At 35.3% G+C, this 288,358-nt stretch overlaps 11 protein-coding genes and 1 long non-coding RNA gene across 16 annotated transcripts; 5 read left to right on the top strand and 7 right to left on the bottom strand.

Annotated features, from left to right (window-relative positions):
* Window positions 1-373: 373 nt before the first annotated feature.
* Window positions 374-3,862, top strand: LOC129000420 (glutamic acid-rich protein-like). Its single transcript, XM_054427384.1, has 3 exons — window positions 374-949; window positions 1,586-2,470; window positions 3,839-3,862. Exons 1-3 carry the CDS (start codon window positions 374-376, stop codon window positions 3,860-3,862), a joined length of 1,485 nt encoding a protein of 494 aa, XP_054283359.1.
* Window positions 3,863-25,866: 22,004 nt separating this feature from the next.
* Window positions 25,867-46,358, top strand: LOC129000419 (DNA polymerase nu-like). Its single transcript, XM_054427383.1, has 9 exons — window positions 25,867-26,145; window positions 27,940-28,055; window positions 29,394-29,646; window positions 31,146-31,613; window positions 39,164-39,556; window positions 43,527-43,716; window positions 44,153-44,323; window positions 44,877-45,020; window positions 46,252-46,358. Exons 1-9 carry the CDS (start codon window positions 25,867-25,869, stop codon window positions 46,356-46,358), a joined length of 2,121 nt encoding a protein of 706 aa, XP_054283358.1.
* A 3,435-nt stretch (window positions 46,359-49,793) lies between these two features.
* LOC129000771 (NADPH:adrenodoxin oxidoreductase, mitochondrial-like) lies at window positions 49,794-71,840 on the bottom strand. Its single transcript, XM_054427765.1, has 9 exons — window positions 71,752-71,840; window positions 61,100-61,295; window positions 57,602-57,820; window positions 55,987-56,202; window positions 54,330-54,522; window positions 53,217-53,398; window positions 51,712-51,850; window positions 51,148-51,321; window positions 49,794-50,602 (listed from the first exon to the last, which is right to left on the bottom strand). Exons 2-9 carry the CDS (start codon window positions 61,223-61,225, stop codon window positions 50,466-50,468), a joined length of 1,386 nt encoding a protein of 461 aa, XP_054283740.1. The 5' UTR covers window positions 61,226-61,295; window positions 71,752-71,840; the 3' UTR covers window positions 49,794-50,465.
* Window positions 71,841-73,829: 1,989 nt separating this feature from the next.
* LOC129000770 (uncharacterized) lies at window positions 73,830-104,238 on the bottom strand. Its single transcript, XM_054427764.1, has 13 exons — window positions 103,936-104,238; window positions 97,992-98,144; window positions 97,339-97,494; window positions 94,677-94,781; window positions 89,630-89,733; window positions 89,253-89,367; window positions 87,529-87,640; window positions 87,212-87,354; window positions 86,346-86,414; window positions 84,659-84,801; window positions 80,142-80,248; window positions 79,885-80,036; window positions 73,830-76,804 (listed from the first exon to the last, which is right to left on the bottom strand). Exons 1-13 carry the CDS (start codon window positions 104,071-104,073, stop codon window positions 76,724-76,726), a joined length of 1,578 nt encoding a protein of 525 aa, XP_054283739.1. The 5' UTR covers window positions 104,074-104,238; the 3' UTR covers window positions 73,830-76,723.
* A 25,103-nt stretch (window positions 104,239-129,341) lies between these two features.
* Window positions 129,342-132,988, bottom strand: LOC129000775 (acyl-CoA-binding domain-containing protein 6-like). The gene is made up of 3 exons (XM_054427769.1): window positions 132,714-132,988; window positions 131,536-131,814; window positions 129,342-129,687 (listed from the first exon to the last, which is right to left on the bottom strand). The coding sequence occupies exons 1-3, from the start codon at window positions 132,837-132,839 to the stop codon at window positions 129,382-129,384; spliced, it is 711 nt and encodes a 236-aa protein (XP_054283744.1). The 5' UTR covers window positions 132,840-132,988; the 3' UTR covers window positions 129,342-129,381.
* On the bottom strand, window positions 132,975-148,766 carry LOC129000776 (histone-arginine methyltransferase METTL23-like). Its single transcript, XM_054427770.1, has 5 exons — window positions 148,647-148,766; window positions 137,816-138,061; window positions 136,130-136,334; window positions 135,621-135,836; window positions 132,975-133,111 (listed from the first exon to the last, which is right to left on the bottom strand). The coding sequence occupies exons 1-4, from the start codon at window positions 148,749-148,751 to the stop codon at window positions 135,703-135,705; spliced, it is 690 nt and encodes a 229-aa protein (XP_054283745.1). The 5' UTR covers window positions 148,752-148,766; the 3' UTR covers window positions 132,975-133,111; window positions 135,621-135,702.
* Window positions 148,767-165,622: 16,856 nt separating this feature from the next.
* On the bottom strand, window positions 165,623-214,027 carry LOC129000769 (cell division control protein 45 homolog). Of its 2 annotated transcripts, none has more exons than XM_054427762.1 (15): window positions 213,933-214,027; window positions 212,386-212,538; window positions 211,215-211,352; window positions 209,280-209,354; window positions 202,795-202,977; window positions 196,111-196,172; window positions 195,563-195,769; window positions 191,892-192,023; window positions 191,272-191,473; window positions 189,051-189,106; window positions 186,511-186,649; window positions 178,720-178,822; window positions 177,332-177,425; window positions 176,012-176,088; window positions 165,623-165,925 (listed from the first exon to the last, which is right to left on the bottom strand). In XM_054427762.1, exons 1-15 carry the CDS (start codon window positions 213,981-213,983, stop codon window positions 165,861-165,863), a joined length of 1,737 nt encoding a protein of 578 aa, XP_054283737.1. In that variant the 5' UTR covers window positions 213,984-214,027; the 3' UTR covers window positions 165,623-165,860. The 2 variants fall into 2 exon arrangements, with proteins under 2 accessions (XP_054283737.1, XP_054283738.1); XM_054427763.1 differs by lacking the exon at window positions 213,933-214,027 and adding an exon at window positions 213,673-213,780.
* A 1,916-nt stretch (window positions 214,028-215,943) lies between these two features.
* Window positions 215,944-230,042, top strand: LOC129000777 (uncharacterized). Its single transcript, XM_054427771.1, has 6 exons — window positions 215,944-216,090; window positions 217,816-217,915; window positions 219,022-219,235; window positions 219,971-220,056; window positions 221,775-221,894; window positions 222,696-230,042. The coding sequence occupies exons 2-6, from the start codon at window positions 217,838-217,840 to the stop codon at window positions 222,846-222,848; spliced, it is 651 nt and encodes a 216-aa protein (XP_054283746.1). The 5' UTR covers window positions 215,944-216,090; window positions 217,816-217,837; the 3' UTR covers window positions 222,849-230,042.
* LOC129000772 (WD repeat domain phosphoinositide-interacting protein 3-like) lies at window positions 217,786-251,086 on the bottom strand. Of its 2 annotated transcripts, none has more exons than XM_054427767.1 (8): window positions 250,906-251,086; window positions 245,538-245,714; window positions 242,154-242,336; window positions 241,839-242,029; window positions 240,745-240,830; window positions 237,412-237,519; window positions 236,155-236,276; window positions 217,786-217,912 (listed from the first exon to the last, which is right to left on the bottom strand). In XM_054427767.1, the coding sequence occupies exons 1-8, from the start codon at window positions 250,970-250,972 to the stop codon at window positions 217,872-217,874; spliced, it is 975 nt and encodes a 324-aa protein (XP_054283742.1). In that variant the 5' UTR covers window positions 250,973-251,086; the 3' UTR covers window positions 217,786-217,871. The 2 variants fall into 2 exon arrangements, with proteins under 2 accessions (XP_054283742.1, XP_054283741.1); XM_054427766.1 differs by lacking the exon at window positions 217,786-217,912 and adding an exon at window positions 230,617-234,974.
* A 2,412-nt stretch (window positions 251,087-253,498) lies between these two features.
* LOC129000773 (origin recognition complex subunit 6-like) lies at window positions 253,499-272,140 on the top strand. The gene is made up of 6 exons (XM_054427768.1): window positions 253,499-253,720; window positions 257,695-257,824; window positions 260,118-260,284; window positions 263,844-263,939; window positions 264,219-264,391; window positions 271,647-272,140. Exons 1-6 carry the CDS (start codon window positions 253,632-253,634, stop codon window positions 271,760-271,762), a joined length of 771 nt encoding a protein of 256 aa, XP_054283743.1. The 5' UTR covers window positions 253,499-253,631; the 3' UTR covers window positions 271,763-272,140.
* Window positions 272,141-278,726: 6,586 nt separating this feature from the next.
* On the bottom strand, window positions 278,727-281,993 carry LOC129000778 (uncharacterized). The gene is made up of 2 exons (XM_054427773.1): window positions 281,290-281,993; window positions 278,727-279,812 (listed from the first exon to the last, which is right to left on the bottom strand). Exons 1-2 carry the CDS (start codon window positions 281,676-281,678, stop codon window positions 279,809-279,811), a joined length of 393 nt encoding a protein of 130 aa, XP_054283748.1. The 5' UTR covers window positions 281,679-281,993; the 3' UTR covers window positions 278,727-279,808.
* A 917-nt stretch (window positions 281,994-282,910) lies between these two features.
* LOC129000779 (uncharacterized) lies at window positions 282,911-286,891 on the top strand. 3 transcript variants are annotated; one of them, XR_008491356.1, is made up of 3 exons: window positions 282,911-283,060; window positions 285,571-285,706; window positions 286,673-286,891. It is a non-coding gene; the product is annotated as an uncharacterized LOC129000779 (long non-coding RNA). The 3 variants fall into 3 exon arrangements; XR_008491358.1 differs by having other exon boundaries at window positions 282,911-283,110; XR_008491357.1 differs by lacking the exon at window positions 282,911-283,060 and adding an exon at window positions 283,117-283,292.
* Window positions 286,892-288,358: the final 1,467 nt, after the last annotated feature.

Genomic DNA, 288,358 nt, shown 5'->3' with positions numbered 1-288,358 from the left:
TGCTGTAAACTGCTTTGATAGCCAACCACCTGGTATTAACTTAATTATAATCATAAAACAAAAACACGATAAATTGCAAAAATACTTGAGTCACTTCTGCATTTAAAACTTGTTAAATAGCTCAATTATTTGGCAAATCTTTTCATATTATAGGCTAAGTAAATAAAATTTTTAAAAACCCTGTCTACAACGTTATTTAAATTATTTTATTAATTAAAATATTTGTTTACAATTTTCTGGTCTTTTCCAGACTTTCCAAAAAGTTCTCTCAGACTTGACCAAAAAGCTTAATAATCTGAGCAAATTGATTGGGGGACAAGATGGTAATTTGCCATCGGTTTTGACAGAAAAAAGAGAAAAACGTTCTCCAAAAATGAGTAAACTGAAACAGAAACAGAAAATTGAAAAGAAAAAACGCAAAAAGAAGAAACAAAAAGAACTGTCTCCAAGGCAGATAAAGCACATCCGGCGGCAGAAAGAGAAAAAGGAGCGAAGGAAGAGACTGCATGACAAGAAACTAAAGGAGAAACGTAGATTAAGACATAAGAAACTAGGAACAGGACCATACAACAAGACTATAACAGATTACTACGGCATTTACTATGAACCACAGAGCAGCCAGTTGAATGAATCTTTGTACGACTCAATCTATGACACAAGTGAAATAGACAGTGATGCCATATATGAGGAAAGGATGAAAGAGAGATACGATGATTATCCTGAATCTGAATCAGAAGACTCCGATGCCTACTATGACGAACAAATTTATGGGGACACTAAAGAATCTGGTGAAGTGAAGGATAATGATGAAGGTGATGGAGAGGGAAGTAAAGAGACGAAGAAAGGAAACAGTGAGGGTTTAAACAAGAAAGGGTCTGGAAAACCACAGGAGTTTACTGCAAATGAGTCCCATTCAGAGAAAAGGAAGAAAGATACAAAGAAAGGAAATGTAAAAGTGGAAAAGAAGGAATAAATATACTAGTTTTATTAGGGAAGTTAATGGGAGTTAGGCCTGACAAATAATACCATCACATAACTAAAAATGTTCAATCAATTTTAATAAACTCATTTTGTAAATCATAAACAACAACATTGACAGTTTATTTCATAAAAGAAAGTTGTATGTGTTTATTTAGTATTAGTTGTATGCTAGTATATGAGTAGTATGTTTAGCTGATCTATTAAACACTACTGTAAAGTTTTAAATAAGAAATCAACCCCTAGTCTAAGTCTTTCAATTAAAATTCAATTAATCCATTAATGATAATAGCATAATTAAAATATGAAGATTGCTTCTTTAAAAGGACACTACACAATTCTGACACTGTAAATAAAATAATGACTTACAAGGACATATTACTCCATGGATAATGTTTTCTGACCTAAACCACTTTCGTTATTAGATGATTAAAACTTGTACTTGTACAATTAATAATGAACTGAAATAAATAAGTTTTTTATATCAGCTTGTTGTTTTAATACCTGTTGTTTTGGTTATGTATATTTATACTTCTATGTATTATCACACAATTAACAAAACCAAATACACCCAATTTTAAAGAGGGTCATTACTGGTTTTTTTCAGAACGAAGAATCGCCTGAATTTTTCAAAATCATATCCCAATTCTATTTAACTGCAAGTGAAGAGTACTGGCCAGATATTCAGCAATTCCTTTCACAGCTAACAGTAAAAAAGGAGGAATTGATCAATGCCCTTGAGAGAGTTAAAGAAAATCAAAGAGACAAATTACAACAGGATCCAATAGAAAGGTATAAAACAACATTAAAAGAAAGTGATGGGGCGACTCGAGTCAAACGAAGAGTGAACAAAACGTTGCAAAGGAAACGAGCGAAAAAGAAAAAACAGCGGTTGAGAAGGTTCGAGCGTAAGAGACTCAGAATGCTGACTCACGCAAGACGAGTGCGGCGGCAGCAAAAGGCTAAACAGGCGAGATTGCAGCGTCATTACGCAAGAATGAACATGTCAACGACCGAAACACCAGACCACCTTAGAAATCACACGGCGGCTGGGGATGAAGATATTGAAAACGATACAAGCAGAACTGAAGATAGCGAGAATGATGGTGATGAGGAATACGAGAGTAGCGAATACGAAGATGAAAGTGAAGATTCTAAAACCAGCAAGTCCAGCGATGATAGTCATCACAGTGGGACATCTGAAGTTTCTGATGAAGATGAAGCAGAAGATAGTGAAACCATAAGTAATCCTGACTATGGAAATGATGACTATGAAGATTATGATGAAAGTGACGAAGATTATGAAGATGAGAGCAGTGAGGAGTCAAAGAAGAAGAAAAAGAAGATCAAGTCATCGGGCAAAGGTGTTGGTAAACGAATGCAAACAGTCACTAACAATAAATATAGTGAGAGGAAGAAGCATCAGAGGGCGGATATAAATGCAAACCCTTTAAAAGGAGCAAACCTGGGATTTCCACATAAAGATGATAAAGTAAACTACAAGCACAATCATAAACTCCATGAAAAGGATAGGTTATCAAACGTTAATAGGCATACTTTACGCAGTGATTTAACACAAATTAATAAGCAAAATTTTAGGGGAAACAACCTGATACACAATTAAAAACAAGAGAGACTTCATGAAATATTAAAAATTAAAAAATGTTATCATGGCTACAAAAGAACAAACAATTAAGAAAAATTGTGTTTAAAACCTTAAAAAATTGGACCCAATTTTATATTGAAATTCTATATAATAAAAATGGACTGTATTGAACTTACATATCCTACAACTCATTTATGATTGTTTCTAAACTTATTGTTGTTCCTAAAATTAAGCTTATTGATGTTAAAGTGACGGATGTGGTACTATTTTTAATTCCGGGTGATTTGGTTTTGTTACTTTTTTTATAAAAAAAAATCTTTAACTCCTCCATATCATCAAAAAATAATGCTCAAGTTACATATTTTGAAACCCTTTCCAAGCAGCTAAAAATCAACAGTTGGTGTTTAAGTAAAAAGATTTAAAAGAGTTTATTTAAGTTTCAGCATAGACTAACCAACACAAGTAGACTTCTCATCCCATTGTAAATTTTGAAGCACGTTTTTCGTGTCTAGTTCATGTACGTGACACAAAGGCGCTAGTGTTGATGAAACTTTGTTTCCATTATTTTAGGGTTAATTTCTTGATTTGTGCTTTACCGTTTGGTTATATAACTAGGGGACAATTTATTATGGTTAGATCGTATTATTTGGTTAAACGAGGTTTTAAATAGCTGTAATAACGGGGAAAAAATTGTAAACAAAACACGACCTCTACATAAACCGTACAGAACTAACAATAAAATTGTCTTCAGCTGTTCCATAAGGATGAGAAATCTACTAAGGGAGTATGTTTTATCTATGGTTTCAGTTTTAAACCCATCATTCAAGTAGGCCTATATTCTACAATAACAAACTGCACACTAAGCAAATTTATAGTTCACATATTGAATTTTGGGACATTATCATAGCAACTTTTTAAAGTATATTTTATAGTATTTGAAAAAATTTCTGTAATATCACTATATTACAGAAATTATTTCACATACAATACCAAAACCATTAAGCTATATAAGCTATTTTTTGTATCTATTTCAAATCATGAAACTAGCAGACCCATGCGAAGCATTCACACTGAATCCTTCTCAAATCCCACTTATTGAAGTAGGTACACAACATACAGTTAATACTGCGTAGTAAGTGCATCGTAGATTTAAGAATGGGCCCTTATTTCAGGAATAGATGTGGGTTTACATTTTAGATAATTAACCTTTTCAAAATATAATGTTAAGATATTTACGTTTTTACATGTTTACAGGACATCTTTGAACACTGTGTTTGAAGTAATAATATGACCATATTCAATTGTTGTGTTGGTGGCTTTGTTTTTACACAGACATAGCTTTCACTGAAAAAGCAAACCCTTGACAAAGCCAAAAAAAACTGAATGTGTAAAAAACTGTGTCTGGTACGTACAATCCTTCCTTGGTAATCGTCTGTCCTTGTACATTATTTAAAGTCATGGCAAAGGTAACATTTACAGGGAATTCCTTCTTAGTCAGTTTGAAAGGAGTACGTACTATTGCCTAATAACACTGTTTGACCAGAGTCAGCCATCTTTGCATTGATAGTGTAGGTACCCAAGTGAGCTACAACCAATCTTGGAACCTGCTTAGGTTTCTCATCAACATGATAATAGAGTTCTTTTTAGTATGGATTTATGAAAGGACGTACCCAAGGGGCTTAATGAGTTAAAATACTCTAATGGATACAACACAGTGTTTTACGTCCCTTGGTAAAGAACCAAATCAAAACCAATATAAACCGTTACCTATCAGTAACAAATTCGACTCAACAAACCATTCATTGAAACGTGTGATAAAGAATAGATAAGAGGTGATGAATTAAGGCTATGTTGTAAATAAAGAACTAAAATACCCCCGCCGCAGCGAACCTGACTAAGCGAATTTGTCTGAATTTATTTTCAATTAAATATATTAAAATAACATTAAGTCTAACGAGGCTGCTTCAAGGAAACTAATAAAGTGTGTTTTTTAATAAAATGTTTATAGATTAGTATAAAATAAATAAATTTGGCAAGTTTGGTCAAAATATATCCATAGACAAGCAAACTTCACCATTTTACAATATTCTCCATAAGAATAACATAGGAATTTAAAATTTACAATTTTTTAAATTTTCTCCCTTACTAACAACTGTAAAAAACACGTTGATACACCAAATGATTTTTCTTTTTGCTCTTTAAAAAAGTTTAGAGAGAAATTGGGAAATGTTATGTTTATTATTATTATATATGTGTATATATATATATATATATATATAAATATATATGAGTGACAAATTCTGGGCGCGTAATGCAGCGAAAGTACAAGTACGGGGTCACGCGAAGGGCCGAGGTTTTGTTTGGGTTCGGTGAAGGGATGTCACTTACTTTAGTGTCTACCTCACTAAACCCCAACGAGGCCATCCGTGAATTTCGTGAGAAGATAGACCGCCTGGAAGAGAGCGTGCGCAATACCACAGGAGACGTCGTCGTGGGTGGGGATTTTAAGCTAGGGCTGTCGAGTGGGGAATGACCCTCACCAATTCCCGGGGTAAGTACATTCTGGACTTTGCTGCCAGAGCCGGACTCGTTGTCGTCAACGAGGGAAACACGCCAACTTTCCGGCGCCCTGGGATGCGGGGAACGAAACCCAGACATAACCCTTGCATCTGAATCCCTTTTGCCAAGGATCAGGGCCTGGAGAGTCCTGGAGGATTACACAGGCAGTGACCACCAGTGCATTATTTTTGATGTCCTGGATGGTCATCAGAGACAAGTAGCCGCGTTTCGTCAAGTGCCCGTTCGATGGAATATTAAAAAATTGGACGCAGCACAATTCAATGAAGCCATCTTACGAGGGACACCAGTGGTTCCCCCCGCAACTAGCGTGGCTCACGCAGAGGCGTTAGTTACATCCATGATGGGACTGATCGTCTCGGCTTGCTATGAGTCTATGCCTCGCAGGAGATCCCGGTACAATAAGCGACCTGTGTACTGGTGGACTGCCGAGATTGCGGAATTGCGTCGGTCAGCATTGAGAGCCAGAAGACTTGCTACCAGGGCCAGAGAACCTGTAGACAGACGTCATAAGTCGGATGCTTACAGAGTGGCTAGGAGGTCTCTTCGTCGAGCCATCAACCGGAGTAAACGCAGTTGCTGGGAGACATTAAGGGATGATATCGATTCCAATCCGTGGGGCCTGGGTTACAAACTTGTAACCAAGAAACTTGGCACCCGCTCTCCACCTTCCGTCATGGATGGGGCCACTATGGAGAGGATAGTCGAATCCCTTTTCCCGGCTCACACGTTGCGCCCACTGCAGGATTTTGGAAGGGTGGATGACGTACCACTTTTCAGTCTTGGAGAGGTGGAGGCGGCCGTCCTATCCCTGAAGAACAATAAGGCTCCTGGACCCGATGGGGTACCCGGCGAAGTCCTCAAAAAGGTTTTGACTACTAACCCCTTGATCCTTTTGCGCATGTACAACACCTGCCTAGTCGAAGGAGTTTTCCCCTCGTGCTGGAAAACAGCTAGGCTTGTGCTTGTTGGGAAGGGGAAGGGACACCCAGACCTGCCATCCTCTTACAGACCTCTGTGTATGTTGGATACGGCTGGCAAAGTCCTCGAGAAGTTGATCCGTTCCCGACTGAATTCAGCCGTGGTCGCTGCGGGGGACCTGTCCCCTTGCAGTATGGATTCAGGATGGGGCGATCTACGGTAGACGCTGTTGGTGAGGTGAAGCAAGCTGTGATGAGAGCTGAGGATTTTAACCACTACTCTCGTAGGGTTGTGCTGCTCGTAACTCTCGATGTGCGAAACGCATTTAATTCCGCGAGGTGGTGCGATATGCTGGATGCTCTGGAAAACACCTTCCACATCCCAGCATACCTCATGCGTATCATAGAGGATTATCTCCGGTTCCGCCTCCCCATGTATGACACTACAGAGGGCCCACGGACGGTGAGTGTCACTTCCAGTGCTGCCCAAGGTTCCATACTCGGCCCAGACCTCTAGAATGTCGCGTATGACAGCCTTCTGAGGTCTGAAATGCCTGAGGAAACTGTTTTGGTTGGGTACGCATACAACGTTGCAGTTTTGATAGCTGCACGTAGCGTTGAGCTGGCTCAGCTAAAGCTGAACCGATTTATGCGTACTATAAACGCATGGATGACAGACCACGGTCTCTCGCTTGCTTTGAGCAAAACTGAGATCGTGATATTAACAAAAAAACGGATTGACACCATCGTGCCGTTGAGGGTAGGGGCCGTCGAAGTCCAGACCGTTCGTTCTGCCAAGTACCTTGGGATTATGGTGGACAGCAAGCTTAGCTGGAGGGATCAGATTTTCCGTACGGCGTACAAGGCCGCTAGGGTGGTTTCCTCTCTTAGCCGGTTGATGGCCAATGTCTGAGGGCATCGGTCCAGCCGTCGAAGGCTGTTAATGTCTTCTGTCCAGTCCGTACTCTTGTACGGTGCTGAGGTGTGGGCAGACGCTCTCAATAAGGAGGTATATAGGATGCGGCTCGCCCGAGTGCAGCGTCAGGCAGCACTAAGAGTTGCATCCGCCTACCGAACAGTGTCCGAACCCGCCGTCCTGGTGGTTGCTGGAGTCATCCCCGTCAAACTTTTTGCAGCGGAGAGAAAGGCAATTTATCAGGACCAGGCACGAACAGAGGAACGCACCCGCACCTACCAACTGTGGCAGGAGAGCTGGGAACAGGAGACTCGGGGACACTGGACCAGGCGACTGATACAGCAAGTACAACCTTGGGTTAATCGGTGGTGCGGAGAGGTGGACTACTACCTCACCCAATTTCAGACGGGTCACGGCTTTTTCCGGTCGTACCTGTTCAAGATGGGCAAAGCCGTGTCACCCGATTACATATACTGCCCAGGCATTCCCGATGACATGGAACATACCTTTTTCCACTGCCAGCATTGGGAAAGGCCCCGCCTGGAGGCTCAATAGTAAGTAGGACTGCTGTCAGTGGACACGGTCATACCGATGATGACGGAGGGTGAGGACGATTGGACCTGTGTGTCACATTACATCCAGGGTATTCTCCGCGCCAAGAAGCTCGACCTTGACCGGGATGCGGTGTAGGTCATGAAGTATCTAAATGCCAAAAACGGTGAGAGCCCTGAGGGCTTAGGTCACATGTTGGCCTGACTTGAAGTAATGTGACAAACAATTCCAAGTCTGTGTATACTGTGTTTGGTTGTGACAATAACTTAAATATTATTTTAAATTGAACATTTTAGTTCAATTTAAACACATATTTTTATTATAACTAACAGTATAATTGAAGGATTGTTTAGAAAGATTTAGATTATTCCAGACAATTCACGACCGTACCGCTTGTCCCTGACCATCACGTTTATGATTTCTATCATAAAAATTTAAAAAATTAAAATATCATCATATTTCAATGTTTTATACACAAAAGAAGCACACCTCAATAAAAACATAACGATTTTTCGGGTCTAAGATAAGTTTTTTCGGAGTTATACAAACTTAAAAGATTTTATTGGCTTTTTTTCAATTTTATTTTAGTTTTTTTTATTTTTTCTAGAAAAACCAAATATACCAAAAGCTCAGTGAGCTGTTTATTGTATAGGCCTAATGGCCATAAAAATAAATTAATTTATAGCAAAACATAGTAATAAAAATAATATTAACTATTTTTTACATTCATGTCCGTGATGGTCGTGACAAAATTTCGTGTTTTCCCATCAAAGATCCTCTATTAATACAAAATCAACAAAGATATTGCCTTACCATGGACATTTTATGAAACTTCAAATGTCAATGAAATAAAAAAATTTAAAAAGTTTCAAAAAACGGAACAAACAATTTTAAAAGTGCTTTTCCTGAAAACGTGCGTTTTTAAATTTTCACTCATATACATAAATACAAATTTGAATGGTGTTTTTGGCCTCTGGGGACATAAAAATGAAAAAGTAAATCGTTCCCGAGCCTATGTCTTACCTACGGTACGGTAATAGCTACTTCCCTATAGGGAAATTCGCTAAAAGCTAAGGAATCCAAGCGGTACTTACTTTTGAGTTGTTCTTGTTTAGACTTCTTTAAAGTAAAATCTTACTTCTAATTCTTATAATCTTATTTCATCTTCAGGGTTATTTATTAAGTAACTTCTTGATCAGCATCGTACGTGTTATTAAATTACCTGAAAGCAAAAAAATAAGTCAAATAACACTTATAATAATATATTTACACTTATACTGTTTATTCACAGGACGGTAAATACATATAAAAGATGGTAACTGGTGCTCTATTTCGATTGGACACTCCAATCATCATCAGAACCAATAGGCAAATATAGATAATAGATAATAGATAAGATAATTGATTCACCTATTGGGTCTGATGATGATCGGAGTGTCCAATCAAAATTGATCACCAATTACCATCTTCTATATATGTATTTAACGTCTCGTGAGTAGATATATTACCTACTATACAGTAAGTGTTATTTGACTATTTTTTGTGCTTTCAGGTTATTTATCGTAGAAAGCACAGACTAAGTTTGTTACTCGTCATGGATGAAGTAAAAACAAAACACTTGGATTTGAGAATAAATATTTGTTTGTTTTGATTAATTTAATTCACATGTTTCAGCTGATCGAATAACGTAAATAAACATTTCAAGTTTAAATTACTTATAAAATGATATAATAGATCGTTTTTATGAGACTACTAAAAATAACTACTGAAAAATTAGTGATTTGTATACTTCCCTAGCGTAGTGGGTTAAAAAAAGCTTTAAAATCATACCTCATTATGAAAATTTGTGAAGAATTAAAGAAGTTATGGCATGCCGACAAAAAAAGCATTTTAGAATACAGTATGTGTAGATGGGAGATTAGGACATAATAGATTGAATTTTTAATGTTAAGAGAGAGATTCATTTAGAGTAAAAATAACTTAAAACAATTTAACTGTTTTGAGTTGATATAGCATAAAATCAGGTTGAAATGGTAAAACCCATAGGCCTATGAATTTTTAATCGGTAAAATATGTTTTGGCAAATGACAACAAGGTAAACCTATGAATCAATTTAAGTTGATTCATTCAACTTAGATGAAGGTGTGATAACAATAGTTTGGGGTTATCACAACAATAGATAATAGATTTAAACTTGGTGGTATGATATAGTTCTCTGCTGTTCACTAGAGATAACTGTTCAAATTTGTTAAGTGAAAGAACCTTTTTGTGATTTAACCACCACAAAATGGAGGAAGAAAAAGGTAAATGAATAATGCTTGGGCAGTTTATTAATCCATATAAAATGCTAATTAACATAATATATTTATTCCTGTTGTTTGTTTTGTGCCAGAAGTAAAGATAATTTATATATACTAATAGGAATACGTAAGCTAGAAAACATTAATTTCTTGGTTGTCTATGACCTTTGTTCAATGATAGATATAATTTTGAATTTCTATTGTTCTTGTATATACCAACTTCTTAAGCCAAACAAGTACAATTAATACACAGAACACTATAGAGCATATTTATGTCACATCAACAATCACTGTAAGAAAGACAAGTTAGAACTGTGCGGTAATTGCACATTTTAAAAGGGTTCTAAACTTGTACCCTGCATAACGAATAATGTGATAAGTTACTCTTTTTTTTTTCATTTTAAAGATTACTTCCTAGATGGAAAAATTTAACACAAAAAATATTATAATATGAAAATTATAGACTAATACGCTAATTTTTGTTTTAGACAGTTATTAAATAAAATAAACTACTAACATACTATAGGTATTCAAATTATGTTGTTTAAGTAGATTTATGGCCAAAAGAGGGATTTACCTACCTCATTTAGGTTACAATTATGAGTAAATATGGCCTTTATAAAATCAATTTTCATCAACTGTTTTGTCTATTGTTTACAATCTGACTGAGGTAAAAAAATCACCTAACTTAAAGGTAACAAACTGTTAATTTACAATAATTTTATTCACATTAAAACCGTTATTAAGATAGTTTTTCTGCAATATTGGATCTTTGAAAGTGCCTTCTGTAAACTTCAATGGCTAGGGGGGAGAAGCCCTAAGGCTGGACGCACACTGATCCAGCATTTCACCTGAAGCAAAATGTTGCACAACGATTTGCTTGAAGCATTTTGTTTATTTGCTTCTCCAGTGTGCGGGAGGTTCAAGCATGATTCAGCATTTGGTTTCAAGCAAAATTAAGAAAAATAAATATTAGAATGACATATTATGTTTACTGGTCTTATACTACAATATTGGGTACTTTCCTGTTAAAGGGAACATTCATTATTATCGATGATTTTGTTTCGATATATCGATATTAACAAATTGAAAAATATCAGCTGACAACTACCATAAATATTGTTCAGTATATGAAACTGTTCTAAAAAAATAACCTAACATAACTAACCAAACTTGCTGTAACATTTAAAAATTCCGTGTTTAACTTGCCTTTTCTATTATGAAACCCAAACGGAATTTTTAAATGGTACAGCAAGTTTGGTTGGTTATGTTAGGTTAGCTTAGAACAGTTTCATTTTTTAATCCATATATTAGACTATTTTAGCCCATACGAGATCAGTTAGTTATTGTTGTCAATTTGTAATGGATCGGATCGGAAAACAAAAATATCGATATATCGAAACAAAATCATCGATAATAATGAATGTTCCCTTTAACAGGAAAGTACCCAATATTGTTTTAACATATGTGACGAGGAAGTCAACTATTGCTGTATGTCAATTTTTGCAAAATGCTGGATTAAATAGAAAGACAACATTGGGTTCACACAATCAATCTGTTGATAGACAGCTTTCCTCTCAGAAATTAAATCAGATCCAGGGAAATTTTACAATCATTGTCGAATAATTGCTATATACTATTTTATAGGAAGGGGTTTAAATACCGTAAGAAATTATTGTTAGATAGTGTCGTGATTGTTATATAAATAATGATTAATAAACTGAGTAACCTTGGTAATTTCTTAATTATTTTACAACTTTGCATGGGCTGTATGACTAACAAAATGGTAGCAAGAAAAATTAAACAACAATATATTGTTCAATAGAAATTCAAAATATAATTGTTAAGTTTTACCGCAACTTAAAAATTCATTTTTCAAAGAAGAGTGTTTTTTTAACAACAAACGGTCAATTGAATTTTGAAAGCCACTAAGCTTTACTAGCTAGAAGGGATTTGGCGCATGCGCAGAACGTTTTGCTCCTTGAAACATCAAACATCGTGCTGTATGGGATCCATTCGTCGAGCAACTGCTCAAATGTTTCAAGGCGTTGCGAGGCGCCTCGCAACGTTTGCTTGATCAGTGTGCGGCATCCCATTGAAATACATGGAGCGCTCGTACCCAGCGAAACATTTTGCCTCGCAACACTTGCTTCAGGTGAAATGCTTGATCTGTGTGCGTCCGGCCTAAAGGAACATACCTTTTTAATTACAATTCCTCCCTATGCTAGGTCATAAGCTTTATATAATGACATCATAATCGGAAAAGTTGGTTAAGTAGGAGGGGTGATATAGTGATGTTACAAACAGGGCTGATTTACCAAATATGAACGGTAGGCACTTGCCTAGGCCGTGAGGCAATTAGCTTTTTGGGGGGGGCACCAAAAAAATGGAAAATTTTAAAAAAATGGTGGCTGTATTTTCATACGATTGCGGTAAACTAATAATCCCTCCCCGCTGTGTAGACATCGAAACCGTCTCCCGCAATTGCAGCAAGATGTTAATTATTTCCTGCGGTTATACATCAACATCGTCCGTCTCCCGCGATCGCGGAAAAATTCTGACTATTTCCGGCAGACATGTGGACATAATTATCGTCTACCTTGATCGCGGCAATATATGAACACATCCCGCGGTCATCACCGTCTACCGCGATTGAGGCAAAATTCTAATCTTTTCCCGGGGTCGTGTGGACATTATCATCGTCTTGTGTGATCACTGTAAAATTCTGATAATCCCTCACAGCCGTGAAACATCATCGCCTCCTGCGGTCGAGTGGCATAGTAATCCTCTCCCGCCATTGCGGCAAATGGTAATCATCTCCCACGGTCATTTGGTCTTATCGTCTTATCGCGGTCATTATCGTCTTCCGCGAATTAGGCAAAACTTTGATCTTTTCCGTAGTCGAGTGGAAATTGTCATAGTCTTACACGATTGTGGTAAAGTTCTGATCATCCCTCGCAGCCGTGTAGACATAATTAATTATTGTAACTCCTGCAATCTTGTAGATATCGTAATAGTCTCCCATGGTCGTGAAGACATCGTAATAGTCTCCCGCGATTATGGCAAAATCTTAATAAAATCCCGCAGTATGTGGAGATCATTATCGTCTCCGGCAAAATTCTGACTGTTTCCCGCGGTTGTGTGGACATCATCGTCGTCTTCTGTGATCGCGGCAATATTCTGATCATCCTTTGCTGTTCGGTAGATCTCATTATCATACTGCGCAATCGCGGTAAAATCATGATTATATCCCGCGGTCGTTTAGTCATTATCATCGTCTCATGCGACTCGGCAAAGATCTGATCATCCCTCGCGTGGAGATATATTATTGTTTCCCGCAGTACGGAAACGTCACTGCTGTCATGCGCCATCGCGGTAAATTGACATCTCCAGGTAGAAATACAAAATTCGCGCATAATTCCGGGTTCAAAAAATCTACGCATAATTCCTGGATTTCTGGTCGGTGGTCACCCTGTTATATATTAGGCTATGCAATAGGGGCGCTACTATATGTCGTGCCTAGGGTGCTGATATAGTTAAACACGGGCTTGGTTACAAAGAAAACCCTTATTGTATTAAGATGAATTTTGACAGTAGAGCACACCCTGTGAGCAACTCATTAAACTATTTTTCTATTGGAATGAAAATTGGCTCTAACTGGTCCTTAAAAAGGGATAACTAAACTTACTTCAGATTCCAATAGCTAAAGCGAGACTTAGATTATAAAATACGCACTGTAGTGGTGTCCCCATCTTAAATAATTGAATTGAATTGATTAGGTATATATATCAATTATTGTGTTTAACAGTGTACAACCAAATGCCTAAACTTGTGTTTAAGACTTATGGTGTGAACACGGCTTTGGACATGAAACATTTAAAGAGTCACAATCTTTTAATAAATAGATGATATAAAACTTTACTTTTAAAGAAAGTTTAGGTGACAAGCTTAAATTATGAATATTTGAGACAAATTACTGTATTCTACTTTAAGGAATATTTTTATTCAGATTAGAAAGATTTCTTTACCCTAAATATTAACGTCAGGCTTTCCCAAACAGTTTGTCGAACATTAAATCCTATTCTCAATTATTGAGTTTTGTAAAAATTGAGATAGGTCTAAAGTAGGCTAATTAAAAGTGTAAGTAAACCAAGCATCTGCAGCTATGGTTCCTCATTTGTATATTCCCATATCCTCTCATCACCTTCTACGAATATTTTTGGTTGGACTTAGGAAGTTAAAATACTTCATTTGGTTAGGCTTCAGGCTTCAAGTTATATTTCATTTGTTCAACCTTTTACTTGTTCTGCCCTTTGCTTGGGTCAATCTAAAATTAAGGTCTAATTTCCTTAGACTCTATTTTGTTTCATCACAGCCTGGCCGGGCATCTGCTTTGTCATCAAGTTTATTTAAACAAGCTTTCGTTCAAATGTAATCAACGTTGTCCACAGGTACCGGCACCTAAGTAGGTAAATTTACGTAGGTAATATTTGAAGAATTTGACATAGGCCAGGCCTATACGCCAATGGGGAAATTTAACTGTGGCCATGAGGAAGGGAAGAAAATTTGATTATAAAACCTGTGTTGAGACGTACATACACAGTTTATTGATCAATAGATATTAATTTCAAATACTTTACTGAGACATACTTAATTTTACAAAAACCTTTTGCACATATCTGTGCTCCTACAGCTGGACCCTTACTGTGGGGAGGGAAAGATGCTGCATTATGACCTTGAGTTCCCATTTAAACACCCTTCTCGCTCTTCTAACCCAACAGACAGTGACTGTACCCTAGGAGGATTAAACATTAAGGAGAGGGCACGCGAATAGGAATACACGTGTTGCGGTGAAGCCAGCTTTAGCAGAACACTAGAGGGGCACGCGGAGCCGTAGAGTGGCAAAAAGCCTCGGCTATAACATGGGAGAGATAGGGAAAAACGTGACGCGCGCTGTTTCGAATTAAAATTGCCGCTAAACTAAAACACCTGTGTTATTCACCGATGGCATTCTTAAAGTAAATTAAATTTCCTCTCGAAAAGTGTCAATCATTCCTATAAAAAATATTATTTATTATTTATTATTGAAGATCAAAGTTGAAAGAATTGACCTGAACTTTGAACATATGATTACTTTAATTACGTTTTTGAAAAAAAATATGATGTATCTACACAAATTAACAATTTATTCGTGTTCCTTAAGAGTTTCTGAAAATAAAAATATATATTTACCTATATTTAAAAGTGGTATTTAGAAAAATAATTACAATAAAGTTTTTTTTTATCTTTCCAGTTTATATAACAATCTTACTAATAATAGGTTAAAATGAAAATTTTAATTCGGGTGATGAAATACATTTTAAATTTGCATTTTTCATAGTTTTCTCGATTTGTTAATGTAATTTTTTACTAGTTTTAAGTCATTTATGTGCTAGGCAGGTGATTTTAAATAGCCAAAGTTAAGAAAAAATGCAAAGCCGCTCTAACTTTTTTTACACCAACAGCCGTTACAATTAAATTACAATCATAAAAAGTAAAACAATTTCTTGGCAATCAAATTCTTGATTTTTTAAATATCATATTGAACTATATTTGATCTGTTTACCTAAAGAAACTTCGAGTAAAAAGTGTAAATGTTCAACAATCATCGCGTCTTCTGACCGCCAAAGTGCGTTTATCATTCTTTTAAAGGATAAAAACTTATTTTATTTCTCTTTAAGAAAATGTTCAAATACACATACAGTACTACTCATGATTTGAGTTTTAATTTATGAACAGTAAAATCCATTGGTGATATGGCGGGATTTGAACCCGGGACCCCAGGAACCGGAGTCCCGCGCTCTGGTTAGAGTATTATAAATAAAAAACAATACAAGTATGACAAAAAATAAAAACAAGGACAACGAATTCTAAAAAATAAGTCATCCTTGTGTAAATTACTCACTTTTGAACGTACTATTGGTTCATAAACATGACTTTCCTCTTAATAGGTTCCTAATATTACGGTTAGAATTTAACTTTTTAATTTTCGTAGCATGATGAAGTCTAATTTTTAAATAGTTAATTGATATTTCTGTTACCAAATCTTCTAGTAACGCATACAACGCAGTATGAGAGGGGGGCGGGAGAGTAGCGCTGCCTCCCCCCCTCCCCAGTACGCTGGCTTCAACGAAACTACAGCGTGTCCTCTCCTTAATGTTTAATCCTCCTAGACTGTACCACACTTCTTGGATTGGCTGTTATACATGTCACAAATAATGCCAACACCTCTTGTCAGCAGAACAACCAGGACACACACCATGTCACGACCAAACCTTTGAATGTGATGTGGCAAAATGAACGTATCAAATACCGGTACCCAATTAAGTTACAAGATGAGACTTTTTAGGCAGGCGTCAGTAACTTAGTCCAAATTGTGGCAAATTTAAATTTTTTAAAGCTTACATGTTTCGTTGCAATGCAACATCTTCAGAGCGTGCAACACCAATTAAAACATAACAATAAACCATTTATTAAAGGCTTAGGTAGCCAACTGAGAACATTATGATAAACAAAATTATGTTTGTTTAAGTACTAGGTACTAAGTTACCAGACTATACACAGAGGTACTACAGTACTACACTGCATAATAAATACTTACAAGTTCGAAAGTGACAGCCAGCTAGTCCCTGCCCTGAAGAAATAATAACCATAATAATAATGTATGACTATCAATCTATGATATCGGTCTTCAAACTTAACAAACTAGCAAAATTTTTAGTTTAAGTTTAATCTAAAATCAAAACAAACCTAACCACATAGGACTGGAAAATACGTAATCAGCTGATGCTACTATAAAGGTATTGGTATTAATCCTATCGTCTGTTTAATTCACCAATCAGCAATCACAAAATTAAAGTTTAGTTTGAAGAACCTTGAACAGTGGTTTGGACTTTTAACTTATTTTGAATTCGTCAACGGGTGCCCAACAGTAAAAAATAAGATAGTTAGTTATGGCATTGGTTATGGTCTTACGCTTTTTAAAGTGAATATAAAATCCTTATATAAACCTCAAAGTTATGATTTGTACTAAAAGAAGCATGGACTCTCTTAAATTTAATCACTATATTTGAGTTTTGTTTATTAAATTAGTGTCTATACAGTATTGCTCATACAGTAACATATTTCATTTGTGCTAGCCCGACAGACGTCGTCCTGTCCTAATGTGGTTTTGATGTCAAATGCTCGTTCATTTTCAAGATGAGCTCGTTCGTAAGGCTCAATCATGTCCTGGTTGAAGTTCGTTTCTCTACGCTCGCTCACCTTTAGGTTGGAGCTCGTTCACTACCTACTCTAACTCGCATCCAGGTTGAAGTTCGTTCGCTACGCTCACTCACCTTTTGGTTGCAAATTAGCTATTTTGTCATAAATTAAAAAAGAATAATAGTGCTGCACCCTGTTGGTAAATCTATTAACTTTTTAATGCTATTGAACATCACAGAATCAAATTGTTTTGTTGAACGTTGAACAGTTAACCATAGACAAATAGATTTTTTTTCTATTTGTCTTTGGTTGAACCAGCTGTTAAGATTCTTTAATTCCATTTAAATATGAGTACTCATAAGGTTAACATGGGAAACTCCAGAGCCACTGGGCATAGGCGGATCTAGACCCCAAAATGTGGGGGGCTAAGTCTGGATGCCGGGGGGTCTGGGGGGTATGGAATACCCTTCAGTGCGTGGTCCCCCGAAAATTTTTGAAAAATATAAGCTCCAAAGACGTTTGCTATTTGGGAATCAACATAAAATGAATTACGGATTCAGTGAACATGGTGAACATACTTGAAGGGCCTTGTCTCACTAGCCAATTTGGATTTTTTGGATGATGAAAACCTTCTACGACCAAGTAGACATCATCATTAACTGCCTCGGATGTCATCGTCGCCGTTCGCGATCGTGGCAAAATTATGATCATTTCCCGCGGCCGCGTAGACATTATCATTGACTCTCGCGGCCACGGAAACGTCACCGGTGTCGTCTGCGATGATCGCGGCAAATTTATGATCATTTCCCGCGGCCGTGTAGACATCATCATTGACTCCCGTGGCCACGAAAACGTAATCGGCGTCGTCTGCGATGATCGCGGCAAAATTATGATCATTTCCCGCGGCCGTGTATACATCCTCATTGAATCCCGCAGCCACGGAAACGTCATCTGGATTCGTTTGCGATGATTGCGGAAAAATCATGAAAATAACTGACTTTCATATCAAAATAAAGACTAAATCCCGACTTTTCAAGACCGATTTGAAATTCAATAATTCCCTCCTTGCCAGTTTTTTCCAGACTACTAGACACCATAAAAATAATAAATTTTATTTACAAATATCAAACTTTGAGGTTTATATTATTTTTTTTTTTATTAATTTTCCTAACTTTACCAATGAGAATGTGAATCCTCATATCTGGGGGGGCTTAGCTCCCCAAGCCCCCCCCTTCTGCCGCCACTGCCACTGGGGTGGAGCCCTTTTGACGGATCTGCACCAAACCACAGAAAACATACTACTATATAAGTAGTATGTTTTCCTTGACCAAACTTCACACAAACCATCCTTGAATAATGCTTAATAATGCCTGAAAGTTTCATTACAATCTGTCGAGCGGTTTCGGAGTCCATAAAGGACAAACAAACATACATACATTGAATTTTATATATAGATTCAGGGAGGAAATGAAGAGTGTTTGACAGAAATTCAAATGAAAATTACGAAAATATGTTTGAAAAATTACGTTAAAAGGCCTAACAAAAATAAAAACTAATTTCAGATAAATGTTAGACCAAAACATCTACTGTGTTTTCAAAGATAGAACAACTTTCACAAACTAAACCTTTGAATACTGAAAGATTCATACTGTATCCATAAGTCAACGGCCAAACTTTCTACCAAATTAATGCCGTACAACTTTTTGTCTATGGTGCAAAACATGAATGTTCAAAAATGTATCAAAAATGTTGGTAAAAAGTAACGGAAAACAACATGATTTTCCTCTATGTACTATGTGAAACTTGGGCTATAAGGGTTAATCGTCCGTAATCAATGGTATGTTTAGAGGCCTTGTGAGAATGTATGCCTTCTAAGGTTGGCTATATGAGCTGCTTTCGTTTCAGACCCCATATTTCTCTTCCTCAATCCTCATCCGTTCTTGAACTTCAAGTTTTACTTCTTAAAAGTTTTAAATTAGGTTAGGTCAGGAACCAACAAAACCAAGTTTAGATAGGCCTACTCCAAAAACAATAATTGTGTGTTGACTTAACTTGAAAATATATTGTAATCTATAGTTCTATTTACTAGATATAACAACGAAAGTAATATCAATATCATTTCATTGACTATAATACCCACATTATACCATGACATTAAGTCTTAGGCCTACTATTTTCTAACCTCTATCTAATCTAAAAATTTTCATCTGCATGAGTTTACTCTGGTAAGTAAATATTGATGAGTCAAGTAAAACAACCTGATTACTAAGCTACTAAGCTTAATTTTAGTATGTTTAGTAGAATTACACAGTACAGTATTAAGTTAATACTTAACTTACTTGGTAATGGATTTGGGATGTAAAACTATATTCTAAAAACTTGGATATAGCCTAACTTGAAATATAGCCTAGCCTTCTTGGCTCCATAGAAACCAAAATGGATTGTTGATCTATTGTAGGGATGAGCATTGATAGGTCAACCATCGATGGTACCATCGACGTCAACCATCAATGTACCAATAACATCGTTCCTAAAACATCAATGTTATTTTTTTCAGTTTTTTGTCTGCTCTCTGTGGGTACTCTCCAGTAATGAAAAATATCGATATCTCAATAGGTACTTGGCAAAAAACATCGAAGTTTAAAAAACATCCTACCATCAATGTAACTTAAAATGATCAAACCTATAACGATGATACAACCTATAATGATGTTTTCTCATCCCTATTGTTCTTAACCTAATCCATCTTAGCAATATTTAAAATTGAAGTTTAAAAATTATAGGCCTTAACTTAATACACATTTTAGTGAATTTCCCATAATATAGGGAATAAGCTTTTAACCTAAGGTCTCATGTTAAGACCTAGACCTGGGACCGATTTACATTTTTGTTTTGAGGTCCCCAGAGGCCAAAAAAAACCTCCGTTCAAATTCGTATCTTATATAGGCCTATTTAAAAAAATTGGTTTTTCTTTTCCGAGTTTGTTTGGCTCTTCTACCCGACCGAACTTCATGATTGAGGTCTCAAATTGAAGGTATGCACGCACAGATTTGCCATCAAGCATCTGCAAAATCGGCATATAATTATCTATAATCTCACACGGCTTATATGTATACGAAATTTGCTTCCCATGTATTTCTTATGGGAGTCAAATTTGGTTTCTCTTTGCCGAGTTCGTTTGGCTCTTCTACCCAACCGATTTTCATGATTGAGGTCTTAAATTGAAGGTATATACGCACAGATTTGCCATCAAGCATCGCCATATATTTATCTATAATCCCACTCGGCTTATACGTAATTGAAATTTGATCCTCATGTATTTCTAATGGGAGTTAAATTTGGTTGTTATTTTCCGAGTTCGTTTGGCTCTTCTACCTGATACATTTTCATTATTGAGGTCTCAAATTTAAGTCTTGCACGCAAAGATTTCACATCAAGCATATAGGCCTACTTACTTACTTACTGTATTACTCGAGTAAAAAAATAGTTTGTTTATTTTCGAACTCTAAAATCAATTTAAGATGTATTTCACCAGTTATAATTTATATAATCCTATATAATTTGGTCTAAGATCTTTCAGTGAAATATCGGCTTTTATTTAAGCGATTAAGATACTGTATTACTCAATCAAAAATCATAAATTTGATTTTTCTCTCGGATATTATATTTATTTTAACGCTGCGGAGCAGCATGGGTTCTCTAGTTCATATTAAGATTTATATATATATGTGTCCGTTAGCGCGATAACTCGAGCAAAAATTACTGTATCCGATTTTGATGAAATTTGGTTCAAATGTGTAACCCTACGGTACGTTTATTGGAACGAGTTCGCATACCGTACCAGCATGATCGGTCTATGGGAAAGGGGGTTTATGGGGTAAAAATTGGTTTTTCCTATTTACGACCCTAAAAACACAAAATTTCACGATGTCTTTCCATACAATTTGTCAAGCGGTTTTGGAGTCCATATACATACATACACATACCGGTACATACATACATCCTATTTTATAGATAGGCTATAGATATTAATAGGCAAGCATGTTTCTTTAAAACCTTTTTTCTCAGGTCAAGTGCATCGCAGGGAAAGACGCGTACTGTTAGAAAGGTCCTGTAGATGTGCAGATTCCCTTTAAAAATTAAAATAGGCTAAAAAAAAATGAATTCAAAATTTTAAAAAAATAACATACTTTATGGATTGTTATGCTGGTGGCGAAATAACAACAAAATATAAACGGAAAATAAAAGAAATAGAATAAATTCAAATTGCATGTTTTATTTACAGCGTGGGTTGCAAAGAAGTCTGTAAATTATATATTTTTGTTTGATTTTTCGACCACTGGACGACAGTATTGATTAATAGGCAAACATGATTCTTTAAAACCTTTTTTCTCAGCTCGTGTGCATTGCAGGGAAAATCTACGCATACTGTTAGAAATATAAGTTTCTGTAGATGTATAGAATAAATTAAAATAGGCTCGAAAATAAGCAAAATTTAAAGTTAAAAAAAAAATTACCATGGGCCTTATGGGTTGCCATCATGGTGATGAAGTAACAACGAAATATAAACAGAAAATCAAAACAAATGTAAGAAATTCTAATCACATGTTTTATTTACAGCGTGCGGTAAAAATAGAGAAGTTTGCACAATACATATTTTTGGTTGAGTTTTCGACCACGAAGCGACCACTTGTTGAGATAGATAGATGGATAAGAAATAAGTTAAACAGTGTATTACAATCATTAAAATACAATAATAATTACAATCCGTAGTGGCTTCGTCTATTAGTGAACAAGGATGAGAAAGATCTAAAAGTCTAGTTTTTGAACTGGATTTAAAACCTCTTATCATAACCTATAAGCTCAGTAGCACTCCTATCTAGATTTTATTACACTAATGGATTTGTGTTTCTAACCATATTCTATGATATAAATAGGCAGCTATATTTAACTTAATTAAATTATATTTATTTATTAAAAATACATGCTAAAAAAAAACTACATTAGGTATGACTTGATAGGAATATAAAACTTGTAAATTTTATTTTAAAACATATCTTTTAACTATAAAATCTAGAAGACTTTAGGCCTCTTGGTTCAAAGACGTGGCCAGAAAACGATTGCCTTTACAGAAATCTACAATGTTTTGGACCCCAATAATCCTTCCTCCCGACCCAACCACCATTCCTACCCTCAGCCCATTAGCGGAGAGTGTCCTTGCAATGATCAGGCAGGAGAGCTCAACTGTAGGAGGAAGCAGATGGCATCAGAGCAGCACACTAGGAGGAAACAGACAGCAAGGGTCTCACAGCCAAGCTACAGGCTCGGATTCATTGCATGATACTCATTGGAACCCAATGTAAGTTTTATAAACAGTAAGGATCCATCTGGTTGTTTCCATTACTTATGTACATTGTCTCAACTTCAGTACATTATTTAATTGATTGCCTTGAAGTATCATGATTTATCTCTATAACATTTATTGGGATGAATTTTTATAAATATATACAACAAGGGTCAATCAAAAGTCATGCAAGACTTGAAGCTATCACTTTAGGTTGTTCGCTTTGAGAGGTTAATAACTTTTCGCTTCCTATAAGTTATCCTCTGTGGTCAAGAGCTTTTTAAGTCTTTGTACAACTGGAAAACATTGACTGAACCAGAAAATTGTGTCAACCTCATTATGATTTGTGTAATATAACTCATTCTAATACTTACTGTACTAAACTTTAAACTGTACATACCGTACATTTTTAATGCTTTAGAATTTAATTTTTAGCCAAGTTTGATGCATATGTATGTAGGACTGGAAGATGTCAACTGATCCAACCCCAATTAAAAAACTTTTAAGGCTCCTTTTGAATACATTAGCCTACAAACTATTTACATTACACAAACATCTTTTTTTGAAAATACAAAAATGTAATTGTATATTTCATAACAAGAGTAGAAAGTGCTGAGTAATTACATATTTGAGACCATGTTTGAAACAGTGTGAGATTTATCTAGCACTTTAAATGGTCGAGAATATGTATAGACCCACTTTCACTCGTGTTTTGAACGTTACGTTTTGCTACACTACAAAGACTAATTATTTTCTTGAAAATTAAAAGAAACTCATAGTATTTTTCAGGTTAGGCCTATAGCTTCAATTTAAAGTTAATATTTACTTTGGTTGTATAGTTTTGGTAGTTAAAAATTAAAACAAATGACAAATCAATAACAAATCTTTGTTTACGTTGGCAAAATCCAAAAAAGACTTTTGCATAGTAAACATTCTTTTGCCGTAGTAAACAATGTAATGATGAATTTTCGCAGGTGATAAACATTTAATGGAAACAGGTCATTTCACACTGTAGCAAAAAAGATTTTTTAAAATATTTTGTCAAGCTTAAGGTCCATGTACACTATTATAAACTTTTTGCACTATTACAACACCCATATATAAAAATGAGTTTTTCGGCTCTCCCTATATTGTTCACACTAAATGTGTAAAATGTCTCTTACATTGATTTTCCTTTAAATATTTTATATTCTGAATTACTTTTAATCTTTTTTAGTCAACCCATTTTTTGTCACTTCATTATGAAATGGTATATTTTTTATTGCAGAAATGTCCCAAGAACCAGAAGGGATGATGTTTATGAAGTCTCTGACGATTGGGATCATCAAAGTTCAGTTGGGATGAATTCTATACCAAATATCACTCGACAACATTCAAAAAACTATGATAACTCAATTTCCATCAGTGATATCCCAACATTCTCAATGGCTTCCTTGCCTAATACAAGACTCAATTCAGGTGGTCACCATGCGACCTACACTAAGTTTCAAGAAGATAATATTTCTTCACAATCCTACCCTCACATTCAATCACGCCAAAGTAAACAGATAATACCCCACAATAATCCATATGAACCTTTTGATGCAATCAGGAATAGAGATCTAACTTTTAATTTAAGTCCTGACATGGAGTTTGATGATTTGAAAATTTACTCTTGTCCGTTTGACAAACAAGATGAATGCCCTCCAATCAAGGTATTTGACCAAAAATCAGATCTCAATATGTCTTTGACAGTGAAAAACAAGATAAATTTCAAAGAAATCAAACCAAGACCTTTGCAAAAGCGCGGAGTACAAATTGATTCCTCTCTAACATCGGGAAAGCAAGCAAAAAGGGTTGCACCAAACCAATTAGGACTGCTTGACCAGACTTTTGATTTTACCAGTGTAAATAATGTTCCAAAATTTAAAACAAAACTGGCAACCTTTAAAAATATTCCTTTAGCAAAACCAAACTCAGATATGGCTGTTGATAAAAATAAAAACTATAATCAAGGTATTTGTCAAGGTGATTTATTAAATACAAATAATTGTAGGAAAGTAAACTTATATCAAAACAATATTGAAGATCATGGTTCCAATAATCAAAATAGATTCAGTGGTGAACAAAAAATGTTTGATGTTAATGATGTTTTCAATGAGAGCTTAGACAACAACTATACTATGGAAGAAGATAATATGCGAGCAAAATTGCCAAATGTTGAAAATGATTTGAGGACAGAAATACCAGCATCATATGTGGAAAAGAATCATGCAACTCAAATGTCCAAAACCTTTAAAGAAAATTTCTTGATGGATCACCAAAATCAAGAGGCTGAAGTTTGGACAAAACGTGATGCATTAAAATTGTCCAGGTTTGCAATTAGCAGTTCAGATTATGATCAGCAAAAACAGTCAATAAATAGTTTAGAGAGAACACATCAAGAAAACTATATTCAACGTAGGTGCAACTCATTCCAAAAAAGAGTAACTGACGCAACCAAGCTGAAGCAAACGGCAGAGTCAAATTCATTTCATCCTCTACAAAGCTTTGAAAACAACGTATGTACAAAGCCATCCTATAAAAAACAATTAGATTTTTCACAGGATATTTTTGCAAAAACACAAGAAAGCTTGGATTATTCCCAAAACAATATAAATGACATTGAAGCAAATCAGTCAGAAGAATTAAGTCTTCCGCCTTATCAAAAGCCGGTTGAAAATACAAATGAAATTGAAACAAATCAGCCAGAAGAATTAAGTCTTCCACCTTATCAAAAACCGGTTGGTAATAATGTTTCACCTACTTTTGATGTTGATGATTTATTTTCATTGGATGATAAAACTCTTGACCATTCTTCAATTATGTTTGAGAAGAATTTTGAAAACACAAACAAATCAGCAATTAGCAATCAAGTTAAGTGTTTGCCTTTTAATGAACAAACTGGAATTACAAACATACTTGCATCGACAAATAAACCTGCAGAAGAATTTAAGCTAAATAGTAATTTAGACCCTCATCCTATATCGAAGATACAAAATATTGATCCAATCTCATTAAATAATGAAGACACTAATTTATGTTCTCCAGTACTTAAGTCTCAATACTTTCAAAACTATAATGGAAATTCCAGTACAAACAATCAACAAGTCTTTTATGAGACCAAAAACATGAAACGAAACAATAAACTACCTGATAAAGAAAGAGTTAATAAAGAGAATGATAAAAAAATTACCATGCAAACTAACGTAAAAAATGGAAGTAAACTAGCAGTGGACATGGGCAAAAGAAATGTTACAGCAAAACCTCTAAAGCAAAGAACCCTTTTTGAGTGCCGAAAAATCCCACCTGAAACAAACAGTTTAGATTCTGTCGCAAGGAATGGCAACGAAACACATGTGAATACCTCTTTAAAGGGAGATCAATTCAAGAAACCTTTAGCACCAGTAAGAATGGGTAAAACTAGCTCAAAACTAAATAGTGTAAAGAATAAGGTATCGCTAAATAAAAATTTAGATAATATTTCCAAAAATGACAGCACCGGAAATGGGTTTTTGCAAGGTAACACATCTCTAGAAGAGATCAAACAGAAGTGTGATCCGTCCAAATTGGTACAAACAAGTTTAATCAAGAATGAACCTGTCAAAAGAAATGCTAAAGATACCTCAGCAAAGAAAAGTAAAAAGCCTTGTTTTGTACCACCAATATCCGCATCTCATTTGACTTCTAAGGTACAGTACAGATTTGAACTTTCATTACATGCGTATGTCATTTTTAGACAAGGAAATTTTTCTTTTAGCGAATTTCCCTATAGGGAAGTAGCTATACCGTAGGTGGCACGGTAAGACCTACACCCGGGACCGATTTACTTTTTTATTTTGATGTCCCCAGAAGCCAAAAAAACTTCACTTGTTCACTTATTTTGATATGTTTTTTACCATATTCCATCTGTGATAATGTTAGAAATTTTGTCCCTCTATGTTCATTGTTACACCTGTGATAACCATTAGCCTTTTTAAGAAAGACCCACTGTCATTCATAATTTAAGTATGTTAAGTTTGCCTATTTTTAAAATTATTTTAAACCTGTTAAATGTTAAACTAAGGGCAGCCTATATTTTGGAATTTTCATGTCAAATTTTATTAATTATATAAGTATTGCATCTTATATCTTTTACAATAATAATGACGATGTCAATTTCAATAATGTATTGTTTAAAGACTGAATAAATGACTATTCAATGACTATTGAATTGGCCTTGATCTACTTTGGTGTGTTCATAATCAATGTTAAATGTTCCCGCTAAAGACTGTTTTTAATGTCATTTTGGTTTTTTTCATAAACTTTTTTATAAAATGGAATGGAAATAGCTCAAATAAGTTGAGCTCAAAAATCCAGGAAGCGAGAATTATCAAATAAAAACTATTAAGGGTGTTTGGTCAAAAATTTGATGTCTTATTTTTTGTTATTGTTCAATTGTACTAAAAATTAGAGATACAAAGAGATAAGAAAAAATTTTTTATTTTGAATATTAAGCGAGATATGGAGCTTGAAAGTAGTAAATTTTTAATCTTTGGTACCAGTTCACAGGGAAAATGGGTAATGCGATCCTCACCAAAATTTGCATTCAGGTGTGGAAAAATAAGATAATAATCACTAGCTATTTAAAATTAAAAATTAAAAAACAGTTTTTTTTTATTTTTTATAAATTTTTTAAAAAAATTTAAAAATAGCTGTTTGTTTTTGGGAAAAATGTATCTGTATGTTGGAATAAAAAAAAAGTGATATGTTAACTCGTTTGGGCTGTGAATTCGTACCTTTCATGCCTTGCGCTGTCGGAGCACTACTCGTTGAGAGTGTGTACACTAACACCGGGGCTCTAGAATACAACGATAAACGTATTCTTTCAATGTTAAAGGATGTTAATAATTACGTGATGTTAAAGTATTCTAAAGCCCCGGTGTTAGTGTACAAACTCTCAACAAGTAGTGCTCCGACAGCGCAAGGCATCAAAGGTACGAATTCACAGCCCAAACGAGTTAACATATCACTTTTTTTTTATTCCAACATACAGATACATTTTTCCCAAAAACAAACAGCTATTTATAAATTAAAATTTTTTTTTAATTTTAAAAAAAAATTATAAAAAAGAAAAAATAAATTTTTTTTTAAATTTTAATTTTAAATAGCTAGTGATTATTATCTTATTTTTCCACACCTGAATGCAAATTTTGGTGAGAATCGCATTACCCATTCTCCCTGTGAAATGGTGAAATGGTACCAAAGATTAAAAATTTACTACTTTCAAGCTCCATATCTCGCTTAATATAAAAAAAAAAAATTTTTCTTATCTATTTGTATCTCTAATTTTTAGTACAATTAAACAATAACAAAAAATCAGACATGAAAATTTGCGACCAAACACCCTTAAGAACGTCTTTTTCAATTAGAAATGGTCTAAATATAACTTGGATAAGGACTATTTGTTAAGAAAAACTATGTGAATGTAACTGTGGCTTTTGCAGGATGTGCCATTGAATCACCACACTATAAATGTTCTTGACGACGTCAATGCTAATCAAGTTCTCCAGAAACTTAACACTGAAAAGATTAACAACATAGTCACCACTGTGACATTCAGGTAAAAGAGTATTTGAAATTTTGTGCAATGAATTTTCTTTGATTTTTTATAAATGTGGATTGCCGTTTCATTTATAATTTACTAGCTGTACCCGCGGGCTTTGCCCCGTTTTACTTCATAAGTGAGCTCGTTCGCATGGCTCAATCACGTCCTGGTTGAAGTTTGTTCGCTAAGCTCACTCACTTTTAGGTTGGAGCTCGTTCGCTGCGCTCACTTGCCTTCAGGTTAGCTCGTTCGCTACGCTAACTCGCCTCCAGGTTGAAGTTCGTTCCCTACGCTCACTCACCTTTTGGTTGCAAATTAGCTGTTGTCATAAATTTAAAAAAAATAATAGTGCTGCAGCTGCACCCTGTTGGTAATCCTTGTAACTTTAATATTGAAGATCATAGAACAGAAACAACTTGTTTAATTGAAACAGCTGTTAAGATTCATTAGTTCCATTTAAATGTGATTACTCATAAGGTTAACATGGGAAACTCCAGAGCCACTGGGACAGAGCCCAAGAGTCCGATCAGAATAAAAACAACTTAGTTTTCCTATTTAATGCCTAAAGAATCAGTGTATTAAATTTCAGCGTCCTAGGTAAATGGGAAGTGGGAGAGTGGGTGAAGAGGAACAATGGGCTTATTTCGTGCCAATGTTTTAACTTTCTGTATTCGCTATATCAGTGCTAATTTTCCCCTCCCTCCACAATTTTACAACATGTATGTGCTTGTGTCACTGCCTAATGGCGTGCTTGTCACACCTCATTTTGCATTCTACAGCAAAATTAAGAACTACCTTAAATAGTAACCACAGCTGAAGTGCACTACTGACATCAAATTATTTTCTTAGTAACCTGTAAGACAATTACTTCTCTGTGATTGTGGCTATTTAAAAATGTTGGTTAAAGACAGATGCATGCATAATTAAAGATTAATTGTGCAATACAGAAATTATTTTGTTTAAGCTGGGATTTCCTAGGCGCGGAGTCGGCGAGCGGAGAGAGGAACGCGGAGAGCGGAATTGAAATTAACATGGTATTCCGCTCCGCTTCTAGGAAAACAGTAACATTAAATTGCCTAATACAAGTGGAGTCCGCTCTCCGCGTTCCTCTCTCCGCTCGCCGACTCCGCGCCTAGGAAAACCCAGCTTTAGGGGTGAGTCTATGCAAACTATAATTATTCATTTATATAAAAAATGTTTACTCTGAAGTCTTACAACAACCATAGCTGCCTGGGTAGGCCTAATAGTAAAAAATCATGTCAATTCAATTGTTTTTATTTTTGCATCATGATTTTTCATTTATTACTCTTTTTCTTTCAAATTGGTAATGCAATTTTGTAACTTTATACTCAGGGAAGGGTACACATTGCTCAATAAACCTGAAGAACAGAAGAAGAACTCTAGATGTTTTCCGTCAGGCGTGATGCACATGCTTGCCTGGGAGTCAGGACGGCAGTGTTATTATTGGCTTCCACTGTCAGATCCTGCGGCGATCACTCCTGCTGTGGTCAAGCTAGTGGATACTTTAATGAGCAAGAGTGAGCGAAACATTTGTTTTGAGGCCCAAGCTGTCTACATGCTCCTGATGGATATGCTCAAGTTGAAGGTAAAGCAATTGTTTTATAAATCTAATTTAAAATATATACGAGGGTTGTCCCAGGTCCCGTGTCACAGCCAAATGAACTAGTTCAAACCTGAGACCAAGGTTGTGTTCCTTAGTTCGTTCACTACTATTCTAGCCTGTCCCCACCCATATAATTAGTCTGTTCATAGTATTGACAAATGTTGTGAACAAAAAAATTACACTCCTGCAAAGTATAAATAGTGTTCTGTGATTAGATTTCTGTGGTCTCAGTTGTCTACCGCTATTGAAGTCCATCACTTGATGGACGTGAAAAGAGTAGAGTGTTTGGATGTAGAATACGTGCGCAAAAGGTGGAGGAAGTTCGAAGGTGGTTTTAAACATTTGCATGATGTTTTCCATGGTGTAGTCTGATAGCTGGTGTTCATCAGTCTCATTTGCCCAAAGTTGCGGGAATTTTGCATACGTGGATTTTGGTGTGACTAAACAACTAAACAAGAGGAGAGAATATCGGACTGGTAAGGAACGTTTCTATAAGACTGTCAATGACTATTTTCAGCCCTTGAAGTCTGAAATAGACCGATCTGCAAGAAAAGTTTCCTTAAATTCAATCACTGTCACTATGGAAACTAATGAAGACTCGCTGCCAGCCCCGTTGTGCTAATATGCACGGGCTTCGACGCATTCGCCAAGGTACTAATGGATATTTTCCATGTCAAACCACTTTCCTGCATACAGTAATCACCAGGGATTGACCCCTTCCAACAGAAACCTATCCACAGGACGCTATTCATAGTTGGCAGGAGTACACTATGACCAGACTTGATAGAACAGTAGTTATTGAAGTAAGTAACAAGACATTGGTCTCAGGTTTGAACTAGCTTTCTTGGTTGCAACGGGAGCCAGATGGATTTTACGGACGACCCTTGTATTTTGAGTGCTATTTAAAAATTGTTTGCATTGATGATACAAAAAAACACATGCTTATTTTCAATTTAAGTGTGTTGAAACACATTTTTAAATCAGCTTATTCATCAATCTTTTTTGTAATAAACTGTCTTTAAAAAGTAATTTAGCTCTTTGGTTGGAGAAAAAATGCATATTGTCAAAAGCTTGAGTCCATGCACTGACTACTTGACTTAGATCCATGTAAGTAAGGTCATTTCTATACTGTTTTAGGAAGCAAAAATAGGTCTTTTTGTGTATTTACTTTGGTGACATACGTTTGTTTTTCAAAACATGAACTAACTTTATCACTTTAATTCCTTTGTTATTTGTACAATTTGTATGGAAAATATGTTTGAACTCAAACTAAATTGCTTTAATTATTACTTAATGGGTGTCATTGATGTTTGCATTTGGTACATATTTAAAATGTTAAGTTTTAAAATCAGAATACATGAGTTTTGTACCTTTTTGCATTGAGTAAAAAATCAATATTGTCAGTTAAAAAATAAACATCATAAAATTACACCATGAAAAGAGTATGCATCAATGTATTATAGGATTGTGTTTTTTATCAGGAAATACACAATTGGGACGCATATGATCCATTAATCGCAAGCTGGCTATTGGATCCTGACAATCCTCCAAAAGACTTTAAAGAGATATCAGACAAGTTGAACATGGACAAGAACCTGCTTGTTGTCAACCCACAAGCAAACACAAAGGATCAAGCTTGTGATCTCCTCCCTGTTTTGGACGTTGCGATGAACATTTTGCAAAATCGGCTTGTGAACACTTCTTTATGGACGGTTTTCACTGACATGGAAACGAAATTGATTCCAATATTAGCAATGATGGAAAGTTCATCAATTCTAGTTGATATGAAAAAGCTTCACCGAACAGCAGAGGCGATGGATAAAAAGCTGCGTAAATTGCAGAGTGAAGCGCATAAACTGGCCGACAGATGGTTCCAACTAAACTCCCCTCAGCAACTGAGAGAGATTCTCTTTGACAAATTAAAGTTGGACGAAAAATTCAATTTGAAGGTAGTATTGTAAGCAGCTAAGTAGTATTTAGTATTCCTAGCAGTTCATCTAGACTAGATGTACTTACTGTTCTGTTAGAATGTATTTCAAAACTTTTAAAACCTTTTATTATTAAGGAGATATGTTTCCTTATATTTGCCTTTGTTTTTGTTGTCTGAGTTCTTGTAGGTAAGATGTTTGTGAACTCAGGCAACAACAACAAAGTTAAATCTAATATAATTCAAGTTCTTGAAACTAATTGTTATACTACTAGTTAAACTAATTGTTATGCTAGTTTCAAAATATATTTTTCCTGTTCACTTATTCCTTCATACCAGCCTTTTTTTTATTGACTATCCAAAAACAACAACAAAAAACTCACTATGGATGTGCTGTGGACTACTGCACAGCAGACTTTTAGGGCAACTTGTGGTGTTAAATATATCTTACATTTAAACATTTCATAAAAAACAAACTAGGATATTTAAAAATAGCATGCTTGAATTTTTTTGTGTGGAAAAAGTATTATTGTGATAAGTACCTACATGTGTCATCGTTGTAAGATAACTCACAAATGAATACCCCCGCCGCAGCAAACCTGCAGACTAAGCGAATTTCCATTTGACTGATTGGATTTACACTGAAATGTCTACTTAAAAATATAACATTTATTCCCGATTTAAATAGAATTAGTTTAACAAGTACTTAGGTTTGCTGCATCAGGGAGGGTAAAACAGTTTTTTTTATGTTAATAGTTAGTAAGAAATAAAAACTTTTTCAAAATTTGTCAAAATCAAAATACGTTCATAAACAAGCAAACTACAACAGTTTACTTATTCTCCATAAGAATAGGCCTAACATGGGAATTTTAAATTTACTATTTTTTGGAATTTTCTCCGGAACCATTAGGCGCATAATAACGCTTCAATATACTAAATTATTTGTTTTATTAAGCTCTAGAAAATGGTTTGGAAAGAAATTGCTAAATTTTATGTTTTTTGGGTCAAAATGGGAAAAACCTATTTGTACCCCATAAAACCCCCCGTAAACCCCCGTTCCCATGGTCCGATCATGCTGGATCGCAAACTCATTTGAATAAATGTAGGTTTACACGTTTGTACCAAATTTCATCAAAATCGGATCATTTTTGCTCGAGTTGTGCTAACCAACACATATATATATATGAATTTGAACGGATGGTGTTTTTGGCCTCTAGGGACCTCAAAATGAAAAAAAATCGGTCCCGCGTCCAGGTCTTACCATGAGTACTACGGTAATAGCTTATTCCCTATATGGGGAATTCGCTAAAAAATGTTATTGTTTGTTCAACTTGAAGGTGATAAAAACATTGTATACAGTTATAGAAAGTTTTGGCACACATCAAACAAGTTTAACATAACATACGGTAAGAGTCTCGACTATTCCATCTTCAGCTATCCAACGTTTCCGTTAATACACCCTGTTCTGAACTGTTTAACATAGGATAATTATGACTTGTACTTAAAGTGGATTTATTCAAAGCAATATGCGACGCTACTTTCTGCACTGGAAAAAATAAATATTAAAAGTGCAGTCGCAACCGTTTGCCGGGGATAGCTCAGCCTACAATGGCTGGGTAAAGTTCCAGGGTCTGCGACAAGGTCAGGGAAACCACTAGGCCAAAAGCCGGGTCTAACCGGTATAGGACTGGCTTATACACGGGCACTGTGAACAAGTCAAAAACAAGTCACCAAAACAAACGTGCAATAATCACTACCAGGCCTACGCCGATTCTCCACACTCCTAGGGGGTCGTTGCTGACTACGCAACTCGGGCTTCGTCCTAACTATCCAATAGTTAAGCCCAGAGTGCCTAAAACACGGTGAGTTACACGACGACTTGCCAATAAAAACCACAACGCGTGTTATCACCAGGCGGGGTCTACTAGGCCACTATAATCCAATACACAACTCTAATGCCCAAGCTAAGAATCAAACAGTTCACTCAATAATCGTACCACATAATAATATACAAGTACACTATAGGTAGAGTGACTACACCACTAGTAGCTGGTCTCAATAAATACCAAGCCAAACAAGCAAAACTAAATGGCAATTGCACTATTAAAATATTGAGCTACTTAGTAGCAGATAAATAAATATTGACTACGTTCCAAACACTAGATAAATATATTATCTGATAGCCGGTACTCCGCTATCCAAGCTACCAAGCTACCAAGCTAACGTGTTGGATTACTAAGCAAGCTGTTCAGGTTAAATTAAAATAATCAAATGAGTAAACAATAACAACCCTACTACTGCTACTGCTACTACCAACTTTATATTGCTCAGCCGGGCTTCTGTTAATAGGCTAATAAAACTAGCTACTAGCCTACTGGCCTCGTGCTTCCAACTACGCACGCTAAATCGTGCAGCCTAGGTTTGTCGGGCCTCAGAGTTATTAGTAATATAACTAACTCTAGGTACAACGCAAAATAATATCTACTACAGTCAATTAAATTATATTATTTGCGCTCTAGCACCTGCCCAGAACCGTCAGGAATACACTTTAATATTATTCCTGACTAATATAAATCCTAACTACCATCAGGCTTTGACCAGCACGGTTACAACTCTAACTCTCGCAATCAAATCAGAGATGAGTGTTTTAGTAACAACTTTCAACTCTTAAACCAAAAAGTAAGGAACGTCGTCCACTCACCGATAGTGGGTCTGTACCCAACTTACACCAACACTCGGCGCGATCACACCACCAACGTTCTCCGACACCACTGTCACGTTCACTCCTCTCTACGTACACCACCGACGTATCAGCCAGACACCAACACTCTTCACTGCACGGGATCCACCACTCGAATGTCCTTCTCGGCTATCCAGTAGTCCCGGGATACCCAAGCTTATCCGAACTGATAAGCCGGGTCAAAGGGCGCTAGCCAGGTTCGCCGCCGCCGCTTGCTTACCTCTATAGACGCGCGGCCCAAATAGCAAATATTTACCCCTCTAGGAAAAAGGCTCGTTACACCCCCCACTTACATCGGGATGAAAAAAAAAGAAAACGGCAAAAAGAAAAAAAAATCTTCGAACTCCGGCCAAAACAAAATACTCCAACCCCTAACCCAATGGTGAATCCTACACCACAGGTCTCAAACTCAAAATAAAGAAAAACTCTCGCTCTAGCTACTATCAGCCAACATGTTGCTGAATGATTTGGCATCAGGAACCAGACGGGGATTTCCATTGCAAGGGCCTTCGGGGTCTTCGTCACCAATTTTGACACTGTCCATGCGGCCACCTTGGCCAGAGCAGTCATCACCCACGCCCATTTTTACTACCTCTGTCCCACATGTCACCAATCCGAGGTCTCGGATGACATCCATACCCAGAATCATGTCTATGGTGAGAGTGGGGACGTACAAGGCATCTCCCATCCACCGTCTTCCCGCAGCTTCTCCTGCTATCCGAAACGAATACTCGGCCCTCGACCGTGACCCATCTGCCATCCTTAGAGGAGTGGTTTTCTTACAAGGCTCTATCCCCTGGCGTTGAAGGTGTTCGGCGACTCCTCGCCCAACCAAGTTGACGACGGACCCAGTGTCCAGTAACGCCACAAAAACGCTGCCCATCAGCACAACTTCAACGAAGGGCCTAGAGTCCAAAGTAAGCCGGTCCTCGTCTACTCCACCAACCAGGCTGTTTAGTTTTCCGAGCCACTCGGACCACTCTTCTGAGGCCGTTCGTTTTCGGTGGCCTTGCCCAGTTGACCTTCTGATGTCTGAGCTGGCCTGCCGTTTCCCGCCCGACATCCACACTGATTCACCGTCAAACCGGGTTTGCCACATCTAAAACAGGAGACGGTCCTCAGTTTGCCACAGCCTCTGGCAAAGTGACCAATCTCCTGGCACCTAAAACACCGTGCATCCTTTGCACCATCTGCCACTTTCCTAGTCATTACGGGCCTTTGTTCACGGACCCGGTTAGAGTCAAAATCTACTCGCTGCCCAATCGACTTAGCCTCCAGAGATGGTCTCTGAAAATTATGTTTTTCAACCGCGGCCGTTTCAAAACACTTCTCAGCCTTCTTCTTGGGAACATAGGCGGTTTCCAAAACCAGCGCTACGTTTGGTGAAGGAGGAGGTCGGAAGGCGGCCTTCTCTCGCAAATAGGCCTCGTAGTCTTCAGCCAACTCCACCATCTCGGCCAGGTTGCTGAAGTCACGCCGGCGTACCATCAGCTTGTACTCTGGACGCATATTATTGTAGATTAGGTCCAATCTACCATGCTCCGACAACGTCCCGCTACGCCTAAGCAAGGTACTTATGGCCACGACATAATCTCGGAAGTGTTCGGTCTCACCCTGCGTCCTTTTCCGGATCTCCTCATCCAAATTCCTCTGATAACCAGGTGGAAGGAACTGGATCTCAAATTGATGCCGGAAAGCTTCAAAGGAATACAGGAGCTCCTTGCAGTTCCTGTACCAAAGAAGTGCTGAACCTTGCAGCAGCTCCGGTAGCGCTCTGAGCAGGTCCTCTGATGATACGGAGTAGGACACCATCAGCTCTTCTAGGCGCTCAAGGAATGACACAGGGTCTCGTCGGCCATCAAACCTCAAACCCCACTTTCGGACCATGTCACATATCTTGGAGCAATCCTTCGGCTCCACCCTGCTGGCCTCATTCAAAAGCATATCCGAGCCTCGTGGCACCTCCAAGCTAGAAGGACGGACTGGTCTCTCTGAATGATCGTTAGGTCGCTGCCATCCCTCGGGTCTACTTGGTAACCCAAAGGTAGGCGTGGGAACAGCCACAACAGGGGACGTAGGGTTGGCGGGTCTTCCGAACCCATAGCCGACCCCAATACTCGGCGAGCCCCTCGCCTGGCGCACCACCGATGCCAGATGTTCTCTAAGAGTCCGGGTATCGGTCTCCGAAGACAACCCAAGGATCTCTTTAACCACCTCTAACTCCCCGCTAAGTCCGAATATCTCTCTTTGGTCCGACTCAGTGCTACCCAGTACCTGAGGTACGGTTCTCGGGGGGTCAGGAAGCTCCATAGTTGTAGTAGCCGGCACTATCGGTGCAGCCGCCCCAGCCGTACACAGCCTATCATCGCTGTACCGACGGGCATTCCGCTGCTTCCAAAACGACGAGAATCTCTGCCGTAATTCCGCAGAAGTCCCAGTGGTCACCAAACCATACTGGTCCATCGTTCTCATGAGCTCCCCTTTCGAGAGGTCATAGATCCAACCCACGCGACCGTCCCGGGGCTGCGACCCCAAGGACATAGTCGCTGGCGCGGAATAGGTCAAAGAAGTTGTCACCGTCGTAGCCACGACCGATGAAATAGTCGGCCAAACGGGCGAAGACGCCGGCCTCAATGACGAAGTCGTCATCACCGACAGTTCGGAGCTAACCCCAGAACTAGTCGTAGTAATAGCAGACGTAATAGGCGTACCGCCCACCACAGACGTCGTACTCGTAGTCACAACCATATTTAAAACTCAAATACCACGACTAATCCGCAAAAATAAGAGCGAAACCAATTAAAATGTATTTAACACCGTTATAATAAGTCAAACCAATTATAGGTGTGAAAGTCAAACCACAAATACACAATAAGGGTTCTCACTCAAATAATATTCAACACTAAAGCTCAATTAATTAGCAAAATAATAAATCAAACCAATTATGGGTGTGAAAGTCAAACCACAAATACACAATAAGGGTTCTCACTCAAATAATATTCAATGATAAGGCTCAATTAATTAGCAAAATTAAAATTACTAACTAATATCTATGTATACAACCACTAAATAAATTAGGGTTCACAACACACCACGCTGTAACAGAAAACAGGTTAGGCCTACCCAACCGACTATAAAATCACAGCAGGTCTGCCTAAAACTCTGCTCAACAGCTCAGGTCCGCAGCCAATCTGCACAAGTCCGCAGCAAATCTGCACAAATAAAATTATTTTGTTCGGGCGCCGTTAATACGTCAGCAACTCAGCACCACTGCCAACCTCAGTCCCTGTTCGCAGGCGCCATCTTGCAACGCTACTTTCTGCACTGGAAAAAATAAATATTAAAAGTGCAGTCGCAACCGTTTGCCGGGGATAGCTCAGCCTACAATGGCTGGGTAAAGTTCCAGGGTCTGCGACAAGGTCAGGGAAACCACTAGGCCAAAAGCCGGGTCTAACCGGTATAGGACTGGCTCATACACGGGCACTGTGAACAAGTCAAAAACAAGTCACCAAAACAAACGTGCAATAATCACTACCAGGCCTACGCCGATTCTCCACACTCCTAGGGGGTCGTTGCTGACTACGCAACTCGGGCTTCGTCCTAACTATCCAATAGTTAAGCCCAGAGTGCCTAAAACACGGTGAGTTACACGACGACTTGCCAATAAAAACCACAACGCGTGTTATCACCAGGCGGGGTCTACTAGGCCACTATAATCCAATACACAACTCTAATGCCCAAGCTAAGAATCAAACAGTTCACTCAATAATCGTACCACATAATAATATACAAGTACACTATAGGTAGAGTGACTACACCACTAGTAGCTGGTCTCAATAAATACCAAGCCAAACAAGCAAAACTAAATGGCAATTGCACTATTAAAATATTGAGCTACTTAGTAGCAGATGAATAAATATTAACTACGTTCCAAACACTAGATAAATATATTATCTGATAGCCGGTACTCCGCTATCCAAGCTACCAAGCTAACGTGTTGGATTACTAAGCAAGCTGTTCAGGTTAAATTAAAATAATCAAATGAGTAAACAATAACAACCCTACTACTGCTACTGCTACTACCAACTTTATATTGCTCAGCCGGGCTTCTGTTAATAGGCTAATAAAACTAGCTACTAGCCTACTGGCCTCGTGCTTCCAACTACGCACGCTAAATCGTGCAGCCTAGGTTTGTCGGGCCTCAGAGTTATTAGTAATATAACTAACTCTAGGTACAACGCAAAATAATATCTACTACAGTCAATTAAATTATATTATTTGCGCTCTAGCACCTGCCCAGAACCGTCAGGAATACACTTTAATATTATTCCTGACTAATATAAATCCTAACTACCATCAGGCTTTGACCAGCACGGTTACAACTCTAACTCTCGCAATCAAATCAGAGATGAGTGTTTTAGTAACAACTTTCAACTCTTAAACCAAAAAGTAAGGAACGTCGTCCACTCACCGATAGTGGGTCTGTACCCAACTTACACCAACACTCGGCGCAATCACACCACCAACGTTCTCCGACACCACTGTCACGTTCACTCCTCTCTACGTACACCACCGACGTATCAGCCAGACACCAACACTCTTCACTGCACGGGATCCACCACTCGAATGTCCTTCTCGGCTATCCAGTAGTCCCGGGATACCCAAGCTTATCCGAACTGATAAGCCGGGTCAAAGGGCGCTAGCCAGGTTCGCCGCCGCCGCTTGCTTACCTCTATAGACGCGCGGCCCAAATAGCAAATATTTACCCCCCTAGGAAAAAGGCTCGTTACAAATACCTACATCATAACACATTTATTCAAATGTTCTTACAGGTGAAAAAAACAGAGCACGGAGAAAAATCAACTTCAGAAACTGTATTGGAACAAATGAAAGAGTTGCATCCGCTACCAAAGATTATATTAGAGTATAGAAGGCTGCAGAAATTGAAATCAACTTATGTGGAAGGCTTGCTGCAGCATGTCAAGAGTGACGGAACTATTGGGACAAGTTGGGAGCAAGTGTCGGCTTCCACAGGGAGGATTACAAGCAAGAACCCAAACCTTCAGGCGTTTCCCAAGTGTCCCATTGATGTTCAAGACGGTGAGACAGTCAACCTGAGAGAGATGTTCATAGCAAGAGAGGGATGTTCGTTTCTCGCTGCAGACTTTCAACAGATAGAGTTCCGAGTGTTCGCACATTTCACACAAGATCGCTCACTACTGCAGGTCAGTATTTTGTTGTAAGTTTTTGATCCTGAACTATTCTTTACATTACAGTTGAACCTCTATAAGACGAATTTCAAGGGGTACGGGAAAAATTCGTACTATAGAGGTATTCTTAATAAAGAGGGTCGTTTTATCGAGGTTAAATGCTGCTGTTATTCTTCTTATAGAGGTTTCTCCTCGCTCCAAGGTTTCTCCAAACAATGAGTGAGAAAGGATGAGGGATGGGTGGGGGTTTCATGTTGACACAAGCTTCTGTTTGTTTTGAAAACTACGTACTATGGAGGTTGAGATTATGATAAATTCGTCTTATAGAGGTCACGTTCGTCTTGTAGAGGTTTTGTGCTAAGGATATTCGTTGTATAGAGGTTAATCAGTCCTAGCCCATGTCACAAACAAATTCGTCTTATGGAGGTTTTAACTTAATTACTACGTTTAATAGAGGTGTTTTTAGCATTGACCTATATGAAAGTGTCAAGGGGATTAAAAAAAATTCGTCTTATCGAGGAATTCGTTTTATCGAGGTTCGTACAAACGAGGTTCAACTGTATTTATGTTGAATTAGAATCACACGATGAATTGCATTTACGTACATATAGTAGTTTTACCATAGGTTACATTAATTGCAACAATAATCTCAACAAAAAAATCAAAATAAAGTTTATTTCCAACAAAAAGTCCTTTTATCAAAAATGTTTTTTTACATCATGTCTAAAGTTTAACCTTGTCCAGAAACTAGCCAAGTTAATTCTGCTGCTTTTCATCTGTGGCCAAGTTAATTGCTTGTTAGTATAATTCTTTCTAGCTTTAGTAATTGCAAGCCTTTATTTAAGGGACCTATCAGGGACTTAGGTTTTTTCGGCTTGCCAGTTTTGGCAACTTTGTGCTAAGTAAACTTGTAACCCAATCTTACTAATAGATGAGTGAACGAAGTGAACGAATCTATGTATCTTGTATAGCGGAGTCAGAGAAAAGTTGTACGCTTGTCTGTGAGTCCGTGAGCATCAGGCAGTGTGCGTTCGCATCAAAACTCAAGAACTGTTGCACTTATAGTGTTCAAATTTTGCACAAATAATTATGATACCAGTGAGAAGACACCATTAAAATTCTAGACGATTCCGCTCTTCAAGTAGTAATTATAAAACCCTAAAAATACATTTTTAAATTTGTCCCATAAGAATAACATTAGAAGCTACCTGCAAGCTAGAAGCTAGAACAACTTTTAAGTTTTTTTAATCTACGCTCTTTCATTCATGGAGTAAACAGTTTGGCGTCTATGAATATATATTGTTATAATTTCACAACTTTCAGAATAATAAATTGAACTTTACAATATTAGTCGGCAGTTATATACCATTTATGTTCAGTATTAAAATTCACCATTACATTAAAAATATATACGGTATGTATATATTTAGAAGTAAGCAGTTTTTTACATTATTCAATTTAATGTTTTCATTGAATATTAAATAGTCAAAGATGTTAGGCTATTTTTATACTAAAATGCTATGCGAAGGGAGGGAAACAGATCCACGACTTAGGAAATGGTAAAAAAAGTGGAAAGGTGAGCAGTGTGGAGTGTGGAAACCCTTTGTGACAGTTAAATTAATGTATCTGTAATACTTAAATGCTATGGGAAGGGAGGGAAACAGGTCCACGACGTAGGAAGTGGTGAAGGAAGTAGTCAAGGTGAGCAGTCCGGAGTGTGGGAACCCTTTGTGACAGTTAAATTAATGTACCTGCAATACTAAAATGCTATAGGAAGGGAGGGAAACAGGTCCACGACGTAGGAAGTGATAAAGGAAGTAGTCAAGGCGAGAATTAAGGAGTGTGGGAACCCTTTGTGACAGTTAGATTTATGTATCTGCAATGAAACAGTTGCAATACTAAAATGCTATGTCAAGGGTGGGAAACAGGTCCACGATGTAGTAAGTGGTGAAGGAAGTAGTCAAGGCGAGCAGTGCAGAGTGTGGGAACAGTTTGTGGCAGTTAGATTAATGTATCTGAAATACTAAAATGTTATGGGAAGGGAGGGAAACAGGTCCACGACGTAGGAAGTGGTGAAGGAAGTAGTCAAGGCGAGCAATGCGGAGTGTGGGAACAGTTTGTGGCAGTTAGATTAATGTACATGCAATACTAAAATGCTGAGGGAAGGTAGGGAAACAGGTCCACGACTTAGGTAGTGGCGATGGAAGTGGTAAAGGCAAGCAGTGCGGAGTGTGGGAACCGTTTATGGCATTTAGATTCATTAGTTAGATAAACATATATTGGATTTTTTATCATTTTTAGGTGATATAATAGCTCACAAATGCGTTTACGTCCACTCATCCCGTTACGCGCAGAATAAGCATACTACTAGTATTATAAATGTGATCGATTAGTCAATGGTGAAACTTAGTGTGTTTGTTTGAAGTTCAATCACGCATTAACTACTGGACGGATTGGGCTGAAATTTGGTATTATGATAGCTCATATTCCCGATTAACATATAGGCATATTCTTATCTCAAAAATCTTTTTGGGCTCCGCCCCAGTGGCTCTGCAGTTACCAATGTTAACCTTATGAGTATTCATATTTAAAGGGAATTAAAGAATTTAGTCAGCTGTTTCAACTAATAAAGTTGGTTCCATGATATATATGCAAAAGCATTAAAAAGTTATAAGATTTAACAACAAGGCAAGCAGCAACAAAAAACTGTGATAAACAATGTGATCTGTCAAAGTAGGATTGTTTACAGTTATGTTTATGTTTTTAACTTCATGAATAATTTGTGATATTTTGTGAATTTGTAATAATATATTTTTCTCTATTGTTTAGGTGAAGTGTAGAACATTATGGCTATGGTAGATGTGTAATACTATAGTATACCGTAAATTTAAAGAAGCAAATTTTATCAAACTGTGTCCTCCCCCATTGCAAACGCAAAGCTCGAGTACAACTGCAATAAGCATTTTATACTATTATACTAGCTGGCCCGACAGACGTCGTCCTGTCCTAATGTGGTTTTATGTCAAATGCTTGTTAATTTTCAAGATCCTGGTTGAAGTTCGTTCGCTACGCTAACTCGCCTCCAGGTTGAAGTTCGTTCGCTACGCTCACTCACCTTTTGGTTGCAAATTAGCTGTTGTCATAAATAAAAAAAAATAATCGTGCTGCACCCTGTTGGTAAACTTATTAACTTTTTAATGCTATTGAACATCACAGAATCAAATTGCTTAGTTGAACCAGCTGTTAAGATTCTTTAATTCCATTTAAATATGAGTACTCATAAGGTTAACATGGGAAACTCCAGAGCCACTGGGGCGGAGCCCTTTTGACGGATCTGCACCAAACTTCACACAAACCATCCTTAAATAATGCTTAATAATGCCTGAAAGTTTCATTACAATCTGTCGAGCGGTTTCGGAGTCCATAAAGGACAAACAAACATACATACATACAAACAAACATACATACAAACATACATTGGATTTTATATATATAGATATGCCAACCCCGTACGAAAGACTGGTACTCTGCTAGTCCATATATAAATCCCAAAGTACCCATGAACTTTTGAGAAAACTACAAGTCACATCCCCATAAACCATATACTTAATATGTTCGTCATGACGAGAAACCTTGCGCATAACTATCCATTATTTTATAAATTGCCCTTTAAGGTTGCAATTCCTTTCTGAATGGAACTTTCCATATATAGCTAATGTTAAAAATACCTCAGCTGTACTTATTTGTATGTTATTCTTTCAATTTATTACCTTATTGAAATCAGGTGTTATTATTTGTTTGTATTACTGTATTCTGTTTTGTTTATTTCAGCTTAACTTAACCAATCAATAGTTTTATATAATCAATGGTTTTATTAATACTCATGAAGTCAAACGGGGTGAAGCCCGTGTGTAACAGCTAGTATTGACTTAAAGACTGTTTGAAACATATTTTAAGTGTTATAAAACTGTACAAACTGTTTCAGGCATTCAGTGAAGGAGGAGACATATTCCAGAGATTGGCGGAACGGTGGCTGGGTGGCAAGGGAGAAGAAGAACGGGAAAAAACCAAGAGAATTGTTTACTCTGTAATGTACGGAGCTGGCGCCAATAAACTCTCGGAATATCTGCATGTTGAACCGACAGAAGCATATAAAATCATTGACAACTTTGTTGGTGAGTAGTTGTAAATTAAATTGGGACAAACGGTTAAAAGTTCATAAATTTGACAGGCAAGTAGAAGACGTTCATAGATTAATGTATGTGACGTCTATGTGTAATGTAGATTAATGTATGTAGATTAATGTATGTAGATTAGTGTACGTCATAGATTAATGTACACAGCATTTAAAAATAATTAATTTTTCCTTCATGCATTAAACTATGTATTGAAACAAGGCACTTAACACATACACACTTAACATTGTCACCAGTAAATATATCGAAGAGAGAATATTAAAATGCTTCTTCCTACAACTACCAACACAGCAATGTTAGTAAAATCACTGAGTCTGTAAGTAAATATTCAAAAGTAAGGTAGACTAACTGAGCTTTTCAGTTATGAATTAGTTTTTAACATTTATGATTTGGTAATTATGTTTTCTGTCGGCAGCCATCTTCCCAAGTCTGCGCAGTCTGCCGCGGACAGTAATTGCCAAGTGTCGTACGCAAGGGTTTGTGTCAGCACTCTCCGGCCGTAGAAGGCTATTCCCCAACATCCGTTCGACCAATGGAAAGCTTCGATCATACTCTGAGCGACAAGCGATGAACTTCCTCATACAAGGTGATGCTTCAGCTTACTCTAATAATTATCAATTAATTGTTTTATTGCTTAAAAAGTTCGTAGCATAAGAGAAATCACTACATAAAACAATATTTCTCAGATGAACCTTCTGTGTAAGTTCTGAACTAATTGGTTATGGTGTTATCATTGAGAAGTTTTAATTATTGTGGGGATTAAGAGAATTAATTGTTAGTCTCACATAGTAGATAAGCACATACAATTTTTGCTTGTTGAATATGTACAATACAACCTCAAGCTAAATGTTCTATACTTAAATAATTTATAAATATTTTATATACAATTATATACAATTAGAACAGTCGTTTCAGTACTACTCACTTCCTGCCGATCTAGTCCGGTTAAACCAATGTGCTGATAACAATTTTCCGGTTAAAGAGATGTCATTTCCGCCGAGTGTAGTCCGATTAAAAGGTGTCCGGATAAGAGGGAGTTTACTGTATACATAAATAAACTAAATGGCAAAGATTGCATGTTTAGCGCTATACCTAATAACATTGTAAGACTGTGTAAATCCAAAATATACTCTTTGCAGGGTCAGCAGCGGACATTTGCAAAGCAGCCATGTTGGATTGTGAGGCTGAGATTCGATCACGAGGACTCCGAGCAAAGCTGCTTTTGATGATTCATGATGAGCTCATCTGGGAAGTGGACGATAGAGACTTACAAGAAACTTCTAGTGAGTTGGGGTTGACTCATAAAGGTTCTTAATTTGATAGTACAAATTGCAGGAGAGGAACCTGTATGTTAAATTGAAACAGTTTCTCCACAATTCAAATATTTATACTGTATTTCTCAAATCTTACTTTATTCCTGAACTCGCTGGAACAAAATTCATGTTTGTCACTCACTCAAAACAAAATCTCATATTTTTACCATTTGGTGTATCTCTAGTTGATGTTGCTGGCCATATCAGTTTACAAGACAGCAGAAGGAACTGATTTGTTGTCTTTTTGCTTCTAAAAAAATACACAGCCTAAAAAGGTGACAAAAACTGTGTGGGTAGCAATATTTATCTGCTTGAGAATTAATAGCAAAAACTAAAACTAAATATAACAAACTGCTAAACATTCTACATTTTTTTTTTTACTTTTACACTAAGATCTGGTAGATGCATATTACTGGTTTTATATACTTTTGTCTTTGTCTAAAGAATTAACATGTTGAGTGCGGGCTACATCTATTGATGTAGTGTGTCACGAGCGCTCCTATCAGCCTTCATCTATAGATGTAGTTGCGCCACTCTCACTACATTAGTTCAGTATGAGCTCAGCCATTGCCGAGGAACGTTATAATCCTTGCCAGGCTGTAGTTTAGAATGCAAGCTTTATTTTGGAATTCCCGAAAAATCCCGTCTGGCAATGCTTTTGTCCCGGTTTTGGGGATTTCCTCTATTCGAGCCATGTTAAAAAGACACTGGCTATTGATCCAGGCAGTGCTGCTACCTTTGGGTGTTTTAGTAAACTACGTCACTTTCGGGGTAACACAGCACAATCACCGCTGCGCTTTTGAGATTCGTCAGACTGAAATATTTGAATGCCAATTCCGTTCGCTGATTCAGTAGCGCACCAGGGCTTCGCCCGGGCCTCGCTGCCATTGGCGAGCGCCTGTTTAAAGGTTTTCAGCATTCAACGTGTTAATGTGCTGATGAGGTTGAATAAATATTCAACTAAGCATGTCTAAAACCATGTGTCCAAATTGAAGTTTTACAAAAAATATCTTCACTGTTTGTTATACACATCCTTGATCAATAAACATTTTTACTTTAATTAACTATTAATTCAGATGCATTGTAAAAAATTGACTATTTGGGATTCTATTTATTGATTTTGCATTTTCCGTCAGTTAATTTAGCACTTAGAAGAACAATATTTTTGGCTTTACTGTCAATTTTACTATGTTTTTTTTAGAAACAGTCAAGTTGGCTATGGAGCACCGCTGGAATGAGCGTCTCACACTCCTAGTTCCAATACCAGTTTGTGTCTCTACAGGAAAGACACTAGCAAACATGCAGTGACAAGATAATCTTTGCAATTCTCGGTTTATTTTATTATCTGTGGAGAATTCTCAGTCACAGAGATTCTCAGTCTCAGTCAGTGTGGAGAACTATTACTTTAGAATGATAAGGAGTTGTTTTTTTATGATGTGTTAGTAAAGTATTTGTTGTTTGGTTTTAAGTTTCAAAAGTACACTTAAGAAACATTGTTAGGTTAGGTTAAGTTGTGGTTCAATGTTTGCTGAATTATTTTGAGAGTGATAACATGTAATATATTTTTTTCAACGTAGAAAAACTTGTATGTACTTAAATTGTATAAGCATTTAAAAAACAGTTTTAAATATTACCAACACCAATAAGTCAAACGTATTTCATCCCATTACTTTTAAATCTTGAAACAGGTTGTTGGGACTTTTATAACACACTTTTTTTAGTATCGTGTAAAGAAGTTTTTTATTTAGTATAAATATTTAAAATTCAAACAGAAAGATTTAATAGCCTTATGATGTATGACAAAATGATTAAAACTTGTGTTTAAAGTGAGCTGTAATGCTTGTACAAATTTAAATATGAACTCAAAAATTTATAAAAAGTAGAATCGTTAACTTTTTAAGATATTAAATTATAGTTTTTCTTATTCCTTGTTAATTATTCTTTTTGCTACTCACAGCTTTGCTTGTTTTTATTTCTTCTGCCCATTCAAAAATCTCAGAAATAATTTAATAGGTTTAAAATTTCTTTTAATATTTCTTTTTAGCGAATTTCCCATATAGGGAATAAGCTATTACCGTAGTACTCACGGTAAGACCTGGACCCGGGACCGATTTTTTTTTTCGTTTTGAGGTCCCTAGAGGACAAAAACACCATCCGTTCAAATTCATATATATATATATTTATATATATATATATATTTATATATATATATATATTTATATATATATATATATTTATATATATATATGTATATAAAGAAAGATTAAACATTAATAAACTTAGTACCCAAGTAAAATTATTTATTAAAATATTTACTGACTATAGTTTCGGCTCTAAGGCCATTTTCAAAGTAAACAAAAATCAAAATAAGATATGTAAATAAATAAATAACATATGATATTATAAAACTTTTCTAACTTGTAACATAATTTTGTCTTCATTGATTAATTTATATACTATATGATGTGTTGTACTTATTTTCATTAATATTTTCTCAATTTTGCTATTTTTTCATATATTGGATTATTCAATTTTGGAATCATTGTATTTAAAATGTTTGATTTGTTATTTTTGTAGTTCATATAAATATTAATTTCTTCTTTTACATTCAATTTTTCTCTGTCTTTTTCAATTTCTAATATTGTTAAGTTTTCTTCGATCTTAGTAAACTTATGTTTGGATTTTAGTAAATGATCTGCAAAATTTGATTTCATTGATTATTTATTTACATATCTTATTTTGATTTTTGTTTACTTTGAAAATGGCCTTAGAGCCGAAACTATAGTCAGTAAATATTTTAATAAATAATTTTACTTGGGTACTAAGTTTATTAATGTTTAATCTTTATTTATATATAGTAGCCCTATTTTTCTATTTTTCATATTTATATATACGAGAGGTCGTCCAGTGGTCGAAACTCGACCAAAGTAATGTAATGTACTCACTTCTCTATTTTCACCCCACACTGTAAATAAAACATGTGATTGGAGTTTCTTCCATTTGTTTTGATTTCCTGTTTATATTTCGTTGTTATTTCGTCACCAGCATGGCAACGCATAAGATCCATGTTAATTCTTTCAAATCTTTAAACTCATTTTTTGTGCTTATCTTTGAGCCTATTTAAATTTCTAAAGGGATTCTGCACACCTACAGGAAAATAGCTTTCTAACGGTATGCGTAGATTTTCCCTACGATGCACACGAGCTGAGAAAAAAGGTTTTAAAGAAACATGCTTGCCTATTAATATATAGATAGAAGATATATATATATATGTGTCCGTTAGCGCGATAACTCGAGCAAAAATGATCCGATTTTGATGAAATTTGGTACAAACGTGTAAACCTACGTTTATTCGAACGAGTTCGCGAACCAGCATGATCGGACCATGGGAACGGGGGTTTATGGGGGCTTTTATGGGAAAAAATGGGTTTTTCCCATTTTTGACCCAAAAAACATAAAATTTTGCAATTTCTTTTGAAACTATTTTGTAGAGCTTAAAAAAACAAATAATTTAGTATATTGAAGCGTTATAATGCGCCTAATGGTTACGGAGAAAATTCCAAAAAATTGTAAATTTAAAATTCCCATGTTATTCTTATGGAGAATAAGTAAACTGTTGTAGTTTGCTTGTTTATAAACATATTTTGCCCAAATTTGGAAAATGTTTTTATTTCTTACTAACTATTAACATTTTACATAAAAAACACTTTTACCCTCCCTGTTGCAGCAAACCTAAGTATGTTTTAAACTGATTCTATTTAAATAGGGAATACTTACTTACTTACTGCCGTGGCTCTTGGTACCCAAGGTGGTACTTTGCCTCGCCAACACATTGCCTCCAGATTTTTCTATCCATTGCCTCATCTTCCCTTCTTCCCAGTCTTCTCAGGTCTTTTCTAACCTGGTCTCGCCATCTCAACTTGGGCCTTCCTGGTGGTCTTCTGCCCTCCGGATTGTTCAAAAGGACGTTCTTGACTAAGGAGTCGTCCTCTTTCCTTAGTAGATGGCCAGCCCATCTCATTCTCCTACCTCTCACCTCGGCCACTATGTCTGGGTCCATATATAATTGCCTCAACTCTGCATTGTGTTTTATCCTCCACTCTCCATCTTCAAAGGTTGGACCATATATTTTTCTCAATATTTTGTTCTCAAATACTATCAAACGTTTTTCTGTTTTTTTACTTAACACCCAATTTTCTGAGCCGTATAACAGAACTGGTCTTATAATGGTTTTATATATACGGAGTTTTGTTTTGTGTGATAGTATTCGAGAGCTTAATAGTTTGTGGGATGCTGATAGACTTCTGTTTGCTGCATTTATTCTTTGTTGTATTTCCATATCTTCTTCATTGTTATTCGTCAGCATTACTCCCAAATAAGTGAAGTTGTTTACTTTTTTAAAGTTGTACCCTTCTATTTCTATATTGTTGTCATTGTTTATTTGGGTTGCTCTCCCACACTCCATTGTTTTTGTTTTCCCTTCATTTATTCTTAAACATTATAAATAGGGAATAAATGTGATAATTTTAAGGAGACATTTTAGTGTAAATCCATTCAGGGAAATGGAAATTCGCTTAGTCTGCAGGTTTGCTGCGGCGGGGGTATTAATAGGTTTAATATTGCTTACGTAGTAGGGCCTATTTGATTTATTATATTTTTTTATCTTTCAATTTTGTTTTTAAGTAAAAAAAAACTATTAATAAGTTCTTTACTTGACTGGTTTAGTATGAATACAAAATAATATTTAGTAAAAAATATATTTATTGAATATACATAACTTTTACAACTAGCCTATAATTTAACAATATAATATGGGCTAATTCATAAAATGTTTGCATTTGAAGAGTAAAGCATGGTTACTATGATAAATAATACATTCAAAATATCTAGCAATAAATTTGTATATAAAAATCAGTCTTACGTAAAACAAAACAAAATGCGACATGATAGCACCCCCACAGCATTGCACAGTTTAATGTGGGTTTCCTTAATTTTGTAAAAACAAAGATTAACAGGAGGACAGTGCTTAGGACCACTTAACTCGGCATATTGAAAGTTGTGTTGATAGCTACGGTCCTTATCTTCATTTACCTCATCCTAACTACTCTCTGAGTCATCAGGCTTTCTGGACTTAATGTTCTGTCCTGGAATTCTAGGGCGGCATCTTCAAGGGACTTTACCCCTCGTATCACATCAAGGTCTACTAAAGCTTTAGCTTCATTGCAGAGGGCCACCTTCAGAGTGGTAAGGGAACTACTAACGGAGCAGTAAACTGCATCTCTCAAACATGGTATGGGCACTAAATGAGTGTCGTCGACCACTTTGTTTCCAACGTCCAATTGTGAAAGTCAATATAAAATATGAACTTTAACTTAAAATATCTCAAGATTCAAATTTTGAATTAATTCAACAAACTCATCTTAGCTGTGCCCCAATGTTTAACATTTCTGTGATGTTGACAATTTTTTCTCTAGGTTTTCCCACAAGTTGACCTCTTTCGGTTTCCACTTTATCGATTTTCTCCCATCCGACGAAATCCACTGTTGGAATACCTAAAACCAGGGACTTTGCTGTATTAACTTCAACAGTAAAAAAAAATTAATAGTAGTAAATAACGTACCATTGTTAACCCTACCAACTTCTAATCAGGTGATTCAAATAATAAAAACCCAGTCTAATTTATGTCAAAAATTTCAAAAAACCTATTTTCAAAATTCCATTACCCCCAAACCCTCCGGAATGATCCCACCCCGCTTTGTCCCACCAATGGCCCACCCTACTGTTCAGGTAAAGCGCCACCACTGTAAGCTTGAAAATATATATAGGTCTACCCCTTTCTAGGCAATCATTATATCATTATAATCATTATTGCATATATGATCTTATCTTGTTATTACTATCTTATCTTGTTATTACTATCTTATCTTGTTTGCTTGCACTTTCTTATCACTGAGGGCTTATACCTGTAAAGGTACCGGTACGTCACTGTCCTGTTCACCATGCAGACAAATAGTCGATAGTGATGGAGTATGATGTTTAAAAAAAGGGGAAAAATCATTTAAAAACTAGAATTGCTTCCTAGGCTATAAGATCTTACCTTTACTCCGTAGCAGATTCAATATATAAGCAGCGCCTGGTTTGCTCTGAGAGACATCCACTGCGCCCGAACTCAAGTCTTTGTTGATCACATTGGCAGTTTCAAAAGCATTTGACATTGTTGACAAAATCACACCAACAGGACCAGTAGCGAGCCAACCCGCGGCGTACAATCCTAAAGAGAATTATTTTAGAGGGGATTTATAAAAAAAGGTATTTTTTTATATAAAAAAACTACCTAAGAACAGAGATAGGTGTTCTACTATCTTGTAGAACGTGTAAAACAATATTTAAGATTTACAAAGCAAATATGCTAGAGACAGTTTTGTCTGGCTAAGCAGAGCACCACATTAATCAACTTTTGACTTTATAATGTTAACCTTGCTTTAGTATTTATTTTGTGAATTAACTCTTTGACCAGACTGAACTAAAATTGTATCCAGCTGACCTTTACAAATTATAAGTCCAGAAAGGAGTATGTTTAGTTTACGATATGGTTATACACTCCATTACAAAAATAAATTAAGATTGTCTGGTGCGATGTGGTGTAACGTGTAGCACTCACCAGGCTTCTGTGATGCAACACTCCGAGCTGGGTCAAATGGCACATCAGGGTCTGCCTGGACACTCTTGTAGCCGATACTACGCAGCACCAGGCCACAACTCAGCGACTCTCTGGCCTCAGACAACACTGCGTTTTGTTTCTGAAATCAAATACTCACTACTACAAGACAAAAGTAAAGTGGGTTAAAATCTATGAAAACAGGTTGTCTCGTAGGTAAGGACGAAAAGTTTAGGAATACTGTAGGTCAAAATAAAACAAAAATCAAGAATATTTTGTCCCTCTAAATTTCATAATACAGTAGACTCCCTCTTACCCGGCCACCTTTTAACCACACTACTCTCGGCGGAAATGACATCTCTTTAACCGGACAATTTTTATCAGCACATCGGTTTAACCGGACTAGATCAGCAGGAAGTGGGCGGTACTGAAACGACTGTTCTCGTGGAAAATATTTGAGACCAGTGATCACAAGTCTAAATACAACGTTCTCCTAAATTTAAGTTAAATACTGTATACAGTATGCATTTAAACTGTTCGTTTTAACAAGTTTTTGGGGACGGAAAAACCGTTATCCGGCCTCGGTCCGGATAAGAGGGAGTCTACTGTAATATCTTTCAAATGGCAAATATCTCAGTAACGAGGCATTTAGAAAAAATGTTATTCCTCATTTTGGTTTTATTCTGAGACATTAAATTTACTCCCAAATTTGTTATACCGGTACCTACTTAAGTGACACCCTGTATATAGATGGTAGCAGTGACTATTGATCAAAGTAGACATTCCTTTCTTATTATAAAAATTGTAACAGGTTTTAGAATGAAATTGTTTCAGTGGAATTGAGCCACGGACAGAGTGTGCTGCAATCACTGATCTGTAGAAGGCATAGACTTGTTAGCCAAACCAAAGTGTAAGGACAACTTACTCCAGTAGACCTATACAAAGTCACTCATCGTACCCAATACGATAATGACTTTCCAAAAAAAAATCAACATGTAAGTAGTGATTAGGAATTTTAAATCAGAACTTACTATGCAGAATACTATTAAATACAAGCTAAAATTTTATAAATCCAGTTCAAACCATGCAAACTATTTTTTTCAAAATTCAAGTACACTGCCCAAGTTTAAATTGATACAATTAATACAAACAATTTTATCCTCATGGTAAAGTATAAAACTGAATTTAACATCCCATTGAGAATTATTAAAGTATAATATTTGACACAAAAACAGAAATAATAGCACTTAACAGATTTGTTTAAAAATTTTGTATTCAAATAGTTACATCCTACTCCCAATTGCCCCAAATGTCTCCTTCGAATTAGTTAGTTCCTGTATACACCTTGGGAGCTGCTGGGTTCCAGAATAAGAGATCTGGGACCTAGAAACAACATTGTTTGGAACTATGATGCTTGGAACATCTCGGTCACTGACAAAGTCCTGCGCCACAACTACTTAGCCAGCCGTATTCAGTACGATTCAAAACCTACCTTACAACCAACTTACGTTCAAATCATCTCCTTCAAGTTGGTTGATTCCTAGATTAATCTCGGAAACTCGTTGACCTCCAGTAAAAGAGAGCGGAGATCTAAGGAACAGCAGCTGGAGGGTTTTATCAACAGATTGTTGTGGAGATGATGATGCTTGGAGCAACAGCTCAGTGAGTCTCTTACGAGGTCGGGCTAGTTCTGAGAAATAAGTTGAATTGTTCTGTCAAAGAATTCATAGTAATGTGTACACAAACATGCAATACTGTATGTTGAGGTGTTTGTATTTTTAAAGTCAATTTTACCTCCTTAAAACTACCTACATAAATCTCCTAGATGTTACAAATATTTTACGTCCTTAGCCCATTGAAAGCACCTTAACCTTTGGAAGTATTAATTCTTTTTTATGAATGTAATTTTATAGATTATGTTGTTGTTGTGTATGCCTAATAAGGCTTTTTTCAATAAAGTGGACAGTAAATGAAGGAATATTGAAATTTAAATTTTGTTTACAAAAAAATATGGACTTTTGGTTTGCTTTTGACACAATTGACTTAATATTACCGCACATGCAGTTCTCTGAGTTGAAGGACTGATAGAGTATGGTATGGCCACGTTTCATTTTGTTTCATTTGTAGTTTAGCCCAGAAGAAGTACAAACGTTCACACAGTTAAATTCATACACAGTTTACTTTATAACCAAAGAGTTAACTGTACATACACAAAAAAGAGTTAGATAATTAAATAAAACAAACTAAAAAGAGAAAAGGCTTAATGATGCTACACAAAACGATAAGAATGAGCAAGGTAATGCAGTTGGAACTCGGAATGTTTAAATTTATTAATTTAAGAACTGTTAATTGTTGGGAACATGGGGATTATGCAATCTACTCTCTCTATCTGTCACACTGATCAGCTGGCCTGCCTTTAAATGAATACTGAACAGTCCCAGAGGCGGATCCAGGGGTGGCAATTGCCCCCCCCCCCCCCCCTCGAGACTGGTGCCAATTAAAAACTATAGGCCTAGATCTAAATTTTAAAAAATGATCATGTTCTTGTATCTAGACTGTCTAAGCCCACAAGTTTTCAGTTCAGATTACAATAATGTGAAAATCTGAATAACACTACTTACTGTCGACATGTTGTTGCACTCCATCCATTTGACCTGTGTAGAACTGTGTCCTGACTCCAGGTAGCTTCAGCATCTCCCGCAGCTCCTTTATGGTGAAGGCTACTTGCAAGGGACCTCTGCGGCCGACCAAGACAACCCGACGCACTCTACTGGAGGCCAGCTCAGCCACTGAGTGTGCTGTGATATCTGTTTTCTAGGGAAGGCAAAGAAAACGTGGTAAAAACTTAAATTTGTTTGAACAAGTGAAATGCCCTTTTATTTAGTGTGTTTTAACAGCGCTATAAACATTTTTTCACAATTTTCTTTTATGGGAGTATGTAGTTTAATTCAAACCTCCTCTTGTTACTATTCAACATTGATCATCAACATTAGTTAGACCAATATCATTACATTATATAGCATTAATATTGGTTGATAACTCGCAATGACAAAAATGGCATCTGCTCCAGAACCAACCCAGCTTGGGTACGAATCAGCCAGCCTTCAGATTTGAACATGAATGAGACCGATATTACAAAATCTATGTTTGTAGGAACGGTTACATTTATTTAGCCTTTGAATTAGTAAAATGAGAAAGACATAAAAGTTAGGTTCCTAAGGTGACTTGGTGTTTTGACAACAACAAACCTTTTAGAGTCCCTTCGTATTTGATCTTACTCAGTAGACACAACCAGGCTAATACTTACTTAGTCAGTTTTATTCTATGTTGAAAATCCCTCAACTTCACTTGTTTAGGCTTTTACTCTTTTGTTAATTTTATATGTAAGGACCTGAACAAGCATTGATGAAAATAAGATTAAAATACCCCATCCGCAGCAAACCTGCCGACTAAGCGAAATTCCATTTGTCCGAATTGATTTTCAGTTAAATATATTTTAATAACATTTTAGGTTTAACGAGTACCTAGGTTTGCTGCTACAAGGAAACTAATAAAGTGTGTTTTTGAGTAAAATATTGATAGCTTAGTACAAAATAAATAAATTTGCCAAATTTGATCAAAATATATCCATAAAAACAAGCAAACTACAACATTTGACAATATTCTACATAAGAATAAAATGGGAATTTGAAATTTACAATTTTTTAAATTTTCTCCGTTACTAATAACCGAACATAAATAGGCTACTTTTATATATTATATTATTTGTTTTTTTAAGCTCTTTAAAAGGGTCTAAAGAGAAATTGGAAAATTTTGTGTTCTGAGGGTCAAAAGTGAGAAAAACCAATTTTTACCCCATAAAGCCCCCCGTAAAGCCCCGTTCCCATGGTCCGATCGTGCTGGTTCGCGAACTCATTGAAGTTTATCCCACTTTACACCTTTAAACCAAATTTCATCAAAATCGGACAAAAATTACTCAAGTTATCACGTTCACGGACGTATATATATGTATATATACATATATAAAAATTTGAACGAATGGTGTTTTTGGCCTCTGGGGACATCAAAATGAAAAAGTAAATCAGTCCCGGGTCTAGGTCTTACCGTGCCACCTACGGTAATAGCTACTTCCCGATAGGGAAATTCGCTAATAGGCTCAATTATGTAAATTCCAAAGTAAATTCAAACAGTGCATAAGCTCGGCCAAACAGTGAATTCGGTTGATGACACTTATTATCTTAAAACAACAATCCACTTCAACGTAAGGCGAGACCTTACCTTGAGTATATCAATATCTGTGAGCAATATCCTGGCCACATCAACGGCTACGTTCCCCTGACCAATGACAACAGCTGTTTCACAGTCTAGAGACACCCTCAGGTCTTTGTCAGCTGGCAGTCCGTTGTACCACCCTACAAACCTCCTGGCAGAGATAACATTGTCCAGGTGTTCCCCAGTAATTCCCAACTCCTGGTCCCTCTCAGCACCATAAGTCTGCAAATGATTCTCAGATTATTGAATTTGTGTAAAATGCACAGATAAATTTGAGACTACTAATAGCGTAGAAAGTTTTAAGAATCTAACAAGCACAGCAGTGACATAGCCGTGGGGAGGGGGTTCAGGGGGTCAGGACCCCTCCCCCTTTCTTGTCCTAAGTTTTATACTTTTTGTTAAATTAAACTTAAAATTATATAACTAGGCCTATACTAAATACGACACTATAGTAATTAGATTAATAATTTATAACATTATCATATTTTCACAGCAATTAATTAACTACAAGCTTCAAACTTCAAAGGTTTCAAGACAATAAATAAATTATCAGTTTAAACAACCACACTTAGAGCAGTGATTTTTTTTACTTTCTCCACCTATACATAGTATATGAAAAAAGGATTGTTTTCGTCAAAATTGTCGAGTTTGAGTTTTGAGTGGATATTTCCGTTTTGAGTCACTTTTCCCCCATATACATAGTAGGCCTATATATAGAGAAAGTATTGTTTTCGTCAAAAGTTTCTCGAGGTTGAGTTGTGAGTGGATATATCCGTTTTGGGTCCCCCTGGACCCAAAAAAGTGGTTTTCAAAGTGATGTCTGTGTGTGTGTGTGTGTGTGTGTGTGTGTGTGTGTGTGTGTGTACTGAGCTACAGATCACACCTGTCGTCCGATTTTGATGAAATGTTGTACGTAGGTACTAATCCATTATATCTCCAGGTGTTTCTTTAGATTTTTTCAAAATTTTTATTTTTAATTATGATTTTTCCATAAAAACCCATAAAATAACAAAATAATCAGACTTTCTCGATGGCCCTAACAATTTTGATAAAAAAATTTGTATGTTATATTAAGTTCTGAAGAAAATTGTACAAATTCCATTTCTGTAAAAATTACAGTTCCAAATATATTGTAACTTATGTTATTTTCCTATAAAAATGAAAAATTGGATTTTGGAAAAAAGAAAAAAAGGCCAGTTTTGATTCAAATTAGTGTTATGGTCCTTAAAATGTTGAACAAAATGGTACGAAACCCATTTCGCGGTAAAAAAGCGGTTCAAAAGTTATTGCAACTTTTGTGATTTATCCCTATCATAGTAACTCCCACCGCTTACCCATGATAAAAGTTGTTTACAAGCCTATAGGAGAAAGTATGTGTCAGTTTGCTGATACCGTTTATTTATTACAGTTTTAGGCACTTAATCATTTTCTGACCATCACTCAACGATGCCTTTTAGAACTTGATGCAGTCGAAGCGTAACTTAAAACAACAGCTAACAAATATAAATTCGGTTATGGTTTTTATAGCTACTGTCTAGGTGTTTTAATCTCAGGTTAAACCAATACAGGCCTGTTGGAGAAATTTATGTTCCGCCTAATTATAAATATCATGTATTCTTACCAGAACAACAGCATGATAAGCATTCTGAAGATCTTTCAAAGAAATATTTTCTCCGAGTGAGACGTTTCCATAAAACTTAACTCGAGGATTTTGTGCAGTCTTTGTGAACGTATTGATCACATTCTTCACTTCAGGATGGTCAGGAGCGACTCCATAGCGAACAAGTCCAAACGGAACAGGAAGTCGTTCATAAATGTCGACTTCTACAGCTGAATTATGCTGAAACAAGAATAGTAGTTGGGAAAATGTTGAAATAATATTTGAACAAGGTACGACTTTATTTTGTTATATATATTTGTCAAATCTCTTGTAAAGTGAAAGTGATGAACTTTTACTCTACTGAACAGCTAGTGACACATAAGTTGGCACTTGGGGCTAGCGTGATCAGTGTAGGTAGAGGGAGGTAAGGAAAAGACCAGACTGGAAATATTTCCGCTGACGCATGGGGATGACTTCCCCTTTCATGTACTTGAGCGCCTTCACGAAGGTCGCGAGAACCAAGGTTCAGTTGACGCAATCCTCATGACAGCTTAAAAAGTTTTAAAACTAGGCTAGTAGCAATCAGTGGATTGCCAGCTTACGTGTCTTTAGCTGTACATTTGGGTTTTCTTTTAAGTCCAGATTTGTATTCTTTTATTTTACACAATCTGCATCTTTTATGACATAGGCTTCTCTAGAATAAATAGTGTATCTAACCATTGACTATTGGATGCTTATGTAGGGGCCTAGACATCTAATCTATATCAGTGGCGGATCTAGAACAGTCACAAGGGGGGGGCGAACCAGGGAGTCTGGGGGGTTCGGGGGTACCCCCCCCCCCCCCCCCCCCGAAAAATTGGTGTAAACTAAGTCTCCAAAATGGCAGTTTTATACCATTTCATTGTCCAAAGTTAGTGTGACAAATTATTTTACGCAATGTGTATGCACTACTGTATTACATGCAGTAAAAAATATATGTATATGTATGCCCGAGGGGGGGCGGTCGCCCCCTTCGCCCCCCCCTCTGGATCCGCCACTGATCTATATGGACCAGCTGCAGCCAATTGCTTCTGTCAAAAAGAACATAGCCTAGTTCAAAGCCATTCACACTCAGTGTGCTAGGGTCTGAAATTCTATATTCAGGCTGGGTAGCTGAGTGGTTATAGTGATCGCCTAACAATCAAAAGGTTCTCGAATCAATCCTCAGATAGGCCAGTAGCTTTATGTTGGTTTGAAACTGGACCCAGCTGTCCCTGATTATTGGCCTTCAAATAAATGATCGTGAATTATGTAACAGCTGATCTAAGGGCCGGCGCGCACTATCCCGACCACGACCACGACTCCGACTGGTCGGATACAACCAGTTTTATAATAGGAATAAATGGAACAGCGCGCACTGGTCGACTGGTCGGACCCTGGTCGCATGACCAAAATTTTTCAGTTTTGGGCGGGCCCGACCCACTGGTCGTAGCAGCCAAAAATAGCACACAATGTAATGGGACGATGCGCACTACCCCCGACTTGCCTCCGACCCGACCAGTACACCACTCATATACACCATTTTTCTTCACTTCCTATACACTGTCTCAATGTAGTGTCTTGTCCCCTGATTTCACCAGCAACTTTTCTAAGTAAGTCATCAAAGCTTTTAACAGACATTCTTGTGTAACTAAAAAACCTGTCTTCATACTGACGTAGCTCTTCATAAAATGTTGCAAACTGCCCTTCTGTAGACCTGACAGTTAACATTGGATGTACCCAGTTTCGTTTCTTCTTCCGCTTAAACGTACCTACTATACAAATGCACCATAGCAGCTGTTTCTTCAACATCTATATTCACTGAAGTTTGTAAAACATTCGTTGCCTTGGTCGGGTCGTGCTCTGGTCGCATGATGAACGACAACGACTGGAAGGGTGTTTGGTCGTGGTCGTGGTCGGGATAGTGCGCGCCTGCCCTTAGTCAGCAACAAAGCACATCTCACTTCATTCTACACTGATCCCTCACTCAAATTTGAGTTAAAATGCGGACATAGGTGGCATCCCCATTTCAATTCATAATGATAAGGATAATACTAATATGAGGTACATACCTTTACATCAACAGTTCAATTGTAGTAAGTAGAACTCACAACATGTTTCGCCTATTCAGGCATCGTCAGGTGGTATCCTAGCAAGAATGCTTTGTCTTCATCCATGATGGAGTCGTCAAGAAACATTTAAATAAATACACCCACCACGGACATTGGAATGGGGTGGGAGGGATAAAAAACCTAAATGATTTAAAAGATGCCTAAACGTGTTGATCCAAATTATCACTACCCCAACTCATATCTTGATATGGATGGTTACTTCTTAGGATGATCTTTTTTTCGTTTCAAAGAACATTCAGAAAACTTCAAAAGGATTGATGGAACCCACAGATAAATAACCCCGCCACAGCAAACCTGTAGACTAATCAAATTTCAACTTGTCTGAATTGGATTTTTACTAAGATATTCCCATTAACAAGTCATATTTACAATTAGTTTTAAAGAGTACTTAGGTTTGCTGCCAAGGTGTGGATAAAAAGTGATTTTTTTTACCAAATTTTAATAATTTAGGATGAAATAAATAATTTTGCTAAATATGATCAAAATATATCCAAAAACAACCAACCTACAAAATCTTTTTCTCTAGGTAGCCTACCTATAAGAATAACATGGGAATTTTAAATACAACTTATAGTTTTTTTTTAATTATTTTTTCCGTAACCTTTAATTGTAAAACACACTTAAATGTACAAAATCTTTTAGTTATTAAATTTCTTTGACGGGTGGCGTCGTCCTGTAATCCAGCTACTAGGAAGTCACAAATTGTGGATAATTATAGGCATGCACTGTGGATGCAATACTCCCTGGTGTGGATTAACGTCCGCACGGGTGAGTACTACGACTATCTGCAGTACTATCCTGATAATTAGACCAATTCGTAATTACCAAGGCAAAAATGTGGTTCGGATTCCACTATAAACTGTAGGTCCCTTAGTTGCCAGCTTAGGTAACAGCTGTGTCTAAGGAATGTCGGCCTTAGTCACTAACAAGACTACAAGATCGCGCCACTCATCCTACACTCATCTCCGGCATAAAATACCTACTTTGTATGGTCGCCATTTCATAGAACAGTATTAACAGAACAGTATTAACAGTATTTTGGGATGGCTGTACTGAAAATTGGGCCTTTCCATGTTTTTATTGTTAAAATTAGTGAAAAAACTAATTCAAAACCCCATTACACCCCATGATCTTGCTGATTCGTGAGCTCATCCTAGTTATCAGACCATAATTATACCTGAGTTACGGTAAGTTTATTGCGTTCACATATAAGCTATATAAATTTAAACGAAAAGTATTTTTGGCCTCTGGGGACGTCAAAATAAAAAATTAAATCGGTCCCGGGTCTAGGTCAAGCTTACAGTTTAGGCCTACCGTGCCACTTACGGTAATAGCTACTTCCCTATAGGTAAACTTGCTAAATCACTACCTTTACAAGATGCTGAGCTACGTAGAAACCTGCTGGACCACTTCCAATGATACACACTTTTTGAGTATTTGCTCTGCTTGAAAAATATCTCCAGCTTGAATAACACAGTCTGCATAAACTAGGCATGGTCAAGTAAGTTAATTCAGCTTAGTTATTCAGATAATTTTTCTTGCTGGCTCCCAATGCTCAATTGGCTCTGGAAAGCGAAGAAAAGAAATTAATAGTTTAGGCCTACATAGGCTAGTGATGGGATAACCGAATGGTTTCCATGACCGAATAATCAATCAGTTATTTTTTGCGTCAATCGGTTATTTTTAGTCGAATGAATCATCGAATCAATTTTAGTCATTATTCACTATCACAAACCAAAACTAATTTTTATTCTATGGGAAACTGAAAGGAATTTAGTCTTTTAGCGTCAATCGGTGATTTTTAGTCGAACGAATCGCCGAATAAATTTTAGTTACCTGATAATGTGACAAACTAAATCAACTAAATAACTAAATCACCGAATCGCACGGTAAGACTAATTTAACCGAACCAGGAGAAAATAACCGAGGTAGTCTATTCAGCATCAATAACCGATTGATTCGGTTATTTTCATTCGGCGATTCCCAACACTAACATAGGCTGTTGTTAGTAGATAAAAGCTTTATTCCCAACAGAGTTTTAACTGCCATTCAAAATGTTCCTATATTTTTTTTTATTGGGTGCAAACAGTCATTGGGAATGGAAAATGTATCATAATGTTATTTTTTGTAAAAGATAATCATGTCATGTTGGGTTGGTCGCAAGATGTCAAGAAAATTTATTAAACAATTTTTTTTTTTTAGATTACACTAATAAAAAGTTACATCTTAACTAAAAAAAACATACCAAATAAACATGTAACTCACAAATACAGTAACAACACTTATATGTAATAAGAACTGTATATGGGTACCGTTCCGCAGAGAACCTGTAACATATTATCGGATTAAAGGTAGGTGTATGGCTCTGGGGAGTGGGATTTTTTAAGCGAGATTTATCCCTATTCGGGGAATTTTTTTCAAACTTTTAATCCCTTTCAGGGATTTTCTCCAGTTTGTACCTACAGCTGTATAAACCATGTAGCCCTACTATTTTTGGGGCGATGAATTCGATGGGACCATCGCCGTCCCCCTACGAGCCCCCCCTTTCTAATTACAAGGGGTAGATGGATATTCTTTGAATAAAATATATTTGTTTTCATGTGTATTTATTTATTATATTATCCTCCATACAAATAAACTCATTTTAACACTTATACTGCCCCCTTGTACTGTAAGGGCAAGACCCTCCCCCCCCCCTTTGACTAAATATATATAATTTTGGAGAATATGTCGGTAAATCAGTACAAAAATAATAAATATACCCTATTTTTGGGGTGAGAAATCCAATGGAACCATCGCCGACGACCTAACCCCCCCCCCTTCCTACTTACAAGGGGGGGAATTCCCCCCCCAGCCAAAATATTTTTTCTTCCCTATTATATTGATTTGTTATGTTTTCCTAAATACAAATACACCCTTTACAACAGTTATATTGCCCTCCTTGACCTGTAAGGGGGCGACACCCCCCCCCATTTGCTAAATGTATATAGCTTTCGAAATTTTGTCTATAAAGCAGTACAAAACCATGGATACCCCCTATTTTCGGGGTGAGAAAGTCAATGGCGCAAACCCCATCCCTCCAACATCCTTAGTTTTCGATCTAGGGTGGGGGTATATGGATCTGGGGAGTGGGTATAAAATACGTGTTCTGGGATGTATGAGGGGTTGTGATGTAGTTTTTTACCCTATTTTGGGGTCGAGAAATTCAATGGCGCAAACCCCGTCCTTCCAACATTTATAGTTTTCGATCTAGGGTGGGGGTATATGGATCTGGGGAGTGGGTATAAAATACGTGTTCGGGGGGGTATGAGGGGTTGTGATATATGTTTCTACCCTATTTTGGGGGTGAGAAAGTCAATGGCGCAAACCCCGTCCTTCCAACATTTATAGTTTTCGATCTAGGGTGGGGGTATATGGATCTGGGGAGTGGGTATAAAATACGTGTTCTGGGATGTATGAGGGTTGTGATGTAGTTTTTTACCCTATTTTGGGGGTGAGAAATCCAATGGCGCAAACCCCGTCCTTCCAACATTTATAGTTTTCGATCTAGGGTGGGGGTATATGGATCTGGGGAGTGGGTATAAAATACGTGTTCGGGAGGGTATGAGGGGTTGTGATGTAGTTTTTTACCCTATTTGGGGTCGAGAAATTCAATGGCGCAAACCCCGTCCCTCCATCATCTATAGTTTTCGACTTAGGGTGGGGGTATATGGATCTGGGGAGTGGGTATAAAATACGTGTTCTGGCATGTATGAGGGGTTGTGATGTAGTTTTTTACCCTATTTTGGGGTCGAGAAATTCAATGGCGCAAACCCCGTCCTTCCAACATTTATAGTTTTCGATCTAGGGTGGGGGTATATGGATCTGGGGAGTGGGTATAAAATACGTGTTCGGGGGGGTATGAGGGGTTGTGATATATGTTTCTACCCTATTTTGGGGGTGAGAAAGTCAATGGCGCAAACCCCGTCCTTCCAACATTTATAGTTTTCGATCTAGGGTGGGGGTATATGGATCTGGGGAGTGGGTATAAAATACGTGTTCTGGGATGTATGAGGGGTTGTGATGTAGTTTTTTACCCTATTTTGGGGGTGAGAAATCCAATGGCGCAAACCCCGTCCTTCCAACATTTATAGTTTTCGATCTAGGGTGGGGGTATATGGATCTGGGGAGTGGGTATAAAATACGTGTTCGGGAGGGTATGAGGGGTTGTGATGTAGTTTTTTACCCTATTTTGGGGTCGAGAAATTCAATGGCGCAAACCCCGTCCCTCCATCATCTATAGTTTTCGACTTAGGGTGGGGGTATATGGATCTGGGGAGTGGGTATAAAATACGTGTTCTGGGATGTATGAGGGGTTGTGATGTAGTTTTTTACCCTATTTTTGGGTCGAGAAATTCAATGGCGCAAACCCCATCCCCTCCAACATCCTTAGTTTTCGATTTAGGGTGGGGGTATATGGATCTACAATCAGCAACGACTCTAGTGAAATTTTAGACCGTTAACAACAGTAGCCGAAGACTGAATCCATAATCAATGGTAAAGTGGTAATAAGTGGTGATAATGATGGTAAGGTTCCATCATTGGTAAAATAATCATCGACTAGAGTAAGTATCTTGACCGTTAAGAACAGTAACCGAGGTGATTCCATAATCAATTCAAAGAGGGATTGCACATTAGTTTAATAATCAACGGCTGAAGTTGCAATCTAATCCATTAAGAACAGTAGCCTATGAATTCCATAGTCAACGGTACGGGTACTATAATATATGCAACATATAATATCTATATTTATATTAATAATGATATACTACAGGAAACGATAGATACACAAACTAACACTTTGTATGATATAGATATTGATATTGTTCATGATATATAACAGGCAGTGGATTAGAATTATAAACTAGATTGACCGAAACAAGGGGAAGGCGCTACAACCAGACTACTCTCCTATTGGCCCAGGTTTAACGCAAAACTAAACTGGCGCTATCCCATTGTTACTATACTCACAAACCACGCCCACTTTACAACTTTAAATACTTATTTCTAAGCAAATGCAAATTATACAGTTAAAAGAATAAAACTTTATCCTTAAAATATAACAAAGATTTGCCAGAATAACAATTTACAGTAGAATAAACATCTTTTCTAGGGGTCAAACGAACATTCGCAAGAACGTGGCTAATCTGGGCCGCCCCATAGTTTTTGATCCGAAAATACATTGTTGATAGCATCATCATACACTCTTTCTTTTTTACTCCTCTGATTGTATCAAAATAAATTATTCACAAAATTGGATAATGTTATATGATGTAAAATAATGTACCCAACAATTAATTTTGGTCCTATAATATTTTTCCTTTGCCGTTTTCATTCACATGCCACACAGGAATCTTTTTACTAACAGGTCTTATATTTGTATTAATAACTTTAACAAATCCATGTTTATGGACTCTAGCTATCTAAAGCACAATGAACGATCTTTTCCCAACAGTTAGATATGGCTGCTGTGCAATGAAAAAGTCAAAACACTCTTCCAAAATCAATTATTTACAAAAATTAAATAATGCCATACGATTTAAAATAATGTGTCCAAAAATTATGGTCATGTTCATGTAACATCTTTTTGTATCTAGTGTAATCTTAAGTTATTTTGAGCCTGAAGTCCAGCTAACGTGTCTTTAGCTCTCAGCTTACAACGAGTTTTCATAATCATAAAACTATTATGTAAAGATCCCCCCCACTTTTTATCGTTTCAAATAGTATTATACTGTACTTGAATGTATAACATATGAAAAAAACCCGCCACTGCAAGTAAGCGAATTTCCATTTGCCATTTGGGTGTACACTAAAAATGCCTCCTTAAAAATACCACATTTATTCCCTATTTAAATAGAATTAGTTTAACGAGTACTTAGGTTTGCTGCAACAAGGGCGGTAAAAAAGTTTGTTTTTCCAAAATGTTAATAGTTTAGTAAATAATGAATGTATTTTCCGAAATTGATCAAAATATGTTCATAAAAAAGCAAAACACAGTTGACTTATTCTTAAATCTTGAGGAGATATTTTGTTGTTGTTGTAGGCCTACTTTCAAAATCTATACGCTTTTTCTGAAGTCCAAATTAATATTGAATATTTTTGTTATTATCTGCGCGGTACTTTGTTAATATATAATATACCGTTTTACTGGACTGATGGCTTGATTCGTGGAGATTAAGATTTTCAAATAATGAATTATGAAAGTTTGTTTTAGTTATGGTTTATGGTGATAAATAAAAAAACCCTGTTTTCCATTATAAATAAAAAAACAATTGTATTTTACACGTTTTTTTTATTTGGAGGAAACTTTCTCCTACCTTTATTAAGTATTTTCAAGAAATGCCTAGCAATTGTAGAACATTTCATTCTCTTTCAGAATACTGTACCACCTTCCTCTGCGGTCGATTTATTAACAGCCTTTTTTAACCAATTTTGTGTATGTGTGTGTTTCGTGTGGAAATGTTTCTGTGTTATAACAACGTCTTTTAGCCGAACAGTTTGATGATAGCACATTAATGCTGAAACGGCCGTAACATTACAGGAGCTGAGCTGGCTGACGAATGTAACACTTCAATTTAGTTATAGAACCAGCTTTGGGGCAAGAAAATATGAAAAAAGACCCCATAATTATAGTTTAACTTAACATGCCAGTAGAACAACAAATGCCACACGTATAGTTTAGTCATATGGTTTGGCTCAACAACTAATTTAATTCAGCGAGTCTACGCCCCTGAATTTAACTTTCCTCCCGCGGAATGGCAACACTGCCAGGTAAATGCAGTGATGTATTCAGTATTTAGGAACTAAATTTCCCGTTCGAGCCCGTGTCTTCCGACACGGTGGCAAAAAGCTTAATTAATTAATTGTACTGTACTTATTTATTTATTTATCTATATCAACAACGGGGAAAATACGACAAACTCCATAATTAAAAATGCATTCCTTCCTATCCTCCAATTCAAATGATAATAGACCTGCTGTAAGCATTTTGTTTACATCCACCGTTTTTACAGCTTTCTCCATTCCAAATTTACATTGTAGTAATAATCAATTAAACACTAAACGGTACGATGTTATTTCTTGCCTAAATTAGATATTTTTGTCAAGTAAGAAGGCTCCTACCAAAATAAAAACTTGTTTTATCCTACAAATTGAACAAAGCAAACTCAAAGTTTCAGAAATATTTTGATCAAATAATTTTCCTCATAAACAAACGCATCATGTGTACGTATTCTAAGTTCATTTAAGCGTTTCTTTACTATGACATTTCTGTTACTTTATTAATTATATGAAATTTTAAAACAATATTTTAAGCCTTCATTTGAATTTTACACTCACAGATGTGTAGTTTTGATTCCTCTCTTGGGTTGTCGGCCCTCCCTAAGTCAACTAAGTAAACTAGGCCTAATTAAGTCTCCTAAGTTTTATACCATTTCTTTATTCACAGACTCACAGTTAGTGTGAAAAATTGGTTTAAGCAATGTCCATGTCACTTATAACGTAGTGACAATAATTTAATAACAACTTAGGCCTATTCATTACTTGATTTTCATTCATTGCTTGATATGTACCAGTTTCTTTGTTTTGGTTTAACGGTTTAACCTAAAAAATTGGACAGGTATTAACACAGTGATCGATCGCATTACTGCCAAAAACGTTCATATTCAAAGCACACCTTAGTCGCTTCTACAACAGCAAACACACGTTTACAGTACGTTTTCTGTGCTTCTACCTAAAAAAGAAATCAAACTGTACAGCGTTATTCTTGCCGTTGATTATAAAACAAAAATTGTTTATTACTTTCCCGTGTGCCTCCAAACCATTGTTTATAAATTGAACCACGTGTTATATTGTTAAATAAATCATTTTTAACTCAATTGCAGAGTTATTCTTGCCTTTGATTATGGTACAACAAATGATTATTACTTCCCCGTGTACCCCCGCACCATTCATTATGGATTGACCAACGTCTAATATTGTTCAACAAATTATCTGACAGCTACAATTCATGTCACTGTCTTATTCCACTGGATTTCATTCTTGTCTGTTATTATCAAGTTTGTCCAAACTAATAATATAGTAATTCTCGAAAACTCCTCCAACATACATAATCAAACTAAAAATTCCGAAACTAGATAAAACATTGAGGAAATATATTTATTTTCGGCTAAAAACGTTATTTGTTTATGTTTATGATCCATACCGGGTATTTTCTAGTATTCGTCAGTGCTAGTAATCTACATTTTATATTACATTACAAAAAAAATTATTATTGGAATATTATATTAGTTTCTAAAAATTTAATATTATGATACAACCGTAGGGGAATAATCTCGATTTTGACGGTTACTCTTCAGGTTTTATGTCAAATCAGCACACTGATAGATAAAGATATTGCAATGATAATTTAATTAAGGAAAGATAAGCATAAAAATTAAATTGTATAACTTAAAAAACGTGTTTGATGAATCCGTTTAACACAATATTTAAACTATATGGGGAAAGCAGTTCATATAATTGGTGTGCAATCTTACGGGGAGAGTCAATATTACTAATTCATAGTTCCATCTGCTTTAGAAAATCAATCAGCTTGTAATTGGATTATGTAAGTGGATAATCATCTTTGGTCATATGTATTCAGGTAAGTTAACTGTGTACTTACCTGTTAGCCAATTATGTCCAATGTAGAAAGTGTTGCAGGGTGTTGACCCCAATCTAACTCAAAATATAAAAATAATATATATTTTATACCCACTCCCCAGATCCATATACCCCCACCCTAGATCAAAAACTATAGATGATGGAGGGATGGGGTTTGCGCCATTGACTTTCTCACCCCCAAAATAGGGTAAAAAACTATATCACAACCCCTCATACCCTCCCGAACACGTATTTTATACCCACTCCCCAGATCCATATACCCCCACCCTAGATCGAAAACTATAAATGTTGGAAGGACGGGGTTTGCGCCATTGGATTTCTCACCCCCAAAATAGGGTAAAAAACTACATCACAACCCCTCATACATCCCAGAACACGTATTTTATACCCACTCCCCAGATCCATATACCCCCACCCTAGATCGAAAACTAAGGATGTTGGAGGGATGGGGTTTGCGCCATTGACTTTCTCACCCCCAAAATAGGGTAAAAAACTATATCACAACCCCTCATACATCCCAGAACACGTATTTTATACCCACTCCCCAGATCCATATACCCCCACCCTAGATCGAAAACTAAGGATGTTGGAGGGATGGGGTTTGCGCCATTGACTTTCTCACCCCCAAAATAGGGTAAAAAACTATATCACAACCCCTCATACCCTCCCGAACACGTATTTTATACCCACTCCCCAGATCCATATACCCCCACCCTAGATCGAAAACTATAGATGATGGAGGGATGGATTTTGCGCCATTGACTTTCTCACCCCCAAAATAGGGTAAGAAACTATATCGCAACCTCTCATACCCTCCCGAACACGTATTTTATACCCACTCCCCAGATCCATATACCCCCACCCTAGTTCGAAAACTATAAATGTTGGAGGGATGGGGTTTGCGCCATTGACTTTCTCACCCCCAACATAGGGTAAAAAACTATATCACAACCCCTCATACCCTCCCGAACACGTATTTTATACCCACTCCCCAGATCCATATACCCCCACCCTAGATCGAAAACTATAAATGTTGGAAGGACGGGGTTTGCGCCATTGACTTTCTCACCCCCAAAATAGGGTAGAAACATATATCACAACCCCTCATACCCCCCCCGAACACGTATTTTATACCCACTCCCCAGATCCATATACCCCCACCCTAAATCGAAAACTGTAGATGATGGAGGGACGGGGTTTGCGCCATTGAATTTCTCGACCCCAAAATAGGGTAAAAAAACTACATCACAACCCCTCATACATCCCAGAACACGTATTTTATACCCACTCCCCAGATCCATATACCCCCACCCTAAATCGAAAACTATAGATGATGGAGGGACGGGGTTTGCGCCATTGAATTTCTCGACCCCAAAATAGGGTAAAAAACTACATCACAACCCCTCATACATCCCAGAACACGTATTTTATACCCACTCCCCAGATCCATATACCCCCACCCTAAGTCGAAAACTATAGATGATGGAGGGACGGGGTTTGCGCCATTGAATTTCCCGACCCCAAAATAGGGTTCACAACCCCTCATACATCCCAGAACACGTATTTTATACCCACTCCCCAGATCCATATACCCCCACCCTAAATCGAAAACTATAGATGATGGAGGGACGGGGTTTGCGCCATTGAACTTCTCACCCCGAAAATAGGGGGTATCCATGGTTTTGTACTGCTTTATAGACAAAATTTCGAAAGCTATATACATTTAGCAAATGGGGGGGGGGTGTCGCCCCCTTACAGGTCAAGGAGGGCAATATAACTGTTGTAAAGGGTGTATTTGTATTTAGGAAAACATAACAAATCAATATAATAGGGAAGAAAAAATATTTTGGCTGGGGGGGGAATTCCCCCTCTTGTAAGTAGGAAGGGGGGGGGGGTTAGGTCGTCGGCGATGGTTCCATTGGATTTCTCACCCCAAAAATAGGGGATATTTTATTATTTTTGTACTGATTTACCGACATATTCTCCAAAATTATATATATTTAGTCAAAGGGGGGGGAGGGTCTTGCCCTTACAGTACAAGGGGGCAGTATAAGTGTTAAAACTAGTTTATTTGTATGGAGGATAATATAATAAATAAATACACATGAAAACAAATATATTTTATTCAAAGAATATCCATCTACCCCTTGAAATTAGAAAGGGGGGGCTCGTAGGGGGACGGCGATGGTCCCATCGAATTCCTCGCCCCAAAAACAGTAGGGCTACATGGTTTATACAGCTGTAGGTACAAACTGGAGAAAATCCCTGAAAGGGATCAAAAGTTTGAAAAAATTTCCCCGAATAGGGATGTAGGTACAAACTGGAGAAAATCCCTGAAAGGGATCAAAAGTTTGAAAAAATTTCCCCGAATAGGGATAAATCTCGCTTAAAAAATCCCACTCCCCAGAGCCATACACCTACCTTAAAGGTAAAAATATTTTGGCTGGGGGGGGAATTCCCCCTCTTGTAAGTAGGAAGGGGGGGGGTTAGGTCGTCGGCGATGGTTCCATTGGATTTCTCACCCCAAAAATAGGGGATATTTTATTATTTTTGTACTGATTTACCGACATATTCTCCAAAATTATATATATTTAGTCAAAGGGGGGGGAGGGTCTTGCCCTTACAGTACAAGGGGGCAGTATAAGTGTTAAAACTAGTTTATTTGTATGGAGGATAATATAATAAATAAATACACATGAAAACAAATATATTTTATTCAAAGAATATCCATCTACCCCTTGAAATTAGAAAGGGGGGGCTCGTAGGGGGACGGCGATGGTCCCATCGAATTCCTCGCCCCAAAAACAGTAGGGCTACATGGTTTATACAGCTGTAGGTACAAACTGGAGAAAATCCCTGAAAGGGATCAAAAGTTTGAAAAAATTTCCCCGAATAGGGATAAATCTCGCTTAAAAAATCCCACTCCCCAGAGCCATACACCTACCTTAAAGGTACTTAAAAATGGCAGAGCCATACACCTACCGGATTAAATATCAATATACATTTATCGATTATAATTCGGTTTGATATTACAATTATTGCATCGAATTTCATTTTACCAAATTAAAGTTGTTTCTTTTTACCATTAGGCTGAGTCAGAAGAAGGATTCCGGGATTAAAAATAAATTTAATAGCCTAAGTAACATGGCACAACTAAAATAGCAGCAAATTGTTTATTTATATTACTTTTAATAGGTTTTCAACTGCAACTTAGACAAGTACTGTAAGCATAACCTATGAGGATCATTAACAATAACAAGATCTGGACTGTTGACTGTATATAGGCCTAAAGTACATAAATCGATAGATATTTTAACTTACGTATAAAAATATCCAATATTTGAATACATAGGGTAATTATTTGTAATATGTTTTTAAATATCTGAAACTGTGATCTATTGTGAGGTTAGATTATACAGATAATAATGTAAATATTATATATTTATGACAGGACAGGACGTTTCTGACGTTTAACGAATAACAATAACAAACAAACAAACTAGAAAAATTTTCCAGTACAGTCTAGAGCCAGCGGTTCAGCTACGAGAACTGAATACCGATGGAGAAAAACTTTACTGAATTTCTCTGAGCATAGGTTAACATTACTTGAGATAATATGATTTAAAACTTGTCAAAATGTGCATTAATTAATTGACCCCGTAACTAAATTATAGTCAATAACAAGTCTAATTAAACAAATTATTATTAATCTATCATTTAACTGACTAATCTGTACTAGTACTATTGTTCAAATTACTTATAATACTTTAATCACAGACAATGGAATAAACCTTAGAACCTTAGATAAACCTTAGACAATGGAATAAACATTAGAGTATTATATTGTCTGTGCTTTAATACTTTCTTATTAAATGGCAACCATACAAAGTACGTATTTTAAGCCTTACATTAAACAGATTATGTAATATAATACTTGGAAGGTACAAATGGCAGTTTGCAGACAGCATCAGGGTCAGTGTTATCCCAACGGCCGCCTCTGGCCTGGTAGAGTTGGCAACTTCGCAAGTAGGCTTGTTTAATGTCCGACGTCCCATAAGATAACATGGCAGACGGGTAACATCAGCTCGTTAATTCGCACTTTCTTGATTTAAATTTAAATTTATAAACTTAAATTTATTAAAATATTGGAAATAAAACATACAGAACTGAAAACAAAATACAATATGAAATGAAAATATATATCTTTACATTTAAAGTGGAGTCAATATTTTCATAGTCCAGTAACCAAGCTTTCGTAAATACACAAATACCATTAGCTGCTTCCAAACAAAACAGCTGTTGCAACCCTACTTGCGACGTTGCCACTTCGAAGGCCGCGGCCTGGAGTTAAAAGGAGGCCGTGGTTATCCCCCACTGTGATGACCAATTGCCCAATGCCCAGTATAGTGCCAGGTTGTTAGACGGAGCTGTGTACGTACCCCAGTGAATGGAATTTTTTTTTTTTAAGTTCTTTAAAAAGGTCTGGATAAAAATTGATAATTTTGTGTTTTAAAGGTAAAAAATGAGAAAACTCAATTTTTACCACATAAAATCCCCTGTTCCCATGGTCCGATCATGCTGGTTCACGAACTCATTCAAGTTTATCCCGCCTTACACCTTCAAACCAAATTTTATCAAAATCGGACAAAAATTACTGAAGTTATCGTCTTCACGGACACATTTTAAACAATGGGCATTTGCAAATTTTCAAAAATATTTTTTTTTTGAAATTTTTATTTTAACCTTTACTTGTAGCATATTATAGTAAAGCTAATTTCATAACAAGAAAATTCAACAGGGGAAGGGCTAAGTGCATTGGTATAGGAAACACAGAGTATTAAAATCATATTGATTTTTCAAAAAGAAAACTGCCACCATTTTGAAACTGAATAAGATAATTAATTTCTGTTTTCGCCAAAATTTTTGTCTAATAAACACCCTTAAAATGATGTATAACATGAGAGGTATGTTTACATTTGAAAATCCCGAGATTTTAACTAGCGAAACTAGTTTTTGGCACTCCCTGTATTGGAAAAAAGTTTAAAATATTTTTAAGTTATTCCTTTGGGTCGATTTAGCTGGTATTTCATCCTTGTACATTATGCCATTTTTCCGTAATCAATTTGAGACTTCTTTGTGGGACACCCTGTAAGTAGAATTAATTACCAGCTTTTCAGTCATAGCTTCTCAATAAAGCAAAACATTTTTCCTTAGAAATTTTTCCACCTACTGAGCATACACTTTGACTTGTCAAGTCGGATATTCAATATAGTAGTGACAATTAAATTTAGTACCCCAGTCTTATCCATATAACTAGCTGTAGAAGTCATCACTACAAAAAATATAAGTCAGTACAAAAAAAAATTGATCCAGTAGTCATAGGAAGAAAATCAACAAACTAAAAGATTAATATGTTTATTATCAAGATTGCACATAAATTGCCTACTAGCAGGTTTATATGCCTTTGCTCGGAATCTAAAATTAACAACAAATAAATAAAGGATTGCTAACCTACGAACAAGATATCTTAATCAGACAAGAACAATAACAGAATTATCGATACAAATACAACCTGAAAGTTATGGCTTCGAGTATTATTGATATGAGTCAAAAAATTAGTCTTGAATTTGCCAAAACTGAATATCTATGTTGACGATAAAATATTTCTTTAGAAACTATTAAGTTTGCGATCGTCATTCATCAAATTTTTAAGATACAATATGACATTTGAGTTTTTAAGCTCAGAATTAAAATTCGATTCTAGATGAATACTAACAAGTTGTTTTTTAACAAAGTAATTTGTCAACTTTTTATAGTAAGAACAACTGGTTAATAATTAATTATTGTACAACCATCTAACTTCAACCTTTAATCCAAATCCAGAAATTATTCATCTTACAATCAATGACAGTACATCCAGTTTTTTGTTATCCTGGAATTCCTATTAGTGTTTTCAGACTTTGTTCAAAGTAGTACATATGATAACATACTTAAAAAATAATGAAAAATATTAGTTTTGAGTTTGCAATCATGTAATACAAATTTAACAATGTGTTTAGAAAAATCGATTGTAGTAAAAAAATACTAAAATATATTAAAACAATTTAAAATATTCAGTTCTGGCACTGACAACTAACATACAAAATCACAATCATCAAACCTAACTTAAAAGTTAAGAATTATTGCAGGCAATTTCATGAGCAAGGTAGAAAAAATGAGCAATTAGTAAACAGTGAGAGAAAACTCTAAATATGCTATTCGAGATTAGTGCCATGATTAAAATTTTAACAACTATTTACAATCCTTGCTCAACGAGTAACGACTTACAAAATAGGGGGTTTGTCCCTTACAAAAGTCAGCCCTAAAAGTATTAAGTAGTCTCGACTTAATCTACGACCACAACTACTGAATAAATACCCTAGTGCTAATATCGATGAAATATCGCGTTTGTAACTAAATAAAATTAATAACCTGTGAACGGCTTAAGCTATGTAAATTTTGCACGAAAAAAGATCAGTCTTATTAAAGTTTAATCTTTGAAGAAGACAACACTAATATAAATTATTCAGAGCGAAAGAATACATGTGTTTGATTCTGGTATGGTCTGAATTGTAGTTAATTTAGCATTCTACCTTCAACTATTAATTTGTATTATTCCTTGGTTAATATATTTTGGCTCATAAAAGTAAATTAAGCATCCAAAGGACTATGTGAGCTTCATACTTGTAAAGGAAAATCTAATGAACCATTAAAGTTGACGTTGTTCTTTTTATAATCAGACAATAATTTTATGGCTGATAAGTACTACATTTTTTTCTGTAATAACTAGTCAGGTTATACAAAATTTTACCATTTTTGAATCAACGAAAGACAAGTTTTCATAATCTATTATTTTTTTACCCAGAGTAGTTTTAAGTTGTAACAGTCCTGAAATTGACATAACACTTTTGAAAATGCACTTGAAACAGCAGGCGACCAAAAAACATCACCTCGCTTAATGGCAACAATTGCGTTACAAACACGATGAAATGAGAAAATAAATAGTTACAAAAATATAAAAAAAACACTTAACTAAAAAAAATGAAGCCTCTAAATCTAAAGCATTTATGTGTTAGTCTGGCTTTCGCCAAAGGTTGTGCAGAAAAGGAACTTTGTACAAAAAATGTCATGAAAACACAGCACAAAACGAGTTTCTACGTAAGTAAGCTGCCCTATTCTAGACTTATTGCCGGCATAATACCATCGTTAGATTAATACTATCGTAACTATATACACACGACCATTAGGCACAAAGGTCATAGGGTCAAGGCTGCAAATGCTCGGACAACCCTGTTTGTCCGTTCGCTGACAACGGACCCGCGGCGAACCTAACCTAGTCTAACAAAACAATAGGCTTAATCTAAATTGAGTAAGACTCTCCATAAAATGTGCTCATTAAGTGTAATTAATTTGTATAGCCTAAATATTTCAATAGGAGAGCAATACTTTTTATTGCATAAACTAGAGTAATTTTACAACTTCAACTCAAAAGTGCCACATGGCTGGTCAACAAGTTTTTCCCCCTTTAAAACGTCTAACATGCCATTTGTAAACATTCCTGCTGCCTAACTGACAAATTCTAAACTAACTACTACTGTTAAGTTAGTAAGTTATAGTTCAATTTGTTTTTGTTTCATGGGTTCAATCCCATGCATTGATTTTTACACAGGCCTTCAAATGCATTCTATACTATTGCAAAAAACTCAAAATAACTTTTAATCTAAATTAGCACTTGTATATTTTCATTGAGATTTAAATACAAATGTCAAAGTAAATATATTTGTTCATACTGTTTGCAATAAGCACTGTAGCTACATTTTTATGGGAAAAAATTATCCTAACATGAAATTAAATACACACACACACACAATTTGTCTGAGATTCTTACATTTTGTTCACTTTATAGTTGCAATAAGCGTAAAAATACATTTCCAAAAGGAGAAATAATATTTGAACTATCCTTTATCAGGAATAAATATATATGAGTAAAAAAACCTCAAAAATACTGAAAGCAATAACATTTTATAGATCAATAAATAACAGAATTATTACACAATAAAGTCAAGTCTTCGCCAGCGAGCCCGCGGGGCGAAATATCGAAAAATAAATAGCAAACACAGAATCACAGATTCACCTAACCTAAGCCGAGTATTCCGAAGAGTATTGAACAGAAAAGAGAGCTGAGACCATGTAATACTGGAGAAGGTTCGGTACAACATAATACTAGGTTGGACGTAAGGACGGGAAGGAAGGGTCAAGGAAACCCAGTCCCCACCAGGGCGGCATGGTTTCGCAACATGTTAGAATGAAACATCTGCGCCAGCAGCTTTACACCCTGTGGAAATAATCAAGAACAGCGTTACAGGGCTGGCAATGAAAACTGTTATTTACTTATGAAGTCATAACACTGTGTTGCTTCTCTGCTCTAGTGGACAGGGCAAAAAACAAACAGCTAATTATGAATATAGAGTAGAATATAGAATAGAGTGAGATATAAACAGAAGTCTACATCTCAATACAGAATTTAAGTAGGTAAACAAGTTTTGCAAAAAAGGTCTGATCTCTAGAAAGTTTGGTAAAATATAAAATTAATACCATTATATTCGTACCATTATATTTTATTGCGCTATGAATGCTATGCTATCCAACAAAACAGATGACGTTAGATAGTAACAAGACCAGGGTTTGGACTATTCCCTTTCAAAACATGAAATACCCCTGCTGCAATAAACCTGCAGACTAAGCAAATTTCTGTTTACCTGATTTGATTTGAATATCATTAGGTTTAACGAGTACCTAGGTTTGCTGCCTACAGGGAGGGTAATAAAGTGTGTTTTTAGTAAAACATTAATAGCTTAGTATAAAATAAATAAACTTGCCATGTTTGATGATCAAAAATATTCATGAAGAAGCAAACTACAACAGTTTATTTATTCTCCGTAAGAATAACATGGGAATTTTAATCATATAATTTTGTTTCAATTTTCTCCGTAACCAATAGCCATACAAAAACACTTCAATATACTAAATTATTGGTTTTTTCAAGCTCTTCAAAATTGTTTAGAGAGAAAATGGGGAATTTTATGTTTGGAGGGTGAAAAATGAGAAAAAACCTATTTTTACCCCATAAATCCCCATTCTGTATTGTACTGTATCTATCTATATATTAATAGGCAAGCATGTTTCTTTAAAACCTTTTTTCTCAGCTCGTGTGCATCACAGGGAAAATCTACACATACTGTTGGAAAGATATTTTCCTGTAGATGTGCAGAATCCCTTTATAAATTAAAATAGGCTCAAAAATAAGCACAAAAAATGAATTTGAAAACTTTAAAAAAATAACATGGGAGTTATGGGTTGCCATGTTGGTGACGAAATAACAACAAAATATAAACAGAAAATCTAAACAAATTCCTATCACATGTTTTATTTACAGTGTGGGGTTTACACTGTACATTACATAGTGTAAGAAACGGCCATGTGGCCCTAACTTTGTCTGAATAAATATATAATTTTTCATTTCATATAATTTTAATTTTTTCATTTAATTTCATTTACATATTTTTGGTCGAGTTTTCGACCGCTGGACGACCTCTAGTATATATAAATTTGAACGCAGAGTGTTTTTTGGCCTTTGGGGACATCAAAACGAAAAAGTAAACCGGTCCTGGGTCCAGGCCTTACCATGAGACCTACGGTAATAGCTTATTCCCTATATAGGAAATTCGCTAAAATGCCACTCGAGTTGAAAACACACAAATAAGTTAACAGTTTTCACACCAACCATGTAAATTTGTTTTTTAAAGTATAACTTTTCAATAGGTAGTCAATAACTTAAGAGTAAACAAAACATTTAGACAAAAAGACAAACAAACAATCATATATGCTATTTCTAATGAAATAATACAGTAATAATATCAACAAGGGTGAGTATCAATAGTTGCAACATAAAGTTATGTTTCAGATCTTAAATGTGTCATGACTGTGTCACAAAACTAATTCATATTTTATATATAGAACATACGATTTTAAACTCAAATTGATAAGGACCACAACAATATTATTAAATTAATAATCACAACGATTACAAAGAGAGCAGTTGATGTTAAAAAGGCAAAATCACTTAAATTGTTAAATCTAACTATACTAAGCAACAATAAAATGTTGGCTGGATGTTAATACGTCAAAATTTCACACATTCAGTCTTGATTATTAGTCAAACTATTAAAAAGCCAATGGTAATCATTTATCTGGTAAATAATAGAAGTGGTAAAATTTAAACAAGCAAACTTAGTTAAAAGTCTAAAGCTATATAAGCAGTTTTACTATGTTTATATATATTTTTGGATGTAAGGTTTGGAAATCAATAGATGAATGTAATATATAAACAATTTTAACATTTTCTTATCGATCTAGTAGGCCTATTTATTAAGGTGTCAGTCACTTTTATATATAAGTATTTAAATAGGTGCAAGACTTTTCTTTATAAATAAATGTTCCTACGTTTTTCTAAGGGGTTAGGGTAATCCTGACCCTAGCTACTTCGATCTGTAGACCTTTTTATAGCACCCCTCAGCTCAGTCTGACAGTCCTAGGCTTTTGGCATAGCTGTGAGACGATAACTGCTAGGTTTGAAACAACTAAAACTGCACATTACTAACAAGTAAATTTAATATGCTTCAAGATTAGCAAACATCATTCTGGAGCATTTAAATGGTAAAAACAAGAGCAAGAAGTATGAAATTTAGTGTGCAATATTTTAGTTAAATAAAATGTTTTTGGCCTCTAGGGACATCAAAATGATAAGGTATATCGGTCACGGCTCCAGGTCTTACCGTGCCACCTGAAGGTAATAGCTACATCCCTATAGAGAAATTTGCTAAAAATGCATTTCAATGTATCCAATGAATTAGATATATTCATGCCATCAGAAACTATACCATTTGTGGTAGAAAATGCTCATATACAAGCATATAACTACAACTTCTTGCATAGCTAAGTTCTAAGAATTGAAAGGAACTCAAACGAAAAATTGCACATTAACAAGCTGTAAATAATGATTACCAAGTTTTAGTATTCTCTTTACAACTGACAGCACTACACCTTACCCAAATTTTAGAAGTGTCGTAGCATACAAATCATTAAGACTCAAAATAATCAAGACTGAACACAAAGTAACAAGTGAAATGTGTGACTAATACATCCAACCCAACAATTAACCCTGGCAAGAATTCCCACTGAGGCGGGAGAAATTAATTCGTAGCAAAAAACTAGCCAAAACAACTGTTTAACAGAAGGATCGTTCTACATCGAAACGATCTTTCTAAGAACATAAACAAAGGGATGATTTTACTGATGACCGGCCACCAAATTGAGTGGCGCTTCATTAGGCTCATCTCGTTTGAAGTTACACACCCCGACTCCCGCAGACGACGGAGGGAAGCCCGAGCTCTGTTGCAGTGCGGCCAACATGAGGTGAGGTTGAATCTGGCGGCGCAGTGCTACCAACATGTCATCACACTCTTCACTGCCACTGTTGCCCCCACTGGCACACTCACTACCAGCCTCTGTGAAAAAAAAACTATCTGTGAAAATGTTGCTAAGAAGATGCAGCATAATAGAGGATATGAAAAGTATTAAATTTAACATTAAAATAACTGATCGGGCCTTACCTGAGGTATTGAGGGATGTGTTTGCATATTTTCCGCCCTTGGTTGTCTTATCACCCCTAGGTCGTCTTCTCCTTGTATGTATTGTATCTCGTCTCATTGTTGCGGGCCTGTAAGTAAACAGAGATATTAAAGATCAAACTTTCAAGCGGTTGCTTATCTCAAATAAATCCCTTGCAAGTTTCTTGACATCAGTCAATTCGGTCCATTCTCCATGTTACTACACCTTTTTCTGTCTCGTGGTCACGGTACCTTTGTCAACATATGTCGTCACTCGCGACACATCGAAATATCCGACAATCGGAACCAATCACAGTGTCGAGAAAATCCCGTATCAAGGTAGGAGTGTGTGAAGCAGCAAAAAAACTTTCAATCAATGGATACTGATTCAACAGGGTGTCCACCAGGCCAACCAGAAAAAATTCATGAGTAAAAAAAATCCAGGTAGTTCAGGTCCTACTTTTTATACTAAAATTTCCAACTCTTTCAATGCTGTTTTAGCGCTAACACAGCTTGCTATTTTAGTTATCGGAAAGAGCATTCTCAGTTAAGGAAAAAAAAAATTATGATTGCTGTTATATTGCCTGACATAAGTATTCAATTTTTATATAATACTGATTAAATAATCCAAAAATTAAAAACTAATCATTAAACCTGCAATTTATTAATAACTTCCTAAAAATTGTGATATATTGATCCAAAATTAATCAAATCTCTGTACAGACACCTGAAAAATAGATTCTTAATAATGATAATTTCAATTTTACCAAATTTTCTGAAGGTATCATAAAGTAAAATTTAAAGTAATGGGTTGTTTTCCAAGTGGCCTACAGAAATAATAATGCAGAAATTACAAAATTGCTGTAATCAACCTTAAAGTTAAGAACACAATGGAAACTCCATGTACAGTATCAAAACATAAATTAATTTAATTAAAATACAAAATTGATGGTAAAAAGAAAAGAAAAGGTTCACAATAAAGTTAACAAAAACATCCCCCACGAATTTACTAATGAAAGCTTTAGGCTAAGCCTATTACAATAGTTCTAATTTAGGTTCAGGTGTTATAACTTATTGCATGGATCTTTATCTCAGGTGGTGTGATCGAGCGGCATTTGAATCTAATCTTGTAATTTTATATAGCCTAATAAAAAATTTTGTTTTGAAATATAAAATAGGTTCAAATTATTTTCTGATTGGTTGAATTAATGACTTGATTAGTGTTTCTTGACTTTTAAATTCTGGTATAAATGTTCAAAAGTTAGGCCTAAAAAGTTTTAATGGCTTCCAAGGATAGAAAATGTCTACTGGAGTGATCTCACCAAAAATTGATGTCTTCTTCACGATAAATTTCTTGATGTAGTAATTATTAATGTTCTTAACAAGGACGGTTCTTCTTTAATCGAATTTCAATAATTTAGGTTCAAATATAGGCATTTTTTTTTATAAATTTTGATATTAAAATATGTAGAATCCAATTTACATCTTCATACTAGCTCAGCTCTCTTGAAAGTGATGCAGGTTTGATGCATTGTTGCACTCACATATGTCAATGCTGACTTAATAACAGAGAATTGTAGGCCACTGTTCACACATATATATTATAACAATTTTAATTTGCTAGAGAGCTAAATTATAATTTTGAAAAGTTATTTAAATAAAATTATGTTGAATTTGAAGCAATTTTGTTACAAAAATTATAGGCTATTGTATATTTACATGAAATTAGGTTATTTGAAAATTGTCTATATTATATTGTATTACATTGATTACCTATTGGTCTGCATGGACAATTAATTATTATATATGGTTTGAAAAGGGAGATGGACTGACATATTGATAAAAATAAAAACATATGGTGAAAATTAAATTATTCTATAATAAATAACAGTGAAAATATTGAATTGTTGCATTGCACGTGGCCAATTTATTTTTTAAACCCTTCTAAACATATTAAACAAATACCACGTTTAAGGTAAATGAAGATATAACAAAAAAATATTTTAAAAAACATTCTAGAAATGTGCCATTTTGAAATTTTTGGTATATTGTAATCATTCAACACAGTCGTAGAGACACCATCACCGTTTTCAGCGATAACTGAAAAATCCTGAATATCTCACTCAGTAACAGAAACATCACCACTGTCTCCCGAGGTCACGGAAACGTCATCGTCATCACACGCTGTCATGAAAACGCCATCGTTGTCTCCCGCGGTCACGGAAATATCATTGTTGTCTCCCGTGGTCACGGAAACGCCATTGTCGTCTCCCGCAGTCACGGAAATGGCAGCGTCGTCTCCCGTGGTCACGAACACGTCGTCATAATCTCCCGCGGTCACGGGAACGTCATCGTCGTCTCCCACGGTCACGGAAATATCATTGTTGTCTCACATGGTCACGGAAACGCCATTGTCGTCTCCCGCGGTCACGGAAATGGCATCGTCGTCTCCCGTGGTCACGAAAACGTTGTCATCATCTCCCGCGGTCACGGGAACGTCATCGTAGTCTCCCACGGTCACGGAAATATCATTGTCGTCTCCCGTGGTCACGAAAACGTCGTCATCATCTCCCGCGGTCACAGGAACGTCATCATCATCTCCGGCGGTCACGGAAACATCATCGTCATCTTCCGCGATCACGGAAACATCGTCGTCGTCACCCACGGTCATGGAAACGTCTTGTCTTCATGTCAACGCCATTGTCGTCTCCCGTGGTCACGAAAACGTTGTCATCATCTCCCGCGGTCACGGGAACGTCATCGTCGTCTCCCACGCTCACGGAAATATCATTGTCGTCTCCCGTGGTCACGAAAACGTCGTCATCATCTCCCGCGGTCACAGGAACGTCATCATCATCTCCGGCGGTCACGGAAACATCATCGTCATCTTCCGCGATCACGGAAACATCGTCGTCGTCACCCACGGTCATGGAAACGTCTTGTCTTCATGTCGCATGCGCGATCGCGGCAAAATCACTAACATATCCCGCGGCCGTTTGGACATCCTTATCGTCTCACGCGGTCACGGAAACGTCATCGTCGTCTCCCGCATTCACGGAAACGTCATCGTCATCTTCCGCGATCACGGAAACATCGTCGTCGTCACCCGCGGTCATGGAAACGTCATCGTCTTCTCCCGTGGTGACGGAAACGTCATCGTCGTCTCCCGCGGTCACGGGATTGTCTTCGTCGTCTCCCGCGGGTACGGATACATCATCGTCGTTTTCCGCGGTCACGGATACGTCATCGTCGTCATGCGCGATCGTGGCAAAAAATTCCTGGTTAAATACAAAATTCAAGCATAATTCCCGGTTTTCCCGGTTGTGGACACCCTGTTCAATAACGTATGGATACTGATTAAAAAACGTATATGGATACTGATTAAAAAAAAAAACATCGCCACAAACAAATTGAGAACCTCCTCCTTTTGTTGGTAGTGGGGAAATCGGTTAAAAATATATGGATACGGTTCAATAACGTATATAGATACTGATTCAATAACGTATATGGATACTGATTCAATAATGTATATGGATACAAATTTAATAACGTGTATGGATACAGATTTCAATCAATCAATCAATCAAATATTCTTTATTCAAGTTTAGACAGTATGTCTTAAACAGCGCCATTAAACTAACATAAACAAAAAATTATAAACTAAATAATTAAAGTCATTCATTACAAAGATCTATATAGTAAGACTAAAAATGAGTGTTATTACTTAAACAAATCACAAAATCAATTTAATAACGTATATGGATACGGATTGTCAAATTGTCAATTATTCAAGTAAAAAAAGAAAAGTCAATTTCAGTACAACATTTCAATAGTCACTTTATTTATCATTTTTTCTTTATCATATTAAAAAATTATAACATGTTAAAATTAATCTTCACAAATAAATTATACAGCAGAAATAGAAAAGATTAACAATGGACATACATATATGAAATTAGTCATTAACGTCAAGTTTACTACATTTATAACTGTTTGTCTAAATACATCATACAAATTGAACTTTAAAAAGAAAATTTATGACAGACTAATTTATTACATAGCATTGATCTTAACTTTTTTGTATGAAAAACCTCAGCTCAAAAAAAATTCAAGGTTCAAGCTCGACTTGAAATCAGCTTGATCAAAAATCTTAGGCTTGCACACCTCTATTAAAGATTAAATAAAAGAAATAAATTATGATTTATTAATTTTTTCATTTATTCACTTAGTGTGGTATTACAAATCACTTTTCAGCTCCTGATTACTGTGAGGTATAGTTGACATTTACATACACCTTACATGCACTATGCACAAGGATAGGTCAGGTCATTTAAATTACAACTGGAATTGTCAATATGTTTTTATTATAACATTATTTCAAAACTTCCTCGTCTTGGACTGAGCCCAACAATGGAAACCCTAGAAAATGAACGTCCATTTGTTCAGTAATAAAACTTGTACACTACACAAAACTCTTATCATAATAATGGTAAGTAGTGTCAGACTGGAGTTCCACTGACCTGTTGACGTTGTGCAGCTTGTAGTAGAGGCCACATGCGTTACACACCATCTCTCCTAGAGGGTTTCTCCGCCAGATGGTGGTGGTCCGAGTGCCACAGTTGGTACACGACAGGTCCATCCGCTTGGCCAGTGACGGCCCTTGCTGCAAAAACAACTAGGTTACAACTGAGTGCTGTCACAAGCAAATTAGGGGTTTTCAAGGTTTGACATTTTTCAATTAAGATAAAAAGCAGTTTTGTATTGTCTGCATAAAAAAAACATCCAATAATTTTGTTCAGGGTGGGGCAGGGAAGTATCCCTAATTTTGAAGGTACATTAAAAGACAACCAAGAATATTAGAACCAAACTTTATATTGGGATTAAAAGGTTACATCTGGGAGTTTATTTTAATATAACTTTACTTGGTTTTAAACAGCATATCCTGCATATGGTGTCCCTAATCGTAAATACACTGCTGTATTCTGGTTCTGGAGTTCATCATAACGCTGTGAAGCATTTGTTGTGGAGTGCGGCCAACCTCAAGGTGAATTGCATCCTTCAAGGCATCTAGGGTCTTTTCGTAAACTACCCTAGGCTCCAATAGAGCATATTCTGTTTATTTACCGCTCCAGTAAGTGTGTCTCGTCACTAAACAAAACCCGAGCAACATGAGACAGTCCCGCAATTAAGATTTCCCATGCCTTCATACGTTATTGCCAGTCCCGTTGTGTGAGTTCATGAGCAACTACAAGCTTTAATAGATGGAGGTGTAGGTCCTCATGGAGAATACGAGGCACAGTAAGATTAGGCAACGCCAGCGCGGATGCTTGTTTACAAGCAGAACATTGAGAAGACTGCAAAATCGATCTTCTGCCAAGGTGAACGTAATCAGGAGTTCGGATGGTTCTTTGAGCACCAAATATCCTTCGCAATACACCACCACGTACACGGAAGTCCTTCACCCACACCAAAATGTAACAGCTTTGCGGCAGGCCATCTGATAAGAAGTTCGCAGCGCACGCTAGCTGCATAGCAACAATAGACTGATTTTTTTTTTTTTAAATGCATCTCGAGTGCAAAAGCACATTGCTCACTCAAGTAAGCCATGTCTACTACTGAAAGTGATATTCTTAGAAAATCCCAAAGCAACAGCGTCATTTGAGCCTAACCCCATTCCTCCAGTACACCCATACTACTCACAGTGCCATCTTAAAAGTAGGGATATTTCCCTGCCCCACCCTGTATAATAAAAAAAAACCGTGGAGAATGGAAAATAAAGGACAGCACAGAATTGATACAGTAATTTTAGGATAGGACCCAGACATTGAGGCTGAAGTAAGCAAGAAGCAGGAGGATGAGCAGCGCTGGACGTATACTAGAGAAAGAGGATGGACAGTTATTTAATTAAAGTTGTCAAATAGGTAATACAAAAATGTGGTAAACCAATAGGAAGGCTCCAGCTGAGATGGCAGCTCAGATCACATAGATTTTTTCTTTTCAATCTATGTGTTTACTAAGTGTTAAACAGTTATAAAACAAGGATAATAATAGGACTAGAAAACTAAAGAGTGTCACAATGTTATAGAACGAATTATGTAAAGTTAATTTTTACACGTAACTCAACTGTTTAATTTTGTTGTACATAGTTTACATTCAATATTCCTTGATTTTGACTTTATAGTAAAACATTATCCAAATGCTACTCACCCGTCCATTGTTAGGTCTAAATACAGCAGTCGCACTACACCAGGCTTGTGTTTCCTCATCTACTTCAACCTAAAAAATCACATATGTTGAAAAACTTGTTTTTCAAATTTTATTGTTTTAATCTTTCATTTTTAAATGATATAGCACAGAGATGCGAGCTGATAGGTATCATGTTCCATGAGTGACATTTCAAAGTAATCATTCATCATGGCATTAATTTTCATAGTAGTCCAAGGTTTTGTAAAACTTAAACTGATTAATGTTGATTTATTAATAAAAAACTAATGTGCTTATTGAGGCTGAGACACAGGTGAAATTTACAATAACCACATTTGTTACTCAATCACAGCCCAAAGCTTAACATTTTTACTACCAATAAAAGTAGCAAGCAGAACTAATTCTTAATTAATTATAATCTATTTTTTTTCAATAACCTGTTCACTTTTTTTGTTGGAAAAATTCCATGGAACTATTAGCCTCTTGAATTCTTCCAATAGGCAACAAGGACTGTACTGATTTGATTCAAATACAGTTATTTTTCCACAAGAGTCCTTTTACATTGATTCTGTGATGGGTCTGCACACTGACTACTAAGTGTACACTGAACATTGGACAGGAATCTATCAGGCTTGGCCACTTGTTACAGTATGCTTGTACAATGTAGCAGAGTAGGTTTGTGAATGAGACTAAATAAAGAAAATAAAGAAAGAATATAAAAACAAAACCAAAGAGAAAGAATAACAACATCGCTATTTTAACATATTCCATATTCGTGAGCCCAATGTATTCTTTAGTCGATTGAGTTGATTTTTACATCACAATCTTTACAGCCAGGTGGTCCTAACATTCTCAGACAATGCCATTACCTCCTCGACCTCATCGTCCTGCGTGGCGTGTGTGTCCCGAGCCGCTTCTCTGTCTGTGTAGTTGGCTGCTTCCAGCAGTCTGGAGATGGCTTCCTGCGACCGTGAGACCTGCTCCACAGGCGTGATCGTCACTCCACTCTTGCCTGTAACATCAATTACTTTACTTTATCCGATATTTTGATACATTATAATTTTCAAAACACAAGACTTTTTAAAACTGAAAATATATAGGGGATTAGACGTTAGTTAGTTAAGATTTCATTTATGGTGATAATGTGTGTTTGTCATGGGATTAATACTAGGAATGCTGTAATTACCATTAAAGCTGCCGTTGTGGTGAGGCATATAAGGTAGTTCTGTCGCTCTTAGTGGACAGCTTTGTTTTCGCCGTCCGCTAGCAGTCCTAGCTTCTGAGCCCAGCCCAGATTGCTGCAAACAGAAAAAAATTATTTTTGTAAAAATATGTGGGATAGAAACAATGAATTTTTTTGAAAATTAATTTAGGTGCAGAGAACATCTCTTACATCTCTAGAGTGTGAGGTTGAATTTTGTTGCAGCAAGAACCCAATTTGGAGTCCATGAATCTTTGACATGTTTAAAATCAATGGTGTACCGATTTTGCTGGGATATCGGAAGATTATTACGATAGTGCTGCAATCACGGATTAGTCATGATGAGTACAATTTCCACTCATAATTAGGTACAGTCTAACCTTAATATAACGAACCTCGATATAACAAATTCCTTGATATAACGAATTTTTTTTAATCCCCTAGAACTCTCCATAAGACACAATGTATATTTTGCCTCTACATAACGAACAAACCATAACAACGACCTTGATTTAACGAATTTTTCGTGATTTCGGCTAAAATAAGACACCTCAATATAACGAATTTATCATTGTCAGAACCTCTACATTGCGAATTTAACCTCTGCATAACAAATTGTCTACGTCTTTCCCTCGATATAACAAATCCCCCACCCAATTATTGTTTTGGGAAAATCTGTTTCTTTATCAAATGAAATGGAAAGGTCACGTCATCGCTTGTGCTAACATTCGTCTGCTCCGTTTTACATCTTTGTCTGCTGTCGCTGCGTGCGCTATGTTGCAACTGAGAAGATTTCATTCACTGAGGACTGATGACGACGTAATGTTTAGTAAGCTGTGATTGGGCGATATGGGATAACTATGGGGAATTGTACAATTTTTGGATAAAGAGAAACCTAAGAAAGAATATAAAAACAAAACCAAAGAGAAAGAATAACAACATCGCTATTTTAACATTTCTTTTACGAGTATTTTTACTATCCTTAAGTTGGCTATGATTATACACTTTTATAATGACTTATCTAATAATTTATTGTTTTCAATATGATTTGTTTCAACTAGCATTAGCAACACCAATGCTATAGTTAATGATTATTATTGACATTCCTCTGTTGTGATAAATCAGTACTGTACTGTAAGTAGCCTACCGGCCTATCGCGAGCAGTAGCTTACAAAATTTTCTACTGTTTTGTTTTGTTCTTTACATAATTTATGACTACGCAATACAGTGTTTGGCTAGATTTTAGGAGGGTTAGAACAAGCTGTGATTTTAAACTTACAGCTTTTAACCTATACCAAGGTCAATGCCATTGTCATGATTGCGCAATATTCAAGATCCCTCCCCTTTATTATGCCGGATAATTTAGGTTCTACTGTACAATGTAAACACTGTACTGTAAAGTATTTTAGCCTATGCTACTTTAATTGTACTGTATTTTAATGAGGTCAAATCCCGACCTATATTGATCGACGCTAGTTCTAAACCTCGACTTAGCGAAATTCCTGCAAACCTAACCTCTATATAACGAACCTCGTTTTAACGAAATTCTTGATATAACGAATATTCAGTTCGGTCCCTTCAGATTCGTTATACTGAGGTTGGACTGTACTACATAGAAAATCTTGATTTAATTTTTCAAGTCATTTAAGAAAATTGTCTGTAATATTATATGGCTTGGAATTTGTTTATAAATGTCAACATTAACTCACATTGTTGTAGTGGGACAGCAGGTTTGTTCGGTTGGCAAGAATGTCTTCTGACGAGTTGAACCTACCGCTGTGGGGAGTTCCGGACATGAGAGATCGTAACAGACTGTTTGCTTCACTGGAACAAGCATAGGAAAAAACCACAATTAGAATCCTCTTCATAATAGGTTTCATGGTCAAAGTAGAGGATATTCGGAAGAAATAATATCAGTGAGTGTTGTCGTTTTCCTGATTAAAAGAAACCTAGTGTTTTGGCCAATGTATGAACTACATCCTAATCTTGATTCAAGGTGTTCAAAATTATAGTTTAGTACAGTATGTTAAGTTTACTTTGATATAAATTCCCTCTAACACTGATAACACTGGTTTTATGTTCTAACCTCTTAGGTTTGGGTGTGGGAGGGTCAAGTGAATGGCTACGGTCGTCTGAACGAGATCCATCGTCTGAGGCGTAGCTTCCTGCGTCATCCCTCTCCTGCTTAACCTGTAACCAGTTGGTAGAAACTATTAACTTGGATTCCAAACATAAATATACACTTTCCCCACATATCAACTACCTTTGCTGACAAATTTGTATTAAAGTTCATAATTAAACAGAACTAACAAATTTTTTGACCATTTGCAAATTCCAGTGGATCTTGAATTATTTGTTCAACTTCCATTACCAACTGAATTGGAATTAAAACTTAAAGACCAAATAATTCAAAGACAACCCTGTAGTTAACCATGCATAGGGGTCTCAATCCCGGGATCCCGGTCGATTTTTGATACCTAGAAATCCCGGGATTGGTGTATTTTTATTCCGTTATTATCAGGATTGAAAAATCTACGTTTATATTTTTTTTGTGAATTTGAGGAGTTTTACTTACGGAAAATAAATAAAAATACATCCAATAACACTTGAAACACATATACTGTTTATTTTTAGGTAGATAATTAATATATTAAACTAGCGGTGTGCCCGTTCTACGTACGGGGATCTTATAGTGGTCAGTTGAAACCTTCCTATATAAAGAAAAGCAGTTGATTTGCATATTTTCAGATATACTGGCCAAACTATTATATATAAACAAATACAGTATCTGACAGTTTCAAGTAAAAAAATTGCAATAGATCTATGAGGGATACACTTCCATTTCTGTTGGCACAAATAACTAAATGAGTAATATTGATTATTCGATTGTTTAATTCAATATATCGTTTGGTTAGTTAAGTTAGGTTAACCTTACCTAACTAACCAAACGATATATAGTTAAAATACTATACCTCAACCTCGCCATTTAACATTCAGGTTGGAAATTTCACTATCAAAGGTGCTCTTGTCCTGACCGTACTCAGTACCGTACTCACTGAGTAAATGCGCTACCAACTTATGAATAATGAATAATTGTTTAGGCCTACAAACCCAAGAGATGGGCACTTGGTCTATTGGCTGTATGGTCCAGCGAGCAGCACATAGCGTTGAGAAGACACATTGGAAAAGCGATTTGAGAATAATCCGTAAACCTCTGTTACAATCACCCACTGCAGTTGTCACTTTACACAACCACCATTGAAGTGCCGTCAATGAGTTGAAACCTTTTATGTAAGCTATTGGTAACGCTTATGTAAAAAATGCAAGTTTCCCAGCCATATACAACACTGATTCAACGTCTTTTTCCCGGTTATCAAAACTCAAGAAAAATTTTATACACAAAGAATCTCTATTTTAATTTACGGTTACCCTACACATTATTGCACTTGCGGTTAATTAAATCCGTTATGTAAAGAAAAACGGTTTTAATCCAACTTGGTTTGGATTTGCTTTTGAAACGTCATCGAAAGTGATTGCGGTATTTGTAAACAACATTCAATGTAAACATATCAGTGACAGATAGAGAAAAATAATCTTGATCCGAACAGCTGTTCACTATTTCATAGATGATTATGTGATAAACATTGGGAAAAAACTTGACAAAAAATCACGCAAAATTGGGTTTTTAAACGTCTGTAAGTTTATTTACAAAGTAGTGAAGCCATATTTTAATAGCTAAAGACACTCTCGCCAATCCAGTGAATGCATTAAAATGATTCAGATCTTGATAGGCACTCTCGTTTTTCAGGAGAAGGCAGCTTAAAATGGCTCTTGGGCCGTGACAGACGGCAGACAGACAGAAATTGAGATGAGACTTGTTTTGGCTTCTTTAATGTATAATACGTAAAAATAACCTAAAAATTTATGATTCTGAGCAATGTACAGACAAAACTCTAATTTTATTTATATAGATAGTATAAGTTGTGATCTAGTTTAATTAGAATATGTTATCCTATACTCTAATACGAGCAATGTTTGCTTGTATGTATGTATGTATGCTTGCTTGCACAAAGATATCGAAAACGGCTCCGACGATTTTCTTCAAATGTTGTAAATAGTTTATTCCTGGCCTAAAAACGAGTTTACTACAGTTAGAACTGCCAACAAAAATCTAATTACGTAGAAAATTGAAACTGAAAGTCACATTTTTTTAACATTAGTCTTATGGGTTGCTAAGTAACCACCTTGGCTGAATTAAATAACAAGGGAAAAGTAAACAAAAGACTTGTAAGTTGTCTATCCACAGTATACTAGCAGAACAAAATACAGTACAAAAGGAAAAACATCAGTTGTTACTATTGAGCAAAGATTATACTGAAGATTACTCGATACATTGTAGTCAAGGATAGCAGTGTGGAGTGTGGGATCTGTTTACGATGATAAGATTACTGTATCTGCAATCCTAAAATGCTATGGGAAGGGAGGAAAACAGGTCCGCGACGTAGGAAGTGGTGAAAGAAGTAGTCAAGGCGAGCTGTCCGGAGTGTGGGAACTGTTTATGACGATTAGATTAAGGTATCTGCAATCCTAAAATGCTATGGGAAGGGAGGGAAACAGGTCTGTGTCTTAAGAAGTGATGAAGGAATTAGTAAAGGCAAACCGTCTGGAGTGTGAGAACTGTTTATGACGATTAGATTAAGGTATATACAATCCTAAAATGCTATGGGAAGGGAGGGAAACAGGTCCACGACGTAGGAAGTGATGAAGGATGTAGTAAAGGCGAGCAGTCCGGAGTGTGGGAACTGTTTATGACGATTAGATTAAGGTATCTGCAATCCTAAAATGCTATGGGAAGGGAGGGAAACAGGTCTGTGTCGTAAGAAGTGATGAAGGAATTAGTAAAGGCGAACAGTCTGGAGTGTGGGAACAGTTTATGACGATTAGATTAAGGTATATACAATCCTAAAATGCTATGGGAAGGGAGGGAAACAGGTCCGCGACGTAGGAAGTGGTGAAGGAAGTAGTAATGGCGAGTAGTACGGAGTGTGGGAACTGTTTATGACAATTAGATTAAGGGATCTACAATTTAAAATGCCATGGGAAGGGAGGAAAACAGGTCCGAAACGTAGGAAGTGGTGAAGGAAGTAGTCAAGGCGAGCAGTCCGGAGTGTGGGAACTAATTATGAGGATTAGATTATGGTATCTGCAATCTTAAAATGCAATGGGAAACAGGTCCGCGACGTAGGAAGAGGGGAAGGAAGTAGTAAAGGCGAGCAGTGTGGAGGGTGGAAATTGGAAACCGTTTGTAATAGTAAGATTTATGTATCTGAAATTGAAATACTGAAATGCTATGAGAAGGGATAGAAACATCTCCACGACATAGGAAATGGTGAAAGAAGTAGTAAATGCTTGCAGTGCGGAGTGTGGGAAATGTTTGTGGCAATTAGAATAATGTATTTAAAATACTAAAATGCTATGGAAAGACATGAAAACAGGTCCACGACGTAGGAAGTGGTGTAGGAAGTAGTAAAGTTTAGCATCGCAAAGTGTGGGAACCGTTTGTAGCAGTTAGATTAATGTATCTGTAATACTTAAATGCTATGAGAAGGGAAGGAAATAGGTCCATGACGTAGGAAATGGTGAAGGAAGTAGTAAAGGCTGGCATCGCAGAGTGGGGGAATGATTTTCAACGAACAAAGCTCGGTCCCCAGGTACTTATGATTAAACTCAATAGGCGAACATATGTAAATAATATATATATATATATATGTTTCATGTTTTAAGACAAACTGGATTTACTTTCTGTAATTGTTATTATATTAGTTAGAAGTTAATTAGTAGGCCTAAGTTATTTTGAGTTTTATTTTGACATTAAACGCAAACAACGCAATTCATGTGGCATAACATAACATGGTAATCAGTAATTGAAATATTACTTTCTTAATAACATTGAAGCCCTAAAATTAACTATAGACACACCATTATTATTTCATTATTAAGATTGCTTATATTTAGGGTCTAAAACCTTAACTTCGTATTTGGTTATTAGTGTGGTGATTAAATCTTTTACAATCCTAAATTATGTTTTTCGTACACATGCTACTACATACGCAGATGGTTTAATGGTTTACAGTATCTTATATTGTTTTATCGCTGTCACTCAAAATAACATTTTTACGCTGCTACTCGTGATTCTTCCCATTTATCTTTTTATCTTTATATTTTGATTTATTTAGTTTCCATATTAGTGTGACATGTAGGCTACACGCGAGTGCGGATGCTCATGATTAAAATAAGTGTATTTATTATATTCTAGAGTGACATATCAACATTTATACACTGTAAATAAGAAAGGTGGGTGATGAAAGTTCCGGCAAAATTGTGCAATGTAACACTGATAAGGCCAGTTTAAAACATTAAAGGACTTAACGAGGAGACTTCTAGCTCATTTAAAATGGCTAAAAAATTAAAATCATAAGAAAATATAATCCCGGGATGGATCCTGGGATCCCGGAATCGGCTGAGACGAATCCCAAAATCTCGGGATTGGATTGAAGACCCGGGATTGAATTGAAGGCCCGGGATTGAGACCCCTAACCATGCACTACCCCACAACAAAAAAGTGTTAAACAGCTGCTCCACTACTAAGTCATAAGGCCTTACCCAAACTTGCAACTCCTCAGAATTGAGAAGATATGATTTTTCCCACCAGTGAATGACCATCCAGAGTAACCCCAACACAACAGGCTTTTGTTAATATAGAATTATTTTTACAGTATAATTTAGTTGTTGCTTAGTGGTAGTGACCAAAAACCATTGACTAGACAGCATATTCTTCTTTCTCCTTCCACAACCAGAACACGCGACAAGAACAAAGACTGTACTACTGAAGAAATAGCCAATAGCTCCAAATATTTGGTGTTTTTTGCTATTTGTGTAATTTTGTCGATTTTGGTCAGTTATTCCTATTGAACTACTTCACCTATGCACTACTAAATCCTTAAAAACCTGTTCTAAAGCCACCTTTATTTACTAAAAACATCATAAATATAAGAACTTGCTATTTCAAATCCCCCCCACACAATTTGTAGCATAATCAAACATTTCTAAGTAAATAAAAGATTTTTGCTAACCTCAGGAGAGTTGTAGTTATCCTCCTCGGCAATCCTTAGCTGTCCTTCTTCATCAGAATCATCAGAGTCTGAACAGCCATTCATTTCACTATCTGGCTCTTGCTCCTGATAAGAAAAAAAAAAACAAATGTTCAGATGGCAACATCACAGTATGTATCACCACCGTCGATAGATGTCGTGACAATAATTTAATCAGGAATGAACCAAATTAAATAAGAGTTTATTCAAATATGTCTTTTGTAAGAATCCCAAAACACAATAACAATACCGTATTTGTTTACATCTGATAATAGTTCGGACTTCGGGCCCAAGGCAGCGATGTCGTGGGTTCAGATCCTGGTCACTGCCACTAAAATTTATCAGTAGGCCCTACAGTTCACCTTTGTACTGTACCGGCTCACCCCTTCCTTTGCTGTAAACGATCCACGCACGGGCGCTTAGTCTATGTGGACGGGCAAATGCAAGGTTAAAAAAAGCCGCCAACCTCTTAAAAACAAAAAAAAATAATAATCTAAATAAAACACATGTTTTATTTGCAGTCTTTATGAAACACAATACATTACAGAGTTTTCACAATACATTTATCACCTGTATTAAAACCACACAACTATTTCAGCATGCTATAAATATGTTAAAATTAGGGATGGACGAGATTGGATTCTTAGTTCGAGATGAGACGAGACGAGATTTTTTATTTCTCATAAAATTTCGAGACGAGATTTCTCTTCTCATACACAACGGGAAATGCACGTTCGAAATTTTTACCTGATTTTGTAACATTGTTAGATGACTGTTTAAATACTAAAATAATGATAATAGGCAAGAATATTTACAATCTTTCATTAAATAACATCAGCATAACATTTTTTTATTAATCACGCCTAACTTATTAAAAATGCCTACGATTAGGAAACATGGTGATATCAGTTAGGATAGAGTTCAACTTATCCTAAAATAAAATAAATCATAAAATAAAAGCAATATTAATTTTTATAAAATAGTTACTTGTTTTGACTTTTTTTATAGTAATAAAACATTCCTCACACTGCTTACACTTAACAAAACTTCTCAAATGTTATTAAAGTAATATTATTAAAATAATGAAAGTAATATTTACATTAAAAGAATTAAAGTAATATTTACATTAAAAGAATTAATTAAATAAGAACGCCTTCGAAAAGGAAACGCAACTACAACACGCTCCTGTATTGCGGGTATTGCATTGACTTTCTGCAGGCGTTTTTAATTTTTTTTTTTTTTTTTTTTTTTTTTTTATTCTCGTCTCGATAAAAATCTCGGCCAAAAAGTAATCTCGTCTCGTGTAACGAGATTGAAACTTTCCCGAAAATTTCCCGAAATTTCGAGACTTGACCATCCCTAGTTAAAATGGTTGGTATCAAAAGTAGGCCTAAATGCAATTTAGAGTAAAATAGGAATTTCAGGGTTATCCGTAAATTAACGTCTCTGTCAAGCTCTGATTGCAGTCAAGCGAGCCAGGTCAAATCTGAGACCAAAGCCCTGTTCTTTACTTCATCCACTAACATTCTAGTGGGTTCCCAACCTAATGGGGCGATTGGTCTCACCATGGTGTTAAAAATCGTCGTGGAGGAAAATTATGAATCACAAGTATGAATCAGAATCTGTGATTAGGATTCTAAAGGAAGAGAATGGAACCCTTTTGATTACTTTTGACATCAGCGGAACCAAGGCACAGCCACCTCATGATAAAAGTGTAGCCCATAGGCCTATTAATTTTTTTTCAACTTCAAAGATTTATAGAACTTTTAATCTTAAACAAACTTTTTATAATTTGTAATTCAAACTCTGGGGTCGATATAATTTGACAATTGTAGTTTTAAAATAAGTAGGCTACATACAGTATAGTATCTTAAAATACCCCCGCCGCAGCAAACCTGCAGACTAAGCGAATTTCAACTTGTCTGATTATATTTTTACTAAAATATTTCCATAAATAAGACATATTTATTCCAAATTTAAATAACATAAGATTTAATGAGTGTTTAGGTTTGCTGCTACGGGGAAGGTAAAAAGTGTTTTTTGACCATACGTCAATAGTATAGGATGAAATAAATTTGCCAAATTTTATCAATATATAGGCCTATCCATAAACAAGTAAACTACAACAGTTTTCATTTACTCCATAAGAATAACATGGGAATTTTAAATTACACTATTTTTGAATTCTCTCCGTGACTGTTAGGCATACAACAGCGCTTCAATATATTAAATTATTTCTTTTTTTAAGCTCTACTAAACGGTTTAAAAAGAAATTCCAACATTTTTGTTTGGTCAAAAATGGGAAAACCCCATTTTTACTCCATAAAACCCCCCCCCCCCCCCCTTAAACCCCTGTTCCCATGTTCCGATTATGCTGGTTCGCGAACTCGTTCGAATAAACGTATGTTTACACATCTGTACCAAATTTCATCAAAATCGGATGATTTTTGCTCGAGTTATTGTGCTAACAGACACATAGCCTATATATGAATTAGCTTATTCCTTACATGGGAAATTCGCTAAAAACACTGTGATGCATATAACTTATATCTTAAAATAATTTTTGCTGCATATAACTTAAGTGTGAATAAACAGAAAAGATAATGAGGGTCTACCTACAAATTGAAACATATATTAAACTTACTTTTTCCACTTCTTTATTTGAAGGATCTTGGTTGTTATGTACAGGTTCAGGACTTGAGTTTGTATTGCTTTGAAGATTTGTCATTACTTCGCTTCCTTCTACGTTCTCTTTCTTCACTTCCCGAGATGAAAGCGCAGCTATACTGTTTAAGTACTCCTGAAAGTAAAATGACACATTCATCCTGAGATTCTAGTATTGTTTTGTATTAGGCCTACCTAATTAGGCTTTTTGATAATATTATCTGATGTCCCATAAACTATTATAGCCTACAGTGAACTATTACAATATGATTACCATTCACAATACATAATATCATTATATGGCGAATAGGATACTTATCAAACGTGGTGTAAGATCACCTACATAAAGAAACTATAATGGTCCAACTAAGTGATATACATACTGGATATCACAGGCATGAGAAGATAGAACTTTTAGAACTCGTAATTTAATAGTATGACAGTTACAAGAGAGATCTCAACTATTGGGTAGCATAACATAATTTAAACAAATAGAATATAGTGAGTTGATTGACTAAAGACAATTTATGACCGTGAGCTTAATATTAATATTAAATCATTAATCAATATTAGGAAATCACAACAACAACAACAAATATGAACACAAATTAAATAACTGTGGACAATGTTTACCTGTGCATTATGTGACATGTAGTCAGCATTTGATAAATATCGTTTGAGAATAATTTCTGATTTACGAGATGTCTCGCGGAACTCATATAACATATCTAGCTTGTAAGTGCAGTGTTCACAAATGTTTCTTGGCAGCATGTCTTGTTCAGTGACCTGCAAAAAAAGCAAAGATAAAATATTGATTTGCTAAATGAAGAGGTATTGTAGAAAAACTTGACTGGAACAAAGCAGGCCTAGATTTAATTGCAACCTATAGTCATCAAACCAATTTACCAAATTTAAGGTTTAATACATTTTTTGGCCTCGAAATGTCACTGTAAACAATTTCACTTTTATTGAACAGCAATGCATGTTTCAGGATCAACAACTATGAAACCATATTTAATTGACTAGGCCTATCTTGGGACAAAGAAAACTATGCCCCACTGCAGCAAACTTATGAATTTCCATTTACCTAATCAAAGTATCACTAAAACATTTCCCTAACTCCTTAACCGCGACACACGCGTTATTCCGTGGTAGTATTCTGTACATGTTATTGCGACGCACGAAATATCACGTGCAACAACTTTGTGGCGTTAACCGCGACGCCCGAGTTTAGACGGTTTTGACGTTCTCAGCTGATTTATTTCGTTGATACGAGTCTTCTGCTAATTTCTTTACATGGTACATTGACCCTGAGCATTGACAGACCATTTAGTGCTGCACTCAAGTGTATCTTTCTGGAACTACGTCTACGCCACATGTTCTGCAGTATAAAAGGTTGCGCCTGGTAGTTGTTTTTGTCGTGTTGAGATGATAACGTCGCTTCTTCGTGTTGATAAAACAAAACCATGTCTGTAAGGATATATATATTTATATATGTGTGTGTGTATATAACAGAAACCGAGATATATGACGCAGAAAGCCTAGGCTTGTCGGGTGTGATTGTTACAGCAATGTAGTCTATTAGGCGCACCCAAAAGTGGTATAAAAAACAATTTTTACATTTTGTGGATCTGGCAATACTGAATTCCCATGAAAGTTATCTATGTGTAAGTGGCAAGAAACCAACACTGGCAGAATTTAATTTAGAGCTAGTTCGCCAAATTTTAGAGGAAAACATTGCAGCTCAGATCCAAAAAGTCAAAAAACCGGTGGTTGGCCTTACCCCGGTCATACACCACTGAGATTAACACAGTGTCATTTTCCATCATGTTTTCCTTCAATGGAAAAAAGAGTTTCCCTCACGTCAATGCTATGTTTGCCATCATGTCTATTGTCTATTGTATTTTGTCACATTTCGCGACGTGAACTGGCCAGGTGGGAGTCGCGATATCAGTGCCAGGACTGCGTGGTTTCCTTGTGCATAGTGCCGTGCTTCAAAGAGTTATCATACTCTGAAGAATTTTTTAAAATAGTAAAAAGTAACCTTTTTACATAATATATATATACTAGTGTACATGTTGCTCAAAATCGAGCAATTGCAAAGAAGTGCAGGAGTTATTTATAAACTAATAACTTGTTTCAAAACTAATAACAGTCATAATTTCAAAGCAAATGTAACCATTGTGAATTTTCTCATGCTTCCATGGAGACCAATTATTAATATTTAATTTCTGACAACAGCTGGAGTTTCAAAACAATGTTTGTTTCCCATGTTAATCTTATGGAGAAATACAAAACTTTAAAGGGCCCCATGGCCTCACCCTCTAATTATTTCCCTAAAAAGAAAGTTTCCTGCACAACTTCACGTTACGCTCTTTCCAATGACACCAAAAACATGTCAATCGGTTCAGTAGTTTCGGAGGAGTAATTGTCACAAAAATCCTGCTTGCGTATTAAATAAGTAAATATATAGATAGATACATTTCAATATTTACTTCTTGAAACATCCACTCAGTTTACCAGACAACAAAATAAAACCCGTAAGTAAATATGGTCAATGCAATATCTTGTTATTTAATTATTAGTTTATTATTATTAATTATTTATAAAATTTAAAAATTAAAGTATCATTTACGCTTAATGAAGACTATTACAATGTTTATTATAATATTTATCATAGTTTATTGCTTTAAAATGTTTTTTAATCTAGGTTTCCTCAGAATGTTAAAAATCAACAAAAAATTGCAAAAAAACCCCGCCCTGGGCCATTGGCAAGCGTAATTAAACCCCGCGCCACTGATCGTGTAGAAACCGCGGTTAGGCTGCGGTTAAGGGGTTAAAAGATTTAAGTTTTTACTACATTCTAAGTCTTCTGGTAGGAGCTGTGTCGAATTGGTATTAGTCTAATCTGTTAGCATCATTAACAACAATATTTACCAGTTTTCCTTACTTTAATACTTTACTTTATACTTTACTTTATACTTTACTTTATACTTTACTTTATACTTTACTTTATACTTTACTCCTATACTCTTATATGGCATTGTCAGTTGTAAAGCTGAAACTGGTTAAACTGAAGTGGTTTTAATGGTTAACCATGCAAAAATGAGCCCAATTATTGATTTATGACTGTAAGACTCAGTCTTGAACTGACCCCTTCAGACTAGACACATTGTCTATTTCAAAAAGTTATGAACTCTGAACTATTCTAAACTAATTGATTGTTTAAGAGGATCAAGATAACGCAGCATAAGTGCCATACACATTTGTACGTCAAATCCAAACAGACCTACACAGGCAGAAGTTCAGAAGGCCAACTCTAATTCACTCATAGTATAGCTAGGCAGAAGAGTGGTTTATAGTGCTTGTCTGGAAATCAACATGTTACAAAATTAAGAAGCTTTTTAATCCTTTTGAACTGGGGCTGTCCTTGATAATTGGGCTCTTCTTAATAATTGGTCTCGCTAATCTAAAGCAGTAACAAAGGTTTTATATTTTAGGATTAAAATGGAAAAACCTAACTTTTACCCCATAAAAACCCGTTCCCATACTTAGCCCAATCATGCTGGTTCGCAAATTCGTTAGAATAAATGTAGGTTTAGGGCCTACACCAAAAATTATCAAATTCTGATCACTTTTGATAGAGTCATTGCGCTAACGGAAATATAAATAAATATATAATTATATAGAATGGCTATAAATATAAATTTGAACGGAGGTTTTTGGGCTCTAGGGGCCACAAAATGAAAAAGTAAATCGGTCCCATGTCCAGGTCTTACCTGAGACCTAGAGTAATAGCTTAGCCTATTATCCATGGGAAATTTGCTAAAAAAGAGAAAAATGTTTGCCCTCCTTCTATATACTGTAGTGTACTGTACCGGTACTGTGGGTACTGTAGTGCATTAAAAACAAGCAAAACTGGTAGGCCTATTGTGTGCAATTCATATTACAGTAAACTTAAATGTCAATATCTTCCACCGAAGCGTGACACTTGACACTGTTAATTTACAAGGTGGGTTGGTGGGGTGGCTCCCCCCGACTAAGCCACACATTGGTGGGCCTTCGCATACTATGGACAGCATCTTGATATGATTCTAGCCGGCAATTTTGAAAGACCACGGTGCTACACTTCGCCTTAGTCAACTGAGCTACCGTGTCACCATCGGGCAGCTGCCCCGGGTGTGAGCTGAACTAGAATAAGGATGTGCGACACTAGCACTCACTGGTTTAAGATTCAATAAACTACTTTAGTCCCAGTGAGTTAGCAGTAGGCCTACGGCTAACTCGCCACGAGATGCCATCTTAAAAACCCTATTGAAGTGTTAAAATATCCAATCAAGTGTGTGTTGCTGTCTCAAATAATTGACAAATGAACTGTCAAGGTAAATTCATAGCTGCACTTATAATATCACTTAGCCTATTAAGTGCAAGTGAGTTGGTCAGTCAGAAAAGGCTTAACTTACTTTCGACTTGCATAACCAAAGTTAACTTAAGTCAATAAATTAGGCCAAATTGAGAAACTAAGTAGACATCTCATAATCCCATTGTAAATTTTGAAGCTCTTTTTCGTAGTAGGCCTACATGTCTGGTGACACTGATCACTATTGTCGACAAAATGTTGTTTCTACCATTTTGGAGATAATTTCATGATTTGTGCTTTAAAATACCGTACTGTTAGGTTAAATACAACAAAGGGACGAGTTGTTGTTTATGATTAAGTTAGATTGTTTTAATTTGGCTAAAGGAGGTTTTAAATGACTGAAGTTATTTAAGAAACAAATTAGGCCTATATTACAAAACACAACCTGTACAGTGCACCGGGTGGAACCAACAATAAAATTGTCTTCAGCTGATCCATAAGGATGAGAAATATACTAAGAGATGAAGAAGTAGGCCTTCAACCTAACAAAGAGGTCATTAATTGTGGTGAGTAGGCATATGATTTATGGTACGGTAGGCCTATAGGTACCGGTAACCTTAATTATACATTATTATTATTTTTTTTCACCTTGGAAATTTATAGTTAGCTGACAAGTCATTTTATAAATAACTAACTTATAACCTAGTTATTTACTTAATTTAAGTTATTAGCCTACTTACCGTATTCATTTTTTATAATGACGCATACATATTTGCCTAGATATACTTACTTAGGCTATCACTAAATTAAGTTATAAAACAGTATTTACTGTACCTAATGAGATTTTTTGCTGAGTAGGCCTACAACCTATAACTTAAATGAAGAGGTCATAAATTGTGGTTGAGTTTTATCCCTACACAAATAAATTAATAATTGGCTAATCTTTATTTCTCCCTGAAACAAGTGAAATACAACATAGGCCTATAGAAGGGTTAGGCCTAACCTTGTTAATTTTTTTTCAACTGCAGCAAAATGGGTTGAATTTTTTACAAAAATAACAGGCAGTTCCAAGGTTACTGTTGAGACCATTAACTTAGTCAGTGTGCACGGCTCAGACCCCCCACCTTACTGAGTATATCCACCCTAATCTCCTACCGTGCCATAGCCAGCCGTGCACACAGACTAATGGTCCCAACTTAGTTACTGTGCGTAGGCTACTTAATCAGAATGTTAAATATAAGAACCAGATGAGTAGGCCTAGGCCTCTTAGCTTCTTATAAAAGTTCTAAAAGCCCTAGGCCTAATTCACACCGCCTAAGAAATGGACGTAGACTTAAGTTTTACCACATCATAGAACTGCAAATATTTTTTAATCACACGGCCTAATCATTTTGATTCTTAAGTTCTTAAAGATTAATTTTCCATAGGATTGATTTTTTGTTTACTCGACCAAAATTGTATGTAGGCTACAATTTATGACAGCTAGGTCACTTTAATAGGCTATGCCATCCAGCCCATGTTCTATAACTTAGGCCAAGTTACTTGACCTTTCCCTCTCTAACTCAGATAATAGAGGAATTTGTATTTCTAAATCAATAGTGTTGGCACATCTAAATATAAGACACATTACTTAATAACCCACAAGATAAAGACTATCAGCATGAGTCAAGTTCAAGCCTCATGGCAAATGACATCATATCTACCAGTCCCTAACCTATATTAGATAAAGAGTGAAAGGTTAGGAGTGTCCCTTATCAATTGTAAATAAGATGAATTAAAATATTTTATCAATGATATATATTAAATATAATAGATAATACAACGCCTAGTTGTTAGTAAACGATTTGACCACTATTTAAGTTCATTGCCATTACACGTTCTCAATATCACAATGGTTCCGGGGAAGAAAATGGCCTGAGATGGCATTTCCTGAGGAACAAAGAGAGCCTGCAAAGCCTACAGTAATAACAACAAATAATTTAATTTTAAACAAATAGAAAATCAAAGTTAGCCTACACAAAGGAATATGATTTTGGAAAGTTCAGTGGCCTTGGCCTACGCTACATGCAGAGAAATTCTTATCACCTCATCTTATCTCGGGATCTTTCAAACGAGGACAAGGTGTTGATAATGGTATTTAAACAACATCTAAGGTCATATCCTATCATAAAGTATTTTAGGAAAAGGTAAAACGCTGAAAACATCTAAATTACCTACCAAAATAGACAGACACGTCATTATTTTCAGTGGATAGTTGCGTTGGGTTCCTTCATCATCGAAAATAGACAACTTCATGCCACTGCACGATAAACAAAGGCGACAAAGTTCGTAAAACTTAGGCGGGACGTTAGACATTATGACACACACAAATTAGCACTAAACAACACAACACAAAAATTACGACACAAACAAAATTGCCCATCTAAACTAGTGGTTCTCTAACGCCATGATAACGCTTAACAATCTCGGAAAGTTTTTGTTTCTATCACAGTTCATTGTCGGATACGAGACTACCCCCTCTCCTGCACACCTCCTGTAATCTACACATTCCACCTCCACTCCTGGCGTTCTCCATAGAGGTATAAAGGTGCAACTTTACTATCTACCTAACACCATAGAGGTTAAACAGCTCCACTGCACATTCTGTGAACATAATATATTTGAGTATAATAAGTCATTTACAGCAGGTAAAGCTATTTTATATTTTCCAACTACAATAAAATCATGTTTTCTCTAATACTGCAGCATTAATTATCACCTGCAGCCATTATATTGCAAAAATTAATACAAATTAGATATCTTATTTTAGATGTATATAAAAGTCAGTGTTATCGGTGTTATTGGCTTTATTAATTTTAGTTTATCAAGATAATTTACATTTAATTTTCATCCATTATTTAGTTTTAAACATTTTGAAATAATAATTTTAATGAGTTATATATAAATCTAAATTATTACTAACTGATTGTGGCAGTGATAAAAAGATAAAAACATGGATTCGATTCTCACGGAATCGTCACAAATAAACAACAAAAACAAGCACGGCTTATCGACCTTTGTCCACTGGTCCATAACAGGTTTTCCTCCGTCCATCGACCCTGAGTCTCATTGAATGATGTTCTGTTCTGATATGGCGGGTGATAAAACTAACTATACCAAATATCAAACCTATAAAACGTAAAATCTTTTTAAATATATTTTTATTCTTTTCTTATCAGGTGTTTTAAACATATATTTACACGCTCGAAAGAAAAGAAGTAATGTGTGAGGCTTGTTTTGACTCTGGTAGTAGTACAAACAGCACTTATCTGCTAGATAGCTCTTGAGGCGGGAGATTTAAAAGACAAACACCCGGTAAATTTGAGTTAATATTTAGATAAAAATTATCAAAATAACATTCCCACATGTCCCATTAGGCACTGTAGGTGTGTGCTTAGAGTTCCAAAATCGGTGGAAACTTTAGGATATCTATAAGTACAATAATTATATTATTTACCAGACGATAATGATGTTCCAAATGTCCAGAAACGCCTATCTATAAAATAACTAGAGGTAGTACAGTAGTCGAAATCTCGACCAAAAATTTCTAATGTACAGACTTTTCTCTATTTTCACCCCACGCTGTAAATAAAACATGTGATTGGAATTCCTTCCATTTATTTTTATTTTCTGTTTATATTTCGTTGTTATTTCGTCACCAGCATGGCAAAGTCCAATGTTATTTTCGTTAATTCATTTGTTGTGCTTATTTTTAAAACGTTTTTATAAGCTCGCTTTCTTGTCCGGTACAAATTTTGCAATTGATTTTATACTAAGTTCCCGATGAGCCAGAGACTTGAAACTTGAAACATAGCTCACAAATGGATAATTTAATTTTCATATTTCCGTTGGGCTACGCCCCATGGGCTTGTTTTTATTAACTCGCTTTCTTGCACATTTTGATACTTCCCGATGATCTAGAGACTTGAAATCATTTAATTTTTATATTTCCCTTGGGCTACGCCCCATGGGCTTGTTTTTATTAGCTCGCTATTCGCTTCCCTACAAATTTTGATATCAATCTTAAACAAAGTTCCCGATGAGCTAGAGACTTAAAATTTGAAACATAGCTCACAAATGGATGACAATGCAATATTATATCATTTAATTTTCATATTTCCCACGGGATACATCCCATGGGCTTCCACATTTTCCATAATACTTAATTTTCCATAATAATTAATTTAAGTCAGCTGTAAATACTTAAATTTGACAGTTCGAAGAGCAGAGGTTAAGTGGTACAGGTTCTGCTCCAGATATATTTTAAAAATATAAAATAAGCATTTTAAAGTAAAGATAAAACATCTGATTAGAGATAATAAGGTTTTGGTTTGTTGTATTAATAGTCAAAGGCTATTATTAACAGGCCATATAAAATATATTTAACATATTTACACATTAAAGACTAAAAATTTGAAAATAATTTATAAATAAAAAACTTTTTTTAAACAAAACGTTTTTAAACGCACTAAAAAGTAGAAAATAATTTATAAATATGTTAAGAGTATAAATACTTGCAATATTTAAAACGAAAAACGTTGGGTGCATGCAATTAATTGATAACAATACATTAATAATAATAGGTTAAATACCTTGTATACGTCCTCAATCCAAGTCGTCTTTTAAAATGACTATAGTTTCGGGGCCAACAGCCCCATTGTCAAATTTTCTGTCTTGTTAATTACAACACAAACGCCAAATTATTTAGACGACTTGGATTGAGGACGTATACAAGGTATTTAACCTATTATTATTATTATTATTATTCAATCCAGGAGGCAAACATGGATAAATAATACATTAGTTTAATAGGTGAAGGTAATTGTAAATTATCTATTGCATGCACCCCACGTTTTTCGTTTTAAATCTTGCAAGTATTTATTTATAAATTATTTTCTACTTTTTAGTGCGTTTAAAAACGTTTTGTTTTAAAAAAGTTTTTTATTTATAAATTATTTAGCTTATTTTAATTTATAAAGCGATTTTGCACACCTGCAGGAAAATATCATTCTAACAGTATGCGTAGATTTTCCCTACGATGCACACGAGCAGAGACAAAAGGTTTTAAAGAAACATGCTCGCATATTATATTAATATATAGACTAGAGGTCGTCCAGTGGTCTAAAACTTGACCAAAAATATGTATTGTGCAAACTTCTAAAAGTAAAGTATTAAAAAAGTATTCTCTTTTTTACCCCACGCTGTAAAAGAAAACGTGTACGGTATTTGGAATTTCTTTAATTTGTTTTGATTTTCTGTTCATATTTTGTTGTTATTTCGTCACCAGAATGGCAACCCATAAGGCCCACGTTATTTTTTAAAATTTTTAAACTCATTTTTATGCTTATTTTTTAGAGCCTATTTTAATTTATTAAGGTATTCTGCACATCTACATGCAAATACAGTAGGTTCTAACAGGAGGTTTACCCTACGATGCACACAAGCTGAGAAAAAAGGTTTTAAAGAAACATGCTTGCCCATATAGATTGTCATTGAAAGAAAAGCTAAATGATACAGGCAAGAAAACATTTAATCATCTAAAGAGGTATTTTATATCTTCAATATTCAAAGTCCATGGGTCAAAACACCAACTTTAATAATTCGTTCCTAGATTATGAACGTTCATAATTAAAAGAAGTTCAAGAGTTTGAGAAGAATCGGTCGATATTGTTTAGGGATATCTTTTAATAAAAATCTATGCGAGCTATTTTATTTACTTATTACTATAACTGCAGTAATTTGTTATACATGACATACACTATGTAATTGTATTTACATTGTAAAAAACTTGTGAAAGCATTATTGTAATTGGAGATGCATTATTGTCAAAGATAAAAAAAATAATGTATGGTCTTTCAGGATGTTTATATTCTCTTGACTACCCGATACTATATAATCTCAATAACCCATTATTTGTTGAACAAAGTATAGTCATATTTACACGTATTGGTTACGTTAAAATAATATAAAATTTTTAGCTCACAATCAAATAATCAACTAAAACATTAACTTAACTAATCGCTTTGTTTCTATTTATTAATAAGTTTTTATTCTATTTTTAGTAATTCCTCGTCTGTCTTCAAAAAGCCCTCAGGACGCTATTAAATTTCAGATTCCCAAACGTGAAAACATGTATTTTACTAATAATTTATTGTTATGGGAAATGACCACAATAGTATTTCAAATCACTAAATTAACTTCAAATTTTCAAATCAAGATTAAATTACGTTCCACAATTTTTCAGACATATCTCTTTCCGGTAATTTTGAGACACAAAAATATTGAACTCCAAATCATTATACACAATTTATTTGCGTGTATTATTTTTATGCTAGAAAACCGACGATGTATCAATAAAGTATCATAAATAAAAATCCCTGATCTAAGAAGCAGCAAAAGTGTTTAACGTCACTATCAGCCAATACGTGTATCAGTTTGGAGTTGGAGCGGTCGTTGTCGTCAGGTCGGGTGTTGAACACCTGTTGTTTTGTGTTCTCTGTTCTCTTTGTTGGGGTTCCAGGTAGAGGGGTAGATGCTTGCACTTTCTTGCTCCCTCTCCTCGACGCCGTGACCCTTAATTCCCTCCCCCCTCATACATAGGTCTTTATCTTTCCAAGGCCAAAACTGTAAAACTTGGAACTAGAATTGATCTAGTGTGGTGTAGCTCATGCAACTGTGAGATTTCAGGATCTCTTCAGTCCTGCTCCTAACCTCCACACCAGTGGCATTTTGGATGTGTTGGACACTCTAAATTTTGGTGTATTACTCAATCAAATTGTTTCTTAATAGTAAAAGGATACCCTTTTATTCTTAACGGTTTCGAAGCAACAATCTCAGGTCCAACAAAAACATCAACCCCAAAAAACTTGCAGTACCTACTATATTTTGGCCAAACCAACGGACAAAGACAAAAAATAGGATAATATAAATTCGTGTTCAATGTTCATCCACATTTCTGTTGTTCAATGGTTCCTCTAAAAACACAAATATAAAAATTATTACCAGTTCATCCAATATAAACCCTCAGATTTTAGTCTCAATGCTACACCTGGTAGACCTACAGTATTATGCAATTGCAGTAGTATTTGGTGAATTGGTGATAACTCAATAAACTGAACCTTTTTGTACTTATCAAGAATCCCCACAGAACAATTTCACTTTCTTACTTAGGGATATGTCAAGACCATCAAGTCTTCTATCAATTTACTATTTGAAAACTAAAATATTTTATCTGGTCTGAAAGGGGGGCCACCAGTTGACCGACAAGATACTTGGTCGTCTTGCCACTAGACCGTCTTTTTTAATTAAATAGATAAATACTGAAAACCAGTACGTCGACAAGTTATTTCATCGTCAGTCCAGTTGACCGGCCTGTAAATCTAAATTATTATATACGAGAAACCAACTTGTCGTCAATCCTCCCGACCGACTTACCACTTGCTCGTCTTTTAGGTGGGGATGTGTTGAGCGGCAGTGCCAGCGGCGCGCGCAGCTGTGGAGGGCACTGCAGGCGTACCAACTTCTGTATCTTGTAGCGGCGGTTTTCATTCCGACGATTTTCAGCTATCACAATGCAGCGGACTAGCGAGGTTCTTATTACGTGTAATTGTTTGTTTCTCAATCGATATTTTGTTATACACAGTACAGTGAATATAAATAGGCATATATTAGTTTACTTCAATGAAATAAATGTTTTATTTAGCTAAATAAATAAAAATACGCCGATTGAACAAATAAAATTGTTACAGACAACAGGAAGTCCTTAATATGATCAAAAAAGTGTTTATCTTTATTAAAAAATTACTGAAATTTGTAAACTTACTGCTGGCGACAAGGGTGGTGCCATACATAGGTTTATCAATAAATAAGATAAACATGGACAACCTTATGCAGCTATAAGTCAGGAAACATTTGTAGAAACATTAAAAAGCAATACCAATTTATGAAATATGATAAAATATTTACAGGAAATGTTGATTACTGTATATACATCGTGAGTATCTCCAGCAGTTACACACTGGTGATCTTTGAGTTGACTCTTTTAAACTCATTGATTATTACTTTTTTTCGTTTTGAAATAAATTCTGTATTACTTTGAAATTGCTCGAATTCGAGCAACATGTACACGAGTTTGAATATTAAATTAACTAACATATTTATGTAATAGGAGGGTCAAATATTGTTAACAGTGGTGAGGTAACTACCGTTACATTTATTCAATTGAGAGATAAATACAAATTGATAATACCGGTTATTTAAAGCTTTGTTGTCTATTTTTCCCTCTCTTAAAAAATAAAATAAAGAATGAATTTAGACTTTTGGTGACATTAGTTTGTACTATTTCTCCTTAAATGACACTGCTGTCTTGGTAAGCAATATAGTTATCTCGGTAAACTATTTATTTGCTGAAGTGCACAGTGTGCTACTTAGCCTGAGAAACATCTTTTGTTTTATGATTTTGTTGTAGGCCTATTGAAAACCTTGTCTAGAAGGAATTCCCATTGCCTGTGTTACCGGGGAGAAGTTTTTCTTAGTAAAGTCTGTAGACGTCTTCGGTTTTACACAGAAACATGTAATTATAATTGAAGAAGTACATGTTTTATCCTCTCACGTTGTTGCGTGGACAATACTATGGTGATTCAATTCTGTGTACTTCAATTGTCTAACTGGCCCTAACTGACGCATCCTTGTTTTTTTTTTTTTTTACTAAATAATGTAGTCTTTACTTCCGTGGATCTTTGCGTTTTATTGTTTAACTGTCCTCAAGTAAGTCTGTGTTCTGAGTAAGTACTTCAAATGCACGGCACTACTGTATATTCAGATTTTCTAATGAACTATCATAGATAAAAGGAGTATAGACATGTATGTATGACAGAGTATGTCTACTCCTTTTATCTATGGTACTATTTCCAAGTTCATCTGGACGACCCTGCAAATCGTTTCTATTAAAAAAAATTGTATTTGGTTTATGTTTATGAACTTGTATGAGTGTTGTTAACTAAAGCTAAATTCACATCAAATTAATTAATTTAATCTATCTATAATATTAAAACGAAACTGTGTTTTTTTATTTCACGATTCTGAATCAACCACTCGACGGATTTTCATGATTTTTGTGTTGAAAGAAAGATAATTTTGAGAACTAGGGAATGTCGAAGCCATAATTTTAGTTTAGGGTCCCAGTTTTTTAGGAATTGAGTTTTAATTTTTAAAAAGTCTAGCAGCCGACGCTAAGATTTTAAACTAGCTTTTGGCATAAAATAATTTGTTTAGCATAACAGCTGTAAACATTCAGCTTTTGTGTCACAAATAAATTCAGCATTTGGATAAAAATTTAAAGACATACTTAGGGTTGACTTATTTATACTATGTGTAATGCTAATCATTGATACGTCCAATTCTTCTGTAAGAGGATGACAGATTAATTAAATATACATAGTAAAATACTAGGACGTTCAAATTATTTTTTAAAGCAATCTTTGTAATCTTCGATTTGTTTTAGAGCAATATAATTTGTTTTAACTAACAGCTGGTTAAATATAAACTATGGAACTATGAGGTTATTTTATTTACTCTTATTTTGTCATTGATTATAGGAAATAAGTAAGATTAGTAGAGATAATTAGACCACAGTTTAAAATAGTTTAGACCAAAATTAATTAAACCACAGTACAAATCGAGGCTTGCACTAATCTTAATAAAAAAGGATAAATGCAAATTATTTTACTGCTCCACTTTTCAAAGAAAGATTAGAAAAATAACTATGTTTACATGTTTTAATTCTTCATGGTAGCTTTTTGTTTACAATTATGTTTGTCAGCTTTAACTTTGTTTGGATTAGGCCCGGAAATATTGATGTCACAAAAAGATCAAGAATAATCAGGCATCACGATTAAATTATCACCACAACCTCAGCCGGGTTTTATACCATGATAAACAGATGGATGACATAGATTGAACACAACGTCAATATTGACCTAGGATACTGCAATTAGACAAACCATCCTTTTATGAAATCGTGTTCAGTTGTGGTTACGTTTGGGGGTGCCTATATCAGCGCCCCCAAACGTGAAAATATCACTTTTATTTTCACTATGAATATAGGTATTGTAGTTTAAAAATTACGATGTACATTTATTCAATGAGGGTGGGTAATTATCAAGGATAGAACTGATAACGGTATGGATAATAAACATTGACAATTACGTCATTAGCTTTACTAGCGTGTTTACTTTTTATATTCCTGCTACATGTGACCAGTTCTTTTTTCAAATGAATGTTATTTGAACCAAACAGCTGTTTCAAAACAAACTGTTATTGTTTTTACTTTTCTTTGTTTACACTTATTTATTTAGCAATTAATGCAGTGAAATTGATATAAAGGATAGGTATGTTAATTCTTTTTGTCTATGGTATGACGATTAGTTTTGATGTTAGGACACAAAAGTTAAATTATGTGTACTGTGAATTTTATTGGATATTATCGTTTTATTTTAGGTCGTTTCTATTTAGACCTACTGTAAATTGTTTATAGTATTTGTATTGTGGTGATAATCATTAATGAAGAGGCAGGTATGCTATGGAAGGTAGTATCGTTGACTAGGTCTATACACTTCTCAATTGACTACTCTCTCTACTGTAGGCTACTTATAATCAGTGTGCGTCTGTGCGAATCGGCTGCCTCACTTCAACGCTTTTCACATAATAAAAATTGCAGAATTGCTGTTTTATTGTAAAATTATCGGATTTAAAATGCATATCGTATAGGCCGTATCAGGTATATATATCAGGTATATATTATGATGGAATAAAGACATATTTGGTCACACAACATTTGTTTACAAGATGATTTTTCACATTAAAACTGCAAGAAACTTTGTCTTTATATGTGTAAACTAGCTGATCTGAATTGTACACGGTTTTAACTGACTACTGAATTCCCGTACGTAGGACGGGCTAACACCTTGTTTATTTTAATAGTATTTCTAATAAATTTCAGTTTTAAGAACATATAGTAAATAAATCCTTGTTGAAACGGCTGTACTATCCATGCAATTATTGTCAAACTATATGTTCAAAGATTCCTGGACGGCAATGTTATAATACTAGTTGGAGCAGAGGTACTGGATCTAGGGTTAATACAGTTTTGTGACGTGTAAGGTATATCACTGCAGAAGTAGTTAGCTCAAGAATTATGACGCGGATGACAAAGATTGGTAGCTTTTGCTATAATTATAAAAAAAACCAAGTACATAAAATCATTCACAGTTTTTTTTTCACAGTCTATTGAATAGCCTGCAGTTAAGTTCACTCTAATGAAGAATATAGACGTGGCCAGAGTTCCAAACGATTTAAGCAACAACTGTTTACATGAACTATCCTATATGTAAGTTTTTTTTTATAGTGTGCAATGTACTTATTGAATTTTCATTAGTAATATATCATGGCTATATCGTTTATGTAAAAGTATCAAAAGATAGTAAAACGAAAACGAAACAATCAACCAAGACCAGTGACCGAAACAAGTGTCGAGCTGGCGGCGCCGCGCCTACCTCGGGATTCCCCGAGGGCAATAATTCATCTTTGAAGTAACACCGGTAACACTGACTCACTGGCCGACACGGATACCCGCCTACCACCCCCTTTGTGTCGTCACCCTATGACCACCGGTCGGTCGGCCACCCATCCAAGGAAACTCTAGACATCGGCGGCTCTTTGTCGTTCGTTGACCAGCGTATTTTCTAGAGTTGAATGTATACCCTCACTCACACCAGGGAATAAGTAAACTGTAGTAGTTTTCTTGTTTATGAAAATATTTGCATTAAATTAGAAAAAAATCATTTATTTATTTATAAAATGTTATTATTTTACAAAAAAAAAAAACACACTTTTACCCTCCCTGTTGCAGCAAACCTAAGTACTTGTTAAACTTATTCTATTTAAATATGGAATAACTGTGATATTTTCAAAAAGTCATTTTAGTGTAAATCCAATCAGGCAAATAGAAATTTGCTTAGTCTGCAGGTTTGTTGCGGTAGGGGTATATTTCGTCATAAACTCTTTTGCCACTTAAGAATCTTCAATAGTAAAGTGGCAACTAAAACGCGACTCCAGCGACCCAATTCTGGCGGCGCTCTAGAACTACCCGAAGGCCTTTTCCGGTATTACGCGTGCCGCATCACACAAGTAGTTTTCCCGCGCCCCTATTCAAACGCTTGTAGGCGAAGAAAAAGAAAGCGAGTTGACGACCGAGGCTAGGTCGACCCGATCGACTTCGACAGCTGTTTTACTGTCTCTCTCCCTCTCTCTCTCTCTCTGTCTTTGGATGTGTAGGGTTGGCGAGGGTTGTAAAATTGCTGAAAGTGAAAGGGACGTGGCTGGCGCTACGTTCCTAGTTTTTGGCCTCTTGATGCTAACACTGGGTCGGCTACTCGAGATCAAACAACAGCGTGTGTTTAGTACAAAATTGGGTCCACAGTCACATCTATCTATCTATCTATCTATATATTAATAGGCAAGCATGTTTCTTTAAAACCTTTTTTCTCAGCTCGTGTGTATCGTACGGAAAATCTACGCATACCGTTAGAAAGCTATTTTCCTGTAGGTGTGCAGAATCCCTTTATAAACTAAAATAGGCACAAAAATAAGCACAAAAAATGAATTTGAAATTTTAAAAAATTAACATGGGTTTTATGGGTTGCTATGGTGATGACGAAATAACAACAAAATATAAACAGAAAATCAAAACAAATGGAAGACATTCCAATCACATGTTTTATTTAACAGTGTGGGGTGAAAATAGAGAATTTTGCACAAGATGTTGCTGTTGTTGCTCAATTTACAAACAACTTCTATTAACTCGTTTCCCATCTACAAGTTTCCTCTACAAGGAGAACCATTCAAGAACTTGAAGATTTCTATATTTTAAGCGGATTTTCCGTATAGGGAAAAAGCTATTACCGTAGATCTCATAGTAGGACCACATGAATTTGTTATGTTTTAACAATGTGTTAATTTGTATTGGGATTTGCCTTTTCAATATTAACAGCATGACATCGTATAGCTCTATATTTAAAAACATTAATTTGTAAACACGAATAGTGGAGACTTTGACTTTACTATAAAATATTGACGTCAGTAGGTGTTATAATAATCACTACCTGTTCCAATAGGAAATACAGTTCACAGTGAATAAATCAACACGTTTTGTAATTTTTTGGGGAGTCGATTTTTCGACCACGGGGCGTGCTCTCGTACTTATTTAATACGCAAGCAGGATTTTTGTGACAATTATTCCTCCGAAACTACTGAACCGATTGACATGTTTTTGGTGTCATTGGAAAGAGCGTAACGTGAAGTTGTGCAGGAAACTTTCTTTTTAGGTAAATAATTAGAGAGTGAGGCCCTGGGACCCTTTAAAGTTTCGTATTTCTCTATAAGATTAACACGGGAAACAAACATTGTTTTGAAACTCCAGCTGTAGTCAGGAATTAAATATTAATAATTAGTTGCTCCCCGTGGAAGCATGAGAGTTCTGTAGAGTTTGTAGCCTACACCTTATTGTCTACAAATTGGCTAAATAACTTAGGTACAGTACATTATAAAAGCTGACAGACTTTTTATTTTGACTTAAATTGTAAGCTTACCATTTCCCGTCCATGGGCAGTTTGATAGTTAAAAAATAACCCTTTAAACTGGAATAGGACTGTAATGTAAATTGTGAGTATTTCCATTAGTTAATAATCTTTTAGTTGACTCTTTTAAAATCATCGGAAATTATGACTGTTATTAGTTTTTTAACAAGTCATTTGTTTATATGTAACTCCTGTACTTCTTTGCAATTGCTCGATTTCGAGCAACATGTACACTAGTTAAGCTATAATTTTATACAATAGCTAAGATATTCCACATTCCAACCAAATATCTGGCCGAAAGTAGTTTTTGATTGCATTTGAATTGAATAATTTGTAACGAATCGAATTAAACCACGAATCGGACATACCATGATCCGTATGTCGAAATGTATGTTTTAATAGGTGAGGAATCCGATTATGGTATTTTTAAACTTTCGAAAATGTATGGTTTAGGCTGTAGAGATAAAATTACGGTGAAAATCAAATATATAATTTAAACGATTTTTTGTGTTGAAATTCTAAAATAAAATTCTTAACTCCTACCCCAAAATATACCGATTCATAATGTTTATTACAACTATGATCGATGATGTAGCCATAAGGTCGATACAAATTCTTATATTTCGCGCGACGAATATGAAAATATATAGATTTTTATTAAGGAACGGATTGTACAAATATATTGATCCGTATGTCGAAATGTATGTTTTAGTAGGTGAGGAATACGATTTTGGTATTTTCAAAGTTTCGAAAATGTATGGTTTAAGCTGTAGAGAGAAAATTACGGAGAAAATCAAATATTGATTTTAAAAGATTTTTTTGTGTTGAAATTCAAATATAAAATTCTTAACTCCTACCCCAAAGTATGCCGATTCATAATGTTTATTACAACTATGATCGAAATGTAGCCATAAGGTCGATACAAATTCTTATATTTCGCGCGACGATTATGACAATATATAGGTTTTTATTAAGGAACAGATTGTACAAATATATTGATCCGTATGTCAAAATGTATGTTTTAATAGGTGAGGAATCCGATTATGGTATTTTTAAACTTTCGAAAATGTATGGTTTAAGCTGTAGAGAGAAAATTACGGAGAAAATGAAATATTGATTTTAAAAGATTTTTTGTGTTGAAATTCAAATATAAAATTCTTAACTCCTACCCCAAAGTATGCCGATTCATAATGTTTATTACAACTATGATCGAAAATGTAAGGTCGATACAAATTCTTATATTTCGCGCGACGATTATGACAATATATAGGTTTTTATTAAGGAACAGATTGTACAAATATATTGATCCGTATGTCAAAATGTATGTTTTAATAGGTGAGGAATCCGATTATGGTATTTTTAAACTTTCGAAAATGTATGGTTTAAGCTGTAGAGAGAAAATTACGGAGAAAATGAAATATTGATTTTAAAAGATTTTTTGTGTTGAAATTCAAATATAAAATTCTTAACTCCTACCCCAAAATATGCCGATTCATAATGTTTATTACAACTATGATCGATAATGTAGCCATAAGGCCAATACAAATTCTTATATTTCGCGCGATGATTATGAAAATATATAGGTTTTTATTAAGGAACGGATTGTACAAATATATTGATCCGTATGTCGAAATGTATGTTTTAGTAGGTGAGGAATACGATTTTGGTATTTTCAAAGCTTCGAAAATGTATGGTTTAAGCTGTAGAGAGAAAATTACGGAGAAAATCAAATATTGATTTTAAAAGATTTTTTGCGTTGAAATTCAAATATAAAATTCTTAACTCCTACCCCAAAATATGCCGATTCATAATGTTTATTACAACTAACTATGATCGAAATTCAAACTGTGTCTATTTAAACTGTGCGTGACACAATGATGATAATATCTTACTTTTGTCATTTTTGGCTAAGCCACTACGGATGATTATTGTCATGATTGTAATACTCTGTTTATTTCTTATGTACTGTACTGTAAAATATTTATGGCTGCTTCACCGCAGGTGAAGCCTTGGGTTGTATTTACTATGCCATTAGATAAGCTAATACGATAAAAATCAATGGCAGCGTTATTAAGAAATGTAAGCATTTCAAGTTGATCGAATAGTGGAACTAATTATGTGGAATGTTTGCTGAATAGCATTAGACACTGTGACGTTTGACTTATTTCCAAAGTCAACGAACACTGATAACCAGTGCAAATTTTAATCCAATATACCATGTGGTCCTATTGTGGTTTAATGTCAAATGCTCTTTCATTTTCAAGATGAGCTCGCTCGCATCAATCAAACACGTCCTGGTTGATGTTCGTGTACTACGCTCAATCCGGATATTGTGGCTACACAAATGCCAATAAAAATAATCAATTATAATCAGCTATTCGCTTAGTTAATTTTGAAATATTTAAATTGTTCAGATCAGACAAATTGACAACAAAAATTGCGTTGTAAAAACTCACTATGACATATTGCTGATGAAGGTATGCGAAGGGGTGGCAAGGTCATCCAACGCGGCTTCTCTTTCATCTACGCAGTTCTAGGCCTCCCTGGACTTCCCCAATACTTTCGTTCTCACGCCGATGAAGGACAGGTCAGGTTGATTGGAAATGGAAAGAAGTTGTAAAAGATGCTTGTCATATTTATGATAGTCTCTATTCATTTAGGGCTTATAAGGGTGTTGTTAAGTTAGGGAAAGCAGACGCGGTGGCGTTCTTTTGAAGATATTGACCGCCCTAGTGGCAAGTCCCGCACCCGTGGACTTTCCCCGAGGCTTCGGTTCTCACAGTGATGTACGTCCAGAGAATTGTAAATTAAAACTGATTTATATAAGTTCCTCGTTATTTTTACGATAGTACCTTACCTATTCGGTGAAGGTTTTTAGGGGTGTTCTTAAGTAAGAGAATAGGGATGACAGACACGGTGGCGTTCTTTAGAAGTGGTAGGTCCCGCTCCCGTCAACTTAAATATTTGAAGGGTTTGGTATTTTTTTTGTTTGGAGCAAATATAAGCATTTGTCAATTATATAAGGCAAGGACTATACAGATCTTAGCATATACAGCATATACAGACATTATTTTCTTCCGCGTTCTCTTCCCATTGCGATTACTTATATAGTTAAGTCTTTTTTGTTTTACTTGCGATATCAGTAATGCTCCATATTTATTATGTTGCCAATTTATTGTTAATTTGTATTTTTCAAGTTTCTATGTTAGTTTTACCTGATATTCTCACAGCAATGGCCTTTTCGAACAGAAACAAGTAATATTGGCACGGGCTTGGAAATATGTTTCAAATCAGGCGAAAGTACTTGGAATCACACGATTAGCCGACATTTATGTTATAGAAAGGATTTCATGTGTTCTAAATAACAATCTCTCTAGACATCGCCAGAAGTTATTTTACCATCCATGCGATTCGGGCAACTTTGTCTAGCGATCCTTTAAGCTCGTGATACCCAACATCTGTTGACCGTTATTAAGTCACTGGTATCGCGGTTGGTTAGTAAGTATTCCTTTGGTTAGTAATACATCATAAAACCCAAATACATTAAATAATCAATGCTCAATAGCATTCATAGGAATGCCCTTTTCCTTTGTATTGTATTTTGTAATTTGTTACTCTGGTATAGACTAGTTGTTTCCAGTTAATATTAACTATACAGTACCTATTTAAAAATCATTAAAAAAATTTAATTACCTTTTAACTTCTCAATACAAAAAAGGAAGAATTTTAAGCGCTTAACTTTTAACTAACCGTAAATAAAAATCTTAAGCTCAATACTGTTTTAATAAAGGTTTTAACAGAGTAGGCTTAGAATACTGACTGACAGACCAGTTAAAATGTTTATCTTACTTTTAAAATGTTAAATAAGAAACTCTTCACATACCATGTCTTTTTGTAAACACTCTAACGTCTTCAGCCAAATGACCTTGGTTTCGTTGTTCTTTAACCATTATTTTTAGATCATCAAAAGCGCGGCATCTTGAAATTGTTACGTACAATTCCCCATGCTGTAAGCAGGGGATGCAGCTCTAGCAGATAAAGACCAACTTTTCGAGGACGAATTTTAGAGGAACACTCGTTTTCCAGCTGAACTTCAAGTAATAATTTCAAGACTTCATCATTCATAACTTTCGCCATTAATCTGGTTCTATTAACCAGTCCTTTTTTGGATTTAATTTTCTTAGTAAAATTACAATTACACCTTTTTTGACATAACTTGCGTTGCGAGGAGGTAAACCCTTATCGAGGAGGAAAATATGTCATTCTGAACAGTGTACAGACAAAACTCTAATTTTATTTGCAGATATTTTATATACAGCACCATTTGATTAACTGTATTTTTTCACTTCTATAACAGATTTCGTTTCTCATGACGCTTGATGAACGACTTATACACCTAATAACAACTTACTTAAATAGGCAATCCTAACGAACTACTGTTGCAGTAAACTTAACTGTTACACATGTTTGAAATTTACAACATCTTGCATAATTACAATACTTTGTGCCTGTTGGCTACTATGAATCGTTTGGATTAATTTAAGATATTAAACTTTTTTGATATAGGCCTACACAAGGTAAATTGACCTCCATGTTACCCAAAATTATACACAGGTCCTATATATATACTAGTGTACATGTTGCTCAAATTCAAGCAATTGCAAAGTATTACAGGGGTTATTTCAAAACCAATAACAGTTATATTTAAAAAAGTTTAACTCAAAGTTTAAAAAGAGTTTAAAAAGAGTCAACTCAAATATTGCCATTGTGTAACTCAGACCCTGATTACCTAAATCCCTGATCTTCGTTATTGATAAACCTTAAGCATTCCGGCTGGTTTTCTCCTTCTCAAAATGCCTCGCTGTACAGGCAACACATGTCATTGATAGAGGGTCAAATTGAGAACGAAAAGTCTTTTAGGGGTAGTGTTAGCTCGCATTCGTAACCTAATAGTTGAGATTGTCCAGGGTCAGGTGCTGACGTGTACGCCTCCTTTCTATGTTTCGTTGTTGTCGCGTCGGAGGCATTTAAAAGAAAAAAACAACAAATAAACAAATTATAGCTACACAAAACAACGATAAATGCACAAATTTAAGTTACAATCATGCTAACACGATCTGTCATAGCGACACAAAGCAACGATAAATATATAAATTCAAGATATACAACCATACTAACACGGTCCGTTTTCGTTTTGGGGGTTATGTTTACACAAACTCAAATAGTAAATAAATTTACTCAATGCGTTTCATTGAATCGAAAAATAAATAACAGTAATTAAATTATACAGCTGATCAAAATGTAAACAATTATGTTCTTCATAAGGATAACATGGGAACTTTCAAAGCCACTGGGGCAGAACCCAAGGGACTTTGTAAAAAATGTAAGGCCAGTTGGCAAATCTACGCGACACGCTCTTTCCAATGAGATGTCAATGGATAAAATCGGTTAAGAAATGGCGGAGGAGTTCAACCGACAAAGTTTCATGTAGCGTATTAATTATATATATATACACCATATTACCACACTACAAATGTAATTCTACAATATACGGTACGTAGTTTTATCCAAACAAACGATCAAAACCCCCTAATGATATTGTTATTTGATTCAATAGTCAATGCACATAAGCGAGTCTTATCTTTCAAAGCAGATTAAATAATACAAAGGCGGAGGAATGCGCGAGAACGAGGTCACGTCACGGTTGCTATAGAAACGACGAAACTATCCATTAGAATTGCGCGCCAACGTCAACTAAACTCCAGACTGTATAAACACGCCGAGTGTGTAGTGTTCGACGGAGCTAGGCTACTTTCAGTTGGCAAGACTGGCTTCTAGCCTCGAGCGACGTGGTTCAACCACGAGAAGCGCCTCAAACTCCTGGGTAATCCCCGGTTAGCTCCTCCCACTCTGCCCCCTATCCCCACCTAAAAGACGAGCAAGTGGTAAGTCGGTCGGGTCGATTGACGACAAGTAGGTTTCTCGTATATAATAATTTAGTTTTACAGGCCGGTCAACTGGAATGACGATGAAATAACTTGTCGACGTACTGGTTTTCAGTATTTATCTATTTAATTAAAAAAGACGGTCTAGTGGCCAGACGACCAAGTATCTTGTCGGTCTACTGGTAGGCTCCCGGTCTGAAATAGGTAAAACACAATTTCCCCCAAAAGTGACATAGGACTTAATAATATTTAATTGTAATAAGTTTTACTTTTCTAGGCTCTGAGAAAAAGAGGTTAGAAGCTTTATTCAAATTAATATAAAATGCTCGTTTTCAAAAATTGCTATGATTAATTATTTTAGACCTTAAACTCTAAATAGGGGGGGCAACATAACATATATTATAATAAGTTTTACTTTTCTAGGCTCTGAGAAAAAGAGGTTAGAAGCTTTATTCAAATTAATATAAAATGCTCGTTTTCAAAAATTGCTATGATTAATTATTTTAGACCTTAAACTCTAAATAGGGGGGGCAACATAACATATATTATAATGATCTTTTTTGACACAGATTATAATTAAACTATGCAAGCTGCAACTGTTGCAAGAGCAACCTTGCAAGTTGGGAAACTGTTATCTCACAAAGCTCATCTCATAAAGAAACTAACTACTGTATGCAAAAAAGAGCTATTTGTTGGCAAAGTCATGCAAGGTGGAAGTCAAGATTAAAAAATATGGAAAATGTTAATGGTATCTTGTAGATTATTGAGGTAATTATTTTTACTAAATAACTTCTTGATCAGCATTGTACGTGTTATTAAACTTACGGAAAGTAAATAAAAGAAACGTCTTATAACACTTAAAACATATATTTACGCTTATTCTGTTACTCACAACACGGTAAATATACAAAAAATATGGTAAGTGGTCATAAGACGTTTCTTTTATTTACTTTCCGTAATTATTTTCACTAATTTCAAATATGACTGTGGAGTCAAGATCAAGCAATAGCTTACAAATCTGAAATTAAAGTACCCTACAAAGATTATGTAATTTATCTAGATTAGTATTCTATGGTTGAAACTGAAGTAGGATGAAGTATAATATGCAGAGCCCCAGATACAAACAGTCAGCATTTAGAGTACATAATCAGCAGAGATGTGCTGAGCTCTGCCCCTCTGCCTCAGCAAAATTGCATTCATTGCTCTTCATTCAAAATGTGTGTACTCAAATAACAAAGGTCCCACACAAACAATATTCAATTGGGACAACTCATGTCTGTCTATTAAACTACTTAAGCCTCCAGATGGGAGTTGGCATTTTACGACAGACGTCAACAACATTTGTCTCAAAAATACACTCAGGGGCCAGAAACAAGAATTTGTTTTAAATTTTAGTAAAATGTAATCAAATTTTACTTTCTCCCCCTAGCCTATATGGAGAAAGTATTGTTTTTGTCAAAATTGTTGAGTTTTGAGTGGATATATCCATTTTGGGCCCCCTGAACCCATTAAGTGGTTTTCAAAGTGATGTCTTTAATGTCTATAGTATGTCATTAATGTATATGTCATCAGTGAATGTGTACAGAGTTATACTTACTAACAGACCACATCTGTGGTCTGATTTTGATTACATTTTGTATGTGTGTAATAATCCATGTTATCTCCAGGCGTTTTTTTCATTTATTGAAATTTTGTTTTTTTATTGGTGGGTTTTCCATAAAAACGGATTTTTTTAATGCTCAGGGGGATTTTGAATCTAATTTAGTATGATTTATTACTTTTTACTCTAAACAAAATTGTACAACCCCCATTGCTGTAAATATACGGTTCACAAGTTATTGAATGTGTGCAACCTGGACCTTGATGATTTTAAGACGGCCCTGCGCGACAGGCTGGTTAATAGGCTTCTTTACAGCCTCGAAGAACTAGGCAACGAGCCACTTTTTAGCCATTGCCACAGTGTAAATAGTATTTTACTTTTTAGCCATTGCCACAGTGTAAATAGTATTTTAGTACAGTATTTAAGTAATCTGACACAGTCATGCCGATTATCATCAGTCAACGACATAGACTCCAAGTATCAAGTGTTGCAACTTTTGTCAATCTATATAAATAAAATTAGAGTTTTGTCTGTACATTGCTCAGAATCATAAACTTTTAGGTTACAAGTCTCATCTAAATTTCTGTCTGTCTGTCTTCCTGTCTGTCACGGCCCAAGAGCCATTTTACACGCGGCCTTCTCCTAATAACCAAAGTACCTATCAAGTTCCAAATCATTTTAATGTATTCACTGGATTGGCAAGATTGTCAAGATTGTTAGCCATTAAAATATGGCGTCACTACTTTGTAAATAAAATGACGGACGTTTAAAAACCCAATTTTGTGTGTTTTTCTGTAAAGTTTTCTCCCAATGTTTATCACATATTCATCTATGAAATAACGAACAGCTGTTCGAATCAAGATTATTTCGTCTAGCTGTCACTGATATGTTTACATTGAATCACGATTACTAGTTATCTTGACATAGAATGTTGTTTACAAATACCGTACCCAATTCCGATCACGTTTTGAAAGCAAATCCAAACCAAGTAAGATTAAAAACGTTTTTCCTTACATAACGGATTTAATTAATCGCAAGTGCAATAATTTGTAGGGTATCCATATAGTCCAGTCAATGAATGATCCAAAAGTGGGTGTAGAGTGCGTCAGCAGGTACAGCTCGTGACATCTAAGCTGGCACTTGGCCGATCGCTACTAGTACCTATTTCAAAAACGTTATGTCCCGTCATGCGGGTTGCATCAACTGCCCTCGCGACCCATATGAAGGCGCTCAAGTACATAATACAAGGGGAGTCAACCCCGTGAGGCAGCGGAAATGTTTGCAGGCCGGTCTTTTTCCTACCTCCACCCTCCTCCCGCCTACACTGCCCGCGCTAGGCCAAGTGGCAGCTTAGGTGTCACGAGCTGTAACTAAGCGATTCCTTCAGAAACTTGTTCAGGGGGCTTAGGGTGTTAACATACCAAAAGTCCTGACTCCTAGGTGGTGAGCCAGGGGAGGAGGGGGGGGGCAAAGGGGGGATTAAAGGTACGCATTTTGGGTTTTTCGATTATATCTCGAAAACTATAAACTTTTTGTATACTATACTAAATTATAAAGTTGAAGAAGATTAAATTTTCTACAAGAAAAGTATATAATGTGTTTATTTTGGTTAAACAATTTACGAGTTATTACTAATTTAATTCATATCTTATTAAAATACTACTTCCATAAGAAATACATGATGCAAAATGGGGCAAATCCTACCCGCCTAAAGGAAATATAACCGATATTCTGGAAATCTTTGTAAAATTTCCAGCAATTTGACACTTTAATCATAAAAATTGATCCAAAATTAAGGCGATGGCGAGGTAACAAAAATGTCGTGTTTTGGTGTTTTTTATTAAGAATTATAAAAAAACCTCAAATCATCCCGTTTTTAAACGCTCACCATCACTTTAATTTTTTACAAAATTTTATAATTTAAGTGTCAAATTGCTGGAAATTTTACCAAGATTTCCAGAATATCGGTTATATTTCGTTTGGGCGGATAGGATTGGCCCCATTTTGCATACTAATTTACATGTATTTCTTATGGAAAAATTATTTTAATAAGATATTAATTAAATTAGTAATAACTCGTAAATTTGTTAACCAAAATAAACACATTATATACTTTTCTTGTAGAAAATTTAATCTTCTTCAATTTTATAATTTAGTATAGTATACAAAAAGTTTATAGTTTTAGAAATATAATCGAAAAACCCAAAATACGTACCTTTAACCCCCCCTTTTCCCCCCCTACACCCCCTGGCTCACCACCTAGGAGTCAGGACTTTTGGTATGTTAACACCCTAAGCCCCCTGAACAAATTTCTGAAGGAATCGCTTAGTTACCTGCTCACGCACTCTACACCTCATTCCTTGACTGGACTAATAAATGAAAATAGAGATTCTTTGTGTATAAAATTGTTCTTGAGTTTTGATAACTGGGGAAAAGACCTTGAATCAGTGTTGTATATGACTGGGAAACTTACATTTTTTAAATTAGCGTTTTCAGTCGAGAATCGGCACACGACCGACGCGCGTCTGTCCATTGTAAAAATAAAAGTAGGCCTACCGTGTATTTATGTTTTATTCGTCATGTGTATATGTGTACAGTTCGTGCATGTGTTTCAAAGACGCACCTAATGGGGAAGCTCAATACCTTATATTAGGACTGATGATGGCGATTTAATTTCGCCGAAATGCATAATAGGAAATGCTGTAGGATACATTAGGATCGACCGGCGGACACACGTAATTTAACCTTTTATTGATTGTCATACCGATCCTGAACAACAACAAACAACATAAAATGAAGTTATGTATAATAGTTTGGCCAGCATATCTGAAAATATGCAAAACAACTGCTGTTCTTTATACTATATAAGAAGGTTTCAACTGAATACTATAAGATCCCTGTGCGTAGAACGGGTACACATCTAGTTTCCTTATAAAATATATCATAGTTATTCCGCTGTTTACCCTAAGGGTTTGTTGACAGGCTAATAGGAGAACATTTGATTGTATCACTTTAATAATACAATAGATAGGCTAAAAAATAAGCACAAAAAATGAATTTGAAAACTTCAAAAAATTAACATGGACCTTATGGGTTGTCATGATGGTGTGCGAAATAACAACAATACCCCCCACTGCAGCAAACCTGCCAACTAAGCGAATATCCATTTGTTTGAATTGATTTTCTATTAAATTAAATCTATCTAAATAACATCAGGTTTATCGAGTACCTAGGTTTGCTGCTACAAGGAAACTAATAAACGGTGTTTTTTAGTAAAATATTAATAGCTTAGTATAAAATAAATAAAATTGCCAAGTTCGATCAAAATATATCCATTTACAGGCAAACTACAACATTTTACAATATTCTCCATTAGCAATTATCGTATAAAAACACTTAGGTATACTAAATTGTTTGTTTTTTTAAGCTCTTTAAAAAGGTCTTAAGAGAAATTTTAAGTTTTGAGGGTAAAAAAAAAAAACCAATTTTTACCCCATAAAACCCCGTTCCCATGGTCCGATCATGCTGGTTTGCGAACTCATTTAAGTTTATCCCGCCTTACCCCTTTAAACCTAATTTTATCAAAATCGGACAAAAATTACTCAAGTTATCGTCCGGACGGACACATATATAGATATATATACTGTATATACATATATTACAATTTGAAGGAATAGTGTGTTTGGCCTCTGGGGACATCAAAATGAAAAAGTAAATCGGTCCCGGGCCTAGGTCTTACCATGCCACCTACGGTAATAGCTACTTCCCTATAGGGAAATTTGCTAAAATGTAAACAGAAAATCAAAACAAATGGAAGAAGTTCCAATCACATGTTTTATTTACAGCGTGGGGAGAAAATAGAGAAGTATGTATATTAATTGTTTTTGGTAGAGTTTTCGACCACAGGACAACCTCTAGTTTGTATAATTTCACAGTTAGATGAATTAGCGCAGGCCCTGGAAAGTAACTGTCGATTTCGACAGGTTTCACCTAGTCTTCACCTAGTGAAGGCGATTTCTATGAACATCACTCCTCCGTCAATAATGGATGGATTTTTACAATCGACAAGCCCAAATAAAGTATTTTTTGTGTAGACTATTGTGTAGACACCAATTCCTGTAATAAAAGTCCCCGGGCTTTGCCCCACAAGCCATCAAAATCCCAAGGTATTTCTTATGAAGAAAATTTACTAACCCAGCTGGTAAGCTTCGTTCTGCTATTAAGTTTGTTTTTATTAAGATTTGTTAGTTGGTGCCATGTGGTCAATGAATTAGACTTTTCCTTGAGTTTTAAATGCAATACACTATATAAAGTGATGGTAATACATTAAGAAATCTTAATTTAAATAATCAATAAGTACGATTGAGCTTTGCCTATATGTTTCCTGGTAAGTGTGTTGTAACTGTTTCTTATAGTACGAGGCATGTTTTTTAAGTAAGTACCGTTCATAAATTTCTCTGTTCCAGCGCTGCGATTGATATTTTGGACATTTACGCTGTGTATGTGCATCTATTGGTAAGCCTGCGCCGGAAATTCGGGAACATTCGGCAGTGTTTACATCCGATTTCGAGCATTCAAAATGGTGCCGCCAATTGAGACTGCCACCGACTGTGAAGTGCGCGCCGTAATTAGATTTTTAAATGCTAAAGGTGTGAAAAAACTTCAAATTATTGAGGCACATTCGTGCGAAATTTGACTTATAAAGGTAAACAAACTTCGAGTTACTGAGGCTCGATGCCGGAAAATTTGAGTTACAGAGGTTGAATATTACTGTATCAATAATTGTTAAAATTCGACGTAATGAGGTTAAATAGATATAAACTTCGACATATAAAGGTACTTTTAACATTATGATTAATGTGGATTTCAAAGGGATTTAAAAAATTGTTGAGATATTAAGGAATTTGAGATATTAAATTCCGAGTAATTGAGGTTCTACTGTAATATTTTACTAAAAAACACACTTTATTAGTTTCCTTTTAGCAGCAAACCTAGGTACTTGTTAAACCAAATGTTATTTAAATAGATTTAATTGAAAATCCAATCAGGTAAATTCACTTAGTCTGCAGGCTGCGCCAGGGTTATTTTTTATAAAATCCGATGTTTTGTTATTTTAATAATGGTAAAATAAAATAAAAGTTACAATAACTTTTGGACCGTAATTTTTACATAAATGGGATTTGTACCATTTTGTTCAGAACTTAAAGGACTGCCATAACCACCCAAATATACTTAAGTTTTATCAAAATCAGTTCTGGCCATTTTCGACAAAATCCGATTTTTCCATCATCTTATGGGGTTTTATGGAAAAATCATCATAAACAATAAAAAATTTAAAAAAAGTAAAAAAAACGCTTCGAGATACCATGGATTAGTACCCACATACCAAATTTTATCAAAATCGGACTACAGGTATGGTCTAGCTCTGTACACATCCACACACACTGCACAGATATCACTTCGAAAACCACTTTTTTGGATTCAAGGGGACCCAAAACGAATATATCCATTCGAAAATTTTGACAATAACAAAACTTTCTCCATATACTATATGGTACAGGGGGAGAAAGTAAAAGTGCAATCTTAACTATAAATTTAAAGTACTTTCTCACAAACTATTATAACTGCGATTGGCCACCATATTGGACCTATAGAAAACTAACTCTGTCTTCCATAGTTAGTGTTAATGATAGTGAAATATTCTAATGTTTTGTGTATATATTGTTTTTGTTTATCCTGTACCAGTTTGGACTCTGTAAAGGAGGAACAAGCAAAATCAAGTATGACTGCTGTTATGGGACTTTCAATTCTTAAAATGTGAACAGCACCTTGCACCTACCAGCAATTGAAAAAGCTCTAGGCAATATTTTACTTTAAAAAATGATGCCCTGATTGTATGACAGTTTAAATTGATTACAGACCAAAAGTTAATCTCGTTCATGTTCGTCCAGAACCATAACAACAAACTTAATCTTTCCAACTCCATAGAAGATGTTGGTAGAATGATCGTTACATGTTAGGTGTGCACAGAAATCAAGCACATTGCTTAAACTTCTTTTTCTCTTGAATCTAACAACATGAGCATGATTTAATTGTGATCATTGACCACTGATCAATGACTATGATTAGTAGTGGGGGGGGGGGGGGTCTGTATAATTTTTTTTACCTTTAAGATAAAGTTCTTATCTTAAATATGCCAAGTTTTCCTAACCATGAGTAAGTGTTTGGACTGCCTTAAATTAGGTGAGGGATATGATTATTCATATCCATTCATTCGGAACACACTAACAAAATGTGGCACAAATTGAATTTATTTGTTCATTTATTTATCGGATATTTAATATCCCTTGGACATATTTAAAGTTAATTACGATACATGTTGGGTGCAGGAAACCAATAATCAAATCCCTAGTAAATAATATTTAATACACAAATCCAACAAGAACTACTCTAACAAACTTCTAACATGTTCGTCGGCTGCTACGTCACAAGGAGTTGATCCATCAGAGTCTTTGGCCATTGTGTTTGCTCCCTGAGCGACCAGCCACTCCACCAGTTCGGAATGTCCACACGACGCGGCGTAGTGAAGGGGAGTCTGACTATCTGCATCCCTCAGTTCTTTGTCAGCTTGTAGATCAATAACCAGGAACCGCAGCATGTCCAGGTTCCCTCGGTCCGCTGCCCAGTGCACTGGACCAAGGCCTTCAGAGTCTAAGGCGTTGATATTGTCATTCTTCGCATGCAATCTAACCTGCAAAATTTAGATTTGACAAAATTGTTTTTCATTTAACTGGGTGTTTAGTAAATCTGGTTAATAAGACACTTTTCCAGGAGAGTTTTAGACAAATCACTGAATATTAAGTAATACTATCAGAATCCTCCTATAAGCTTCATTACACTGCAAAACTTAACTATGAATTAAAAGATTGGCACTATGATTACAGAAGGGATATTTCATTATTTGTGGGAATACTTTATTAGTGAAGCTTTTAAAATATTTGTTTTAAGAAATAAGATCATTGAATTGTTGTATTTAAAAATTATATACTTTCGAAATTGCGAGATTGAAATAGTATTATTATTTCATTTTATTCATTAGCTTGTAGGCACTTTTACTTAAACCTTCCGAGGAATAAGATTCTAACATATTTATAATAGTTTTAATGTAGATGGCTTTACTGCTGCGACTGCGGCAACACCCACGAGCATATCTTGCAGTCTCAGCAACACTAAGTAATCATCTACTGTAATTGCGACAACACATGTGAGCATTTAGGCTATTGCTTCTGCGTTACCACTGATTGTCTCCTACGACCACAGAATCACCCGGGAGAAAATTTGATTGCGGACCCAGCGTCTTTCCTAATTGTCCCCAACGATCGCAGCAACACCGGCGATTGGCCGATGTTTAGAATGACCTGTCTTCCAATAATCTACTATCAACTGTCTTTGCTTTCATATTTGGAATCCCCAGAGTGTTTTTTTTATTTGTGGAGTATTCCAAAATAATATAAAATTTACGTAGGAGTCCCAGTTTTCCCAAAGAGTAGTAACATGCAAGACAAATTCATGAATATTAAGAACTACTATTGGAACCCTCCTCTTCATGACGCCACTTTTATATTAAGTAAAAATTAAAAAGATTTTGGAAGAAATAATAAGATGGTTATATTAAAACTGGGAATAGTAAAAACGGAAAGTCAAGGAAATTTTCATATGATAAAGTATTACGACTGATATATTTAGTAGAATTAGTTAATTATTGTTTGTTTTTTGCTAATGATAGTAGAGTTAAGGAATTAGAAAATTCAAGTCCATAATTTTTGAGCTTTTACTGGAGTAAACATTTGATCAACATCTGGATTAGGCTAACAAAAATTTGCTCATTTTACCACTCACTGACAGCATTTTCAACAAAGGTAGTTTTGAGGTGAGAAGAGAGATACATTTCTGACAAGAATATATTCTAATGTTAGTGTAAGCGTAATTTTTGGTCTTTCTTGTACCAGGAAGGACCCTTTCCATCCAGGCAATCTTGCTACCCTAAAAGCCCTTAAAATGTAGACTCTTGTGTTTTGTTCTATATTCACTTTTGTGTAAGTCTCTACTGATGTAATTTTGTCTCCCATTCCTTAAAATATAAAGGCCTAATACTTGTCTTCTCATCTTCTCTCTCTCTCTCTTTCATTTTTTATACCCAGAATAGCTCAATAATGTTATGAAACCCATAACATGCCCTATAAACCACTGCTCATTTGTATGATTAGTTTTACTACATGACTACATTGAACAACACACTTAGTTATGTGTTACCTACAATAGACATTAGACATCGACATCGCATATCACTGTATATCACCAAAACAAACACATCTCTCAATTTAAAGCTAGTCTAGGTACTATGAGTAATTTGCTGGACACCGTGAACCAAAAGGCCTAGAGTGTCTTTGTCTTTGAATGCGTCATTACTCGGCATCATTAGGATATTGATATTATTTTACTTTGGATCTAATCAACAGCAATGATCTCAAACAAATCTACAAGCAAGCCCTACAACTGATAACGTGACATTCCCATCAAGTGTCACGAGTGTACTCACCTTATCCTTATCACCCTCCCTCACCCAGTCGTTCAGTTTCTTCTCTCCCTCCGTAAGTTGCACCTCCTCGTTAGCCATGCTGCTGACGTTCACCCACCCCCCGCCACCGCCACCTCCCCTCTCGCGCCACTCTGGGTGTACTTGTGTTAGCAGTGCGATGTAACGCCTCATTGCCTCCTCCGTAGGCATGTCCTTCAAGGCGTTCCATGCGTCCCATTTTTGTCGAGCCGTTTGGTTGAACCAGCTTGGGCGAGATGAGTTACATCTTCCGGCAGTGGCCTGAAAAATTAATTAGTTTTTGAATTTCCAATTTTTTTTAAATCCAAACAATACTATTTCAGAAACGTTTATCAAAAAGAATGTTTTAGATCAGATTTGTTTTAAAAGAATGAATTGAGAGGGACATAACTATCAGGTGACTTACGATTAGCAAGCATAAATAACGTACAAAAGTACACACAAGCAGATAATAAAATAATTAAATCGATATCAGCTGGGCTGTATAAAAGGTTGTATCATGGAAGCAAAATATCTTGCTCGTGGCTGATTCTCCTGCTGGATTAAAGTAAAAACCCGATGCAACCATATTTATTACCAAAGGATACAAATTAGCGTCAATGATAACTGTCAATAATTTTCATCACCATGTTTGAATTATATGCTTTCCATTAAATTCTAAAACAAATTTTGCATCTTCTACATTGTGTTCAATTATAATTGATTAACTATTGTTTATTATTGTTGAGGTAATACTGTTCACAGTTAAAAAGTCTCACAATTTAGAAGAAGAAAAGACATTTCACTTCTAAGAAAATATAGGTAGGCTAGGTACACAAATCTCAATTATTATAAGGATATCAAATAGAGATTAACCGTTAAGACCTCTAGCTATATCAAGATGGCTTAAAAAAAGAATACGAGTTTAATATCTTCACCTTAGATAATACTTACTGGAATTTCTTAGAAGAATAAAACTGTTTCCAAGGGGCAATGCACTTCTCAAGTCAAAGTCAATGAGAGAATTATGTAAACAATATCCAAGCAAGACCCCAAAGACAATTTGCTCATAATTATGAACAGTAATTAGTAGCTTACTGTGTAATTAATCCCTGTTATAAAGGTTCTTGTTAAATCAAGAGCATCAACCTAAACTAACAGCTGGCGAAGTAAACACCTACCTGTTTATAGTATGAGTAGAACTCCAACAACTGTGCAGAACTCAAATCACCAACAATTGATTCAAGAAATTTTGCTGCACTTGAAAAATCATCTTTAAGGTCCGTTTCAAATTCGGCCTCAGCCATATCACTAAGTTTTTTATGGTTTAGGTTATTAGCACACAAAACTACAGACACTAATCACAAACTAGTCCCGCAACACTCAAAAGTTCTTTCCAACATTGGTGGATTTCTCCACGTTTACTCTCCAGCCTTCAATCTTGTGTATCTGCTGGTTGCTTACGTTGTCCCAAGCTTTGGCATCATTGAATGTGACAAAACCAAACCCTTTTGAAGTTCCGGTGGATTTATCAAATACTACAGTAGACTTGATCACTCGGCCAAACTCTTTGAAATATCTGAAAAACATTGTTTGTGCAATATTTTAAAGGCTCAAAGTCATTAATATATGAACTTTCATATATTCCTTTATCCTGTAGACCTTACATTGAAATACACCTGAAAAATCCTAAGTAATAAGTTCCAAACATAGAATTTTACATATTTGATAAAGATGGCTTTACACCAGGGTTTTTAAGGATTTTGTAATGGATAGGTGCAGTGGCTTAGCCAGGATTCTGTTTTAGAGGGGGGCCTGATCCGGGGGGGACAGGCTGTCCTGGTGTCAGGGCAAGCTTAGCCAGAAATTTAGGTCCTTCTCCATCTGAAGTTGAAGTATTCAACGCGTTTGTCGAGGATGATTTTTGTTGGCAACATGTTTGCTACAGAAACAAACAAATACGCCGAAGTGCCGAAGAGACGATTGCAAAAAATAATGCAAGAGGTAAAGATAAACAGTTACTCTCTGAATGGTTTGAAACATCTCCTGATGAAATGGCATGTTTTTACAGTCTATGTGTTTTGATGTCACTTGTGAAGAAAAGGACCATTCAATCGTATTGGGCCCCTACTGCTACTACTGAGACTCTGTTTTTTCAAAAAACTATGCCTTTTCATAGGTTTTTGCTCTTATCAACAATGTTTCATATTTGTGATAATAAAAATAAGCCCCAGAATGACAAACTGTGGAAACTGAGGTATGTCATTGATTATATGAATCAAAAGTTTTCACGGTTATATTTGGCCGATTAAAACATTGCAGTAGACAAGAGCTTGATGAAATTTCGTGGGAGGTTGGGGTATGTGCAATTCAACCCCAAGAAAAGAGCCAGGTTCGAGATCAAATTTTACAAATGTTGTGAGTCAAGCAGTGGATACTGTACAAAATTTAAAATATACACCGGGGCTGAAGTGAAACAAGGTGAAACAGTGGAAGAAGGGGGTGGAGACACTGCTGAGGATGATGACCTTTTGGTGAGCGAGGCCATAGTCATTGAAATGGTCATACCCTCACAATTGACAACTGGCATTCCTCACCTCTCCCCTACTATAGATTGAAACATATTGGTTTCAATGTGATTGGGACGGTGAACTCTTGGAGGACAAATATGCCTGACAGTTTCAAAAGTGAAAAACTTGATGTCGGTGAGTATGAAGTTGCGTTTAGCCATGACAAGAAAGAAGTGTGTCTCTTGTCTACTTTCCACAGTAAGGGAGACAAAAAAAACAACTGAAAAGAGAGACAGAGTCAGCGGTGAGGTGATAACCAAGCCTGAACCCGTCCTCTATTACAACAGCTCGATGGGCGGTATCGACCGAGAAGACCAACAGCTCGCTTCTTTTCCTACAATGAGGAGATATGCTAAAGGGTATAAGATTTTTTTTTATATTGGACATAGCTCTCTTCAACTCTTATGTTGTTTAAAAAAAATCACCCAGAAGAAGATAGGATTTGCTGAGTTCAAAAATAAATTCACGGAGCAAGTGTTCCAGACCAGACAACTACCGGCCTACAAACGAAGAGGGCGGCCATCAGCGTCTGAAACCCCTCTACGGCTTCAAGCAGCTTCTTGGGGTCATTTTCCAAGACAAATCCCACCTAATGAAGTGATGCAAAACCCATCAAGACGCTGCAAAGTTTGTGGTGCACAAGGGAAGCGTGTGTGACAGTCGGTGGGAGTGCGAAATGTGCCTTGTTGCGCTTCACCTACCCGAATGTTTCAAGACATATCATACTAAGTTGAACTTTGCTTGATATCTTTTTGAGTATACAACATGTCAATCAGTGTTTTAAGGCAGAACAGTAAGATATTTTTAACTTTTATAGTCAACAATTTTTAAAAAAAGGCAAACAATTTTTTATTTTGTATTATATGGTATATAAAAAAATTATAAAAATACTTTTAACCAATAAAATGGTTTTTTTTAATCTACATTCAATTCTGATTAGAAAATAACAGTATTTGATATACAAATACAAAATTCTGAGTGCAGGTAAAAATATTGTAAATTGTGTAAAATTGCACAGAAATAATTCATTTTTTGGCCCGGTTAGGTGTAAAAATAAGTTTAAGCGAAGGGGTTAGTAGTAAATATTGTTTTGTCAGGTTGATGCTCCAATGGACAAGTCTATTTTTATCGCCGCGTAGATAATGATGATTCGGGGAGAGGAGGGGCGTCACTCAACGTGCGGCGGCCGAAGCACTAGCGCTGTATCTGCATGTGTATTGTGTAGTGTGTACGCACTCATTTGACTGTGTTTCTAGGACGCGCGTTGCAACGCTCCCATGTGCCGTGTGTACAGCGTGTATGGCTATGATTTGAAACAACGTTTAGCATTCAACGTCGTGGCCCGTGAGCAACTATAAAAAACAACAGCAGGCCTTTGTTGCTAACAAAAATAGATGGAAACAGACAATTTTGAATTGTGATTGATAAATCACATTATTGTTATTACAATTGTTGTGTTTATTGATTTTGTAGGTTTTGTTCGTCACAGAGACATGGCATGCATATGTTTATTATTACCTGCGTAATTCCCCATGGCCGACAGTCCATGGCAGATTGGAGACAAAGATTCTTAGGTAGCTCATTGTAAACTTTTTATTTCTCAACTCTTAGTAATCTCTAGCAAATGGATGGTATGAGCTTTCATCAAATCGTTGACATCAATTCCAGACTCAACTCCGAGGTTGTTTAGTGGAATCTGTTCACAACGTAAACTCCACTTATGTAGAAGATGCTCTGAAATTATCAAAACAAATTAAGTCTAATTTTTTCAAAAGCGTTTCATAGGGAAAAGTTACCAACAGACCTTTAAGCGAATGTTAACATAACAACAATAACATAAGAGTAACCAACTTAGCTTCACAGTTTGATAATTATTGGAAGTTAAGGGGGGTAAAAATAATTTTTAAAAGTGGAGACTTGGGCTAACTTGTGACTAAGACTTGGATAGTTTTTTCAGGTATTTTACGTAAAAACTTACCTACTTAGGTTTTAAGGTAAAGACTTACAATTTCAACAATCAGACTTACCAATGGACCAGTCAGCACTCCTCTCCTGGTAAGTGCAGTAGAACCTTGCGTGAGGGCTTGCTTCTAGTAAGAAAGCGACAGTGACGATGATATCCTCAAACACTGACGGCTCGTAGAAACAATCAGAACCGATGATGAGATCTATAGGACCGAGAGTAAAGGTGTTGGCCAGGAACAAACCCCAGGTCAGACCGACTACACGCACCTGCATAAAACAAAGTTTGAACAACATTTTACATGCATACAGTAGTCTAGTTGCAACGTAAAACACCCAAATACTGACTGCCCCCCAATTAACGAGCAAGCTGAATTAAAACACTTGTAATAGTATCTACACCAATAGTACTACCGTATCGATTGTTTGAATAGTGTTGTGAACCCTTAAGTTTAACACACGACGTATAAGTTGCTCAGTTGACAGTTTAGCAGTTGGTATACACTGCGTTTATTCAGCCGCTGTTCTGCTGTGTTCGGTTTTCGTTAGTGTAGCATCTGGTGTAAGGAATAAGGTAAGTTCCATAAGTTATACTAAATATAGCCTATATAGGAAAGTGAATATTTTTATGTACCGGTAATAGTTTAATAACAATTTACTATGATTGATTTGTTGTTTAATATCAAAGATGGCATGTTAAAAACAATGAATTTGCTATCATTAACTCGTCGTCATCAATGATGGGAGTGTTAGGGACTTTCAGGAGTGATTTGATGGCTAATGAATTTGTCACTGCCAAAATACATACTAATTGTAGATCTCTAACCTTAATTTAAGCCCGTTCGGTATTTGGACAAGAAAAAACGTCAATCGTCCAAATACCGAAAGCAGTGTTCAGTATTCGGCTGGATACTAGTTTTATGTTTTAAACCTATGGAATTTATTTTTTCCTTAAGGAAACATTAAAAGTGTGATCAATGTTCATATTTAAAGGCAAAAAACAACAGCCAAAATCCGAACAAGCATAGATTAGATTTTGCCGAGAACGAAATGCCTGAAAAACGTGTTCGGTATTTGGCTGATAGGCCTAACTTTCCTAAAGTCTTTAACACATATTTATACTGTTAAAAATCGTCCAAATGTGCTACGTTTTTACATTTATAGAAAAAATCGGAAACAAAAATCAAATTGAGCCTGAAGTTATTTTTGTTTGGTCAAAGATATATTCGTAAACCATACTGAGCAAAATATTTGGTTTTAGGCCAATTACAAGGTTTAGGTTTTAGAATCAAAATTACCTCGTATTTTTATGTTATAAACGCCGTTTATATTACTTGTAAGTTTTAAAAACCTACAAGAATGTTTTTGTTTTGTTCACAGAGAATGTCAACCATTCCAAATCCACCAAAGGAAATACTCGGCAGAAGAAGTGGTGAAAGCGGTGGAAGCCATAAGATGTGGGAAGACTTTGTCTGCTGCTTTGAAGGCATTCGGCGTGCCAAAAACAACGCTGCACAGCCGGATGATGTAACAATGAGAAAACAAAACTAGCCAAGTAGCCCAACTTAACTAACTTGAACCAAAAATTCAGCACATATTTCAATTAGGCTAATGTTACAACTCATTCTGTACAACATAATTCAAACTTATATTGTGACTTGATACCATCTTATCATCTATAAGAATAAACAGAAAAGTTTCAATAATTTCTTAGAAAAATAGTTTACACTGAAAACTTAAATCAGACTAACCTGATTGCTTTGCAGACCGTTAAGCTCACAGACTCTGCGTAAATGCTGTAGACTACAAGGCAAAGAAGCGCTCTCTGTTAAGGTGACGCTTGCACCAAGTTTAGCAGCTACAACACCAGGTAGCCCAGTGCCTGCACCGAGCTCAACAATGTGCTTGCCGCCAAGTTCTGCCCGCCGCTCCCACAAGTACCAAGCAAGTATCGGCGCACTCGGCCACACGTATGAGCTGTAGGAGGCTTGTAACTGCTATGGGAATAGAGAATGGGGTTATTATGCATAATAAGGTGACCATGAGAATCTAAACTAATTCATATATCACCTGAAACTAGTTTTGGTATTTATTGCGATTAACGTGACCATGGGAACCTATATAGATTTATATATCACCAGAAACTAGATTTTTAGTTGAAAATAATGGTGCAAAAATTTTTCCGCGCTCACAAATTTTAACGCAATTACGGCCGCTTAAAGCCCACCTGCTGTTTTTTTTTGTTTGCTTTTATAAATTGACTAGGCCTGACCTATTTGTTAGGCTACGATATTTCCTCACCAGAAACTTTATAACGTTAATTCTAAGTGATTAAAGTAACTATTAGAGTATTAGACTCACTTTTAACCTTAAAATAACGGTACAAAATTCTCAGAGGTCACGAATATTAACTAAGATAGTTTGAAGTTTCGATTTATTTTATTTACATTCTTGTCTGCTTGCGGTCAACTAAAACTGAAAATACGAAAACTGAAGAGAGAAGAGGTATTTATTTACTATAGGTGCATCGAAACAAATTTTTAATTTTGATAGCCTATCTTACTTTATAGTTTATTTACCTCCTGAATCCAAATATACCATTTATTAGTTTTCACCGCTGATGAATATTTCTCAAGAAATAGCCATAAAAATATGCAACATTTAACAATAAACAAGGTAGGATGGATGACATTTACAAGTGGAATGAACTGTGGATTAACTAAGCCTACAGCTGATAGTTTTCAACCACACGACAACTGGAGGTACTGTAACAACTTTTGAACTTAACCTTCCATCGGGCGCATCACGGAAGTGGGTCGCCGGAATTTTATCCCCCTGGGCAAAGCTGACGTCACTATGACGTAGTAACCTGAGTGGCTAAAAGTTTCTTCGCGGCCGGAATTTTACCCCCACGGATTTGAAAGTCTAATGAAAATAGACAGAGCGTGATTAATTAGATTAGCAATAAAAACCGGAATTTTACCCCCTGTCCATATAACTAGCGTTTAGACAACTGAAGATGTACGGGCTGGATTTTTACCCCGGAATTTTACCCCTGGATTTTTACCCCCCGGAGTTTTACCCCCGGATTTTTATCCCCGGAATTTTACCCCCTGGCCGATTTTAGAAATTGAATGTTTGATTTTCTTATTTCTGTTTTTAATTAATTGTAAACATTTCATTATTTAGTAGCCTAACTTTATTTATTCATTTTGTAAAGAAATGTTCGAAACAATTATCATTCAGTTGATTGTTTATACGTCATATTAACCAACTGTTAGCTTCAAAGATCGAATCCTAATTACTAGAATCTCAAAATTAAAATTAAAAACCTGTTCGGTTAGTTAATGTTACAAATAAATTAATATAGGCTACTTAATAATAAAATGTTTACTATTAAATTAAAACAGAATGAAGATAATTAATCTTTCTCACTAATTTATATATCTGGCCAGGGGGTAAAATTCCGGAGGTAAAATTCCGGGGGTAAAAATCCCGGGGGTAAAATTCCGGGGGTAAAATTCCAGGGTGTAAAATTCCGGGGGTAAAAATTCGGGCCGAACACTCTAGGTTTTTATAATTTGATGTGTTCTGATTAAATTCACAACCGTGAAAATATAATGTTTAATTCCGCGTTTAATCCATCGAGCTGATGTCGCGAAACTCAAAAGTTCGCGGCCGGAATTTTACCCCCTGGTTTGTGACGTCACGTTTGCCCAGGGGGTAAAATTCCAGGGGGATAAAAATCTGCTACCCCTTGGAAGTTACCTCCGGGTCACTACTTTTTTCGTTATAAAAACCATAGTATGTGTTTGGCAGGGCTGTGGCCTGATTTACCTCACGAACCTCTTTTGCGGAATCAGTTTTGTATACTCTTACCCCTTTCCCAGTTGTCAGTCGACCTTGGGGAGTGGTTCGCGTAACTACTGGAAGTAGCTTCCGTGAGCGCCCTGTGATGCAACAGGTTTCCCGGAGCCTAGTTCCGTGTGCGCCCTTGTGTTTGACCTTATTTAGCGATATTATAAAATGGATGAAGAAGAACTAATTGCGAGATTGTTGGCTAGTGTTGAAAGGGAAGGCGAGGAAACACATTTAGTAGCCAAAACTAATGGTGCGTGAGTTCGGAAACTTTTTTTTTTCAAGAAAAAGAACTTTGACAAAATGTGTAGTCCTTCTAACAAATGATTTTTTGCACTAAACAATAGGTGTTTTATTTTAAACACCATAGCAACTTTTTCTTAAGAACTTTGACAAAGAAAGTTGTCCTTATGAAAATGATCTTTTTTGATAATAGGCTACCATAGGTGTTTTTATGTCATACACTGATGCAATTTTTGTCTAAGAGCTTTGATTGAATGAGTTGTCCTTGTACAAAATTATTATTTTTAATAGACCATGTACATGTTTTTATGTCATACAATAGCCTATTACAATTTGTTTTCTAATATACGATAGTAGGCCGTATAAGTACAAAAAGTAAATCTTTTTTATTCACAACACTTAACTTACGTATTTTTATTTATTATTATAACATTTTCCATTTGATATACAACTTAAGTAATAGTGTAATAAATCATATAAGGCTAAAAAGGTTTTTTGCAGTTTAATTGCTATTAAAATATTTTTTACTCATCATTGTATAGTTTTTGTACTCCCGGAGGTAACTTCCGTGAGCGCCCTTTGGCGTTAGAAAATCAATGCGCCCGACGGAAGGTTAATTAAACTCACTCTGATTCTGTCATCGGCAATAGGCCTAGTATCTCAAATAATTGATATAATTGACGTTACTTCACTAACACTACAACTAGAACACAAAACAAAAATACTCATATAATCATACTGTGCTGCTTAGTGCTTCTGCTACACTGTCACAAGTTCAGAAGTGAAGAGAGTAACATAGTCTAACAAAATTAGACAAGAAAACGACAATAACTGGAAAGATCTGGAAGTACCCACAGCTAACTCTACAAAATTTCTTGGAATCATTTTAGACAACCACCTAAATTGGCAAGACACATTGAACTTCTATGAAAAAATTAAATTCCGCACTATATGTCATAAGGATGCATTGCACGACGTCCAAGTGCCACGACGTCCAATAATATTTATTCAGTGCCACGACGTCCAAAACATAATTTTTGAGTTGTTGCACGACGTCCAAGTGCCACGACGTCCAAAAGTACAGTAACTGCCAAAAATATAGTCTTTCTACAAGCTTTGGACGTCGTGGCACTTGGACGTCGTGAAACAGCGCACTATAGAATTGTAAAAAAGTAACATTTGCACGACATCCAAAGTCGCTGCCAGTTGCACGACGTCCAAGTGCCACGACGTCCAATAAATATTTGACTGTTGCACGACGTCCAATATAGCTCAGCGCTGTTGCACGACGTCCAAGCTCCTTCATGATGACCGGCTACTTGCCGAACAGTGTTCTCTCGTGTAAAATGCTTATGGAACGTTTATTAGTTATATATACATGGGTATATGTTCTTGTTCATAAATATATATACTATGAATATTTGTACCATTAATTGAAACATCATAAAGTAAAAAAAAAACATAAAAAGAAAAAATAAACAAGGCAACAGTTGGAAAACTATAAGATTTACATGGTTTGAAAAATGATGACATTTTGTTAACAACCGATAAACTTCATTATGTTTGGAGTAAGCTTTTAAATACTTATTTTTTCAAGACTAGATGAATGTACATTGATCAACATGATCTTTGAAAACTATTTTTTATACCCTCATTTTTATTTTTACTAGTATAAAGAATAGAATGCCTTTACGAACTGTTTTTTAGGCTTCAATGAAATTTTCTTATGTCGCAAATATGTTTATTAATAGTATTCACTTAACATTGACTTAATTTTATTTCAATAAATTTTGTGTTTGTGTTTTGCTACACCACTTATTAAATTGCAACCAATGAGAATATCATATAAATAAGTTGTACACAGGCTTCTTTTGTTTCCCCAACTCTAAAATACAACGCACATGAATTGAAAATGTTGAAAATGTTATGTACTATAGGTTTTAATAGTAGGCCTACTGTAGCGAATCGAATATCAATAAAATTAACGTATAACAATAAATTTACATATTCCTAGATTATAATTGAATGTGTTTACGAAGGAACACCACAACCTAAAAATTCTACATTACAGTATATTTACTCAAGATTTATTGTTTTCATATAGCACAGTTGATGTTGCCAACTAGCGTGGGAGCGGAAGTCCTGATAAAGGCTGGTTCTCGGAAAAGTAATAAACTTATAGTTTGAATGAAAGATGTTTTTTATTTTGTACAGGATTCATGGGATCCTCAGCATCAAGTACAAACTGCAAAATGTGTGTCGAAGGTCTGATTAGACCTTCAGCAACTGATCCGTTTTTTACCTTCCTTTAATTTATTCTTTTTCGTGTTGTGCTTCATGTAACATACATAGACTAGAGGACCGCTCATGCCTTTGACAAATAAATTAACATTTTCGTACAAATACAAATCAATATCGTCATTAGACAAGAATTAAAAAATAAAATTTATAAACATAACCTACCACGGCATATTCTTGAACAAGTATGCCTACAAACCTACGATAAGCATGTTTGTTATTATTATACTTAACCTTCAAATGCTATGACTTAGGGTATTCCTGCTTTCCTAGATAAAACATGCGAACTAATTGCGAGTGCGACGTGAACTTAGAAAAAGACTAGTAAGAATTTACAACTGTGAATTTCTGAGAATTGATTGACAGTTCAGACGAACCTATGGCCACAGACTACGGAAACCTACAGTTTTATTGTATTAGTATACTGTATTTGTATTATTGTGTTACTAGCAGAGTACCCGTCCTTCGTACGGGGTTGGCATATAAGTATAAATGCTTATTGCCGTTATGGGAGAGGACACGATTTAAAAAAACTGGTCTTTTAATTTATACGGTATCCTATTGTGTAGCACACATCTACCATAGTCCTGATGTTCTACCACTGCACCTAAACCATGGAAAAAAGTAAAGTTCTCATTGTGTACCACAACTTTTTTTGCTAGTTGGTTCAATTAGCTGTGGTCATTAATGCAAACAAACAACATAATAGTGCTGCACCCTTTTTGGCAAGCCTTACAACTTTTTAATGCTGTTTAGTATCATAGAACCAACTTGTACAGTTGAAACGGCTGACAAAATTCTTTAATTTCTTTAAATATGAATACTCATAAGGTTAACATAAGAAAGTCCAGAGCCAGAGCCACCGGGGCGGAGACTGAAAGAATTTTTGAGGTAAGAATATGTTAATCAGGGATGTCATCTACCATCATACCAAATTTCAACCTTGTCGGTTTAGTATTTTTCGCGTTTGCTTGTCACAAACATCCATCCATCCATCCATACATCCATGGTTTGCACTGTAAACAATAAGCTATCACAATAGTTCCAAACCGACAAATAGAAAAAATAGGAAAATATAAATAAATATGGAAAATAGGGTAATTTTCTAACATATTTTAGTGAAATTATATAATTAGGCAAATGGAAATTCAGTCTACGAATTTGCTGTGGCAGGGGGATTATATTACGGTTTACACAAAAATAAATCAAAACATAAACCTCATAACACTCAGGAAAAGGGCCTAGGTTGATAGGGCAATGATTATAGAATCTTAATTATTTTTTATATCCATGATGAATGATTTCTTTTAAAACAAATTATTCCCAGTAAAATATTATTACAGCATTTCACAAAAATAGAACAGACTCAGTATAATCTAAATATGTAAAAGGCAAAGCCCTCACTGACTGACTCACTCACTCACTGACTCATCACTAATTCTTCCACGTCCCATTTACCTAGGAGGCTGAAATTTGGTACACCGATTCTTTGGGCATTAAATAGGAAAACTAAGAAGTTTTTATTCTGATCGGGCTTTCGGGCTCCGCTCCAGTGGCTCTGGAGTTTCCCATGATAACCTTATGATTTTTCATATTCAAAAGGAATTTCTTAACAGCTGTTTCAATTAAACAAGTTGGTTCTGTTCTATTATGTTCAATAGCATTAAAGTTACAAGGATTACCAACAGGGTGCAGCACTATTATTTTTAGCGAATTTCCCTATAGGGAAGTAGCTATTACCGTAGGTCTCATGGTAAGACTTAGGCCTGGGACCGATTTACTTTTTCATTTTGGTGTCCCCAGAGGACAAAAACACCATTCGTTCAAATTTTTATATATGTATATATATATATATATATATAGGTATATATATAGATTTATGTATATATGTGTCCGTGAACACGATAACTTGAGTAATTTTTATCCGATTTTGATGAAATTTGGTTTGAAGGTGTAAGGCGGGATAAACTTGAATGAGTTCGCGATCCAGCATGATCGGACCATGGGAACAGGGTTTTATGGGGTAAAAATTGGTTTTTCTCACTTTTGACCCCCAAAACACAAAATTTCCCAATTTTTCTCTAAACCTTCTTAAAGAGCTTAAAAAACAAACAATTCAGTATATCAAAGTGTTTTTGTACGGTTATTAGTTACGGAGAAAACTAAAAAAATTGTAAATTTAAAATTACCATGTTATTCTTATGGAGAATATTGTAAAATGTTGTAGTTTGCTTGTTTATGGATATCTTTTGATCAAACTTCGCAAATATATTCATTTTCTACTAAGCAATAATTATTTTACTTAAAACACACACTTTATTAGTTTCCTTGTAGCAGCAAACCTAGGTACTCGTTAAACCTAATGTTATTTAAATAGATCGATTGAAAATTAATTCAGCCAAATGGAAATTCGCTTAGACGGCAGGTTTGCTGCGGCGGGGGTATTTTAAATTTATGACTGCAGCCAAAATGCATGTAATAAGTTTGTTCTCAATGGAAATAAATAAATTCATTTATTTTGCAACCAAAAGGTGAGTGAGCGTAGCGAACAAACTTCAACCTGGAAGCGAGTTAGCGCAGCGAACGAGCTAACCTGAAGGCAAGTGAGCGGAGCGAACGAGCTCCAACCTAAAGGTGAATGAGCGTAGCGAACGTACTTCAACCAGGACAAGATTTAGCCATGCGAACGAGCTCACTAGTGAAGTTAAGCGGGGCAAAGCCCGCGGGTACAGCTAGTAGATCATAAACATAAACAAATGAAGTAACTGAAAGAATCATATACTAATGAAATTACATTAACATATGGTTTGAGAGCTACATTTAAGTAATGTAAAATAATGTTTACATTCGGGCTAGTAACATCAAATATTATTTTAAATTTATAATCCTTACCCTCTCTGTTCTAATATCCGTGCATCCTACTAATATTATAAATGAGAAAGTTTGGATGTATGGATGTATGTTTGTGACAAGTGAACGCGAAAAATACTGGTCGGATTGGGCTGAAATTTGGCATGATGATAGCTCACATTCCCGATTAACATATAGGCATATTCTTATTTCAAAAATCCTTTTGGGCTCCGCCCCAGTGGCTCTAGAGTTTCCCATGTTAACCTTATGAGAAATGGAATTATTGAATCTTAACAGCTGTTTAAATTAAACAAGTTGTTTCTGTTCTATGATGTTCAATAGCATTAAAGTTACAAGGATTACCAACAGGGTGCAGCACTATTATTTCTTTTACATTTATGACAACAGCTAATTTGCAACCAAAAGGTGAGTGAGCGTAGCGAACGAACTTCAACCTGGAGGCGAGTTAGCGTAGCGAACGAGCTAACCTGAAGGCAAGTGAGCGCAGCGAACGAGCTCCAACTTAAGCCTAAAGGTGAGTGAGCGTAGCGAACAAACTTCAACCAGGACGTGATTGAGCCATGCGAACGAGATAATCTTGAAAATTAAGAAGTTAAACGGGGCAAAGCCCGCGGGTTACAGCTAGTTATTTAATATGTTTGAATCAGCTGTGTGGAATCGTGAAATCAAAATTCATTTGACAGTTAGTTCTGGTTGTTTACATTTTTAAATTTTGTAGGTTTGCTCTTGTTACCATGGATACCATCAATCAATATTTTAACATCTCTCACCTCAAATTTTTGAAAGACCACAGGGCAGAGCCAATAACGAAGAGGGAATAGTTGTATAATATGTATCCTCGGAGCTGTAGCTTCATTTGCGTGCAATTTGAGCCCAGTCGGTTCAGTACTTTTTGAGATTATCTCATACAAACACACACACACAGACACCACCTCTTCTTTATAATAGTATAGATAGATAGATAGATTACTATTATAGTATTATATATTGTCTGTGCTATGGCTAAAATACGTTTTTATTACTGCATCAGCTCTCTGAATATCTGCTTCAACCATTTGTTGTCAAACATTGATCTCGTAAAATAGTGAATTTATTTTTCATATGCACTAATAGAGCAAGGTTTGTACTAAAAGAAAACCTTCTTTTAGTTTAAAAAATACATGTTTCACAGGAAACATTTTTAACCATTGTAGTAACACCATTATAGTTTAAAAAGTTGATAAGTGATAGTTCACATAATATTTAGCACAATGGACGGATAAACCTTTTTTGAATTCGTCATATTATAAGTGTATGAAAATTCATATATCTGTGTATCAATATCTACTTATCTCATTTCTGTTCAATGGAAGTTATACAATTTCAATGATACCGGTACTTAAATGGGAAGTCTTACAGCTGTTATAAAACTGTGCATACATTTTATCTTACGAGTAAATTTGCTACCAATAATTGATATAGTATGACAATTCTATTCTACTGCAGTACTTAGAATTCTACCACTACTCACATTAAACCTACCATATTTACTTTTGGGCTAGTGATTAATTTATTGTATTAATCATACAATATAGTGAATAGTGTAGTCATTTATTTATTTCGTATCTATGACATAGCTCTATTTTGTAGAAATTAATTATGCAATCATATCAACAGAAATACTGCATCATTACATTTTACGGTGACATAGTATTTATTTTACAAATAAAAAATTTAAGCTATGCAATAATTAGTTCAATTAGAACAGAACCATTGAATATTGAATAATTTAAACATTAATCGAAGACGAAGCGGTTGACAACTTTCAAACTGTTGACTAGGCCTAGTTGCCTTCAATAATTGCAATGCGAACTGTATGCACTGAGGTCGGCAAACAGTGTTCACAGTGTGCAGGCACTTTGGACGTCGTGGCACTTGGACGTCGTGCAACAGTCAAATATTGATTGGACGTCGTGGCACTTGGACGTTGTGCAACTGGTAGAGGCTTTGGACGTGGTGCAAATGATACTTCTTTACAATTCTACAGTGTGCTGTTTCACGACGTCCAAAGCTTGTAGAAAGACTATATTTTTGTCAGTTACTGTACTTTTGGACGTCGTGCAACAACTCAAAAATTATGTTTTGGACGTCGTGGCACTGAATAAATATTATTGGACGTCGTGGCACTTGGACGTCGTGCAACACTCCCTGTCATAAGAAGAGTTTGAACACTGACGAATGAAGAAACAGCATTCACAGCACATTACTCAATCTTTGCATCACACATTAAATACGGAATCACTAGCATCGGCAACCAACATCATGCCTAAAAGGAATTTCGTCACATTATGGATATATAGATGTAAGTTACTGGTAGACTTAGTTGGGTGTAGGCCTAGTTCTTATTTAGGCATGTCAGGGTAGTTGGCCGTGCTTTATGCGAATTTGTGACTGCATTTAATCCTTTGAAGGTATAGGTTAGATTAAGAAGGTAAAGTTTAATAATGAATCAAGTTGTTAGTTTATGTCGCCTGCACACTGTTTTTGTAAAATTCAAATCCTGAGAAAAACACTTCAAATTAACCTACTACTGTATTTCAAAAATGCAAGCGACTTTAAAAGGCCGTAGTTTCGTTAATATTGGTGAGCACGGAGAAATAATACACTATTATTTTCAGCTAAAATCTAGTTTCTGGTGATATGTGAATCTAGGTTCCCAAGGTCACATTTATCACAATAATTACTCTAGAGATTTACCTGAAAACAATGGTGCGTGCAAAATATTTACTGCTGTCACAAAGGCACATTGCTGATGTGTGAGTAAGTTAGAATGTTCATTCAAGCTTAGGCTATATTTATATACTTATAACTAGGCTAACATACATTTAACGCAAAAATACTGATAGTCCCTGTTCTAAATTAGTCCTTGTCTATGGTCTTAGTAGCTCAGGAGTAAGTTATCTTAGACCTAGATCTTAGGCCTAGGCTATTATAAAACTAGGCTATGTAACTCTAGATCAAGTTAGAGGTAGTCTTCTAAAAACTACACACAAGATGGGGCTAGGGCCTATGAAGAATATACTTAGGCGGGTTTAATTATATTTTTTATTTATATGTTAAATGATATGTTGAATACATTTTTAACAATATAAATTCAATGCGAAACGAAGAAATGAGTTATTTGATAAAATTCAGTCCAGAATCAGAAAAACATGGCTGCTAATGCCTAGCAAAGTTGAGGTTAGCTACCGGTGTTACGCATATCTTTTGAACCCTTAATTGGACTGATTTCTATGTTAAAACTAATTATTTGTTACAGCAAATGATCCTTACCTCAGGGATCAGAACTTCAAGGGTTTCAAATTCGCCCGAAGAACTTCTATTTGGGTTCGAATGAAAGACGAACGTTTTAACTTGCTCTGGAACACCATCGGTCATTGGATCAACTCAGTGAGCACAACATTCAGAGACAAAAAATACATTTTCCAGACTAGAAACCTTACACAGCCTTCAGCAGTTGTATTCTATCAAGATACAGTATACAAGATTATGTAAAAATTACGGTTCAAAATGTATTGTAACTTGAGTGATTTTCCCATAATAACTCATAAAGTATTTTATTGCCTGTTATTGATGGCCTGTTATTTTTAACATGTTATTTATTTCCTATATTTATCAGTGGTGGCGATAAGATCCCGTGGCCCCCGCAAGTTTGTTCGCCGGGGCCACCTCTCAAAATATGGGGTATTTTGGGGGCAGCCCTAAATTTTCAAATGTTCCTATCATGTGACCCCTCATTTAAGGTTTATCAAGAAAAATTGAATGGTGCAAACCAGAAGTCAATATCGCACCCCTAATCAAAATGGTAGCCATTTTAATTATTTAAATATGAGCAAGCAAGATAAAGTCAGTTTATCAGTTTGGATTCGTCAAAGGTGGTTCTACTGTCAATGCTATTTTTTTCGATCATCGACAGGGTTGTAAATGCATTGGACAGGGGTGAAGCTGCCTCTGGAGTCTTCTTCGATTTGCGAAAGGCCTTTAACTTTGACATGGTTTCGCACGATCTTTTGCTTGAAAAACTTGACATCATTGGAATACGAGGTGTGGCTAATCAGTGGCTGTCTTCTTGTCTTAGGGGACGGACACAAGCCGTCCAATTGCCATTTGTTGACAAAAACATTCTAAGAAAGTGTTATTCAGACGTTTTGCTGGTCAATGCGGGGGTGCCTCAGGGTTCAATATTGGGGCCTATTTTATTCATCTTATACATAAATGACATCAGAAATAGTGTATCAGATGCCCATTTGTGGTTGTTTGCCGATGACACGTCAATTGTTCTTATGATAAAACCACCCACGGTTCCATGGAAGTATCTACTTTTCTTGAGTCTAACAACGTTGTCCAATGGTTTCTTGACAATGGTCTTGTCATAAATAATGGCAAGACCACTTTGGTGGACTTCAGCATATCGTCAAGACATCGCACTGATTTCAGTGTTTGGATTGACGACACTATTGTATCTTCGAAGACCAATTTGAAATTTTTAGGGCTTCACATTGACGAAAACCTAAAGTTCTTATGTCAAACTGACAACGTGTTGACCGAAAGGTTAATCTGGAATCTTCGTGTTACGTCACCTTGCTCCTTTCACAGATAAAACAGTTCTTCTATGCTTACTATGCGGTGGTTTTCGCCTATTTGTCATACGCCGTCACTATCTGGGGATCTGAGACACAACAAAGCACAAATTTGCGCTTCAAAAGGAGGCTGTACGGGTCATTGCTGGCATTTGCCAGAGAGGGTCTTGTAGATCAGCTTTCGTCAAATTAAGACTTCTTACTTTTCCCTGCATTTACATTTTCAATACCTCCCCAGATAGCACGTAAGCTTGATTCAAGACTTGAATTACGCTTGCTTTTACTTGAAATGACAGCTTTGAATTGTCACTTTAGATTCAAACTCGAGTCAAATGTCAACTTCTTGTAACACACTTGAATTACGCTTACAGTGGATTGAATTAACAGCTTTGAAATGTCACATTAGATTCAAACTGGATTCGAGTATACACAACACACTACTATTACGCTTGCACTTGCTTGTATTAACAGCTTTGAAATATCACATTAGATTCGAATCCGAGTCGAGTGTAATATTACCCACAATGCACTTCCATTACGCTTACGTTGGTTTGAAATTACAGCTTTTAAGTATCACGTTGGATTCGAATTGGAGTCGAGTGTAAGTTACCCATAATTCCGAGCGGGAACGACGCTAACGGTGGGACCGACACTTGAAGACGCCATCGGCCATATTGCTTTGTTTTGTTTATTGTGTATTTGTGAGTGATTCATTCTCAATCTCTCTCATTGAGTTGAGAATATCGATATTCATGATGGAAGGAAAAAACATAGGTGTGCTATTCCCACAAATTCTGACGTCACTCGGATTGCAAACAAAAGATCACCTGATTGTAACTGTGAAATTAGTATGCATTTGTTTTGATTTGATTGTTATTGTTTTTATAATAATAAAAACAATAACAACCAAATCAAAACAAATACATATACTAATTTGACAGTTACAATCAGGTGATCTTTTGTTTGCAATCCGAGTGACGTCAGAATTTGTGGGAATAGCACACCTATGTTTTTTCCTTCCACCATGATCGATATTGTGGTGCTGAGTTGTTCAAGTTATTATATTATATTGTTAAAGCTGATTTTTTTATTAAGTTTCATCTAGGCCTATTTCTTCTTATCCATCAAGGTAAGTTCTTATTAGCACAAACTAAGTAAACTCAAGGATTGTGTCTAACAAAATCAAATCGTCTTAAGTTAATTACAAGAATAGCCTAGGAAGAAATTAAGTAAACTATAAATCAGTGAAAATTTTGAAAGAGCCAAGTAAGTTATTGCCTAAAGCCAGCCACTTTTGAGTTGGTAAGCCTACGTGCAATGAGTAGCCTAGCCTAAAAAATAAATGTTGTCAACTTATCGGCCTTACTTTGAGTTGTTTGTATGCATAAAAACATATTTTTTTACCAGCTTGGATATCAAGTTCTCCATGTAAGATACTTAGGTATTGTGGTACTGGTATGGTCTAACTTAGGCCTAGGCATTGTCTTCACTATTCATAGTATAGACTATGGTAGGTTATAGCCTAGATTAGCCATAATGAGCCTAAGTTACGTTGTAGACTATTCTATAAAGCTGGGTTTTTCTAGGCGGGGAGAGAGTAGCGTGGAGAGTGAACTCCTCTTGTCTTAAATAGTTTAATGTTACCGGTACTGTTTTCCTAGGAAGCAGAGCGGAATGCCATGTTAATCGATTTTCCGCTCTCTGCGCTTCTCTTCCGCGTCTAGTAAAACCCGGCTTTAGACTTAACTTAATGCTTAGTCTAACTCTGCTTCTCTGACTTAATTTAATCAATATTTTGTAAATTCTGTAGAGGAACTCATAGGGGGTTGTAGCACATCCCTAACACCAAGTACTAGTACCGATAATGCAGTGGCGGATCTAGAGCAGTCACAAGGGGGGGGCGAACCAGGGAGTCAGGGGCGGTTCGGGGGTACCCCTCCGAAAAATGTGTGTAAACTAAGTCTCCTAAATCACAGTTTTTTACCATTTCTTTGTCCAAAGTTAGTGTGACAAATTATTTTACGCAATTTGTATGCACTACTGTATTACATGCAGTAAAAAATATATGTATATGTATGCCCGAGGGGGGGGCGGTCGCCCCCCTCGCCCCCCCTCTGGATCCGCCACTGCGATAATGTAGAAAATAGTCTTAAATCAGTCCCAATTGTACCTTTTAACTTTTCTTGGAGGCCTGTGACGCCAACTGCTATCATTAACATTGTGCATAGCTTTAAACTGTCAAAGAGTAAAGATTGTTTTGACATGACGATTGAACTGCTTAAGGGTATAATTAATGTAATTGCTTCTCCCATGGCTACCATCATAAACACCTGTTTGTATGAGGGGGTATTTCCTGACGCCTTGAAAATCTCCAGAGTGGTACCAGTTTTTAAAAAGGGATCTCATGATAACTTGTCTAGTTATAGACCTATAGCTATAATTCCCATTCTGGCAAAGGTGTTTGAGGCTGTTATGCTGGAACAACTGTATGAGTACTTTGAAGTGCATCACCTGCTTGTGCCTGGGCAGTACGGCTTTAGGAAGGGCAGATCCACTGTTTCGGCAGTGGACTCCCTTCTTCAGGTAGTGCTTGATTGCTTTGAAACCAAACAAAACACTTCTGTCTTGCTCTGTGATCTTTCACGAGCTTTTGACTGTGTCTCTCACCAAATTCTTCTTATGAAACTTGAAAGATATGGCCTGCAGAGTGGTGCACTCGACGTACTCAGATCTTACCTTAGCAATAGACAGCAGATAGTATGTTGGAATGGTAGAAATTCCACCCCTTTGGCAGTAAATCATGGTGTCCCTCAGGGCTCCATATTGGGCCCTTTCTTGTTTTTGGTGGCCATTAATGACCTCTACTATGAAGTGTCAGGTAACGTTATTATTTATGCAGATGACACTACCTTGTTTGCCAAAGATCCTGACTTGAAGCTCTCAAAAACCAAAGTTGAGGGTTTTCTTTCTACTGCTACTGCCTGGTTCAATGTTAACAAACTGATCCTCAATGAATCCAAGACTCAGGCAATCACCTTTAGCTTGGGAAAGTCTGCTGAGTGCACTGACCATGTAAAGCTGCTGGGCTTTACTCTGGACCCTCACCTTGACTGGGGAGATCATATTGAGTCGCTGTGCTGTAGGCTTAACAGGGTTATATTTTTATTGAGAAGACTGAGTTTTTACCTGCCAAAAGATTTTATTCGTGTTGCTTACTTTGCTTTTTTTCACTCTATTATTGTCTACGGAACGAGACTCTGGGGTCACTCGCCTAAAGTCAACAAAATTCTGGTTCTGCAAAAGAAAGCGATGAGGGTACTTAGTGGAGCCCAGGATCTCGCGCACTCCAAACCACTGTTTCTCCAAAACAAAGTCATGACTGTATATAATGTATATATTTTTCAATGTCTCCTAGAAATTAAGTCCAATGAAATATACCTACCTAGAAATCAGCATGTACATAGCCATAACACTAGAAATAGGTTTGATATTTTCACTGTAAGGCACAGACTGAGTAAATCAATTAATTGTTTTCCTGTTACAGGTTGCAAGTATTTTAACCATCTGCCTCTTGAAGTGAGGCGTTTGCCTTTACAAAAATTCAAAGCCTTTCTAAATAATTGGCTCCTAGAAACACCTTTATTTGACTCTAGTGAGTTTCTTAAGACAGAGGTCCACCTGTAATTAGGTAATGCATGGTGTGTGCTTTTTTTTTTAACTGCTTTTTGATTTTATTTTCTCCAAATGTGCATGGTTTTAATCTGATTTATTTAACTTTTTATTTTGTATGCTATTTGACTTAAACTAAGCATGGTTTGATTTTATTGTTAACCAATCTCTGATGATGGTTTATTTTTATTTACTGAATTATGTATTGACATAGCCTATTATGTAATGTTTAATGGCCAAATAAACAATTTGAATTTGAATTTGAATTTGAATTTGCCATATTTTATACCATGATATTTTAATGTGTAGTTAACTTATAACTTAGGGCTAGGGACTTAAAGCTAAGTTACTTCAGTAGCCTACTCGATAAAGTTATTTAAGCAGCTACTTTGTTAGTGACACTGTCAGATAAAATGCAGTAACCTACGTTTAATCGCAGTAAGAGTCTGGTCAGCTTTCAACTTCTGATATAAAGTAGGTAGGCTACAAAATTTCTTCTCCATTAAACTAAAATTGGCATTAAGTTAGGTTAACTTACTTTGATTTAGTCCACTTAACTTAAGGCCTATTTTGCTTGGAGCGACTGTAGCGATAGTCGCACAGCGATTATCGCTCAGTTACTATCGCTGTTACGGCGACCGTTTTGCTTAGAGCGATTGATTTACGGTCGTCGTACGATTTTTCATCAGCACTCACAATGGTGAGGTCATGAGTGCGTGTTGTAACTTTTTAAACTATCTCCTCAGGGAGGAGTTAGAAGACGAGGCTCTACTTGACCCTAGGGGAAGTATCAATAGACGATCGATAGAAAATACATAGTGATAGGATAGGAGTGAGTGATAGGGTTTGGAACGGATACATATCACTAGATGTCATTATTTAGGATATAAATAGAAAACTGTAGGCTAGTTTAAGCTACTTATTAAAATCAAAATTAAGAAAAATGCAGAGGAACCTAAACCTAAATAAATAAGTAGGCTAGGTTATTTATTTAGGTTTAAGTTTTTTTGCATATTTCTTAATCTTAATCCTTTAGCCTATAGCAAAATAGGCTAGTATAATATAATCTTACTAATATTATAAATGTGAAAGTTTGTGTGTTTGTTTCTTTGTTTGAAGTTCAATCACGCATTAAGTAACTACTGGTCGGATCGAGCTGAAATTCGGTATGATGATAGCTTTCGTTCCCAATTAACATATAGACATATTCTTGTCTCAAAGATCCATTCAGGCTCCGCCCCAGTGGCTTTGGAGATTTCCATGTTAACCTTATCAGTATTCAAATTTAAAATGAATAAAATAATTTTACCAGCGGTTTCAACTACACGAGTTGGTTCTATGATATTCAATAGCACTAAAAAGTTATAGTGTTTACTAATAGGGTGCAGAACTATAATTTTTTTTCATATATGACAACAGCTTATTTGACCCAAGCAGCAACAAAAAGCTATGATACACAATGGGAACTGACAAAAAATAGGACTGTTTACAGTTATGCTTAAGTTTTTTATTTATAAATAATTTGTGATTGTGCGAATATTTGGTAACTTATTCGTCTCTATTGTTTAGGTGAAGTGGTAGCACATTATTATGGCTATAGTAGATGTGTAAATTACCGTAAGTTAAAAGAACCAAATTTACTCAAACTGTGTCCTCCCCCATTGCAAACACAAAGCACGAGTATAACTGCAATAAGCATTTTATACTTATACGCCAATCCCATACGAAGGACGGGTACTCTACTAGTATGTCAATACATATAAAAATAAATTTGATTAAAATGTTTTTCGTGGACCCCACAAAAAAATGCTTGCGGACCACACCTTGAGAAACTCTGACCTAAGTTAAACTTAATAATTTACATCGAATGAAACATTTTAATCTGAGTCAAACATTTAAAGTTATAACTTTACTTCAGTATTTTATGGGAAAATAACATAATCCTAACTTAACTTAAGTTAATATTTTAAGGTTACCTAAGTTAAATTATCGAATTAAAGTTGCATCTGATGATATAAAATAGGCCTTTTGTAGGTTTATTGCAGAACTGTACCTGGGTGTTTCAACCTAAATAATATAAATATTTTATAACTAAAATAACTTAGGTCTAGGCTTAAGTTTCACAGGTTATGTAATAAAGATCTTCTAAATAAAGTTATACACATCGGCCTACAGCTGGATTATTTTTAACCAGAAGCGGTTAAGATAGGCACTGTAGGGGTGGCACAATTTTTATTTCACCTGTGGAATTTTAATACGGACAAATGAGAGTAAAAAAATAAAAAATGTATAATTTGTGTAATATAAAAATTAAACTGTCATAACCTAACCTTACTAACCAAACTTGCTGATAATCGCTACCGATAATCGCTATTACTAATCGCTACTGAATAATTTACTACCTTTAGTCCATCAGTGACGTTGAATATTAGGATCGGTCTATTTTGATCGCCCTACCGGCGCATGTACCGATCAGTAGCGAACTTGTTAAACAATTGATTTATTAAAATATTAAGGATACCTAATATGAAAGTAAAATCTTGAACTTCAGAAATTAAACTTAACCCCATGTTTGAAATGGGAAGACAAACTTTAGGTCTTAGGGGTTAAATGTAGGCTACTATTCTGTATTAAGTTCATTTTAAGTATTTTTTTTTTAGCTGCTGCACAGAAAATGTTGGGCATAAGTGAAGTCACGGAAGCCAAAGTTACAAGCGTTGTTGCTAAGTGGCTTCAACAAGCCAAAACCAGATGTGAAAGAAGGTAAGGATAAAAAATTGTCACTAACTATTCAACTCATCATTAATAGAATTCCATTGGTAGCCTAATAATACTGTACAGTGGACTCAATTATACAGGGAAGGAGACACTTGAAACTAACGTGCCCTCATACTTGTTACATGATTAAAGTCTAATGCAAAATATATTTAAGCCAATAATGTTAATTCTGTAAAAATAGCCAAACTATAGACACTTTGGGATAATTACTGTAAACAAAACACAAGATGCCAAGACTTTATACCTTTTAAATATTTTAATCTTTAGACATTTGATGAATGGTCTCAAATCTATCCTACAAGACAAGTTGTTTCAGCACCGCTCACTTCCTGCCGATCCAGGGTAGTTAAACCGTACTGATAAAAATTGTCTGGTTTAAGAATTATATCTGCTGAGTGTAGTCTGGTTACTAGGTGTTCGGGTAAAAAGGAGTCTACTGCATAATGGTTTTTCATAAAAATGTTTTTTATTGTTTATCATTATGATTACTCAAGTACTGTATAAGCTAAAAAATACCCCCAACGCAGCAAACCTGCCGACTAAGTGAATTTCCATTTGCCTGAATTGATTTTCAAATAAATGTATTTAATTAACATTAGCTTTAATGAGTACATAGGCTTGCTGCTACAAGGAGGGTAAAAAAGTGTGTTTTTTAGTAAAATATTAATTACTTAGTATCAAATAAATAAATTTACCAAGTTTGGTCAAAAACAAGCAAACTACGACATTTTACGATATTCTCCATAAGAATAACATGGGAATTTTAAAATATATATTTGTTTTTTCTCCGTAACCAATAATTGTACAAAAACACTTTGTTATACTAAATCATTTGTTTTTTTAAGCTCTTTAAAAAGGTTTGGAGAGAAATTGGGAAATTTTGTGATTAAAGGGTCAAAAATTAGAAAAACCCATTTTTACCCCATAAAACCCCGTTCCCATGGTCCGATCATGCTGGTTCGCAAACTTATTCAAGTTTATCCCGCCTTACACATTCAAACCAAATTTCATCAAAATTGGACAAAAATTAACTTAGCCTACACAAGTTATCGTGTTCACGGACATATAATCTATATATACATATATAAAAATTTGAACTAATGGTGTTATTGGGCTCTGGGGACATCAAAATGAAAAAGTTAATCGGTTCCGGGCCTAGGTCTTACCATGCCACATACGGTAATAGATTTTTTCCTATAGGGAAATTCGCCAAAAGAAAAATGCTAGTATTTTTATTCTTGTAGAGGGGTTTTCATGTTTCATAGCAATGCTATGCTTACCTGGATTAATTTATACAGTAAATTAAAGCTTATAATTATTTGTAAAGTATGAGCAAGATTTGTAACAAATATCTTGGCTATATTTAGGATAACCAACCAGAACTATCACTAGGGTGGTCTGCCGTTACACTTTAGACGCATAAATGAGCGAAGCATTATTTGAAGATTAATGGCTAAAGCAGCTAACAACCTACAATATGTTCCCTTTCAACAGATTCACCGTTTATTTGCCCGATATTATTTAGGTTCTAAAGAATGACAAATTTATCTGATAGTTCATTTATTTAGTTAAGAATAAGAATTGATAAAAGCCTGACCATTTGCTTGTACTTTGTAAATGCGCATAGCGGGATGTACTCGTGCAATCAACATTTGTTCTACAATCGTCAGGTCAGTTCATTCGTTCGGGACACATGACACATCCATATTATTTAACGCCGTGAATTTAGTTGCATTTGAACGACAACGCGAACAAATCGGTGATTGGTTTGAACACCAAAAAATTGCTTGAATCTGTTAGTTGTTGGCGATGACAGTTAGTGCAAATGTAAAATTTTAGTGCATCTAATTCATGTTGGAATTGATTAGCTACCTAACTGCCTATCATTATCAGCTTCTTCTGCCACTGCTTCATCTGGTTCTTCTTGTTCACGACGCCACTCTCTTACAATATTTGCGTTATTGGTGCGTCGACCAATATTACGACGTGGCCTTTGAGGCATGCTCAAAACAAATATAGCAAAACTGTTACTTCCATTGATAAACTGTTACATTCCAACTTTAACCTAGGATGAAAGTAAACATTGAAATGTAAACATAACAGCTACAAACAATTAACATATGTTTATCTTGATTAAATGAAACGAGATAAACCCATATGTCATAGACCCAATATAATTTTTCTTTCAACTTATATTAAAATAACAAGCGAAATTGCGTGGCACGTAAAATAAAATCCAGAAGGAAATTTGCAAATATTTTTTACCTAAACATTTTGCTCAGTATTCTTTAGCTGTTGGCCAAATTTCATATCAATTGGTCAAGCCATTAGATTCTGATGCTCTTACAAAGAAGTAACAAAGTGAGGGAAAGTGAGCTTCGCTCAACTAGTTTTATACTTAAACCGTAAAATACAAAATCCCGCAGATTCACCTAATTATTTCATCGAAGTGATAATGCCGCAACGCCTAGGTTTTGCCTGAAGTAATGTGAAAACAATCCTGGGCTTGTGTTTAGCATTTTTTGACAATCAAAATGTAATTGTGTTTTATACATATTAATAATTAATACTAATATTATTGGGAAGATCATATATTGTATTTGTATATCATTGTAGGAATAAATTAATTTTCACTAAACAGGCCTACACTGGTTGTGAGTTAAACTGTGTTAGTTTAAAATGTTGTTTACTTGCCTATTGTTTTATACCAGATACAAAATTAATCATTTTGGTTGATTATCCTTAAATTTAATATTGATTCTATTTGTTTTGACTTTTTTCAGAGGGAAAAAACCTGCCACTGTGGACAGTGGGGAAGAAGTTCCACTCAATGTGGATGAAGATCTTGTTGAATAGATAACTTACTCTGTATTATTTAAGTAATCGTAAAATGAGGAATTTTTGAGGGAACTGTTTGTTGAAAGTTAAAGATACGAGGCATTTTCAAATGTGAATGTGTTATGTAAATCTTCAATATAAATCTATTTAGACAAATTATCTCTTGTGTTTTATTTTTAATTTCAAAGAATTCTGAATTCTACCCTACGTACTGAATAGTAATAATATGTAAAATTCTAGGGTTGAAAACTATAATAACTCATGTTTTCCTGCTCTTTTATAAAAACAAGTTTTTATATGGTATCTCGCTTTTTTATTTAGAGAAGTGTCTTAGCATGTAACAACTAGAGGCATTGAAGTTATTAGATTATGTTGTGATTGTGAAAAATTATCTGAAATATTGGAAGATTATATTGTGCTATGCATCTCAACCTAAAAAATATGAAATTTTTATTACATGTAAGACTGTGTGAATCCTGGTAAAAGCATATGAATTAAATTTTCAGAAATAAAAAAAGAGCTTGTAAGTGGCTAAAAAAGAATTATTTCTTGTATTCTTCAATTAATATTCAAATAAGATGTTTCAATTTTTATTCAAATTAGATATTTCAAGTTTTATTAAAATTGGATGTTTCAAGTTTTATTCAAACTGGAAGAGCGGGAACTTCGACGCATGATTTTAACTTGAATCAAGTTTACAAACCCGATCCTTCAAGTTTGCAGATTTGACAAACCAAACTTATTTCAAGCTTGAATCAAATATTTTTTCAATTTATATTTAGATTAGATAGTTCAAGTGTTATTCAAATTAGATGTTTCAATTTTTATTTAAATTAGAAATTTCAAGTTTTATTCAAATTAGATGTTTCAAGTTTTATTCAAACTGGAAGAGCGGGAACTTCGACGCATGATATTAACTTGAATCAAGTTTACAGACCCATCCGAGCAAACGTGATTCAAGTTTGCAGATTTGACAAATCAAACTTGTTTCAAGCTTTAATCAAGTATTTTTTGCTATCTGGGTCAACTTTCTTTAAACAAAACCATAGTTTTTTTTATCCTTTGATTCCCCAATCCAGATACAACATTAGAAAAAAATCCAAATTGAACATCCCATACCACAAAACCTCCTTTTTCAAAAAACATGCTTTTTATAATGCCATCATGCTATATAACTCACTACCTGGCAATCTTAAGTCAGTTAGTGATATTAGGGAATTCAAACGTAAACTCAAAATATTTCTTTTAGAAAATAGTTTTTACAGCGTAAAAGATTATGTTAACCACAACTCGTCATAAATATGTTGTATTTGTTTTAGGCATGATATGTTTCTGTGAATGTCTAATAGTGTATCTATGTAATTGTTTATTATGTATTTTATTTCAAAATTGTGACGCAAGCCATGCATGTATATATGTTAACTGGCAATAAAGGAATATTTGATTTGATTTTATTTCATTTGAGTCTGGATCCTGGATCGTGAACGTGGTTAACTTTAGTAATCTTTGTCAGATTTTTATTAAATTTGGTCTAAAGGTGTAAGGCGAGATGAACTTGAATGAGTTTGCGAACCAGCATGATCGGACCATGGGAACGGGGTTTTACAGGGAGTTTTATGGGGTAAAAAAAAATAGTTTTTCTCATTTTTGACCCTCAAAACACAACATTTCCCAATTTCTCTCTAGAACTTCTTAAAGAGCTTAAAAATACAAATAATTTAGTGCATCAAAGTGTATATTGGTAACGGAGAAAGTTCAAAAATTGTAAATTTAAAATTCCCACGTACCGGTACTTACTTTCCGTGTCCGGAAAACAGACTTCGCTTTTCCAAAAATTAGCTACCGATATGGCTTTGTCATTCGCTTGTAAAAGATCATCTAATGTGCAAGACTGGTCTAGGCGTGGACAGATCAGCAGATGGCCAGGATCCTAAACAGCACTACACACACACACAAGATGTTTTCTTCGTCTGATAAGAGACGATTCCCACGTTATTCTTGTAGTTTGCTTGTTTGTGGATTTTTATTTATTTTTTACTAATCTATTCATATTTTACTAAAAAAACACACTTTATTGCCCTCCCAGAACCAGCAAACCTAGGTACTTGTTCAACTTAATATTATTTAAATTGATTAATTTGAAAATCAAATCAGGTAAATGGAAATTCGCTTGGTTCGCAGTTTTCTGGTTTGCTGCGGCGGGGGTATTTTTTTTTACTTAAAATCCAATTTCCTGAACTATATATGAGAATGGCTTGACGATTGTCTTATATGTTCTGAGTTTGGTGACGTGGGAAATTATTTTTGATCTCTATGTGTCAAGCTGAACATTTTTTGTGCTAAGTTTAATATATTTTGACTATAAATTCACTGGTGAGAATGACTCCCAAATATTTGGAAATTAGTGACTTTTTGAAATTTAAATTCTTCAATCTCAATATGGTTTCGGATTTGGTCCCTTAGTAGATCATAATTTTGCTCTCTTCCGCATGTTACAAACTTGGTTTTATTATCATTTGTGTGCAAAATCCCATTTTTCCTGTATGGTTATACGAATTTTTGTCACATTTGTAGGTTCTTCAATACTATGTGTATAATTAACTAATACTATGTCATCTGCAAATGCTAGAATGTTTATGTTTGTTCCTATCCTATTCCCTACCTCTGTCTTTCTGACTTCTTGTAGAGCTATTTCTACAGCTAAATTGGACAGTAATGGAGTGGAGATATTCCGTCCCCTGCCTCACCCCCTTTTTGACCTTAAGAGGGCGTTGGAGTGCGGCCATGTTGGATTTTTACCTCCATAAGAACAATGTTACACTTAAACCCAGATATCTCACTTATTTGCCAATATAATATTATGAACTATGTTTCAAATTAAAGGCATATTTGATACACGTCATTATTGTGGGAGACTTTTTAACAAAAGTAAAGGGATTTCTAGGAATATAGAATGTAAAACCCATATATTCATCAATTTATTTTAGCTTTGCTAGGACGTCATAGAAGAACCTATTCCGCAAACATGATCCGAGATGTTATTAAGATTAAAATAAAATATATTTCAAATCATTAAGTCAAACAGTAACAAAAAAATATGCTTTCAAGTGAAGGCATGTTCCGCACGTTTCAATGGGAAATTTCCACTGGTTTGCCTGCGCTCTCCTGGCATCGTTAGTGTCAGCGAAGATTTTTAATCTGACTCCAACGCCCTCTTAAACTCTCTCCATTTACTTCAACTTAGTATTTCGAGCCTTAAACACTCAATTTGGCAAAATTGATCAGGGTTTCGGTATCCCCATAACTGCTCCATGTTTATGGAGTTAAACGCCCTCGCTCAGCGGGACTCAGTCTTTCGCAGAGCCAGGAGAACTAGAGACGTGGGGCTAAGCACCCAATACGTCATCAGCTCAGAAACCAAGTTAAGCAACAATCGCAACTCTCGCCTTCTTCATTACTTCCATAGGCTGTTTTCATATAGAAATCAGGCTTCTTCTGTGCTATGGCGTACCAAATTTAAAGAAGTTTGGTCTTGGAAGAGAAGTCTAACATTGTATCTGTCCCGTTATATGCTATGAATGATTATTTTTTATCAGCATCTACCAATTCAAATTGTACAACTATCCAGAACCATTTATATGAATGAAATCTACAATGCAGTTCAATCAATGTCCTCACCAAATTTTATTTTCAACCCATTTTGCAATCTGATGTTTTGAAAGCTATTAGGCGAATTACGTCTGATGTCACTAGTTCTGCCAATACTACAATTTCTCTAATTAAACGGGTTTTGTTTGCTCTCCTCCCTAGAGTAACTTTCATTTTAAATTCTTCTCTAAGAACAAGGTATTCTCTCAGAAAATTGGTCTGCTTTAGTCCGTCCTTTGAATAAGATCTCATCCCTTAAAATTCCTCAAGATTATAGGCCAATTAGTATTGTATTCTTCCAGCTTTCTCTAAGGCACTCGAAAGAGTAGTCCATTCTCAAATATCTTATTTCCTCTCTGAAAACAGTATTTTAAACAAATTTCAATCAGGTTTCTGCCAATCTTCTAGCACTGAAAGTCAATGTACAATACTAACATCATTTGATTTTAGAAAGGCTTTCGATACAGTGAATCATGAAATTCTTCTAACAAAAATCAAAATAATAGGATTTTCTAATAGTTTATCCTCCTGGATGATATCATATCTTCATGGCCGAAAGCAGTCTGTGTGTCATGACAAAACTATGTCTGACTGGAGGCAGGTACCTTGTGGTGTTCCCTAGGGATCAATACTTGGCCCTTTACTTTTTAACTATCTACATAAACGACATCAGTTCAGTCTTTCAACACGCCAAGTTTCATTCTTACGCTGATGACTTAAAAATCTACGCTAATTTTAAAGTCAGTGTGGCGAATGAAACAGTTACATAGATGAATGACGACATCAGCAGAACTGTGGAGTAGGCAGCAAAGAATGAACTTCAACTAAACTCTGACAAAACAAAACCAATCATCATTGGCCACGCGCGACAACTCAACAGACTACAAAAACATTTTACACAACATTAAACATTACTGTGAACGGTAATGCAGGGCCGATTTACCGAATAGGCACGGTAGGCACGTGCCTAGGGCGCGAGGCAATTGGCTATTTTGGGGGGCGCCAAAAAATTGGAAAATAAAAAAATGGTGGCTGTATTTGCATGCGATTACGGTAAACTGGTAATCATCTCTCGCGGTCGTTTGGAGATCATCATTGTCTTTTGCAAATGAGGCAAAATTCTTATCTTTACCGTGGTTGAGTAGACATTATCATCGTCTTACGTGATTGCGGTAAAATTCTGATCATCCCTCGCAACTGTGTAGAGTAGACATCATTATTGTAACTCCCGCGATCCTGTAGACATCGTAGTAGTGTAGACATTGTAGTAGTCCCTCAGTCGTGTAGACATCGTAATCGTCTCCCGCTGTCGTGAAGACATCGTAATCGTCTCCAGCGGTCGTGAAGACATCGTAATCGTCTCCCGCGGTCGTGAAGACATCGTAATCGTCTCCCGCGGATGTAAAGACATCGTAATCGTCTCCCGCGGTCGAGAAGACATCAAAATCGTAGGGCGCTGACAAAGTCAAAAACGGGCCTGCGGTAATGTACTGTCGTACCGAGACAAAGTTGAAAATTGAATTTTAATTTTATTGTTGTTTTGAATTTTAAAATTCCAAATTGTCTTGCGAACAATTTTATATTTTTGAACGATAGAAGTGCAAGAAATACTCGCTTTGGCTCATCAACTCTCCAAATTCCTCACCACAAAACAACTGCTTTTAATAAATCTTTTACAGTAACAGCATGCCACCTTGGGAATTACCTACCCAACTCCATCAGATGCTTAAAATCCCATTCCAGACTGATAGCGGCCCTGAAAGCATACTTTCTTGATCGGATGACCGTGGCTTGGTGGGATGGCGTGCGTTAGGCCTACGTGTGGCAGAGAATGACTGCGTATGTTTAGGGATTACGATTCTATTACTTTAGCTTATAGTTATATTTGGTTTTGAATTTAAAAACATGTTTGTTCAGAAAATCATTGTTTAGTTTATTTAGATTTACGAGGTTAACTGTAACAAAGGACCATGTGGTCCTATAACTAATTGTTCGCCTCAATAAATAATTATTTTCATTCATTCATACTAGTGAAAGACTTCTCTAAACTGTACATTAAAAGAACAGATTTTTACATGAGGACTTAATATCAATGTTGTAATAGTCTTGTATTTCTAAGACCATGGTGTATAATAAACTTAGGCAAATTAACTTAATTCAATCTCTTATAGAATAAATTTATTTTATAAATTAGGAATATTTAAGTAGGTAGTAGTGAGTCAATCATTATTAAATTTCATACAGAGATGTGTTCACGCTACAGTATCAGCAGATAATCACCATTTGAAATAAAGCATGGAGTTTCGGTATCAAGAAGCCCAACAGTTTCATAAATTATTCATTAAATATTTTTCCTTATTTTAAACATTCTGAAAAAAAAACCGGTAAAATATCATTATATTTCCCCCCTTAGAACTTTGTATAACCTTAATGTGAAAAGTAACTTTAAACTAGAGGGAGATAGTATGAGGACATTACAGTGCTCACATAAGGTAACAAATTCGATCTTAAACACGATCTAACAAGCTTGAATTAAATTGTTATTATTCTTTTAAGTTAAAAACAACAAAAATGAATGTGTCAAAAATACACTTAGCTATGAGTTTAAATAACAATACACAAGTAATATAAACACATACTACCATTGCCAGGTTAAAAATAATTTAACATAATAAAAAGATGACGGTGGTAGGATTTACTTCATACAAATCACATCCTGGACAATAAAATTCTAAAAACGATCAAATCTCATATATTTGCTTACAGCTACTCGTCATCAATGAAACTTAAATTAAATAAAAACTATATTAAATTTATCGGTGGATGCAGTGATTTACAATCAAACTTCACTTATGCTAGATATAACTGTGAACCTTAACCGTTGTTATACATATAAAAAACATAAATTGCAACTAGGCGAAGACTACTTTATATACATTTTTTGTACACTTCTTTTACTTGTCCATTTGACCAATCAGCTAAGAAGAGCTGTGAGCGCATCAAAGAATTTCGCCCGATCTTCAACTTTCATTCTCATCACTGTAACAAAATATCATAAACATTTTTTTGTATACCAATACAAGTGAAAAAAAAACAACGAAGAGTGTTAATTTAAAACATATTAATATCAACGAGTTTTCTCCATAAAGTAAAGTCTCCCATGAGCTTCCCTCGCAGTCAAGCGAGCGAGTTGAAATCCTAACTATAGGTCGGCCGCTTAGAAAGCGTCCTCCTCGTAGCATTGGTGCGAGAGAGAGATACCGAGCTGTGTGAGTGAGACAGACTATGGCTCTTCCCCCACTCCAAAACAATTCAAGTGAATTATACTTTTTCTACGACTAATTCATACTATGTTTTACACTTAGTCTATCGTAACATATGCAACATTTTCAGGGATTTCAATTTTTTTGATTGTGACTTATTCAAGGTATTTAAATTCCACGTCAATGATTTCCCATTCAGTTTAAATATCGACGAGGCCGATTCTATTATCACGGCGGACTACCGGCACACTTCATCTGACCTTTGCACTGACTGACCTTGGCACTTTGTTTGGACTGTCCGCAGTCGAATTTACCAATCTCCACTCCACTCTTTACCCTTCAATCCACTCATCACTCTCAACTCTCTTCACTATCCAAATTACACACGAAACTTGCACACACACACTCTCTTTTTCTCTCTCTCTCTCCTGGCCACCACGAAAATCTATAAAGCGCTATCTTAACCAGCACTGTGTTCATGGAAATACATTTACTTATTTACTAATAATAACGACCTATTGTCTTTTTTAATTGCCATTCAAAAATTCAATAATTTTTCTTTCTTTCTATTTGACAGCAACTTAGCAGACACAAAGGTAGCACTGCCTATGTCTGCTAGGTCCTTTGTTTTATTGTTATATATTTTGGCTTTATTAAAACTTGTATGTATTCCTAGTGACAAAAGTCTCTGTCTAATATACAGCAATGCTTATCTCTGTGGTCTACTCATCTCTACTAATTTTGCTTATTTTCTATATTCAATGACAAAATCATAGACTAAATAAAATAACCTCATAGTTCTATAGAATATTTTTATATCCACAATAAATTGCCATAAGAGATCAGAAACCTCAAAATCCAACAACAATTTAAATCAAATCTGTCAAGCTGGTTTATAGGCTAAGTAAAGCTTTTTATTCTCTTGATGATTTTTTTACATATACATTTTTTATTTAATCTGTTATGAGCTTTGATTCAGTGATGCTTTGGTGAGTAGTTGTAGTTGATTTATTGTTAATTTTCAAAGTTTATATTCATTTGTTGCTGAATGTTATTTCTTTGTTATGTTTTATTCTGTTATATCTGTTAGTCTGACAAGTGCATTGTACTATTTTTTTTTTATATTGCATATTACTGTATTTCTTATGTTCTTTGACATTGTCTATAGCAATTTAATGTTGACAAATGACAATAAATGGATTCTGATTCTGATCCATCGTTATTTCAAACAAATTATATTGCACTAAAACAAACTGAACAACATTTTAAAGACTGCTCTAAAAAATAAAACAGAACATCTAGTATTTTACCATGTACATTAAAATAATCTGTCATCCTCTTGCAGAATAAATTATCGTATCAATGATTATATCATTACACATATAATAAATAAGTCAACCCTACGTATAACATTTCATTTTTATCCAAATGCAGAATATGTGTCACAAACCCTAAATGTTTACAGCTGTTACGTTAAGCAAATGTAATTATACCAAAAGCTAGTACCAAAAAAATGATGGCTGCTAGACTTAAAAAAAAATTAAAACTTAATTTCTAAAGAACTGAAACCCTAAATTAAAATTATGGATCCGACATTTCCTAGTTCTCAAAATGTTATTTCTTTCAACACTAAAATTATGAAAATCCATCAAGTGGTTGATTCAGAATCGTGAAATAAAAAAACCTTGTCACGTTTTAATATATAAAACCGTGCCGTTATTTATAAAACGACCTATGTATAAAACATATATAAAACAGCCTGTCACTAAATAGGCCAGATAAATCAAGTGATAATTACGAAATAAAGTGTTAGTACAAAATCCAATATGGCGGACTCAGTGAACTTGCACTAAACTCAAAAGTAGTATTGTAAGTATAGTCGGATTATTCAAATAGACCTTCATCTAACAATTTGTTCTGCAAAGTACAGTCGGAAACCCTCCAATAGACCTACTAAGTACCGTCTGTACCCTCCAATAGACCTTCTTAGTACAGTCTGTATCCTCTGACAGACCTTCTAAGTACAGTCTGTGTTCTAGTAATAGACATCAAGCCTATAATGGACGAGAACACCATGTTGCTTCGGAGCGGCAAGACCATAAAGGTTATAAAGGACTTTAATCCTGAAGAACTGGGGGATGTACCTGAAAATATTCTGGATGTAACAGAATGTGACGCACAGCGAAACGCTATTTTTTATAGTGTGTGCATTTCGCGAAGCCGGGCTGCATGACCAACTCGTAACCTGCAGAGATTGCATCAATGTCTCCCCCCACCTTCCCACCTATGTCGACCCCTCTCCTCCCTGGTTCTCTTGCTGAACGAACCTTCACACTGAAAAGACCCCGAAAAACTCCTGGCCTACTCTTTGATGTTATGGATAAGTGACTTTAGTTTAATATGTAAGAATTAAGTAGAATTAATGTTGGGCTAAGTCAGGAAACAAGCGGGGAGCCCTTCTGGCTCACCCGACCATTGAAATGTAGGAAATTACAACTTCTAAAACCTGAAAACTCAATCACATGTTCCCAGAATGTAACTTAATATTTATCTATCAAATTCATACCTATTTCACATTCAGTATTCAATTACATATTATTCCATTCACTCAGCAATACTAGTAAAAAATTATCCATGTTCAGTTCATAGTTGGAAGGATAGGTCTACAGTTAAATAGTTAGTTAAATTAGTGTAAATCAAAGCTGGCTAGGCAAGTGTTCTGATCTGGGTAAAAGGTCTCCGTCCCTTTGGTCCCCAGCAATCTTCCTAATTCAATTGGTAGCAGATTCAGTATGCTTATACTAAGTTTGGCCCAGACACAGGTATTCTTACCCTATTAGCATTACCCTGTTTATTCCCTCCTGATTCCCCGAATTCCCACCGATATCCTACACCGTATCATACCACTAACCTGACCCCCCCCCCCCCCCCGTTACACTTCATCATTAAACCCTATAATCCATCATCACCCAATCCCCACCAGCTACAAGAAGAATATAGCCAATTAAAGTTTTAAAATAGTAAATTGAAAAACAACATTTCTATGATGGAAAGTGAGATAGATGAATCACTAAATGAACTAAAACGTAGAGTTTTAAGCCTAGAGGCTGAAAACGAAAACCGAACCACTCAGCTTGGTCCCTACTCTGTTTTCTACATGTTCAAACTGAAATATATGTGACCATTTTGGACATGTAGAAAACTCTCTCTTCCTTGGTTGAAAACAGCATAATGTTTTGTGTATAGCGACTCTTTTCCATTAAGGTAAGCCTGCTATCCTAAAAAAAATCCTATAAACCCAGGCCCTCGTGCTATATGTTACTCCCTTTATTAGAGTATACTTCACCACAAAAAATCATAGAATAGCACTAATAACAATTAATTATGGTATTTGAATGTTATCTATTTTCCAACCTTTTTCTAGGATAATCTATCAGTCTTCTTATATTAGACCTACTTTATTAGAATTAGAATATGCATTAGAAAATGTTTGATCAAATATAATTTATTTTACTTCTTTAATAATTAATTTAAAATTGTGCTTAAAACTAAATAACAATAATAAGTTTGTACCGATTCGTCGTATAATACAACGAATTAATGTAGCAGACGCAAAAAATAGTCAGCTGATCAGCAAATAGAAAGACCATAGGCCATACCTCGGCGTTTTGACTTACCAGATCATCACCAGCAACACTATGAACGGATTAAACTGAATAATTATATCAAGGAATTAGCCGCACGTATGCATAATATACATATTATTGATATGGAAGGTTTCAGGAGAACTCATTTCACCCGGAAAGGTATTCATCTTAACTACGGGGGAAAAACTAAACTCTCACACATGATCCTGAATTTACTGAATTTACTTAACTGTTTACCCTCATCAAGATTCACTGGTGTTGCACCTCTTTCCTCAGATAAAACATTCTCCAGATCAAGTGCTAAGGACACAAGTAAGCAAATTATAGTCACCCCCGAAATACAGATAATTGAAGATGACATGCAAATGTTAATAAACAATTACAAGTCGGATGCTAGTGTCGGATTTGCACACTGTATTTCTGCCGACTTTGGCTGCGAGAAGCAGATGAGTCAGGGTGTGGCTGTACGTTTCAAAGAACAATTTGGGAAGCCAACATCTTTGGATCGCTGTAGTCGGTATCTTTCATATCAACATGCCGGTAACGGAGCATCTATATATAGCCTCATTACAAAGTCCCACTATTATGGGAAACCTGAAACTGTAATTTACGATGAGGCTTTTCTACACCTAACCAACCATTTCAAGAGTAAAAATTTGCGGACACTGATCTGTTCTCCACTTGGTTGTATACGTGACCGGATTTCGCCAGCCCATTTTGCAGCAAAAGTTGTAAAATTTCAACGGGATACTGGAGCCTTGGTCAAGATTGTTACTAAGGATGAAGATATATTGAAGGAGCTGAGGAATGGACTATCTCATATAACGTTCATTAGATTGCTATCACAGCTGATAAATTTAGAAGCTTATAAGCCTCCCTCTGGGCAATGTGACAAAGCGGTAGATGACACCTTGGGATCCTCCGTCCGTATACTAGAATCAGTCGCCAGTAGCAGATGTTCCAGCCTCACACTGGAAGAGAAGTCATCTGCGTGTTCCGCCTCATCTTCATCTGCAGATTCATCATTAGTGAAGTGTAGTGAGGGGGGTAATAAGAGCTCTGGGGTCGGTGGTGAAGTGGAAAGTGATGCCAGCACTCAAGATGAAACCGTCATGTGTAGTAATAATTCTAGCCAAAATAGTTTTTTAATGGAAAGTCACTCCAAACCAAATCAAACATAATCTCTTGTAACTTGGAAATTGATACTGCCAATGGTTCACATATTTTTAATGATTTAACTTGTAAATTCGCCAAAACAGAACATCTAACAATTTACCATTGTAATATTCAGGGTTTGGTTTCAGTTGGGAAAATCGATGAGTTTAACTTATTTTTAGACACCATAACATGCAAGCCGAGTCTGTTATGTATTACTGAGCATTGGTATAATGAATCTAATGAAAGTGCCTTGAATCGTATTTATGGATATAGTCTTGTAACTAGCTTTTCAAGGAGTTGTAAAACTCGTGGTGGTTCCTGTATCTTAGTTAACAGAAATTATGAGGCAAATAGGCGAGCTGATCTTGATACATTTTGCCAAGAGTCAATATTTGAATGTTGTAGTGTTGAACTTACCTTAGGGTTTAAAATTGTTGTTATATGTATTTATAGAGCTCCTAGTAAATTGAAAAAGGATTATAACATGTTTTTTTCAAAACTGCAATGTATGTTAAAGTTTTTGTATGCAAAAACATCAAAATGTCATATAGTGATTTGTGGTGACTTTAATATTAACTTATTTGAGAGTAATACAGTTAGTAAACAGTTTACATCAATTCTTAGCTCATTTAATCTTAATATTAGTGTGAATGTTCCAACTAGAATTACTGGTAGGACTAATTCATGTATTGATAACATATTTTGTACTATCAGCTCCGATAACTATTACACTAGTGTAATTAGCACTGATCTATCAGACCATGAGGTTCAGTTATTATGTATTCCTTTAAGTAAAATTTTAATTAGCAATAAAAGGTCATTAGGTAATAGGAAACATAAGAACAGAAATTTTTCCAAGGAAAACATCCATAAATTTAAAAATCATCTGGCATCTCAGAATTGGCATTTTTTAACTGATTGTAGTTTACAAGTTGACACTGCATACAAAATGTTTTTGGAAATTTTCATAAGTTATTTTGATGACTCTTTTCCATTTCAGACCTCGAGGAAAGCTAGGAACTTTAATCTTAAAGGCTGGGTTACTAAAGGTATTCAGGTGTCGAGTCAGAAAAAAAGATATCTGCACAAACTCAGTAAAATCAACAGAGACCCAGAGTTTCTAGCATATGTTAAGGAATACAAAGCAATTTTCAAAAAATGTGTTCGATCATTAAAACTTAATTACAACAATAGTTTTATAGAAAAATCAAATAACAGAACAAAGGCTGCATGGGATATAATTAAAGCTGAGCAAGGCAATAGTAAAGACAAAACAATCACATCTATTCATCATGGAAACATTACATATAAGAAGCCTCATGATATTGCAATAGTTTTTAACAATTTTTTTGTAAATACATGTAATAATTTGAACTTGAGTACAGATGTAGATGACGTAAGAGCCTTCCTTGCGAATGTGAATACTCCATTAGTAAATATGTCTCATTTTAAGGAAACAACTTCATCTGAAATTTTTAATGTCATAAAAAGTCTTAAGTCTTCAAAATCGGCTGGCTGGGATGGCATTCCATCTTTTTTAGTCAAAGCTTGTTCTGATAAACTCTGTTATCCTTTATCAATTCTTATTAACAGATCTTTTGACCAGCATAAATTCCCAGATATACTTAAATATAGTGTTATTAACCCTGTTTTAAAAAAAGGGGATTCTTCAGTTTTGGACAATTATCGGCCTATATCCATCCTCCCTACTTTCTCTAAAGTATTTGAGAAGGTAGCTTTAAACCGATTATCTTATTTTTTTGAGAGCAATCACATATTTTGTGAAAACCAGTTTGGTTTCAGGAAGGGTAGAAATACAACTAAGGCAATTTATGAGTTTGTTTCGGGCATTTCGGAGGCTGTTGATAGATCGCAGTACACAGTCGGAGTGTTCTGTGATCTGTCGAAGGCCTTCGACTGTGTTGACCATGACTTGCTCATGAAAAAATTGAATCACTATGGGGTGAGTGGTAATGCATTTCTCTGGGTTCAGTCCTATCTGGATAATAGGAAACAATCAGTCAAAATAAATAATATTGTTCAAAGTAATTATTCCATTGTTAAAGCTGGTGTCCCTCAAGGATCAATTCTGGGACCATTCCTTTACTTAGTCTTTGCTAATGACCTACCAAATGCAGTTCATAACTCCAAATTAATAACATATGCAGATGATACTACTCTTTTATGTAAACACCCCATCCGGGTTAATTTATTTAAAATGCTAGAAAATGACTTATCTGCTATGAATTCTTGGTTTAAAGCTAATGGCCTTCTTTTAAATAAAAATAAAACTTTTGCTATTAATTTTCATTCCAACTACTCCAATTCAAAATACTCTGATGACTCTTATGTCAAACCCTTATTGCAGACAGCAGATAGTTATAAATTCTTAGGGTTACACGTTGATCCTTCTTTGAAGTGGGATGAGCATGTAAATTTTTTATCAAAAATTCTCCATAAAGGTCATTTTCTAATTCTAAACTTATCAAAAATCCTGGAGATAAACATTTTGAAAATGGTTTACTATGCATATATCTATTCAAACTTAACATATGGAGTGATATTTTGGGGCAACTCACAGTCTTCTCCAGCAATATTTAAGATTCAGAAAAGCATTGTCCGTGCTATGACAAATTCCCCCTATACTGCATCATCCAAACCAATTTTCAGGAAACTAGATATTCTGCATTTACCTTGCATTTTCATTCTACATACCCTTCTATTTGTTAAAGAAAATTTTCACAAATTCACTCTTTTAAAATCTACACATAACTATCCTACACGTAATTGTAATCTTTCTTTGCCGATACATCGAACAGCAGCTTTTGAAAAGACACCATTCTATACAGGCAGCCGATTATTTAATAAACTACCTTCTCATATTCGCAATGAATCTTCTGCCAAAGCATTTAAAAGAAAACTTGTTAACTATCTAAAGAGCCATATGTTTTATTCAGTAGAGGATTTCATTTTATATAGTAATAGTGGTTTGTAAAATGGTTCATGTGGAGAGTTTGTTTTCTCATTATGTTTAAGTTACATTAATTTAGTTTTTAACATTTTTGTATCATATTTTTGACATGTCATCTACCATTGAGGAAACTCCTCTGTATATGGTGTAATTTGTGACAATTTACATGAATAAATGAATAAATAGGTACCCACAATGCAACCACACGAGTGGAAGGGGTAGGGGCCTAGCCACGGAGACACAGTCGTGGGAGTTCATTCCTTGCCTTCCTTGTGACTAGTCGGAAAAAAGTTTGTATCGTGTAAATTAAATTCATTTTGCGGTGTTGGTCGGGTAAATCTTTCATTTTCTTCAAATCATTTAGCCTGTATCCCGAAGGGATATAATTGCAACGCGAGTGGAAAATATAATCAGTTTTTGCGAAACAAGTGTATAAGTTTGCTTTAAACCGACCAGCACGAACCGCCATTGAAAATTTCACGTTCGTCTTTCGAAACCAAATCGATCGCGTTTTTCGGAAAACCGTCTAGTTACAGTTCCCCATCCCCATCCCTGTATTTATGTCTGTGTTTTTGTAAACGTCCGAAATTTGTAAGTAATTTGTGTTATTTATTGTTAAATATTAGAATTCAGTGATTCGCACATGTGTTAAATTTTCTTGTTTTAGATTGTCATTTCCTGTAATAGTAGCACATGTTCTCAGGTTCTAGCTTTCATCAGTATTTTTAATATCCATTTCTCATGAATCAATCTGCATTGTTTAGTATACGGTGATTCTCAAATCGTATAGGATTAATGAGATTTTATAGGGTTTTGTAGTTATATTGTATGTAAATTGTAAATTATCACACTTTCACAAATTCACTACAGTCTTTGTTCAATTTTGCTGAGATATTCAATCAAAGGTTATTTAAGAGTGCCACAGTCATAATTTTATTTTGGGGAAATTAAATAGTATTAAAAGTGGGAGCAGGTAGCTGGTTCGACTAGATACGGAGGTGTTAATGGAGGTTGTGAGAGTTTGTGAATAGATGAACCGCCAAATTACCTTCTTAGCTATAAAATAATAAGTAACATCCTAGTACATACTACTGCGATTAAACAGAACCTTGTTTAATCAGTTGGACTACGAGACCCGACCTTAGTTTTTTTTTTAATTCGTTGGCCAACGAACAGGATTTGCTTGGTACTGGTCATCTCAAAATATTTTTTTAAATATCACGCCTCTGTTGACATATTCGAGATCAGTGTGTAACCGCACCAAAACTTCCCTTTTAATAGGTCCACTCATCATCTTGAAACGTAAAGCTTAAATTGATTGTTGCACTCTAATTCATAATTCACTATCACTTAACCTTGTAGACCAAAGACAATCACTAATATTTTGATAAGTAGTTGTCACAACAAAAAACGAAGTGTATTATTTCATAATAATATTGTTGAATAAATCAAATCGTTACTCACTTTTTTAGTTCTCAATAACCTTGGCAATTCGTCATAAGCAAAAATAGTTATTCAATAGAAGTTTGGTATAACAAAATAATAAGGGTAGAATCCAGCAAACCATAGGCCACTACAAAAGATTCACCTTTTGTGTTTAGTGCAACACTAAACACTAAAAGTGTGGTAGTGAGCAGATTAAATTCAGTGTAGTTTAAGATTATTTATTAAGCTTCATATTGAAGGTATTTCAGTCTGGAAGAACCTCAAACAGTACCAGGAACGTCCCATAAGGACTTCTGGGGATAATTTTATTTTACAGGGCCCACTCAAAATATTTTTAACACCAAGCTTCCACTGCCACAAGCTCTGTCTTATATTATTACTTTCCAAGTTCTTCCAACCCAGGGGCAACCAAGATTTGTAAAGAATTCACTTTTGAGAGCATTGCAAGGAGTAAATATATTTAAATACAATATTTAAATATATGAGTCAAAACTTTTAATTTTTCTTTACAAGTTATAGAATCATTTATGTAAAAAGAAAAACGTTTTTCTTTGTGTGGCTTTTTAAAATAATAAGCAAGCATGAAGGTATTGATGCAACATATATGTTTTCCCCACTACATATATTTAATTGAACTTACCAGAACTATCAAAGTATTCCAATTCAACTTGCGAGTTTGTTTTCTCTGCAGCTTGCTCAAACGCCTTTCCAAAAAAACTGCAAAAATATGTATGATTTAAGATTAAAACAAATTGAAGTAAGGATAAACGTTAAACAATGTTACTACAATTTAACTAAATCTTCCATTACTGTATTTGTGAATTTCTAATAGAAAAGTATTTTGTTATATTGATCCTTCTGGTTGTGTAAACATTAAATGAAATGGGTCTTAATACTTGATGTGCCCTGTAACCTTTGTGATAATAATTATTATTACACTAGTGATGTAGAAACAGTAGTTTTTCTAGAAAATGTATACAGCAGTGTTGGTGAAAATATTTAATTAAGTAAATAAATAAATATTTAATTTAATTATTTAATTACATTGCATAAATAAGTTCTTGAATTACATTTTACAAGTTTGTGCTACTTTAAGGTTAAAATAGCTTATTCCCTATATGGGAAATTGGCTAATAAAATATGCCCTCTAGCCATTATATAATAATATTTTTGTGCTCTAACTTTTTACCACTTAATAGATGGTTTAAGGTCTGGTGTATTCATATCGAGCAGTGTCAGTTGATGTTATTTTAAATCATCAATAAACCAGTTAAATGATGAAAGTAACAGTTTTGTTAAAAACTTTTAATGTTAGTATTCAGAATTTGTTACAAAACATAGCTCATTAAATAATGCTAATTTGTACGGATATCTCAACATTCAACATTAAAAGTATTTCACCCTCACAACTTTCTTTACAAAGCTATAGCGGTGAATTTAAAATAGGTTCAAAAGCTTCAGTTGAAATTCACCATCAAAAGATCCTTTACTCTGAAGTTGCGAATGGTTAATTTATTATTACTCTGAAAAGGGACAGGAAGACTTCAACATCCATAATTTTGCAGCAACATTTAAAGCATCAGATTGTGACTTTATTTATCAAAAATGTTAAACTTAATATACGAGGGTCGTTTTTTAAGTAAGGGCCGTTTGTGCGTATATAGTTTTCTAGTCTGTATCTACGCCGCAACGAGGCTCCTCAAAAAACGTATCACTTACCTTATCTTGCATGCGAAGATTCAATCATTAAACAAATCATTGTAAAACATAGCAAAGCGTACACGTCAGCTAAAGAGCTGCAAATGGCGACATTCTGTTCACCAATGATGGTAGTAAGCATCACGTTGCCTTGTTGCAGCGTACACACAACTATGGAGCTATATGCTAAAAACGCCCCTCGCATTTAGTTGATCATTAAAGGAATATCAAATTTTTTCCAAGTAAATTGTTCTACACTTACTTGCGAGGTACAGCTTCAGCTACAGGTGGGACACCTAGGACTATGCAATGTCCCGGGGATCCATGTAGCGGTGCAGACACTATCAGCGGCAAACCTAAAAACCAATCCAGATAATTGTCGGTGTCAAGATTACATTGTACAGATAAAACTAAAAACCCATCACAGGCTGAATATCACTAGTAACTGATACAAAATTTATGACATGATCCATTTCATAAAAAAAAAACAATAAAAATTAGTTATTTTTCATTACACACTAATTGAAACTCTGTAGTGTTTTATTGCACGTTTTGTATGGTTGCCAAAAGAAAAACAGTGTTAAGAATGATTAGTTAGGAGTAGTGTGTATTCATAATAATGTCATCATGACTATATAATTTGTGATCGTGGCACTATTGTGATCATTTCTTGCTATTGCAGAAAGATTTTAACCATCTGCAATCATTAGCTCCTGTGATTGTAAATCATAATATTTATATCCTGCGATGGTGAAGACAAATCATCTTTGGCCCTCCATTAGTCAAGGTTTACACAATAAGGCTTCATAAGATGAGCTTTCTTAGCTTATAGCCAACGTTAAGTACTATTGTTGCCTGTTAGTAATTTGAGAAATCTCACTGTCTGGTTCTCCCCTTACATGTTATGAAGAACAAGCCTTAGTTGAAAATGATGTCTGTGACAGATAAGTATTCAAATGTTTTGTCTATAGTGTTTGGGTTTCTTGTGCCAGTTTGGACTCTTTCCCTTTCAGTTAAGCCTGCTACACTCACAACAATCCTGTGATATAGTGTTACCTAGACATTCAGGGCTGTTAATTAAGCAACAGTGCCCAAACGAGCTACAAATGACAAAACTTTACCATGGAATAAATTGTTTTTACTACTTCACATTACTGACTATTACTATTAAGAGTCGGCATGACCGGCCATCTTGGATTTTATGCCCATAACGCTAATGTTAATGGTAGAAGCATATTACGGCATTGTTTATTATTAAAATAAAAAGTTGCAAAATATCTCATTTTAAAGCTATTGAAACCGCAGATGTGATTTGTTATCTACTTTTTAATTTTAATTGTTATTATTTTGTCAAACTACATAAATATAGATATCGACTTAAACTGTGATTTTTTTCAACCTTTAACACAAAAGTTTTAAAAAATCTGAAAAGCAATTCACAGGGAAAATATAATTAAGCATATAAAATTTTCTACTTGGTAATCAAGCTTACAGTGCATGATTAATATGCTTCAACGTGAACACATGTTTTTGCTGATCGGCGCTCGGACAACCACTGTTAAGCATGGCATCTAACGGTCAACAACAATGCAAAATTATTGACTCCTGCTGACTCTTTAGTCATGGATTACCATAGATAATATACATTACCTGCTGCTTTCTTCCGAGATGTCTGGACATAGGCTCGCAGTGCAACTTGAGCAAGCAAGCCTAGACACGTTGGCTCACTGTAGTAGCAAGCATCTAGGCTACCCTGAAATCAATCAATTGGTTACATATAAACTTTAGTGATAATAAAAAAACATGACAAATACATTTTAACAAAAAAGAATAAAGAATAATTTAATGCTGCAATCAGTCCTTATCCAGAAGGTCTATTATTATATGAACTATTATTTTTCTTTCTTGCTTTGATTAAACATCAGTTCCATTAGATTATTATTGTTTAAACTAATTTAACGTGCACACTACAAGTTGGTTGTATACGGAAATACCCCAGCCGCAGCAAACCTGCAGACTAAGCAAATTTCCATTTACCTGACTAGATTTCCTTTAAAATATTGCATTAAAATTGTCAGATTTATTTCCTATATAAATAACATAAAATTCTCAATATTACAAAACAAATTTCTCTTTAAAGATTTGTCCCTGTCTGAAATTCAGTATACAGTAGACTCCCTCTAGTTTGGCCACCTAGGGACCGTACTACTGGCCGGACTACAAAATGGCCGGACTAACCGAATGTAGTAGAACCTCAATTATTCGGGGTAATAGGGGGGAGGGAGACCACGGATAACTGAAAACCACGGTTAATCCAACATGACATGAATATTTTATATTACATACCCATAAAAACGCCTAATACTGTATAAAATGAATATTAAAGATAATAACAACAGTCGTAAAATAAGATAAAGATAACAATGGATGACTAAAACACCACTTATTCTTTCTGTTTGTTCTTTATATTCTTTCTTTGGTTTCTCTTCATACACACATTCAACAAGTTGCTATGGTTACTATTCACCCAATCACAAACTGTTGTGACATAGCAAGCCCACAGCACAGCAGACGATTGTCAGTGCAAGCGATAGCTTGACCTTGAAGCTAATGGTGGCTTTTTCTTTGTTTTGCTTCCATTTATTTTTGTTAAATAAACCGTGATGTTTCATAAACAACAATGGGGAAACCTACTGCGTATAAAAATGGTCAGAAATAGTTAATTATACAGTGCATTTCAACATATTATACTGAAGAAAAACAATGTAAAATGTTCTTGGTATTTTTCGGGTTATGTAACATAGTTTATCACAGGTAATATGCAAAAATTCTAGAATAGAAGCACCCGTCAACTAGACTGACACTTCTATGGCCGGAAACTAAACATTCAAGTTGAATCCTGTCGAAGGTCATTCGCCCGTGACGATGTGACTTGTCCCCCTGAGACCGGGCCGGACCATCCGGCGGCCGATCCAACCGAAGCCGAACTAGAGGGAGTCTACTGTAATGAAGTTAAACTTGAAACTGATCATGTAATCAATCGTTAACTTTAACTTACATTAATTTTTAAATTATCCATGTCTTTACATGCACTAACTAATCAGTAACGTTTTTAGTCATAAATTGAATCACTTTTCGGTACCAACACATCACTATTTTACAACTTAGTTATTATTGGTGTTGCACCTTTCTTACAGTCCTATTAAATTAATTTATTTTCTTACTGTAAATGATTTGCGTTTTATGGAAATGGGAAATGTTTAACTACATCTATATAATTATCACGCAACCTGAAACTTTGTCGGTTGAACTCCTTCGCCATTTCTTAACCGATTTTATCCATTGACATCTCATTGGAAAGAGCGTGTCGCGTAGATTTGCAAACTGGCCTTACATTTTTGAAAAAAGTCCCTTGGGCTCTGCCCCAGTCGCTGTTTAAGTTCACATGTTATCCTTATGAAGAAAATAATTGTTTACATTTTGATCAGCTGTATAATTTAATTGCTGTTATTTATTTTTCAATTCAAAGTCTTTTAAACTCATCGGAAATTATGATGACTTTTATTTGTTTTTAATAACTACTTTACTTCTTTGCAATTGCTCGATTTCAAGCAACGTGTTTACTAGTATCTGATAATTACCTGAGAATATTTTATCGTAAAATATTCCATCTGGGTTCTACATGTTAGTTTATGCTATGGATATTTTAACACGTTTGAGTCAAACATTTTTTAAGCAGCCACAGTGAATTGCTTGTAACGCTTTACGTTGTTTACATATCAGTAGTTCGTAGCCTGGGTGTATTGTACAATACCTCAACTATTTCTTGAAATAGACTTTAGAAGTACCATATAGTTCTTCATATACTATATAAAGTCATTTCAATACCATTGTTCAGTCAAGTTGCCTTTGTTTTTTGTATTAATTTTATATGTATTTGTTTTTAACAATCCATCTGTAATTCCCATCACATGACCATATGTTAATTTACATTGTTGCATTCATTCGTCTCGAATCACCGCTCATAACATCACGTATTTATTTTTCTCTTAATAAATTATACTCTTTTAAACCAAAACCTATCGATTTTTCCTCTTTTTATTATAATTTAACCCCACATTTTTTGGTCCTTCGAGCCGGATTATATCTACGAACATTAGTGCGACTCAAGTTTCTCAAGTTCATTTCAATGTCTCGGTTGAACGTATTTCATCCATCGTGAAGCCGCCAAGGACAATACCGCATCGCCATTTTGAACTTTTCGTCTACGTCACGATACAGTCCACACTCCTCTCATTCCAAGTGTTCAACATCGTCATCGTTCTGCTAGTTCCGCTCCGCATTCATCGCCTTCATCACTTCGACACTTCATTTCATCTACAACAACTTCAGCTTCAAACGTCATGAAGGAAAAGAAAAGTAAGGTTATGTTTGTACTTCTTCGAAGACAATGAAGACAACACACCGCATCTCATCGTAAGTTATCAATATCAACACTGAAATAATAAAGAAACCCTGATTTTATCCCTCAGTCGTCCTTATCCTCAAATTACTCTATCCATTTACAATATCTCGACTACTTACTTAACTCATTGAACGATCTAGGCCTAACTTCCAAAATGAGATTTTCCACATTTTCTAATAGATGCAAATTGCAATTAAATAAATTAAATACGATCAGTGACTATATTCAATCATGTCCATCAGAAATATATATATATAAATTCAAATTTATTTTAAAAATTGAAATCTTACTACACATTGTAGTCTGCTGTAGAACAAAGAATAATATTACATTAAATTTTGCAAGTTTGTTTAAACCTAATTATGATTATTGTTATATAGGTGGTTTCTTATAATATTAATAGAAAATTTTATGGCTGTTAAAGATATTAAATATAGCACTTGATTTTCCAAATTGAATTTCTTCCAAAATTTCTCAACTTGTTGAGGAATTGTTCCTCTTGATCCAATGAGTAGTCCATATACTTCAAATTTTGATATTTTGTATTTCTCCGAATAATAGGGGATAGTTTTCTTATAAATATTTACTTTTTCTTCATGGACTTCCTGTGGCTGATATTGATTTGTCTCAAGACGAACTGTTGGGTCTATAATGAGACCGAAATCTTTCTCCTTGTCTATAACAATGATGTCACTCCGCCTCACAGAGCCCTCTTCTTCTATAGCCGTGACCTCTTCATAGACCTCATAACTTTTCTTTCTGAATTGATCAGCTATGATTTTTCTGATGGTATGGTGGCGGGTATTTCGTAGAAGACTACTAAATGGGCACTTTCCAAGGACGTGGGCAAGAGTTTCAAGAATAAATTTCTCAGATACAGGACAATGCCTGCACTGGTTCCCGTCCCTGGATCTCCCATGAAGGCTTCTAAGAGGAATAACGTCTCTGACCATTTTTAAGTATTGTTTAAACTCAGCTTCTGTGAGGCCACAACCTCTAGCCAAATTTTTATTGATCTTGTTACATTCTTTGAAAAGAACCACCCCATTAACCGCTAAACTTAACCTTTATTTGCTCGAAGCTAAAACTATTTCTGCCAATTTTGAAGCTAACCTTGATAAGCTTCTGGATGTGGATGACGAAACTAACGTTTTTTCTGACAATGAAGAAGCTATTTTAAAGCTCCAGAACGACATATCAGAACTCTCAATTAACATTCAAACTGAAATTTCTCTTTTAATTCAGAACTTTAATGATGAACACTTGTCAAATAACTCAGTAACATCAAACCCCTCTAGGCCTACTACTAGCATTGTAAAATTACCTAAGCTAGAACTGAAGTCCTTCAATGGTGACACTAAAACATGAATATCCTACATTAACCTTTTTGATACTACTATCCACAACAATAGTAGCTTATCCCTTGTTGAAAAACACCAGTACTTGATAAGTTCACTTGAAGGCGAAGCCTTACACTTGATCAAATCCCTACCGATCTCGTCTGGCAACTATACAGTAGCCTATAATGCTTTACGGGAAAGATACCACTCGAAGCGTAGGCTAATCTCTGTCCACCTCAGTAAAATTGTCGATTTGCCCAATATAACTGACAAATCTATCAAAAACCTCAGATCATTTTTAAATGAGTTCAATGAAAATAAACAAGCTCTTAGTGTTCTTGACTATAATGTCATGGAAGACAACTACCTACTAAGTATGTTGATCTTACGAAAAACGAACTCCAACCTCTGTCAAGTTTTCGAATAAAAACGCATAAATTCTTCTGATTTTCCTCAAGCAAGTGAAATAATTAAATTTCTTAAAGACTTTTGTAACAACAGCGAAGATGCCTCTCTCTGTCACGCTCCACAAGTAGCTCCTCTCCAAATATCCAACCCTCACCAAGTTCCACGTCAAATTGATGAATCATTTCAGTTTCAACATCCTCCTATGGCTTTGATATGTACTTCAAATGATTTGAAATGTTTTTGCTGCCATAAAAATAAAAAAAAAACAGTTGCCCTGTCTTTAATAGTAAAATCCCTCAAGAAAGGCTTAAAGTTGTAAGCGACTTAAAACGCTGCACAAATTGCCTTGGTAATCACTTTGTTAAACGCTGCAAGTCTACTAATACTTGTAAGACCTGTTTGAAACTTCATCACACACTCCTACATTTCTTGAAGCCTACTAAGCCTATGGCTGATAACAGAAATCACTCCAACGAAGAACAAAAAGAAGCAATAGCAAACTCAAAACCTTTGAAACTGACAGCTGTAACTCCTAGCCATTTTCTTATCAACTCTTCTCTGACAACTGTTCCTGACCCAATAAAGATCTCACCTCTTATTGATAATAATTTACCTCAAAACATCACCCAACACCTATGCTGCCGTTGGAGCCAAGAATATTTTAAGACCCCTCATCAGCGTTGTTTCAAGTGGAACCTCAAGAACGAAAACCTCAATATGTAGACCCTGTTTGCTAAAACACACCAGCTCCTCATAGCTACAGGCCAGCTGATCTTCATTCAAGACCATCATTCAAAGTGTCTTCAAACCATTAAGCTGCATTCTTTAAATAATTTTTCAACCCACTCTGGTCAATTCTCATAAAAATTTTATATTTTTTCAATTTCTCTTTTATTGAACCTTGTTGGTTCAAAGGGGGCGGTATGTTCAGTCAAGTTGCCTTTGTTTTTTGTATTAATTTTATATGTCTTTGTTTTTAACAATCCATCTGTAATTCCCATCACATGACCATATGTTAATTTACATTGTTGCATTCATTCGTCTCGAATCACCGCTCATAACATCACGTATTCATTTTTCTGTTAATAAATTATACTCTTTTAAACCAAAACCTCGACTTTTTCCTCTTTTTATTATAATTTCACCCCACAACCATTTTGGGTCATCTTTGGGAAAAAGCAAACACAAATTTCCATTACTAACGTCCTAATCACTGCACGATAAGATAATACGATATAATACAATTCGATGCCACTAAACAGAAGGGAAAAACTAAGTTCATCCATACATTGCTTTGGTTAGCGAAGTAAATTTCCCAACTCAATTCTGTCTTTTATTTGGTATGTTTCCATGTTTGTCTGTTGATAAAGCATTAGTGCCCTTATTTGACTATAATAATGGTACAATACCTCGTCAAGTAATCCAAAAGTTGTTTGAGGTTAACAACCTACATGTTTCGCCGTAAATACGGCATCGTCAGGGTTACAAAAACGAAGACATCGATGTCACACACACACAATAAATACACGAATACGAACATTTAATTACGGAAAGTAAACATTTAATTGACATTGATATGCCTATCACACGCACACGACACAGACGGTCCCGGTAGGCCATTGATACCGCCATCGATCGATACCGCTATCGATCCGCAGGCAGGGAGTTCTCCCTGCCCGGGACCGGTGTTGGCAGCACGGACCAAACCGCCGGACCTCATCACTACAATATACCTACCCCTAACCATATCTTCACTGTTGCAATCGACTTCCCAACGCACTCCGAAACCTTTTGATAAACTGGGTATCACTTGACATTACACCTGAAACCTTTGTTTTTTAAAACAAAACATATCGCCCTTAAAATCATAGTGATTTCAACTTCTGACAAACGGGCATCTTGACTACAACGAACAACACAGACAGACTGAGGAAAATATGTTCAACCCACAATAATAACATTGTAGGGATGGAATGTAGGTATTTAAGTATGACTCAGTGGTATGAGTAAGGGTGGTTCATAGGCAGATAACCTCGCGGGGTATGTATGATTCATCGCTCGAACGTCCGGGCTGCCGAAAACCGGTCCCGGGCAGGGAGAACTCCCTGCCTGCAGATCTATAGCGGTACAAACTTCATGCACTATTACGTTCCAGATCAGCTTTGATTATATGTCCATTTTAATTATTAAACACCACTTAGCTAATGTGTAACTTAACTTTTCATTTGTATCTTTTTAAGAGCTTTAATTTAAGCTTTCATCGGAGTTTCTAACTTGTCCTGTCGTGGAAATAAAATGCCTTTACAAAAACCATAACAGATTTTTTTTTTTATTCACGAAAAATTCTAAAACTTATAAAAAATTCATGATGATATGATCAGTAGTTTTTTTGTTATAAAATGTTAAAGTCGCCCGTTGGTAAAGCGCCGAAAAACCTGTACTTTTTTCATTCAACCCGCTGAAAGGCTGAGTTGAAACTGCATAACAAATTTGGAACCAACACACATAAACGCAGAAATAAATTCGTAAAATTATGATGTAACTTGTATTTTTCTACGTCTACTCGTTACGTTGCAATAAAAGCTCAAACTCGAGTATCCATACTTTTTGACCCGACAGTATGTATCAATTTATTATGTAGCAAACGACAACCCCTATTGCAATGTAAAATGTTTAAAGGGTAATAAAGATTCTTATTCTTATGTGTAAAGATTTAGCTGCACATCTGGGAAAATGCCAACTTGATAGAAAAAAAACTGCTATTCTGAATAATATTCAGAAATACAGTTATGATTAAATTATTTTTGTTACTATTTTATGTGAAATATTGAATTACATTTTAACATTATGTAGCAATTTATTATGATTTATAAAGCTTAAAAGAATAAGATGGACATGTTAGACACAGCTTATGTGTTATTACAATGTATTAGAGGATCTAAGTAAAAAGCAGAGCCCCACTACACCATCAATCTGATCCATTACATTCCATTGGCCAAGCCGAGCAAACTACCACACCCAGCATAGATTGCCCCACTCATCCTACACTCATCTCCATTCCTACTTGGCTTAAAATACCTACTTTGTATGGTCGCCATTTCATCGAAAAGTATTAAAGTAAACAATTATTGTTGCCTGGCTAATTTTCCAATTGATTGATTTTTTTTTAAATTTTAAAGTCAGTAAGTTTGGTTTAATGGAGTACAGTTAAAAAGGGTTTTACTTCACCTCCTGTATAACCATGTAGAGGAACGGCCCAGCAGATATGATCTGTTTCATGTCTAGAGCGTTGTGAGTCTGTCTATACAGGATTGTCAGCAGTTTCTTGGCTCGCTCTATACCTTCTTCTAGAACTGTTCTGTGTTGCCTGCAGAACATCACCACACTATGTTATTAGGTATGTTTTGATAGATATTGAGAAACATGTTTCTGGTCTACTGGCAGGGTTTGAATCCAGGGAGAACAAAGTGGAACTATATTTTGTTTAACTACCTTTTTTATATCATAGCACAGTTGTAATAATAAGGATGTTAGAAAAGCATGCTCTATTTCAGTTTTGATACCTCAAATTGTATAAATCAAGCACAGTCTACCACAAAAGTATAATCAATATTTCTTTTGTAGGTTATGCAAACTTCCAAACTTTATAGAGTACTATATCTCTGGTTTTCATCAAGTTACCATTTGGATTCGGATTATGGACTTTGGAGTCAATGAACAAACTGAAATAGGGGTCTGCACCGAAAAAGTACAAGCTTAATTACCGTCATCAACCTATTATAATAATAAATTACTTATCATTTAATACTGGAGTCATAGTTGGTTCTGAGCACATAAAAGTCTTATCAGATGTTTGTTTACGATCTTCATAATTTATTACTAGGGTGATGATGCAATAAAATACCCATTAGCAGTCCCAAATCCATTAACATTTTATCACAACAATAATTTTTGTATTCAAGTACTTCTAAGAACTGTTGAGTTTGATCACTTAATAGTTTTATGATGACTGTAAATTTTATCTCTAATTCAGTCAGTATTTTCGTGAATATTCAATTTGCCGCTGGCCATTGCCTACTGCCATAAAACTGTTTATGGCTTCATATTAAACTTGTAACTAATCTACAATCTTATTTTATAAGTTAAGATATTTGTTATGGGTATTTTATCTTTCTATTGATGAAACCACGCATGATTTTTTTTCCTTTATGCAAGCCTGCTCGGTCTTAAATTATGGCATTGCATGATCTGTATCTTGTCTTATATTGTTGGATGTAGCTGTTAAGGTTTAAATGTTTTTTGTTTCCTATATTTTTTTGTGTGTTGAAGGTACTTTAAGCAATCTAAATCTTATGAACTAGAAGTATGATAGTGGTTTTGCTACCCTCATTGTAACCTACTCAATTTATATAGGCTATCCTAAATAATTAGGTCTAGGCCTTGGTCTTTTGACTCTTTGGAAGATCTTTAAAATATACTAAGAAAATTGGATTGAGTATGAGATAAACTAATGATTGATATGTGTGGATGTTAACTTTGTAACTGAAAAGACAATAATATTACTCTGTGGTAATCCAAATTTTAGTTTAAGAAAAAAACTTTGCAAGAGATGTATCCATCTTATAATTAGTTTTCAAGCTGATAAAAAAGATGCTCTTTGCCATTACTTCATCATAAAATCCGGTTTTTCATTGTCATCTGTTTAATGTGAACAGCTGGCAACTACACTGTTTTTGTACTGAATGCTTTAATATGTTTTTAAAAGTTTAAAAAACAACTAGACATTGTGTTGGTTGGAAATAATTTACCAGTTGTGTGAAATTATCTTGTCAATTAATGCTTCAAACATGTTTATTCTTTAACATTCTCGTCCTGATTTTAAAACCACTTTATCATGGCTATTCAAAGTATCTCAGAGTAAAATAGGTAAAGCCTTTATCTTAACTAAGATTTTTCTTGACACAATCCTCGTAGGAGTAAAAGGTTTTAATAATGTGTGGTACAGTAATTGTTAGTAGTTAAACCATGAAGGTAGGATACTATCCATTTTCATAGTAATGTCAATGTTTTTGTATTAAAATGAAAAATAATGGTTTAAGTACAGTTCTGAGAAGAAAACTGCAAAAATACGGGTAGCCGCGTACCGTACCGATTTTGTACTGAGAACCGAGGTACAAAATATTGTACCGTACCGAACCGTACCGACCTTAAATTTTCTGTACCGCAGACCCCTAAACTGAAATGAATGCTACACTCTTGTGCTTTGACTTGGATGCTATTGAAATGTAATGTGATTGAACCCTGAAATACTGTAGGTACCTGTCAATGTCTGTATACTGTGTAATTTAAATATTCAATGAAAATCAACTAATTTTATTGTGTAGTCAGATTAACTAACATTATTTTACCAAGGTTTTCTATTGTTTTCTTGAATTCTAAAGAATGCCAATTAGATCATGCTAGTATTGACTAATAGTGAGTGATGGTATAAACAAAGCCAGGCACTAGTTTCATAATTGAGAATAATACTTTGTTTAAGGTCACATTAAAATTAGTTTGAAGAAATGTTGATTCAAATACTACAATTAAATATGTAAATCAATGGCCTTCTTAATTTGACAAACTTGAAAGTATCCCTACAAGCACCATTGTAAAAGGATTCTTGTTTTAAAATAACAATACAATTTATTAAGTTAATCTAAGCTATTGCACCTTTTTTTTCATTAATTTAAATTTTTGTAGTAAAATTATATTTATATTCAACATACCTCGATAGACATGCTACAGCATCTTGAAAACAGTCGATGTACTTAATCTCTTTTTCCTAAATAAAACAAAACGCATAATTAACAGTGTCAATTTGTTGCATTTCCCTCTGATGTCCTATGGTGTTCCTCAGGGCTCTGTCCTAGGGCCTCTTCTTTTCCTGATATTAATCAATGACCTAGGAATAGACGGGCAGGCATTATTATTTGCTGATGACACAACATTGGTGACGGAAGGTAGATGTGTTGAACGGGTGAAGAGGGAGGCAAGTGCATTGCTGGAGACAACAATGGAGTGGTTCGCTTCAAACAAATTAAAATTAAACAAAAACAAGACCCAACTCCTGATCTGCACTCTTGGGAGACAAATTGCTGCTGAAGAGAATCAACCAGTAAAACTGCTTGGTTTCTGGCTTGACCAGAAATTGAACTGGGATCACCATATAGCCCAGATCTGCACCAAATTGTCTAGAGTGATCTTCCTCCAGAAAGCTACGTCATGTGGTCACTGAGCAGTACCTTGTTACTGTTTACTACTCTCTGTTCCACAGCCATATCTTGTAAGGTATACTCCTCTGGGGTCACGCTCCCGTATGATACTCCAAAAGGAGGCGTTGAGAGTGATAACCTCTACTGAAATAACAGGCAAAGATTTTACTCATAGGCCTATCTTTCAACGTCTCGGCATCCTGACTGTTTACGGACAATAAGTCCTCAACTGTCTGATACACGTACGCCAGAACATCTCTATGTATGAAAGAAGACAGGATATACATCAGTATAACACCAGGAACGCTAGAAACCTCGACACCCCTCAATGCAGACTGTCCAAATCCCTGAATAGCTTCCCAGTGACCGCAATTAAACTCTTCAATAGTCTGCCTGAAGAAGTCAGAAGTATGGATGTGGCTGGGTTTAAAAACTCAGTGAAGGAAAAACTTCAAAATAGGCCTATCTACTCATTCAAAGAATTAGATGACGTGCCACTTTTTTAACTCGCCGCCATCTCAGTTCAGTTTTTAAATTAAATTTGACGCAGTCTATCCGGAATCCCGGTCAGAGACAAAGCCTTCAAGTATTCAAGTAAGTAAGTAAGTATTATATTTATCTGCTCTTGTGTACAATGATTCCAATTGTTGGAGTTAGGGTCCAAGATTAAATAAAAATAGATTTTGAATTCATCCTCTGAAAACTGTTGACAAAAAAGTTGAAAGGAATCCTCATCCATAACTGTTGTTGATATTGCCGGTTTATCTGAATGGGAAAGCCAAAAACAAGATTTATAGAAAAGTTTTTAACGTTTTTGTGATTTTTTTACAGACTGGACTCTTTCCTATTCAGGTGTTCTAAAGCAAGCTATACCAATCCTATGCCCTTACCCCCTCTGCTACATTTTAACCCTCAAAGATGAAGGGTATAAAAGAAAACAATGTGTATTTTGTTATGGTAGACTACTTATTATTCTAGCATATGTTGTGAAAATAATATCTATCACTACCGAATTGGTAAACTGCACTTAAGTGTAAACAAAATTGTTAATGGTAGTGCCTTTGGAATTTGGACTAATAAAGTATAAAGGATTCTCTATTCAGGTTTGTACCTTTAAGTTACTATTAAGTATCTATTGGATTAAGTTAGGCCTAAGTTATTAAAATATATAAAAAGACAAATGACAAATCTGAAGGATTCCTTTACAATCCAAGTTTATTAATAAGGAACTAATAAAGAGTGTATTACAATGAATTAGGTTTGATCATTAAAATGAACAAATACAGAGTCGCCATTTTTGGTTTAACTCAGTAGAACAGAACAATGAGTTTACAAATACAATAACTCAATTACAAACAAATATTCTCAGGGAGGGGAAATCAGCTGTAGGGTTGCCACCTTAGGTTAGGAAAAAATTTGGACATGGCCCCCGTCCCTCCCTCCGGATTGACTTGGCTTAAATACGGGCCTAAGGAACCAAAATCAGGACTGTCGCGACAGAATCGGGACGGGTGGCAACCCTGCTCATCTAACTCAAAATATCTTCAAATATTTAATAATAGGTATTCAATAACATATGCCAATTATTAAATACCCCGCCGCAGCAAACCTGCAGACTAAGCGAATTTCACACAGTTGTTGAAGACCACAATATTGTAATTACAGTTACGTGAGCCAGTGGAGCTTAACCTCTAGTATAAGATAAGATATTAAAGAGATTTGACTAGATACGTACGGTGGGGTTGAACAGCGCCAACATTGCAAAGACAAAGTCCATCGCCTGGTACCTCCGCCGACAGCCGTGATGCAGTGTGAAGGAGGAGAAGACGACGTCCAGCTGATGGGACTCGGCCATCTTGTCCATCATGGTGTGGAATTGACGACGGAGCGAGAGGTCCATCGCAGAGAACAACTGTCGGCTCTCTACCAACGGCAATCTATTGACATACAAGCCAACATAGGAGTAAAAAAATTGCAGCAACATTGATGGAAAATTGTTATGTTTTAAAGAATGATGGATAAAACCTCTTCAAATTGTTTACATACATTTTTTAAGAATAGACAAGATGTCTATGCCACCTGTAAAAAAAATCAGGGCTTTTTGGAGGATTTTTAAGGACCTTAAGAAGCTGTTCTGATGGTTACTTCGTCGAAAATACAGGCCTCTTGGCTCCACCTGGGGTGCGGGCCCTGGGTTAATGGTTTGGAAGGCAAAAGGACCCCCCTTCCAATAAAAAAGGACCCTCTTCTGAGAAAATGTGAAAAAAATATGTACAAAATGTTTTTTAAGGGAGTTTACGCAAAATTGTATTGGGGTATTGTCCTGTGGGTTATTGGATGTGTGGCTCTACTCACCCCATCTCCGCCAGCAGCTGTTGTAGTCTCTTCTCTCCTCGGATGGTCCACAACCTCAGTCTGGTTGCTGTCTCCAGGGAATGCCTCAGAGATTGTTCTACAGTCCAGTGACGGTAGAGGGTCAGTGACAAACTACACTCAGTCAAGGAAATATCTACCATTGAAAACAGTCAAATATGAAATCAAAACAAAAGCCTGAATCTTAAAACCTAAACTCTAATGAACTTTTTTTACTGGTCCATTTAAGATTAAAAAATACATATAAAATGTTTATAAGAAGTAATGAAAGCTTAAATAAATTGGACTACTGATCCTATATGAACTTGACATAAATATGGGACTTATAAACTTGAATTGAAACAGAAAATATCCAGGTATATTTTGATTAACTACAAACGCTGAAAAACTTTAACTCCTGATAATGACATACCATGAGTAAATAAATAAATAAATTCAAACATTTATTTAGTGCTCATTATTAGTAGGTATCCAACAAAAATTATGGCAGTTTCAGTTTCAAGTTCTGTTCTCCAAACCAAGACATTTCCAAAGTTTTGGGGGTTTGAGATTTAAGATTGGATTGGGTTTTAACACGTTACCAATAAAAAACACAGGTAAAAAATTACACTTTATCAAACAATGGTTAAATAACCGTCTGTTCGGTTGGCACTTAATTTTAAAACTTACACTAAATTAAACCTTCTTTATATACTTTTTTAAAGAGAAACAAAATATGTATATAAATATAATGTAAAATAAATAAGAAAATAAATAACCTCTCCTTAATTAATATATAGATAATATTGCCCCATTTAACAAAACAAAACAAAACAAACTATGACTGATGTCTAAACGAGCTTCAAAAGGTAAACTGAAGTTTACTACACTAAGTTTTTTTTTTTCTAAACAAACAAAACAAAAAGAAAACAGGGGTATTTCTATATTATATTAAGTTGAAAAATTAAATTCTTTAATAAAGACCCATCTATACTGCCAGGCTCTTTTCAAATAATCAACCAAGACATGCCAATTCCTCCCATTAAGGTATTCAAAATACTCAATTTCATTTAGGACATTTTCCCCAAAATATTACTTTCTTAATTGCTTTAAAATAGGACAAACTGACACAAAATGGTAAACTGTCTCGTATTCATTTAAATTACACAAAGAACAATTATGATTTTTATCAATACAAGGTTTATAATTAAGGTCAATTAATTCTCCCCTAGCCTTTATTGCCCATGAAATTATATCACGATCTTTGGTGAAAAGCGGACTCTTATCGCCCAGTTCCGGGCCAAGGTCAAGCATTGATAATTGTTTATGGAATACAGAGGTACGAGCTCTGCCGATGCACTCCCCCTCCACTTCTCCCGCAAAACCTCCATCACTGATTGTAAATCTGTTCTCAGCCTGTCTGTCTCAACAACATCAAAATGAATATCAATGTGGCAAATTTGTCCCAATCGTTCCCATTCTCTGCACCAAAAAATACGTTTAGCCAGAACCTGTTTCGCTAATATACTGGACAACCTGTTATGTGAAAATATAATTTATTTGTGTATTTAAGGTATAGAAAAATCATTTCTCGAATCCAGTTTCTAAATATAGTAAATAGTTTGGAGTGTTGCACGGCAACTTCAATAATTTTTTAATAAACATTTTTTGCACTGATTCAACTATATCGCTTTCAATGTATCCCCATACCTGAGCTCCATAACATATGACAGCCCGCACGACCGATTCAAAACAAACAATCTTTGAGCTCAGCGGTACTTTATCGTTCATTATAAGTTTATTCCAAATTGAACTGATAGCAAATTTACCCATCCTACATTTTTCCGTTAAATACTTATTCCAAGAACAAGAACTTGAAAGAGTTATTCCTAGATACTTGTATGTGTTAACTACTTCAATTTTATCACCTTTATACAACCATTTATCTTTATTATTTTTTTATTTTTTTTAAATTTACAATGAGATTCCACATATTGCAGTAGGTCTCCAGGTTTCTTATCATGTATTGAAGCCCAGTTCTTGTTGGAGAGAGGAGAATAATGTCATCCGCATATAAAAGCATGTTAACCCTAGTTCCTCCAAAACTACAACCTCCCCCCACCGCTTCTGGTAGGTCGTTTACGAATAGGCTGAATAAAGTAGGTGAGAGAATACATCCCTGTCTTAAACCTACGTATTGGTGTTAAAACTGGTTGTGATGCCATCTCCAAACCACACACTTGTACTGGTTTCACTGTAATAGCTTTTCAGATTGTTGAGCATACGAGTTGATATTCCCAGGTTAGACAATTTAAACAACAATGGCCTTTCGATCAATAGTGTCAAACGCTGAGCTAAAATCAACAAAAAACGCGTATAATATTTCTCTTTTTTGAGCCAATCTTAATTTAATCATACAAGTTAGATTAAAAATATTATCAATAGTTGAGTATCCTTTTCTAAATCCTGCTTGAAAATCCGTTAGTATTTGATTTTCCCAAATAAATTTTTGCAGACGATTATTAAGAAGGCTGGTGAATATTTTTGCAACGCAATTTATAAAAGACAAACCTCTGTAATTCTCAACTGAATTTATATCCCCTTTTTCATGCAAAGGAAAAATTATGGATTCTTTAAAAGAAGTAGGAACCAGTGGCATTTTAACATCTGCACACTCTTGTCAGCAGATAAATTAATTTAACATTAACTTTCATTATAAAACAGGCAACAACTTTAAAATGAGAATGGAATGTTTAGTTATGTAGTCAAAATATCCAACTAAAGGTACCACAAGGTCTGTTTCAAAAGGTTACAAGTACTTTTAGTTCATAAACAATCCTCAACTAATAATCATTGACATTTTTTTCCAACATTTTAATGATAAAAATTCCAGATTTTAGCTGAATTTTGAATAAAGGAACATTATTTGTTTAACACAATTTCATGATAGACTAACAGTAGAACCCATCATATTCGACCATGACAGGGCCGGGCCATGGTCGGAACAGCCAATAGGTCGGATATCGGGAGGAGCATAACCTGCAGTCTCCACAGCTTCGATAATCGTCTCCCACGAGCGTAACTTACAGTCTCCGCCACTTCATTAGACCACTTCTCCCGCATTGGCAGCAACACCCGTGAGCGTATCTTGTAGTCTCTTCGACTTCTGTAATCATCTCCCGCGACTGTAGCAACTTCTGATATCGGCGACAGTGGTGATGGTCTGCCGCGACTACCACAACATCCGCAATCCTTTTGGCTAACCGATCGCACTCGGCGTTAATACCCCAGACAGGAAACAACTAAACAAGTAGACGGTCGGACACTAGGTCGGATAGGGGTTCTACTGTAGTTAGCTGGAAACTTTGTGATTGATACTTCAGTTTTCTTGTCAGAAGAGCGTCTTGGAGGTTTCACTCAGCATTTAGCAGTCATTGATTTTGGTAGATTAATAACAATAACTAATAAAAGCTGTCATAGAAAGTTTTTTTTTTTAATGCACAACATTCATGTTTCCAATTTTAAAAAGCAGTTACAAATTATTCTAGATATTATTCCAACTTACAAGTGAATTACATGTTTTTGCAAGCTATTTATTCTTGCAACAGACTTGAACAATTTGCACCATGTCAGTCAAAATATAATTTTTGAAAGCAACTATAGAAAAAGGATACTCTTTATCCCCAGTGACCCTTGTAGCAGTGGTGTAGTTGCTGCAGGTCTCACTTCTGGAGTGGACACTCGATTGGTCATCATCAGTGGTGGTAATGGGGGGACAGAGGCGGCCGATGTGCAGAGTGATGCGCTCGATCTCGGACTGGTACCGCTCGACAGTCACCTGTCGCAACACCAGCTGAGAAGTCACTCCAACAATGCCCCACCTAAGAAAAAGGGCAAAAAAATCAAAGAGCAAAAATAGGCTATCTAGACTATTTATATGTCTTTGGATATTTTCACTATTTTTTTAAGAGTATATTAACTTGAAAAGCTGGAAGGTAATTTTGAGTTAACAGCCAAAATAAACCTATCAGTAACTTTGACAAACTAACACCTAAAATCTCACTCTGCTATCAGGGGGAATAAGTATTTTCCCTCAATAACACTAAGGAGTATATCATGTAGAAAGTTTATACCAGTCCAACAAAAAATGTGTAAAAGAAGATAATAATTGAACCTAATACCGGTAGGCCTAATTTAAAAATCACAAGATATTGAAACTTACCATAAAACATCAACATTGTCCTTGGAGAGTTTCCACGCAAGTTCATACATTAAGATTGCACTCTGAAATAAAAAGAAAGCATTAGCAAGCGTTTTAGACGTTTAACAACTTCATATCAATATACACCATAAAGGTTGAAGTACTAGAGCTGTAACTAAAACTAGCATGCATTTAACTTAAAATATTTTCTGGTTTTCTGATTCATTAGTCTATTGTAATGTAATCCTACACTTTAAGAATTTTTACTTTAGCTTAAATTCCATTGTGGAGTAACCTCTGACAACTGGGATTTGACAAAAAAAAGGGTAAAATTACCTTGTATATTGCCAAGGGATTTTGATTTTTAGCCGAGCTACTAAGGTTTTGGAGCTCGAAATGGCTTTTTTACATCTAGTTTATTTCCAAAATTCCAGACTATTCAAGACTAATTCCAGATTTTACACAACTAGCTTTTTCAACAATTAGTGATGTGTCGATACCAAAATGTATCAATTCTCGGTTCGTGTTACCATTTTTAAAGTTTTACAAATTTTCTAAATAATTTGGTCCTAGGTTATACTACCCCTGTCTTTATGTCAAAAGAAAATGCAGCAATGACAAATTCTAAGAGGCCAATTTGGGTTTAAACCCTTCTCAACACAGTAAATAACTACCATATCAAAGGTAAATGAAGATCTAACAACGAAAATACAATTTTATCATAACTAAGTGTGCCAGCCTGATATTTTTTATCAAATCAAACTAGAGGTAATAGTGTGAACATCTGCTGTCGTGAATACCTTCCCCAATCTCGGACACAACATCACTATCTGCAGGGCCGGTTTAACCCATACGCGAACTACGCGGCCGCATATGGCGCCACGAAAAATTGGCGCCGTGGCGCCAACGGAACAATTTTTTTAGTGAACAACGTAATTTTGTTTATTTTCGCTCAGAGTTAAAGTATTCAAAGCACCACAATAAAGGCATTTATTCTGTTTGTACCAACAACATATGAAAAATGCGCATATTTGTACAGCACTACAACTCAAGGTCTTAAGGACTGTTCACACCGGCGTAGCCAGACGTATTAATACTTTTTCGAAATACGTAGCTGACGTAGCTCCTAATGTAATTCATAGGGAGTGTTCACACCGGCGTATTAATACGTGAGCTACGGAAGCTACGGAGCTGCCGCTACGCCAGCTAGCTACGCGTAGCTCGCATCGCCGAATACGCGCATGCGCACTAGCACACCGGGCTGTCACCGCCACCCTCCCTCAACCTCATAATTAATTTATAAGTGGTAAATGTTGGACTATAACACAAAAATTCATTATAATTTAAAATACCCCCGCCGCAGCAAACCTGCAGACTAAGCGAATTTCCATTTGACCGATTGGATTTACACTGAAATGTCTACTTAAAAATATAACATTTATTCTTGATTTAAATAGAATTAGTTTAACAAGTACTTAGGTTTGCTGCATCAGGGAGGGTAAAACTGTTTTTTTTTTTTTTTAAATGTGAATAGTTAGTAAGAAATAAAAACATTTTCCAAATTTGATCAAAATATGTTCACAAACAAGCAAACTACAACAGTTTACTTATTCTTCATAAGAATAACATTGGAATTTTAAATGTACAATTTTTTGGTATTTTCTCCGTAACCATTAGGCGCATAATAACGCTTCAATATACTAAATTATTTGTTTTTTTAAGCTCTACAAAATGGTTTGGAAAAAATTTTATGTTTTTTGGGTCAAAAATGGGAAAAACCTATTTTTACCCCATAAAACCCCCCGTAAACCCCCGTTCCCATGGTCCGATCATGCTGGATCGCGAACTCGTTCGAATAAACGTACGTTTACACGTTTGTACCAAATTTCATCAAAATCGGATCATTTTTGCTCGAGTTATCGTGCTGACGGACACACATATATATATATATATATATATATATATATATATATATATATATATATATATAAATATATAAATATATATATATATATATATATATATGAATTTGAACGGATGGTGTTTTTGGCCTCTAGGGACCTCAAAACGAAAAAAAAATCGGTCCCGCGTCCAGGTCTTACCATGAGTACTACGGTAATAGCTTATTCCCTATATGGGAAATTCGCTAAAATCATTAAATCGCGTTAATCTATCACATTCAAATTAGACTATAACATAACAATCTTAAGCCAACTTTATATGATCAATATAATAATACTTCATCATAAGAGTACCTAGCGTCCACTATTTTTTTTTTTTTGTTTATGCTTGCAAATCTCCTTATCAAAAACAATGTCTCTCTCCTAATATGGTTTATTGTGGTTCATATAGTGGGCTGATATTTATGAAACAATAATGAATTATTTCTAGACATAGGCCTACTACGTCTTTTTACTTACACCATAGACTATTTTATTATGTAATCCTTATGGATGAGCAAAATTATTGCATGTTTTCTGGTAATTTTTTTATATTATAATATAGTGAAAATCTTATAGTCTACTATAGGCTATACGGCCTAAAAATTAGAGTGAAATATTTTTGTCAACATTAACACATTAATCAACATACTTTACAGGGTACTAATAAAAGCTGCAATTGAACCGTGGCGATCTTAACTGAAATTCATGAAACACTAATAAAAATAAACAATAAATTAACAAGTAGGCTATAAACAAATATGAAATAATATAATAAAATAAACAAACTACAGCCGGCTCACCGGCTACGTAGCCGTCAGACGTAGCTGCGGTGTGAACAGTGCACTGGCGACGTATTAAGCTGCGCGCGCACTACGGCGGCACGGCACGGACGGGCGGGCGGCACGGCAATTTTTAAAAGTTAATAACATTGAATGTCATATGAGTGCGCCCACTACGGCGGTACGGCCGGCAACGGACGTTCGGCAGCTTCCGCCGTTTGTTAAAAAGTCCGGGAGGCAGAACTCCAGGACATTTCCGAGCTGCCGTGACGCCCGTACCGACCGGGAGCACTGCACATCGACCGGGCGGGCGGCACGGGACATCCGCCATTCTCAACTGATCTCTGTCAAAGTAGCAGTGTTTTCGTATGTTGTAAACATAGATTAGTAAGTTGATTTTTCTCGTTGAGAAATACCCGAAACTGTACAACATGCGACATCCGGAATATTTTAATAACGTCCGGCGTGACAATATATGGGCAGAAATATGATCTATTATGAAACAATCAGGTAAGTTTTACACAAAATCCTTCTACAAGATCAGGAAACAAGGTGTGGAACTCTCCAAAACTTAGTCTTTTCCTGTTTATGTGGTGTATCTAAAATCTTTGCTTGCGCCTTCTTGTCTCCTCTTCCTCTGCTAAAATAAACCTACTATCACCACTTTATCTACATCCATCTTTACTCACAATTTTTAGCTCGCAGACTGCCAACTGTCCTAAATTGCGGATGTGCGGATGTCCCGTCCCGTCCGTCCGTGCCGTGCTGCCCTAGTGCGCGCACCCCCTCTTAAAAATGCCGTCCGTGCCGTACCGCCCGTCCGTGCCGTGCCGCCGTAGTGCGCGCGTAGCTTTAATACACCGAATACGTCTGCAGACGTCTAGCTACACCGGTGTGAACAGGCCTTTAAATGCCATTTGTAGTTTCGATTTGTAGTGAGCTGACGCTCGGCTCGGCAGTCGGCAGTCGGCAGCGTACTAACAGCGCGGCGCCTGTGGGTTTCATTTCATGACTCATGTTCTGAACCACATTCTGATGTTCTGAACCAGATTGATACCAACTCTGCAATTAAAGATTTTGCCACCTGCTTTCATTGTAATAGGCTTTAACTTATATATTGTATCAAAGTTATCCTGTAATAGTATATTTCGTACCTAGGGCCGAAAATTAGGTCTTGCCGGCTCGAGATAGTTTTTAAGTTCGAGACGAAGTCGAGAACTTAAATCGATCGAGAGCTGCAAAACCATTTCGGTCCGTGGTACGAACGCTATTTTACGGGATTACCATACAAGTCCGGTAAACACATTTTGGACGAGTGACGTACGATATTTTACGCCATACTACTAAATCCGTACAAATCCTTATAATATTTCCACCATCTAAAGGACTAAAAATCACTAATCATAACCTCTAAGAGAGGTTATGTTTTTGTTTATAACCAATCATTGCCACGCAAATACAGTATAATCAGCTGATTGGTGTCCGGTAAACCTCATTGCAGAACAGTTACGCAATGAACCCCCATTTTAATAAGCTGGCGGCAAACAGCTGTTTTCTGCGTGTGCTCCCACTATCTCCGCGTTCCGCTATCTCCGAACCCAAATCTCTCCCGCCATCTCCGAATTCTTGAGTGACCCTTATAATCCAGTCACTGCCTGCGTTGTTAGCTGTCATTGCATCCACGGCTGCGAAGCCCCGTGGATGGAAGATTTTATGAAAATTTAACCCGTGGGTTAGGTTAGGTCAGGTTAGGTTAGGTTAGGTTAGGTTAGGTTAAGTTAAGTTAGGTTAGGTTTGGACGGAAAGTCTTAACGCAGGAAGTAACCGAGGATTATAGGGGTCACTCTGAAATTCGGAGATAGCGGTACACGGAGATGGCGGGACGCGGAGATAGCGGGAGGTAACCGTTTTCTGGACTAAATCCTTGCGTGGGAAGTTAATCAAAATAATGTAGTGTGGCGTAAAACCCATTACAGTACAGTAGTACGCAATGAAACCCCCATTTGATTAAGCTGGCGGCAAACAGCTGTTTTCTGGACTAAATCCTTAGTTCGTCAAAATAGTGTAGTGTGGCGTAAAAATTGTTTTCACATTTAGAAATAAATTGTTAACTTAGGCCGTGATGCTTGTCAAGCATGACGTCACGATAGAAGACGGCAATGACGTAGGTATTTATTTATTTATTTTCCAAGGAAAGATCAAAACAAGCAGCTGATCACAAACTGCAAACATTATATCATTGCCGTCTTCTATCGTGACGTCATGCTTGACAAGCATTACGGCCTGTTTTTTTAGTGTAGCATTGGTTTTGCTAAAGTTTATACGATGAGTAAAAGTGTAAAAATGTTAAATTCCTGGGAATAATAAACAGTCTTTTATTGCAAGTATTCTTCTAACTTAAACTTATAAAAAAGTTCTTCCCAAAATCTTTGGGAAAAAATTCACAAATAGAGTTAAGTAATGGTCATAGGTTGAGGTTGGGGTGGTGGGGGGGATTCTAATTGGCGCTGATTCGGGAGTTCGCTTAACTCCGAAAAATTCCTAGAACCGGCCCTGACTATCTGTCGTGGCAAAATCCTGAAAATCAACAGAATTGCCATCTTCGTCTCCCACGGTCACAGAAACATTATCAACGACTCCTGCGATCGTGGCAAAACCACAAATATCTTCCACAAGCATGTGGACATTATCATCGTCTAGCGTGATTGCGACAAAATTCTGTTTATATTCCACGGCCGTATGGACATCATCAGATTTGATTTCTCTTTGTTCATTTACAGTACAAGTTTTTATACAATGAATAGCGTCAAATAAATAATATACCCCGTCGCAGCAAACCTGCAGACTAAGCAAATTTTTTGGTTTTTGGAATTTTCTCCGTAACTATTTGGCGCATAATAACGCTTCAATATACTAAATTATTTGTTTTTAGGATCAAAAATGGGAAAACCCAATTTTTATCCCATAAAACCCCCCATAGACCCCTGTTCCCATAGTCCGATCATGCTGGTTTGCGAACTCGTTCGAATAAACGTAGGTTTATCGTTTGTACCAAATTTCATCAAAATCGGATGATTTTTGCTCGAGATATAGCACTAACGGACACATATATTACATATTAATACAGGGTGATTGGTACTCAGTGACAAAAAATTGTTGGTGTAAGTACAAAGTAAATGAAGTGTGATGATGCATATAAAAGGTTCCAAGAATAAAAATTAGCTTACCAAAAAATTATTTTATGTTTTTCAAAAATAACTATGTTTTTAAACTTAATACAGCTATTTCTCAATTACCTGAAAATGGATTTGAGTAGATAATGTCATTTTCGTGTTCTACATTAAATTTTGAATAAGAATAATAGAAAATTACGGAGGATCAGTTGTAAAAACTCCATTGTAAATAGATTCAAAGATGAAAATTAAGATGTTTGATAAAAATTAAAAAAACATTGCTCTATTGTATTTGTTCACAACCTGTATACAAGAAAGTGTCAATATATAGTAAATAAAAACTGTGCCATTTTATAAGCTTTCTAACCATATGCTACACCATTGAGCTGTGTGTCTGCTTATGTACGCTTTAGTGGTTTGAAGACTACAAAACATGGTGTCTTTAGCATTTAAAACATAGAAAGTCGGCATGTATTAAGCAAAAGTAGTATTTTTGTTTCAGCTTGAACAGAACAGTAAAAAAGTTCCCTGTTTTCTGGTATTCAAACCACTAAAACAAACACAAAAATAAAAACAAAAAAACAAAAGAATATCTAAACCTCAATAGTGTAGCATATGGTTGGAAAGCTTATGAAGACATTAGGCACATTTAATCCACACCATGTACAGTTATATATTGTCTGTTTACATCAATTATTTCATTTGATGAAATGCCAATTATAGAAAACGCTGACCTAAATAAAAATTAGCCTACCTATTAAAAAAAAAAATCTTAATATCTATGTTTATAAAACAAAATAATCCACTAACCGATCGGCCGTAGTAAGTGAACTGTGTGTAGTCAAACATGATTCTGTTCCGTTTTTCCTCCCACAGTCGTCGCTCTCTTTGTCTCAAAATAGAAGCCTCGTTCAGTCGTTGTCGCTTTGCCCCTCTAGACTCACCCTCTGTCTCACTGTCAACTTCTTCTTCCTCACTGTTAACCTCTTCGTCCTACCATTCAAGAATAGATACAATCAATGAAATTAAGGTTTTGATTTGATAACCAACATTTTTGCATTTCTTCTCTGTACTCTTTAACGGATGTAAAATGGTAAGTTTTGAAATTTCAATAAAACAAATTAATACTAGCTAATCTATATGTGATACAAAATTAAAATATAATGAATCTTTCAAACTTTGAAATAAAAACTGGATTAAGGGGGTACCGGTATGGAATATTAAATGAACGAGGCTGGTTAATGTAATTCTTGCAAGAGAACTGAAGAAAGTAAAAATTAGAATGGAAATAGAGCTGGCGAGAAGATTAGTGTGCTAATTTAAACAGACAATCTTGTGTTTAAGAGTTCATTGAGTCTTATTGAACATTATAGAGGCCTATTATTTACTCTGATATAATCAAATCGTTAAATATTAAAGTCTTTTTTTTGGGGGGGGGGGGCGAGAGGTAAGCGTAAGCTCCTCAGGGAGGGGGGGCTGTCTATGACAGCTCCTCCTTTAAGAACGCTGTTAGTCGACTTTGTCCTGCAAAGTCGTACTGTGCTATGCACAGCCTGCAAGGGGTGCCTCTGCACTCGCTGAAGGCAGCGGATCTAGCGCTGGCTGTGTCGTGACTAGACAGCCCTAGGGTAGGGAGCGGCTGCTCTAGTACTGGCCTTGGGCGGAGGTGACATTCACCCATCCGGCCAAGGCCTAGCTAATGCAACCGCCAACTGTTACAGGTATGTGTGCAGCTGTGACAAGACTGAGCTGGAGACGATGAGGGGTCCAACCGCGAAAGAGTCCAGTCTTGGACATTAGCAGGCGTAGTGAGTGGGTCATGGTTCGGCTGCTAAACTGCTAACTTTTTGCTTTTCTTGTTATAGCAATGGCTGAAAGTAAACAAACGGAAACATTACCCCAGGTGGGTACCTGCTGAAGCGGGGAATCCAACTCCTCCTTTTTGGAGGGCAAGCCCATGGATTCTGGGGAGGGCAACAATCAGCTTACCTTTAACAATGAGCGCGTTCTGGGAACATGTACCGGTGCATCGGTGCCGCACCGGTGCAAAAAATGTGTCGTTCTGGGAGACCGGTGAGTTAACTTAGCAGACAGCTATTTCCTCTTTTTCCTCCACCGGTGCAAGATTTATGCACCGAAGAAATTGTATGGTGCATAATACACCGGCGGCCTCTGATTGGTCAGTTTCTTTGACAACAGCTTGCAGCTACGGCAAGATGGCGGGTCCATCGAATAATGTTCATTAGTTTTATAGGTTATGTTGCGTAATGAGTGAAAATTTGTTCAATGAGAGTGTTATACGTAATAAATAATAATTTTAAAATAATTTATTTCGTGAGGGCAAGTCTGTTTGTTTGATTTAAACATTATAAAGCAAATAGTAGGTGAATGTGTAAATTATAATCCGATGTGTACCGTAAACCGGTGACTAACCGTTCTGGGATACCAAGACTCTTGCCCCGGGGCAGCACCGGTGAGTAAGTCACCGGTTAATCTGCACCGGTGCACCGGTACATGTTCCCAGAACGCGCCCAATGATGTTACTGTGCAGAACACCGCAATGGAGACGGAACCTGGGGAGACCTTAGACACGCCAGAGATCTTCTCGAGAAGTTCCCTGCTAGCTAGAACTCCACCCAATTCATCAACTGATGTTCTTGAGCTTTGTCATAGGTTAGATGCGGACCTGAACAAGTCACTAGACACCAGCAACGCTGGCGATTCTCCGTCTCTGGCGGACGCATCGTCCGACTCTAAAACCGTTTTTACAGTTAAGACCAGAACTGAGTATAATATGTCTGTTAGAGAAAGGAAACAGACTGAGATCCCTAACAGACAGTGGAGAAAGAGGAAGCAAGAGTCCTTGAGTTCTCCTGGGGAAGGTTCTGGCGTATCACCGATGCGTAGAACCGGACCCGATAGTAACCCAGGGTCTTCTCAAAATCCTCCTCCTAAGAGAAATAAAAAATCTAATCGATCAGCAGATGGATCCGTTGCAGGAATGGTCAGCTACAGAGACCAGCTTGTGGGTCACAAGTTGGCAGTAGCTCCAGTGGCCTAACCTGACGCGAGATTCTCTGTTGAGGAATGTGACTTGTTGCAGGACAAACTGATGGAGTTGGTGTTTGGTGATGATGGCGCCAATATTCCGCATCAGTTTGAAAAAAATTACCATGAGAAGGGTGCTCTTGTTGTAACTTGTGGTAATTCTGAAACAACTGACTGGCTAAAGAGGGTGGCACCGAAGCTAGCGCTGGGAAGTGAGGGGAGTATGGAGGTCATTGTAGCAGACTACAAGGATCTGTTGCGCACGACTAAAGTGCTCCTCCGCACTGACAGGCGCCTGGCCAAGGTTGAAGCCTCTAAAGTGTTTGTTCAGATTGAGCGGCAAAATCCTGGTGTCACGACAAAGGACTGGCGCGTCATTGGTGGAAAGAAGAAGGATGATCATTAGATTCTTGTTCTTGCTATTGATGAAATGAATGCGCAGGTTCTGAAAGATTGTGGCTGGCTTATCTACCTGGCTGGGCCTGGGGAAACTGCAGCTCAGAGTTATCTCTGGTGCTCCCTCTGATGACCCAGGTCCTTCAAGTGAACCTACAACACAGTAAGGCTGCCACGGCTGTGTTCTGTCTGAGCACGGTTAAGCAGTCCTTAGATTTTGCCTTGATTCAGGAACCCTGGGTCAATAATTTAAGAATTGCGGGGATGGGTACTATTAAGGGTAGCATCATTTCTGCGTCTGTACCACACCCTAGAACTTGCATTTGGGTTAAAGAGGGGCTAAAATGTAATCCAGTTCTAGAGCTTTGTTCGAGGGACGTAACAGTAATTAAGACTGTATGTACTAAATCTAACATAAAACTGCTGCTGGCCTCTGTTTATATGCCACAGGGCAACGATGGATTGTTCCCATCGGCCGAGGTCAGAAGATTGGTCGACCTCGCACATGAGTCTGGATCCGAACTCGTGATAAGCTGCGACTCCAATGCCCATAATACGGCCTGGGGATGCATGGACACTAACAACCGAGGTAGGTCACTTCTAGAGTACCTACCTAGCTTCTTGCGGCCTACTTGTTGCAAACGTAGGCTCAGAACCAACTTTTTTAAGCAGAATAGGCCAATCAGTAATTGATCTTACCCTGTGTTCAGCGGGTATGGCTGACAGGATTATTGACTGGTCAGTGTCCCTTGAGCCATCCCTGTCTGATCATAGGCACATTGTCTTCAGGTTGGGGAATTTCTGCGGCGAGGTTCGCTTGTTCAGGAGCCCAGGTAAAACCGACTGGGCATCCTTCAGAGCTGATCTTCGGGGCAGGATTGCCTCAAATCTGAACACATCTCTTATAAACACAGTTGATGCGCTTGATGAGGCGGCAGATCGTCTAACTAGGAGCATAGTTACATCCTTTGAGGATAATTGTCCTTTGCGCAAGGGCAAGAGCAATAGGGCTAGCTGTTGGGGTCCCGAACTTGCTTTCTTAGGAGGAGAGTTAGGGCCCACTTAAGGCGAGCTAAGAAAACTAACAATTGGAATACATACCATACTGTTCTCACAGAATATAACCATGCAGTACGAAAGGCCAAAAGGCATTAATGGAATAATTTTTGTGGAAATTTAGAAAGTATCAAGGATACTTCTAGAATACATAAGGTTCTTGTTAGAGACAGGAGACAGGCATGTTACTCTTGGTGCCGTTGAGGGACCGGAGGGTGTAATGGCTTTTGAACCTACCGAAATACTAAAGGTTATGGTAAAAACTCATTTCCCTGGTTGTATTGTTTCTGAAGTGCAGCAGGAGGAGGTGAGTCTAGAGCGGCCAAATCTGGGCCGTCGTGCCACTCATTCTATGTGGAGCACTGCTTGCCGCATAGTCACCTTCAGCAAGGTAAGATGGGCTGTTGGCCTATTACGACCCTTCAAATCGCCGGGTCCTGATGAGGTAAGACCTGTTTGTTTGCAGGAAGGTCTTGACACAATTATACACCCACTCTGTAAACTTTTCAGAGCCAGCTTAGCCTTAGGACACATTCCCTCAGGGTGGTGTAATTCTCGTATTGCATTTATTCCAAAACCAGGGAGGGATAGTTACACTGATCCTAAGTCATTTAGACCCATTTCTCTATCTTCTTTCTTCCTTAAGATCCTAGAAAAGTTGGTCTCAAGATATATGATGGATACAGCTCTCAGGACACATCCTATTCATAACAATCAGCATGCGTAGACCGCGTTGCACCAACTTGTAAGCAAGATTGAGAAGGCTCTAGAGAGCAGTGAAGTGGCCCTGGGTGCCTTTCTTGATATTCAGGGTGCTTTTGATAACACTGGCACCCCAGCGATTCTTAATGCGGTGAGAGCAAGAGGTTTTCACGGTATTATATGTAGATGGATTGAATCCTTGCTTCACAGTAGGAAGGTCAGGCTCTAACTCCATAATGACACGATCGAGGCAAGAACTACTCGAGGTTGTCCCCAGGGTGGGGTTCTTTCTCCCCTCCTTTGGAATTTGGTAGCAGACGACCTTATAAGGACCCTCAATGAAAGTGGGGTTTTCGCCTTAGGTTACGCTGATGATGTTGCAATCCTTGTGGTTGGAAAGTTCCACAGAACCATAACTGACCTTATGAATAGAGCTTTAAGGGTAGTGGACCGTTGGTGCCAGGAAGTTGGGCTCTCTATAAATCCCAGGAAAGTTGTAATGGTACCCTTCACAAGAAGGAGGAAACTGGATGGGATCGGCCCACTAAAACTGCAGGGCACTGTGATAGAGCTGCAGAATCACGTGAAGTATCTAGGTGTAATTTTGGACAGATCACTTCACTGGGGACCACATCTTCAAAAAGTTATTGAACGTGGTAAGTGGTCCCTTATGGCATGCAGGCGGATGGTAAGTGGAACATGGGGGTTACAGCCTAGACTTTTGCACTGGCTGTATGTATCTGTTGTCCGACATATGGTTCGCTTGTGTGGTGGCCAAAGATGGAATCTACTACAGCTGTCAAAGCTTTTGCAGGAGTTCAGAGGCTTGCTCTTATAATGATAACTGGGGCAGTAAGCAGCTGTCTTGGAGCGGCTCTAGATTGTCTGCTTGATATGCTACCTATCGACATTTACATCAAGGTGGTAGCAAGAAAAACAGCCCAACGCCTTAGATGCGAAAACTTATGGATAACCTCAGGAAACAATATAGGGCACTCCAAAATTGTTCAGGTGGTACATAATGATGAATTGGACTTGCCTTCAGATCACATGTCCAAAAAATACTCCTTTGGAAAGCCTTTCAAAGTACTTATAACAGATAGGAAGGATTGGTCTGGCGGAAAAGGACCCATACCCACAGGTGATTTAGAATGCTACACTGATGGTTCTAAGATCATAAATGGGGGCACTGGAGCAGGTGCGCATTGGATAAATGGAGGCACTGGCATTTGTCTTCCCATGGGGGTGTACTGTTTTTCAAGCGGAGGTCACTGCCATCTTGGTTTGTGCTCGAGAACATCTTAACAAAGATATCAGAGACAAAACAATCAATATCTATACTGATAGTCAAGCAACCTTAAAAGCACTAAACTCTTACGAATTCAACTCCAGGCTTGTGTGGGACTGTCTTGCTTCTGTGTCTGAGTTGGGTAGGAGAAATGACCTTACGCTTTGCTGGGTGCCAGGACACTCAGGCATAAAAGGTAATGAAGCTGCAGATAGATTGGCAAATACTGCCTCTGTGACAGCAATGATAGGCCCACAACCCTTCTGTGGCATCTCACGAAACAGTGCATGTTCTGCGATTGCGTCATGGGCCAGGGAAAAGCATCGCAAGCGCTGGGTCGATGTTCCCCTTCTTAGGGTCAGCAAGCTTGCTCTGTTTAGGGCTTCCAAAAAGGTTGCCTCTGACCTCTTGAGACTAGACAGACGAAGAACTAAATTAACTGTTGAACTGATAACTGGTCATGGGAGATTCAGGAAACATTTACAACGGATGGGCTTATATGATGGTGAACCGATCTGTAGGTACTGTGATAGGTCAGAAGAGACAGCTGATCACTTACTCTTTGATTGTAACGAGCTCTCTGACGCTAGACTGATAACTCTTGGAAATATGGCTAGAGGTAGATATCTTCCTGAGGATGAACTAATTGGGAAGCTACAGGCATTCATTGGGCGCCTTAACTTGTAAGGTCAACAAGAAAACAATTGTCTGGGGTGCGCAATAATTTAATTTCGGATGAAGTGCTTTAAGGTCTCGACCTGCCCCTTTTAGATACGATAAGATAAGATAAAGTCTTTTTACTCACTGTATCGTCATTGCCGAAAATATCGTCAAAGTCTGGGATGGTCTCTTCATCGCCTGGTTTAGGCACAATGTATATCTGTCAAATTAAACAAATCAATTAGGTACCAGAAACTGAACACAAATTTGAGAAAGTCTAATTGAATTGCACACAATAATACACAGTATGAAATTACACAAAGGCATACAATCTAAACAGCTAACTGTTTTCATCAAAGTTACAAGCTCAGGCAAAAAACTTACTTTATAGTGTAATTGAGGCTGTAGCTGCTAAACGGGCCTATCTTGAAAACTGACGTTTAGAGATAATCACTGTAACAGTTTAGAGGTTATGTTTGGCTGTATGCATTGGCAGTGTATGCTTAAAGGGCCAGGTGACACCAACTGACTTTAAGAGTCATATGAATAAAAAATAAATAAGATACACCATTCCAAATTATCAAAGAATTATCTAGAAGACACAAGGAAGCAAAATAATGATTCTCCTCTCAAAGGGCCCGTCCTAAAGTTTTACACAAAAGGTTTACCTATGTTAGGTTATGTTTGGCTGCTGTCAGCGTTGACACTTGTCCATGCTAAAAGGGCCTAGTGACACCAGCTGGCTTTCAGAGTCATACCAACCAAACAAACTGAAATATACAATTCCAAGTGATCAAAGATTATACTAGAAGACATAAGGAAGCGAAAAAGTGAATCTCTTCTATAAGAGCCCATCTCGATTTCGGCCCTTTAGCAGCTACAGCCTTAGTTGCAGTTTGGACTCAATTTGTTACAAGGTCAAGAGGCAGCTTTGCCATTGTAAATAGTATAAAATCTGTTTACTTGTCGATAGTAGTCATTAACATAGTAATCATCAAAGCATTGGGTCAACTCAGGACGATTACAAGCCCTCATCGCATCATGAACAATTCAAATGAAAATACTCCCGTCGCAGCTAACCTGCAGACTAAGCAAAATTTCCATTTGCCTGATTGGATTTACACTAAAATGTCTCCTTAAAAATATCACATTTATTCCCATTTAAATATAATTAGTTTAACGAGTACTTAGGTTTGCTGAAACAGGGAGGGTAAAAAAAGTTTTTTTTTTTCAAATGTTAATAGTTTAGTAAGATGGCCTATGAATGCATTTTCCAAATTTGATCAAAATATGTTCATAAACAAGCAAACTACAATAGTGTACTTATACTCCATAAGAATAACATGAGAAGAATAACATGAAGTTAGTTTACTATTTTTTGGAATTTTTTCTGTAACCATTTCCATTAGGTTATTAAGCGCACAATAACGCTTCAATATACTAAATTATTTGTTTTTTTAAGCTCTACAAAATGGTTTGGAAAGAAATCGCAAAATTTTATACATTTTGCATAAAACACCCCCACAAAACAAGACGAAAGAAGCTAGGTTTGTAAAACGGATAGAATTGGTTAGGTGAGCCATGTGAATCGACGATGATTACAAATTTCTTCAACAGATGTAATGAATCCCATTTCACAAAAGATCGATAACCAAAAGTGATGCATCTAGTTTTTTGGTACATGTACTACAGTAGACTCCCTCTTATCCGGACACCTTTTAACCGGACATCGGTTTAACCGGACTACACTCGACGGATATGACATCTCTTAACCGGACAATTTTTACCAGCACATTGGTTTAACCGGACTAGATCGGCAGTACCCTAGAGGAGAAATCGGATGATGTGGATTATGAGTATATTTTAAGTGGTTCCATGCAGGCAGGGGGAAGAGTTAAGAGTATCATCATCTGGCTAATTTACCAAACGATTGATGTTTGTTTTGTTTTATTCATATTACCCAGTGATAATTTGCCAGATTATTACACAACTAGACTATTTTATATTAGTGGTCTATAGACTAAACTTAAGACTTATTGTTGGCGGTAACATTTTTTGTCAGAGAAGCTTTGTAACAAACCTGTTCATTGTTATAAATGTTGCAAACGTCGGTCGGGCGATGATTGTCGACAATGTAAAATATTACGTCTGGCTCCGGTTGCAGTATCTCTACAATATCAAGAGTTCCTCCGCAGTTCACAAGGATCACATATTTCACCTAAACACAAATATATCAGTTACAAAAATAATAAAGCAATCAAAATTCAAAATCTCTAAATTACTTTGGAATAGGCCAAGTGATATAGCCAAGATGATGAAAGTGTATAGGAATTTTTCATAAAATTTAGAGATAGGCTAATGATGCGATGGTTTCATGACTGTGAGACATTTAACTATGGTGCAGTGATCGCGGGAGATCTTTGAGCTGGCGCTGTGACCGCGGAATGTGTTGAGGATCACCCTTGAGTGCATGTTGAAAGTTGTGTCGTGATCGCAGGAAATGTTCAAGATGACGCTGTCTGCAAGATATGTTGACGATGATACCGTGACCGCGAGACATGTTGACGATGGCACCGTGACTACAAGACCAGGTATAATGGACATTGTGTTTTTGGTCCAGGGATAAAAAAAAAATAGTAGGCCGAATGGATAGTTGGGAATTTTATTCCAGAAATCACGTAGGTGCCTTAATATTGCCCAGGAAGGTTGGATAACAGAATATTCTACAGTATAGGCCTACCAACAAAAGTACACAAAATATAACCTCGCTTGAAAACATGAAATTATTAAAATAAATTTTTTATTTAGCAAAGCAGAATTTTCCATTTTATAGAAAGTAGTCTCATAAAAATCTTACACATGCATGACGTAGCCCTACACAATATTGCAGTAGGGCCTAGTTCAGTTTACATGGTTGGCAAGGGATTTGGTGGAAAGGCGTTTAAAAGATCAAACAACAGCTTCAGACAATGAAGATAACATAGCTCCACTTTTTTTACCATAGCTAATATAAAAATGACATCATCGTAATTAGATGATGTCAAATAATTTGTTAAAACAGCTAATGTGTAAACTACAATCTTGAAAACATAGGACATGAACAAAACCTAGAAAAAAAAAACAAATGGCTTGGTAATTTGTTCTCTTAAGGACTTTTTTGTTAAGCTGTTTGTGGATGTATTGGATTTAGATGCTGAGGTCAGCCAGATCCAACTTCAAATATTAGTAACAACGATGCAAAAAATACTTACTTCTGATGCATGTTCTTCATAAGCTGTAATCATATCTTGGATACCTTGAACCGGAACTAACGAGTAAACAATACTGTCGCATTGGAAAAGCCATTGCAAGATTTTGCAGGAACAAGCAGCATCAATGTCACAGTTAGCAAAAACTAATACTTTCTGAAAACAAAATTATTAAGCATCAAAATAAATAAAAGGACTTAAGTTATATAGGTCTAGTTGTAACTTAATTGGATCATAGGCCTAGTGTCTTGTGGATATAGGCCTAAGAAGCCTAATTTAGCTTAAAGTTACTTCAAAACTAGATGACATTAAGTTAATAATACCAAATTTAAATATATTTAGCAGTAAAATGTTCAAAAGATTTTTCTCAAAATTTGAAATTTAAAAATAGGTAAATTAAATATAAAATAAAAGTACAAGTGACAGTTCCCGTTTGTGTAGAGCTAATTTAGCTCTGGTAATGAAATATAGCTTAAGCAATCAAAAACTGAGAGGCAATAAATCTCTACTATTTGTAGAATTAACGATACATATGGCACTAGGCCTCTATGGAGAACAACTGAATTAAGTTTAATCCTAAACTTAGATGATAGGCCTAGAATAAATTTCAAAAGTAAATAATTTAGGACTTAATACCTTCATATTTTATTTATTTATTTAACTTATTGAGGGAAAACTCCATTTTACATTTGGATACAAAGATGACAAAATGTTACATTTCAGGCTTATACATGTCATACATGAAGATAGACGAGACTTTGTATGACAATGATAAAGAATCAAAAACAAGTAAGTAAACAGTAAAATAACTCACTTAAAGATTGGCAACTAGAACAAAAAGACTCAACTAGGTAACCTAAAACAACACAGTACAAGACGAGGAAAACATGCAAAAAATGACTTACGGTATAAAAATAAATTATATATAAGTTACAAGATTTTGAAAATAATTAAATAGTGACGATTTCCCTGGTAACTTATTTGAGACTAAGTTATGGAGAAGAGGAGCAAGAGCAAGAATTAAGGAGTAAGAGTAAGCAACTAGGCAACAAAACTTAAGTACAGATCTGGTAGGTAGTAAAATCTGGATAAAAAAATAAGTGCAGTATCAATAGGCTTATTAAGTTTTTATATAGGTAATGCAGTCTGGAAAACCAACACTTCACGACATTTTCAGAACCTAAAATTGGTAATGACAAAAGAAAGAATAACAATAAATAAGCCTGCTAATTACATTAAAAATAAAAACTGTCAAGTTCAGACAGAACAATAATCCGTTTTAAAGGCTACCTGAACACACATTAAAAATAAGTTAAAAACCCAGGTTGATCCTAATTAAGCTTCCTGTTTACATCTTTCGACATTATCTAAGGTTGATAATGACCTAGAGAATCTTAAACAATGCAGAATTGGCAGATAATGCAACATTGGCCTAAATAGTAAACAGATTAACCTAAAAGTAGGTCGGCCAGAATTTGAGTAGGCCTAGTTAATTTCCCGGATTTAATCAATCTAATGAAAATAGTATTAGTGAAACTTCTAGCCCTTACCTTGCCTATAATCTTTTTGTAGAAATCATTTACAATATCGTGTACGTACATTTTACACTAAATTTAACATGGTCTTCTGAAACACAACATCTTTCACAGACTCAGACTAGACTATCTTAGAAATTTGAGCGCGAAATTTTGGGATGGTCAGTGCCGAATAGATCACACAATTAACTATGTTAAAATACAAGCACTATAATAAAGAGTATTTGATTTAACCCTTACCAAAATAATATTATTTACAGTATCAATGAAAATGTGACCCCAAACAAGAAGTTTCTAAAACCTTTGGCTCAAGAAATACAATTATATTTAGTCTTACAATATCATACCAGTACACTTTACACATTACACTTTTAAATTATAAATAATTTTTTATCAATTTTAAGATAGGGTCGCCACTATGTGCGTATTTAACCCAAATATGAGTGAAGGATGAGTGTGGGACAAGTGACAAGTGGCGCGATCTTGTAGTCTTGTTAGTGACTAAGGCCGACAAATCAAATCATCATAAAAAATCATAAATCAATCATTTATTATCATGGACATTTATATATGCATTGACATTGTCAGTGGAGCAGAACATAAAATGCCAATGTTCATTGTCTAAATAATCACAAATTCCTTTCAAATACCGTACAGGATTAACAATCACAATAGAATAAACAATTAACAAATGAATAATAATAATTAACAAAATTGAAGAAAACAAAAATAGACTATATAGAAATAATTAACAGAATTAGATGTAGGCTTGAAGTTACAGGCTTATCACAGGTTGTTCCAGGAACTCTTCAATAGACACGTTCCTTAGACACAGCAGTTAATTATTAATAGAAAATTAATGGTAACTAAGGGACCTACAGTTTATAGTGGAATCCAAGCCACTTTTTCCCTTGTATCAACGAATTGCTCTAATTATCAGGATAGTACTGCGGATAGTCGTGGTACTCACTAGGGCGGACGTTAACCCGCACCAGGGAGCATCGCATCCACATTGCTTGCCTATAAATATCCACGATTCGTGACCTCCTATAAAAAATAAAAAAAAAAGTAAGTAGGTAGCTGGATTACAGGCACGGCCACCTTTAACTCCATTTCATAGAAAAGTATAAGTATAAGGCCGCGGCCTGGTAAGAATTGGCAACTTCGCAAGTAGGGTTGTTTGTCAGACGTCCCATATAAGATAACATGTCAGACAGGTGACATCAGCTCATTAATTCGCATTTATTGATTTAAATTTATGAACATAAATTTATTAAAATATTGAAAATAAAATATATGCAGAATTGGAAACCAATACAATATGAATCGAAAATCTATATCTGTACATTTGAATCGAAGTAAATATTTTCATAGTCCAGTAACCAAACTTTCGTAAATACACAAATACCATTAGCTGCTTCCAAGCGGAACAGCTGTTACAACCCTACTTGAGACGTTGCCACTTCAAGGTCGCGGCCTGGAGTTATAGACAGCCGTACGACGAGCGACGACGCCACCGTCCCAGTGATTTTGATTTATAATGTTAATTAACTAAAACATTCGTTCATCGTTCATAAATAAAGGGCTTTCTGAAAAAAAAAAAACGAATAGTAACAAATAATATAAAATTAGTGTTTTTATCATTTATAATAAACACATAAAATTTTGCATCAAATTTCGCACCATATAAATAATAAAGCCATTTAAGAAAAAACATAGATAGTTTGAAGCAAAACAAAATTAATTGATAGAAAATTATCTTAAACCCATTGCACTCACAATGGTCAGGGATTACCGCTTGAATTTTATCACGAAGCTATCTATATTCCATTTAGTATTGACTACAAAAATATTAATTGATACTATGATTTAAACACAAATCCATTTAGTATTTTGTCTAATTATATACAACGCAACTAAGTACGGTCCATTTGGAACGTGTTTATTTTGAAAGAGAGCAGCGCTACAGATACAATGTTTCTGCTGGTATACAATGTATTGATTGCTTGGCTAGTGACGTTGTAAAACCCCAAAGCAAATGTAACAAGCACACACAGTTTGAAAATATAGCATACTTGATGTATTTTCTACTGATATTTTCCTATAAATAAGATTAGTTTCGCTACATTTTCAATATTTTAACCTATACTTGTGTATTTTCTGTGATATTTTGGTGAGTATATTACGAATTTCATTCATACCACTGCCAGGACCTGCCCATTCAAAATTATTGAAGCAGCCTGGCTTGTCAATAAAATGTAAATTGGTTGCTTATTCAAACAAACTGAAACTTGTAAGGAAATATTCCTACTTCATTTGTTGTTGAATTTTATATTTAAAGTTACCTTAATTTTTTACCTCATGATACTTGATAAAACATTATTTGATTGAGTTAGAATTATTAACGAAAGGTTTTTTTTGTAATTTTAAAGTGCAATAAAAGCTAGGTACTTGTCTAACCCATGACCATAGATTTAATAAGTTATTCAAGCAATAACCTTGTGTAGTACCATTTCAAAACAAAACTTTTTCCAAAATAAATGCCTATTATTTCAGCAATGAATGTACTGTACTAAAAATAATGTGTTAGCATGGTACAAGCAGATGGCCCACTCCTGATAAACTCAAACACTATTTTTTAATCTGAAGGAAAACAAAAATATATATAATTGGAAATTGCTTAATATATTTTCTAAACACTTTAAAGTTACACACATTGCAAAACTGACAACTCTAGAGTTTATTACATAATTATGTTTATGAATACATGTATTTTAAGTGTGTGTATATACAATTAATTTAAAATAGTAGGTATTAAAAATGAAAAGTAATAAATATTTTTAAATTGTTGGGATAGTGCTCAGGTACAAGAATTTAGATAATTTCTTCGATTAAAGATTTCATTTTGTGTTTTTTACTGTATGAACTCTTTATTTGAGTAGGTATATCTACACAAAATCTATATCTATAAAAGAGGAAGTATGTATGTTGAAAGCCTGAAAGTTGCATTACAATCTGTCGAGCGGTTTCGGAGTCCATAGGGTATGTAATGCAACTTTCAGGCTTTATTAAGCTTTATTCAAGGATGGTTTGTGTGAAGTTTGATGCAGATCCGTCCTAACGGCTCCGCCCCAGTGGCTCTGGAATTTCCCATGTTAACCTTATGAGTACTCATATTTAAATGGAATTAAAGAATCTTAACAGCTATTTCAACTAAACAATTTGATTATGTGAGGTTCAAAAAAAGTTATAAGTTTTACCAACAGGGTGCAGCACTATTATTGTTAAATTTATGACAACAGCTAATTTGAACCAAAATCAGCAACAAAAAGCTGTGATACAAAATGAGAACTGTCAAAGTAGGATTTTTACAGAGTTATGTTTATATTTTTAATTTAATAAATCAGTTTTGATACTGTGGGAATAAGACGTTTTATTTATTAAGTGCATAATTCATTAACTTATTGACTTTCTTTTTTCCTATTTGTTTACAAAAATTTATTGTGTTTGTATGGTTTATTTCCCCAAAAATAATGTTTTGAAAACTGAGTAGCCCGTTAATACTTTTAGTGGATCACTAAAAGTTTATCCACATACAAAAAATCTAAGGAAAATAATTATTCTCTTTAGCATTTTCTTCCCGTTGCGAAGCACAGGTTTGACTGCTAGTTACTAATAATCATGTACATCTACATCTGAAAGAAAGGACAGTGAAAATTATTTTAAGTATGGTACAGTATATTACCATAGATAAAACATACTCTTAATACAATTGAAACTGTAAACACCAGATCTAGAAATTTGATTTGGCTAATGTTGTAGCAGAAAACATATTATAAATTTGTCAAAGGGGTTTAATAAATTTTTCAATTACAAAGTGTTGGATATTTTTCTCCAGATTTAGCTGTCTATGAGTCACAATGCCTTTGCCCATTCAGAGGTGCTTCTTCATCTTCAGTCTTCGACAAGGCACAATGCTGATTGCTGTTGTCCAGCTGGTAGGAATTTCAAATTTGTACTCTTTATTTATTTTAATACTGACTACTGTACTATTAAAGACCAACTATAGTACAAATTAAAAAAAAAAAACTATTTTTGAAAAAACCATAACACCTTGTTCCCATCACCCAATCTTGCTGGTTAGAGAAATCATCAAGTTTATCCCACCCTACACCATCAAGCCAAATTTGATCAAAATCAGACCAAAATTAGGTACTCAAGATAACACGCTCACAAGCACACACACACACATACATATAAATATATCAGTCCTAAGTCTAGGTTTTATGCGTTAATACAAAAACATAATGTGACACATATAATGATAATATTGTAGGTGGCTTTTATAGCTACTTCCCTATAGGCAAATTTGCTAAAATGTAGGATTCTTGGAAAAGGTATACTGTGAACGCCTTCATGCACCACTATAATACCACAGATCCTACCCTGGGGATGGATTATATGACCAAACAACAAAACTCGTTTTATTTTGAATGCCAACAAAAAATCATTATTTATATGTTTACGAATGAAAAGACAACAATCTAGATTTGCTTTTCACTTGATGCCTTGCACTTGGGAATTTGAAATTTACAATTACAATTCTTGATGAATGTTTTGGCAAAGTGACAGTCAACCAATAATTTACCCTTTACTGTACTGGCAATGATTTAAGAAATTAAATTAAAATGATAAATGGAATTGTATATATATATCATCTAACATCCAATCCTTTAGGGGCGGAAGAGGTTTTATGTTTGTTTGAGAGTGCAAGAGAAAAACTCCTCTGGAACAATGAGGGAAAATATCTCTCGGCCCATAGCATGTCACATGCAAACCGCGGGCTTGGACTCAGCAACAGTGAAATTGTTGGGGTTTGAACAATCAGGACACATTTATTTTAAAGTACGATTTCTTTATGTTTAGGCACCTAATTTATAGTAAAACTAACTTTTATAGGTTTAACAAAGTAAAATGATGTTTTGTTTAAAGCGATAGTGTTTTTCTTGCGGTAGAAAAACTACACTAATTTGGACTCAAATGATAGTTTTTAAAGTTTTTGATGGACGTTTTATAACTTCAAGCTTCAATATTAATTCCACAGCTGCTCTCTGCCATTGGACTGTTCCTGCTGCTGCTGGGTAGCGCTCATGCACAGGAAATGGCTACAATGCTAGAAGCTGACATAGAAGACTCGGCTCAGCGAGAGGGAATTGTCCTCTCATCAGAGGACAGTGGATTATTTGGCTCGGAAGTAATGATCAACTCATTCAACCAAAATGACATACGGCTCCATAAAGCGCAACATCTTGCGATTGGTATGTCTCCCAACATAATGTTTATGAGTGATAATGTGAAAAAAAATTATACTTTACTTACCTTTAATACAATTGTGCTGCTTTTATGGTTAAAAAAGTTTTCTCAAGCTTTTAAACATTTTTCAATGTTCTTAACTTTGCTGGGTGTAGTTTAAAGAAGGCCTCCTCAATATGTAAACAAGTTTTAAAATTTGGTACTTAAAACAAAATGTGTAAGATACTTTGTCCTAAAAGATTGTTTTAGTTTGTTTTATAACATAAACATAATGTTGTTATTAATAGAAAGAAATACGAAGCAGTTTTAAAATCGTGTATCAAAAAAGAAGTTTTAACAGAGGGAAATATTAGATTTGTCCCGGATTAAAATACAAATTCGTTCACAAGGAAATTGGCTATGCTTAATTAATGTACTGTATTATATAATGTAAATACTATTAATCTCCATACAATATTTCCTGGAATTGATAATAAAAATGTTATGATTAATTGTACATACAAACAACTTTAAAGACAAATATAACAAAATGACAATGAGTTTTATGCTATAAAGTAGAAAATTATTACAGCCACATATAGGCCTACATTCCTCTGAAATAAAAAGAAAATATTAATTGCAATCAAAACAGAACAATCACAACTTTCCCTGTGCTATCAAGCCGATAGTGTGCTTCAAAACAGGTTATACACAGCAGAGCTGTTAAAATTTTATGTATTTTTATATGTTATTTGTTGCAGTGGTTATCATCACTCTCTACACTGGAGTAGCCATGACTACAGTTCTCTTGTTCTCCTGCATTTTATTGCTCTATGGAGCTATAATGGTAAATACACTATTTTTTTGTTGCCAAATAAATTTAATTCTGTGTACACTATCTATATCTATAAAAGAGGAACTATGTATGTATGTATATATATGTGTATATACGTTATGGACTCCGAAACCGCTCGACAGATTGTAATGAAACTTTCAGGCATTATTAAGCATCTTTCAAGGATGGTTCGAGTGTAGTTTGGTGCAGATCTGTTAAAAGGGCTCCCTCAGAGGGTTTTTTAGTTGAGGGCCAGTGGGCCAATGTCAGACGTTTTGATCTACAATGTTTACAAATAAATATAATTTAAAAGCAGAGTGCAGCACAGAAAACTATTTTACTTTTGAATAAGTCCAAATGTATTTAACCCCAATCGCAGCACACCTGTGCACTCAACAACGTTTAAATTCTCCAATGTTAAATATTAAAAACATCAAAACCTTTATCAAAGTATTATGAACAATAAAAGGGATGACAATGCCTTCATATTTTTATCTTTCGTTTTATACCCACACAATCTAACATAAATTATTAACTGAATAATAATCGTGTGTGCTATCTCGGGTTTTCAAATGCCTCTCAATTTGTCATTAAACCCACCACATTACTGTAATTAAAAGAAAGAACTCCAATAATAATGCAAAACTTAAATCCACCAAAGCTGTGCAACGTTACCAGACTAACGATTAAAAAATGACGTCAAAATTGATTAAAGCAAAAATTATCAGTGGTAGGTTTAAGGGAGGAATAGTCTTAATCCCAAGAATACTGATGATTTCATCAAATCAAATCAAATCAAATCAAATCAAAACATCCTTTATTCATTATGTACAAAATATACATGAATAGTGTCAATTCCTAAGAAAACCAACATAAAAATAATATAAATAAATAAGCCGTACAACACTCATCGGAAAAAGTCATTGAGCTTATAGCAACACTTGTTACATAAAAACTTAGATTAACTTTTTTTTAAATGACCTGAGGGAAGATGCAGACTTAATGCAATCAGGCAGGTTGTTATAAAATTTAATACCAGAGTAGTGGGGCGAAAGTTCAAAGGTAGAACCTACCATCCGAATTACCCTCTGAATTTAAGCAACTACAATTTCCTTAGTGTCTTGCTTTCGCAATCACCATTATAAGGCACTAGGGCAATCCCTGACTATCGTCGGCTTAAATGTAGAAAAAACATGCTTTTCACACATACATGTATTTTGTTAGCGCAGCAACGCGCGCCAGGTAACTGCTAGTAGTAAATAAATGTCAAGGATAATAAGGCATAATATTTACAGCACACATGGACATCCAGCTAACTTTTTTATAAGGGGGGTCTGGAGGATGACCCCGGAAATTTAAAAAAATAGGTACAAAATGTTTCATTTAACCATTGACTATTGTATACTGAAGTTGTATCAATAGTCAAAGATTTAAAACATTTGTGTACTTGACCAATTTATGTTTTTTCACATTGTTTTGTTGTAAAATCTAAAAAAATGTGTAAATGTTACTGTAAATGCAATGTTGGTTATACTATATCTTTAAGAGTTTAAAGTTAACATTTGACTGAGCAAGAGTTATAAATTGTTGCTTGCAAGACGAAGGGGAGTAAGTACATAGACTTATCATATTGAATACTTACACTCTTCGTCTAGCAAGCGGAGAAATGACCCCTTCACATGCAATTATGTATGGTACCGGTAGTTATCCAGCTATCCTTATTCCCACAGCACGTCAGACAACTACTGGTTCCATGGATCAGCGTAGTTCTGCTGGGCCTTGTATTCTGCTGCACAGCTATGCTGGTCTCCATGTTCTTGGCTCATGGTACGAGGGCCTTCATCATACTGGTAAGTACAGTACTACTCCTCCGCTCACTAAATTTAGAGGGTTTGACGGGAAGCAAGCCATCCCCTTAACCTCACCCTAAAAGAGGTGTGTTATTTGATACAACAGCCGATAGCTGATATAAGCTAAAAGAAGTGGCGAGGGAACCCAGGAAACCTTCCTTAAACGGCCTAAATTTGGTGAACTGACCATAATTCCGAGTTGAAGTTATATTATAGTTGACTGGTACAGTGGCGTAGTCCTGTAATCCAGCTACTAGGAGGTCACAGATTGTGGATATTTATTGGCATGCACTGTGGATGTGATACTCCCTGGTGTAGATTCCCCTCTGCACTAGTGAAGTACTACGACTATCCGCAGTACTATCCTGATAATTAGACCAATTCGTTAATACCAAGGCAAAAATGTCGTTAGGATTCCATTATAAACTGTAGGTCCCTTAGTTGCCGTTAGCTGTATGCGCTATTAATTAACAGCCCAAGGATTAATTAACAGTCTAAGGAATATGTGTCGGCTAACAAATCTACAAGATTGCGCCACTCAATCTACACTCATCTCCATTCATACTTGGCTTAAAATACCGTACCGTATGGTCGCCATTTCAATGAAATGTAAAAGTAAAGTAAAGACTATGCCACCCATGCCAAGTATCGCCATCCTAAACTTTTTATGTTTTTTTAAAGAAAACAGCTTTATTGTTGCTTCAAGTTTCTTTTTTAATTCTCAGGTACCGGTACCGCACAGGGTATCTGTTGACTTTTGATGATAAGTTTTGAAAGTTGGTAACCCTGTAATTTTTGCAGGTAGTGGGCAGTCTACATCTTGCGCTGGGATTCTACCTGTGGCTGGTTGTCTATTCCCACTACAGAGAGCTCTGCGAGTTTGATAGAGTCACTTGCAGTACATCTCATCACACCCTCAAACTGGGCTACCTTCACTTCCCTGACAGTGTCTAACTTCCTCTGTACATTTATCTAACTCCTTATGAATATTACCAAAACACCCCAGGCCCCTATACCCCTAAAGATCTTTCTGAGCATCTTACTTCAACCTTTAAGTTTCTCTAACGGCTGAACGATTGTCCTGAAAGTCCCCTTTTAATGAGTTAACTGGTCAGTCTAAATAATGATATAATACTTTTCCTAAATACCCGACCTCCATATTTGCTTGCTGATTACTGTAAAATACTGTCATTCCTATTTTCACTCTACATCTATAAAAAAAAAACCGCCGCAGCAAACCTGCCGACTAAGCGAATTTCCATTTGTCGGAATTGATTTTCAATTAAATCTATTTAAATAACATTAGTTTTAACAAGTACCTAGGTTTGCTGCTACAAGGAAAACTAATAAAGTGTGTTTTTTAGTCAAATATAAATAGCTTAGTATACAGTAAATAAATTTGCCAAGTTTGATCAAAAAATATCCATAAACAAGCAAACTACATTTTACAATATTCTGTATTTTTGTTAAAAAATGTCAACATGACTATGACCTTAGTGTAGAAAGAAGTCGTTGATAATTAAAATTAGTTTAAAGGGTACTAATGTTTTTAAATATATATATATATATATATATAAATTTGAACGAATGGTGTTTTTAGCCTCTGGGGACATCAAAATGAAAAAAGTATATTGGTCCCGGGCCTAGGTCTTACCATGGCCACCTACGGTAATAGCTACTTCCCAATGGGGAAAATTGCTAAAATTAGGTAAATCCTCTTGTATGGAGTTATTTTGGAGTGACTTTGGTTATTCCAACCTCATCATATCATCATATTATAACTTATACATAAAATTACACATTTTTACTACAAAAGTGCTATAATCAAATCTTAATGGTATTATGCAACAGTAATTGTATTTGTTATTTTTTTCAACAATTATATACAGGACCTTTAGCTAATTTGGTGGTGGTACCTTAAAGTGAAATTTGGATTTCTTGATAAGAACCACTGATTTTTCATGGTTCACTTTTAATATGCAATACGTTTTAAGCAATAATATTTCATAATGAATCATATTCATAAACATATCACTTTTACTGGAGTAGACCTGCCACAAATCTAGCAGTTTTTTGTAACTCCTACATAATTCTAGAGTAATTTGGCAATACAGTATCAAATCATCCTTCACGTAGTCTACTCTTGTTGTTTGTCAAAATCAAAATAAATTAAGTACATAAAGCATGAACATTTCTAAATGAAACCTCGCTAAAACAGTCCCATTAATAAATGACACCAGTAAATAATTAAGAGTACATAATCATATTGAAGTAATTATTTTAATGTATGATGAATATTAATATTTTTAAAAAATTTGAAATTTTGTTTGTCCTGTACTTTATCAAACCATTGATGAATTATTTGACATTATTTAAAAGTAGAGTGAAAATGGAGGATATTAAACCAAGATTAAGATTGTAATAAATGGTGTAATAAACATATATGTAAACTGTTTCAATGTGGAAAAAATCATGTTGTTTAAAGAAATCTGTTACTTTAATTAAGTTAAAAATATATAGTGATCTAAACATGTAGGTTTAATTAAGTTTAAGTTATTGATTTATTTAAAAATAACTAATGTTTTGGGATATTAGTGCTTCAAGCACATTTTTAATTGATTAAACCTGTGATAAACTAAACTAAACTTATTACAGTAGACCACCTCTTAACAATCCCTAGCGGGACCGGGACCTAAGTCGTGTAACTCAAAAGGTCGGTTAAAACTGGCAATCCCTAAAAACTTAAAAAAAATTAAATGCTAATATTTGGAATTATATTATCATTATTCTGAAGTTGTGCGTGTATTATTTACAAAATAAACTACGCTAACCTCCTTTTCTTCTTAAGGATTGACGATAAAAGACACAAATAAACCCTACACATGGTAAAGACAAGTACTTTCAGTGGAATAAATCATAGTCCTAGGCAAGAATCAATAAAAATTAATACCTTTAGTAATATAAAGTGATGTTTTCAAAATATATGGTAATACAGTAAGGAACTTATTGTCGAAATTAAAGATATGAGCAACCATTTCGTTAAGAGACAAGATGATTATTTACCATAAATACAAAATAACAAATTCTTAGCAACATCCTGTCGAGTTTAGTGTATTGTTCCCATTACCAAGCGTGGGAGCGGAAATTCTGAGATTCCTAGAAAACAGTGGTTAAACCGTACTCTCAAAACAAGGTCGGTTAAAACAAACTGTAATATTTTACGGGTGAGGGGGGGTAATCTTGCGAGGTCGCTTAAGAGGGGGTCTACTGTAATAATAATAATTAAGATCAAAGTGTACAATTATCAGTCTTCCTTGGTAATTAATATAAACTTTTATTGTTTATGGCCATGTAGTCCTTAATAGGGGAGGGGAGGGGCAAGTTGTAAAAGTCTATTTATTTGCTGTTGATGATTCACTAAAACCATCGATTTTGAATACTTTTCTGTAGCAGACTTGCAGTCAAAGGTAAAACAAAGTCAATATTAATTTTTTGAATCAGGAAGATTACATTGTCATTGACAATATTTATTTTTACTCATAAAATATCTTTACTCAATCCATGTTGTTTAAGTCTTTAATTTTTTATAGATACTGAAATTTAAATAAATTTACTGCAAAACTAAAAATGAAAGATGGTGCTTATAAAAAGGTCAATCAGTAAATTATTATTACAATAGCATAAAAAAAAAAAACTCTTTAAATCACAACAATTTGTTACTATGGACATAATGATTCCTGTTATCTTACTCATACATCCTCTACACCCTAAATGCTAAACAAGCTTTTATCACTGTATTTATAATGCAACATTAAAAGGTTAGTTTTTCATAGTAAAAATTAGCCTAAACACTCTGTGATTTTTATGGTGAAAGACTTCAAGCAATTCCAAGCAAGAAATAATTAGTTTAATGAAAGCACATGACTTTGACACAACAAATTGCTGAGAAATTTTTTTTTTTGTACAGCAACTAAAAAAGTACCAAAAAAGTAGGTATTTAAAAATTTAAAAGGAAATAGTTTGAATATATTTACCATTCAAACATAAGCCGGAATTTAAAAACACAACCTAGAAAACTAAATTTTTAACAGGACATTTTATATCACAGGTTTCCATTTTACTTACAAAACATTGTAAATTACAGTAAAATGTTTGTGTCAAATGAAGTCTGTGGCTTAAATTATCGATTCATCTTAGAATAGTAAACAGAAATTAGATATAACATTAGAATTAGAGTATAGAAAGATTCATTCAATTTGCAAAAATAAAGCCAGCAGTAGAAGAATTTGGAAGAAACTAAAATACAGCATACAAAGTACTTACAGATATGAGTCGTGTTGAGCGAAATGTTTTAGTGTTGGTTGATATCAGAGTTTGGGTGGAAGATGGCAATACGAGATCTAATGAACTAGTTGATGATAGGAGTATTTTGATAACTAAGAGTACAGGATAACATTTTGATCTATTCTGATCAGCCTTAAACTGGGAAGTGGAGCGCGGAACGTCAAGTCCACTCTCTTCTTGTCTTGAAAATGTGATAGTTCTGTTTTCCTAGATGCGGAGAGAATCGCCATTGTAATCACTTTTCTGCTCCCACGCCCAGGGAAATCTGGCTTTATGAGGTGAAAAAACACGTGACACAACTTGTATCATAAGAATACTGTTTAAAACGGCATTATGAAACACAGAGCAGGTTTGCAACACTTAATTAGGAAATATCAACTTCTTAAACACAATTGAAATGTTTCACTCAATCCGATTCGCAACATAGTTGTCACATAGGTAGACCGAACGCACATAGTGCCTAACCGCACGGAAAAGTAGTAAACTATCAGACATTGAATATTTTAAAATAAATAGTTTTAGAAATAGAATTACTCTAAGAACAATCACGTGTCTAAATGCACAATCATTTGTCATTGTGGTTTTATGCTTTTTTTAAGCACTGGTGGAGAAAAATTCAGGGGTGATTGTTTTGCGTTGTATAGATGCAGGCCTATACAATACGGTGTGATATATTGTTGATATTATGATGTACCTTTGACAGTTAAGCTTCTACAAAGGCACTAACGGTTGTGCGTAAAATCATCTCTGTCTTTTTCCTCTCAGGTGGCATCTTTGTCTTAATGATTTCAGGAATACACAGATGTTTTTGAGCAGTGAAAAATAGTATCCATTGAGTCAATTATTATGATGTTTTGTAAAATATGGATAGTATTTTGTGATGCTAAACAAGAATTGAACACAATAAATAAAAGTTATCATGGGATAAATTTAACTTGTTGCATAATGCTTGTAAACTCTTCACTTAACGATGTTACTGATAAAATTTATAGGCCTATTTAAATATTAAAATATTTTAAATAAAAGTAGGGGTTATAATACAACTAACTTGTAATGTTAGTTGCTTAGGCAATTGCATTATCTATAAATTTTACTAAATATATACACGGCACCTTGACATTTTATGTGTTTTGTGACCCCTTGAGGGATACATAATCTAAATTAATGACAATAAGTTTCGAGTGTATACATCCCTGAGGGGAAAATATTGAGAATTTGACTAGTATTTGTATGGAAGGGTTGTTAACCGAGATAAGTATATAGGCCCTACTATAGTTTGGCCACTTAAAAAACGACCTGCGCGCTAATGCTAAACCAATGCTGGAGGAGGTCGCTTTCTAAGCGGCCGAACAATACATTAAAAATTCATACTTTTCAAATTTTACAAATCTTTGTATTGTTAACAATGTACTATCTAAGGATAATATTTAAATACATCAAAACCAACAAACAATCAAAGATTGTTCAGCATTCAATCCCTCCTAAAAACAAATATTTTGATACTTTTAGGTTACTTTTAATATTACAGGAGCCATCTTAAGTTTTAAAAAGTTAACTTTTTAATATTTCCAAATTAATTTAACATAGCTGTCTATTCTAACAAGAGATTGGCTACCTGCACACCTTTCCATGAGGTTCTTGACCCTTTTGGATCAAAGTGGTTACTAAAACCCCAGAAGCTTAATTTATACTGGTATATATAAATTTTCAAAACGAAAATGCCAGCAGTTCTTGTAATATTAAAATGCAAATCCAGATTTTAAACTGTTGAATTTTAAACAACAAGACAATTATTTGTTAATAATTGCATTCTAGAGAAGAATGGTATCAGAGGAAAAACGGGGGCTGAAATAAAATCATTATAGTTTTTGAAGGCTGCTCTTAAAAAGAATAAATAATTATGTATCCATAAACTAGCGTTAGTATACAGTAGTTGAATTGATCAACGGTTTATACTTTTCCTCTTTTTAATTGTAAACAAACACAATGAAAAACTAATTTATTGATACACCATGCAATTCTGCATTGCTGATACGCAGCACTAGAGTTTGTAAAATTTTTTGCTATAATTTTGTGTTTTTAGCTTGATGTTACAGCAAATTTAAAATAACAAATAAATAAGAAGTAGTAGAACCAAAGATAAGATAATTTTTTTTATCTAAATATAAAATAACATTAATTTAAGCATCAAAATCATCTATTAGCCGTTTACTACCCATTGGATGACTCCATCAGGAATAAAGTTTAAGATGGCTTCATGCAGCAAAGATTAGGAGGAATGATATAACAGACCAAACTAAGAACAAAATGTTCAATGAAGATGGCTGCCAGAACCAAACTATCCCCTAATTTACCAATGAGTGAGTTGAGTTAGCCTTATCTATCTAGCATTTTGTTATTCTATAAAGTGTGTCTTGTATATGTGAATAGTTTATTTTTTACTCTATGTAACAAAAGATATATTTTATGCCACTGATTTACTCTATACATATCTAAGGCATGATGTTAAGTGATGGTTTTTGTTAAGTTGAAAGTATGTTGTGATGATTTTAGGAGTGCAGACAAATTACGAGATTGTTAATTTTGACAGCAAGCTAAAACAATTTGTAATCTTTCACGGCCCTATTTTCTTATTTGTTGTAAACAAATTAAGAATTTAAAACCCTTCTCGGTTGGCATAGTATACACATGCTCAAAGTAAAAAAAAAATCTCATGCTATTTAGATGGGAATACAAATAACAAAAAATACAAAATAAAACCCTGGATGAAACAAATAAGGGAGAGAGAACATCAACATTGAAGTAAAACTTGAGTAAATTGTCTTGAAAATGACTTTTTTACCCAATCAAGATAAGAAACATCCATCTTACAATGAATTTATTTTGAACAGTGTTGTGAATCAGTTGTTTTAAGACTGATTGTACGAATAATATAATAGGTTAAATACCTGTTGTCCGTCTTTAGTCCTTAAATATAGTCTAAGAATGACTAGTTTTTGGGTCACAGACCCTTTTTAAAATCCACATCAAACTAGTTGGTCTATGAATCCGACAGAAGTCTTTGTCAATACATAAATACACGTCGACTCATAAAGTTCACAGTTATACACAAAAACATTTAATAACAGTAGGTTGGCAACATTTAAACGTGGGGCAAAGCAACACAGGTTGCCTAAAGTTCCATGTATTGAGTTCCACCGTGTCCCCCATTAAAAAATCCAAATTGAAAATGGGTCCTTGACCTGAAGCTAGTCATCCTTAAGTGCATACTTAAGACTATATTTAAAGACTGAAGGACAAAAGGTACGTAACCTTATATTATTTTATTTAAGTCAATCTCAATAATTTACAAAACCCGACCTCTATTTGTAGTTAATAAATTTAAAACTGTCTGTCATTTAAGTTTTAAAGTTTACTTATGCCTTTGCTGAGGAGGGTGGTATGGTATTAATTTGTTTATTAAAAAAAAATGTATAACATAATTGATTAGAGCTTCCTACACTACAAAAAAAAACTGTCCTAGAACTACATGCTAAATCGTAGGATTAAAAAAAATGTGTTGATTTGGTAAACAGCAAATGTTATAGTACAAGTTATTTTATTTAACAGATAAAACTTACGGTGTTTTCACCTTAAGATGTGATATACCGATGTATTTTTAGGAAATGTGTTGTGAAGAAGGTTGTATTTTTTTGGAGAGGATCAATATATTTTACGAGGAAGAGCTACTTATTCAACAGCTTGAAGCACATGTACTTACAAAAATATATATAAATAAACAAAATGAAACGTATTATGAGACAATTTGAGTATTATTTTACTCCAGAGATCCCTATACAATTTAGCAAGTGAACTTTGATAGACCATGACTCTCAAGAAAATATGTACGACACGCTATGAATAACTTGGTGGCTTGTTATCAAGTGGCATTAAATTTTCTGGCCAAATTTAGGATAATCTAATCAAATATTATTGGTTATTGTTACAATTATAAAAGCAGCATTGCAGTATATGCAAAATAAAGAAATTATGTGCATAAGTTGTCACATAGGTTTTAGCCTCTGCATTTAGAGTCCTAACTGGCTGTATAACTGATAAAAGTTCAGTCTGTTACTAAATTATTTTCTACACATTGTAATCTTCATAAATTTAAATGCATAGATTTCAATTGGGAAAGGAAAAAGGTTCTATAGTTTTAAAACTACATAATTGCGTAGATTTAGTTTCCATTTCTGGATTTTGTATGAAAGTTAATGCAAAGTGGAGTCTATATTTTTGATTGAAATATTTTCTAATGGTTTTAAAATAATACCAGTAGCAACTATCTAAAATAAAAATGTATTAATTTAGACAAGGGGTTCCGAATGAAAACAATGTGTTGTTTCTAAACAATGTATTTCAACAATAAAAATTAAATAACCCAATAACATTGATAATTCTACTTTTCTAAGATGACACCCTGCTTCAAAAGTGGAATATTATATTTTACTTTGTACACAGTTTTCACTCAAATAACAACAGAACAAATTTACAATGCATAAAATAAAAATAATTACAAATAGCTGTACAACTCACGAGCCTACATGAGTGTGTGTTTTGGGACGGGCACAAAATCTTTCAGAGATTTCAATATTGAGTAAAAGAAAACTAGTTCTTAGCTGCCATTCGTCAATAAAATAAGTATAATATAGTAAAGAGAACGCTGATTATTAACAAATGTTCAAGAAAAACTTTTTTTGTACACTCAATTAAAATTGACATAGAATATTAAGACAATGAGCCATATACGATAGTTTATATTTTAACAGTTTAGCAAAATGGAATATGTTAATTTAAAGACTGCTTTCTTATATAACTGTTTGACTTTTAAGTTGGATCAAAAATTACTTTCCATTTTACTGCAAGTAGGCTCATGTACTTATATGAACAGTAGAAATGTAATGCAAATAGTTATCATACAAACAAACTTATATTAAAAACGTATAAAATAGAAAAATAAAATATAATCACAATTTTATCAAACAAAAAATTCTTGAAATAATTTTTACCATACAATACAGTACAGAGAACATGTATAATATTTCATAGCACCATAACTTTTGTCATTGAAAGATAATTTAGTCAACTGATGTAGTTGTTTTATCACATTTATAGTAAAAATTATTTACACATAATTTAAGAATTCTATAACAAATCTGGACAAAAATTTGATTTTATTAACTTATTTAACTGAGAGGAGAATACATGCATATTATTAATAAGCAACGGTGTCATAAAATTGTGAGTGTTGATAATATTTCAGGTGAATAAATATAAATAAATCATCACGATATTAAGTAGAATTGGTAAAAAAGTTATTCTTAGTGAGTTCAGCAGTTTTGTATGGATAATCAAATTACCGAATCTCAAAATCAGCTCAATATCTAGGTTTTTAAGTCTTTCTCTTGTTATTAGTTATTTGAATGAACGACGTATAAAATAAAAGTATCTTTTCATTTATGTCATTACTAAATGTTATTACAATGATAAGATTTCAATATTTCACTTTTACATCATTTTAGAAATTATTCTGCCAGTGCATAATAATATTATTTTGATTTATATTTGAAGAACTTTAGCAACAATATGACATGTCAATAGCATTGAAAAAGATGGCTGTGATTATACATTATACTGTGATTGAACATATTTTGTCGGTTATTCAAACGTAGGAATACAAAGGCTTTGTCTATTCAAAGACACAACAGTAATTTTTATCTTATGCTTTTTGTGATGTTGTCTTAAATTCCACAACTGTAAGTGTTAGTGTATACAAAAATCTATTTGTTAAAATAATCGAGAGTTGTTTTCTGAACTTTATCTATATCACAGTATGAGATCCATGTCATTGTCTGCTCCATTACATTCCATTGGCCAATCCTGACAAACTACTGTACTCTCTCCCGACAGTTCCCGTTGCCTGGCTCATTTACCAATTGATTTGAAATTTTTGTGATGATTTCAGTTAATCTGAGTTTCAATTGAACAGGGTGTACTTAAAAGGGATTTTATTGTACCAGGAGTGGATTACACATTTTATAAAGTTGAAATATATTAGTATTAGTTCAAGTTGACTAACAACATAGAGATTCTATGACAGATTAGATCCAATGATCAATAAACGATTGATGTAGGAATATTCAGTATAATTTTATTTAAATGTCTTTAAGCTTATCAATAGAGTTGATTATTGTCATGGCTATTAATTGCCCTGCTATTACAAAAAAATATAACATTGCAGTGGTAAACATACTGTAACAAGTTTATGTTTCTTATACTTCCACTGAAGTTTAGTGATGAGATTACAAAGTTGTGTAAAATCTCAAATAATTATATTTTTGTTGCAATCGCTGATAACCAAAGAACAAATATTTGAACTAGCCTCAAGTATGTAAGTATGTTTCACTGAAGTGTTTAGGTTGGAATATATACATCCAGTTCATTGCAGTAATTGTATTATTTTACTCATACATATTCACTAATTTCAAAAGAAAATTATATAAAATGTGTCACATAACACCATAGAACCTAATAAACACTAATTTAATTTGAGTAAAACATCAAACTGATAGAATAACAAAACTTAACAAATACTTTTTACAACATTGCATTGCTCTGCATTGGCTTGAATTTCACTTAGGTCTATTTTCTTAATTTATGTTAAATATTTCAATTATTACCCAATAAAATAGGTTGTACCGTCTCATATGTTTACACATAAAGGAAAACATAAATAAGTTATTATTATTTTTGAATGATAAAACTACAATACAAACATAGCTTTGATTCATATTAAATAACAGAAATGACACTCATATCAGAGGTTACTTTATATAAATCACATTTTTTTGGATCAGTTATAAAGTCATAAACCCTCACCTCACGGAACATAGAATAGTTTTACAATAAGTGGCATACTTATGATTGCCAATGTTATCGTTGATGAGGACTTAAAAGGTGATGAAAGTAACTGCACTTGGAATTGCCATTGAATAAATCCAACTATTCTTACTATTTTGAACATATTGCAGAAATTCATTTTGATCTATTTATATTGATATGTATATCAGACTTTACTGATTTGTGCTTAAAAAAACTTGATTCTTTTATATTACGGCATTATAACTGGACATGATTTTACAGCAACCAAACCAAAACCAAAGTCACACTATCATTTTTGCCAATACCTAATTAATCCTACAATAATGTTTAGACCGTGATAAAAATAGTCGTATTATTTTTAAAGGCCTAAATACAAATTTGATTAACTTAAATTATCTTATTATTTTCAAGAAATAGAAACTTAATTTAATGACTTAGATTAAGACACAAACAGATCCCTCTGAAGCAGGACAATAAATCAAGGAAAATGTACCTTATTTTCAGTCTTTATACATCATTTTAATTTTAAATATTTACATTACAATAAAAGAAATTTAACTTTTTTTAATGTTTCATAAAATTTTGACCTACATTTGCTTGACAAAGTAAAATTTTAAAAATATCTAATAACTTTAAGACAAATTTTACAAGTTAAGTCTTTTTTAAGTCTTTTTCAGCTTCGCATCCTGAATTTTCTCCCTTAAAACAATTTGAATGTTGACTACTTTTATGCTTCATTCATAACACAACGTTTCAATGTGTAGCCTAATGAAAAGTAAAAAGTTATATTCATGCGATAGTAAAAAAGTTTGTGAAATGTACGTTTTTTGTCGTTCACACAAGTGAAGAAAAATTATTTTAAACATTCGCCTAAACAAGTATGTCTGTATTACATTGCTATTGCTATGCCCGCAAACAACTTTAGCCTGCTCAATGAAGTGTAGCAGAAAACATTCTCTTTCAAGAAAATTATAAATTCAAATTGAGATATGAATATTTTTTAAAGTAACTGTTGTACAAAATTTATTACAGTAGAACCTTAATATCAGGCTTAAACAGGCGGCAGGTTGGCCGAATTTAGGAAAATGCTGGAACATGGAGACTATTTAAATTGGGCTATTAGAGTTATTATTGGTGAATTTTAGACAGCAAAAGGTCCTAAAAACAACAAATCAACAATAACAGAATACAAAAATAATAATACTAATAATTCAATAATTGCAGAATAGGAGCGATAACATCTTTTAAGAGCAGGTGGCAGGTGCGCGTATGTATGTTTTGTGTTTCGTCTCCCGATTTGTCACCACATGCCAATAATGTGGTAGAGCGGTTCAGCGTTGCAAGTGATTACCTACTTCACAATAATATGATATTAGGTAACTTACAGTAATTAATGTAATGTATGTAATTTCAAATTCAGTACAATATACAAACGTTCTATATTGTGTATTGAGGTTCTAAAGTAACATAATTTTGATGTAATAACATCAATTACTTCTGTAATTTTTTTCAAAGTATAGGTCTTTGACAAAATGTTGAAAGAATTAATCGTTTTCAGGATATCAAGCGACAAAGACTTTTAAATACCAAACTTGATTCAAAGAAAAATTGTTTTTCAAATCGTCTTTTCTCAATAAGACAATTTTAGGAAAATGTGACATGCTTCACAGGTGGGAACATTTACAAAGGGTGCAATCAGCAATCAACGTTACTAACGTTAGTCAGTCATTTCTAGGAAATTGCAGGATTTTTCCTTGAAACATTCCCCTTTGTTGTTGAAGAGGAACTTGAAGTAGTTTCCGTCTGCACAGACGACTATAAAAATATATGAAAAAATGTAAACAAAATCTTAAGGGAGAAATAACAATGTTGCAAGAAATAACACTCACAGTAGTTTCACTTTGACATAATAATTGTAACTTTTAGAATCCTTGTGAGATTTATTATAAGAATAAAGAATATTAATGATCTATTAGAATTAACATCCACATTATGTTATGTTTTGTAATACAATAATAAACTAGCGTTTTTATTTTGAAATACATTGAATATTGATTGTATAAGGTGTAAATTACATGGTACATTTAACCTAAGATTTTTTTTTTAAGCATAAGGAAATGCTTCTACTAAAATAATGTAGATACTTAACTTTAAATGTTATCAATATGTTCACCGAAAACCCAAAACTAAACAAAGTAAAGTGTACCAGTGCTTAAACTCATGCAAATGGAAAATAAAACAGCCAAGTGATCTTTCATTTCTAAAATAATTTTGAACACCTCAAAAATACTTATTTTTAGCTATTTACACACAAACTAATAGTCAATTGTAAAACACACAATACTAAACAAAACCTAAATACAGTAACTTCAATACTGTTCCTTAACGTTTAAAAAAAGCAGCCTTTTACTTGATGCCAATTACTTGAGTTTTTTTTTCAAAATATCTTCCATTTTCCCAGATACAGGTTGTTGTGAGGCCAAGGTTGTTTGCACGTGGCACCACAGTAACTTTAAAGAATACGTTCCTCTGACTAGCACATATTTTTTCATTATTCGGTTGTGAATTTCCTGATTATTGTCCACTAAAGATGAGTAGACCAAAGTAATCCACGTAGCCACACAAAATAGTCCAGTGGACATAAGGTCTGGCGACCTGGCATGCTGATTAACCACACCATATAGGGCATTTTCATTCCTACTTGTTCATTTTATGTATTCAGAGTTAAGTCTTGCTGCCAAATACTCTGTTTTAATATAAGTGCCAGGCAGCCACAAACCACCTTAGAACTAGTAATCATAATTGTTTTGTACTTTAAAAAAAATTAATATACCTACTGTAAATTTTGTTGATACTTTTTCGAATCAATTGGACTTTGCCGAAAAAATCATATGTAATACTATGAATAAATATATTTGAACTTGAAAAAATCCACATGAAGACTCTGAAAATTTAAGAAATTACAACATATCATGAAAAATAATGATGTGGTTACCTATAACAGAGTTATTTTCGGCTCCGAAGGCGCATATACACTGTGGACCACCGGGCACTTGGAACTTACAGAAGCTCCAGCGACTGGCAAAGTACTTGGGTAAAAATGTAGCTGACGCAAGGCTGAAACACAGATAAGTAAAATTGAATACAGGAGCTAAGTTGACTAAAACATTACACTGACTTACATGACATGATCTAGCTTGAGAGTAGCTCTGAGATCTTTCTAAGTACGTGGGTGATTCTTGTTGGTGTGCAAATGTAAGCTTCCTTAGCCAGAGAGAGAGGCCCACCTTAAATAAACCGTGTTCGGCTTGGGTGAAAGTTGACGGCATTAGTGAGTTTAATTAGGGATTGCACACAACACATATTTTGTTCTTTTCATGCTAGTACAGAGAAATAGGCCACAGATTTATCGCCACGGATTTATCTTTTATCACCGTTATTTTGGTTGGATGATGTGTTAAATACGTGCTATGAAAAAATAAAAAATACTTTTATAAATAAATAAAAAATTAATGTTTTAAATATACCATAGTTAGCGGTACGGCTCTTTACCACTCTTCAAATAAAGTACAAAGACCCACGGCTGAGTCTGTGTGTATCGCTATCTCATAATTAACTGTTTCAAAGGTGATTTTACTTTTTTATTTGTATTTTAATTTATGGTGATAGCTTAAAAATCTGGCATTGTTTAGTTATGTTTACATAATTATTAAACCTTTATCGTTTTAAAGTTAACATGTATTAAAAATTATGTATTGTCATTTTTACAGTGTTTTATATGTTCCATTTTATTTGACCTCACCCCGACCTTGCCATAATTAGGTGTCAGAACATTGAAATTTGTAAATGAAATAGAATTAATTAGTTTTAATAGGTACAGCTCCAAACATATTAGTAATTTTAGGGCAGCCCTAATTTTTTGATTGCAATCCCCAATCATTTAGTGGCTCCTTGTTTCATCGGTCTTTACAAAACAAGTATGATGCTTGTCCTTAAATTAAGATCTCCAACAAGCTCCAATATTGCAATCTTGGATAAGCAAGCGAGTTTATTTTAGACAAATCAAATCAAGCACCGTGTTCTTTACTTCTTCCACCACTTTTCTAGCTCGTTCCCACCCATATGCGACAATGGGTATTGTCATAAAAGCTGAAAACAATGTAAAAATCTACACTCCTATCAAGTCAAATCACGTTCTGTGACATCTTATCGGTGCCTTAAAATTATATAACTCACAAATCATCAAACTTACCTAGATTGTTTATTAAGCTTCTGGTTTTGATCGTCAACAGAAAAAACATGAACTGTCCCATGATCACTGGACACACAGAGTCTTGTTGAATCATGGTTGAAGTTAATACTGGAAAATACACAGCAATGTGAGACTTTAAATTATCAATACCAATAAATTGTAACCTGTATAACAGTGGCGACTCGTCCATAGGAGCATATGAGCATGTAAACCCCCAATGAAATAGAACACAAACAACAATGATAACACCTGTTTATACTCAGTATGGTATATTAATTAGTAAGTTTTAACAAGAAACACCAAAACAAGATACGTCGGCGTAACTGTAGCGTCTGCAATCTGAGGGCGGCAGTAAGCTTAAACACTCGGAGCTGAGCTGCCGGCTGCGCAGCTCCTGCCTTGCCATACACATGGACGGTTCAATTTCGTGCCGGTGGAGGGGAGATCGCTTCAATCCCTGCAAAGCTTATGGGAAGCTGCCTTAGAAGCAGCTCTCTGAGCGCTCTCATTGGCTGGTAGATGCACACGTGAAATGTATTAGTCACTTGTTGATCTGTCACTTCACTTCACTAGTTCACTGAGTCACTCACTACACTACTTCAGTCAGTGTCAGTAGTTGTCTGTTTAAAATAAAGTGTTAGGGCTATGAAATGTTGAAAAGTAACCAGCAGTATTCATGTTTTAGAATAATTATGGTGTTCATTTATAGTTCTTAAAACAGCAAAATTGTGTACTATTATTTTAGAAAGTTCTGAATAATAATTTTAATTCAGAAAAGTCATCTTTATAACCCATACTAACCCCTCCACGTCATCATTTTCCCTTCCACAAGGCTTGTGAACCTCCCGGAAATAAATGGTCACCAGCCGCCACTGCTGTATAATCAGCTCAAATATTAATATTAACCCCAAAGCAGAACAACGAGCGACGCTGCGACATTGTCGTGGACACGAAACGCCGAGAAACACGGGCCTGCGGACACATTTACGGAGTCATAACGACGATCGCGCCGTGGCCGCGATTATTGGACCGACGATCACACTGTGAACGCGAGTCATAACGACAATCGGGCTGTGACCGCGGAGTCATACCGACAGTCACGCCGTGACCGCGGAGTCATAACGACGATCGCGCCGTGACCGCGAAGTCCTACCGACGATCACGCTGTGACCACGAGTCATACCGACGATCACGCCGTGACCGCGAGTCATACCGACGATCGCGCCGTGACCGCGGAGTCCTACCGACGATCGCGCCGTTACCGCGGAGTCATACTGACGGTCATGCCATGATGGCGAGTCATACCGACGATCACGACGTGACCGCGGAGTCCTACCGACGATCGCGCCGTGACCGCGAGTCATACCGACGATCGCGCCATGACCGCGGAGTCCTACCGACGATCGCGCCGTGACCGCAGAGTCCTACCGATGATCGCGCCGTGAGCGCGGAGTCATACTGACGATCATGCCGTGATGGCGGAGTCATGCTGACGATCGAGCCGTGACCGCGAGTCATACCGACGATCGCGCCGTGACCGCAAGTCATGACGACGATCGCACCGTGACCGTGGAGTCATACCGACGATAACCCCGTGACCGCGGAGTCATACCGACGATCGCGCCGTGACCGTGGTCATACCGACGATAACCCCGTGACCGCGGAGTCATACCGACGATCGCGCCGTGACCGTGGAGTCATACCGACGATAACCCCGTGACCGCGGAGTCATACCGACGATCGCGCCGTGACCGCGAGTCATGACGACGATCGCGCCGTGACCGCGAGTCATGACGACGATCACGCCGTGACCGTGAGTTCTACAGACGATCACCCCGTGACCCGCGAGTCACAAGTTTCTATAGGTAGGCTACCTGTAAATTGTTACCCATTTTTTGGTTTTTATAGATCAGTGCCACAAATGGTAAAAATTGATTTCGTATGTCTTTTTTGGTAACTGCAATACAGTACTTTTTTTATGCACAGAAAAAAATCCTGTCCCATCCCGTCCCGAAAATCGGGAAGGAAATAAAAATCCCGTCCCGAACTAAAATTTCAATCCCGTCCATCCCTAGTGTGTTTATATAAAGAAACTATAGTACATTTAAAGTTTTACTTCTGAAGACCTTGTTAACACTTGTTAAGGTATGTGTACAGTATATATATACGTATTTAAAAAAAAGTAAATTTAAATAACCTGATTATGCCTACCCCTTAATAGTTTTTTAGTTTTTTGTTTTAAAAGTAGGCTATACAAGTTATTGAAATTTACTTATTTTATTTAACTATATTACTAGTAGCCCTAAAGAGTGAATATATATATATATATATATATATATATATACCGGTATATAAGTAATTATTTAGCTTTTTAGTTTTAGCGCTTGCGGACACATTTTGAGGTTTTCACAGGCCGTTGCAGACACGTAGGAACCATTCTGCTTTGGGGAATATTAATAGATGTTATGTTTAAGCCAAGGTCACAGTACCCTAGAAACATTTTCTCATGGAAGCTACATAAGATTATATGACCCAAGAGAAATTATCTGTTTTAAGATGGTTTTTCACTGTTATTACACAAAAACCCCTGAGGCTTTAAACTATAATACTGCATTGAGTGAATCATTAAAATTTAGTTGAAGTATAAGAGTATGAAAGTGATGAAGTACTGAATACACTATCAATTTTTTTAACGCTGTTCTTAATTTTGTTGAATTGGGTATGTCTGTTTTTAAATGCAACATTGAGGAGAACTAAAATGTGTCAAACAGTAAGGCAAACAAGTTAATAGACTTGAAATCTTATGTAAGATTTTTAAACACTCACAGAAGACAATAGTTATTAATCAAAATCTATTAGGCTAAATCTATTTTTCTCAAAAATAACATAAATCTGGCTGGCTCAAAACCAGGCCCTCGGCCACCCTAAAACAGACAGGACAATTTGGCAGTACTGTAAATGATTTTGTTTTACGATGATGAAATATTATTGACAGTTAAGTAATTCACCCTTTAACAAAAAAAAAATGTTTTTTTTTTACAGCAACCGCTCAACACACAGCAAAATATAATTAATTCAACTAAATATTATCCTTGAATTCTGTAGAAAATACTTAAAAAACTTACTTTAAACAGAACATTATGTTCGCTCGTTCACAAATAAATGTAATAAAAAATACAGTAAAAATGATGTCTGAAACAGAGAGCCCATAAAATGATACTGAGTAAATTATACAGTACCTAAACTAAGCTCAGACAGCAAAGTCAGTGAATTGATGAAGATATTTTGTATTTGATTAGGCCACTAATAAGTCAATATTGTCTAGTAGCTCACCAGTATATCTGAGCTGTGTTGGCTCCTCTCCTCAACTCATACAACATGTGACCCTTCACAGTGTCAAACACGCGGATCAACGTCCCCTGAAAACACGACATTGTGAGCAATCTTCGTCAAGGGTACTCACTAGAAGACAAAAATTAACATGAGTCTTACAACAGATGAACAAAATAATAACTATAATAGTGGCCAGATAGAAAGAATAGATAGAGCACAGGGGCCTAGGTTTTTAGAGTAGTTTGTGAGGATAGCAGGCTTACGAGTATGCGAAAGAGTCCTAACTGGCATTAAGAAACACAAAACTTTGCATTAGCCTACATTACTTCAAACATTAGAATATTTTACTGTCACTGACAGCATTTTCAATGAAGGAAGGGAGTTGAAATAATCTCTTTACCTAGGGCCAGTTTGAATTCTTTCTGAATCATGTAAGCCTGCTAAAAAAATCCTGTTTTGTAGTGAACCATAGAATATTTTTGTATGCTTTTGAAATTTAAACAGCTAAATGATGTTAAGAAATTGCTAAAATAATCCAAAGTTCACACAAGGTAGCACCAGCTACTGAGAAACAATCTATCAAAAACGATAACTGGTCCCCTAATTATATAACCAACCAGTAAAGGATAAATAAATCATGAAATTAACCCTAAAATAATATGAATAAAATTTCATCGATACCAGGGATCAGTGTCATCAACATGAACTAAACACGAAAAAGGGCTTCAAAGTTTAGAATTGGATGAGAAGTCTACTTGTGTTGGATAGTCAATGGTTATGTTTACTATTTTTTGTACCAAACTGATATAATACAAACAAAACAAAGGAAGTTTTGGATAGCTTTTTAAGATTGAATTAACACAAAAATTTGCTAGGTTTTTTAGACTTTGTGTATTGCTGGTTTAACTTGTCACATAAAAGATATTGTTACCCCTTCTAATAATATGGACCTGAGATAGGGGTGAGAAGATTTTCGGTAGCCCATTTTGTTTCTTCAACAATTTTGCAAACTATTTGGTAACTTTTTAACGTAAAAATAAGTTTGTAAAGTTAAAAATGAATTAAACTAACTGAACATATACAACTTTGCATACTTTCTCACTGGCGGAGGCTATCCGTGTGCCTTGCAGATTGAGAGCCAGGCAGGTGAGTGGTGACGTATGAGCAGCTATGTCCAGGGGCGGCCGCTCTGCCTCAGCCAGGTGTATTAATTGTATGTAGCCACTCTTGCGGCCGGGGAATGCCAGCAGCGAGTTGTTACTGTTGGGACACAGGACGCACAGGCCTACCAATACAACAAGATTTAGGTAAATTTAAGGATAAAATTAAAAGTTTAGATTCATTTTATTTACCTACTGATCTAGAGTAAAACAGAAAACTCAAAGAAATAGTTTTTTCAGTTGACATACCTCTAGGGTTAGGGTGGGTCTCAAACACATGGAGTGGTTTTGGTTCCTGGATAAACGTGTAGACTTTGATAACACCTTCAAGGACGACGACGATACGATCTCGTCTCAATCTTACTCCCAGCACGCGCGAACTGAATTCTAGCGATATCACAGGCTGCTTCTTGAGGTCATCCCACACCATCACTAGGAACAATAAAAATTCAGAGAACCTATTAAACAAACTCTTTTAAAACACAACAGCCTTCACAGAAGGTAAACAAAATAGTCCTACCCATCATGAATACAGAACGCCCAAATTTGTTGGAAGAGGTTTAGGATGGTGTTGTAATGTAGCTACCATGACAAATCATCATGATCTTGCGGAAAATGAAGTATAAGTTAATGACAAACTAAATTCTCTGTTAGATTTTGTGAAAGATGAACACCAGAGATTTTACAACAGCCGAAACCAAATTAAACAATTTCTCTTCAAATATCCACAAAGAGCTATCAAAGCTCCATGAAAAATTTCAAAATCATTACAGAAATTTTAAATCAAACTTAAATGAAACTTCTGAACATTTTGATTTTAAACTAGCTAAGTACACACAAGAAACTTGGCTATACATTTACCTAAATTTGTATCATAACCAACTTTATAAAATAGAACAAGACTGCCAAAACAACAAAACCCCCAAATCTATTTGACCACCTCTAACTTTGAGCAAGATTTAGCGAGGCTTCAAATTAAAATAAGTAAATAACCACTGCCATTCAGTAACGAAACTTGAATCCTACTACAATATTCCTATTTGCAAATGTCACTATGAAAACAAAAATATAATTTTACAAATCAAAATTCCCTTACAAAAAAGTAATTTGCAATACAAATCATACACTTATAAGTATAACCCTATTCCTCTAATGTGGGATGGCAAAATTTGCCAAATAACGGAGACTAAAATTGTAGTAATTAAAACAAAAACTTCAACTTGCAACGTAGAGACCGAAAACAATGATTTCTGCAACAAACGCAATTCTAACCTTTGCTTGATCCCAAGACACAATTTACAATATTCCAAGTCATCAATGTGTGCACTTTATTTATTAAATGATACAGACATTTCAGACCTAAAAAGTCCCTGTGAATTTCACTGCTATGACTCACCTAACCACATTATCATTAAAGAAAAATCCGTTAACTCCAACATAAAAAAGTGATTTAATAGTCAATTGTTTGAAAAAACCCAACATTAAAACCATCCCAAAAGTGAGGTGCGCCCGCGCAAGATGCTAACTATTTCTCCGCGGCCATCACGTTAATGATTTCACCGTGATCGGAGAAGACAAAGATGACTCACCGATCGCGCAAGATGTTCACCATTTCTTCGCCGCCACATGAGTTGTTCATGTTCCGCCATGATCGGAGGAGACTAAGATGACGTCTCAGCGCTCGCGCAAGAAATTAATAGGCTTATTTATTAGCTAGTCTCCTAGGCCTTTATGTTTATCAGATTGTTAGAAACAAAAAGTCAATTCATCAAGTTGAAGCAATACCACGCATATTTCTAAACCCTTAAGTTCTAACCTTCGAAGAATCAGAATATAGAGAGGGGCTTCTCTGGTAAGAGCCGCCGGGGGCCTCATAGACTCTAAATACGGCCCTGCTCATAATTTCAGCATATTTCATCCACATAGGTACTTAATATTAAAATAAATCTCATCACAAAACCTCAAACGCCTCAAAGAGACTAGTAGTATAAATTTAAAATAGATGAAACAATTAATTAACTTAAGAAGACTCGAAGGGGCGAAATAAGACGTGAGTCACTATAAGCTATACACCACCAGCTCATTCTACCGTGTCGCTGGAAGGGTCGCAAAAAAAGCAACTTCTGTGCCGATCCTCAAAATCGCGTCGTGGCGCAGGAAGGGGGGAATAAGAGTCGGAACGTACATCAAGATATACGTTCGATTCCAACCATCGCGATTGATGTTTTCGCGTACCTCCTTCAGTTGTTTTCTCATTTTTATTGTCAACCGGTGGTAGGTTAACGTTTTAACCAGGGGGGTTTAAGAAAGGGGATTAACCCTGTACGGTACAGGGTTCAGGCTGTACCCACGGTGATCATCTACAGAGACACTTTGTTCACATTACACTTAGTCGGCCAGTTGGTGTGAACAGAGTTGAACAGTAGCATGAGCATTGATTTTCAAATTCCTTTTCCAGCTGACACGAGCTAGGCGATGACCGGTAGGGCTGACTTCTGAGAAATAGCTATAACCTATAAGCCACACACCCTATGGGTAATCAGCCAATGAGATGGTCTAATGAAGAAGATGGAGGGGTGACGAGTCTTGGAGTTGGAGGACCTGGGAGGAAAAATCGAGGAGATTACCGCAGGCTGTATGGAGATCGGAGTGTGTGTGTGCTTCAGGGACCATTGGCTTAGGCTATGTAAAAAAATGTAACTAAATTTATAAAGATGTAAAACAATCAAAGTCACATAATTTGTTACTAACTCAATCTTTTAAATTTTCAATTTTTTTTACTTACAAATTACCGTTGTAAATCTTTTCTTACTCTTGTTAATCTTTGTTTTTTCAAAGTTCTTATTTGGCGTCACCCTTTGTACTTCTTTGTTTTCTAAATTTATTTGTTTTATTACACGTTTAGTCACACCTGTAGCAGTCTTTTACCTAGCTCCACAATAGCTAAGGGAGTGTAACTTTTAAAAGACCTTATTTTAAGAGAGGCATGGGACTCGCAATATATACATACATTCATATATATAGGCTCTATATAAATTTGAACGGATGGTGTTTTTGGCCTCTAGGGACCTCAAAACGAAAAAGTAAATCGGTCCCGGATCCAGGTCTACCACGAGTACTATGGTAATAGCTTATTCCCTATATGGGAAATTTGCTAAAAACAGAATTATAGTTATATTCACAGTTTAACTTAATAAAATGCCAAAAATTGACAGTACTAGAAGATTTTGAATTTAGTTTATAAAGTTCCGGTTGGTTACAATTTGGTAGTGAGATTAACAATGGGCAACATTATTAGTTACATTGGGTAAAAAACCGGAGTAGGCTATGCCTAAAAGAAACTAATATAGGTTCAGATTACCTGTTTGCTGTCAAAACGATCCTCAGGTGGTACTATGGCAACTACAGCCGTTTCGTGCTTTTAGAAAAGTTAGCACACACAAAAGTAGATCGTTTCAACAGCAAACAGATAAACTAAACCTATATTAGTTTATTCAGACAATTCAGAGGCCATGAAAATAAGAATAAAGCTTTAATGTGAATATATATTATATTGTATTATATATTACCTATATTATATAGGCCTAGGTTGCACCTAACTAAAACCACAAGTTATATCTAAGTTATACTAACCTGCATTTGGTGGATATTTTGGCACCTTTCCACCTCCGACAAGTCCCAGATAATTGCAACGGAAAAGCATCTCAACATAACCCAAGCCTCCATCTGGAAAGTCGTGTCTTTCTTTATCTCTTACTGGGTCACAGTTGTATACACGAAAACCATTCTCCATTCCACAGGCAAAACATCCTAAAACAATAAAAGCTGTAAGAGATTTGTCAAAATGTATGTTGATTTTAACTCTAAACATTGCTTGAGTTTTACAAATTAAGTAAAAAGTACGTGTTGAGTAATTTTGATCCATTTTCATTCAACACAATCAGGGGTTGGGAAAACTGTACGTACCGAACGCATAAGTCTATTCAAAATGCAATAAGATTTTCTGCAAATAAGGTGTCTTGTCTACTTAAAAGACTAAGTTATAGCCAAATACAAAGGACATACAAAATCTTAACCGTGATCCATTTTATACATTCTTTATTCAAATAACCCTAGATTGGTAGAGCTCTAAAACATTTTATGTGATAAAAGTTTTATCTAGCAGTGGACAAATTTTGAGAAAAAGAGTAACAATTTAACTAAGCAGTAGCACTTTAACTAAGGGAACTACGCTGTTAACTGTTACTCACAGTCACATCTTGTTTGAGCAAAAAGCTACAGAAGTGAAGAATTAATTGTACCGGTAGCTTTAATTAATTGCACTGGAAGAGTGTGCATTATAAAAGCTGCAATTCTTTGAAAGAAAGAACAAAATATTTGAGGCAGGTAAATTTTGTCTAAATTTTCCGAATTTAGACGATAATAACATATTTTCCTGAGAGACATAACATTTACCTTAAAAACTTGGCGATGATCGGTAGGGCTGACTTCTGAGAAACAACTATGACCTATTATAAGCCTAATATGTAAGTGTATAGGAGATAGCTACATATAGTATAGATATTGTATTGGAGACCTAATATATAGGGATAGATAGGAGTTTTTAAAAATAAAGAAATTAGTCTCTTTTTAAAAGACATTGCAGTAATGTCAACCGCCAAAGGAGTAGAAGATGTCAGTCAGGGTAAAGGATAAGATGGGGTGAAAATAATGTTGGGGGACTAGTATGGTACTTCAAGGTCCTTGACATTATTACTGAACGAATAAAATGAAATATTAAAAAAAATAGCTATAAGATAGCTGTAGCTGCCAATGCACTGGTCTATTTGAATTACTGTAAATAATAAGTTGAGGTCATTATAATGGAATTCTTAAGAGTAGACACCACATTACTTGCAGAAATGTCAGTAGGCTAAGATTAATAGCTTATTACTTAGCTTGATCATTGGAAGACAAAAATTTGTCATAAAACAGAAACGTCATAGCCATACTTCAACATTAAAGTTTAAAGAATTGTGTGGGTTAAATAGAATAGAATAGAATAGAATAGAATAGAATAGAATAGAATAGAATAGAATAGAAATCTTTATTTGCCATTGACATTATACATGTATTAGCAACAGTCAAGAATATAACTAGTCATAAGGTCATAAAATATAAAGCTTACAAGCTAAAATACAATTTTCTTCTTCTCTAAAAACTCTGAGAGGGAATAAAAGGGATTTTTCAAAAGCCAATTATAAAATTGTTTTAAAAACATTGAGTGTGTTGGATATGATTGAACAATTTTACTGAGTTTGTTATATATTACCTGTGACATCACTATGTGGCTTTTTAGAGTCAAATTTAATCTGAAAAAACTTCTTTTAATATTTAAATTGTTTCTCGTATTGTGTCTATGGATATCATTACATAAGGTTTGAAAGGGCAATTTTTTAAGGCTGTAAGCCATGATATCATATATGTACAAATTAATAGCTGTTTGGAATTCAAGTTTAATAAAAAGAGGTTTACAATGAGTATCAGGATGTTCATTACATATAATTCTAACAATATTTTTCTGAATCAGTAAAATATCCTGAATTCCTGAACTGCTTCCCCAAAATATCAAGCCATAGCGATAAATACTTTGAAAAAAGGCTAAATAAGACATTCTTACATAGCTATACTGTCAACAAGTGAGATCAGTCTTCTAATTAGATAAACAACGCGAGATAATCTTGTTGATAGATAATCTACATGGGATTCCCAGCTGAGCTGGTTATCAATGTGCATACCTAGGAATTTCACACTGTGTTGTATATTATGAAACACGTGATCCGTGGGTCTTAAACTGAAAAGAATGTTTTGAGTTTTATTGTTGTTCAGAAGAAAATTATTTGACTGAAACCATGCTGAGGCATCACTCATTGCAGTTTGGGTTATTTGTTCTAATTCAATTATTGTTCTGCTCTTTGAAAAGAAAGTTGTATCATCTGCATATAAAATAGATTTAGTAGGTTTTGAAATGTTACTTGGAAGATCATTAATAGAAATTAAGAACATGAGTGGTCCAAGTACGGACCCCTGAGGCACTCCGCAATCCACTATTATCTCATTTGACATCTCACCGTTAACAGAGACAATCTGTCTTCGATTACTGAGATAAGATTTAAGAAACTGAAGAACGGTATCTCCAAAGCCATAGTGTTGAAGTTTCATCAAAAGATCCTGGTGATTCACACAGTCAAAAGCCTTGCTCAGGTCACACAGAGTGGCCCAAGCAAAGGCCCTTGACTCAAAGGCTTCAATGACATCACAAACTAAGGTATCAATGGCATCTAAAGTTGATCTACCACTTCGAAAACCAAATTGTGAAGTAGAAAAAAGGTTATTGTTCTCAAGAAACTCATAAATTTGTTCAAAAACTACTATTTCAATTACCTTAGATAGAATCGGAACTATTGAAATCGGCCTGTAGCTTTCGGGTTTGTCTCTATCTCCTTTCTTGAAAATAGGACAGATGCGGGATAGTTTTAATTGTTCTGGGAAATGTCCATCAGATAAAAGACTATTATCTATATGATATATGATATTGACTCATAATATATCAATATCATAGTGTATTATAATGCTCTTAGGATATAGTTGCACAGAGAACAGTTTTATATATTATTCTATGATATTTTCATAGGATATAAGCAATTTTACCTGTACCAGGTATTGAATATGAATGTTTCAGCCCTATAATCTTTATAAGAAGACTCTTTTACACGGTAAACAGCTAGATTTTATTTTAGTAGAAATGCAAATGAAACCAACATTTTCAAGTTTTATGGCTTGAATAAAAACACTAAAGCCAGTTTGCAAATTTGCACACCCAGACGTACGTGTTTTGATGGGTATGGTATATAGGTATGTAGGGGTAATTGTTAAAACTAAATGCCATATTGGGAACAAACTTTCCATTTAGAATAATAAGGATATCATTGACTGTAGGAAACTGGAATAGACATCCCATAGTGGACTAGCTGTTCCCTAGTTTTTATTGAAAAAGAACATAGTCGAGCGAGCCAGACTCAGAATGCGCTATTTAGTAGGTAATAAAAACTCAATTGATTTTATTAGGCCTACCTTATTTTTTGTTGCTTACATTTAAGTTAGTTTATGGGTCATAACAGTTGCTATAACTTAGTTCACAGCAAGTCATTCCATCAGTTTGACTTGGTAATGCCAAAATATTGATGTTCCAACTTAAAGGTAAAAGTCAAACTAAGTTATGGGTTCCGCACTACAGGCTAGGTAACCTACGATCCGAGACCTCAGGATCATACAAAGTGAACAAGATAAATTAGGACCATACCGGTACCTATTTGTTTACTTTAGGGCTTCTAACGATCTATGAAAAAAATGTTTTTTTTTCTCATAATTTGCCCTATTAAGTTATGAAATCTTTTTATATTTAGCACTTTTGGGGCAAGCTCCTATTTCACCCTGAAAATCATGTTTGAAAATCGCAAAAAATGCTAAAAATCAACGTTTAACTTATTTTTATTATACTTTTTATGTGATTTTACTATTATTTATGAGATTTTAAACTCTTTTTCAGTAAATGCCGTTTTTACCCAGAAAATTAAGTTTGAAAATCATAAAAAATTGCAAAGTGTCAAAAATGCCCGGCCAACTTCTTTACCGAGTAATCTAACCTAGCCTAACCTTGGTTTAACAAAAAAATCTGTCATTTCCGGCATATTGCTAACCTAAACATGGGTTAGGTCCAGTTAGGTTAGTTTAGGTTAGCCTATTTATGTATCTTAGTTTGGTGGAGGAGTGGACCGGGCATTTTCGGCACTTTGCAGTTTTTATGATTTTTCAAGGGTACAGTTTCTTAACTGGGCTATGCTAATATCGATTGAAACTATCGATTCGATTAGTAAACCTTCATGCGATTTTTCCACCATCAGCAAGTTTGGTTGGCTAGGTTAGGTTATGATAGTTTCATTTTACGCAGAGGATACGCGTCCAGTAACAGGACGTGGATTAGGCGTGGCAGTTACTGTCATAACCTAACCTAACCAACCAAACTTGCTGATAATGAAAAAAAATCAAATGAGGGTTCAATTCTCTTCATAACATAAAATTATAAATGCCAACAATTCTAACAAAAGATGTACAGTTAAGAAGAAATTACATTCAAAGCAAAATCTGTGACAAAAAGTTAAAGAAACCGATGATGGGTTTCGAACCAGTGACCTCTTGGATATCAGCCGAGCACTCTATCCACTACACCACGAACAACGCTGGCCGAACATCGTATCGTTGTGGTAATGGCGTTCCGGGACCCCACAACCTGGTGACGTCACTACCGGACGCCTAATCCACGTCTGGTTACCGACGCGTATCCTCTGTGTTCATTTTATAATAGATAGGCATCGGCCCACACACTAGGTACACGTGCATTGCGCCTATAATTAAAAATATTGATTATTAATCAATATTTTCAATTCGATAGTTTCAATCGATATTAGCATAGCCCAAGGAGTTAACTGTACCCTCCATATCTGTTGGCACAAACAACCGAATGAAAATATCGATCGATATATTGTTTGGTTGGTTACCCTAGGTAAGGTTAACCTAGGAGCTTAGGTTAGGAGGTAAGGTTTTGGGGTGAGGAATCCAATGGAACCATCGCCGACCCCCTATGCCCCCCCCCCCTTTCTACTTGCAAGGGGAGTTTCTAATTACAAAATATGACGGTTACACTGTTACAGAAAGTATAGGTAAATATCAGTAGGCCTATCCAAATGTTTACATGCTATGGAAATATCAGTAGGTACCTAGTTCTCCAAGGATATTTTGTTGGTAGGCCTATCAATGTTTAGAGACCAATAATGTCAATGGGGGTATCGATATCAAGGATCGATGGCCAAACATTAATTAGAGGTATTCATTTTAAAAGATACAATTTACTATAAACTTAACTCACACATGCTCTAGAACAATGTAGGCTAAACCACTATACCTTGATCTTGATTGAATCCTGCATATAATAATCCATTGGAATATGGGTTTGAAGAGCCTAAATTCATTTTAAGACCCCTTACCCACTGCAACAGGATTAAGAAAATGATCTTTTCAGTTCAGCATTAAGCAATTTAGCATGCAAAATAAAGCAGTAAGATTACTATCTCAAACATTTCCGCACTAGTAGTAGTAAATAATAATAGATAGATGTACTAACAGATGACGATGACGTACAGCATTAGATAGATGAGATGAAAAAACAGAAATGCCTGAAGAAAAAAAGGTATTTACTCAAGAGAGGTATCATTGAGTATAAACATAGTTATGTTTATACTCAATGGAGGTATAGAAGAGCCTTCGATGACGTCAGCAGCTGTAGATCTCTTCTCTTAAGGGAACACGATTACCGTGGGGTCCCAGTTTATCGACATCCCAAAAGATCGGCCAATGACACGGTAGTGGGCACGGCCGCTTTTAACTCCAGGCCGCGGCCTTCGAAGTGGCAACGTCGCAAGTGGTGTTGTAACAGCTGTTTTGTTAGGAAGCAGCTAATGGTATTTGTGTATTTACAAAAGTTTTGTTACTGGACTATGACAATATTGACCCCGCTTATTATGTACAGATTTTTCATTCATATTGTTTCGGTTTTCAATTCTGTATGTTTTATTTTCAATATTTTCATAAATTTAATAAGCTGATGTCGCCTGTCTGTCATGTTATCTTATGGGACGTCTGTCACTAAACAACACCACTTGCGACGTTGCCAACTCTACCAGGCCACGGCCTGTAGTTAAAGGTGGCCGTGTTATAGCGGAGTCGGAGATTTTTTACTGTTCTTGGACGCTAGGCAGGAGCCTGGGATTGTTTTTCACATTACTTCAGGCTAGACCTAGGGGTCGCGGCATTATCACTTAGATCAAATCCATTGGTGACTTGGGGGGGATCGAACCCGGGACCTCAGGGATTCGAGTCCCACGCTCTAACCACTACGCCAGCTCGCTCTCCCAGTCGGAGTCGGAGATTAGCATTTTATTTATCCGTCCGCTTGTCTGCGTTTCTGTTAATCTGTGCATCTGTGTGTTCGCACCAACCACTAAAATGGACAAGGAATGGAACTGGAAAGTGTGAACGTCATGAAATCATGACGTCGAGCCTACGCACGGCCACCTCTAACTGCAAAAGGAGTTAAAGGTGACCGTGGCCTACGTCACGGAGCGTACCGCGAGCCTTGCGGGAACTCTACCTATGTTGGGCCCCCCTATGGTTTTATGCTTTTGAATGTAACATGGTATAAGCTAACATAAAGTCTGTGCTTCAATGCAATAAGTGTAATCGTTAACATAAATGAATAGCAATTACGTAGAATTCGTACCTGCAGAATAGCATTAACTGAAGAAGTTACGAGCTGCAGTAAAAAGTACATCTCCAAGCTTGAGTATCATCCGAACCATTTGGCCCTCAACCTCCTATAGTCCTCGCCACCCTAAGTTGAGGCAGCCCAAGGCCGCACGGCGTATATCTAGTCTAGTGCGGCCTTTGGCTGCCTCGACTTAGGGTGGCGAGGACTATAGACAACATGACAACAGTCAACATGTCTACAGACTAAAAAGAGAGAAATGTTTTAGACCTTCCGACTCGATTTGTACAGCAGCTCTGAAATTTATTTTCTTTGCTTTTTTTTGTTAGTGCTAAAGCTGTTTCTCATGTTTTCCAATTTTTATTTTATTTATATAAATGCCATCATATTTACTTATTGTTTAATGTAAAACCATAGATAAAACAGATTGTAAAAAAACTTTATTAAAAAAAATTGCAATAGGCTAAGTTTACCTCTCCCTGAGTCTGATACCAACTTAAGGGGGTTCCCTACCTCGAACTGTTTTCAATTTTCTGCGACCCTGGTGAGTTTAGTTGGAACTACAAGACGACAAAATATTCCTTAGGATTGCTGTCTGCTGGTCCATTTAACATTATTGTGGTCCCTCCGCGAGACAGTAGTTTCGATAAAGGCCGATAGAGTCCGTCAGAATCATAGCACTTTTCGCCGTGCAAGGTTTTACGCGGTTTCATTTTGCACTTACAAAAAATAATCTTTTCTTGAAACTAAAAGTGACTTGATATTTTTAGTTAAATTTCGCACTAATATTGCTTTATAAAAAATCGATAATTTCATAAAAAGATATTATTATTTAACTGTAAAGTTCACTAACTTTGACAAGTCGTTGCCCTTGATTGCGTAAGCATAGACATTTTTTAAAAAGCAAACTTAGTAGAACCACTCTTTATGTACAAAATGGTGTTTGGTTCACAATTTAAATGTTAAAACTAGAATCGCTATATGATACCGCGCGAAGCGGTTTTCTGACGTTTTTCGGCGGGGGTAGGGAACCCTCTTAAGTCCAGTTGATTTCGTTTTGACTGAATCCCTTGACTGGCTTAATCGTAAGCGCAAAGCGCGTCTATCTTGATCTTCCCATTTTCCCGCCTTTTTGTTTGTTTTGTACCGATTGCGTTTGTGTGTATGTGTATCGTGTCCTCTGTCACTGTCATTGTCATTTTTTGTCAGTCCAGTCATCTATCTCTATCAATAAGAGCTAGACGAGAGCACTCACCAGTGACCAGTGTTTTACAGGAGATTTTCAGCCTAAAGCCTAGTTCAACTTTAAAATTTATTAGTTCCTCTCTGTAGAACATTTTCTAATTGTTAACGTTTAGCTTGAAGTCATGACTTCATTTTCTTTTGAAAATGATACAAAACTTTTAAACAAAATCACGGAAAAACTCATGTTAGATTCTTCAGATAAATTATCTAAGTAAGTATCGACCCTATAGTACAGTAGCCTATAGCCTATTGGTGTGATTTGGTTCAATCAGTTTATTTATTTATACTTCCAACGGTACATGCCAGTTTACAAAAAGGCAGAGGATACCAGTAGGCCTACGCGTCCGGCGTCTGGCATTTACTGTCATAAACTAACTTAAATAACTTAACCAAACTTGCTGATAATGAAACAAATCCTCGCTGATGCTCTCCAATGCGCTCAGAACTACTGCCTAAGGTTCATTTATGATCTAAGACGCAGTGAGCGCATCACCCCTTTCTATGCATTCATTCTAAGTTAGCTATGTGACCTGAGATCAATCAAAATTCTTTCGCTAACCTATTCAATATTAAAAAACAATTTTCCAAAATATTTTGTAGATGATTTTAGATTTGTAGCTGAAGAAAGTGTTAAATACTCACACCATGCATCATTAACTTTGCGTATGCCTCACCATAGGACCGCGGTTTACGACAGAGCGTTTGTTGTAGCTGCTTGCCGTCATTGGAACGATCTCCCTTTAGCTATTAAATCCCTCGATAGTCGTTCCCGGTTTGTGGCAGCACTAAAAAATCTCTATTTTGAACGTATGACCATGGTAGGTTTGTCGTAGGGGCTTGTGCGCATGGCGGTCACTGACTTGGATGTATGTATGTGTGAGTGTGTGTGTGTAAGTATTTTTAAAATTTACTGATTTTTGATAAAAGTTTCTGTATCTATGATTTCGGTTTTGCTTTATTGTATAAGTTTAAGCTGATTCTGTTAGCCTAAAATATTTATATTATATTTTAAAGTGCAGGTTAAGTGTAAGAAAGGGCCATGTGACCCTAACTTTGCCTGTGTAAATAAATGATTTTTTATTTAATTTTTTTTTCATTTATAATTTCAAATTGAATGAAGGTTATATTCTGTTCATAAAATGAAATTATTAATGCCTCAAATTCTAACAAATGATGTACAGTTAAGAAGAAATTGCATTCTAAGCAGAATCTTTAACAAAAAGTTAGTGTCACCAAGGGCATTCGATCTGGATACCTCTTGGATATGAGCTGGGTACACTATCCACTACTCCACGAACACCAATCGACTGCTCTTCGTATCGTTGCGGTTATGGTATTCCGGGCCCCCACTACCCGGTGACGTCACTGCCGTATGCCCAATCTACGCCCGATTAACATACTGGATGCGTATCTCTGCGTTACAAAAAATATTTAAGAGAAAAAAGAAAAATACAACAATTAATAGGGTATAACCTAATTGAAGTATAACAAAACAATTATAATATATGAAGCTGAAGTGACAATACTCAGACTATGAGTTAGGCTAATGGGCCTACATTATTTTTTTACCCTGACATTGTGGCACTAATAATAGAGCTATAGGCCTACTATGGTTTACTACCAATTTAAATTAAGGGAGATTTACACGCTTCAGCGTTTGTGCTTGGTAAGGCTACCTAGTTTTTTTTGCTTTAAGTTAATTTGACGTACAATACAGTAGGCCTAAGCCTATACCATTTACAAAATTTACTAGGCCTAAAATTTCATCCAATTATTTATTATTTTAGGTTCTCTGCAGAACTGTACATACGAGTAATAACAGTTTTGTCACCCATTACAAATGATCAAAATATAAGTTATTTTTACAAAAGATATAAGTTTACAGGTTAAGTGTAAAAAGGGCCATGTGGCTCTAACTTTGCTTGTGTAAATAAATGATATTTCATTTCAGTTATATCACTAAGTTAACTTGAGCATTGACGAAGCCTTGTATCATTGTCTTTCATGCAGAAATTTTTAGATTTCCTTTTAGTCAGAGAAATATAGGATATGACCTAAAAAAATTGCAAGAAAACATTTTATGGTTTTCTTTTGTAGTTTTAGGTTTGTAGAATGACATTCTAAAAGTTGCCAAAAATCGGTGCACGAGAAAACCACTAAAATCACAATTTAAAATGGAGGCTTTTCCCAACATTGGAAAAATTTAAAAAAAAGATAACACATGCATTTTGTATGACCATTATTTGAGAAACTGACTTGGGACCACCACCGTTATTTATTGGGTCGTTAGTACTTAATTTGATAGGGAACGCGTTTTTGGCCGCCATATTGGACATGGATATATTTTTTTAAACGTAATGATAGTGTTGTCACACATAATTTCAAACAACATTTTTACACTGTTTTCAATGCCAAAATCCGTTTTTTAAATATCTTTTTTCGTTTAGAAGATATGTTGAAACGAAAACTCTCCTCCATACATTTCTTATGGACGTTTCGTAGTTTGATAATTTTTTAAAAATTATTTTTCTTATTCATTAAAAAACGGATTTTGGCATTGAAATCAGTGTAAAAATGTAGTTTGAAATGATGTGTCACAACACTATCATTACGTTTAAAAAAATATATCTATGTCCAATATGGCGGATTCAAGATGGCGGCCAAAAACGCGTTCCCTATCAAAATGAAGTACTAACAACCCAATAAATATCGGCGGTGGTCCCAGGTCAGTTTCTCAAAAAATGTTCATACAAAATGCATGTGGTGTCTTTTTTAAAAATTTTCCAATGTTGGGAAAAGCCGCCATTTTAAATTGTGATTTTAGTAGTTTTCTCGTGCACCGATTTTTGGCAACTTTTAGTATGTCATTCTGCAAACCCAACACTACAAAGTAAAACCATAAAACGTTTTCTTGCAATTTTTTTAATGATCCCTGTGTCAGTTTTCTTAGTTTGCTTGGACTATTTTCTCAAAACCACTTACAGTCTCGATAATTCGAAAACCATTATTAGAAATGTTTGTCTGTTCCTCTCAGAAAACCTCCAAAATTAAAAAAATAACATACCGATATTCAAAGTGATTTTTACGCTTATGCAGCCTCTACAATTTGAATTTGCAGATACTCGAGCTTCTACAATTTGAATTTTGTTGCCGTAATTCGAACTGTTACTTCCAAAATTCGATGTCAACCCCTACAATTCGAACTGCGTTACCGTAAGCCTCTGTAATTCAAATTCAGGACAAAAGGTATGCCTGTTGAAACATGAACTGACACTCTTATTGATGTTCCCGCGATGTGTTAATTAGTCTCCGTTCTCTCAAACTCTCTACAATTCAAACTGGGACCTTCATAATTCAAATTATTGTATTTATCTTACCTCTATAAATCAAACTCTCTATATTTCAAACTTCCCATATTCAAAATATATTGTCTTTCCTCTGAAATTTGAATTAACGAGGTTCTTCTGTATAAAGCAAGTGGTTTTTACACATTAAGTTTGTTTGGTAATTTTTCACCCTATAAGTTAATACTTGAATTGTAAAGTTATGTTGCATTAGCTTACCAAAAGTGGTAATATTTTAAGAACATTTTCATCTATTTTTGGGGGATGGATGACATTTCTCAGATAGAATGTCGGAAGTCTGTGGGAATGTCTCAAAGAGAATGCATGCTATTTTGATCATGTTCAACATTATTATTGATCCTTTTTTCATATTTGTCACCTAAGATTAAAGAAAAGTTAACTTTACTAGCCCAAACATTATTATCTGCTTAAGTATTTCATGCAAATTATCATATTGAGACATTAGGCCTATAGAAAAATTTTCGTACCGGCAAGCATGTTGGAAGTGCGGTGGCGGCAAGCAAACTCGCGAGCATGCTCGGTCATCTGTTGGAGACGCCGAGCATGTTCGCGAGCGTGTCCGCCAACAGGCTCACGGACATGCTCGCCCGTGTATGGGGGGCTTTACCCTCAGTGTGCAGCACTATTAATTATTTTTGCATTTATGACATAACAAAGTTTCCTTAAACCCTGTCCTCTCCCATTACAAATGCAAAGCACGAGTATAACTGCAATACGCATTTTATATTTATACGCCAACCCCGTATGAAGGATGGGTACTCTGCTAGTTGGTATATCAATTGAAGCTTTGTGTAATACAGGTATTTTGTTTTTATTTCAGGAAAGGATATGAATATTTACGTCTTTTTCGAATCAAGCGAGGTGCTGGACTTCCTAACTTGAGTGAGACATGTGCTGTCGTAATTTGCTTAAATCTAGCAGCTGATAAACTTGGTTGTTCATTTGACAAGGTCAGTTTATTATGAGGGTTTTTTAATGTATTACCCTTAATCTATCATCTAACAAGCATTAGACCAACCAAAAATTCCAAACCATATCTTTTTTTAAATCCATAACATAATGACCTGAATCCAAAGATTTATATTTGGCATACAAACACTTTTTGTTGGTAAGCGAGGGAAATCTTATTCCAAAAATGAAGTACTCGAGTTATCACATTCACAGACACATATATCAAAATTTGGACGAATAGTGTTTTTGGCCTTTGGGCACACGAAAAAGGAAAACAGTCCCTGGTCTTATCGTGCCACCTACGGTAATAGCTACTTTCCTATAGGGAAGTTCCAAACCATATCTTTTTTTAAATCCATAAAATAATGACCTGAATCCAAAGATTTATAGTTGGCATACAAACAGTTTTTGTTGGTAAGCGAGGGAAGTTGCAAAGCAGTAGAAAGTAGCCTATTGTCAATAAACTTCTTTCGTCCGCATTACTAATTGATTTAACAAAAGCTTTTGACTGAATGCAACATGAGCTTTTTATTAAGAAACTGTACAGCTATGGTATAAGGGGCCAAGAGTTGAAGTTGTTAGCTTCTTATTTAAGTGACAGAGAGCAAATGGTAATCCAGGGCAAAGACAAATCTAGCTTTAAGAAAATTGAAAATGGTGTACCCCAGGGATCAGTGCTTGGGCCACTACTATTTATCATTGCAGTTAATGATTTCTCATTCAATATTCCTTGTACCTCTGTTCTTTATGCAGATGATACATCACTTCTAAACAGCCATAAAGATTTAAAGGAACCTTAAAAACTTTAGAGTCAGGCTTTACAAGTTGCACAAGAATGGTTCCAATCCAATCATTTAATTGTAAATAACCAGAAAACTGAAAATATCATTTTTACTCTTAACTACTCTATTTATAAGGATATTAAATCTGTGAAATTGCTAGGTATATATTTAGACAGCAGGCTAAGTTGGGATAGTCACTTAGAGCAATTGTGTAAGAAACTGGCCAGAGTGGTTTGTCTTCTCAGAAAACTAAGACACTGTGTTACTGCAGATATGCTGATTACTGCATACTATGCTTTTTTTCATTCCCATCTACAATATGGTATAACCTTATGGGGCAACTCTTGCAGTGCGCAGACTGCTCTTGGATGGCAAAAAAAAAAGGCACTGAGAGCAATCAAGAATATACCACAAAGACAGTCTTGTAAACCAATATTCAAAGAATTACAAATAATGACTTTGCCTAATCTATATATTTACTGTTTCTAATAGATGTTAAGGAGTATTTGAAAAATTTTACAACTAGAAACGAAACTCATCAGTACTGTACTAGGAATAACTATCAATTAGATTTAGCTTGTGTAAGATTGGAAAAAACAAAGAGCAGCCACATATGTATGAAGATACAACTATTCAATAAATTGCCCAAAAAGGCATGGATTGTACCCTTTAAACAATTTGTTTTTATTATAAAACAATGGCTTAAGAAAAATGTTTTTTATTCCATTTATTTATTTTTTTAAAAAATTTTATTTTTATTATATTTATTTTATTATATTATTAATTTTATTTTTATTTTTTTATTTTAATTTTTTTATTTTTATTATTATTAGTTTTTTTTTTCATTTCATTTCTATAGACGATTATCTGGCCTGTGATATTAGTACCCTATGTTTTTAGAACATCAATGTTAATATTAATATATTTAAATATTTAATTGTTATTATATTTAAAGATTTTATCGTTATTATATTTACAGATTTTATTTATGATCATTGACATGTAAATTGTTTATTTATTTATTTTAGAGTTAGTTAAATGTTAACAGTTATATTTTAAAGAGTGATTGCTACTCACTTGGTGCATTCTTACTGTTAGGCCTACTCTAACAGGAAATTAACTGTATGTAATATTTAAAAAAAACTTTGACGATGTCTATTGTAATACTTGTACAGTATCACTTATTGACAAATAAAGATCTTGAAATCTTATTCCAAAAATGAAGCAGGCCTACTCGAGTTATCACATTCACAGACACATATATCAAAATTTGGACGAATAGTGTTTTTGGCCTTTGGGCACACGAAAAAGGAAAACAGTCCCTGGTCTTATCGTGCCACCTACGGTAATAGCTACTTTCCTATAGGGAAGTTCGCTTAAAGAAATTAGATGTTGGTAACGAAGGAGTTGTTTTGAGTCCGAAAATAGTTCAAACTACAAGCTACTTTTTTGATGAAATGATGAGCAATTGCATTTAATTGATTCAAACTATTTTCTGTAATGAAAATAGGCATTAGCCATCAAAGTAGCTGGGGTGACAAAGAAGAACTACGCAAGTCTTTACTACACAGTAGAGAAGGTTCTTCAGCTGGACAAACCACTCACTGTAGCCGAGCTCTGCGTCAAAGTGGCAGTAGGCTCTGACGTGGCTGACCTTGCTCGGACACTAATTGATAGGTGAGCAAAGACTAGCCAACTAAACATATCGGAATTGTGGATCTAGATAATGTGGAAAGAAAGTTAAAGTTATTATTTAGTGGGGACTGCCCACTTAGCCTCCATTCCAGTGCCGCCATGGCCGCTCCACCACAACGGACCGTGCATCATATTGACTACAGAACACTCAGCGACCTTGGTAGTGTCGCCAGAAATGTGGTGGAGAGAGCTCCTGATTGTAGGCCACGTCGTCAGTTATCAATTAGTATACATAGTTATGAAGCACTACACACTTGCACTACTTGGTATTGGCTGCCAGTCTATTGTGTTGTGTTGTCTGGAGTGTTCAATTATACGGGACTACTGTTTCTAGATATGATGTTGAATTTGTTTTTAAAGAGGGAGTGAAAAGTTTTCAGTACTAAATACCCTCGCCGCAGCAAACCTGCAGACTAAGCAAATTTCCATTTGTTGCCTGATTGGATTTACACTAAAATGTCTCCTCAAAAATATCACATTTATTCCCTATTTAAATAACATTAGTTTAACGAGTACATAGGTTTGCTGCAACAGGGAGGGTAAAAAGGTGTTTTTTTGTTGTTGTGAAATGTTAATAGTTTAGTATGAAATGAATGCATTTCCCAAATTTGATCAAAATATGATCATAAACAAGCAAACTACAACATTTTACTTATTCTCCATAAGAATAACATGGGAATTTTAAATTTACAGTTTTTTGGAATTTTCTCTGTAACCATTAGGCGTATAATAACGCTTCAATATACTAAATTATTTGTTTTTTTAAGCCCTACAAAATGGTTTAGAAAGAAAATGCTAAATTTTAAGTTTGTATGGTCAAAAATGGGAAAACCCAATTTTTATATATATTTAAATTCTAGAGCAGAATTTAGTAAACAGTACATATCATTAAACCCCTGTTCCCATAGTCCGATCATGCTGGTTCGCGAACTCGTTCGAATAAACGTAGGTTTACACGTTTGTGCCAAATTTCATCAAAATCGGATGATTTTTGCTCGAGTTATCACGCTAACAGACACATATATAAATGTATATATATATATATATATATATATACATATGAATTTGAACGGATGGTGTTTTTGGTCTCTAGGGACCTCAAAACGAAAAAGTAAATCGGTCCCGGGTCCAGGTCTTACCATGAGTACTACGGTAATAGCTTATTCCCTTTAGGGGAAATTCGCTAAAACAGCGATGTATTCTGAAATACAATCAAGTCAACCGGGAAACTGCAAAAAAACTTAAATGTTGTTGGCCAGAAAAAAGTCTGTTAATTTGGTATGGAATTGGGAAATTTAGAATATCACCCATAACCAATGGTCCATTCATCAATGACATTTCATTCGTTAGGGTTATTGTCTATGATCTTGAGAGATTATCACGGGTGTTGCCGCAACTGCGGGAGACGATCACGTTTTGATCAAGAAGCAATATGACTAATAACTGTGATAAAAATACATTGCTTTATCTTTGTATGTAATTTTACAGCATTCTTAGGCTGATTTGAATAATTTGGTAATCCGAAATGGTCCAGTCCTAATCAATTCAGAATAAACCCTAAGCTCTTCATCCTAATGAATAATTAGTACGTAATACAGTTTTATGATGTAATTCGTAATTTCTTTAAACTTAAATATATATTGAAATCCATTAAAAAGGTTTTAACAAGTTAAACACTTTGTTTAAAATAAAAATGAGCAAGACAAGTTTAATGGGTTTTGTGCTCCATGTCCTGTACGCCCCATAGTTATAGGATTATTTAACTACTGAACCAACAACCCTCTTCCCCCCAGTAAATGATTTCATTTTCCATCTCTTTGACCAATGGCAATATGTACTCCTTTAAATGCCATAATTGAGTTTTGGATCTTGTCATTTTGGGGGGCTACAGAAGTGGATATCCCAAATGTATGGACCAGCATGTATGGACTACACCCAATTGTTGTATTCAAATACAGTCTAACCTTGATATAACGAACCTCGATATAACGAATTCCTTGATATAACAAATTTTTTTTAATCCCCTAGAACTCTCCATAAGACACAATGTATATTTTACCTCTACATAACGAACAAACCATAACAACGACCTTGATTTAACAAATTTTTCGTGATGTCGGCTAAAATAAGACACCTCAATATAACGAATTTATCATTGTCAGAACCTCTACATTGCGAATTTAACCTCTGTATAACGAATTGTCTACGTCTTTCCCTCGATATAACAAATCCCCCGCCCCCACCCAATTATTGTTTTGGAAAAATCTGTTTCTTTATCAAATGAAATGGAAAGGTCACATCATCGCTTGCGCTAACATTCGTCTGCTCCGTTTTACATCTTTGTCTGCTGTCGCTGCGCGCGCTATGTTGCAACTGAGAACTAAACTGATTTCATTCACTGAGGACTGATGACGACGTAATGTTTAGTAAGCTGTGATTGGGCGATATGGGATAATTATGGTGAATTGTACAATTTTTGAATAAAGAGAAAACTAAGAAAGAATATAAAAACAAAACCAAAGAGAAAGAATAGCAACATCGTTATCTTAACATCCCTTTTACGAGTGTTTTTATTATCCTTAAGTTGGCTATGATTATACACTTTTATAATGACTTATCTAATAATTTATTGTTTTCAATACGATTTGTTTCAACAAGCAACACCAATGCTATATGTTAATGATTATTATTGACATTCCTCTGATGTGATAAATCAGTACTGTACTGTAAGTAGCCTACCGGCCTATCACGGAGCAGTCAGTAGCTTACAAAACTTTCTACTGTTTTGTTTTGTTCTTTACATGGTTTATGACTACGCAATACAGTGTTTGGCTAGGTTTTAGGAGGGTTAGAACAAGCTGTGATTTTAAACATACAGTTTTTAACCTGTACCAAGGTCCATGCCATTGTCATGATTGCGCAATATTCAAGATCCCTCCCCTTTATTTTGCCGGATAATTTAGGTTCTACTGTACAATGTAAACACTGTACTGTAAAGTATTGTAGCGTAGCCTATGCTACTTTAATTGTATTTTAATGAGGTCAAATCCCGACCTATATTTGGTTCTGAACCTCGACTTAGCGAAATTCCTGCAAACCTAACCTCTATATAACGAACCTCGTTTTAACAAAATCCTTGATATAACGAATATTCAGTTCGGTCCCTTCAGATTCGTTATACTGAGGTTGGACTGTAGGATGATAGAACATTTAAATGAGCCACCTACTACTCTCAAAATTATCTTTTATCCCCAATTTTGATAAATTGTACTAAGATAGTTGATGTGACCAAAATTGATTTATTTCTGTTAGGCTTGTTTTAAAAGTTGGTGTTTCCAAAAGTAATAAGTATTGTATGTCAGGGCCTTCTTTTCAGTTGCTCAATTTATCTAGTCTAAGTTCATTTATATTCTAAAACTCCCAACAGCTGTATTATAGTAATGAAATGTCAATACATCAAGTAGTCAACCATGCCATCTAAGTAGCCTTGTTTGTAAACAGTTTGGTATTCGCAGCTCTACAGTTAGCAGTTTGGTTCCAGATATGTCCGCAGTAAAGAAGACGCAGCTGTCAGACTTCCTCCCATCGACCTGAGTCACCCAATGTACCCTTGTGCAGCTGTCTTAGCAGCCTGCAGGTACTGTAATTTATGTTTAACTTGAGAAATTTCAATCTTATAATACTTGAAATAACTTCAATGAGTACTTTTCCCTTTTTTTTTTGTATATAATATTAATAAAACTATACATTCCATCCTCATGTTAAATTTATAACAATAATTGTGGGTGTAGGAGAGGATTTAATCTAGTCTCTAGTGGTACTGAAAGGATTATATATTTTATTTCATGCTTTTCTAAGTTAGTATAAAAGTTGACTCCTTTAGAAATATAATCCAGGTAATTTTTAACTGTTTTAGACACAAGAAAGCTAGAGCAAAACGAGAAATTCTGGTGGATTTGTGTCGTATTAAAGTTAAAGATTTTGACAAGCTAGCTGGAGAGTTGGGTACACTAACAGAACAGACGGATCGAGCAACACCTCGCAAAAGAGGTCACACGCTGATAGACATGGTGGAAGAAATGGTCAAAGGTATTCTGATGATTAACCCTTTGAGTGCCAACGTCCGGGGAACCGGACGTTTTTAAAACGAGCCAAAAGTGCTGACGTCCGGCCGACCGGACGTTTTTAGAACGAGCCGGACGTTTCGTAATGATCGGACAGTTGTCATAACAACCGAATGGATACTCGGATTCTTTTAACCCATATATTAACATTTAGTCGAAAGTTACTAGATGCGATACATCGATTTTTGTTGGTCGAAATATCGAAAATTCGATTTTTACGAAATTTTAACCTAAAAATCGCCAGATCGCGCTCGGCATTTTTAGCGCGACCTTCGGGAAAAATCATCGGCATTTTTTGAGCGTTACTTTTATTTCTCGCCTGGCACTCTAAGGGTTAATCTTACATTTTTGTTTATGTTTTTGTGGAAAAGTAATATTTGACTTTTGCGACCTCAACGTAGTTTGGGCCAATTAAGCTGGTATCCCCACGACAACATATCTTTGTATTTTTCAATAAGAGGTTTCACCTATTCAAAAATGTACTTGTCTAATTTCAAAAGAATTATAATATTTTATAACCCCTTCACCTAAGTCTAGGATTTTTCCCCTCCCTTTATTTTGCCTAAGTTTCCTGTTTGCTGTTAGCTGATCTCAAGGACATTGCAACAATGGATGCATATGTGACCGGTGCAACCTCACTGGACTTGGACAATGTTAGGTTGAGCAATTTGATGAAATGAGGGAATAAAATACATAAAATACTTTATTAATAATTGATGTAAAAAGGAAAGATATTAAAACATTAACACTTAAAACTGTGAACATATTAGAACAACATAATAATCTAATCAAGCAGCTGATATTAAAAGACACATTAAAAAGATATTTGATTATACTGTATAGCACTAAGCAAAGCAGTACTATATAAAATCCTCAACATTCCCCCTTAATCAAACATCTTTTTTTTATTTAATCTGAGTCTTTAAGTCCCAAGTCTGTCACAAAGTTATTAAATTTTTCACGTGACAATGATTTGGTTAAAATATCAGCCGTCATATTTTCAGTTGGCAAATACTTAATTTAAATTCACTTCTTAACCATATTCTTGACCTTTAGCAACAAGACGTGCTTTGAACTTCTCACGATCACCATCTACATTTTTATTAGTTTTATAAACCCACTTGCGTTTAACCACATTTTCATTCTTCGGACGATCAACTAACTCCCAAACATTGTTCTTAATTAGAGAATTATACTCTTTGTCCATGTTATTCATCCATTCTTCTTTGAAATTGTTTTCAATTGCCTTATTGAAAGTTTGTGGTTCTGCGAAAACATCAACAGCTTGATATGAAACAAAGTCGTTCATCCATAATGGTTTTCTGCGATCACGTTCAGGTCTTTTATCTCCAATCAAAGAATTTCCTTCTTCCAAAACTTGCTGTTCTAGATAAGTATTTTCATTTACTGAAACTCCCTGTTCACTTTCACTGTTAGAATGAACAAGATTTTCTTCGTTGTCAACACATGTTATATCATTGTTTGGTTCTTCCACAAGTTCAGTTGTGCTACTGTTTATAACAGTGTATTCAACTTGTTGACTTTCATTTTTCAGGTCATCTTTCACATCAGAGGAATGACATTGGTCTTCTACAAAAAGTACATCACATGCTTTTATAATAGAATAAGGTTTCTTAGGATCAATTAGTCTGTAGCCTTTGGAATGTTCACAATACCCAACCATAATACAAGGCTTTGCTTTTGTGTCAAGTTTCTTTCCGTAACATTTGGGAATATGAACATAAGCTTTACAGCCAAAAACCCGTAAGTGACTTAGATCAACCTTTGAACCAGTCCAAACTTCCTCTGGTGTTGCATTCTTTAAAGCTGCTGTAGGACTACGATTCTTCAAATAGATAGCTGTGTTTATAGCTTCTCCCCAATATCGTTTTCCTAAACCTGAATCTTGAAGTAAACATCTTGTCTTTTCAACTAGTGTTCGGTTAACACGTTCACTTACACCATTTTGCTCTGGAGTGTGGGGTATAGTGGTCTCATGAATAATGCCATTTAAACGTAGAAAATCTGCAAATTGTTTGTTAACATACTCACCCTTGCCATTATCAGTTCTCAAGCGCTTAATTTTAAAGCCAGTTTGATTTTCAACTTCCATTTTGAAGTCTTTGAACTTACTTAAAACTTCATTTTTGTGTTTAAGTAAATAGCCAAAAGTTTTTCTCGAGAGATCATCGGTGAATGTTAAAAGATAAAGAGATCCACCCCAACTTTTAACTGACATAGGTCCACATAAGTCTGAATGAATTAGCTCAAGTAATGAAGTAGCTCTGATACTTTGACCTTTTGGAAAAGATTTTCTTGTTATCTTACCTTCAATACATGCGGTACAAGTATTCTCCTTTTCTGATTTTGAATAATTTACTCCATTAACTAAACCATTTCTTAGTAAATCCATTCCTTTATGACTTAGATGACCTAATCTACGGTGCCACGTACCTTTGGTAGCAACTGTAAGAGCAGCTGATGAATTATCTTCTTTGAATTCATAGTGACCATTCAACTCTGTTGGCTCAATTAAGTTTAGTTTATATACACCACCGTCATTCACAGCAGAAATGTCACTATTTCCCTCTATTCGACAGTCATTTTCTGAATAAATTCTGCACGAATCTTTGTCAAAAACTACTATTTTACCTTTTTCTGTAATTTTATTTACAGACAACAAATTAGTAGCAAGTTCTGGTATGTATAAAACATCCTTAACAGTAACTTTATTAGAATTTTCTATATAAAGTTCAATATCACCAACACATTTACTTGTAAGTTTTGCATTATTGGCCACCAAAACTTCCTTCTTTTCAAACTTACCATTTTTCCCCATTTGATTACTCATATGAGTTGTACAACCTGAATCAATTACCCAATCATTATGATCAACTTTGGATGCATAAGATTTTATATTTTCAGTATGGAAAACAGTCGTAAGCAACAGATTGTCATTTTCTTTGTGTTTCCCAACATAATTTGCCTTAGATCTGTGCTGAGAATTATTGCCTAGATTAGGACAGTTATGCTTAATATGACCAGGTTGGTTACAAAGATGACAAATAATTTTCTTCTGTGGTCTAAACTTATCTTTTGAATCTTTCAACTTCTCAATTTTCTTGGCATAAGAATGTTTAGTTACCAAAGCTGATTCACTTCCAGTTGAAGTATTTTCAGACCTCCTAAAATCTTCTTGTAAGAGACGAGTTTTAACAAACTCACTTGAGACAGTTGTTTGAGTTACTTCAATACCCATAATAAGCGGTTCATATTCTGAAGGTAAACCACCCAGAAGTAGCATTGCAACTTCTTCATCACCAACAATGTGATTTATGTCAGCTAACTGTTGAACTAAGGACAAAGTTCCATTTACATAGTCTGCCATTGTGCTAAAATCTTCCAATTTAGTTCTAAGTAAACGTCTTAAAAGACTAAGTCTTCTAACCAAACTTTTGTTTTCAAAAGCATTCTGGAGATTATCCCAAGCTTCTTTAGCAGTGTTAGCATTCCTAACATAAGGATAACAAGTAGGCAAAACATTTAAACAAATTTTTGCAAGAGCCTTTTGATCCCTGTTTTTATCTTTGATTTCAGTATCAACAGATACACAATCCCAAAGTCCATCAATTATTAATGCCATTTTCATAGAAAACTTCCAATTGTTATAATTTGAAACACCCTCTAGACGTTCAACATTACTATTTCCTCCCATTATAATATTTGTCATACTAGACAATTCTGTATTACTTGAGGTAGGTGTAATAGTATGAGTTGTATTAGTGTTTTCTTGTGTAGTTTCCATTTTAGGTCAAACAACATAAAAATTCAGTTCAAGAAATTAGGTAACAAAATATTGTTCATAAGCCTAGAAATCTTACCAAACACAATCAGCCCTGAATTCTTCATTTTAATGTAGTTTTATACATATTCAAAATGAATTATATCAAAAACGTCTTCTGGGCCCATAACCTGATGAAATGAGGGAATAAAATACATAAAATACTTTATTAATAATTGATGTAAAAAGGAAAGATATTAAAACATTAACACTTCAAACTGTGAACATATTAGAACAACATAATAATCTAATCAAAAATACTTAAGCATTGCTGCAATGAACTAGCACTACCATTGGCTGATTTGATAAATAAGTCCCTAAAACAAGGCATCTTTCCTTCACTACTTAAAATAACTAAAGTATACCCGAAATTTAAAAAAGGTAGCACATTAGAAGCAAGCAACTACAGACCAATTTCCCTCGTTTCCACCTTCTCCAAAATATACGAAAAAGTTGTTTTAAAAAGACTTTTAGACCACTGCACAAATCACAACCTACTAAACAACCTTCAACATGGATTTACAAAAGGGAAATCCACAACAACAGCAATAATTCAGATGGTTGAGTCCCTGATTGACAGCCTAGATGAAGGAAATCTAACAACAGGAATCTTTCTTGATTTCAGTAAGGCATTTGACTGCCTTGACCACCAGCTAATCATTAAAAAGCTGGATTCCCTGGGGGTATCAGGGATAGTAAGAGAATGGTTTCAAAGCTACCTTACAGACAGGAGTCAGTTTGTAGAACTAAGGCACAGAGATAACAGCCTAATAAGAAAAACAAGATCAAATTTTCAACCAATAAATCGAGGAGTTCCCCAAGGTTCAGTTATGGGTCCGGTACTGTTTATTCTTTTTACCAACGATTTGCCGCAACAAATAGGAGACGCCTGCCTTACTCTTATGTATGCTGATGACACAACCTTAGTGTTTAATGAACCACTAGCTGAAAATCTAGAAGTAAAATCCTATGTGTCACTCAGTATGGCCTACCAATACTGCTATAACAATGATCTCGCAGTAAACACGTCTAAAACAACTCAAATAGCTTTTGGCCGTAAATCTCAAGAAGTGCCACGACTCCCAGATGTAGAAGTGGAAGATGAAGCTAAGTTTTTGGGCATCACACTCGACAAGAATTTAACCTGGACCCCTCATGTGGACAATATATGTAAAAAATTAAGTTCAACCATCTATGCTCTTAAACATATAAAAAATGCAACAGATGACATGACAACAAAAGTAGCATACTTTGCACTTTTCGAGTCGCATATGAGATATGGACTTGTAGCATGGGGTGGAACCTCTGCCACTAACATGCAAAGAGTTCTCAGAAAACAAAAAAAGGCAGTCAGAATAACTGCAGGACTCCACAGACTCGACAGCTGCAGGGAAGCATTCAGGTCACTCAAAGTACTTACCCTTGTAGCACTCTACATCCAGGAAGTTGTGTTATTTGCAGTAAGAAATAACCCTACAAGGCGTGGCGAAATGCACCAACACAACCTGAGAAACACCATGCAGTACAACCTTCCACAACATCGCACGACACAGTTTGAAAAGAAACCTTCATACGCAGGAATGAAAATCTACAACAGGCTACCTCCAGATCTAAGAAGCAAGTCAGAAGATGACCTCAAACCAGCTTTGCATCAATGGCTCATTAATCGACCTTTCTATTCCTTAGAAGAATACCGTCAACAGGTCTTTGACTAAACAACACCTCAACCAAACATTTAGAAAAAATTGTAAATTGACGCTACTACTATTCTTAATGAATGTGTAAATAAAGATTATTTGTCTATTGTCTATTGTCTATTAATCAAGCAGCTGATATTAAAAGACACATTAAAAAGATATTTGATTATACTGTATAGCACTAAGCAAAGCAGTACTATATAAAATCCTCAACACAATTAATTAGTCAGTTCTCAGTTTTCTACAAATCAAATCTAACAGAACACACCAAAATTTAGAGAATAGTTCTATTGGTAAAATTATAAAAATTTTAATCAGAACTTGATAATTATTTTTGTTTCTTGGATAGTACAACACTAATGACTACCATCTGATTACAAGGCGAGCATTATATTCAGCAGTTACCCCGTCCACTTTTACTATGCGTCATTCTATTCGAACTTACGAATGTTTTGATAAAATATTAAATTTACATGCTTTAGTGGCAGGAGTCAGAAACACCAATTTGTTCTGTCGATTTCAGACAAACAGCATAAGTGTAGCTGTGATTTGAAAATCTTTATCATTAATACGCTACATGAAACTTTGTAAACAACAAGTTAAGGTTTTTTTTGTTTTAAGATTTAACACCACATATAAAATTGCTAAATGATCGTCTAGGTGTGTATATTTGCAAACTGACCTTACATTTTTGAAAAAGTCCCTTGGCTCTGCCCCAGTGGTTTTTAAAGCTCCCATGTTAACCTTATAAAGAACTTATTGTTTACATTATGATTAGCTGGATAATGTAATTGCTCTCAATATATTGGTTGCAATTTAAGGAACGGAAAGTAAATAAAAGAAACCTCTTATAACACTTAAAACATATATTTACGCTATACTGTTACAAGACGGTAAATATACAAAAAAGATGGTAAGTGGTGGTCGATTTCACATTCGCCTATTGGGTCTGATGATGATTGGAGTGTCCAATCGAAATCGATCACCACTTAGCCTACCATCTTTTTTGTATATTTACCGTAGGCCTATTGTAAGTAAAATTATAAGTGTAAATATATGTTTTAAGTGTTATAAGACGTTTCTTTTATTTACTTTCAGTAAATTTAATAACACGTACAACCCTGATCAAGAAGTTATTTAATTTAAGAAAACGTGTGCTATAAACATTGAAATGAAATATTTACTTTTTGAATTTGGGTTGGCGTAAATATGACAATAGAAAAAAGCTAGTAAGCCTGGACAATTTGATATAGGCTACTAAAAAGAAAACTGAATTAACGCTGTGCTGCATTTCTTGAGCAATCATTGAAAGAGCCGATTTGCAAACTGGGGAAACATAGGAAAGTCATAGTAGAAGAAATAGAAATAATGTTTTTTCAATTTATAATCGCTATTATGGACAACCAAATGCGGCTATGTATGTTGGGAAACATTTGTAGAAAACACAAAGAAACAAGATCAGCTTTTGAAAAATGATAAGTAATATATTACAAGAAATGTTGATCATATCAAACTGTTATGTACATCGTGAGTATTTCCATAATCTTTGTGTTGACTCTTTTAAAGTCATCAGAAATTATGACTGTTGTTCGTTTTAAAATAACACCTGTAATGCTTCGCAATTGCTCGAATTCGAGCAACATGTACACTAGTATATTACTAATAAATGTAAATTTTTCCAGACTCACAGAAAACATCTTTGGATGAAGAAGACAAACAGGAAGCTCATGACAATGAGCCCAAAGAAAGCTTTGAAGAGTGGAGGAAAAGAATGTTAGGGAAGGCAGCGAAAACATAGTGAATGTAACGTTTGTTGAAAAGTATGAAGCGGTTGTTGCTGTTTAAAATAATCTAATATTCATTTACAGTACCTATTATAAATACATTTTTACAAAAATAATTTTATACTATTTGGGGCAATTCCTATGAAATCCTGCTTATTTTAAGTCATCTCTGACCTTTGATTTTACACCGTCTTAAATGCATTTTATTACATGTAAACAATTGTAATATAAAAACGCTTCATTACTTACAACATCTCTAGAATTTTACCTAATATGTTAAATTGGTCATACAATTGGTTTACAGTACATTCAGCCTTAGTTCAAGTAGTTTAATATAAATTCAATGGAAATAAGATAAGCTACACATTATTGCAATTGACATTTGGTAGGAATTAGAGTAGTTCCATTGTTGTTATTTAATCTTATATGAATTAAGAACTACCGGTAGTTAAATGTTATTACTTGGGATTTATGTTAATGTTGTAATTTGTTGAAAATAAGACTGTTATTAATAAGCCAAATGTCATACACGATTTATTTAACTAATTTTTAAGTATAAATTTATATTCCTCATCACAACTTTTAACCTGCTACTTACATAGGGATTACCTATGTTATAAAATTGTAAAATTAAAGTGTTCATAGTCTAGTGATTTCCAGAAGTGCAAGCTATGTTTTGGCCTGGATGAGAATCACAACAGTATTTACAATAATGGCAAAACAGAACTGGTTTCCACAATTTTTTATAAAAGAAAGTAGCATTCCTTACAGGGTAGGCCAGTATATAATTTGGACATGTATAAACCTTTTATGTACTTAATCCGTTATTTGGGTTTATTTTTAAATTTGTTGTAGTTAACTTCTAATTAAGTACCCGCGTGGTAGCTAATAGAGGTTTTTTAATAGGTTTTGTAAATTTAAAGATTTCATTAATGAAAGATTGTTTTTTTTTTCTTTTAGTAATACCAAATAATGGCTATGAATACTAAAGAAACAAAAATCAAAATACATAAATTGGTATATAGGCTAGCAAGCCTACATAGTTAAAATATTTTTAGACCAACAATCTAATTGATCAATACTAGTAAATATGTTGCTCGAAATCGAGCAATTGCAAAAAAGTAAAGTAGTTATTTAAAAACAAATAAAAGTCATCATAATTTCCGATGAGTTTTAAAAGACTTTGAAATGAAAAATAACAGCAATTAAAATATACAGCTGATCAAAATGTAAACAATCATGTTCTTCATAAGGATAACATGGGAACTTTAACAGCCACTGGGGCAGAGCCCAAGGGACTTTTTTCAAAAATGTAAGGTCAGTTTGCAAATCTACGCGACACGCTCTTTCCAATGAGACGTCAATGGATAAAATCGGTTAAGAAATGGCGGAGGAGTTCAACCGACAAAGTTTCATGTAGCGTATTAATTATATAGATTATTTAGTACCTTTGAAATATTTATCAATACGGAATACAGTGATCAATTTATTTTAGCGAATTTCCCTATAGGGAAGTAGCTATTACCGTAGGTGGCACGGTAAGACCTAGACCCGGGACCGATTTACTTTTTCATTTTGATGTCCCCAGAGGCCAAAAACACTATTCGTTCAAATTTTTATATATGTATATATATATATATATATATAGACTTATATATATATACGTCCGTGAACGCGATAACTTGAGTAATTTTTGTCCGATTTTGATGAAATTTGGTTTAAAGGTGTAAAGCGGGATAAACTTGAATGAGTTCGCGAACCAGCACGATCGGACCATGGGAACGGGGCTTTACGGGGGGTTTTATGGGGTAAAAATTTGTTTTTCTCACTTTTGACCCTCAAAACACAAAATTTCCCAATTTCTCTTTAAACCTTTTTAAAGAGCTTAAAAAAACAAATAATTTAGTATATAAAAGTATTTTTGTTTGATTATTAGTAACGGAGAAAATTAAAAAAATTGTAAATTTAAAATTCCCATGTTATTCTTATGGAGAATATTGTCAAATGTTGTAGTTTGCTTGTTTATGAATATATTTTGATCAAACTTGGCAAATTTATTTATTTTGTACTAGCTATCAATATTTTACTCAAAAACACACTTTATTAGTTTCCTTGTAGCAGCAAACCGAGGTACTCGTTAAACCTAATGTTATCTTACTAATATTATAAATGTGAAAGTTTGTGTGTTTGTTTGTTTGTTTGTTTGAAGTTCAATCACGCATAAACCACTGGACGGATTGGGCTGAAAATTGGCATGATGATAGCTTACATTCCCGATTAACATATAGGCATATTCTTATCTCAAAAATCCTTTCGGGCTCCGCCCCAGTGGATCTGTAATTCCCCATGTTAACCTTATGAGTATTCATATTTAAAGGGAATTAAAGAATTTAGTCAGCTGTTTCAACTAAAAAAATTTGGGTCTGACTTAGGGGAGGTACGAATGAGGCATTTAGTTCAAAATTCCTCCGCGAACAGCGCTGTAGTAGAGAGCACTTTGTCAATGAAGGTTTACTATTCGCAAAAATAGTTCTGTTCATAAAATAAAATTATAAATGCCTCAAATTCAATTTTATAATTTTTTAATTATAAAATTAAACTATCATAACCTAACCAAACTTGCTGATAATTAAATAATATAAAAAAGATGAGTAATAGAAAAAATAATTATGTTTATTAAATAAAACTAGAAATTGCTAAATTAAAATTTTATAATGACTTAATAATAAAATTAAACTGTCATAACCGAACCAAACCAACCAAACTTGCTGATAATGAAAAAATCTGAGACAAAAAGTTAATGCAACCAGCGAGATTCGAACCCAGGACCTTTTGTACGCCAGCCCGGCACGCTAACCACTAGACCACCGAAGCCGTTGTCCACAAACCGTATTGTTACGGTAATAGCGTTCCCTCAGCTAATAAGAAGCCCACAGCTGTCATCGTAGCCTCTTCCGTACCTCCCCTGAGTAAATACCAAAAAATTTGGTTCTATGATATGGAAAAGCATTAAAAAGTTATAAGATTTACCAACAGGGTGCAGCACTATATTTTTTTGCATTTATGAAAACAGCTAATTTGAACTAAGTAGCAACAAAAAACTGTGATTCGCAATGAGAACTGTCAAAGTAGGATTGTTTACAGTTATGTTTATGTTTTTCATTTCATGAATAATTTGTGATATTTTGCGAATTGTTGATAATTTATTTTTCTCTATTGTTTTGGTGAAGTGGTAGAACATTATGGCTATGGTAGATGTGTAATACTATAGAATACTGTAAATTTAAAAAAGCAAATTTTATCAAACTGTGTCCTCCCTTATTGCAAACGCAAAGCTTGAGTATAACTGCAATAAGCATTTTATACTTATATTCCAACCCCGTACGAAGGACGGGTACTCTGCTAGTTAAAATATATTTAACTGAAAATCAATTCAGACAAATGGAAATTCGCTTAGTCGGCAGGTTTGCTGCGGCGGGGGTATTTATTTTTAAAGATAAATGTCTTGAAAAAATGTTTTGACTTGTGTCAAAAACATTTATTGTTAATATTGTTGGAAATATCACTGTTAGTAACTTGTTAACAAAAATGATGAGTTTTTTACATCTCTCTTGTAAAATGAGTGTACAGGGTGTCCCACGAGAGGTGTCTCAAATTGATTACGGAAAAACGGCTTAACGTACAAGGATGAAATCTCGGAACTTTCAAATGTAATGTCATGTTATCATCATTTTAAAGGTATTTAATAGACAAACATTTTGGCAAAAACAGAAGTTAACTTAATTATCTTTTTCCGTTTCAAAATGAAAAAAATAAAAAATAAAATTATTTTTGAAAATCTGCAAATGCTCATTGTTTAAAATTTTCAAATAGCAACATTTGTCAAGTGGCACATCATTTTATAGGTTTTTTAATTCCTTCAACTTTGAATTTACACTTACTTCGTATCTCTTTTAGTTTTTGCATAATTAACAAAAAACCTAATTTTCCTATATCAAATGCATGTTATTTGGGTTTAACACTAAAGGCCCCATTTCATTAAGTGTTAAACCACGTCAAACCCAAATAACATGCATTTGATATAGGAAAATTAGGTTTTTTGTTATTTACGCAAAAACTAAAAGAGATACGAAGTAAGTGTAAATTACAAAGTTGTTAGGAATTCTATAAAATGATGTGCACCTTGACATATATTACCGTTAGTGATGTGGGCCGGGTAAATACCCAGTGGGTAGGTAAATATAAATTGGGTTTTTACCCGGGTATTTACCCCAGGCCCGGGTAAATACCCATAAACTGGGTATTTATAATTTTTATTAACCCTCCGAGTGTCACGCGTCATAAAAATGACGCACAACACACTTTGTGTAGGGTCACGCGTCACTTTTATGACGCACAAACATCGTTTACGGCGAAGGCTCTATGACTGACTGAATCGGATTGAACTGGATCGAGTTAGGTATCGTTCTTTCCGTAATATTCTAAGCTTTCTCCAGAGGTCTGTCTCTAAGCGCTATTCATTTTAGTTCCGAAAATATTGTAGCAGACAGCTGACGTGCGTGTATTTGTAAACAGCTAGGTTCCCCCGGACCGATGACTGATGTGTTTTATTACGTTTATCATTGTTTTAGTGTTAAAAATCAAAAGTAGTGATATACGTGGTGCATTATAAGAAGATTTAAGTGGTTTTGAAGTGCTGGTTGATGATCCTGAAGAAGTAGGTAGTGATATTGATGTAAATTATCAGCCAGATTCCTAGCTATGGTTAGGCTATGCATTCTTAGCTAAACGCTATGTACTGAAATCCGTTTTTCGCTCATAACTTATTTATTTGATAACTTACCTCGCTATATGATTATATATTTGTAATCCTCATTAAATTTAGAACAAAGTGGCTATTTTCAAATATTTATAGGCCTATAATTTATACAATTTCATTGAGCGCGAACTTATTTTTTTTTTTGAAAATTTTCGAAATTATATTTTTTTTTTACCTAAAAATTTTTTTTTGAAAAAATGTTCCTTATGTTTTATATATAATATTGAAGCCCATGATTTTCCAAACAAAATGGTATATAGAACATTAGAATTGACATTGTTTTAAGCTTCTCAGATCCGTTTTAATAAAACCTTGCAAAGGGGCCAAAAATAGGTGGACATTAAGGCCTAAACTATGGACACTCGGAGGGTTAAAGTTAGATAAGATTGAGATGTTTTTTTGCAATTATTACCCTGTAAGGATGGTAAAATGATGATAAAATGTGTTAAACAAAATTTCATATGGTCACTACTAGCATTTTACTTCTGGGTATAATCGCCATAAATACCCAGGTCTGAGCATAAAGCATAATCGGCATAAATACCCTGGTCGCATGGTTGCACTGGTCCTGACTACTTATAATTTTTTAATTTCTATGATAGATGAATTTATTTATTTTACTGTATTGAAAGTGAAAAAAAATTCCTAAGTAAAAACTATTATTTAGAAAGACAGGAAAATTTAACCTAGTGGTGGCCTATGTGTAAACAACTTAAGAATATAATTAAAATTCAATCTGTAGGATAGCAGGATTTAAAAATATTTTTGTTCTCAGAGATCTTTGGTTGGTATCAATGGAATAAAAAAAAAAAAAAACTAATTTCATAAACTCGTGATACAAAACATTTGGATCTAGGCCTATAGCACAATAAATCTTTCAAAATTATATTAAGTTAGAACAAAAAACAGAAAATACATTTTTTTTGTAAGTTTATCCAAATATATTATTGTTTCCAACTAAGCGGTAACACAGAAAGTTTAATTACTTTTAGTATTCTGCCATTCTGCCTATGTCAATCAGGACTTAGGTCTGTCTAGCCTTCCAAGCCATTTATACAATAAAAATTTTGCATCTTAAAATACCTAACAATTCCTGGATATTTATAGATTTAAATAATTTTGTTTATGTTATTTAATTGGTTATAAATTTATAAAATGAAAAAAAATGAAATATCCACAGCCTTTTTAATATACTATATTTTAGTAAGTTAAATTTAACTGATGTTACTCGACTTAAGACACAAAATCCCATGCTTATTTAGAAACTTTATGTATTATCAAAAAAGTACTAAATAATTAAATAAAAGGTACTAGCAAAGCTTCAAGTTTGTAAAAGGTGTTATAGACTATCCTAATTTATCATGTAGTGATAACAATAACATATTTAGGGGTAAATATAAATGAATTTCAATCGATTTCATAAATACCCTAAATACCCGGGTATTTATGGATTTAGGGTATTTACCCGGGTAAATACCCAGGGTATTTACCCCGAGTTTTAAATACCTGGGTATTTTACATCACTAATTACCGTTACTTGTAGCATATCAAAGTAAAGCTATTTTCATAACAAGTAAGAAAATTCAACCGGAGAAGGACTAAATGCATTGGTATAGGAAACAGAGTATTAAAAAATATAGATTCTTCGAATATAGAAACTGCCGCCATTTTGAAACGGAAAAAGATAATTGATTTCTGTTTTTGCCAAAATGTTTGTCTATCAAATACCTTTAAAATGATGTATAACATGACATATGTTTAGGCCTACATTTGAAAATTCCGAGATTTTAACTAGTGACCCTCAGTTTTCGCCACACGCTGTATTGGGAAAAAGTTAAAAATATTTTTACGTTATTCCTTGGGGTTGATTTAGAGGGAAATAATTTTATTCGACCCTTGTACGTTAAGCCGTTTTTCCGTAATCAATTTGAGACACCTATCGTGAGACACCCTGTATATGCTTATGAGAATGTGGTTAGTAAAACTGGCTTTTCCCTAATGAGACCAAACGTTTTAAGATTTCTTTACGACTTTAAAAAATGCTCAACTGCAGTTTAAATGTACTACAAAACTAAAACACAATGTATGGTTTAGGTGAATGAAATAAAAATACAATATTACCTACAAATATTTATTAAAATTATTACTCAAAACCCCAAATTATTCAGTATTACTAAATTAATACAAAGTTGCTTTAAGCCTAGGCTACTATCACAACAATAAATTGGATAGTGAAAATACAGTATTATATACACAAGTTATGCCTACAGTAGGCAACTCAAGAAATATAACAAAAATGTTACAACTGTTTTCACTTGAAAGCTTCAGTAAATTAGACTGACCTTTTTTTTATTATTTCACAAATTTCCCAAATAGGGAATAGCTATTACATTAGATCTCATGGTAAGACCTGGACCCGGAAACGATTTATTTTTGATCCTATTTTAATTTTTAAAGGGATTCTGCCCATCTACAGGAAAATATCTTTTTAACGATAGGCCTATGCGTATTCCCTGCGATGTAACTTACACGAGCTGAGAAAATGTTTTAAAGAAACATGCTTGCCTATTAATATATAATATACATATATATAATATTGTACATATATTATATAATTTATATATTATACATATTCATAATATATATAATATTAATATTATACATATGTTTGCTGCGGCGGAGTTTTATAAATATGTCCGGTTTAAGCAGTGATTGAACTATAAACTTTTTGAATTTTAATAGACTTTTAATATTGACAAAATTACTGTACCTCATCATTACTATTAGGTATACGTAGGCTATAACCAGAAGCCCCTGTCCTTAGAAAACAGCCCTTGCACAACTTGATTGTAGAGAACAGCAAGAGCTCAAATCAATAACTTGTTGAGGAAATATTGGTTCTTTCAAGACTAGTTTTTACTTCTTTTTTGTCGTAAAGTAAGTTAAGCCTAAATACAGTAATAATTTCACCACAATATTTACATATTAATTTTACCAAAATGGAGTACACAACTAATTGAGATATTAGATGTTTAGATATCTTTAATTTGAATTTAAATAGAAAAATTAATCTCTTTTCGTTTCCTTCTTGATTAGCTAGTATAATTTGGCAAGTTACGAAGTACCTAAGTATACAAGTTAAACATGCCTACTTTTTAGTATCAAGTGAAATCACTAACATCCCATATATATATAAATGGCTTACAATTGTTCATTTTAACTCCTGATGTTGCTCTCACTCTTATCTGAAACATAAAAACACCAATAATAGCAAATAACTATCCTAAAAATAAATTTTGGACATAATGATGCAAATGCTAAGAAAGAGACAAAATAATTTATAGATTAAACTGATGAAGCTGAAATCAACACTTTCAATCAACATATGATTAGGCCTATATGAAAAAACTCCTTTTAAATAAAAGAAGGGTATACAATTGTGTTTGGTAATGTAGCCTAACAAATAAAAGCTCTGTGAGTACTTCCATTGGACACCAGTTAAAATTGAACACATTCTAAACAGGGTGAATAAAAAGCCCACATCTAATATTTTTCTAAGTAAATATACAGAGATATCTTTTTGGTGGTCAAACAAACTTAGCAGGCAGTTAGAATCGAGGGACTCTACAACATTGCTGGCATTGATTTGAGAGTGGATCCTTCCTGGCACTACCAACTTCAGTGACTGCTGGAAAGCCTATGATTGCTCATCCCAGGAGGGGTTTAGGCACCTTACCGTCAACCATGTATGACAAAACCTATCCGGCAAAGCTAGTCTTGGTGAAGAGGGAGGTAATCAGGTAAACCACTCGCTGAATTTTCGTCAACCCGGAGATTGGTGCTTATACAAAAATAATATAGGACGTAGGTATTTGGAGGGGAGGTTCAGGTAAAAATCCCTCGCTATAATATTTTGAAGGAGCATTTCCTCGGGTATTTAACCCAGTACCAGTTTAAACAACAGTATTCACCGCAGGAGCAGAGGTGCACTAATTCTTCAATGCTGCCGGGCAGTTGTACCCTCCTGAGCAATCATTGCTTGAGTACGGTAGCCTTTAATTGTTGTTAATTTAGTAATTTATTACCATAGTTGATTTATTATTCCTGAGGTGTGTAAAAAGGTTTATTTTGATGTTTTGGACGACTTTGTGTTACCGGTACGTCACGTTTGGTTATATAAGTTTAACAGTAAGTTTTTTGGTTTGGTAGGCCTATTCACTTTCCCCCTCATTATTATCATCCAAAACTTAATTTTACAACCTACACATTTTACAGAATTTAACACCTAGTTTAGGGTGACGTGTGGGTCGTAAATTCTTACCCTTTTGTCAACCATGGTTGACGCTGGTCTGTGGTGAAGGAATTTGTTCAACACATCAGTAGCAAACGTGTTAAAAAAAGTAAAAGTGTCTGAATTTAGCTAACTTTATTAAGTTAAGTAAAAATCTAACCTGATGCCTAAGTTAACACATTCGCTGCGGTCCATCAAATGGCAGATGTCCCGTAGCCTACACCACAATAAAAAGCAAGTCTATGCTAAGTAATGCGGTATAAGTTAGGTCTGCCTTTGACTGACGCTAGGCTCGCAATGAGCAACAGATTTTAAAGATTTTGGCACTGCAGTGTGGGTCAGTACTGAGCCACCTGCAGCTAATGTGTTGGCCTAGATATAGCCTATATTAAAAATTAAATTTCAAGAACGGAACCATTTAACTTACCTACCCTAAGAGTGGCTTATCTTCACCATCATTATCATCAGGGCAACAAAAACCATCACTGCACTTCTCCTTTTCATCCTCTTCCATGTCTGAGGAAGGCTCGGTTGAGAATGATTCTGTTTCACTCACTTCTGTGCCTGACATTTCAGAAGGTGTGTCAATATCCTCAACGCCTTCATATACATTTTCTGGGTCATCTGGTACATCGTCTCTTCCTCTGCCCATGTTGAAATTAATCTCTAGCTGCATCCTAATATCCAACACCATGAATCCAATGGCAATTAGTATTGGTAGTTTAATCCTACTTTTCCAAGCCAAGTGGAAAAGGAAAAGCATGCAAGACTTGAGGGCACCTCTCTGAGTAACGTACTTGCTGTAGTATCCTAAAGGCATATTTGTATGAATTAATTGTTATTCAGGCTCTTGTTCATAATTTACGAAGCGGACATTGGCATCAAAATATGCTCCGAATCAAACACAAAATTTGTTACAACATACTAGGCCTAGATTACACTTTACACAACATAACCAAATAAACTAACAGAGCAAAATAAAGATTTTGGAGCGTTTTCTTATTCTTTATGTAAAAGAGTGGTATAATAGTAGCATATTATCAAATATTATCAACCACTGTCACTTAAACTTTAATGCCAAGAATCTAATGCAGTACTGTTACTGTTATAAGGAAGGTTGTCGGCTGCTGATAGTTCTTCTGAGTTCTCATGTTTTGTTTATTTTGATTTACCAGTTTTATTTTGAGTTTGACTTCGACTTTGTCGGATAGCCTAGGGTTCACTACGATACTCGGACAGAATACGATTGAATCGATCTATCGAGAGTCTGCAATTACACTATCGATATTGAATTGTGTACACTATCGATCGATATCGGAAAATCGGATTCGAGTTTGTTGTTGGATCTGAGTCTGTGAGTATTGAGTTTTAAATTTCAATCGGACTCAAATCATCTACTCAATCGTGGATAGCCTAGGGTTCACTACGATACTCGGACAGAATACGATTGAATCGATCTATCGAGAGTCTGCAATTACACTATCGATATTGAATTGTGTACACTATCGATCGATATCGGAAAATCGGATTCGAGTTTGTTGTTGGATCTGAGTCTGTGAGTATTGAGTTTTAAATTTCAATCGGACTCAAATCATCTACTCAATCGTGGATAGCCTAGGGTTCACTACGATACTCGGACAGAATACGATTGAATCGATCTATCGAGAGTCTGCAATTACACTATCGATATTGAATTGTGTACACTATCGATCGATATCGGAAAATCGGATTCGAGTTTGTTGTTGGATCTGAGTCTGTGAGTATTGAGTTTTAAATTTCAATCGGACTCAAATCATCTACTCAATCGTGGATAGCCTAGGGTTCACTACGATACTCGGACAGAATACGATTGAATCGATCTATCGTGACTCTGCGATATTTCTGCGATACTGAAGTCGAATCGGTTCTATGACGACGGAATCATCGTATCTCGTCTCGTATCGTATCCTATCCCTATGTTTGTTTACGTTTACGTGTTATGTTGTTATTGTTGACATTGTCATTTTTGTGTGACTTAGTTAGTTTATAGTTGTTGGAGGTGGCCACTGGCCAGGTACACGATACACGTAAATTAGATTTTAAAATGGAATTAACTTTAAAAGAGATGGAAACTTGTGCAACACACATATAACAGATTTAAATTGTTATACGCCAAGGAGATTTCGGGCTATGTAAGGTTAAAGGAAGAATTTGACCAATTAGGTATGTTTGTCTGGCATCAAACTGATATGCTCTTTCCACGAGAAGTACAGGTAGAAATATGTTATTACCACGAATACTTTAAGTATTCGTGGCTATTAAGTTACCTAATAAATCCATTCATGTTATTGTCTCCTTGATTTGATAATTGACTAAAATTAAATAGATTAACTTAGATTATTAACCTCTAAGCCTTGAAAGTATTAATCAGAAGATTCTGAGGAGTGGCGGTAAGGTAAGTAATTGTACCTAATAAGGTTAACGTAGGGACTTGATGAAGTTTGAAAACATTTTTAGGATTATCAGTAAGATTTAATCGGTTTCTTAAGAACATTAAAGTTATGAAAGCTTAACTTAACTTAAGTCGTTTCCTAAGATGCTGCTTAGTTGCAATTTTTGCAGTTGTCAGAGCGATTGAATCGATAGGTAGGCCTAGCCTACAAGTCTGTAGAGAACCTAACTTATAGCCTAGGCCTAACTTAACTTACTATCAGATGGAAATTCAGTTTAATATTTCTATCGTAGGCCTATCAGTCGAAGTTTTCACTTGATATAACTTGAATAACTTATTTATTTAAGTTATTTATGCTTTTCAAAAAGACTCGTTAACACGTGCTGTGGCGGTTAAGTTGGGTAACTTACTTTGGTATTATCCGGAGGCCACCCTTACACAGCGCAGTTACTTATGTTAGGTTTGGTTTTCACAAATATGTTTGTTTGCAGGACTTTCCTAATTTCTTTATGAATCTTACAATACCAGATGAGTCATAAATTACTTTTGCACGCCATATCCCCTCAAGTACTTAGCCAGGTCATTGACCGGAGCATTCATCACTTGTTACCACCTGTATCTGGGGTATTTGGCGGGCAAAAGTAAGACTCATTTGGTATAGTTCAATTCATAACGAAACGAGGAAAGTTTTATAAACATATTTATGATAATCCAACATATCATGACCGCCGCAGCGTGCTGCATACCTACTTGGCGGAGTATAGCGGCAGCGACGCATTCAACTCAATCCTCGCCAACATCGCTGCCTTTTTTTCTGGGAGACAGAACTCAAAGGCCGCTAATTGTAATCATGTCAAATTTGGACAGTCAGTCAATTAAAGCAGGTTTTTTCCTATTACAGTAGCCTATGTAGTTATTTTTGGACTCTCCAGTAAAAAATCTCTCTAAAATAATTGGCCTCCGGATAATACCAAAGTAGGCCTACCCTAACATTTCGCTTTGGCTTAGTTCAAGTTACCGGTAGGCCCTACGTTAGTTTTAGATAATTACAAACAAGGCCTACTGTAAGTAAATTCAAATTGTATACACACAAGAGTTGATAAGTATGCTATATCTAGTAATTGTTTTTAAACAAATAAATTTACACTTGGACCTCAATTTGTAATCGTATCCTTTTTTGTAAGTTTTGTTAGCTACTTAACCTAAGTTAAGTTAATTTTAAAGATACAGCACACTGTTATAGATTGGTGGGCGATAATATTGACTAAGTTATATATACCTACTACATACAAGTTACCTAGGTAGGGCCTAACTTATATATTATAGTCAATGGCGATAATCTACTTGAGAATCCTCATAAGTTAACATCAAATCAATATTGAAAATCAATAACTTATAGGCCTACATAACTTAAATAGGCTATTGATTAAACTTACTATATTTTAGAGATGGGAATTACCGTTACTTTTGAGAAACGCGTTACACCGTTCCATTACAACTTGAGTAACCTGTTAATTTTGTAACCTGTTACCGGTCCGTTCCTCCCCCACCACACCGTGACATTCCTGCCCCAGCTCGGCGGGCATGTAACGAAATTCTCGCTGGGTGTTATTGCTCTACCCTGTTACTGGCCGTATGTTCGTTCTGGCCCGGCTGGGCTGTAACGTTATTATTCCAGCTTGGCGGTACTCTCTGCGGGTGGTTTATTCGTTCCAGTTTGGCCGTAATGTAACGAAATTCTCACTGGGTGTTATTGCTCTACCATGTTACTGGCCGTGTTCGTTCGTTTCGGCCCGGATATACTGTAACTTAATTCTAGCATGGGTGTTACCTAGCTGGACGTTTCGTTCCAGTTTTTCCATAATTATTGTTGGTGTTAATGTTGCCACATGTACAGTTCTCGTGTACGTTAAATTCCGGCTGGAATGGAACGTTTTCTCATATTTTATTATTTTAAAGACTTTTTGTTGCTTTCAGGACTTTGATCCTGACGGAACCGGTACAGGAGATCAATTCATAAGCCAATGAGCGCAGCGTTACAAAAATAACAGGGTATTCTGAGTAACGTGTTATCTTGATAACAGGTTACAATTTATTAACAGTGTTATTTACCCTGTTACGTTAAATAACGCCCATCTCTACTATATTTTAAGTTTATTCGATAGTTTAGGCTATATTATGTAATAAGTTATTCCATGGATAATATCTTAGCTATTCTCTTTGGAATTGTAGATTGATGTTTTAAAATTGATTAACTATAAGCTTTTTAATGTTTTTGCAGGTTCATACCCTAATCAACCGACTCTAGGCCTAGTCAGATTTCAAGTTTGCGTACCTCTAACCAACATTCGTAAAATGCATTGGAGTGTGGTCACAGATCTCTCTATTACGTAATAAATAAATCCAGCGGTGAACAGGTAAGACATTTATTTGTTCAAATTGTTAATTTATAGTAGTAACATTTTCTATACAGCCTCTGATCCCATGTAGGGTTGTCATATTAGTGGTGGTTCTAGATTAGAACGTTGTGAAGGGCTAACAGGGGTGATTAACACTAGGAGGGGGTTTCAGGGGTTCACCTTAGGAAAATCTGCTATTTTTAAAACTGTTTTTACGTCTCGGACTGTGTTCCAAAACTTCTGTCACCTATTTATGACAAAATTTATGTTTAAACTTATATTTCCAGAGTCAGATTCTAATGGGGAGGGCTCTTGCTCCTACAGCCCTCCACCCCTTGGAACCGCCCACTGCATTATAGTATTTTAATGTGGGAAAAAATTGAGAATTAATTTAGTTGGAAGATAAAATATAACGGGACAGCAACATTGGTAGAATAGGCATATAAGCTTTAACCAATTTCATGCAAATATAGGTATTTGATTAAGGTAATGTGATCATAAATAAAAGCATCTGCGGCACTATTTAAAATCAAAATTAGGCTTAAGCCTAATACAGATAAACCATTGCTATTGCTAAAAAAAAACCTGCATTAGTCTTGATTTTAAAATAGGTATGGGTTATATTTTTTGTAAACCATAAGCTGTCTTTGTTCATAAAAAAGTGAAGTTGATCTGTTAATTACTGAGAGAACCATGATTTGAGGTAGAAATAAATCTGGTCAAAAGGGACATTTTAATTAAATTATGTTAATTTAGAAAACTGCTATCTAACTCGTACTTAAATACAAGTGAATAAAATGTTGTGGATGTTCAATGAATTTTAGCATTAGTTTGTCTGCAAATGTTAATTTCTCGAGAACATGCTCCATTCAACCCAAATAGACACTTTAAAGTTTTAACATTGCAGTCTAGCCGAGGAGAATTGTTCATTCATCCTACACGAGCCTCCTTATTTTAATAACATGTAAACATTCTCTGTTCTAGAAGACTGAAGAAGGAACATCACAGGTGCTGTTACTTAGACCTTTCTACAGCATTGATGAATATTTGTCTTGGCAGCAACTAGAGTGACTACGTTACAAGTTAAATCATCTTTCTACTGCAACTACTCCAATCAACAAAGATTTTTAATCGATAACATATTGTATTGATGCCTTTTTCAATCTTAAAAATTGTAAAATAAAGTACTCTTGTATTCTTGTATTGCATTCTTGTGTTCTTGTCCTCAATGTAAATAAGTGAACACAAATGATAGAAAAACTATTTTATATAATAATAAAAACTAAATAATTAATTGTGAGCCCTCTCGATTGTGATAACCCTATTGATATTTTACTTCTTTTATCAAAACAAATACTAAAATACTCTCTTATCGTTTTGTGTTAACTATATATAATTTAAATTATTTACAAAAACATCTTAATTATTTATTTTATTTATCTTTTATATATATTCTATTATAAATTACCAAACAGTCAAGTACAAAGTTGAAGCTTGATTATAAAGTGCACTAATCATAGTAGGCCTATCAGTCAACAAAACTTAAATTGTTCACACCAAGTGGGAATATAATTATTTGAAATAAGTCTTTCCATCAATAAAATCTTTAAAAAATATTTAATTGCCTTGTAAGCTCGGTAGGTACTGAAAAGTGTAGTATACTCATCACCCATTTCAATGTAAGATTTGTTCTCTTGTTTTAAAATATTTATGTTTGCTGATATAGCGTTATAAGATACAGGGAAGGTAAAGTGTGTTCTCGGTAAAATGTACTTAGATTGGTATTGAATTGTACAAAAAATTAAAATTAAAGTCAAATATCCACAAACAAGCCAAAATAGAACCAACAAGTTTACCTAATAATCTACTTCAAAATAACAAGTTATTTTCATGTTTTTTGATAATTTTTTTTTAACATTAATGAATTATTTACAAAGATGTTTGAAGTTTTTATAAGGTCAAACATGAGGAAACCCCAGCATTTTTACCTCTGCTCATAGTCCGATTATGCTAACGGAATGCTACAACAAACGTTGTTTTACAGGTTTGTAACAAATTTCATCATAATTGGATTATTTTGACTCTTAATTTTGACTTTGAATTATATGTGTATAGGCATAGACTAAACTAAACAGCACAAGTCTTAAGGGAGTATGTTTTATCTATGGTATAGGCTATAATTTACAGTAGAACCTTGATAACAAGACTTATACGGATTATAAAATAAGACTTGTTATCAAGGTTGACTTCTTATCGAGGTTTGCAATAACATATGATTAGGGGTAAAATAATTCCAAGGGGATTTGAAAATAACCCTTGTTATCAAGGCTGACTTGTTATCGAGGTTCTACTGTATATGAATTGAACAGATGGTGCTAAAGGCTTTTAACTTGAACTGCAACTGTTACAGCAATTAAAAATTAAAATTCAAAACCAACAATAGGGTTGTATTATTTTGTTTAGAATTATTATACACCTTATTAAACATTTGGTATTGTAGGCCTCGGTGGTGTAGTGGATAGAGTGCCGAGCTGATAAGCCGAAGGTGCCGGGTTCGAATCCTACCCGTATCACTAATTTTTTGTCTTGGATTTTTTCATTATCAACAAGTTTGGTTAGGTTATGACAGTTTAATTTTATAATTAAAATTGAGTTTGAGCCATTTATAGT

The sequence above is a fragment of the Macrosteles quadrilineatus genome, unplaced genomic scaffold (genome assembly GCF_028750875.1).
Source record: "Macrosteles quadrilineatus isolate MER2022 unplaced genomic scaffold, UCM_ALF_1.0 Scaffold_8__2_contigs__length_117827958, whole genome shotgun sequence".
NCBI classification, from domain to species: Eukaryota; Metazoa; Arthropoda; class Insecta; order Hemiptera; family Cicadellidae; genus Macrosteles; species Macrosteles quadrilineatus.
Note: the sequence above shows the minus strand (reverse complement) of the source record. Positions and strands in the feature narration are given on the sequence as shown.

What these genes read in the sequence shown, in the direction of transcription:
- LOC129000420 (XM_054427384.1), top strand. Translation starts at nt 374, where the DNA reads ATGAGTAAACTGAAACAGAAACAGAAAATTGAAAAGAAAAAACGCAAA. An exon ending in AAGATACAAAGAAAGGAAAT is followed by an intron (nt 950 to 1,585) that starts GTAAAAGTGGAA and finishes GGTTTTTTTCAG; the next exon opens with AACGAAGAATCGCCTGAATT. An exon ending in TTCCACATAAAGATGATAAA is followed by an intron (nt 2,471 to 3,838) that starts GTAAACTACAAG and finishes ACATGTTTACAG; the next exon opens with GACATCTTTGAACACTGTGT.
- LOC129000419 (XM_054427383.1), top strand. Translation starts at nt 25,867, where the DNA reads ATGGGTAAAACTAGCTCAAAACTAAATAGTGTAAAGAATAAGGTATCG. An exon ending in AAGATCGCTCACTACTGCAG is followed by an intron (nt 39,557 to 43,526) that starts GTCAGTATTTTG and finishes AAACTGTTTCAG; the next exon opens with GCATTCAGTGAAGGAGGAGA. An exon ending in AATCATTGACAACTTTGTTG is followed by an intron (nt 43,717 to 44,152) that starts GTGAGTAGTTGT and finishes TTCTGTCGGCAG; the next exon opens with CCATCTTCCCAAGTCTGCGC.
- LOC129000771 (XM_054427765.1), bottom strand. Translation starts at nt 61,225, where the DNA reads ATGCCTAGTTTATGCAGACTGTGTTATTCAAGCTGGAGATATTTTTCA. An exon ending in TAGCTCAGCATCTTGTAAAG is followed by an intron (nt 57,821 to 61,099) that starts GTAGTGATTTAG and finishes TTCTTGTTTCAG; the next exon opens with CATAATTCAGCTGTAGAAGT. An exon ending in GAATCTGCTACGGAGTAAAG is followed by an intron (nt 50,603 to 51,147) that starts GTAAGATCTTAT and finishes CCCTGGTTTTAG; the next exon opens with GTATTCCAACAGTGGATTTC.
- LOC129000770 (XM_054427764.1), bottom strand. Translation starts at nt 104,073, where the DNA reads ATGTCTAACGTCCCGCCTAAGTTTTACGAACTTTGTCGCCTTTGTTTA. An exon ending in ATAACTACAACTCTCCTGAG is followed by an intron (nt 89,734 to 94,676) that starts GTTAGCAAAAAT and finishes AACTGGTTACAG; the next exon opens with GTTAAGCAGGAGAGGGATGA. An exon ending in TTAGACCTAACAATGGACGG is followed by an intron (nt 84,802 to 86,345) that starts GTGAGTAGCATT and finishes TTGTTTTTGCAG; the next exon opens with CAAGGGCCGTCACTGGCCAA.
- LOC129000775 (XM_054427769.1), bottom strand. Translation starts at nt 132,839, where the DNA reads ATGGCTGAGGCCGAATTTGAAACGGACCTTAAAGATGATTTTTCAAGT. An exon ending in TCTACTCATACTATAAACAG is followed by an intron (nt 131,815 to 132,713) that starts GTAGGTGTTTAC and finishes TTAATTTTTCAG; the next exon opens with GCCACTGCCGGAAGATGTAA. An exon ending in GGGAGGGTGATAAGGATAAG is followed by an intron (nt 129,688 to 131,535) that starts GTGAGTACACTC and finishes TAAATTTTGCAG; the next exon opens with GTTAGATTGCATGCGAAGAA.
- LOC129000776 (XM_054427770.1), bottom strand. Translation starts at nt 148,751, where the DNA reads ATGACCGATGGTGTTCCAGAGCAAGTTAAAACGTTCGTCTTTCATTCG. An exon ending in TTGAAGTTCTGATCCCTGAG is followed by an intron (nt 138,062 to 148,646) that starts GTAAGGATCATT and finishes CTATTCCCATAG; the next exon opens with CAGTTACAAGCCTCCTACAG. An exon ending in ACGGTCTGCAAAGCAATCAG is followed by an intron (nt 136,335 to 137,815) that starts GTTAGTCTGATT and finishes TGTTTTATGCAG; the next exon opens with GTGCGTGTAGTCGGTCTGAC.
- LOC129000769 (XM_054427762.1), bottom strand. Translation starts at nt 213,983, where the DNA reads ATGTACGTACACGATATTGTAAATGATTTCTACAAAAAGATTATAGGC. An exon ending in CAGCTGCTGGCGGAGATGGG is followed by an intron (nt 191,474 to 191,891) that starts GTGAGTAGAGCC and finishes GTATGTCAATAG; the next exon opens with ATTGCCGTTGGTAGAGAGCC. An exon ending in TGGCGCTGTTCAACCCCACC is followed by an intron (nt 189,107 to 191,271) that starts GTACGTATCTAG and finishes TGTTTTATTTAG; the next exon opens with GAAAAAGAGATTAAGTACAT.
- LOC129000777 (XM_054427771.1), top strand. Translation starts at nt 217,838, where the DNA reads ATGCCTTTGCCCATTCAGAGGTGCTTCTTCATCTTCAGTCTTCGACAA. An exon ending in TGATTGCTGTTGTCCAGCTG is followed by an intron (nt 217,916 to 219,021) that starts GTAGGAATTTCA and finishes TTAATTCCACAG; the next exon opens with CTGCTCTCTGCCATTGGACT. An exon ending in CGAGGGCCTTCATCATACTG is followed by an intron (nt 221,895 to 222,695) that starts GTAAGTACAGTA and finishes TAATTTTTGCAG; the next exon opens with GTAGTGGGCAGTCTACATCT.
- LOC129000772 (XM_054427766.1), bottom strand. Translation starts at nt 250,972, where the DNA reads ATGAATTTAGGCTCTTCAAACCCATATTCCAATGGATTATTATATGCA. An exon ending in AAAATATCCACCAAATGCAG is followed by an intron (nt 242,337 to 245,537) that starts GTTAGTATAACT and finishes TATTGTTCCTAG; the next exon opens with TGATGGTGTGGGATGACCTC. An exon ending in AACACAGCTCAGATATACTG is followed by an intron (nt 237,520 to 240,744) that starts GTGAGCTACTAG and finishes TGTATTTTCCAG; the next exon opens with TATTAACTTCAACCATGATT.
- LOC129000773 (XM_054427768.1), top strand. Translation starts at nt 253,632, where the DNA reads ATGACTTCATTTTCTTTTGAAAATGATACAAAACTTTTAAACAAAATC. An exon ending in TTGGTTGTTCATTTGACAAG is followed by an intron (nt 257,825 to 260,117) that starts GTCAGTTTATTA and finishes TAATGAAAATAG; the next exon opens with GCATTAGCCATCAAAGTAGC. An exon ending in GCTCGGACACTAATTGATAG is followed by an intron (nt 260,285 to 263,843) that starts GTGAGCAAAGAC and finishes GTTTGGTTCCAG; the next exon opens with ATATGTCCGCAGTAAAGAAG.
- LOC129000778 (XM_054427773.1), bottom strand. Translation starts at nt 281,678, where the DNA reads ATGCCTTTAGGATACTACAGCAAGTACGTTACTCAGAGAGGTGCCCTC.